At 42.8% G+C, this 288,358-nt stretch overlaps 2 protein-coding genes and 3 non-coding genes across 10 annotated transcripts; 2 read left to right on the plus strand and 3 right to left on the minus strand.

The window, feature by feature from the left end:
* Positions 1–40,968: 40,968 nt before the first annotated feature.
* TRAK1 (trafficking kinesin protein 1) lies at positions 40,969–160,089 on the plus strand. 6 transcript variants are annotated; one of them, XM_049782394.1, is made up of 16 exons: positions 40,969–41,187; positions 73,320–73,514; positions 117,375–117,451; positions 123,749–123,865; positions 126,117–126,217; positions 127,149–127,257; positions 129,661–129,739; positions 131,534–131,664; positions 132,453–132,527; positions 133,024–133,161; positions 137,103–137,179; positions 140,025–140,261; positions 142,655–142,968; positions 149,605–149,949; positions 155,321–155,423; positions 158,258–160,089. In XM_049782394.1, exons 3-16 carry the CDS (start codon positions 117,401–117,403, stop codon positions 159,015–159,017), a joined length of 2,637 nt encoding a protein of 878 aa, XP_049638351.1. In that variant the 5' UTR covers positions 40,969–41,187; positions 73,320–73,514; positions 117,375–117,400; the 3' UTR covers positions 159,018–160,089. The 6 variants fall into 6 exon arrangements, with proteins under 6 accessions (XP_049638351.1, XP_049638352.1, XP_049638353.1 ...); XM_049782395.1 differs by having other exon boundaries at positions 149,605–149,823; XM_049782396.1 differs by having other exon boundaries at positions 149,605–149,760.
* Positions 111,842–111,974, minus strand: LOC126021115 (small nucleolar RNA SNORA51). The gene has a single exon (XR_007499726.1). It is a non-coding gene; the product is annotated as a small nucleolar RNA SNORA51 (small nucleolar RNA).
* A 21,812-nt stretch (positions 160,090–181,901) lies between the features above and the next one.
* CCK (cholecystokinin) lies at positions 181,902–189,477 on the minus strand. The gene is made up of 3 exons (XM_049782397.1): positions 189,281–189,477; positions 187,549–187,734; positions 181,902–182,306 (listed from the first exon to the last, which is right to left on the minus strand). The coding sequence occupies exons 2-3, from the start codon at positions 187,730–187,732 to the stop codon at positions 182,179–182,181; spliced, it is 312 nt and encodes a 103-aa protein (XP_049638354.1). The 5' UTR covers positions 187,733–187,734; positions 189,281–189,477; the 3' UTR covers positions 181,902–182,178.
* A 48,522-nt stretch (positions 189,478–237,999) lies between these two features.
* On the minus strand, positions 238,000–238,106 carry LOC126021411 (U6 spliceosomal RNA). The gene has a single exon (XR_007499928.1). It is a non-coding gene; the product is annotated as a U6 spliceosomal RNA (small nuclear RNA).
* A 39,687-nt stretch (positions 238,107–277,793) lies between these two features.
* On the plus strand, positions 277,794–277,927 carry LOC126021109 (small nucleolar RNA SNORA51). The gene has a single exon (XR_007499720.1). It is a non-coding gene; the product is annotated as a small nucleolar RNA SNORA51 (small nucleolar RNA).
* Positions 277,928–288,358: the final 10,431 nt, after the last annotated feature.

Here is a 288,358-nt window from a genome sequence, read left to right on the forward strand (position 1 = left end):
TAAAACTTAGTGATTACAGTACTCCCCAAAGCATCATACAGATTTAATGCAATTTCTCTTGACATTCTGCAAAGAAGTGGATCAAACACACCTGAAATTTATTAGGAACAATAAATGGCCACAAATAGCTAAAGCAACCCTTAGGAAAAAGAAGATGGGAGGCTTCACTTTCCCCAACTTTAAATTGTACTACAAAGCAATAGTCATAAAAAAAAAAGGCATGGCATTGGAATAAAGACAGACCCACAGATGGTCTATCAATGCAATATACGAGTATTTCGAAAATGACACCCAAAGATAAAATTACGTACTCTTTGATAAAGGGGCAAGAAACGCAAAATGTAGCAAGTAAAGTTCAAAAGTGGTGTTGGAACAACTGGTCAGCCACATGCAAAAAAGTGATCTCATGGGCCAGAGACATAGCATGGAGGCAAGTGCCATCACTCTGGGTACTTATAGTACTTATACTACCTGGATATAACCCAAGCATCCTCCAGTTCTTTAAGCCTTCTTCCTGACCTCAATTTTGAAATCAGACAGTGCAATACTTCAGTAGTATTTCTTTTCAAGATTATTTTGTCCATTCCAGATCTGTATTTGAATAAGGTCAGTCTTTAGATAAAGAGGACAACTTGAAGTTTGACATGATCTGTATGTAAAGTATGTAGATCAATCGGGGAACGTGTTATAATGACAGTTCTAAGTCTTGTAATCTGTTAATTTGTGTCCTTCTCAATTAACATTTGTGGTTTTCATCACAAGAAACTTGCTTTTATGTTGTTTAATTCAAACCTAAGTATTTATTCTTTTTTTACACTAAAGGTGATGGCTTTGATTTTGTAGTATTTGGAAATGCAGCTGATTTTTTGAATGCTCATGCATATTTCATGATCTTATTATATGTTGCTTCTAATATTTTTGTTTGTTTTGGTCCATACTCTGCAATATGCAGAGGTTACTCCTGATTCTGTACTCAGGAATTAATTCTGAATGTGGGGGATCATAAGAGAATGCAGGAAATTAAACTCGGGTTCCACTGTACTGTCCATCCCCACTTCTAATACTTTTAGAGTGCATTCCTTATGATATTCCAGATATAAAGTAATGTCATCGTAATGCCTTTACTTCTTCATTTTCTATGTGAGGCCCTTTATTTCTTTATTGCCTGTTAGAATGTCTCTTCATGGCAAGTGTGGAAATCCTTGTCCTGTTCTGAGCATAAGGGTACAATATTCAGCTTATCCTCCTTTTGAAATTAGCTGGGAGCTTTTCATAGATGAAAGTGAGGTGATTCCCGCTTAATCCTAGTTTGCTGAATGTTTTGCCATGAGGAAGTGTTGGATTTTATCATTTGCCTTTTCGCATTTGTTAAGATGGTCATATGACTTTATTAATGTCATCCTTTATTAAAATGGCAGATTGTAGTAAATGATTTCATTTTAAATCGTTAACTTTAATTATTGTTTTTTCAGGACTTCTCCTAAGTGAAACTATATATTTTTTCCACAGAGCAGAAATTTTTGAGTTGAAATTAATTTTGCTTGCACAATTTTTTTTTTAAAAATTGAGCTAAAGGTGAAAGTAATTGCTTTATAATATGCTTCTTTTACTTTGTTGAGGAGCTGATTATGCTCAGGAGCTACTCCAGAATAGTTTTAGAGCTTGGGGGTTGCCTCAGGGGTACTTGGGGGACCATGAGGTGCTTGGAAATGAACCCAGACCTTCTGCATGCAAATCATGACCTCCAGTCCCTTGAGCCATCATTTTCCAGGCTTGACTGGGAATAAATGGGCTGTTAGACTCTCTGGGCCCAATGTTCTCTTATGGCCACTACTTTGATCCCTGTCCCCAATGCCATCCACACAGGCCGTTCTGGTCTGGCAGTATTGCTAATTATATGGATCTCCTTGTCACAGCTTTGAAAAAGACTGATGATCCTGGGTTCTTATTACCAGAAGATGCTGGTTTCCTTTGAATTGAAGGCATTAAGAGGGGTGCTTATGTGGAAGATGATCCCAGGAACTCTGCCTTAGAGATCTGGCTGATCTCCCCCACCCCCCTTGGGGTAAGGATTAGCGTCTTTGCAGCCCTGAGTTAATGGACAGCGACCTAGCAACCATTCTGTAACCCAGCTGCCTCTGTTTGTCAGCTTGTCCATCGCTCCTTCCCACCTCCCCCTTTCTTCTTCCCCCACCCCCATGCCACTGCCTGTCCTCCACCTCACCCCTTTCCTTCTGTTTTCCCCATTCAGCTTTTTCCTTCTCCCTCCCCAATCACCTCCCTGGATCCCCAGCCCCTTTCTCACCCCTTCCTCTCCCCTTCTCTTTTGGCCCCTTCTTTTCTCTTCTTTCCCCCTCCTTCTTTCCCCTTTCCTCCTTAGTGTTTGGAACCCTTTGTCTTTGCTCTGACCCCAGCCCCTTTCCCCTCGGAGACCACTCTACCTTTTCTGCTGGGTGCTGCTGCCTTGAAATGTTTGCTCCTGGGCCCCCTCTGTTTTCCGGAATCCTGATCTTAGTCTGCAGGGCCTGTTCTTGCAGGCCAATATTTGATCTGCTCCTTGGTCTTACCTTTCTCACTGTGGTAGTGGCCTGGACACTCCTTCCTCTGGCAGGACCTGGATTTGGAAAAAGATTTGCTTGCCTGCATAAACTAGATGACCACAGCTTCATTCCCATCCTCCAAAAGTCCCTTAGTTGTCAAAACTGTGGCTGATGCCTTGAGGATCCTGAAATTGCAAATGTAAATGATTGCCATCTGGTTGGAATTCTTTGTCTTGATTTGCAGGAAGAAGTGGGTTGGTGTGGGATATAAGGGAAGCTGAGCAACATGTTATCTTGTTGCACCGATCCCAGATCTCCCCAGTTTACCGGGATCTCCCAAGTCTATAGCAGGGATTCACTTTTGAGGTAGACCCAGCCACAGACTAGATTTAGAATTGGCACCTCAGAAAACCATCAGTCTTTCAAATGTAGTTCTTTTTCTGTTCTTTTTTTGGGTGGAGGGGGTCACACCTGGCAAACACTCAGGGGTTACCCCTGGCTCTATGCTCAGAAATCGCTCCTGGGGGCCATGAGATGCCGGGATTCGAACCACCGTCCTTCTGCATGCAAGGCTAATGCCTTACCTCCATGCTATCTCTTTGGTCCCTCTTTTTCTGTTCTACTGTGTGATACATCTGAACCACCCTGTTTGATTTTCAGACGTTGAAAATAAAGTCATGTAACAGTAACATGTAACATGTAACAGTGGTTCTTAAAAGTCAGGTCAATAGGGCCCGGAGAGATAGCACAGCGGTGTTTGCCTTGCAAGCGGCCGATCCAGGACCAAAGGTGGTTGGTTCGAATCCCGGTGTCCCATATGGTCCCCCGTGCCTGCCAGGAGCTATTTCTGAGCAGACAGCCAGGAGTAACCCCTGAGCACCGCCGGGTGTGGCCCAAAAAACAAAAAACTAAACAAACAAACAAACAAAAAGTCAGGTCAATAAATTGGCTTTGACTGTGCCAAGAGGCTGGACCTGGAACCAGAGCAGGCTGACTATGGGAATCTCCTCAGTACTTGGACCTTAAGAGGTCTCCTTTTCAGTAAGTGGGAGATGCTGCTTTCTTTGTGGGGTGCTGGAAGGAGAATTGTGGGGGTTGTGCTCACTCCTCACTGTTAAAGTACATGGTAGATGCATCCACTCTGGAGTTTCACATCCTGCCCAGTGAGGTACTTCTCTTCCTTGACTTAAGGATTCTTTATGTCTCAGTTTCTCTTGTCAGTATCTCTATATCTCTTTCATTTCTTCAAAATAAAATTATTTACTATATAAAAGAATAAAAGTAAAAATATTTGGGGATATTTGAGTGATAGTATAGCAGGTAGGGCACTTGCCTTGTGTATGACTGTCACAGGTTTGATCCCTACCATCCCATATGGTTCCTGAGCCTACTAGGAGTGATTCCTTAACACAGAGCCAGGAGTAAGCCCTGATTAACACTGGGTGTGACCAAAAAATAAAAATGAAAGTAAAAAATTTAGTCACCAAGTTCAACCATTGAAATATCCAGCAATGAGCTGTTGTATTAATTAAATTAATAATAGTCCTTTATGGTGCATGGAGTGGATGGAGGGGAGTCTTTCTCAATCTGCCTGGTGCCTGAAGCTTCTTTGGCTTGGCCCAAAGAAGGTTCAGGATAACGGTGAGGAAATGATCCACAGGCAGTCGTGAAGTTTCTGGAGAAATGCAGCTTTATTATAAGGCCCTACCCACCATGTGCATATTTTACATGGCTTCTAAACTAACCAGCCTCTGCCTCCATCCTGTCTCTGATCTTTATCCACCCTGGTTCTACCTGAGGCTTCTTGCTGAATCTCTTGCTGAATCTCTCTTCCACCCTTCAGGCAACCCCTTTGTTACCTTCCAGAGACCCTTCCCAGATGTGGGCTAGTCTATCAGGTAAGATTAGCATTTTGCCCTGGGAGAGGGTACCGATGAGCCTGAGACTTTTCATTCCATCTGTCCTCATTTCTGGCTTTTCATTTGAATTACATAATGTCTCTGGATATTTTTCCCCCTCCTTGTCACTGGATATCTAAGTTAGCCCAATGTAAGATACCAGAGCTATAAATCAGTTTACCTAAAGTAGAATCTTTACCTTCTGATGCTATGTATCTCTTCAAAAATATATATTTTTTTTTTTTTTTGGTTTTTGGGCCACACCCGGCGTTGCTCAGGGGTTACTCTTGGCTGTCTGCTAAGAAATAGCTCCTGGCAGGCATGGGGGACCGTATGGGACTCGAACCAACGGGATTCGAACCAACCACCTTTGGTCCTGGTCAGGCTGCTTGCAAGGCAAAAACCGCTGTGCTATCTCTCTGGGCCCTCTTCAAAAATATTTTAAAGAGAGGGGCCAGAACAGTGGCTCAAATGGTAGGGCATTTGCCTTGCATGCGCTAACCTAGGACGAACTGCGGTTTGATTCCTGGTGTCCCATATGGTCCCCCCAAGCCAGGAGTGATTTCTGAGCGCATAGCTCAGGAAACCCCTGAGCATCACCTGGTGTGACCCAAAAAGCAATATATATATATTTTTTTTTTTTTAAATTTTTTTTTAAAGGGAATCTCTCTCACCGTGCCTCCTCCCAGCCAGATAGGTTGGTGTGCAGCCTGCCCTAACACACCACTAGGAGTCTAGTTTGATTATACATTTCTACACTTGTTAGAGGTTGCATTTTCTGGCCGTTTTTAGTTGTGCTCCTTGCACACACATACATTTTTAGTTGTGTTCTTTGCTGGTGGTTGGCCCCCTTTAAGGTGCTTACGCTCCTTGGCTGTAGTGTTGTGGGTATTGCCTGCCATACCAAGGATTGCACACAGCGAACTGCCTGGATTGTGTTGTTGCATGTTGACTTGTTTTGTATATGTTTGAGGGCCACAACCTGGAAGTACTCAGAGCTTACTTACTCTTGGTTCCATGCTCAGGAAATAGTCCTGGCGGAGCTCTGGGAACCACATATAGAGCTGGGGATCAAATGTTGGTGAGCTGTGTGCAAGGCACCCATTGTACCAACTTTCTCCAGCCCAATGCTGAGGATTTGAATTTGTGACCATATGACTGCAAGGCCCATGATCTCAGCTCCTGCATTTCTCCTCCAGGCCCTAAGTTTATGTAAGTTTTTTTTTTTTTTTTTTTTGGTTTTTGGACTGTACCTGCTGATGTTCAAGGGCTCTGCACTCAAGATTTACTCCTAGCAGTAGAAGCAGGGATGTTTTCCAGGTGTTACTTAGGAGACTTGGGAGCACCTTCTAGTGATTTTCAATTCCTGGGCCAGTAGTTTTGTTTGTTTGTTTGTTTTTGGTTTCTGGGCCACACCCGGCTCTGCTCAGGGGTTACTCCTGGCTGTCTGCTCAGAAATAGCTCCTGGCAGGCACGGGGGACCATATGGGACACTGGGATTCGAACCAACCACCTTTGGTCCTGGATCGGCTGCTCGCAAGGCAAACACTGCTGTGCTATCTCTCCGGGCCCATGAGCCAGTAGTTTAAGGGGAGAGCCTGAGGGTGGTGTGGTGCTGCTCCAGCCCTGTGACGCAGGTTTCTTGACCCTCCCTGGCAGTGCTTGGGGCTCTTGAAGGCTACACTCAGGGGTCTTTTGGAGGCCTCCAGGCTCTTACATATGGTACTCTGTGGTGTTGGGGATCATGTGCAAAGCAAGTATCATAACCTTGGTACTGTTTATCTAGCCCCCCATAGTGTACTCTAATTCACAGAAACTTCTAAATTGGATCCCTATTCCAGGACACTTGTCATAATTACCATCTTACATGTGAAGATAATTTTTAAAGTGTTTGAAGCTTGGACGAGAGTGATAATACACTGGGTAGGGTACCTGCCTTACACATGGTTGACTGGGTTCAACCCCCAGCATCCCATATGGTCCCCCAAGCCTGCCAGGTGTGATTTCTGAGCACAGAGTCAGAGTAAATCCTAAGCACTTCCGGTGACTGTGTGAACCTTAGATAAATGATGTATTTGCTCATCATAAAAGTGGAGTCCTTATGCCCAAACAGTTCTGAGTTTGTAAAGAATGACTCTTTTCTCTGTTAACCCCCTCCCCCCTTGTATGCCTGGTCCTGTAAACAGAAAGTGGAGACTCATTCAGAGAGCAAATTTGAAATAGAAAGTTTTGCCTTGATAATCAGGAAGGAAAGAGAAAAGAAGGGAAGGGAGGAAGGAAAGGAAGAAAAAAGGGGAAGCAAGTATAGAAGAAGGGAGGAAGGCAGGAAAGATGGGAGAGAGGAAGGAAGGAAAGTAATAAAGGGAAGGAAGAAGGAAAAGGAGGGGGAAAAGGGAATGAAAGGGAGGAAGAAAGAAAGGAAAGAAGGGGAAAGGAAGGGGATGAAAAGGAAGAAGCAAGAATGGAAGGAAGGGTGAAGGAAGGGGAAGGAAAGGAAAGGAAAAAGAAAGAAGGAAGGACACCTAGAATTTATTCCTTGCTCGGGATTTAATCCTGCCTCTGCTGAGGGATCACTCTTGGTATTTGGAGGATCGTCTGGGTGCCAGGGATCCAACTGGGGTCAGCTGCATGCAAGGCAGCTATATTCCTTAGCTCCTAAACTCACTGAACCCTATATATGAGTTTTGTACCTTTTAGCAACTCCTGGTAAAGTACTGAAAGCTTTGTGAAGGCAGGTGAAGGTAGCTGGGGAGGGCAGCTGTATGTGTGTATGTGTGTGTGTGTGTGTGTGTGTGTGTGTGTGTGTGTGTGTGTGTGAGCGCGTGCATGCATGCGCGCATGCGAGACTGTGAGAGGCCCCTCTATGAATGCTTGCTCCCTCAACCAATAATTGTTGGTTGGTTTATTGAAGCTGAGACAGGAGACGAAAAATGCTGGAGAGTGCCTAATGTTGCTGTGGTTCTAGAATTCTGGGAGGATGAACTCAGAACACTGCTAAAGGCTAGGAGCCTTCTGGGAGACACATCATGAATCAGTGTGTTTACAGTGGTTACGGGTGCAGCTCCACTAGAAGGCACCATGTCTGCTCGAATTGTACTTGTCTCTGGAGGAAGAAATGTAAATGTTTACCCCCGCAGACCAATTTTTATCATTAATCCATACTGCATTGGTAGAGCCCATTTCTGACACAAAGAGTAGCTTTTGCCTCTTTTTCCAGCAGTGTATGCTTTTATATGATTGGTTCTGAATGTAATGAGTTTTATTTAGCATTTAGCTTTCCAGAGGATGGAAATGGCTGTGTGTGTGTTCCTTCTTTTATTTAGTTAAATGGCTGCTTGCTTGATTTCTTTAGATGATGGAATCTTGAGAAAGCCTGTATATTTAATTCAGAATGACATTTCAGTGCATAATACTTATATCCATTCTTTAAGTTAAGATGGTCGAGATAAGGGAATGGGAATGGTTCAGTGGGCTGAACACATGTTTTTGGCCTACAAAATGCACCACCTGACCTAAGCACTACCAGGAGTGATCCCTGAACCTCCAGTAGTAATCCATGGTGTGCCCCCCTCCAACGATGATCAGGGCGTTAGATTCCCTTGTGTCTTTTCCCCATGGCAGTGCTCAGACCAGCAGTGCTGTGCTCATGTTGCAATGCCAGGGATTGAACTCAGCCCAGTACCTGCTAGTACAGACTTTTTTTACTACCTCCTTAGATTGCTTTGAAAAAGAAAAAAATGTAAAACAGGAACCTGGAAGGTAGTTTAGTAGCCAAAAGCACCTGCCTTGCAAGTGTGAGGCCATGAGTTCAAAATCTGATATTGGGACCAGAAGATAGATTAAGGCTTATGCCTGAAAAACACATGACTGGGGTTTGATTCCTGACTCCACATAGTCCCCCAGACATCATTTGGTGCGGACCTGGAGCCACTAAGCACTGTTTGGTATGGCCCTGGAGGCCCCCAGCACCCCAGGATTAGGTTTGATATCCCATTGAGCAACATCACATCCTCTGACCCTTGCACTGTCTGTCTTCTCTTCCTGCATTTGATCGGGAGTTGGATGAGGCAGCAGATTCTCCGTTGAGTTCCTCTGTTGAGTTCCAAGGGCCAGGTTGCCTGATCTCTTAGCTGCAGTGTGACTGGATAATTTCTTTAACCTTTCCTCCTGGCTTCTGTTCTTCTCTATCACCCTCCTCCTTCCTTTTTTGGTTGTGGTTAGATGTTTCTTTAGTTTAAGGATGTTGTATGATGGCTCTAACTGGCCATGCTCATGCTTTGAATCTTCTGGGTTAATCTCTGAGGATGAGGACAGGGTGGATCTTCTTGTGTCTGTAGCATTGATAATTCTGTGGGATCTCTGACTTCTGGGCACTGAGCAGAATTCATGCCATCTCATTTTCCTCCGAAGAGGTGGGGAGCAGTATTAATCCTTTCTAAAGGTCATTTGATCTCATAGTTGGAATATCTCCTTGACCTGCAACCTTCTCTTTAGCTGCTCTCCACCTTGGCTGCATTTTTCATTGTGTTAACTTTGCTCTGTGCTTGTGAGTTAGCTGAACTGAGGACTTGATGACTTGAGACTTAAGAATCTCTTAGAAGTTGCCCTGCCTGACCACTGAAGTTGGGGATGACCTGAGTGAGTAAGGAGAAGGAAACAGATATAGGTAAAAAGATAGTGATAATGAAAACTGTGCCCCCCCATGCTTAAATCATGAAGGACAATGGTATTTTAGCTGCATCATCTCCAGTTCCCAGAGCAGAGTCTTGGGAGGAAATCAGTGGCCAGCTCTTTTTCTTATGCCATTGTCTCTCTCTCTTCTTGACTCCATGTTTTTTCCTACCCAGCAACATCCCTGGGACTCCTTTGAAATCCTTTCCTGATATGAAGCAGCTTTGTTATAATATAATAGCTTTTGAGTTATTGAATCTGTTTATTAAATCTGCAGACTCCATCTAGAGCAAGGAGTAAAGTCCAAATTCACGAACAGTTTCAAGATGGGTAAAAATAAAGCCCACCTCTTACCAGACAAAGGGCTGAAAGAACTGCAGCCTCAGTCTTGTGCTATTCTATAGATTTTAGTTGAATTGACTTGAAATTACCATGTTTTGGGCCCAGAGAGATAGCACAGTGGCATTTGCCTTGCAAGCAGCCGATCCAGGACCAAAGATGGTTGGTTCGAATCCCGGTGTCCCATATGGTCCCCCGTGCCTGCCAGGAGCTATTTCTGAGCAGACAGCCAGGAGTAACCTCTGAGCAATGCTGGGTGTGGCCCAAAAACAAAAACAAAAACAAAAAAGAAATTACCATGTTTTTTTGCTTTATCAGATGCACCTAACCATAAACTCACATCGTTTTCTTCCTGGGTTTCCTGGACTCCAATAATTCTTACGCTGTTTCTGTTGAGTTTATCAAAGTCTTCTATTTTCATCTGTTCACATTCTCTGAGGATTTTTTTCCCCATTGTCTGATCATTTGTGTTAAGGCTGTTTTTCGATCTCTTCTGTTGTATGGAATTATGCGTCTCATCTTCCAGCTCACTGATTTAGTCCTCGGCTGCTGTTACTCTGTTGGAGAGGCTTTCCAGTGAGGTTTTCATTTTGTCTACCAAGTTTTTTCAGTCCTGTTATTTCAGGTTGGAGTTTTCTGAATTTTATTTTTTTATAGCCTCTTGATTCTTATTTGCGATTCTTTCAGCCCTATCCATGAGTTCTTTGAGTTCTATGAACATTCTTCATATTCTCTAAATTCCTTATCTGAAAGGCTAAATAAGTGGTTGGGAATTTTCTGATCATCGTAGTTACCATCTTCATTCTCTATGCATGGCATTGGCTTCGTTGTTTCCCATTGTCACACTTGTAGTGTGGTGTTTTCTTTATGTTGTGCTAAGTAGGGTTCATTGGCTAGGAGATGTGTGCAGCCACAAAGCAGAGTAGCCTAGCTTTTCTGGCTCTGCCCTTTATGGGCAAGGACAGCTTGCTTTTGAAGGGAACTTCTGGGCAGGATGGTTCAAGGTCCAGCTGACAAAGTAGAGAAAGTCACAATGGCTGCTCGCTGCCATGTCTGATGCACATAGTTTTTAGATGAAGAAAACAAGAAAAAATATTCTGAAACAAATGGTGTACTAAAATATTTAATAAATAAACTATAACAGAAAAATATTTCAACCATGTTAAGTGAACAGCAGTCTATGTGACATTAAGAATCACTATGAAGGTCTTTAAGTTTATGAAGAAACTTTAAGTTTTGAGTATTCTTCTAGTTTTCTGGGAATCCTCATTTATCAAGCTTCAGGTGACATTCACCCCATAAGACGTACAGACATTTTCCCCCATCTTGGGGGGGGGGAGTGCGTCTTACTGTATAAAAAAATATGGTACTTGTGGGCTTCGAACAGTGCCCTCCCCCAGTGCCCCATCCCACCCCAGCTTCACCTGGGAGCTGAAGGCAGATTCTTAGTCTCCTCAGGCAGGACCCAGCCCCGTGTGTGTGACATGCTTCCAGGAACCCTTACTGGGTTAGATGTTCTTGTACACCAGTATTTCTCAACCTTTTTCCTGACTATGGCCTCCTTCTGTCTTTTTTAACTTCCTATGGTCTCCCAACCCATTCCTCCTGTTATGCCTCCTCATTTGTGCCACAGGCTCCTCACTCTCACCACTTAACCCACCCATACCATTTATGCTAATTTATGTTAATTTAATTTGTGACATCCCCTCACATGGAATATCCTGGGAACGCTTGGGAGGACCCTATGATTCCCCAGTTAAGAAATATGGGTGGTCAGAATTTGAGGGTTAGTCTCAAAAAAGCCCCCAAAGGTGTCTCTTTCCCCAGGGTGGGAATTTCCTAGAGGGAACTGTCTCTCCATCGCCCCTCAGAGGCTGCCTTGGCATCTGTAAATTAGTTTCAGCCTCTGCTTTGGAAGGGCTCCAGCTTCCTGGAGGGAAGTGTAACTCTGCACCGCTGAATGAAGGGCTCAGTGTGTGCAGGGAGGCTGGGGAGAAGCACAGCTGCCTCGAGGCCTTTCCTTCCGGCCAACAGGTCTGTCTGCTGGCAAGGGGCAGCCATTCCACCCACACAGGGTCACACCTGTGCATTGCTCCCTAATGTGCCCTCTCTTCTCTGCACCTTCCTGCATAAGGCACACACATAGTCAGTGGAGAGACAGGTTTGCCTTCCACCTGTCCGAGGTCACTGCACCCCAGGAACACAGGCCTTCCAGACATCACTTTCCTGTGGCATTAGGAGTGGCTGGTGCCTCTTGAGTCTTCTGTGCAAGGGGGGCAAAGGCAGGGGGAGCGGAGTGACCAGGCCCCATTGCCATTTAGATTCCCTGACTCTGCAAGCCTGCTGAATGTTGCTTTTCCTCTGGAGGAAAGCTGTCCTATTCTTTCCTTGAGAACAATGTCCATTTGTGTGAGCTCTTGCTTCTCTTGGGCAGCATCCCACACAGTGCAGTCTTTTCTTTCCCATTTGTTTAGGCTGGTGGACCTTATGGACCCTGTCTGCTTGGCTTTTTTTTATCTAGTCTTTACAGTTGGTGTCCTGTGACTGCTCTGTCCAGTCTTGGCCTAAAGAGAAAAAAAAATCAGTGAAGATACCACTCCATGGCCCCCCTAAAGGGGAGGTACCTTAGAAAGAATACTAGAGTATTCTAGTCTTACTAGAGTTCCTAGTTCAAATGTAGGGATCAAGCTGTAGTAAAGGAAGAGGCTGAAAGAGCACCTCCTGGGAAAGGTCGCCTTTCTGGCTGGGACACCAGTTCTCTGGATAAGGAAGCTGGTTCCTCGGTGTAGGGTCCTAGTACTGTGGGCTTCTTTTCTTTTAGATTGGCATAGACTGGAGAGAAATCCTCATTAGAACTGCTACTGCTCTCCTTATCCCCTCCTGCCCTGGGATCCTGGCCCAGAGCTGTGGCAAAGGCCAGATAGGGCCTGTGCCAAGGGCTGCCTGGCCAGTTGTACACTGGCCCTGTGTGCCCAGGCTGGACAGGTGGTGCAGACCTGAGTTGACCCAAGCAAAGAGGTGTTCCAGATCCTAGGACACTGTCCTCCTGCCCTCGGAGGGCATTATGCTCCTTCCCAAAGCTCCTCCCCGGACTAGCAGTGAATTCTCAGCTCATCCCACAATTTGGGAGAGCCAAACTGTATTCTGCAGATGACCAACCGACCAACCGGAGTCTAGACACATCACTCTCTGCATTGGCGTTTCCTAGAAATCTTCATCCCCTCAGCTCTTCCCGAATTTTCCTTCTGTTCCCTAAGATCAGTTTCATGGAGTCAGTTTGTTCCACCAAACGCCTGACTTCATAAGGACAAATCCTTTCTAGAGCTGGAGAGAGAGAGAGAGGAGAGAGAGAGAGAGAGAGAGTGAGAGAGAGAGAGAGAGAGAGAGAGAGAGAGAGTCTGTATGTATGTATGCATTTATGTGTGTGAGAGATAGAAGAGAAGAGAAGAGAAGAGAAGAGAAGAGAAGAGAAGAGAAGAGAAGAGAAGAGAAGAGAAGAGAAGAGAAGAGAAGAGGAAGGGGAAGGAGAAGGAAGGGGAGAGGGGAGGGGAGAGACTGTAACAGTACTATTAACTGGGAGCTCTTTTTATTTATTTGTTGTGTTTTTGGTTGGTGTTTGGGCCACACCTGGTGACACTCAGGGGTTACTCCTGGCTATGCGCTCAGAAATTGCTCCTGGCTTGGGAGACCATATAGGACACCAGGATATCAAACCACATTTCGCCCTCAGCTAGCACGGGCAAGGCAGACGCCTTACTGCTTGTGTCACCACTCTGGCCCCCTTAACTGGGAGTTCTTGATGTAACAAGTATTGTGCTCAGTATTTAACATGCTCTGAAAATCTTGTGACCTGAATGTTTTTGAATCTTCTCTTTGACCTGCCATCCTCCCAGAGCTGGAGAGGCTGATTCAAGCTTCACAGGGAGAGCCTGGCAGGCCACATGCAGGAGAGGGGGTTTCACTGTTAGGTGGAGGCAAAGTTATGGGTAGCTTTATGCAGGGGGATCAGAAATATTAGTTCGATTACTCACCAGTGCCAGGCATTGTATGTAAGACCTCACTGATTCCTATAAAAATGACCTCCTGTGTTTAACTCCCATTATTCTTGTCCCCAGCTGGCTTTTGAAACATGTATTTACTTTTTGTTTATTTGTTTTTGGGCCACACCCAGTGGTGGTCAGGGGATACTCCTGGCTATGTGCTCAGAAATCGCTCCTGACTTGGGGGACCATATGGGACACTTGGGGTCCAACCGAGGTCCATCCTGATTCAACTGCGTGCAAGGCAAACACCCTACTACTGTGGTACTGCTCTGGGTATTTATTTTTTTTGTTTGTTTGCTTGTTTTTGAGCCACACCCCGCAGCGCTCAGGGTTACTCCTGGCTCTGTGCTCAGAAATTGCTCCTGGCAGGCTTGTGGACCTGAGATTCGAATGCTGAGATTCGAACCACCATCTGTCCTGGATCAGTTGCATATAAGGCAAACGCCCTACCGCTATGCATTTGCTCTGGCTCCAGTTGAAACATTTAGAAGATATGATGCAATTCGTTGTGGTGGCAGTGGAGGTGACTTAGTCATTTTATCACTGAATAATTTTCCGATTTTTTAGACAAATCATTGACACCATTGTCTCTGAACACTCATTAAAGAATCTTTTAACTGCCAATACCGTCAAACCATCGATTTGAGATTTTTTTGTTTGTTTTATTTCATGGGTGACACACCCTGCTGGCTTGTAACTGTCACCAGAGCCAGATCTGGTGGCTCTGGAAGTGGGTATATCAACAAAGTGCTAGGCTTGTGCTCTTTTCTATCCCCATCCATGTGAAAAGATTTACAGCAAAGTTTTTACTTACAGTGTTCCATTTAATGAATTTTTAACACACATGTGTAGAATCATGTAACCTCAACCAGGATGCAGAACAGGTCCAGTGCTACAAAGAAATGACCTTGTGGGGGCAGAGATATAATACAAAGGGTATTGTATTATATATAACTTGTATATAGTCAACCCTGTTTCCATTCCTGTTTCTGCTTAAAGCTCCCCAATCAGACTCCCCAATCACACCTTTAGGGTGATCCCTGAGCACAGATCAGGAGTAAGCCCTCAATATTGCTGGGTGTAACCCCACAGCAAAGAAAAGAAGGAGGAAATGAAATTAAAAGAGGCAAAGAAACGAAATGAAATTTCAATTTTTCTTTTTATAATCACTTCCTCCCAATAAATCTATATATTATAAATAAAGCCACATACTATATAACCCATCGCTTTAAAGTATGAAATTAAAAAGAATAAAATGCAATGGATTTTGTATATTTAGATTGTGCAGATATTATAACCAATTTTATAGCACTTTCATTACCCCAAGGAAAAAAACCCTGTACCCATTAACTTTATTTCCCTACTTCTGATGATGCTTAGGTATCACTCCTGGTGTGGCTCAGGGGATCAAACCTCGGTCAGCTTCATGCAAAGCAAGTTCCCTCTTCACTTTAATATCTATCTAGCCCCACCAATTAACTAATGGTACAAATTTTCCCTCATCCTCAATCTTCCAGGAGTAGGCAGTTACTTACCTACTTTCTGTTCTTTTTTTTTTTTTTTTTTTTTCCTGTTCTTTTCTTTTGGGCCACATCCGGTGTGCTCAGGGATTATTCCTGGCACTATGCTCAGAGTCCTGGCAGACTCTGGGGACCATATGACAATTGAAGCTGGGTGTGACCCCGGTCAACCACTTGCCCTACCACTGTGCTATTGATCAGGCCCTACTTTTTGTTCTTATGATTGCCTATTTCAGATGTTTCATCAGATAAAGAAATTATATAATACTTAGCTCTATATGTCTGCTTTCTTTCTGGATTCATCCAGAACATTGTAGCATGCAACAGTATTTTATTAGTTGTTTTGTTGCCAAATAATATTCCTTTATATGGGGATAACTAGTTAGTTTATTTATTTATTATTAATATTTTTTTTGGATTTTGGGCTACACCTGGTGATGATCAGGGGTTACTCCTGGTTATGTGCTCAGAAATTGCTCCTGGTTTGGGGTACCATTTGGGACGCCAGGGGATCGAACTGAGGTCAGTCCTAAATTAGCCACGTGCAAGGCAAACTCCCTACCGCTGCACCACCACTCTGGCCCCAGCTTATTTATTTATCAGTGGATAAGCTTTAGGTTGTTTATCCCTTATTGGGGTGGAAGTTTGAGTTCATTCCTAGTAGTATTCAGTGCTCGGTGTTTAGGGTTGGAGGTGCTCTGGAAACCCTACATTCTATTTTCATAACTATAAAATACAAAAACAGATTCCAAACTATCCCCAGCATCACTTCTCAGTCTTTTGGCAAAGATCTAGTGTAAAAAAAAGAAAACAATAACAAAATAAAACCAACATAAAAACTTATGGCTAAATTTTTCATTTATTAAGTTTTAAGTGTATACATATTAATATGGAGTACTTTTTGATGTTCACTGTTCTTTTATTTATTTATTTATTTTTTTTAGTCTTTTACTATAAGAGACTGGCTCTGGAATCTTTTTAGTACCTCTAGCATTGACATTTCTGTTTGAATATAAAAGTTTTGTGTGAGAGACAAAGCTTAGTGCCAAAATTGCTTCAGACAGTGGAGCCAGTTTGATACCGATTTGAACCAACCTGTAACCCGAGTCATAGACAGCAGCTATTAATAACATGAAGGGCACCTTTGGCTGATTTACCCACTCCTAGCCAGCTGGGAGCATGAAGATGTAAGTAGGGCACTGTTGCATTTTAGGATGGAGTCAATAGAATCAACTTTAGAACCTGCTACATGTTCATTGGCCTTTAATTCACCTGGGTTAGCAAGTTCTATTTTGACAGGAAATGGAATAGTCATATAAATATGTTGGAACCATAGTTCTAGGATTTAGAATCCATTTCCAGGCAAGTGTTTTCTCTTTGACTAGATTACATGGTACCAGGCTTACTTAGCACTTTTTTCAAATGTTCTTTTGTTTTGGGGGCCACACTCACAGCTTACTTCTAGTTCTGCTCTCAGAACTGGGGAGGCCTAGGAAACCAGATGGGGTGCCAAGGGATTGAATCTGGATTAGCAGCCCTGCCCTCTGTACTGTCTCTCTGGTGCTTCTTTGTATATTTTAGGTAATCAGATATATCTTGTGCAAGTGCTTACTTCTAGTTTTGTCTTCATATTTTCGTGGCATTGCCTTTCTGTATGTCTGTTTTTGGGGAGAGGGATTGATAGTCAGTGTGCATAGGGGTTTCTCTTGGTTCTGCCTATGGTTCATTCCTCATGGACTCAAAGGTCCATATGAAATGTTGGAAATTAAATCCCAGTTGGCTGCATACAAAGCTGACACCCTACATACCCTCTATATTATGGCTTTGGCTTTTAACATTGCCATTATCAGAGTAGTATTTTTAATTCTTTTTTTTAAAATTCTAATGAAATCCAGTTTATCAATTCACAGTTCATGCCTTTAGTGATCTCTTTTAAAAAACTCACCCTCATAATTAAGGTCATATGAGTTTTCTCTTTTCTTTTAGGAATTCTGTTTTATTTTGTGATGTATATGTAAGCCTGTGGTCTGCTTTGAGAAAATTTTTTTTTTTTTGTGAATGATGTAAGAACTTGACTAGATTACATTTTTTTTTTTTTTGCATACAGAGTCCAATTGTTCTGGTATCAGCGGCTGAAGGAACTATCTTTGCTCCTCCACTCTACTGCCATCGCTTCTTTGTGTGAGATCAGTTGACTGTATTACATGAGTCTATTTCTGGGCTCTCAATTCTGTGCAATAGATTTTTTGTGTGTGTGTTTTTGTCTGTGTCACACTGTTGATTTTTATAAGTTGAAGGCAGTTTTGATGTGGGGTACCATCAGTCCTTCAATTCTGCTTTTTCCTTTACTATAGTATTGGCAACTTTGAGTTTTTTACCTCTCCATATAAGCTTTAGAATCAGTTTGTGGGAATATACCAAATAATTGGCCAGAATTTTGACTGGTATTGCAGTGAACCTAAAGATTAAGTTAGGAGGAACTGACATCTGAGTCTTTCTATCTAAGAACATGGATCAACTCTCTTGGAGGACTTTCAGAAATCTCTTAACAACAATAGAATATACACAACTCAATTTTCATGGAACTTAATTTACACTTGGGTGCATGGGCACTGGATAAATGAGTGAGATATAGACGAGAAACAGTAACCTCTTGAGAAGAGAAATAAAAAAGAAAAGAGGATACAGGTTTGGGGCAAGGCAATGTAGTTTTAAAGAAGGATAGTCAGGAGAGGGCTACCTGAGGAATGGAACAGTTACCTGCGATCTGAAAGAAGGCAAGACAAATCCAGGAGGAACTTTTGGAAGATACTCTAGAGAACATCAAGTACAAAGACCTGGAGTTGTGAGGAACAGAGGCCAGTGTCAAATGATTTCTTTGGAACATTTGTTGAAACATCGACAAGCCATTCCATGAAGATGGATTATATGCCACTTAAAATGGTCAAGGGCAGCTAGAGATCCATACCTCAATACTTGCCCTCCCATTGCATTTAGGAACTAGAGACCTGGTAGCACTAACTAACATGTGGAATGGTGTGGAAACAGGTTGAGTGGGTGAGTACTTACTCTACATGTGGTTTCCCTTAGCACTCTTGCTGGTTTATCATGTGTGTGGCGGGAGGCAGTTAATGTTGAGCCTTCATCAAATGTCAGGTCTGATTGGCAATTCTTTTGTATGGAGGAATCTTCTTATCATTAGCTTCCTCTTGAGCCCACTAAATGGACCTTCTGAGGGATGACTTATGGAAAAAGGGCCTGTAAAAACTGGAACGACAGACTTGGGTGTCCAAGTTGACATAAAGTTTACTTTATTCTTAAAAAAATACTTTTTATTTTGGTATAATTTTAGATGGACAGAAAAGTCAAAGAGTGTGCAGAGTTCCCATACACTCTTGACCCAACATCCCCTAATGTAATTAATCTTACATAACATTGACCTTAAGGGATGGGTTTATGTGTTCATGTGTGCATGTGAACACGGACTCATACAAACACACAGAGCATGAGAGAGGCAGCTCTATTGTAATTTTTCTTTGATGGTTTGTCACACTCACACTTTCTGGGTATAGAATGGACTCTGGTCACAGCAAAAGCAAGTAAGAAACTCAAGTTCCCAAAATGGAGATAGGGAAGAACAATCAGCTGTCTGCAGTACTCCAAGTATCATGTGAATTCAATGCCACTTGAACTTTATTTAGTAGAAGATTGGCCTGTGATCCTTAATATAGACTTCCCAGGATCATGTGCAAATTCCAGTCTCCAGTACAATGACAAGGGAATTTGGGAATATTCACTTCAGTTTGTCTTGTGCTAAATCATCTTCATCTTTGCTAATTTATAAACCAGAAGACCAAGAATACATTGATTAATTTATATTTTGGGAGCATGCAGCCTATGCCTCCTGTCTACTTGCCTGAATTTTAACTTTTCAGCTGTACTTGGCTCTGGAAGTGGTCCAGGTTGCTTTGGAAGGGGACATTCAATCCAGATGATGACAGCCACTGGCACTCTTCCTGGGGTTTAGATGGGATCCACACCCTTCTTGGACAATACTAATACCATCCCTCCAGCATGCAGCTGTCTCTCACAGACATTGTGGGAGTGGCTCTTGAGTGGAACTGCCCAGCTGTGGGATAAGAGGACATGGAATTGCAAGAAGAGTCATGGATGAGGTCCTGCTCATGTGACTGCAACAGGAAAATCCCACAGTGATGACGTTTGGACACAGGGCAAGTCACTCAATTTCTAACATTATCTGTTTTCTTGTGGATGAGATGAAGTATTCCAAAAATGGAAGTATAATGTTGCCAGTGATTCATGTGGAAATGCTCTTTGTCTCTTAAAGATCCATTGACATTATCAGGGGCTTCCCAAAAGAGTGGAGAGTTTTTCATGTTTTTAATATCTTTGACTTAAAATTAGATTTTGTTTTAAAATATGATTTTTTAAATTTCTGCTTTTCTTTTTTGTTTGTTCTTTGGGCCATACCAGGACTTAACTCTTGGTTTTGTGCTTAGGGATCAGTGCTTAGGAGATCATATAGTGTGCTGGGGATTGGACCTGGGTTGGCAAGGCAAGTGCCCTACCCACTTTACTATCTCTCTGGCCCCACAATGTTTTTATTTACCAAGACCAATTCAGAAAAATAAAGTTGTGTCCCTTCCACAAACTTTCTGAAATGTGTTTAGAAATTCTAGTTAGGTTTTTAACCAAAAAATAATATACTCTAGGCCAGGTGATAGTTAATCAGAAGGGCGCATACTACATAGTACAAAGTCCCAAGTTGAGTCCCTGTTACCATATTACAACTGCTCTCCACCCATTAACAGCTCCTCCAAACCACAGCATCTCTGGGAATGTCCCAAACCCCTGACTGAACATGGCTGGGCGTGGCCCTGCTAAAAATATCACTTATCTTAGGGACTATTTTTTGTTTATTCTTTCAGAAGATACAAATCTAATGCAGGAATTATGGTTGTCCTCTGCCTCTACACAACTTTCTATTTGAGTAAGAGCATTTCAGAGACTTGCTTCTCTCTTTCTCTTTTCAGTGACTGTGTGTGTGAGACTTGTTTGTGAAACATTGCTTATGCCAGTGCTGTTGGTATGCCTTAGAACAAGGTATTTTGCTCTTGAGAAATTGATCAACAGTGCTAGGTCTCTAACAAAGACTGTTCAGTCTACCACAGAATATAATTTTTATCAGTGGAGATTCCATTTCATTTGAAAACAGGAACTCCTCTTCTGCTTATCTGGGTTTCTGCCAACCCCATCCTGCACTGTGTTCTTCAGGCCCATGGACTGGAACACAGGTATGTGTATGTGTGTGTGTGTGTGTGTGTGTGTGTGTGTGTGTGTGTGTTACCAGGGATGTTCTGTATGCCTTTTGTGCTTATCACTCCCTCATGCTACTGGGGAAATGCAGACATTATCTCCATATGTCAGATGTGAGGTTAACGTCCAAGGGTTTCAAAAGTCTGCCAAATGCCATGGGTTGTGAATTGGGCAGGTAGTTCTTGGTCTGGTTTTCCAGTTTGAAATTCTATGCTAATTCTCTTAGACCAGGGATCCATACACATGTCTGGTAGGCCAGCCATCTGCCTACCATCAAAAATAATTTTAATTATTTAATTATTTATTTAATTTATTATTAAATATAAATGATTAATAATTTAATTATTAATTAGAAGCCATTTGTTTACATACTGTTTATGGCTGCTTTTACAAGGCAGAGTTGAAGAGCTGCAATCAAAATGAAGTAGAACTCTGAGCCAAGCCCAAGATGTTTGCTGCTTTGAGGAAGAAGTAGGGGAGATGCTGAGCTGCATCTATCCCCGTGCCCTATCCCTTACCTATTCCAGTTTCTCTGTTGGACTGTAACTGAAGAAGCCTTTCTGTCATCAGATTTTTCTTTTAGGAAAGATTCTGGGACTGAGTTGCAGGTCTTTTGAAAAGCAGAGAACCACCTGCAAAACACTGAACCAGCAGGCAGGGACCAAGCAGACTAGTCTCTGTGTCTGGGGGTGCTCTGTTAGAAGGTTCTCAGGAGGAAGGTCACTCTTTCATGGAAAAGAAGGATCTCCTTTTCCTTGAATCTGAGCTAACCTGCCTTATTTCAACAGTGGAGGGTGGCATAAGTCACCTGTGATTTTTCCAGATTGAGTCTAAAGACAGCTGCAATTTTTATTGCATGCTTTGAACGCTCTGCCTAACACCTTAAGAGAAACCGAAGTTGCCACATGGAAACAGGTTTCCATTTCTGGCCAATTCATTCATCCTTGCTAGGGGTCTCCTTGTTCCTTCGAGGGGGTCACATTTTTTTTCTTTTTAGGCATTGACCTTGTTACCTTCTGGTGCAACTTCATTAGGGATCTGGAAGGAAGACAGGAGAAGGATTCCCAACATTGCAGAGATACCGTTTTTAGCCACTTCATTTTTGAGTAGTTTGTTATTAATGGAAACATCTCAAGGTTAAGATGTGGAAGAGATGCCACTGATGTCTTCTGGGCTAAGTGACATTAACACATCACCAAAAATGTGGCTTATCTGAGTAATAAACCCTAGTTCAATATTTGAGGTGTGAAAATCAGGCATGAATCTCCAAATCTTACTCCAAAGAACTCTAAATTCTTAACTGGATGCTTGTCAGTTGCCATGTGATTCTTGATGAGTAAGAATAGTATAAATGGCACTTTTCTTTTTTTAAATGAACTTCTCATGGAGAAACAAATGAATAATAAACATTTGAGCATATTATAGACTATTTTCGAGGATACCAAAGATGGCATGAGACTTCCTGGAAATGAAAATTTGTTCTGAAAATGACCTAAGAATTAATTTTCTTCTTGGTCTATGAAGGCATATTTTCAGTGGACTAAGTAGATGTGCCGATGATGATGATGATGATTTGAGTGGTTCTGTTAGATAAAAGCTGTTTAATTTGAGACTGCTTGATTCTGCTTGGAAGTCACAGAGCTGTGGAAGCACTGTAGTAAACTTGAGAATACATGGCTTTCTGCAGATCTTAATCTGTGGAATTTATTTGTACTCAACATTCCAGGCCATCCAGCCACGAAGCTTTCTCATGTCAAAGGTTGTGGATTTGTTTCACTTATTGAACATCTCAGGATGAGTTTTGCAGACCAGATACCATAAAGGGTTATTTGTCTGATAGGAAAAGGCTAGGATCTTTCTAGAATAGATATTAGAGGCAAGGGTCCTCATAGCGTACAGTTACATAGATGACTGGAATGTGCTCGTAGACCTGTAGAAAGATTTTTCTTTTCAGCGCTGGGGATTGAACCCAGGTATTAAGCATATAAGGCTTGAGCAGTGAGCCATATCCCTGGCCCTGGAGCTGTGGGTAGAAGGAAGAACTTGCTTTCATCTTATCCCTTGAATCTCCAGCTCCATCCATGTGGAAATTTATTTTTTGGTGGTGGTGATGGGGTGGGGGTTGCGTCTGTACCTCTCACTGCTTGAGGGACCGTGCTTGAGAGACCATGTGGTGCTGAGCTTTGAAGCTGGCACCTACAGGCAAAACAGTGGCTTTGGTCTAGAGTTCTCTCCCTGGCCTCCATGAACAAATGTTTTAAGGTTTTGGTGATTTTTCCTTCCCAACATACCTTCCAGTTAGGCAGACAACTCCAAAAATTTCTTATAAACAACACCAGCATATTTATATTGCAGCCAAATGCATTTTAACATTGTCTGCTGAGAGACCTCAATATGGACTGGAGCACATTCTTTTCAAGCAGGAGAACGGGGTTGATTTCTGGCAACATCTGATACCCCAAACACTGAGTCAGGGGTAGTCCCCCCTAAGCACCACTGGATATGGCCTCCAAACCAAACCAATAAACATAAATATAAGATAAATAAAACAAAAATGAAATTGACTATGCTCCTACCATACTGTCAGCAGAAAACCTATATAAAATTCAAGATAGACTTTTTGCTGTTCTTTTTCTTGTTCCTAGTACATGGTTGAATGTGGGAGGATCTGTGCCAGAAGGAAATTCCTGCAGTATTTTCTGAGAGAGTGTGAATATTGCTGACTTTCACTGATGATGTTCACTTATTAGAGTCTCCATCTCCACTGACCTAATTCTTTTAAGGATATACAATAAATAAATTTGATTTTTTTTTTTTGGGTCACACCCGGCAATGCTCAGGGGTTACTCCTGGCTCTATGCTCAGAAATCGCTCCTGGCAGGCTCGGGGGACCATATGGGATGCCAAGATTTGAACCACCAACCTTCTGCATGCAAAGCATATGCATTACCTCCACGCTATCTCTCTGGCCCCCAAGGATATACAATAATGACAGGATTCAAAGTATAGAAAAAAGTGCCTCCAGACTTGGCTTTATGAGCTTCTTATTTTTTTACCTTTTTCTGCCTGGCAGGCTGGGGTGGTGGGCATATGGGATGCTGGGGATTGAAACTGGCTTGGCCGTCCACATCAAGCTAAACACCTTAACTGCTTTACTATGGTTTCGGGCCCCTGGAGTGTGTTTTCATTTGGAGCATGTAGTTAAATTTGATGGAATTTTCAGTGGAGATAATCATGGCTTTTCTCTTTAGATCTAGCTATAGTTGGTATTGGGGTTTTGAAGTGTTGAAACATTTAACATTGGATAGGACACATGATGTTTTTTGTTGTTGTTTTGAGAGAGGAATTGGATCTTATTTGTACATGTTAACCTGTTTTTCTTGGTATTCTTTTGTTACTGTTGTGTTTTGTTTGAGCCACACCCATGGTTCTCGGAGTTGTTCTCTGGCTATGATTGTTGATAATTTTGAGTGGAGCTAGACAGTAGTTTGTATTTTGTGTGCAATATTTATCAAGTTTGGATTTCTGTATATTTGCTTCAGAAAAAGTTTCTTTTTCCCCATTTCTCTGGAACAAATTAAGTGCAATTGGAACTACCTGAGAGTTGAATTCTGATTTAGATTAAACAGAATTTCTTATACTTTTATGTTGGTTTATATGTTCATATTTGTAATTATAAACAACAAGCTGACTAGGAATATATTAAAGACCAATGCTCTTTCCAGATTTGGCAAGCTGGAATTCGCTAGATCACATTGATATATAAAAAGGGGGACCCACTAATGTTAAAAGAAGTTCCATATTAGTGGAAGCAAAATTACTACCAGATATTTGTTTCTCTTTTATGTAGTAAGAAGTTCACACAAAGAAATGAAATCAGTAGGTTATTGGCAAGCAGGAATGGTGGGATCTGTGGCAAAAAAATAGAGAACTATTGCCTCCTAACTCCTGAGCCAGGGTTACTTCTGAGTAGCATTTCAGAAATGTGAGCCTGCTGGGTATTCGAAAGGCAGGGAAATCCAGCCCATTTATCGATTTTAATGGAAAAAAAGTGTCTAGACTTTTTAGGACTTGGCAGTTCAGAAATTTAAAGAGTGTAGGTCGAGCAATACAATTTGTGGAGATATTTCCAGAGGTCATCACAAGGGTTGTCCTTTGGAAATTGTGAGCAAGTGGACTTCCTTAGGATTACTGTTAAATTTGAAGTGAAGAGAAAAATGCTGCAGTGGGTGAGGCCCACAGAGCCATGGAGACATGCAAGATAAGATACACAGTTCCAGAACCGGAGAGATAGCATGGAGATAAGGCGTTTGCCATGCATGCAGAAGGATGGTGGTCCGAATCCTGGCATCCCATATGGTCCCCTGAGCCTGCCAGGGGCGATTTCTGTGCGTAGAGCCAGGAGTAACCCCGAAACACCACTGGGTGTGACCCCCCAAAAAACAAAACAAAACAAAACAAAAAAGATACACAGTCCTGGAAAGCTGATGGCGGGAGAGCTTGAGCGCCTAGCTTAGGGATGCTTTGTGTGGGCGCGAACTCTCTGAGCAAGGGGACCAACTGTGCAGAAACAGTGCTTCTGTGGAACCTTCTTTTGGCGTGCTTGAGGTGACTCAGCGCTCATTGACTCCCACCCACTTCCTAGCTGGTGTGTTTCCTCTTTTCATTTCCTTGTCTTGTTTGCCTTTTCGCCTTCAGCTTATCAGGGCCCGTTAGTTCTGAGGACGTCTTGCCCTCCAAGGAGTTCCCTCCATGTGACCGAGGGCCCAGCTGTCAATATTCACTCAGTGTGTATGTGACTGTTTTGTCCAGCTCCTTAGTAACAGCCCTATTCATTTCAGTCAGAAAGACTAATTGGGTGTCTTTTTCTGGAAAAAGAAATGTGCTTCCTATGGTCCCTCTGTGGTGCTGGTCTCTGACCTCACTGTTTACTGAAGGACTCTTAGACAGAAACTTGTGGCTTCTACCCACAATACCTAATTATTTGTGCTTTTTTTCCTTGAGTGATCTTGAATTTTGCTTTGAATTGCTTAGTAAATGTGATAATAAAAATTGAACTAGGGTTTCCCATTTCTTTCTATTCCCCACTTTGTAGTACTTTGTAAAGAATTTCTTCTTTTTCCAGGAAGCTAGATAAAGTCTGGAATCTGATTTTTTTTTTTAATTCAAACCAAGAGAAACTCATTTACCTCTTGGAAATTTTTGAGTTATAATCAGTAGTAGGATGCCTTTTTATGCAAATGCCTAAATTATAAATTGTCAAAGGAAGTTTTGTGTTAGACAATTTGTGTTAAGAATGGGGACTATACCATGGTGCTTAAATAAAGTAATTATTAAAAAAAATGGGGCCAGGGGTTGGAGAGGTGGCGCAGTGGTAGGGCGTTTGCCTTGCACACGGCTGACCTAGGAGGGACTGCGGTTCAATCCCTCAGTGTCCCATATGGTCCCCCACCCCCGGAGCAATTTCTGAGTGAATAGCCAGGAGTAACCCCTGAGCGTCACTGGGTGTGGCCCAAAAACAAAAAACTAAAAAAAAAAAAAAAAAAAAAAAAAAAAGGGACATAAGAAGTTTGTTCTTCAAACTCATGTTCTCCCTTGAACATATATTTTGTTTGCTTGCTTCTATATTTCTGTGCTTATTTCCGCTCTGGAGATGGCCATCTTCTCTCTTGACCACTTATTTCCCATTTCTCTATCCTCTCAAATATTTCTAAGCAAGTTTTTTGCTTCACACAACTCAAAAAGGAACTTAATAGCTGTACTTATTGATTATGGTTAGATATACTTTATTGGAAAGATTAATATATCAAGCAAGTATCTGTGTTCTAGCTGAGATTTTTCTTTTTACTTGATTCTACAGTGAAATCAGAATAGTGAGAGTGTCTGTTTCCATAGCTGCAGAATTTGTTTTTAAAAACACAAGTCTATGATTTCACTGTAATCCAGCACGTGGAGAAGCACATATGGAAATAAAAATGAAGCTTTAGTTAAAATACAACTAAAAACAACTTCCATCTATTAATTTTTTTCAGTGAGTTGGGACCCATTCCCCCAAGCTGTCAAGTTTTATAGGTTAATATAAGAGAGTTGACCTGGATTTTATCCTGGGAAGCCTCTTATACATGTCCCTTTCATTTCCCAACATAATGGAAATTTATGATAGTTCATAGTCTCCATACTTGTATCTGGCCTATTGTATAGTTGCAAATGAGACAGAAGAGTTGGGTGGGTGGTTTCTAGGTAGTAGTAGACTTGGACATTAAAGGGGAGTCATTCATTTATTTTGCTCTCACACTGAGCATCAACTCTGTTCTAGGCATAATAGTGAATAAAAATACAAATATAAACGAGTCTTTAGTCAGTTTTTGCCCTAACAGTACAAGGCATGGAAATACAAAGCACATGTATTTGAACTTTATATATAAAGTGCAAATTAAAAAAATTATGTTGAAATAGGGCTCATTTCTCCATTAGTTTAACCCCTGCTGATGGGGACTAATCTTGGAGCTTAGAAGCAAGCTGCAGTTTATTACACAGTGAGTGCACTGAGTGCATTTGACTTTAGTGTATGTCATTTAATTCACACAGTCCTGTGCTGTTAGGGACTGCTATCCCTTCTCATTTTATAGATGGGAACATTGATGCTCACGGATGATAATTCATCCAATATCACATAGTATAGTGGTGATTCTCCAGAGGAACGTTGCACTCAGTGCAAGTGCTTTAGAAATGCATATGTGTTTATATCCAGACTGCTGCGGGCAGTATGCTGGGCACAGTTGTGCCCAGACAATTGTGGGCAGGTAGAGTGGTGCAGTGGCATCAAGAGATGAGGGCTTGATGAGGTGTTGTGTTGGAAGACAGCCAAGGATCTAACAGGGAGGGCTAACTGCATCCAGCAGTAACAGTTGGATTCGTTTTCATGGGTGGGGATGGTGGGTAGGGATAGAGTATGGGCATAGGATGCCTGTGAAGATGAAATTCTACTGGAAACTGACTCTGAATATATTTTATAACTGTCTTTTTTTAAAATTAAAAATGGAGGAGAACAGGGCAATAGTTCAGAGGTAGAGCCAATGCCTTACATAGGCCATGGGTTTGATTCCTGACATCATACCCACAAATAATTAAAAAAATTATAAGCACAATGAGGCTGGAGAGATAGCATGGAGGTAGGGCATTTGCCTTGTGTGGAGAAGGACAGTGATTCGAATCCCGGCATCCCATATGGTCCCCCGAGCCTGCCTGGAGCGATTTCTGAGCATAGAGCCAGGAGGAACCCCTGAGCACTGCTGGGTTTGGCCCTAAAACAAACAAAAAAAAATTATAAGCACAAAATAATAGACACATTGTATTCTGTCTGTTAACTGTCTTCCACTGACTTGATCCCAGATATCTTTGCTTGGTCTCCACTTCGCAGTTTTTCGTTTATATGATATAATGGTGAAAAGTATGTAGATCTGCTATATGATTCAACTGTGCTTTATCTCAGAGAAATACACACGATTAAACATTTTTATTTGGGGAGAGACTGAGTCACACCTGGCTGTGCTCAGGGCTTACTTCTGGCTTTGTGTTCAGGGGTCACTCCTGGTGTTACTTGGGGGATCATGTGTGCTACTGGAGTTTGAATCTGGGTCAGCTGAATGCAAGGCAAGCATATCACCTGCTGTACTACGACTAGCTCTCATTTCCATTTGTACGCAGCTATGACTTTTCCTTAGGAAACAATTATAGAAGCAGAATTAAATTATTTTTAATTATTTGGATTTGGAAATGCACTTGAACCTCCTGTGGAGAGCTTGAGCCCCTCCTTTCCCACCTCTTCAGCTGTCTTCTCTCTCTCTCTGACTTCTCACCTGAATTTTAGTTATTTTTTTCAATGTGACATTGTTTTCTTGATTTCTTTGAATGTGTTTGTCTTGCAGTTGCCATTATCTCCTAAATCTTTGCTTTGTGGAGAATGGGCTTTGGGCCACACTGGTTGTGCTCAGTGGTCACTCTTTGCTCGATACTCAAGGATCACTCCTGTAGCCCTCAGGGGATCATATGCGGTGCTGAGGATCAAGACAAGTTTCTTACCTGTACTATCTCTCTGTTCTCCTACCTCACAAGTCTTAAAATATTTTTTCATTTAGGATTGCTATATTTTGTTCTGTTTTGCTTTGTTTTTGTGTTTTTTTGGGGGGGGGGCAGACCTGGTGGTGCTCAGAGGTTTCTCTTGGCACTGGGCTCAGAAATCATTCCTGGAAAGCTCAGGGGACTGGATGGGATGTAGGGAAGTGAACCCAGGTCCATCAAGGGCCAGTCTCATGCAAGGGAAATGCCCTACCGCTTCGGTATTGCTTCAGCACCAAGATTGCTTTTAATTTTTTTTTAATGAACCCTGAAATGGATAACGTTTCTCTTTTTAAAAAAGAGTCTCCCTAACCCTGTTTTGTTGCGGCCCTGACTGGAGGTCGGACACTTGACTGTGATTCACTCGAGGGCTCCACACTGACTTGCTGTGCTTGCACACATGCTCATTGGGGATTTTTCTGTGGGATTCTCTGTGGTGCTCACACCCACCTGGTGACAGTATACTAGACCAGTGTTTTTCTTTTTTTCTTTCTTTTTTTCCCCTTTTCTTTCAGACCAGTGTTTTCTCAACTGCCGTGATGTATTGTCTGGTGTGCTGTGGGAAAAATTCCAATTTCATTTGGAACATGCAGCTTTGGCTTACAAATAGACCAATCATTATAAAATACTTTATTTCATAATAAAATAATTTCTTTGTGTTTATTTGATTCCTATTCAAGAGAATTACTTTATATATAGTCAGTATAGGCACAGGGTTAAATTTTTTTTTAACATTTTCTAATGGTGGTGTGCCTCGTGATTTTTTTCATGAAAAAGTGTGCCTTTGCATAAAATAGGTTGAAAAACACTGTACTAGACATCTGCAGTGACGTTCCCCACAGGCAGAGCAGTGCCAGAAATTAAACTCATGGCCTCTTGATTTCAAGGCAGATGCTTTGCCTATTGAGCCATTCCTGAGCCCTAGGAAAATTTTTTTCTTTAGGTCCCAAACTGTTATGAAAATTTTCCAGACCTACCTAAGAGATATCTTAGGAAACCACACTATCTAAATGATATTTTACGCGCACACACGCAAACACACACACACACACATACACACTTTCAAAGTTAGGTGGTCTCCACACCAACCCAAGGTCCTACATTCAAAGGTGTTTCTAACCACTGAGTAACAAGGCATAGACTGAGTGAGGTCGAATCAGATTAGTCCCATTAATGACACAGTGGCAGGCTTGCCACGTGCTGCCATAATCAACAGGTTTATTGCCACCCCAGCCCTGCCCTTTGATTCTTACAGTTTTACCTGCTGCAGCTTCCCCATCAGCAGCTGGAGAGGGTGTTGAGCAGGCACTGCAGCTGCTGGGAGCTTCACAGCAACTCAGAGCAGAGTTCCCTGGCCTAGCTGGCTGGCCTGGTCAGGTACACGCCCACTGTGCTGGAACAGGGAGTGCCTCTGCTTCTCCTCCTAGCTGGAGCTTTTCTGCTCTTTGAGAAGCTGGGCTAGTCCCCAGGAAGTAGTGGTGTGAAACCGGGGCTCTCTGGAAAGCTTCCGTTCAATAGCCAGTCTCTCGACCTCTCTCAATCTCCCCTTCCTGGCTGTTTGCTCATTCTACTGCTTCTCTTCTCTTTACTGGGGTGGGACAGTTTAGTCCCCACTAACCTTAATTGGGTGTGTTCCTTCTAGAGCAGAGCCAGGCCTTTGCACCAGGAAGCTTGTATGGCCTAGGATGCTTGCCTAACTTCCTCGTGGGTCTCAGTTCTACAGTTCTCCAGCTCTCCATTCTTGCCCTTAGTGTGAGGGCGGGTATAGAGTGTGGTACAGGCTTCCTGATGTAGGAGCAGATGGATTCTTTGCAGTGGTGGTGGTGGGGGTTTGGGACTCTCCTCTTCAACTAAGATTTCAGTTTCAGTCTGCCCTACTTCTCCACCTCCTAGCCCTTAATAGGGATCTTGGATGAGGTCCTCACTTTTGCCAGCCTCCAGAATTCTTCCCAGAAGTCCTGGGAGTGTGAAGAAAGCTTAGCCGCAGGCTCAGATTTTCAAACTGGGATTCAAAGTGGGCAGGGAACAAACAGCTTGGTGCTGCCCTGCTAGTTCCATCTCTGGCCCTTCTCAGCCATGGGGGTGGGCCTGGGTTGTATTTGTCCTCACTTGATCTGGGAGCTTAAGAGCCTGAGAGTAGCATCTTTCTCCTCTCTTGACAGACAAGTCTGGAATGTCTGGCCCAGTTTTGAGGGTCTCTCTGGTGACACTTATCTGCCTCGGGCCTGGGCCAGCTGGTCTCATGAAACTCTCCCTGTGCTGGAAAGTTCCATTGCAGGCAAAAGGGGAGAGGAGGGCTGGATGTAAGGCCCTGCAGCTCTTCTTGCAGGCCTCCTTTTGCAGGAGAGGGAGCTATTTCCAGCCTCTGGTGAATCTGCTGTTGCCAGCTCGAGAGGGGTCTGTTACGTAAGGCCATCAGAACATGCTCCCCTTTTTATCCTCTTTTCTTTCTCCTTGGAGAGACAGGGATGGGTTGCATGAGGCAGTGGACCTGGTATTTGTGTTCTCTTACTGCAGCAGAATTATTTTGTGAAGCTGGGGAATTTGGTCACATGGCAGCACTTTTCATTCATGAAGCCTGCTTGTTAAATGAATCTGACCTTCTTTCCCAGACACTTCCTGGTAGTCAAGACATGCTTTGGGTGGTGGGAAAGGGGACATGGGGTGGAGAGGTGTGCTTCTGTGCTCAGTAGGGCTTAGAAGGCTGAGCTATGGGACCGAACTAATGTAATACACAATGATAGAGAAGAAATGGACCTTAAAAAAATCCCATTTACTATAGTGCCACAGAAACTCAAATACCTTAAAGTCAACTAAAGAGGTGAAGGACCTCTACAAAGAAAACTACAATAAAACCCTGCTTCAAGAAATAAAAGAAGACAGAGGGAAATGGAGACACATACCCTGTTCATAGATTGGGAGGATTAACATCATTAAAGTGGCAATTCTCAAGGAGATTGGGGGCATTGGTGGTGGGAAGGTCACACTGGTGAAGGGGGCGTATTCTTTTTTTTTTTTTAATAACTGAAATCCAACTACAAACATGTTTGTAATCAAGGTGCTTAAGTGAAGATATTATTTTAAAAAAATGGTAATACTCTTCAAAGCAGTGTATAGATTTAACACAATTCCTCTAGGGATGGATGGAATCTAATTTCTCAGAGCCAGAGAAAAGGAATTAACCTCATGAATGGCATTTGTGGGGCTAGAGTGATAACACAATGGGTAGGGTGTTTGCCTAAAATGTGACCAACCCAGGTGTGATCCCCTGCATCCTATATGGTCCTCCAAGCCTACCAGGAATGATCTCTGAGTGCAGAGCCAGGCATAACCCTAGAGCCACGCCAAGTGTTGCCCCAAAACAAAATTCCTGGCATTTGTGGACCAGGAATGTAGCTCAGAGACTGAGAACTTGCCCCAAATGCATGAAGCTCTGCCTTCAATATTTGGTACCCTTAAAAAATAAAAGGAGGGGGGCCTGAGAGATAGCATGGAGGTAAGGCATTTGCCTTTCATGCAGAAGGATGGTGGTTCGAATCCCGGCATCCCATATGGTCCCCTGTGCCTGCCAGGGGCGATTTCTGAGCCTATAGCCAGGACTGATGCCTGAGCACTGCCAGGTGTGACCCAAACACCAAAAATAAATAAATAAATAAATAAATAAATAAATAAATAAATAAATAAATAAAATAAAATAAAATAAAAGGAGGGACCGGCGGGAGTAGGACGTTTGCCTTGCATACAGCTGACCAGAAGTAATTCCTGAATGCTGCTGGTGTGCCCACCCCCAAAGAAAAACAACAAAAAGAAGAAAAAATACTTTACATGTTTTTTTGCATCATTTTACATGTGTAAAATATGGATGTGTTTGAATAACAGGAGGAAATAGTACACCAGGTAGGAAAAATAGAGGGAAAACAGGATCCCTCTTGAATACTCCCCCCATTCCAGTGCTGGAAGGAACTTCATGGAAGATCTGCAAGAACTGTTCCTTTTGTTTCTGTTCTCATGTGATTGATTATTCCTGAAATTGAACCAAATTGTTGGAATCCCTTGGTCCCTGTTCCTATACTGAGTACCTCTCTCTATTCCCTAAGGCAAGTCCATCTGTGGATTCAGTCTCAGGTCTGTTGTTCAAGGCAGGCAGACCTTGCTGGTCTTAATTCTGTGGGATCCTCTCTTTCCAACAACTTGACAACCAGATGGGGCCCCAATTCCCATAGACATCTGGGAACCTGAGCCAGAGCTGCAGTTGGTTATAGATGATGACTTAGAAAGGACAGTTAGAGCGCTCTGGTTCTGAAGCCATTTTCGGGAGGGTTGGTAGGAGTGAAGTTTCTTGGTCACATGACAGTAGGAGAGGGAGGTTATCCATGATGATCTCAGTGTAAGCTTCTGGACTCTTAAAAATAGAAAAGGACAGAAGAAGAGGCTAGAAAGATGCCCCAGGGGAAGATGGAGACTTCCCAGTGGGAGGAGGATGGACGTGCCTTTGCCTGTGTTTGGCTGTGGGGCCCACATGCAAGGAGCAGAGCGAGGCTTCCTGGAGTTCATGGAAAGGGGGTGAGTGAGGACACAGGCTAACCCCACAGAAACCCATAAGGAGGGGGTGGATTTTCTGTTCTGCTATCAGCAGCAGCTAATGCTGCCAACAATCCAAAAAGCTTAGGCATGACTGTTTAACCTCCAGTTCCCTCCTCATCCTGAGCTCCATGATTAGACATGCCCTAGATCAAGTCTCATGGAAGCTTGAGAATCTGTCAGATGGTGGGGCCAGACTGTGCATTGGTGAATAAGTCTGAATCTGCTTATAGCCTTTCAGCCAGTGCCCTGGTGAATGGACTGCTCTTTTTTTTTTTTTTTTGCAAACTTTGTACCGAGACCTGTTTGTTCAGAAATGCTAGCTGTGGCAATGGATCCCAAATCCCCAAATATGTCAGATGTTTCTTTCCAGAAGAAGGAAAAATTGGAAGCTTAGACTTGAGGCTGTCCATAGGTGGGTAGGGGCTTGGAGGAATGGGTCCCCTGTGCTGAACCTCCAATCTGAGACTCTGTTCTGGCCTTTTCACAACAACCTGAGTTAGCTTTTGGGGAAGAGTATTCACAAGATGTCTCTGCCTCTGTAGTCTCAGAAGTTCAATCTTGAGGCCTCCTGGCAGACACTCCCATGGAAGTGGGAAGAGGCTGGAGGTCAGAGCCCCTGAGGGTGGGGAAAGGAGTGCCCAGCAAGGCTTGTTTGTCCTCGCCCTTCCTGGGCTGACTGCGCATAGATAGGGCTTCTCCAGAGGAGGCTGTGGAGACCCAGAGCAGGGACACAGCTCCTTAGTGTAGCACAGTGGTTTAAGCTTTCCTTCAGGTTCCAAATTCCACAGGCCACCTCTGAGCAGGGGGAGAATCTTGGGGAGCATGTGTAGAGGTACTCTGTCAGCAGAGATGTTGCCTCACTCCACTATCACAGAGTCACTTGCTCCAACCTCTGGAGGAAGGAAGGTGGTGATGGAGTTGAGAGGCAGAAGACTGAGGAGTGGGGGAAGATGGAGAATTGGGTTGAGGAACTCCCCCACACTCCCCCGCCCCTACCCAGGCCAGGGAATTCTCTCAGCTGCAGTGCAAAGACGCCTCCTACTTTCTCCTATTTTCTTTTTCTTGGCACCCATTTTTGCTGAAATTATGACCAGTTGCAGAATTTCTCACTCCTCTGCTAAGAAGAATCCGTCTTGCCTGCAGGCTTCCCAAGCAGAATTTGGCAAAGAAAACAGTGCTTGGCTCCCTCAAAACTGTCCACTCTTACTTTGCTTTTATTTATTTAATCATTTTTATCTTTATTGATTGAGATTCGTGACTTACAATATGCTGTTAATGACAGTTTTCTGTGTACATTATTCCAAAACCACACCCTTCATCATTGTACCTCCCGCCCTCCCTCCCTCCCTCCGCAAGGTGTCCAAGGCCCTTTCTTTTCAATCCTCCCCACTCCTGATTCAGTTCTGTGAATCAGGTCTCCTGTTGTTTTCCTTGCTACCTTGCTCTGTATCTTCAAGTCCCACCTGTGAGAGAGATTATCTAATCCTTTCCCTCCTGACTGACTTTAATCAGCACAATATCCTCTAGTTCTATCTATGCCATGGAAAATTATATTGTTTTTGTTTTTGGACCACACCCTGTAGCCCTCAAGAGGTTACTCCTGGCTCTTCGCTCAGAAATCACTCCTGGCAGGCTCCCGGGACTGTATGGGATACCGGGGATTAAACTCAGGCCCTTCCTGAGTTGGCTCATGCAAGGCAAATACCCTACCATTGTGCTATCACTCCAGCCCTGACAGTTACATTATTTTGTCCTTTCTTAGTGCTGCATAGTATTCCATTATGTATAACAACTTTTAAAAATTATTTTTCAGTTTTAGATACTGTGGTTTATAATATTGTTGAAGGTAGGGTTTCATGCATAACACAGTCCAGCACCACCTGCTCCCCCAGTGTTCACTTCCCTTTACCATTGCTCCAGTGCGCTTCCCCATCCTTCCCCTCCCTGTATACCACAATTTTTATTTTTTATTTTTGGATCACACCCATGGTGCTCATGGGTTACTCCTGCTTATGTGCTCAGAAGTCACTCCTGGCAGGCCTGGGAGACCATTTGGGATGTTGGGGATTGAACCTGGGTTGGCTGCATGCTAGGCAAACAAATACCCTACCCAGTGTACTATTGCTCTGGCCCCATGCTGCAACTTCTTTATCCACTTATTTGTCATTGGAGATTTGGATTGTTTCCATATTTTGGCTAGAGTGTTAAATATTGCAATGATAATACACATATATATCTTTATGAATTATTATTTTTATATTTTGGTAGTCTTACATTCTTGAAAAGTTCTATAATTCAGAAGCTGCCTCGCCCAATTAGTTTATAAAATTGGTCTCAGTCTTGATAATAGATTATTAATTGTCAAATTATAGAGTTGTAGATGGGACCCTAGAGATTATACAGGGGAAAGGTGCTTGCCTTGTATACTGAAAACCATTTTTTTTTTTTTGAGTTACACTTGGCAACACTTGGATTACTCCTGGCTCTATGCTTAGAAATCATTCCTGGCAGTCTCAGGGGACCATATGGGATACCGGGGTTTGAACCACTGACCTTCTGCATGCAAGTCAAACACCTTACCTCCATGCTATCTCTCCAATCCCTGAAAACCATATTTTGATCCCAGGTATCACATACAGTGCAATGAACATAGGTGTGCATGCTATCTTTTCAAGTTAATGATTTTGTGTTTTGAGGGTAGATGCCAGCAAGTGGTATAGCTGAGTTATATGAGAGTTCTATTCTTTTTATTCTTATTTTTTTGAGAGGTCCCCATACTGCTTTCCGTATTCCGCCAACAACAGATGAGTATTCCTTTCTTACCAAAATCCTGCCAATACTGGATGTGTTCAGAATATTTTATATTATATCATTTTCACTGGTCTTAGATGATATCTCAGTGTTGTTTTGATTTGCATTTCCTTAATCACGAGTGATGATGAGCACTTTGTCATATGCCTATTGACCATTTGTATGTTTTCTTTGGAAAAGTGTTTATCCCTCCTCCAAATTTTTGGATGGGATGGTTGTATATTTTTATTTTTGAGTTGTTTGAGTACTTCTGTATTTCTCCCTAAAGTATATTTCAAGGTGGTTGGCATGCTTGCTGTTCAGCCTCCCCCTCCTTTTTATTTAATAATATCTTTAAGCACCATGGTTACAAACACGTTTATAGTTGGGTTTCAGTTATAAAAAGTACACCCTCCCCCCTGCCCACCAGCCCCTCTTGAGTCTGATGGGATTCCTGCTTCTTTTTCCCCTTGATTCTGCCAAGGATCAGGATTCATATGCCAAGCAAGCGATCCTGCACTTTCACTGCTTCTCTGGCCTCATCCTACTAGAATTTTTTCAGGAGGTGGGCAAAAGACATTATACCAAGTGGAATAAACCAGTCACAGAAGACCAATACTTAGATTTTACTTAGGTGAAGTACTCTGACTAATGAGTTCACAGAGCCAGAAAACAGAGATGGGTGGGTATCAGGTGTGGACAGAACAGGGGAAATGGAGGGGGTATACCTAGAGATGTGGGTGCTGAGTTCTGGTTGTGTAGGAAAAGAGTTTGAGAGGTTGGTTGTATAGTATCAGTATCTGACTTAAAACCATTAGAAGTGGCTGAGATACTAAGTATTGTTTTAGTTATGGTTTATTGTTGTTGTTATGCTTTTTTGGGGGGTGTTGCTTTTTCTGTTTTGTGATGCTAAATTTTATATCGGGTGTTTCAATCCCATTTTTAAAAAAAAAGTTGAACTGGGAAGACAGTATCGGGTTTATGTGCTATCTTACATACAGCTGACTCTAAATTTTGCTATTTCTCTCTCATTCCCTCCTCCTTCATATGGTCTCTCAAATACTGCCAAGGGTGACTCTTGAGCACTGTCAGGTGTCCCACCCCCAAACAAACTCAAAAGAAAAAAAGAACCTTGACTAACAAAAACTCTTCTAGGGAGGATTCAAATTCAGACATGGGGGTGCGGAGAGATAGGATGGAGGTAGGGTGTTTGCCTTTCATGCAGAAGGTCAGTGGTTCGAATCCTGGCATCCCATAAGGTCCCCTGAGCCTGCCAGGAGCAATTTCTGAGCATAGAGCCAGGAGTAACCCCTGAGCACTGCCAGGAGAGACTCAAAAACAAAATAAAAACAAAAAAAAATCCCCAATCAAATTCAGACATGAAATACATATGAGTGAACACACCTATGTAGTCAGTCATTCTAAGTGGGTCTTGAGATTAACATGAGTAGTGTGTTCTACTAAAAAGAAGGGCCGATCTTGCTCTTGAAGGTTTTATTAGTTGCTGCAAATAAAAGGTACTTTGGACCCAAGACAGTTGTTTGTGTTCCTTTTTTTTTTTTTTGTATACATTTGTAGCTATCTTCAAAATTTGTTGTTTTGTTTTTGGAGAGTGGAGAGATAGTACATGTGTTATGTCACTTAGCTTGTATGTGGTGGACCCTGGTTTCATCCTCAGCACTGCATATGCTCCCTGAACACATAGTCAGGCATAATTCTGACTACGAGATGTGACTCAAAAATCAGAAAGTAAAACAAAACACTGTTGTTTTATTCAGAAAACACACAAAGAGTAACAAGAAAGTGATTATATAACCCATGATTATAAAGTCTCCTTAAAAATATTTTTGTTTTAAAAAAAAAGACACTTTGATTTTTCTGTCTTGTTTTGTTTGGGGTTGTACCTGGCAGTGCTCAGGGGTTTTTATTAACTTCGGACTCAGGGTACCATATGAAACACTAGTGATTGAACCCAGGTCAACCTCATGCAAAGCAAGCACCTTACCATCTATACAATATTTCTTGCTCCACCTTTGATTTTTTTTTTGTTTGTTTAAAGGACAGTTATTTGGAAAGAAAAATTTTGTTTTATTTTGAGCAGAATGGTTGTAATTTGCAAATTGAGAAAACATTCCAGGTTCTTAAAGAGGATCATATGGAACTCATCTAAGCACAGATGAAAGAGGATTTGTGTGAACTTTAAATTGTGAAGTCCCTATTTGTTGTCGTGGGTTCTCTGTCTAGAAACTGTACACATAGATAAATTTGGGTCTGCTCTGAAAATTCTTTTTCATAACTGCATCCTGGACTCTATTTGCTGTCCCACAAGGTGGTAGGCCTTTAGACCTCAGGCTGTTCTCAGCATCTTTCTGTGATAAATGTCCTTGGTACCTGTTGAGACCAGAGAGCATACCCATTGTGCTAGGCTTTCTTTCCACATTTATTTCTGAATGAACATATTTTCTTCCTTTTCCCTCAAGAATAAAACTACCCCATATAAACCTTGCCAAATCCAGCAGTATCTTTAAACCATTGATGATCTAGTAAGTGATTTCAGTGGTCACTATTAAGGTTCTTTAGTGTGTGGGGTATGTTTATGATTCTCTTGGGAGGAGAGGATCTTTATGTCCTTTGCTCATTGTACTTTGAGCTCTTTGCTTTAAGTATGAGTCCTATACTAATCAACATTAGTTTCACTGTTTTTTTCCTTTTGTGTTCATTCCTTACCTTTAAGGACTTTTGATTGTTGCTGGTTTTCTTGCCCCATAACAGGTAATAGTCAGGGGCCATCAGTGCCCAGGATGGTCCTGGGACCCTGCATATGGGAGGTATTTGCTTCATCCTCAGACCTACCCTTTCATTTCTTCTGCTTGGATCAGTTTAATCCAGAGAGAGTACTGGAACTCCTCAAAAGCATGGGGTGTTTGTACTTTAAATATCTGGTTATGTTTCTCTGTTTCTTCACCTGTAATAGCTTATTTCCTTATACCCCCTTCCAGCCAATCCCCTCCGGCCCCTGATGCTAGTAATAGTTTTGGGATTCTGCTTGGGTTTAGACTTTTTCTGATGTTAGGAGCCCACTTTATCTCTGGTACCTTTCACTTTCACCAAGGATATATGGGTTCCCCTCTCCTTCATTTTATATTGTTTTTCTAAACAAGTATAATAGTGCCCTTGGTGTATGTAGGTGTGTACACTACCATCATGGGATATCATCAACCCAGGCCTGTAGTTTTCTTGTAAAACTAATTGTTCCAGGTTGACTAAAATGACTGCTTACATTCCCTTTCTTTCTATTACTTTCTAACAGAAGAGGATGTGTATTATTCTAGCATAGCTCTCAAACTTTCTTGACTCGAGAACTTCTTTAAAATGATTAAGGAGTAGTCAGGGAGATTGTTCAAAAGGTTGGAACACATTCCTTGCATGCATGCTCTATGCCCTGAGTTCAATATCTAGCATTATGAAACCCCAAGCACTGTTGAATGTGGACCCAGCATCTCTGGTCTGAGTAGATAATCCCATGCCATCAGTCCTGGGACTGCCAGAAGTGGTCCTCAGAGCACCATTGGGGCTCTCCTCTCTAATTATATTATTAGGGAACCTAGAAAAAATTTAAGCATATGGGTTTTATTCATCTATATTGCATTAGAAATCAAGACCAAAACTTAAATGTTAAGAATGCAGAAGTACTGGTGTGACCCCCCCCCCAAAAAAAAAAAAGAATACAGAAATACATCTCCAGAAATTGGCCTTCGAGTGAGGAAGGTGACTCTCACCCTGTAGCTTCTTGGAGACCCCAGTACTTCATGGAGAATGAGTGTGAAACTGTCTTAAAAACAGTATGGATTGGCTTCTTTTTAAGCTCGTTTTTCTCTCAAACATATAATCTTTGTTGTTGCTCTGTATCTTTGCTTGCTTTCTGACACTTGGAAAAAGTCTGTGTTCTTAACGACATACTTATCTTTCTGTCCTCTAATGTCTATGTCTATTTAAGCAAGTTTTGTTTGATAAAAATGATCTTGCTCCACAAAACAAACAAACAAACAAACAAAAAACAAAAACAAAGAAAAACCTCAAGCAAACAGTGTTGATCATGTAGGGTCTTTAAGCTGGTCTCTGGGAACCTTTGGAAGTTTTCAGACCACATTTAAAGAACTGCCATGTTAAAGAATGTTTCTCAGTAGGTGGCAAGGAGATGGTTTAAAGGGCTGGGGTACATTTATTGTATGCAGGAACATTGGGTTTCATCCCTATCGCTGATGGTTTTACCCAGAGCACTGCTGGTGCTCCTCTAGTCCCTGAGAAAATGTCTCCTGCCCTGTTCATTAAGATCATGTTCTGTATGTCTTCTGTGTGTGTGTGTGTGTGTGTGTGTGCCTGCGAGTATGTGTTATATGTGGATATGAGCTGGAAGGAGAGAGCCTGGCTAAATTAAATACTAACCCTGAGGCAGCAACTCTGCTGAAATGTGCAGATATTTTCAGTTTTCTCTGACTCAGCAGAGTGAGACCTGAGCAGGCCCTGTCATGCCTGGTCCCTATCCTGGGTATAATCTGTAAGAACTTGCCACCTTTTAGCTGGGGTGTGATTGATTACCTGGTTGAGGTGCTGCCACAGTGGTTCCTAGAGTCCAGCCCACCAGTCCAGGGCCTGCTCCTGTTGCCCATGCTCGATGTCCTTACCAGAACCTCAGATTTTCTTGGAACTGCATATGATTTTTGGCTTGAGGTCTGTGCTCTCATCCTATCTGAAAGGAGTACCCTAATTTCTGCCAGGAATGCCTGGAAGTTGGTTATTTGCCTGGATTTGCTTCTAGGCAGGCTGCTGTCAGCAGAGGGAGTCACTCCCTGTTGCTTGCTATTGATCTCCGGTAGGTTTGATTGGCAGATCTCTAAAGTGAGGAACCGAAAACTACTTCGACTTGCAGGGAGCACATTGCAGAATATGCCCTGGCGTGGCAGGATCTTTACCTTTTGAAGTAAGGGTCTGCCTTGTTGAGGAACTTTCGGTAACTGTGCTGTTTTCTGCATTGTTTCTAGATCCACGGTGACAAGCCCTTACTGCTGTGTTCAAACTCCCTGTAACTCTGTGCCCGACTGCCCCTGACTCCACTCCGGCAGTGGGGCCTCCCATGGCAGTGGCCATCTCTCCGTGAAACTTGCCAAGCTGGACGCCACAGCTCTGCACCACGACGACACTTTGGCCAGCTCCGTGCCCCCTTGGGAGGCGTGTGACCATGCAGTCCTAGCCAGCAGCCCGGGCATCCCCGAGGAGCACTACATCAGCGAGGCTGTGGGAGATGCTCCCAGCAGCAGAGGATGCCGGGATGCCTGCACCATCACCGGTATGTGTACCCAGGGAGGAGGAGGGCAGGGGGCTTGGTCTGTGAGCGCTGGGAAGCCTTGGGTATCCTGAGAATTGCCACTGTACCCGGCAATGAGTGATCTGACACTGACGTGTGTGAGATGAATTGGAGGGTAGGACCTCCGAGTACAGGGGTGAAGGCACATGCCTGGCATGCTCCCAGCATTGCTTGACTTCCAGAGCATCGCTAGGAATGTCTTGGAGGTCTCTGAGCATTTCCCAGTGTATTTGTAGAAGCACCTTTAGCACTACAAGGTCTGTTCCCATATAAGAACATATAGGATACAGCAGGAAACCATACAGTGCTGGGGATTGAATCAGGGCCAGTCTCATGCCAGACAAGTGCCTTAACCTCCCCTAGAGACCACTGAGAACAGTCAGTGAAAAGTTTTCATGTGGAAATGGTGTAGGATGCAGCGTGAGATTCTTATCAACAATTGCCTTTGTGCTGAAAATTTTCCTGTTAATCTCTCTCACGCATGCTCACTCACTCTTTTTCTGTCTCTCTGTTTCTGTCTCTGTGTCTCTCTGTCTCCGTCTCTTTCTCTCTCTCTCAGCCATATCATGTCATGCCCAAGGACTACCTCCAATTTATTGCTCAGGGGACCATGTGGTACTGAGGACGAAACCTGAACCTCCTTCATGCAAATCATGTGTCTCAGCTTTCTGAGCCATCTCTTCACCATTTCTCCATCCATTTTGTCTGTGTATTATTTGATTTTTTGCCTTTAGTTTGGAGTAAAACACATTTACACGAAAACATGCACATTTACTTTCCATTATTTAAAGCATAAAATTTGGGGCACAAGCTATAGCCCAAGGGGTTGAACTTGTGTTTTGCATGCAGGACGCCTGAGTTTAATCCCCACCCAAACAAAACTTCCAACTCAACAAAACATGAGTTGGGACCAGTGAAGCATGGAGGATTTCTTGCATGGTAGGAGTTTCCTGGGTATGGAGGGACATAGAAGTGACTTGGGGTCCTAGCCTGGGCTTTGTCCCAAAGTCCTGGTCACTCTCTACTTGTGCACCAGTGTCTTGGTGCTGTGTCCCCTTAGCCCAGGACACATCCTATGTCTCTCTCTCCTGTGTCATGTCTCATCTGGCTCCAAGATCTGTGCATGGAGTGGATACCTGCTCTTATCTCTCATATCTCTCTCTCTCTCTCTCTCTCTCTCTCTCTCTCTCTCTCTCTCTCTCTCTCTCTCTCTCTCTCCCCACCCTCTCTGACCCCCTCTCCCCCTGTGACAGACATGTAGCACCTTCTCTCTCCTTGATTCAGGGAGGACATTTCCTGTGACCCTTTGGACCCTGCAACTGTTCAGCCCAGGAGTTTGACCTCAGCCTGCATCTTACTGGCCTTGTCAGCTGAAGGAGACATGGCCATTGAGCCCCTTCCTTTGGAGCTGCAGCCCTTCCTTGGCTGTGGGCCCCCAGCCCTGACTCTTCCCTTGCTGGCTTTTTTCCCCTGGCAGGAATAGGGCCTGAAGCTTGGTTCTGTGTACAGATGTGCCTGGAGCTCACACTGGACCCCACACTGGACCCATGATCAGCACTTCCGAGGGCAGACATGACATCTGAATGTTCTTCTCAGTCTAGATTCCTGGGGTGTGTGTCACCCCTCCCTTTGCTCTGTCCAGAATTGGACTGTCCCTCCCTGGGTGCACAGCAGTGTCCCTGCCCCTGCTCTTCATCACTTGCTGGGGTGACTGCAGCGGCCTCCTCCTGGCACTTCTAAGTCAGCCAAGCTCTGGCAGGCACATGTGACTTTCAGATACTAAACCAAATGGTTCATCTTCTGGCCCAAATCCTTGGACTTTAATCTTGGAGAGTCTAAGTCTGAGGTGTCCCAAGTAATTCGGTCTATAGCCCTCTTTTTAGAAGCAAAACAAAAACACCTCACTCAGCATCTCCCTGGAAATCCATCTTGTTAACAAATAGAAAATACTTCCCAACTTACCCCATTGCACCTGAGACTATTCTTACCCCCGTTGTTCTAGTACACCTATGCCCCCGGAGTTACCGGCCATTTAAGAAGTGCAGGTCTAAGTGACAGCTGCCCCTGCCCCTCTGAGCTGTCCTTTCTCCATCCACTTCATGCCAGGGACACTCTTCTGCTGGCCAACCCTTGCCCTGGAGGGAGCCTCCTGCCTCTTTGTTCTTGCTGCTGCTCCCCATTGTATCCACTCCACATAGATGTCCTCAAGATTCCCTTTCACCATCTGTTTCCTAATGGCATCAACCAAAGTCCTTTTGTAATATCATTCTGTTTAAAAGTGGATTAATCTTTTCTCCCTCCCTCCTTCCCTCCCTCCTTCCCTCCCTCCTTCCTTCCTTTCCTTCCTTCCTTCCTTCCTTCCTTCCTTCCTTCCTTCCTTCCTTCCTTCCTTCCTTCCTTCCTTCCTTCCTTCCTTCCTTCCTTCCTTCCTTCCTTCCTTCCTTCCTTCCTTCCTTCCTTCCTTCCTTCCTTCCTTCCTTCCTTTTCTTTCTTTCTTTCTGGCAGGGGTGAAGAGGTTGGAATTTGGGGCCACACTCATTAGTGCTCAGCACTTCTGGCTTTGTATTCAGGGATAACTCCTGGAGGTGCTCTGGGTACTCTATGTGGTGCCAGGGATCGATCATGGCTCAGCTGTGTGCACGTTAGGAGCCTTCACCTTATACCCTCCTTTTTAGCCCCAGCCATGGGTCTTCTCTGTGCTGTGTTTTGTCTGTTAAACTTGTGGTTGAGTCTATTCTGTCTCAGGACCTGGATTCTGTGAACCCCAGCCTCTTGGGAACTGAAACAGGGCTGAATAATCACTTGCTGGATGAATAAATTGTTGGCTAGTCATTGCTTTATCCCAGGGATTGTGGGAGCAGGGTAGAAGGAAATAGCAATTTATCGGAAAAGAAGCTTCTTTTTCCTTAGAAAAAGTTTAGCCTCTTGCCTCTGAGCGCTGAGCTCTGAGCCTGATTTCTGGGCCCCAATCTACTACCCAGGAACACCCTTCTGATGATGAATGAGTGGAAATTGGATGACCTTTCCAGCACAGTGAGAAGTGAGAAATGTGAGCACAGGGGAGACCAAAGCATGTAGGGGGTGCCCAGCTGCACAATGGGGAAAGGTCAGGAGGTCCTGGAGGCCTCATAGAATAGACACTGCCCCAAAGGACTTTTTCATCTGCCCAAACATGTAACTCTCAAAGGCATCTTCTCTGAGATCCCGGAAGCATCCTGTCAAAGTGGTTTCACTTTGTCCCCTTGTTAACTGTGCAGCCAAGGGCAGGGAGGACATGGCATAAGGCAGTGCCTCAGCTTTAAAAAACAAACAGTGACAAGTTCTATGCTGGGACATGTGCAGGACGCACCATTGACAGTCAGAAAGCAGCTCAATGTCAGTCCTACTGACATGCTTGGCTCCTTGAGGAGAACACAGGCCAGGTCATGCATATGAGAGTCTGTGTAAGCCAGGTGGGCAGATGGACACAGGTGAGAGTGTTCCTGGTGGGCTACGGAGGACAACATATGGGTTAAACCCGGTGTCTCCCCAGTGACAAGCCTGTGGACCTGACGGCTTTGCCAGAATCAGTCTGGGAGACTGCCTGGCATCCAGCCCTGCAGACCTGCACTCCCTCCACCGCCCCCATCTCTGGCCTGCCCAGTGAAGGGAGGAACAGCAGAGCTTTGTTCTCTGAGTTTTCTGCAAAGCTAAGTGTCCCTCCCAGAGCCCCCATCAAGGCCTGCTCTCTCCCTCCCGCTACCCCCCAATAGAGGGTATCACATTTTTGGGTGCGTCATCTTCTCTTTCGGGCGGTTTAACAAGATGATCCGATAGGGTGCCCAGCCTGCCTGCGGTGACGTAACCCATTGTGCTTCCCAGGGCAGATCACAGTCTTAGGATTTGCCCCAGCAAGCAAACTCAGAGACGTGCAAGAGGGCGCGAGGCAGCTGTGCGGGTGGAGCGGTTGCAGACTTGGACTCTTCTGGCCTGTCTGTCTCTTTTCCCGAGTGGTTTTTGGGGGTGCTTGCTGCACATGGCATGCGTGTTTCAGTTCAGACAGCCCGTGGGGGGCCAGCCTCTGCCAGAACTCTGTCAAGGCAACTCCTGCGGTAAGTGTTTTCCTTGCTGGGTTTGCTCTTTGTTTTTTACTGCGTTGGGTCAGAAAGGAGAGATGGACACTAGAGAAGTTGTTTCTCTTCTGCTCTGGGCTGCAGGGCTGGTTGGCCCAGATCTGTGGCAAAGGATATTGCACTTGGAATCCTGGACAGGCAGAGCAGAGGGACTGAGGGACCTTAGTGACGGCTCACCCCTAGTCTTGTTTTCCAGGCTCAGGAGGTAGGTTATGCTCTTGTGAGCCACAGGTGTGGGTTGGGCTTTGCACCACCTCTCTGCATCGGTTGATCCAAGGCCCTATCTTGACTTTTCTGGCCCTGTTGCTTCCTACTTCCATGTCTTTAGCCCGCTTCTCTGTAGTCTTCTAGCCTCTCCCTGAGCCTGGAAGGGCATTTTAATTTTTGTTACCAGCAGCTGAGGGGAGGGGAAGGGAGAAAGAAGTTAGTGTTTTTTGGGAGGGGGGGTTGGGGCCACACCTGATGGTGCTCAGGGGTTACTCCTGCCTCTGCTCTCAGAAATTGCTCTTGGCTCAGGGGACTATATGAGATGCCAGATATCAAATCAGCGTCTGTCCTGGGTCAGCAGCACGCAAGGCAAATGCCCTACTGCTGCGCTATCACTCCGGACCAGTGTGTTTCATTTTTGTAGTGTCAAGGATCAAATCCTGGGCCTCCCACATGCAAGGCATGTACTCTACCACTGGGTCACATCCTTGGCCGCTCAGCAAGGATGTTTTCTAAAGGTACAGCTTGGACTATGCTACCCTCCCTCTTTTCTGCCCCACTTCCTTTTTCTTTGCTAGAAGTACCTGGCCCTGCATTTCCCATCCACACCCCGGTGATGGAGTGCTTGCTAAGCACTGTGTCTTGGTTTGTCTCCCATGCTTCCTGAAGCTAACATGAGGTGGACTGGGTATCCCCTTCTGTGCCTTTCCTATCTCTGGGCTGTTTCCAAAGAGCTCTCTGGGCCACTGGGCAAGAGATTCTAGAGAGGTAGAGGCACTTTCTGTCCCACTCCAGTCTTGAGTGGTCTTGTGTAGGCTCTTAGAAGTGAGCAATATAGCAGAGGCTGTGTGTGTGTGTGTGTGTGTGTGTGTGTGTGTGTGTTGTGTGTGTGTGTGTGTTGGGGAGGTATTTAAAGTGTTTGGGGGGACCTGTGGAGATAGCTCCAAGAGTGCGCTGGAGCATATATACCTTGCATGCACCAGCCTCCAAGTTCAGTCCTGTCTCTGCATGGCCCCATAAGCATCACCACGAATAGCTCTGGTAGTCCCCAGCATCACTGACCCTCATAGTCGGACTGAAAGTCTCTTCCTATGGGTCTTATTCAGTCATTCTGCCCAACTTAAACCTATTTCAGATAGCTTTAATGAGTCTAGTGGGAGGACTGGTTTGTCCTTCGTACTGGGAGGCAGGCTGAGGTATGAGTGTCTAGGTGTGACCCCTGTGAGAACTACTCTGAACATGTTCATAGAAGCAGCGAAGCAGCTTTCTTTATGGGGACTGAGTCATGGAACCCCTCTTTAGATTTGTTCATTTCTGATGGTTGGCATCAGCCAAGAAAGCTTAATCATCCTCTGAAATCCCCAGATAAAATATTATGGACATTATGTTAATTTCTGTTAAGGCTATGCTGATCAATTCCAATCTAGTGTAATATGTTAATATCCATGTTCCATTTCTATTTAGAGATAATAATAATAATACTCTCAATAAGACTTGGCTAAACCACACAACAAAGGATGAACCATGAATTATATCCCCTTAGACATAGCGAGAAAATGTCAATGACAATCTAGGGCATTATGATGATTTAGAATTGTTTTTCACTGCTCTCTGTGGAATCCTCTGTTTAGTAGTTCATCTGGTTTTGTGATTGGGATGCAGAAGGGATGCTGTTATATACTGATTTTTATAGCTACATTTAATAATTAGCCAAGTTATTTCCTTTTTATTTAAAAGTTATCAATGGGGGCTGGAGAGATAGCACAGTGGTAAGGCTGCATGCGGCTGACTCGGAAGGAACCGGTTGATTCTGTGCATCCCATATGGTCCCCCCAAGCTTGCCAGGAGTGATTTCTGAGCACAGAGCCAAGAGTAAACCCTGAGCACTGCTTGGTGTGACCCCTAAACCAATAAATAAGTAAATAAATATTATAAATAAAAGTTAGCAATGATGGGGTGGGGATATCAGCTGCTCTTACTTGCCCTCATTATTTGGTGAATGGGTAGAATATTGATCACAAGGGGTGCATATTATAAAAGTGTATGAAATACATTATAAGTAAGATGTTTGTCATGTGATTGGGGCGACAGTTCCAGGTGTGTGATATATTTTTATCTTCCGCCTAATAGGATTTCATGTTGAATTTGAAACATGTTTTCATTGAAACTAATGTGCTCATCTCTGCCACTTCAAAGCATATTTTAGGAAGCTACAAGTGTAAATTCTAGTTAAAAATTGAAAAGCACTCATACTAAATAAAGCTCATTCTGGAGCTATTGCACATTGGCTGTGTTTGCCTTGCTCGCAGCCATCCCTGGTTGGATAACCAGTATCCCATATAGTTCGCCAAGCCTGCCAAGAGTAGGAGTAACCCCTGAGCGCTGCTGGGTGTGTCTCCCTCCAAAAAAAAGAATGAATCGAGGGCTTTTGCCTTTGCTGGTGGTTCGAAGCATTTGTCCCTACTATGGAAAGATTTCATGATGATATTTCTTAAGGTCCCAGGTGGGGAATGTCTAACTAATGGGCTATATATTAAGTTGTGTTAGGCTCACAGAATTTTGTGGCTGCCTAAAATAATTTCTTTCTTGTTTTGGGGCCACTTGTGTCTCTTGAGGTCCACTACTGGCTCAGTGCTCTAGAGATCATGGTACACTACATCTTGGACCCAGGCATCTCAGGTGCAAAGCATGCACATAGCCCAATTGAGCATGCCCTCCATCCTCTGTTTTAGTTGAAGATAGATGGTCGTTGTGCCTCACCAAATTGCTTTCCTGCCTCCTTGCAGCTTGCAAAGTTCTGCACTGCAGTGTTTTTTCTCTGTAGAGAGTAAAGACTAGAAACTCCATGTTAGATTCCCCATAGACAGTTTTGTTCCCCAGAGATAACGCTGAAAGGGAACCAACATCAAACGAAAGGAGAGTTTCCAGTCTGAATCTGAGATTTCCCACTCAGATCAGGTTCCAGCCCTGGACTGTTCTTTTCTCAAGGGCATACTGTTTCTTGTGTCATTTTCTGAAAATATTCTAGGCATGGTGTGTGTGTGTTTGTGTGTGTGTGTGTGTGTGTGTGTGTGTGTGTGTGTGTACCTGCCCACCCTTGACTCTAAATAAATGAGGACATATGTGACACATATGGTTCTCTACTTGTTTTTTAATCTCTTATTAGATGAACTACTTTTTTGTTTACTTTACTTAAAGAAAATACATCACATAGTTGACATAGTTAACCATAATACATTTGTTTTCAGATAAGTGAGAGATAAGTTATTTAAAAAAAGAATAGAGGGCCAGAGTGATAGCACAGAGGTAGGGCATTTGTCTTGAACGTGGCCAACCCAGAACAAACCCCAGTTTGATTCCCGGCATACCATATGTTCCCCTGAGCCTGCCAGGAGCGATTTCTGAGCACAGAGCTAGGAGTAACCCTGAGTGCCTCTGAGTGTGACCCAAAACTCCAAATAAATAAGTAAATAAATAAATAACAGTATTTAAAAAAAATAGAAAGAGGCTTCCACAGTATGGCCAGCAACATTAGCTAGCACTCACTCTCCTCTCTTTAATGGGGAAACAACAGACTATAAGAGACTGAACTCTATCTGCTTCTTTCCAACAGACTCATTCAACTTTTGCTCACAAATACACTCACAAAAAAGCCGGAGACATTTAATTAGTACTTTAAAAGAAAGTTAATATAGGGGCCAGAGAGATAACCTGGAGGTAGGGCGTTTGCCTTACATCCAGAAGGACTGTGGTTCGAATCCCGGCATCCCATATGGTCTCCTGTGCCTGCCAGGGGCTATTTCTGAGCCCAGAGCCAGGAGTAACCCCTGAGCGCTGCCGGGTGTGACCCAAAAACAAAACAAAACAAAACAAAAAGTTAATATAAAATTATATTAAAAAAAGGAACCTGAACTGTAGTAACACATCTAGAACAATCTACAGATGTGGTGGTGGGAGAAAGATGTTTAATTTAGTTGATTTTCTTTGGTTGTTTGTTCATCTCACGGTGATGAAAACTGCACAATTCTTTTTTGAAGGAACTGAGAAGCTGCTGGAGGTTTGGTTCTCTAGGCAGCAAGTCGATGCGTTCTGTCATAGATGCCACACTATTCAATCCTTGTGTGTATTTTCTGAATGGCATGAAATAGATGGAACTTATTGTACTATTCACATTACTCTAGAACCAGAATTATCTTATGTTTGTTTTAAAAGAGACCTAAGTCAGACCTCTTATGATGATAAATATGATGGAAAGTGATGGAAGTTCAAGCCGGGAAAATCTGTGATTACCCTGTTTTGTAAATCAGAGTTTAAATGCTACACAATGGTTTATTCACCCCAGAGATTAAAGGTTTTAAAAGTCTTGATTGACAGAGTGCTATGTTTAATGATTACAGTTTTGTTTTTACCAATTTTGCTAAAAAGCAGCAACAACAGAGTTAAGAGAAGTGAAGAAAAAAAAAAACGCAAAAAGAGAAGGCCTATAAAAGGTGGCGGCTAATTTTTAGATGATGATACCAGTGGCCACACTTTCAATAATCACCTTGTAGGTGCAGAAAGCCCTAAATGTAGATGTAAAATAGTGTAATCATTTTGAATTGTATGGATTATTATATCAAGGAGTTAGATATCTCACATGAATGCTCTCTCCTCTGTTTAGGTATCCTATGCCACTCTTGCTGAGAAATTGAAGTGCATGTAGAAAAAAACCCTTTTACTATATAAAATATTATGACACTTGTAAAATCAATTCACTTTGGTTTATGTATAGTATAATGTTTCTCCAGAAATCATCCAAAATCCTCCATAAACAAGTCTTTCATCCTCACTAGGTGTTGGTCCCAACTTAACTGCCTGGGACTGTTTTAGTATGCTCCCAGGATTTTTACATCCAGTTACCTCCACTTTCTAAAACATATTCTCTACTAATATTCTCTACTAATAATTGCAACCAGTTTCTACTTCAAACAGATATTTTGCAACAACAAATGAAAAGTTTTCTTCCATAAGTCAAGTCTTCTTAAGAAAATGATTGCCATCTATTGTGTATTACTGTTGTAACATTGCTTCCTGTATTTGAATTCCTTTAGTTGACTTCTTTATCCCTACCACTTTGCTTTTTCCCCTCTTTCACCTCAATAAAACAATAAACTTTAAAAAAGAATAGAAAGTAAAAAGAAAAAAAAGAAAGAGAAGAAAGTTAAAAAAAGAAAGGAAAGAGAAAAAGTACAGTAGCAAGCACATTTGTGAAAATTATTGTATCTGTAATGAAGTCATTAGTACAATGGTTTACAATTTAGTAAGCTCTTGTTGTTAGCTGTCTATTCTGTTAAACTGGTGTGCTTCTATAGAGATGATAGCATTAAACAAGTCATCCAGAAATTCAAAGCATTATTACTGATATAGCTTCTTTTAGGCTCTCAGCTACCAAGCCTCCTGGAAGGAGAATGTGTGAGAGGGTGCCCACACTTGTTCCAGAAAGTCCTGGTGATATTGGCCCAAACACCTGTATACCTAAAGTTTGGTCAGATTGGTGTTCTCAAAAAGAATTGTAGAGGGGTGATGAGGCAGGGCCATCGGCAAAGTGGTGATTCTGAGTGATGGATGAAGCAGGCATGGTTTTGGTAGGGCGAGGATCTTGGCCCACCCTCTCCTTTTGAAAGACCAACTTTCTGCTGTGAGGCTGGTGTACCCATGGTATTTCCTGGCTTGGTTTACATCTTGTTCAAGAAAAGAGTGAGTCTATGGAGCTGGCCCAGTTCAAACATGATGACTGTGTTTGTGGGCATGGTTACATCTCTCTATTTGCTGTTTCTGTTCAGTATATAATGGAGGTCTTTATGCGGTCTATATTGGTGTATTTGTTATCCATGGTATGCAAGAGCCATAAATGTTGATCCTCTTTGGACAGAATATGTATGTAGGTTTCCAGTGGTATGCAAGTACAAATGGAGATTCTGGGGATACCTATACATTAGAGAAGCCAGGTGCTTTGTAAGCTTATGAGAATTCCTAGAGTGACTTTTCAGTTTCCACAGCTGTTGCCAGAGAGATTATATCTTTTGTTTCTTCCTATTGTGTGAGACTGTCTGGGACTACACCCCCGACAACCCAGGCATAAGAAGATATTTTATTCTCTGTCAGTTAAGCTGTAGAAAAGAGCAAGGCATAATGTTCCAGGGTTGTATTTTTGTTTTGCAGAGGTTGAACATTTTTTGCAATTTTCTAGAGGAATTTCCAGGATTTTTTTTTTTTTTTTTGGTTTTTGGGCCACACCCGGAGGTGCTCAGGGGTTACTCCTGGCTGTCTGCTCAGAAATAGCTCCTGGCAGGCACGGGGGACCATATGGGACACCGGGATTCAAACCAACCACCTTTGGTCCTGGATGGGCTGCTTGCAAGGCAAATGCCACTGTGCTATCTCTCCGGGCCTGGATTTTTTTTTTAATATGACCTTTGGTGCATCCTGTTTTTAGTGAGTGGACTTAGCCCCACAATTCCAAATAAAGTAATATTTATGCTTGATGTACTTACTAGCTGTGAGTTGTACCCACCTCCCTGGGTCACTGTGAGGGTTAAATGAGTGTATAAACAGCAGAAATCAGCTGCCACTGGCTTGTAGGAAGAGCCTCCTCAGTTCTCTGTTAATCTCACCTGCCTGTCTGTCATCTGTGATCCCTCCCCCTTACAGCCATCTGTACCTGGCCTGGGGAAAATCCTAAATTCTTGTCACAGTCTTGGTTGTTGAAGGAGGTGGGAGGTGGCAGGAGGCCAGGACCTCAGGCTGCTTGTTGCACCTGGTCCTTCAGTTAGCCTATTTCTGAGCACATTCCTTTCTCATTTGTCTTATCCCTAAGACTGGTCCCACTGATCTTCTTCATAGGTTGCCTGAATGAACTCCAGTCTTACTCTCTTCTTCCTTCTCTTAACACTCTACCTCTCAGAAATGTCTTACTGTTTATCCACCCAGGATCTTTCCTTCTCTATCTGCCCTTCCCTTGCCCTCTTGGTTGTATTTGCTTCCTAAACACCCCCCCCCCCCCCCCCCCCCCCCGCCCATTGGCTACCAGTTGGCTACTCCGTTAGAGTTCTAGTCAGGGGAGGATTTCAGAGGATTCTGGGACAACAAGATGGAGGCAAGGGGTGTGACCACGGGTTTCATTTCTGAGGGCCTGCAGGTGATGGATACTTCCCATCATTCACAATCAGTCTCAGAAAATGGCTTGAATTGCTGAATGTTGCACTCACTTCATGCTTGTCCCATATGTGTACTTCTTTGTATTTGGCATGTTTGTGTGTATGGGGGGAGGGATTGCTCATTTTGTTTTGGCTTCATGGAAGCTCAGTTGCCTAAGATATGCACTGAGTAGCTCATGGGCAGATCCTACCTTCCTCCCTTTAATAAAATGTACAGCCTGCTCTTCTTTCATACTTGTTCTTTGGTTCTGTTGAATCCATGTTGGCCATGCACGGAATTTAAGAAGTGGTTAATGAGTGCCCGTGCTCTTTCAACGGTCACCCAGTTCTTCAGCCCCAGTGCACTCTGCCAGTGTCCCTGGAAAAAGGATAAGGCTTCTCAGGGTTTTCGGCCTAAAGTGTAGTGGTTCTGTTTCTTAATTATGAGGCCACACCAATACTTGGGGCCTTGGAGCTGTCCTGGAGGAGCAAGAAGTGAAGAGTGGGGAGGCAGGTGCACCAGAGTTTGAATCCATTATAAGGTCTCACACTATCAAGGCCTGAGCATCATCACTTGAGCCACATCCCTGACCTCCAGCATATTGTCTTTGGAGCAGAGGTGTGACTCTTAGTTGGCTGCAAACCTTACGTCTGGTTGAGCCATTGGTCTCTAAATTGTACTCTCCATTGCTGAACTGGGCCTGCCAGTGAGAGCTTTAGGGTTCTGTTTGGAACTCTGTGTGCTCATTCCCAGAATGGTGTTGTGAAGTGGATGCTGTGAGTATTGAATCTTTCTTACCTATTACTCAGCTTATTACAGAAAGCTGCCTTGAACACACAGCTTACCCTGAACCCTTCCAGTGCAACCCTTCCCCATTGCCCTTGTTGCTTGCTGTGTTTGCAATGCATTTCATAATGAGAAGCCAATATATCTTTTTGGTTTGTTTGTTTTGGGGCCACACCTGGCAGCTTTAGGAGTTACTCCTGGCTCTGTGCCTGTAAATTAGTTCTGGCATACTTAGGGAACTATATGGGATGCTTGGAATCAAACCCAGGTTAGCTGTGTTCAAGGCAAACACACCCTACCTGCTGTGCTCACTATATCTTTGTGAAACTTTGATATCTCTCTCTGCTTGACAGACCCATGCTTTCTAGAAATAAGGCCACTATTCTATATAAACATGTACATTATACATACATATTTATATAACATATAGCCATATATATGTATATATACGCATACATATATACGCATATATATGAATACATATATACGCATACATATATACATAGACACACACACAAACACACACACACACGCACACACACACACACACACACACACACACACACACACACACACACACACACACACACACACACACACACACACACACACACACACACACACATATATGCCAGCCTGACCCTCTCTTCTGCCCTTTGTCTCTTATCCAGAGGTCAAGCTGTAGCGCCACCTAGTGGTTGGGGGAGCTATAGCAGCAAGAGTGACCTCTCTTGTTTTTGATTTGGGGCCACATCCGGCAGTGCTCAGGGGTTCCTCCTGGCTCTACGCTTAAAAATCGCTCCTGGCAGGCTCAGGGGAACATATGGGATGCCGGGATTCAAACCACCGTCCTTCTGCATGCAAGACAAATGCCCTACCTCTGTGCTATCTCTCTGGCCCCTACAGTCATATTTTTAAATGAAAAAAAATTTTTTTGGGGGAGGGTCACATCCGGCAGTGCTTAGGGGTTACTCCTGGCTCTACAGGTTCAGAAATCGCTCCTGGCAGGCACAGGGGACCATATGGGATGCCGGGATTCAAATCACCGTCCTTTTGCATGCAAGTCAAATGCCCTACCTCCACACTATCTCTCCAGCCCAAGTTTCTTGCTTCTTAAATAGCATGTAGGGTTCACACATTTGTTTTTAAAATAAGTTTGATGTGTTGTCAGTAAATGCTTAGTTTGTATGCCTATTTTATAAACCCATGTGAAAATTGCTCAGGTGAGAGCGGGAAAGTTTGAGAAGACCCAATCTAGTTGTGTAGAATAAAAGAAGATTTGCCCCAACTTAACCCTATCCCTCCGCCATTCACACCACCCACTCTCTCTCCTTGTCATTTAACCCTAGGCTGGAGTTTATTCCAGAGGTTGTTTCCACAAGGAAGGGGCTGTGAGATCTGGTGTGGCTGTACAGGATGCTGGGGTAGTTTCAGTCCCAGCTGGTCAGCTTCAATTGTCTCACTGGCTGGCTTATACTGGCCATGTCTTTAAGTCAGGGGTGTATCATGTTTTGCTATAGAAATGCTAGGACCCCTCAACATCCACGTCCAATAGCTTTTTTCATTGTGATTCCTTACTAATGGTTGTAGGTCCTCCAAGGTTCTCCCAAGGGTGCTCTGCAGAAGTCTCATTGAGGAACTGAACTGAAGGGACCTGTTTAAGTACCAAGTTATTCTCTGGGCTGAGAACAGGAATGTGAGAAGACAAACCTGATCACACAGGCACTTTCTGACCCTGTTGTGAGACATTCACAAAGAGACATCTCCTTTCTTTCATCCGGCCTAAGTAAGTGCACTGTGCAGTGTGAAATGCTGCTGGATCCCAGTGGATCCAGGTTAACTGTGGCAGGGAAAGGGAGCTTATGTGAGAAAAGCCTGGAGGGGAGATTTGTAGGTGCCTGGATGGCCTTGTGAGGCTCTCAGGAAGGCCTCCTAGGGCCATGGCTTCTTAGCCCTGGACTCTTCTGGAGTCTGCCTGGGCTGGGTAGGAGAGGGATAGGACTCATGACTTCCTATGCTTCTCTCATGACTCATTTAGGATCGCAGATTGGTGCCAGTCTCTCTAGCAATGTGTCTGATGGCTGATGGGAGAGGGGCCTAGACAAGACCCACCAGGACCCACTAAGACCTGTGCCAGGGAAAAATGCTTCTTTGTGAAGATAGGTAGGGGACTTAGATTGCCCTGTGGGCTATGGATGGCTTACCTGTAAGACTGATTTCTATTTAGAGGTCAGCTCAACAGTAAGAAGGACCATTTTTACAGTTGGAAAGTCAAATAAATAAAGATTCAGAGGGCTGGAGCTGAGTCCAGTAATACTCCACCCACTCAGCATTGTTAAGCTGTAAATAGTTTTATCTTTCAATTATCAACACAGCCAAAGCTTATTGTTTAGTGTGTTTTGGGGGGAGCAAGGTTCGGCCACACCCTACAGTATTCAAAAGCTATTCCTGGCTCTGTACTCTGGAGTAGACTCCTAACCATACTTGGGGGACCCTATGTGGGTGATTGGGATTTGAACAGATTTGGCTGTGTACAAAGCAAGCACATGATCACTTTGACTATCTTTCCAGCCACCAGAATAGTTTCTAAACCTGAGAATCATTTTGCTTTTTGCCTTACTTTCAGTAGAAAAGTCTGTAGAAGTATCAGGAACCCATTGGGTCTCTAGATTATGACTTAATGTTCCAGGGGGTTCAGGAGCCTCTTTACCAAACAATATTTCTGTTTTTCAGAGTTTCTACTCCGTAACTGGTGTGCCCTGCACCCCTCATTCATTGCGTTCTGGGCACTTCCAAGTTGAAAAGTCACACACGAATAATATGCCCTAAAAGAGGGCATTGTTATATAATGAAGTAATGCGATATGGCATATTCACAGGCATGTGCTATCGTTACCACAATAAATGCACATTTTTCATCACCACAGAAAGGAACCACAGACATTTTAGTCGTCACCCTCTCTACTCAAGGCATTCCCATCTTTATTGATGTGATTCTAGGTTCAATAAACTTTTTAAAAAGTTCCCCCTTGGATTCTGCTGCCCTTGATTTTCTTGGATAGAACAGATTCATTCTTGGTCTTCGAGAACAGAAAAGCTCTTCTCCAGTTGGCATCCATGCTCTTCCATGTGTACTTCATAGGTAGATACTGTATTTGTCCCCTCAAATGTACCCATGGCAACTGGATGGCTGGAGGTATTTGAATTTTTCCTTTTATATTAGCTTTGTGTCTCTTCATTTATGTTCTGGTTTGTAGGAAGTTGTCCCTTATACATTCCTGCATTTGCATTCGTGTTGGTTTGAGCTGATTTAAGTACCATGGAGTCATCTTAGTTCTCAGATTTATTTATTTATTTATTTATTTATTTATTTATTTATTTATTTATTTATTTATTTATTTATTTATTTATTTTACCTATTTTGTGTTAACTCTTCGTTGTCAGGCAGTCGTAATATTTCTGTGATGAGTCTGAAATCTTTTAATACCCAGATGAACTCATTGGATGTTTTGAAAAAGAACCATTGTTCATTTATAATCAGAATTTCCTGTTCAGGAAATAATTTAGATAAACAATGCAACAGTAGGCTACCCTGAATGCTGGAGATTCAGCTGTCTCATTTATGGTCTTACAAAATTTTGTTCTGTCGATAAAGTTAAGTTTACCCAATTTAGCATTTCACTCTCTAGCTCTCAAGTGTACCTTGAGGCACTGGCTGATTTCCATTGTTATCGTATAAGTCCCATTCTGAAGAGGGTAAGTGCAAGCTTGTGAACTGTGAACTCTGACAATTTCTCTGGCTGTCTTGAAAATGAGAAGGCCAAATTATAAACCTTGGGTATAGATTTTTGTAAAAGATAGGGAGCAGGGCCGGGTAGGTGGCGCTGGAGGTAAGGTGTCTGCCTTGCAAGCGCTAGCCAAGGAAGGACCGCGGTTCGATCCCCCGGCGTCCCATATGGTCCCCCCAAGCCAGGGGCGATTTCTGAGCACATAGCCAGGAGTAACCTCTGAGCGTCAAACGGGTGTGGCCCAAAAACCAAAAAAAAAAAAAAAAAAAAAAAGATAGGGAGCAAAAGTGTAAGGTATGAGATGAATAATTAGAAAATAAGGAACAGAATCTGAGCCCTCTGATTACAGGTGGGAGAGATATTGATGAAAAGAAATGCATGTAAGCATACTTCTTTTTGTGATGAATAGCAACAGAAGTGGAGCTTGCTGTTGTAGTTATTTAAGGCAGTTACCCATATCAGAAAGGTTTGTCTTGCAGGCGGCTGACCCGGGATAGACCCAGGTTTGATTCCCCGCATCCCATATGGTCCCCCAAGCCTGCCAGGAGTGATTTCTAAGCACAGGGCCAGGAGTAACCCCTGAGTGCAGGTTTGACCCAAAAAAAAAGATAAAAAGAAAAAAAAGGTGCATTGAGCACCTTCATCTGATAGGAAAGGTGCTGATGCAGCCCTGCTCTTCTCAGTGGTCCAGGCTTTTCCTCTTCTTTCATGATGTCATATTGTTGTGCTTTCTCCTCATGGTCTAAGAAGGCTGCTGAAGCTCTAGCTAGCATGTCCAGTTTCCTGGCCATAGAAAGGCAGTAGTACATACACTCCTTATATCTCATTGGTCAGAAATTAGCTCCTGGACATACCTCGCTACAGGGCTGAGTATGAAATGTCAGACTTTGATACTCCTGAAAAATGGAAGAGAATGGTTAGTGGTAAGTTGCTAGCATTCTCCTTGCTCACAATAACCCACAACAAAAAATTATGGTGTTTACATGGTGGGATATCTCAAGGCCACCCTGCACCCTGCCTGGACTATCCATTCTAAGCATTGTTGGAAGAAGCTCTGTCCTGAGTGACTGGAAATGGAAGCTGGTGGCATAAAGCATTTTGTATAAAGCAAAATACCATCCAGTAAATTTAGGAAAGTGGAGCAATGTGGAGGGCCAACAGAAGACCAGTTTTGTTAGGACCAAATGCCCCTATTTGAAACCAATCTCACAAAGGCTCCAGGAGAGAGTTTCTATCCTGAGCTGTGTTGGAGGAGGTCCCCAAATGCTCATAGAAGGAAAGTTAGGAAGAGGAGAAATTTTTAGACAAAAGAAAATAAAGAGTAGTTATTAATGAGTTGGGGATCTTTCAGACTGGAGGCAGTTTGGGAGGTGGATGTGGATTTGGATCTCTTAGATCACGTGCCCTGATATACCTGCTATAAAAGGAGTCCTGCTCACTCTGCCTTACTTCTTTCACTGAAGTAGGATTAGGGCACTTGGGAGGAGTAAACAAGTTGGAGCATGAAAATGCTGACTCCATAAGTGTTTGCGTTATTGCTGCAATTTATTGTTATAAAAAGTACAGCCAAATCCCTTACCTAAATCCATGAAACCTAATAAAATCCAGCTAGTTCATAGATATAGAATGTGAAAGGTGAAGCCAAGAAGGTGCTGGAAGTAAAGATTGCTGGGTATTTTCACAATCTGGTGGTGGGGTGGGGGCTGACCTACACCAGGTGGGAACGAGGACTATACAGGACAAAAAAAGCAAACTTTTTTCAGGCCTTCTTGTGGTCACATGCCCCATTATTTGTTTTTGAAAAGCATACAGGTGTTCTGTAAAATTGGAGGTTTTGCAAAGGACAGGCTCTCTGCACCTGCCCTGGGGGATTTGGTGAGGAGTTCCAGCTCCATGCACAGGCTTGAGAGATGCAGAGGTCAGAGGACTCTGCAGCTCTGAGCTTCAGTGAATGTGGGGCTCAGCGGAAGATGTGAGCCAGTCCTGGCTGAATCCCTCTTCTCTTTCGTAAAGGCCCTTGGTACTGTGCTTTTCCTAAGTTGCTTTTAACAAGGACAAATACAAGAAAGAGCCTTTTGCTTTTCAGCTAAATTTTTACAAACTGGTATTCTTACAATACCAGTCCCTGGCCTAGAGGAAATTGAAGGCAGACAAATCAGTCATGTGATGTGGCCTCTCTGTTCTCAAAGAGGGGAAGCTCATAGTGCTACAACAGACATGGCTGATGGCATGTGGAGCAAAACCAGAAACCCAAAAAAGGTTATAAGACAAATGACAAGTGGGGTTTGGGGAGGGAGTGGATCATGGCCATAGAATTGACAGACAAAGCTCATTCTAAAGGTTCTCTCTTTAGCCTCTGTCCCCTCTCTATCCCCACAGATAAACAAAGTACAGATATGAGCTTCCTGTAAAAGATCTACAAATAGCTAAAAAGTCTAAAAAGATGGGAAATTGTTACTGAAGGTAGCATTAAGGCAGGTAGATAGCTCAAAGGACTGGAGTGCATACTTTGCATGTGGAACCAACACCCTTGACCCAGTGTGGCCAAACAATGAAAACAAACATAAATATAAATATCTAAATTTCATGAATGATCAGAATATAACTATACAAATAATAGATGTGAAATACCAATAACTCTATTAAGTTGATAAGTTTAGTAAAGTCTACATAGTGAGAATGTGGGAATACAAGAATGAGCAAGTGGCCTGGATGGAGAACAAGAAGTTACTTTTTTGTTTTGTTTTGTTTTGTGTTTTTGGGTCACACCTGGCAGTGCTCAGGGGTTATTCCTGGCTCTATGCTCAGAAATCGCTCCTGGCAGGCTCAGGGGACCATATGGTATGCAGGGGTTTGAATCACCTTCCTTCTGCATGCAAGGCAAATGCCCCACCTCCATGCTATCTCTCCGGCCCCTCTTTTTTGTTTCATAAGGTCACACCTGGTGGTGCTCAGGGATTACTCCTGACTTTGCATCTAGTGATCACTCCTGACAAGGCTTGAGAGGCCATATCAGGTGCTGGGATAGGAACTGGTCAGCCTCTTTGGCTTTCTAGAAGTCATTATCAACACAAAAATTCCCCCCACAATATCATTCTAAAAAATTATCATAATGAATCACTGAACAAGTATGAAGAGATCCATTGAAATGATATATTGTTCTTTCATTCAGGCAGGTGTGGTTTACAATAATTTTCATATTTTTGTTTTATACTTGCAATGCTACTTCCCCTCACCCCCCAGAGTTTCAGTAACCCACCACCAACTATCCCAGGATCCCTCTCCAGGCCCCTCTTGTTGTCATCATCCTACATCTCTGTGCTGTTGGCACCATCTCACAGCCTCTTTCCACTCAGCATTGTTTTGTCCCTTGCTTTGTTTCTTTATATTCCATATCTGAGCAAGGTCATTCAGTGATTGTCTTTTTCCTTCTGATTCATTTCATTTTGCACAATACCCATCCACTCCATCTAGATTGTAGCAAACTGCATGATTTCACCTTTTTCTCATAGCTAAATTGTATTCCATTGTGTATCTATATATTACAGTTTTATTCATTCTATTGTCGGGCATTTGGGTTGTTTCTAGGTCTTGTCTATTGTGAACCATGTTGTGTGAACATAGGTGGGCATATCTCCCTGTGGAGTAAATATTTCAATGTCTTGGGGTAGAGGCTCAAGAAGTCACTTAGTCATATGGAAGGTCTATTCTTATTTTTCTGAAGTCACTTTTCATGAAGGTCACTTTTTCATGAGGTCCATGCCACTTTCCATGAAGGCAATTCTGCTTGTGGTGAAGAAGGGTTTTATTTTCACACCCCATACACCATTTTATTTTATTTGTTTGTTTGGAGGCCACACCCAGTAGTGTTCAGGGGTGGCTCCTGATTCTTCATTCAGAAATCACTCCTGGTAGACTCGGGTGATATTATAGGATGCTGGGGATAGAACCTTGGTTGGCCTCATGCAAGGCAAGTGCCTTACTCACTATACTACCTTTTCAGCTCCTGTTTTCAGTCTTTTTTTTTTTTTTTTTTTTTTTTTTTAGTTTTTGGACCACACCCGGCAGTGCTCAGGGGTTATTCCTGACTCTATGCTCAGAAATCACTACTGGCAGGCTCGGGGGACCATATGGGATCCGGGATTCGATCCACCAACCTTCTGCATGCAAGGCAAATGCCTTATCTCCATGCTATCTCTCCGGCCTCTGCTTTCAGTTTTTTTAATGAGGCCCATGCTCACTGGTGGGAAATGATATCTCATTGTATTTGTTTTGCAATCCTCCAATAACCAGTGACAATACCACTTTTCAAGGAAGTGTCTTTAGCTCCTCTACCCATTTTTGATGTAGTTACATTTTCATTGTTTAGTTTTAGTCGATCAATCTTGGAAATTAAATATTTGATATATGATTTGCAAATATTTTTCCCTCTCAGTTGCAGCCTCAATATTTCTAATTTTTAAATTGTGAAGGGATTTTATCTTCAGTGATAAGTTGCTACTCATACGACTCAATTGAACCATGTCACCTTTTTTCCACTTATATCATTTCTACTTCTCTCCCCATTTTCATCATTTGAGATCACATTGTTTCTAGCACAATCTGCAATTTTTAAACAATTCTGTGAATGTGTCCTAAAGCAAGGACACCCTATTTGTAACAATAGTGTATTTATTTGTCAAAACTAGGAAATTAATAGTCACAATAATTGTCATTTTAACTAAATCTTTTCTCATTCCATCCAATGTATCACCAAATACTATAGTTTCTACCTTTCAGGTTTGCCTTAAGCCTAGCTCTTCTCTCTCCCGTGTCTTACAATGACCTGACGCTCAATCAGTTCTTGGTTGGCACAGGGCAGTAGCCTCTCTCCCAGTCCCAGACCTTGGCACTCACCTTTCTATATTAAGTCTCTAAGGATTTGACTTCTCTTGGATCAGCATTCATTTGGAGCATGAGCATTTTAATCTGGCTAATTTCTCCTAGCATTTATATTCAGGTTCATCCATGTTATAGCTTGTGCCAACTTCTTTCCTTTTCATGCTTGAAAAATATTTCATTATATATAGTATATGGGCAGTTGGGATGCTTTTTGGGATTTATAAATTCTCAGTGAGAAAATCTATTTCAGGAAATTGCTTTTACTTCCTTTGGATATGACTCAGAAGTATAGATTAGATTTGACCATTTGAGGAATCTGATTATGCATGTTTTATGTTTGTTTATTTATATTTATTTTTGGTGGATTTTGGGTCATACTCAGTGGCGCTTAGGGGTTATTCCTGGCTCTGCACTCAGAAATGCTTTCTGGCAGACTTGGGGACCATACAGGAGACTGGGGATCGAACCCAGGCTCCAAATCAATTGTGTGCAAGGCAAACGCCCTACTGCTGTCCTATTGCTCCAACCCTATGCATGTGTTTTTTAACTTCATTAAGTGCCATCTTATATGTGAGAAGAATGATTTGAGGGTCAGGAGAAATTTTGGTCTCTGCAAAAATGCTTTCAAACTGTTTTCTGCTCGTGTTGTTCCAATTTACACCACCGCCATCTGTCTAAACACATTAGCTGTGAGCACTTCAATGCCAGTCACACTAACACTGGTAATTTTCATGAAAAACAAGTATATCTAAAAATACATAAATATATGACTATAAGTTGCCACAAATGATCATTTTATTTATCTACTAGTAAATAGTAAATGGAAAGAAGCAGTAATATTTGTTTTTGAGCCCTTTCCTGGAGTAAATCTTAACTCTGGAGTGGACTTTATACGTTGTTTTTTCTTTTAGAACAAGTGTTAGTTCAGCACTAGCTTGTGTTTTCCTCTGAAAATCAGATTGACCTGCAGCATAGTATCACTTGTATTTGTGCATGTCTCTGCAACCTTTCTGGAGTCACTGTTTCTAAAAAGACATATAAACAAGCCTGGATTTTATTTGGACATTTCAGGGCTTCCGTACCAGGAGCCCTTCTTTGCTTTTCCTGCCTCCTGCTCCTTCTCATGGCTCAACAAGTTGGTGTATTCAGGAAGGCTGCACATTCCCTGTGCCAGATTGTTCTGTGGGCTAGTTAGAGATTCTGCTCAGATGGAAGTGGTGGCGTTCCACAGGATCAGCTGCCAACGTACAGGTGTGCAGGTGTGAGATCAGTGCCAGACCCCTCGTTTGTGTGGACTGGTGTAGTTGTCCTTTTTCTTAGAAAGAATTGCTTCTGGGGGACAGATGAGGTCAATGCCATTGAGAGAACTCCCCACTGTGCAGTCAGGAGACCTACAAGGCCTCAGTTTCCCCTTGTGCTCACTCTCTTGGTTATGATGAGGAACCTTGTGTGAAAGCAGAGAGAAGATGGCCATGTGGGAAGCAGGCACAGGCGAGCAGACTCCTAGAAAGCTTCCACATGTCTGATTTAGGGAGTGGGTTGTTGGTGTGTTTTCAGGTTGTCAATTTAGCTCATTCGTATCACAGGGGGTGTGCTATCAACACTTATGTGTGAGAATTTTCTGGGCTACTTGATGTTAAAGAAAGTTTCTGTATCCCAACACTAGAAGAGGGAGTCAAGGTGGAACCTCAGAAGGGATTCAGAAACCCCTGAGGGAGAAGCCTGGCTCTGGGATGAATAGGACTTCTGCTACAACACTTGCACCTAGTGTTCTTCTTAGGGTGCCTCCACATCCTGCTGAAGTGCCTACAAACTAGAGACAGGAAAAAGACTTTCTTGGGGGACTCAGATTAGAAGAGTGAGTCAGATCTGAATTAGCGAGGAGAGTACCCAGGGTTTTGGGGTCCCTTCCCTGATTGGCTTTTTCGAGCCAAGTGGCATGACCTCTTCATGCCTGGCAATGGAATCTCCTTGCCCGGAAAGTACATCCCTCACCCTGGTCCCAACCTGCGTGCTGGTCCAAGAGACGAGGTGGAATCTGGTTAGAGATTTCCCTAGTGCCCTACGTACCAGCCTACAATGTTCACTGACCCTGCAGGGCAGGATCTGGGGATGACACCAGAGAAGGGGCAGCATGGCCACCTCAGCACCCACTCTGTGGAGTAAGGGATTACAAGTGGAGTATGGGGCCAGGCACCCTCTCAGGTCTCTGTGCCATCTTTTGCCTTGAGTCCTGTGTCCCCTCCTGTCAGATGAAGTGAAGAGCCTTATCACTTTAGAGATTGACTATCACTGGGTTTCGCTGACAATGCTTAGGTAAGTCTGTATAGTCTGTGTCCATTCTGTGAGCAGAGAGATTACCTGTCCATACTGTGTTCACTGTGTGAGTGGAGCGGGACTTCCACTCTGAGCGAAGAGGGGAGTTTCTAGAAGGACGCCTGTTAGATTCAGTGTCTCATGGGTCCTCGGCACCATTGTGTCCTTTGTGAGTTGTGAGGCGCATTCATTTTTCTGACTGTGAGAGAAAGGAATGGTTTGCAGGCCACAGGTGTGGCCCAGTAGCAACCTTGTGTGCTTATGGTTCCCAACACCACAAAAATAAGCAAGTGGAAATTGCAGCGTGGTTTGCAAAAGGTTCAAGGTTCAAGGCTTCTAGTCTTGTGAGGCCTTAAAGCATCCTGTGGGTTTGAGTCATCGCCCACATGATTACAGGTTCATTGCCTTCAGCCAAGATCAGGATCCCTCTCCGCACCCATTGCCTCAGGATCAAGTGGAAAAACTTGGTGGGTAAAGAAATGCAGTGGGGTTCAGACAGTGAGGAACTCATAGAAGAAAGATAGGCTTTAAAAATAGTTAATATTTAATACGATTACAAGCATGTTTGTAGTTCAGTTTCAGTTATAAAAAAGAACAACCTTCTTCATCAGTGCAACCTTCACAGCACCAATACCCCCATCTCTCTCCTCCCCCAATCCCTGCCTGCCTTTGAGACAGGCATTCTATTTCTCGCACTCATTAGCATTGTCATGAAAGTTGTTAGTGTAGTTATTTCTCTAACTGCACTCACCAATCTTTGTGGTAAGCTTCATATCATGGGTTGGTTCTTCCAGCGCTCATCTCTATTGTCTCTGGGTATTATTACATTAATGTCTTTTATTTTTCTTAAATCCCACATATGAGTGAGACTATTCTGTGCTTATTTCTCTCCCTCTGACTTATTTCACTCAACATTATAGACTCCACATCCATCCATGTATAAGCAAATTTCATGACTTTGTTTTTTCTAACAGCTGCATAGTATTCTATTATATAGATGTACCACAGTTTCTTTAGCCTCTCATCTATTGTTGGGCATCTGAGTTGTTTCTAGATTCTGGCTATTGTAAATAGCACTGCAGAAGATAGACTCTTGTAATGGGACTATTTTGACAAACATATACCTTTTCTGGGAACTTGAATGTCATCTGTCACTGGACCCAAGGATGGGAATACAAGAAGCCAAGTGGACAGATGGTATGTTTGTGTGTGTATCTCTATGATTCTGCATCAGTGTCTAGTAGTTCAACATCTGGGCCTTATGTAGAAATGCATCAGGAACCACTGAGTGGCAGCTCCCCTTCCCCTCCACAGAACTCTTGGTCTCATCACTCAGCATCATTTCAGGAGGGAAGCAAGAGATCTGCAACCCGATGCCTTGCCAGTGTTCTACAGTTGGAGAAACTGAGTCAGGATCCAGGAAGCTGGGACTTCATGGCATTTGTGGGGATGAGTTGTGAAGGAGCTGGGTCTAGGCTTGAGTTTTCTGGTCCAGGTCTCTCAAACCTTCCAGCAGGTGGCAGTGATGGCACTGACTTGTCACACTCGCTTTTCTCTGGGCCCAGGAAGTTTGCTTCTCAATGGCTGTTTCTCTCCTCTTCCTTTTCTTTCATCTCCCACTCTCCCGCACCCACTCTCACTGTTTGCTCAGGTCTTCAGGATGGGTGTTTGAGACACTTTCTTCTATGACAGCTTTTCTGTACTCAGCTGTCCTGCACCTATGCAGTTCTCTGTGCCCTTGGCCTGAGCTCCCAGCTCTGGTGTGCAAAAGCAGTCCCTCCCCTCCCCTCCTCTCCCCACCATGAGCTGTTACCAACATGAGTTCAGATGTTTGCCTCTTGAAAACCTTTACTTGAGAGACAAGGATGATCTTGGATAAACTGGGTTTATTCAACTAGTTGATAGACTTGACCCCCCTCAAACTGTTTTACTCCCTGGTTGGGTTTAGGGGTCTTTATAATGGTGATTGAAAAAGCATATTCGAAGAAAAATGTGTAGAGGTTTCAGGGAGAGAGACAGAGTCTGGCTGCTGCCTATGGTTTAATGAATCCCAGGGATGATTGTTTGTTCTTTGCAAAACCACATCCACCTTCAGGAATCTTCTTCCTCCATCTGAAACCAGACCGAGTTCAACATTAAAGAGATATTGTGTGACATCATCTCTTCTTTGGCTTAGGAGACAGGGTAGGAGGGCAGAGGGCCCTGTAAAATGAGAGTCTCTTAGGAATCTGTGGAGAAAGATGGTGTCACTGAGGGTCAGTCCCTCTGAGTAATGCTTGATGCAGAGAGGGCAGCTGGGTAGTCTTCCTGTGCTGAATTCAGACATAAGGTGGGGGTATGTCTATTTTTGAGGAGAGACTCTGATTTTTTTTCTTTTTTTGGTCTTTGGGCCACACCCTGTGATGCTCAGGGTTACTCCTGGCTATGCACTCAGAAATTGCTCCTGGCTTGGGGGACCATATATGACACCGGGGGATCGAACCACGCTCTGTCCTAGGCTAGTGTGGGCAAAGCAGATGCCTTAATGCTTGTGCCACCGATCTGGATCCGAGACTCTTATTTTTTAACAATAAGAACTCATTCCGAGTCATTTCTCTGCTGTAGAACAAAGCCTTGCAGGGTGCCTGGCAGGTTCCACGAAGCTGCACATCATCTGCATACTGCAGGAAGGAGTCTTCTTCTAGCCCCTCTCAGGGGACAAGGGTTTAGCCCAAGTGAGGCTTAAAGTGGACGTAGCACACTGACCAAGAGTTTTAGAGCCTTCTTTGTGCACACACTCAGCCCAGCTGCCTGTTCATCTTCTGGGCTCCTTAGGAAGTCCCCATGCTCAGCAAGACCCCAGGCCTTGGAGCTGATCTTGGTAGGATTTAGAGATTTAAAAAGGTAAAAGACTCTCTATGTTGTCCAGCCAACATGGTGGTGGCTAGACAGTGATGGGCATGGAGCCAGTGAGCTACAGAATTGTGGGTGCCCCGACCTCAGGGGGACACCAGTCAAAATGTGGGTTACTCTTCTCGGAGGGAGTGTATGTGCACACAGAACAAATAGTAGACACAGAGACAGACAGACAAAGACAGACACACACAGAGCAAATAACAGATACAGAGACAGAAAAGACTGGGAGAAGGATTCCAATTCCAATTCCAATTCTCTTTATTGAAGCACAAGGCCCAGCTTAAATACTTTTTGCTGGGCATGATTCTGCACATATGCATGCAGATATAGCATAGATACATTGAACAGGCAGGAATACCTAGATAACAGGGCTCATCGCGGGTGGGTGAGAATGTGCAGATAACGGGAACTTCAGATAAGTTAGACTTAGTTTCCCAGGGTTAAAATTCTATGGTCATATTGTCTCTATGCAAGCCTTAAATGGTTACTTCTCAGGGCTCCCTGATTTTAGCAAAGTTCTCTGCTTGTTACAAGGGCCCCCGGCCCAGAGTGGCCCTCCCTTCCCAGCCCAAGTGTGCCTTTCTTCACTGTGTGCCCCTTGTGCTCCTGGACACTAGGTGGCACCACATCCCTGTGCTGAAATCTGTACCTCTGTTAATTCTGGTTTTGCCTGGACCACACCACAGACACTGCTGCCCAGCAAGGTGCTGAGGGCTGGATCAGATACAAAAGTGGCTGTTCAGTTAACAGAGAAGAGGCTGCAGAAAAGGCTTCTGACATTGTAGTGAAAGAATCACTGGACCAGATGTACACAGCCAGAGGAGAGAGAGGTCAAGGGAAGTTGTAAATAGACTAGGACATTTGATATTTTCGGATGGAGTTTGCTGGGCAAGGAAGGGCATTCTAGGTAGCTACACAGTTGGCATAAAGATATGTGCAAAAAGAAAAGTTTAGAAGGTAGTAAGAGGTTGGTGTGATTTCTTCATTGAAAGGGTATTGGGGAAAAAATAATAGGAGCTGAACTTGTTGAGAAAAGCTGTTTGCATATTGATTGGACTGATTTAGCTGACTGAGATATAGTGGCTCCAGTAAGGTACTCCCTCCCTGGATTGAGTACACTTTCTACTAGAATAGCCCAGGCACCCAAGATTGCTCTGGCCATACCCTAGGTGTTGTGATTGATTGGAGAGATGAAGATAGCTTCAAAACTTGCCATTTGGCAAGTAGAAAGAATTCAAGGATGGGAGCTGCAAGTTCTGTTCACATCCTGTTCACTGTATACATGATCCTATCACCCACAAGGGCACCAGGTATGTGTAGTTACTGGCCGAATGACCAACCACCTGCCCAATCACACATTGGGGCTTATGTTATCAACTTGAATGCATGGGATCCTGGTTTGATCTCTGGCACATATGCCACTCCTGGGCACTATGGGTCTTGGTCACTCCCAAGCTCCTTTGAGTATAGACCTAGAGTCCCCTAGGGAGCACTGGATATAGCCATGATGGTCCCAGGACTGGAGTATCCAAAGTAGCTCTTGAATCCTAGTATTTAATTGTCTCACCCAGTTAATTAAGCATTATCAGACCCAGGTACTGCTTGGGAGTACCCTGCCCAAGAAAATGCAGCAGAAACTGGATATGGGGCAGCAGAAACCCATATGGATATGGATTAAATCATGAATACTTTTGAAGAGGTTAGAAAGTTTAGAAATTAGGGGGGCGGAGAGATAGCACAATGGCGTTTGCCTTGTAAGCAGCTGACGCAGGACCTAAGGTGGTTGGTTCAAATCCTGGCATCGCATATGGTCCCCCTTGCCTGCCAGGAGCTATTTCTGAGCAGATAGGCAAGAGTAACTCCTGAGCACCACCGGTATGGCCCCCAAAAAAACCAAAAATTAAAAATTAAAAAAAAAAAGAAATTAGGATAAGGCTGTGATTTTAAAATGTGCCTGTGCACATTCATAAAATGTATCTGTGGCAACACAGCCTCAATTGTGGGCTATTGTAGAAACTAGGAAGGGGGTACTGAGAGGAAGGGTGAGTTGCCTGTGGCCTTTTGAGAGTGACAGAAGCCACAGGCCTCAGTTCAATCAGGAGGTCGATACCCACTTAAAGAATAGACTGTTATAGATAATAGTGTATTGGAGCTGTGGAGTAAAGGTGACTTTGACAATAAAAGGGTCCCTTCCCCAAGTTGGACCAGCCAGGCTCTGTCTCACCATGCACTTGAATTAAGTTCCAAGAGGAGGGGCCAGGGCAGTTCTCAGACTGATCACCCTTGTTGGTTTTGTACCAGTACCCATAGTTTCTGCCTCTGCTTTTTGGGTTCTAGAATACCTCCCTGCTTAGTCAGTATGTTCAGTCGAAACCTTGGCAGTCTGAGGCTATCCTCTGCCTGGTCAGAACAAAAACTTCTGGTGGAAACATTCTGGGAAGTCCCCACACTTATAGTTCACTCACTGGGGACATGGGTACAGCTCTTGGTCAGACACTGGAGACATCTCACACCAGACCTGCCACTTCTCTAGCCGAGGGACCTGACCAACAAGATATTCCACAGCCTCTAGCAATCTCTGCTTCCTCAGCTATAAAACAGTAAATATTATGTAAGTCACCAGGAAGGTCAGACAATACTTGGCAGGTCCCTGGCCTGGGATGAGGTATGGGGAAAGCATTCTTGGGGACTTCTCCAAGACTGCATATACCCAACTTTCAACCATGACTCTCTTCTCGGTGAAGTGAAGTTTCTTTGTGTAGAAAGTCTTTACAGGACTGTACAGCCAAGATCAAGGAGAGCTCTCCATGCAGACTATAATATGACACACCTAAATTTTCCAGGCCTTTCAGGCACCTGACAATTTGCTGATATTTCTATGATTGGGAAAAATCAAACAGAGAGCATTTTAAGGCTTTTTATAACAGCCAGGCCTTTTGATGCTTTATCTTCTTGGCCATGTTAGTCTCTAAGGAAAACGATATCTCTTGGCAGTCAGGACCCACACTGTAAATAGGCTGACCTTCACTCCCAGAAACGTGGAAGGACAGGTCAGGTCTCAGCATCTGAGCAGCTGCCAGATGGAAAGGATTTTTCTTTTAAGCCCTTTGTCTTATTCTTTACCATCAAGTCATGGCAATACCAAAAGATTCCAGCATGTCCTATGGGTGCATCATGTAGGAATGTGTTGGTACCCTGCCTGTTCCAGGGGATAGGCTGACACTACCTTAGCCAAGAGAAACCACTTTAGTCAGAAGGTTTTGTGGCCATGAGGCCTCTCTCTCAGAGAAGCCGTAGAGGAACTTGCTGCCAGTTTGAGTGTGAGAAGACATCTTGGCTTTGTAACGAAGCTGTCTTGACCCTCTCACTGACATATTTTTGTTAGTGGGAGTTGAAAAGAAATGTGAGGCACCTTCTGTTGGGAGGCGGTGCTGTTGGCTTTTTCTTGGCATGGGGAAAACATACATAACTTGTGTTCTTTGTAGCTCTTCACGCAGTGGCTGAGCAGCTCTGGACTCTGGATCTATTGATCCGCTGCAATGTCATGTGCTCCAGCTGGTATGTTTTCTCCCCTCAGAGAATACTGAATGTTCCTCCAAACCCCAAAAGACCAAGTGGAATTCACTGTCTGCTTCTAACTCTTTCCTTAGTGCTCTGTTCCAGAATGGAAATGCTCTTTATGTAAGTTTTGCATTGTGAATTTAGTGAGATGGGGTAGTGTTTAAGGGTTGGGAAAAGTGATAGGTACTTTCATTGGGCTCTGAGGCCAAGGGTGGCAATTGGTGACTTCTGCTTCCTTTTCCCCCTGGTGTGAGACTTGCTTTTTAAATACAAAGAAGATAGGATTTGGTTCCCCAAAGTCTCTCTTGTCACTGGTTTTTCTGGACTAATATGCAAGTAGCCTTTCTTAGCAAGTTCAGCCTCCATATTTTTGACCATTTCAATGAAGAAGTTACACCAACCTCACACACTTTTTAAGCAATTTTTCTTCTTTTTCAGAAATCTTTAGACCAGCTATATAAAGCTGGGTGTACACCAGGGTGTGAGAGGTCTTGGGATCACTAGACTGCTGCCTGTTGGCCTGTGTTTGGAAATAGTGGAATAAAGTTGCTGCTCTCCCTGCTCTGCCTACTTGGGTTCTTTCTCCAGGGACTCCCTGGCCCAGGTCCTGCCAATGCTCTCTACTCCTCCTAGCATGGAGCTAGCTCCTAGGACTTGCTTCCATGTCTGGCACCAGCCATTTCTCTTTGTCAAGTTTGGGCCTCTCATTTTTCATCTGACACCGCCTTCCATGATTTAGTACAGCCTCCTGATCTACACTTCCCTGTGCAGTTGTTTATTTATTTATTTTTATGTTGGGAGTGTTTTTCTCCTTTTCTACCTTGGAAAGGCATTTGGGGTTGAGTCACATTCTCTGCTCTTCACCTTGGTTCAGTTGCTTGCCCTACTTCCTGTTTTCAGGTAGACCATGCTGTAACTGCCTTCTGAATATGGTCCCATTGTGTTGGATCCATAGTTATTGGATTTTTTTTCCTCTGTTGAAGGTTTCTTTTTTTTTTTTTTTTTTTTTTTTTTGGTTTTTTTTTTTTGTTTGTTTGTTTTTGGGCCACACCCGGCAGTGCTCAGGGGTTACTCCTGGCTGTCTGCTCAGAAATAGCTCCTGGCAGGCACGGGGGGACCATATGGGACACCGGGATTCGAACCAACCACCTTTGGTCCTGGATCGGCTGCTTGCAAGGCAAACGCCGCTGTGCTATCTCTCCGGGCCCTGAAGGTTTCTTTATAGAATGCAAGATCAAGGCTCCTGCCTCTTCATCTGTATTCTATGGGTCCTCTGGTTTATTTAGGATTGACAAAGGCCACTGTTTCACACTGACTATTTGCTATCATAGGTACTAACTGCTTGCTGTAAAGTGGGCTGATACAGAGAACCATGTGAGAATTAGTTGGTAGGTCAGTATTTAACCATTAGTATTGACTTAATTTATTCTTCCTGGGGTAGAGAAGTTGTATTTAGAATCTTATTAAAAGGTCTGCTTGAGGGGCCGGAGAGATAGCATGGAGGTAAAGCGTTTGCCTTTCATGCAGGAGGTCATCGGTTCGAATCCCGGCGTCCCATATGGTCCCCCATGCCTGCCAGGAGCAATTTCTGAGCCTGGAGCCAGGAATAACCCCTGAGCACTGCTGGGTGTGACCCAAAAAAAAAAAAAAAAAAAAAAGGTCTGCTTGAATAGCCTTTGTATGGACTGATTTATAGGCATTAGATGAGGAATAAGCTGTTATCTAAAATGACCAGAAAACAGAACTCTATATGCTGTAGGTGAAGTTTGCACAAAATTCCCTCTGACTGTAGAAATAGGAAAGTAGATGAATTCTAGTGGTTAAAAATGCTGGTATATCTAGGAAAGTTGGTATACACATGCTTTAATGGAGGGTCATCTGTTTGGATTAATGGTTAGAAGCCCCTTAAGAGTCAAAGGTTGATGAGGCAGGAGCATAGCAATTGTGCTATCTTTCTGTCTCAGGCATGTGTAGCTGCTCAAATAGATGACAGGAAGTGTGGCCAGAGAATCTAACAAATAGAAAGCCCTGTGTAGGGGAAGACCAGAAAAGCAGCAAAAGTTAAGCATACTGGTAGAACTAGACTTAGGTTGGCTTAAATATCTTTGGAGAGAAAAGCTGGAGAAAGGGTTGCAAAGAGAGTGAAAGCACAAGAATTTTGTCTTCACACAAAATGGACGGATAACACAGAATTATTTGGACAGGACTTGGCAGTATAGAGCAGGATTCTGAGAGTAGAATTTACAGTAGAGAAGACCTGGGATATATTTGTTCTCTCTGTGAGGTGTGTAAGTAACCAAAAGGTGCCTGCTGCATGCTTTGAGGTGAATTAACAGACAGTCACAGGTCATACCTAGTGCTGGGAACTCACAACTCTGTCTTGCTCCCTCTAGACGTGTGCAACAGCACTGATCTTCCGGAAGTTGAGATCATTAGCCTGCTGGAGGAACAGCTGCCCCATTATAAGCTAAGAGCCGACACCATCTACGGTTATGACCACGACGACTGGCTCCATACACCCCTCATTTCTCCAGATGCCAACATAGACCTCACCACCGAGCAAATTGAAGAGACACTGAAATACTTTCGTAAGTAGTTTCCCCTTTGATGAAACAAGGTTCCTCATCATGTTGACTGGTGCTCCAGGCTCTGTAAAATGCTGTTTCTGGCTACCAAGTTGTCTGGCCAGGGTGATGAAGTCAAGTAGTGAATACTGCCAAAGCTTCCACATTTAAGTATCTTGAATACTAATCTCAGTGTTGTGGGCGATAATTGTATTTTTATCTGAACTCATTTTCTCAGAACTGTTCAGAAGAATTGAAAATATTTTCTCTTTACCAAATGGACCACATAAATCTTTAGCAACCCTCATAGAGAAGAATAGGTCTGCACTGAAACCTTAGGAACCTGTAGGCTGCATGGTATTTGTAGGATATAGTGGGATATGCACAAGACTTCTGAAGAGTCTGGTACCATACAGACAAGATGTTTTGTATACTTGTGGCATCTAACCAACCAACCCAAGGAGCTGTGGCATTGTACACAGAGAATACAATAAAGAATTTGTTCATTTCATGTCTGGTTCCTTTATACTGTTTCACAGCATACTTTAGGGCAGGAATATGTGTATAGAAATCCCTGTTTACCACTTCCTCTTCCTTGAGAGAGCCTTTACCCTCTAAAATTCTTTCTAATAATAACTTTGAATAGGCAGTGTGGCTAATTTTTTTTTACTTTGCTCTTAATTATATATGTAAGGGAGTGGGTAATAATGTACTGGGTGGGCAGTGGATAATTCACATTTAAATGAAATTGGAGACCCTGGGACTAAAGCAGTAATGCAGCAGGGATGGCATTTGCCTTGCACATGGGCTGAGCCAAGATCAGTTCCCTGTACCCCATATGAGGCAGCCAGGAGTGATTCTCAAATGTAGAACTAGAGTAATCCCTGAGCACCACTTGGTATGGTAAGCAAAACTAAACTAAAGACCATGAGTAAACACAGGTCAGAGATTCTGAAATCTCTCAGAACATGGTTGTATCCAAGTCTTACATTAATTCTGGGTTTTCTTGGTGATGTCTATTCTTAGGGAAAAGTAAGTGTACTGGGGGCAAGGGTGTAACTCAGCGGTAGAACTTACGCTCTGGATGTGTGAGGGCCTTGATGTGTGAGGGCCTTGATTTAAACTTGGGTACTTTAAAAATAAAAAATAAAAATAGGGGCTAGAGCTATAGCACAATGGTAGGGCATTTGCCTTGCATGCAATCGACCTGGTTCAGACCCGAGTTTGATTTCTAGCATTCCATATGGGCCAGGAGTGATTTTTGAGTGCAGAGCCAGAAGTAACCACTGAGTGCTGCTGGGTGTGGCCCTAAAACCAAAAAGAAAAGAAAAAATATAAATAAGAAAAGTAGGTGTTGGGCCAGAATGATAATGCAGCAAGTTGGGTGTTTGCCTTGTTCATGGCCAACCAGGATTTGATCCCCAGCATCTCACATAGCTCTACAATGCCAGAATGATCCCTGAGCATAAAACCAGGAGTAAACCCTGAGCATTGCTGGGTATTGGAAAGAGAGACAGAGAGAGAGAGAGAGAGAGAGAGAGAGAGAGAGAGAGAGAGAGAGAGAGAGAGACAGACAGACAGACAGACAGACAGACAGACACAGAGAGAGACAGAGAGAGACAGAGAAGGAGGGAAGGAAGGAGGGAGAAAAAAGAAGGGAGGAAGGGAGGAAAAGAGGAAGGAGGTTTTTTAGGTGTTAACTCTGAACTTAATTGTAGCACCTTAGTATACTTGATCAGATGTAATTTTGGCCTGTCTTTGGGATAGGGTAGGGACCCATAGGGAACTCTATGCCCCTGGTTGGAAATGCTGCTCCAGAACAAGGTTTTCAAACAGGAGTCTTGGGACCTCAAAAGGATCTACAGAGGGGCCAGAGAGATAGCACAGTGGTGTTTGCCTTGCAAGCAGCTGACCCAGGACCTAAGGTGGTTGGTTTGTATCCCAGCATCCCATATGGTCCCCCGTGCCTGCCAGGAGCTATTTCTGAGCAGATAGCCAGGAGTAACCCCTGATGCCACCGGGTGTGGCCCAAAAACCAAAAAAAAAAAAAAAAAAAAAAAAAGAAAAGGATATACAGAGAGAGAAATGTGGAGTGGGGAAAGAGTATCTTTCTTTTCATTGATTTTAACTGAGACGTAGTATTTTGTTGTATAAGTTTATAGGAAATAAAACACAGGATATTACTGGGCCAGTGACTGTCAATAGAACTCATGTTATGGAATAGGGGAGCAGTTACTTGAAAGACCCCCTGGATTGAATGGATTGAAAACCACATTGGTAGTCAGAAAAGCCTCTGGCTGCTCTGATGAGGGAGACTGCCAGCTAGGCTGGCATAAGTAGGGAGGTGGGGCAGTGGGGCATTCCAGGCCTTAGCCCTGTTCTGTGCACTCTGGCCTCAGTCAGGTTCTGTTTGGTTTGTTGATAGTGTTCACCTGGGAGAAGCTTGACTCACTGGTGTGGCTGTGTGAAAAAACACTGTAACCCAGGTCTCATTGTCAGTCCATTTATTTTCTCTTCTGCTGAGAGCAATGGTTCTCAGGAGGGTGTGGTCAAGGTCAACATTTTATGAACCCTGAGGTTTTATGATCTGCTGCCCACAAAGGAGAGAGAGGATCTTCACCTGCACTGGGCAGATGCCCTCCCCCATGCCTCCTGAGGCTGGGGAAACAGTTTTGCCCCTTAATCTGGCTTCTTACTCTGACTTTTTGAGAAAAGAAGAAAACCTCAGGTGGGTTGGGAATGTGGTATAGAGCACTTGCTTTACATGTGGAAATCCCTGGGGATGATTCCTGGCACCCCCCCCCCCAATAAAAAGCTTTAGGTGTCTACCTTTACTAGGTGGTAGGAATGACCTTTTCAGAGATTTTGATGTTTCCCAGTCAGATGGACCATCTGAGTTTGAGGAGCAGAGAAAATACAAAGGACCTATAAAGCAAAACAAATTTAGCCAGAATTATCACCTAACAGGAAGAAAGAATAGTCAACCTTTGGCACTTACTACATAGTCAGGTGTTTTTGTCGTTGTTGTTGTTGTTGTTGTTGTTTGGGGGTTTGGGTTGAGGTCACACCTGGCAGTACTAAGAGCTAATTCTGGCTCTATGGGTAAGGGTCTCTTCTAGGGCACCAAGTCTGGTTTGGGGACTGAACTCACTGAACGCAGGCCAGCTACTTGAACACCTTACCCATTGTGTTACCTCTTGGGCCCCAGATACAACATTTTTGTTTTGTTTTGGGGCCACACCTGGTGATGCTCAGGGGTTACTTCTGGCTCAGAAATTGCTCCTGGCTTGGGGGACCATTTGGGATGCGGGGAGATCGAACTGGGGTCCATCCTAGGCTAGCGCAGGCAATTAGATGCCTTACCACTTGTGCCACCGCTCTGGCCCCCAGATACAACTTTTAATACTCTCAGGAAGCTTATTTCATGCTCAGAAATCATGAATTCAGAAATCTTGCTGTCTGTCCTAATTCTGCATAGAAGGATGTTGAGACTCAGAGAAGTTCAGGGACTTGGCCAAAGTCATACCTCCTCAGGTTGGGCTGGGATGAATTTTGTTTTGTTTTGTTTTTTGGGCCACACCCAGTGGTGCTCAGAGGATACTCCTGGCTCTGTGCTCAGAAATTACCCCTGGAAGGCTCAAGGGACCATATGGGATGCCAGGGATCGAACCCAGGCCCATCCCAGGTCAGCCACGTGCAGGGCAAATGCCCTACCACTGTGCTATTGCTCCAGCCCCGGAATGAATTTTTAACCTGTTATCTGACCTGGCAGTCATAAACTCTCTGAGGAGTCAAATGGTATTTTTGCTTTAAGAATAAAACTCACTTGCTAATCAGAGGAAAAGGAAGACCTTCAGCTTCAAAATGTTAGTAGTTCATTCATAAACTACATGTTCAACATGTTTAACATTCACTAATTTTTCCACTTGAGGTCACTGTCATGTAAAATTTAACATGGAAGGCAACACATTCTCCAGACAAAGTTTATTTCTTCTCCACCATGTTTTGGCTCACCACCCTGACACAGGTAGAGATGACTAAACGTAGGATGCATTTTCTCGCCCTTTGCTTCCATGGAAGACTTTAAACACCAAGATTGATATGGAAGTGGCTACTACTCCTTCTGGTTCCTCCTGTCAGGAGTGCTTTGTGCCACTTTGGGGTTCACGAATTTTGGTGGAGAAGAAAAATCTGTCTCAAGTGCATATGAGTTGCAGATCCCTTCCACCTTTGAGTTTCTTGGAACTGTCTTTCTTTTAAGGAGAAGAGAAGGCCAGGAAGGAAATATGAGTTTGAAAACATCCTTCCACTATTTGTTCTTACCATTGATGAAACGTATGTATTCACTAAATATATGCCAGTGCTTGTTTGTTGAACACTGTTACTCACCTATAATCTTATGTCATCTTGTTTTGAGTTCTAGCTAAAGTATTCTGACTAAAGAAGTAAAAACATTTCATGGCTGCTTTGTTGATTTTCTTTCGTGACATAACCAGGGACTTTGCACTGGGTTGGGCGAGGGCGCTGTGCTCTCTGCCTGCAGAGTTGGCTGGAACTCTGGTCTGGAAACCTGCATATTAAACCAGTACCCTGTGCCATTTTAGTTTTTTTTTTTTTTTTAAGAATTTAATTTGAGGGGCCAGAGAGATAGCACAGCGGTGTTTGCCTTGCAAGCAGCCGATTCAGGACCTAAGGTGGTTGGTTCAAATCCCAGTGTCCCATATGGTTCCCCGTGCCTGCCAGGAGCTATTTCTGAGCAGATAGCTAGGAGTAACCCCTGAGCACCACTGGGGTGTGGCCCTCCCCCCCAAAAAAAGAATTTAATTTGAGGGGCCGAAGAGATAGCATGGAGGTAAGACATTTGACATTTCCCACATGGTTCCCCAAGACTGCCAGTAGCGATTTCTGAGTGTAGAATCGGGAGTAACCCCTGAGCGTTGCTGGGTGTGACCCAAAAACCACATTTTCATCTTTGTCATCTTGTACATCTCTGTAGCTTGGCTGATGTTTTGTGTGGAGATTCAGTTGACTAACACTGCTGCCTTGCTTCTCAATGCTCTTAGGCTAAAATATAGGGCTTCAAAGACTCCTTGACCTGCTCTTGACTCCCTCTGCTACCCACATCATTCTAGCCACCTCCAGCCTTCTTTCAGCCACACTGAACACGTCAAACATGTCTCTTAGGGACTCCTTTAGAATGATTCTAATTCCTGTTTATTTTTTGTAAAACTTTTTTTTACAGATACTTGTTATTATTACTTTTATTCTTTGAATGTCCCAATTAGTGCTCAGTAGACCCAAGAGGTCTCTCCTGGTGATTTTTTGCCAACATGAGCAACAGTTCAATGTGAGAACCTGAGGGTGTGTTACTGCTCTGTGGTGCCAGGAGCCACCAGGGACATCCCAAGAGCACTTAGAAGTCTTCAGAGTCATGCCTAATGGTGCTCAGGGGTCTCCAGAACTGCACCAGCCAATGTCAGGTAGCCATATATGGTGCTGAAGATTGAACCCCACTCAGGTATATAACAGGCCTTAACCTCTGTAGAATTTCCCCCTCCTTAAGTATTCTTTTGATCCTTCACTACATCTTAGTTATTATCACTTGACTTTCTTTGAATCAGTTCTTGTTCTGTTGGCAGTGTTTATACACTGACAGATATAATCAGGTCATTACTTAAAATAGGCAAAACAAACACTTGCAGAATTTGGGATAAACATAAATGACTATTGGGAGGCAAAGGACTCAGTTCTTTGGAACCCAGCTGTCCAATCACCCAAGTATATGGTCTGCTGACTGGAGAAACAGTGGCCTCTTGTCAGAGTTCAAGGTCATGTAGTAGGACCAGGGAGCAGAGAGGACAGTAGCATATGCCTTATTGCATATAAAGAACCTCCTTAGTGTATGCATGGCTTTCTTTTTTTTTATTTTTTAAATACATGTTTTTATTTAAACATCATAGTAACTGCATGGTTTTCTAATCCAAAGTACAAAGGAAGTGATGCTCAAACACCAAAAGCCTTAATTAGCTCTTCTGCTGGGACTTTTAGTTCTTGGTAAGGCTTTTCCTCTCTTTCTCCTGATTTACTGTGGACACTGGTCACTTGTCTACCTCGATGAGGGTGTGTATGTGTGTGTCTCTTCTTTGTCACCTCCCTTTGTTGATGGTATCTCCAGCACACTCCACACGCTTCACCTCACCTACCTACTTCCTTAAGGCCTTCCTGTCCATCGTTTCCATTCTTGTGTGTGTGTGTGTGTGTGGCGGGGGGGTTTGGAGGGACACACCCAGCAGCAGCGCTCAGGGGTTATTCCTGGCTCGGCACTCAGAAATAGCTCCTGGCAGACTCGGTGGACCATATGGGATGTTGGGAATGGTCCATGTGCAAGGCAAATGCCCTTCAACTGTGCTATTTCTCCGGCCCCCATCATATCCATTCTTGAATCTGCCTTTATCCTCTTCTGCCTTGAACTGGAATGGGGTTTGGGAACCTATTAATTACTGTATGATCACAGGGTAGTAGGGGGGACTCTGTACTTCAGTTTTCTTTATTGGAGCCTCAGGAAAAGTGCTGTGTTGATGTGGCATTGGAAGACTGTTCGCTTTTTCTATTTTTTGAGTTGAAAGTTGTGCTTTACATCTCTTAGTACTTGTTCTTTCAATGAACATAGTCTTTAAATAGGGTTAGGTTTTTAAAAATAGTATTTTGGGGGTGATGCAAATATGCTGATTTTAATTAAGTTAGAAAAGGAAAGCAAGAAGATGACTAACTTATCAACCACTACTCACATTTAGTGAGATGTCACTATAATTTTTTCCTCTGACAAATGCATTACACATATGGAAACGTAATTGTTTTTAACTTAATGCCATATTTTGACCATTTCTTCATGGATTAAAGTGGTTGAAAAATGGAGCTTTCACTGTTATTTAATTTTAATTTCTCATTATTTATATCTAGTTACCTGTTCATTATTAGAAATCTAGGCTCAGTCACACTTTTTCCTTTTCTTTCTTTTACTTTTTTTTGGTTTTTGGGCCACAACAACAGTCAGTTGTCTCTAGTGAGTAGAGGATAATACAATGCTGGGGATTGAACGTGGGGCTTCCACATGCAAAGCATGTGCTCGAGTCCTTTGCTCCAGCCCATGGATTGTTGGAACTTTTTCATTCCCTACCATGTGATTGCATCTTATCCTATATAACTATTTCTCTAGCCAGTTTATGAATTCCTCCTGAATATGCAGTTGTAGAAATTGATACACTAGGCTTGGAAACGTGCCACTTTTTAAAAGTTTCTTCAAATTGAATTTTTCTTAGCTTAGTTTCTTTAAATTAGTGCAACAGAAATGACTTTCTCTTCATTAACTTACGTTGAGTCATGAAATTAATAGGAAATTGATAGGAAACTTGATGACTAAATATTGAGTGAATGATAGGGTGTTACACCCTAATGTGGTTAATAAACACCCTGATGTATTCCTCCCTGAGAATGTGTGGTACATAGTTGCATGTGATTGGATGCCTCATTGTTTGGATTCAGAATTACTTGGGAGCTTCATTTCTAACTTCTGCTAGATGGTTTGCTGGTGATTGTGGTTAGTGATGAATGAAAGAGGTGGCCACTAAATATTAAGTTTTAGGTACTTTTAGTCTTCCTAGAGGCTCTCGGAGGCAGACACTGTCCATATTTTCATCTTAAATGGCCAAGATCTAGATGCAGTGCCCATCCCTGGTGAGGCATGGATTGTGAGAAGCAATGCCTGATGTCGGCTCTACCATGCCAGCTTCTTCTCTTCCTAGCAGGATCTTTGCTTTCTTATCAAGGTCTGGAAAGACTTGGGAATCTGTAAGGAGTTAAAAATAGTTCCATTCTGTGAGCTCTGACCATCGCCTTCACTTCTTTACCCAAGCTCTCTTATTTCCAAGACATCCAGTCATGTTATCAGTTCCTAGAAAAACCAAATTTGCTCTCTGAGAGGTCTGAACCTCTCTTAAATGTGTCTTACTTTTTCTTACTTTGTACTTGTCTTTGTTGTTCATTAATGAATGTCTAAAGTTTATGTGAGCATGTTAATTTTTTTTCTAGAATGCTAATATTTTTTCATTTAATTTTTAAATCTTTCATAAAAACACTGGGGGCCAGAGAGATTGCACAGTGGTAGAGCATTTGCCTTGCATACGGTGGACCTGGGAGGGATCTGGTTGATTCCCTGCATCCCACAAAGTTTTCTTTAATGAATTAGACCTGTGATCTTGAGCAAATCATAGACTCTCTTTGAAACACCATTTTATTTTTCTTAAATTGGCATAAAAATTCTTTTTTTTTGGGGGGGGGTCATACCTGGTGGCACTCAGGGGTTACTCCTGGCTCTGTGCTCAGAAAATGCTTGGGCCGGAGAGATAGCATGGAGGTAGGGCATTTGCCTTGCATACAGAAGGATGGCTATTTGAATCCCGGCATCCTATAAGATCCTCTGAGCCTGCCAGGAGTGATTTCTGAACATAGAGCCAGGAGTAACACCTGAGCGCTGTCGGGTCTGACCAAAAACAAAAAACAAAAAAAGAAATTGCTCCTGGCAGGCATGGGGGACCATATAGGATGCTGGGATTTAAATCACTGCTCTTCCTGGATGGGCTGCATGCAAGACAAATGCCTTACTGCTGTTGTGTATGTAAACCTTTTTATGGGATTATTATGTTACTGACCCTACCCTGATCGGTGATTGTGCCCTACCCTAAGGTGTGACCTGGCATTCTGCTCCCACCCTAGGGTGGTACCTGATTTTGGGGCATAAAAGCAAGGGTCTGTGGAAGGTGAGGGGCTTTTTTCCTGGGGCCTATTCTTAGGCCTTTTGGCTTCGGCCTCTTCATGGAATAAAGAGCTGTTTTCTTTGGAAGCCCAACTGCCTGTTCGCTTTCTTCTCGCCGCATTCACCTCAGAACTGTCGGCTGAATAGGGTAACAGACATGTGGTCCGAGCTGGAGGAGAAAGGCCTCATCCTCCATCAGTCAACCTCATCAGGGGCTGATTTGCAATATACCTTGTGCTATCTCTCCAGCCCCAAATTGGCAAACTCTATGATTCTCTGTCATATGTTGAGAACTTTTTACACTATATATTTAAAGTGCCTTGATGAAGTTTTTTTCATCATTTTTGTTTGTTTAATATCACTTTCATTTGAGGGGGCTTTTTATTCAATGTGAAGAATTAAACTCATGCATGACAAGTGATGGACTACTGAACCCTTCATTTAGCTTTAAGCATTGTACTTTGCCCTTTCAAATGAAAGCTCTATTAAATTGTTTTCAAGGTGATCATTGTAGGAAATTTTCTTTTTAACTCTTCATCTAACTCTCTATGTTTTGAATCTCCTAGAACTTCCTCCTTAAAAATTGATGTTGTGAGAACCAGAACTTCTAATGGATTAAAATTGCTAAAATTTAAATGATTGCATATTAATTGAATATATTTTATAAGTTCAGAGCCAAAGCTGCCTCATATTCAGATGGACCAAAGTTTTTAGTCTGGTGCCTGACATTAAATAGGTCCTTAAGAAGTGCTTCTTTAAGCTTCTTCACTTCAAAGGAAACAGTGACTAGGATACAAAGACTACCTACAAAATGGGAGAACTACTTACCCAATATTTATCAGATAAGGGGTCAATATCTAAGATATACAAGGTACTGATAGCACTTAGCAAGAAAAAAAACATCTAACCCCCAACAAAAATCGGGAGAAAAACATTTCCAGTTCACAAATGGACATTTTGTTAAAGAAGAAATACTGATAAAAAAATCAGGGAGGTGCAAATCAAAAAGTGAGATATCATCTCACAGCACAGAGACTGGCACACATCATCACAAAGAACAAGAACAACCTGTGCTGGGAGAAAGGGACTCTCATTCACTGCTGATGGGAATGTAGACTGGTCCAGCCTCTTTGGAAAACAATATGGATACTCCTCAAAAAAAATTTGAATTTCCAAATGATCCAGCAATACCACTCCTTGGGATATTCCCTTGGAACCTAAAAACACCATTTAGTAAAGTCCTCTACATTCTTAAGTTTTTCAAGCACCATTTACAATAGCCAGAATATGGAAACACCCAAGTGACCGAGAATAGATGAGTGGCTAAAGAAACTGTGGTGTATCTATACAATGGGATACCATGCAGCTGTTAGGAAAAATGAAGTCATGAAATGTGCTTATACATGGATGGATATGTAGATTTTTATGCTGAATGAAATGAGTCAGAGGGAGAGGGACATAGAATAACTTAACTCATTTGTGGGATATAAGAAAATTAAAAGATAATATGGTAATAGTATCTGCAGACAACAGAGATGAGGGTCAGGAGGACCAGTTCATGATAGGAAGCTTATCACAAATAGCAGTGAATGCAGTTAGAGTAGAGAAGAGTCCACTCTGGCGATGATAATTGGAACTGATCACTATGGACATGAAGCTGGGTGCTGACAGGGGATAAAGTGATATGCATGGTATCCTTTCATTAACAATAGTGCAAACTACAGTGTCAAAAATGAGAGGGATGGGGGAGAGAGAGGGAGAGAAATAAAATATCTGTCTGCTCTAGAGGCAGATGGGTGGGGTGGGTGAGAGGGAAACTGGGGACATTAGTGGCAGGAAATGTGCACTGGTGAAGGGTTAAAATCTCTAATTCAATTCCCAGCATCCCATCTGGTCCCCAAGCACCACCAGCAGTTATCCCTAAACACAGAGTCTGGAGTCAGCTATGAGAACTGCTGGAGGTAGTTCAAAATTCCACCCAACAAAAACAAAACTCAAAAAAGTGCTTCTTTTACATGAGAAAATGCAATAGGACATTTAGAAAAAATTAAAAGTCAAGTTTTTCTCTTTTCTGGTTAAAAAAAAAAAACAAGCATTAAAATGCTCTATCAATTATAAAGGCTGCTTTAGTATTTTCCACCTTCCAAAGATTGCCTTCATCTGATTAGAATTCTATAGAAAACAAATAGAGACATCATGTACCTGTGCCATAAATAGTTAAATAAACACAGCACAGCCTTTTTTGGAGAGGGAAGTCAAGTGTGCTGTTTTGTGGGGGTTTATTTGGCGATGGGTAGGTGGTGTTTTTTTGTTTAGTTGGTTGGTTTTGTGTCATGCCTAGCAGTGCTCAGTGCTTACTACTGGCTCTGCACTCAAACAGTGCCCACAGGACCAAATGGAGTGCCAGGGATCAAATTGGCCATGTACAAGACAGATGCTCTACCACCTGTACTAGATCTCTGGCCCAGTCAATAATTTTGTGAGATGGTCACCTAAGAGAAAACATTGTTGTATCCATGTGTGTGCACATAGGCACATATAAATCACTGAGGCATGGTATGTGCTTCTTGGAATTGAATGAAGGAAAGATCAGTTAGGGAGTGTGGTGAAGGCTCTGACTAGGAGTTGGCCAAAAGTCTGGATACCAGTCTACCCAGATGCATCTGGAGCTCCAGGCACAGTGTCTGGTGTTCAGGGCAACTACCAGTTGGTAAGATCCTGCCATGGGAGGGGGGTAGATCTAACCCCTAAGATCTGTGGCTTTACATTATCACCTCCCACCTTTCATTCTTGCTATCAAACCGATTTTTGTTGAATGTTTTTCCTTTGAAGAACAGAAATTGTTTGGCAGGTGATTCTGTACAGATTGACAGTTTTGCTCTTCCTATTAATCCAGCATGTTGAACAAAGCTGGAATAGACTCAGGTGGGAAACTGACATGCCAGCTCGGCTTGTGTCCCATCTACTCCTCCTGGGTGATGGGCTGTGACCACAGTGGCTCAGGGTTATGACAAGAGCAGAATGGGAGACTTTGGAACTTCTGGTTAGTGTTTGGAAGCATGTGCCATCTTTGCATTTTGAGGGATTGAAATGCTGATAGGATGTCTGCACACTGTATCCTTCTGTGAATATGTGGTTTTGATGAGGACTGCTGTTTGCTGGTCGTGATCTGGGATATGTCCCCTAAAACCAGCCTTTGTTCTGTCCCCACCTTTCCATTGGAGGTGGGATGAGTGTCTGATTTTCCTGTGCCTAAAATGAGGTGGAGATCGCTAGGAGGGAGTAGCTGACAGCAAGCTGTTCCTTAGCAGCCTGCCTTCTGCCACAGGAGCTCAGTGACTGGCAGGGGCAAAGCTTTTTTTTTTTTTTTTTTTTTTTTTAAAGGCAGCTCCAAGAGAGAGTGTAGAAACCTTCTGCTAGTTAATTCTCTGCAGCAAGTTGCAGGAAGACCTGCTTTTAGGGTCCCTCAGGAATAGAAAGTCAGGATGTCCACCTTGGGGGAATCCTCCTCTTCTTTTTTGGAGGGAGGGTGCTGGCTGCACTGGAGTGTCAGGTTCAGGCTGGCCAGACTTTCTGGAGGGTGGTGCTCTGGGAACTGGGAGCTTATTTCAGTAGGGCTGGGTCTGTCAAGGGGGAGAAGAAGGTCAAGGAGACTTATTTTTACTGCTATGCACCTGGTTGTTCATCTGAAAAGCTAGACACTGGGACCCAGCCTGTGCCCATCACCTGCAGGGACCCCAGAGAAGGTGACACAGGTCTTCATAGGCAGGATCTATAATGCCTGAAACTCTTGGTAGGGGCAAGCTCATAACTGCATCATCAGTTCATTAAATAAATCTAAACTGGCTAGAATTTCAATTGTTATATGTCTTATACAGTTGCATATATGTCAGTTCATATGCTCACTTGACAACCAAGTGGAGACGTGGAAGTTTTATTACATTCTTTAAAGCATTTATATTTTATTCATTATATATTTAATTTGGTTTGGGGATTACTTCTGGCATTGCTCAAGGGTTGTTCCTGGCAGTGCTTGACTATGGTTCCTGAATAGAAACTGGTCCTCAGGCATGCAAAGCCTGTTGAGCTCTCTTTGGTCCTATTGTGTTCTCTTAAATGCCTGCAAAGGAGAGCAGGACTTGCTTTTTCTAACTCCTGGGTATAGTTCATGGCCACCATCCTATTCTTTACCTGCCCCATCATTGCCTACTAGTTTTCTATATGAACTATTCATACAGATTTATAAAAGGCATTAGTGGCAGAAACAGAACAGTCATGCACACCCACCCTCCTCTGTGTCTTAAAATAGATAAACCATTTTTCCCTATTATATTCTCCATTCTTTATAGATCGGTTGCCTTGTTCACATGGTTGCCCCTTTTCCTTTTATGAGTCATTGGTATTCATGGCCTTTATAGACTCTCCTTGTACCTTCTAACTATCATAAAGTGTATTTTATGTCCTTGTTCAGAGGGTCATAACTTGATTTGTCTCTTGGCCTGTTCCTTTACCTTAGCACTTTGACCCCAGAACTTTATAGCATTTTTGGTGTTCCTGCATCCAGGTTGCTGGCCCATCTTAATTTTTCATTCTTTAAGGTATGAAGTGAATGATACTCCAAGGAGCCCTTGGTCTGCTGGTGATGGGTCCAGGTAAAGCCCTATGGGCCACTTCCTTGACTAAAATTTCTTGCTAATTCCATGAAGTCACATTGTTGTGTCCACTTTAGCTTTTATTTTCTTGATCAATTTTATATTGTTCTTAAGATTTTATATTCTTCTGGGCATTGTCAATGTGAGGCTTCCCCCCCCCCCCCCACTTTGTTTTGTTTTGAGTCTCCATACTGCACTCATAAATCTGGGAATCACTCCCAGGGATACTCACCCCAGAGCCATACTCACCCTACGGGCCAATAGAGCCATCTGGGCATCTGGGATGGCGGCAGCCTGAAGTGTCTGTATGAAAAGATGTGCTCCAGCACCTCAAGATAGTTATTGAGCTCCCAATGTGATTTTTTTTGTATTTTTTTGGGCCACACCCATTTGATGCTCAGGGGTTACTCCTGGCTAAGCACTCAGAAATTGCCCCTGGCTTGGGGGAACCATATTGGACGCCAGGGGATCAAACCTCAGTCCTTCCTTGACTAGTGCTTGCAAGGCAGACACCTTACCTCTAGCGCCACCTCGCCGGCCCCTCCCAATGTGATTTTTTAAAAAGTCTTCCTATAGCCCTAATTTTTTCCCTGCCAAATTTCATTTGTAAGTCATTCTTTGATGTTTTATTGGTGTGATGGACAAGGTTTTAGTGGTTGTCATATCCAAGTGTTTTGTCATCTGGCCTTTCTGGGCTGCTTTTTATCATGGGTACAATGAATGGGCAGAATCAGGTAACAAGGATTAGGGGTAAACTAGCAGTTTGGTTCCCAATGCTGAAGTGCAGTCAGCATTTCTTAAACAGTACAGGGTGAAGAGATGGCAGCAAGGCTTCTCTGGGAATGCTCTGGAACATCTTCCTGTCCCTGACTCTCAAGGTTTGAGGACCTTATTTGTTCAGCTGCAGAGAGCGTAGGCCCAGGCAGAGTTGTGACTCTCCAGAGAGGCTAGAGTATTAGAGGACAGTGCAGAGTTAAAGACAGAATCTCAGAACTTTCTCTTCAGAACTGTGGATGGAGTCCAATGAATATAGCAACAAGCCTCTACAATGCAAGTTTTATTGTCAATATTTGGTTTTCAATTCACCCATGATTACTATTGTCCTTTGTGTTGTGTTGTTTTATACCCTCACTTTTTTTTCTTTCCATTTTTTAAAAAAGTCGTTGGTTATATGCCATGTTTGGACTTGATGTAAGTGGTGTTCAGGAGGGCATTCCTACTTAGAAATGTTCCCTCACTCCTAGGCTACCACCCCTGTTTGGTCCTGTGATTTCAGTGGCTTGCAGTTCGTTATGCTGGAAAAAGCTAATGAATAGCATTTCTACCTTATTTCCCTAATTATAACCTAGAACACTCTCTTCCTAATTGTTCATACTGGCTCATTTTGGCTCTTTTTTTTTTTTTTTTTTTTGCTTTTCTGGACCAAACCCTGTGACACTCAGGGTTTACCCCTGGCTATGCGCTCCTGGCTTGGGGGACCATATGGGATACCAAGGGATAAAACCACAGTCCGTCCTGGGTCAGTAGCATGCAAGGCAAATGCCCTACCACTGCGCCACTGCTCTGGCCCCATGCTTTTTTTTTTTTTTTAACAGAACTAGAGTGATGAAATGGTCACAACTAACATTTATTGCAAGCTCCCTTTGTCCTCGGGAACTGTGCTAAATACTTGGCCATGCTTCGATCAATAAAGCCTCTCCCTGTCTATGTGGCAGGTATCTTAATCAGCCATTTAGTAGATAAGACAGGTCTAAGAAGGTCACTGAGGTTGCTAATAAGGAGTCTTGACCAGATGTTAGGCCATCTGATTCCAGTAGCCTGTGCTCTTAATAACTAAATGAATATGTCCCATCATTCATTCATTCTTTTAGACCTTCACTTTCTGCCTATCTGTCCATCCATCCATCCACCTGTTAATCCATCTATCCATCCATCTGTCCATCCATCCATCCATCACCTATCTGTCCATCCATCCGTCTATTCATCCATCCATCCGTCCATCCATCTTTCATTATTTTCCATTGTTCTGGCGATATAATATGCATAAAATATTCATATCCAGAGCACTTCAAGATAAATGTACTAATAATTATGCTTCTTAGGGATTTCTTTTCTTTCTCATCTGACTTTCTGTGATATTTGCAAAGTTTGCACTTCCTGTTCCTTTCTTTTAACCAATAGATAATAGATGCATTCCCCTGTGACCAACAATGAACTGAACCTGCTGAACATGCTAATTTTTGAGGCATCTGTTAACTGTTCATTTTGTTTTGTTTATTGGTGGAGTTTTTTGTTGAGGCCTATAATCATAGTTACCTATATCATTACCTGGGAGAGATGATGATAGATCAAGGGGAAAGATGAGAAGTATTCAGATAATGTTCAGAATCTATTGTAACAGAAAATAAAATGATTGCTCACTTTTAAGTAGATGTCATAGGGCAGAGCTTAAATGAGGGACAGAAGATAATTCACTGGTCAGGGGTGCATTGCTGTGGACCTGAGTTCAAACCTCAGTGCCACATGGTTCCTTGGGCACTGCCTGGTATGGTCTTGAAGGTTCCTGAACACCTTGGAGAGTGGCCCTAGTGGTCTGCGGCAATGTAGGATGAGGGAGAGTGGTAGACACTGGTGGGGGGGGGGAGTGTTGTATGGATTCCAGTGAGGATAACTGAACACATATCCAGTGATTTGACCTATATGACAAGTCTTGGGTAAGTCTATCTCAGTCCTTCTAAAACATTAGAAACCAAAGATTCACTCATGTATTATTGTAAAGTTCCCCCAAGCTGGCTTTCTCTCTCTCTCTCTCTCTCTCTCTCTCTCTCTCTCTCTCTCTCTCTCTCTCTCTCTCTCTCTCTCTCTCTCTCTCTCTCTCTCTCTCTCTCTCTCTCTCTCTCTCTTTCTCTCTCCAAGTTGGGCCCTAGAAACTGGAATCCATAAAACACTCCCCCCACCAGTGTCTACCACTCTTCCTCACTTCCTCCTTTACCTGTCCAGCATATAGAAGAGCATTGATCTTGAAAATGTAGTCTGAGGACCAATAGTAGCATTGGCATTATGCAGAACCTTTTATTTATTTTTCAAAATTATTTGTGTGTGAAACCTTTTAGAAGTACAGCATTTTGAGTCCAACCCCAGCCTTGTCATGTTTCTGCAGTTGATCGGTGTGCTCACTGAACCTGCTAAAGCTTGGCCTAGTGGAGCCTCTTTGCCTTGAAGTTGATTAACTGAGGCATCAGAAGCCTTCTGAAGAATAAAGAGAATTGTCCAGGTTTCTTACCACTCTCAATAAAGAGAACTTCCAACTGCTCTTTATTTGCAAACTAGACAATTAAGAGGTAATGGGAGCCAGGCCACAAGGCTGCTGTAGAGGCCAACATGTAGCTCTTGCACTAGTCCAACAGGTCTGTGGGGCTTTGAAAGTAGTTTTGCTTTAGGGCAGTGGTATTTCAGTCCATTGAATTTTACCCATGCACAGGCCTGGAGATACTTTTGACTTGCTTTTGTGAGATTGAGAGGGGTGTTAGCAGGTGTGTTATGGGGAGGTAACTCTGTAGAGCCAAGGGAGAAGTGCTAAGACTGAGATCCCTGTTTTATCCATCAGAGGAGTTTAACTTACAGGAAGTCTCTGGCCTATCGCACACTCTGGTTCCTCATTGTAACAATATATTTCAAGCCTACCCAGGTTTAGCATAAATTTATTATTTAGCATACTAGATGGCAAGTTCATTCTTTCTTTTACTTTTTGCTTTTTGGGCCACACCTGGTGACACTCAGGGTTGACTCCTGGCTATGTGCTCAAAAATTGCTCCTGGCTTGTGGACCATATTGGATGCTGGGGGATCGAACCCAGGTCCATCCTGAGTCAGCCGCATGCAAGGCATGCAAAGGCCCTACCACTGTGCTATTAGTAGAAAGGTCATATTTTATTCTTTTAAAAAATTACTTAATTTAAACACCATGGTTACAAGGTTGTTCATAATACAGTGGGGTTTTTTTTTTTGTTTTTAGTTACAAAGTTGTCCATGATTGAGTTTCAGTCATACAATTTACAATCCTCTTTACCAGTGCAATTTCCCACCACCAATGCCCCCAGTTTCACTCCTTCTTTACCCCCTGCCCTCTCCCCTGCCTTCATGGTAGACATTTTTGTTCTTTCTTTTCTCTCTTGTTCTACCCTTCTCTTTCTTGTTCTCTCTCTCTCACTCTCTCTCTTTCTCTCTCTCTTCCTTATAGACATTATGACTTGCAATATTGTTAGTGAAGGGAGGAACAAGTCTTTTTTTCTCTTTTTTGGTTTTTGGGCCACACCCAGTGAATCTTATGGGTTACTCCTGGCTCTGCACTCAGAAATCACTCCTGTCAGGCTTGTGGGACCATATGAGATGCTGAAGATTGAATTTGAGTTGGCTGCATGCAAAGCAAATGCCCTACCTGCTGTGCTATTACTATGGCCCCGCAAGTTTATTTTTAAAGAAAGTATACTTTATAGGTTCATTATAAGAACAGCTTCAAAGCCTAGCCTTCACACTTCCTTTTGAAGTGCTACTTCCTGCTTGGATGACATGTATCATTATACATGAGGAGTGTATGGTATTGCTCAGAACCCTTTCTAGGCCGTAGTATATCTCCTTTTTTATGTTATAGTTCTCCCTGTTTCCCCCAAATTCAAGCAAACACATGAGAACAGCTCTGTATTTAAATGGAAAGCATCCCTATTTTTCTAAGAAGGTCTGTTTCCTGTAGGTGGGGATCTTATGTGTTACAAAATTTTGTTTTAACTCAGGTCATGGGAAGAAAAGTGGTGGTAATGGTTGCAGGTATTCAGTGGTGGTATTTGTAAAATGAAGAGTCTCCCGTGGCCCAGTATAGAACATATAAACTCCACCTTATATCTGAGGAGGGAATTTGGGGGTGACTCAATTTCCCACTTGCCCGCACCCACTTTTCTGCCTGCATGGCACATTTTAGCCCCTCTGCTTGCATCCTTGGAAGACATTTCCTCCATCTCTGCATCAGTTCTCAGAGCCAGCCAGTTTCTATGGCAACTGTTAGATTGAAAGCTGAGCTGGGAGCAGAAGGCTAGGCTCCAGCGAGACCTCCGGCTGGTGGTGTGTGTCCCTGACGTCACCTTCAGCGTGCCGGGATAGGACGACTTTGGCTACTCCCATTCAGAGCTGCTGCTGTCCTTGCTGCTTTATCAGCCAGGGCTGCTGGGGTCTCAGCGAGCTCTCCCCAACTGCTTCCCCCAACGCCTTAAGAATTTTTCTCTTCAGGGCCCCTGTTCTGTTTGGACTCTAGCCCAGCCTCAAGAATGCACAGCCTCACTGGGGCATGTTTTGGGGTGCCCCAGTGCCCAGCGTCGTGGAAGGACAGGGAGGCAGGGCAGCGTTTCACTTGATGTCGATGGCGCCGTGAAGTCCATTCTTCTCTCCGCAAGGCAACTGACTATGCAGAAATTTATTGAAGCGGATTACTATGAACTAGACTGGTATTATGAAGAGTGCTCGGATGGTAATTATGCCCCTGCATCAGAGAGCAGGGATTCGTCGGGCCATTATCTCCCACTGCGGGAGGGGGTGGGGTCCCAAGGAGAGGGGCTGAAGGAGGGCGGCGGTGGAAGCAGCCCAGTCAGCAGCCAGGCATAGCACCAAAGCTCAAAGACAGGTGGCCAGGGCTGTAACCCGGCACAGTCCTCTGCGGTGTGTCTGGTAAGGGTGACCATGATGCGGGGCCCACCCAGATTGCAAACTTGCCACTTGCAAATTGACTGTTCTCTGGGGTAAAGAGCGATACATGCACACTATGTGTGTGTGTGTGTGTGTGTGTGTGTGTGTGCTCTCACATGTCTGCTTATGCATGTATGAGGACACATGAATAGTGCTTTAGGAGATGCCTCTCTGCCCAGGGGTCAGTAGCAGGGCCTGAAAGTGTCCGTTCTTTTCCTCTGCTTGGACCTGGGGGCTGTAAGGGAAGCTGTGGAAAAAGCCCAAGCCTCTGTGCCCCCTAGCAGCTACTCAGAAATGAGGATGGGGAGACATTGAGGAGGACGGAGAAGCCTGCCTGCCTGTCTGCCTGTCTGTCTGTAGGTCACTAACTGGCATGGACTGGGAAGGTGTGGCACATTCCAGAGGAGAAGGGAGGAGTTTGTGCAGGCATTTTCTCAGGAGAGCCCAGGAGCGTAACACCAGAATCAAGCTGCTTTCTGGAGAGGCCACTGGGGACGGCCCTCCAGCCCCTCTGCTTTGGGCATCTAAATTGAGTCTGACATGCTCCATTTTTTTTTTTTTTACTGCTTCTTTAAAATGGCCTTGGACTAGCGCACGTGCATACACGTATGCTCTCTCTCTCTCTCTCTCTCTCTCTCTCTCTCTCTCTCTCTCTCTCTCTCTCTCCTCTCTCTCTCTCTCTCTCACACACACACACACACACACACACACACACACACACACACGAGTACCTGCACCTTGAGTCTGTGCCTCAGCGATGGCATGTTCCTGGCCCCCAAGAATCATTAACTGATCTTTTTTAAATTGACCTGATAGTTTGCCTCTCTCAAACCATGACTTCTTTAGATCACCTTGAATGATGGAGCAGGATGGAGCCAGCCTCCTTAGTAAACTGAACCAGTCCCTTCTCTCTTCACACTTGATTTCTGCTTTGGCCCAGGGCTGCAAGAGAGGGGTCAAGAGAGGGTTGACAATAGTTTCTTCCTTCTGGAGGTGAGGGTGGACTAAATGCACAGAGAAATCCTCTTACTGTTACCCTACTGTTAGTGAGAGTTGTCCTTGTCAGAAGCGTGTGTGTGTGTGTGTGTGTGTGTGTGTGTGTGTGTGTGTGTGTGTGAATTTCTTGAATAATCATGCCTAATGATGAAAGTAACTCTCAGGATCTTGAGGGGATCATGTGGTCCCCGATGCACCTTCCAGCCCCTTACCTGTTTATGAGAGGCGCTCACAAGGCTACTTCTAATATTCTGGGTGAGCTGGGACTCATGGAACACACTATAACTTTTTTTTTAATTGTGCTTCAGTTGATATGTAATATAATATTAGTTCTCATTTTACAGAGTAAGGATTCAATATTTGTATCTCCCTTAATCTTTAAGCCATTAAATACATTCTCAGGAACCCCTGGTTGGGGATTCTTGGTTATTATCCAGCCTATGGATGTATTGAGTGTAGTTTGGTACATAGAGAAATGGGACAGGGAGGCTTTTCAACTGGCCTGACTCAATTGCCACATCACCTAGCTCTCTGGACAGCCCAGCCCTGTGTTGCAATTAGAGATTGTCACTGGCCAAAGCTGAGGACACCTACCCCAATCTGGGCGCCTATCACAGGATTCTCTTACACTGTAGATTCTCAGTTAAGTCCTTTTGCCCAGGGGCACCCTCATTTTTTCTCTTGTAGAAAAAAAACAGGAAAAAGTCTCTCATTTGTCCCAGGATAAATAGATATTGATTGCAATTCTTATTGGAATGCATGATGAGCAAATCTTTCACCTTTACCTTCTATCTCTACTTAGATACAGGGGAGGTGGCTATTGGGACAGAATTTACTGGGGTAATGAGCATTTTTATCATCTCATTAAAAATGTATGGCATAAAGAAAGGAACTGAAACTCAGAAATAATCCAGTGTAGGAAACCCCAAAAGAGGGTTAAAAGGGATTTCCAAAATGTGTGGATTATATCATCACTCACATATTTTTTCACTACTTGTTCTTGGCCTTATGTGAGTTCATCTGGAAATGCTGTTTTCTTTGTGTTCACTGTTAGCGTTCAAATCAATGTTTGAGCATGGCTCTGCCTTTCTGAGGGGGGTGCCTGGGTAGAAGTAGACAGACACACAGTAAAGCTTTGTCTCTGTCTGGCATTTGCATCCTTAATGAGGAAAATTTCCAAGAAACTTTCCATACTACTAAAAAAGATGAGGCAATTATTTTACAAAATATGCAAAATCATGTGTGTCAGACTTCGTGATTTGCATTTAAATCTATACTGGGAAGATAATATATATATGTGGATGGAAATATAAGAAGCAGAACACTTGAAAGTTCTTTCACAGTTGGAATTAAATGAAGTTGGGACACATTCTCAGTGAGTTGGCCAACCCATAGCTTCACGAACTGAAATACAAGACCCACCCTTGTTGGTGTTGTGAAAAGTGGAAGGTGCTTAGTAAATGGTGACATACCACACCAGTGCTTAATTTTATTTTCTACTCATACTAGTTAGCAAGGACTCTTTTCATAAAGGGTGCTGAGAAGCAGCCATTGGAGATTGGCCACTTGTACCTGCTGCTGTTTGTTTCCTACCTTTCCATCTTTCGAACTATTTTGCTTGAGTGTTGGGGTGATCTAGGCTTCATTGGAACTAAAAGGGATAACCCAGGGAGATAGTTGCAGCAGAACCATATCCTCAGACTTCTCTTTTCTTTGTGAAAATCCATTACAGAATCCAAGGATAGTTGTATATGCTGTTATGTGCTTGGTGTGACTTCTAAAAATGTACCTCCCTTCCCCAAGGTGGGGCTCACTGTTTTTTTGCATGGAGTTTGGCTATATTTTAAGCATTCACTGAAAAGCTATGACTAGTGTCATAGCTTCTGGAAATGACTTTCCTGTATTTCATTTCCCAAGCCATCTGAGAAAGCAGAATTATTTTTTAACAAGAAAGAGATGAAATATATGTATCATGTACCCACTGGGCACCCTTGAATAGTGCAGGTTTGAATTGCTGGGCGTCACTTGTACAGGGATTGTTCCCAGTACACAGTGGGTTCTTCATCTCCATGACTTCCACATTAACTCAATTTCTCCAGCAATGAAGGTGGATTGGCTGGATCTGTGGATGTGGAACCTGAGGATTCTTGAGCATCTGCAGGGGCTTCCCTGTAGACTACCTCCAGTTTGAGTGCCACCCCTGCTCTGCCCAGGGCTCAACTCCTCTTCTCTTTACCCTATGTCCTCTGCTAGGCTGCTCTCTTTGCTTTTATGTCTCTGCCTCCCCAAAATAGGGCTGGCCTATTACTAAAGGTCAGTTTCCTCAAGGGTCTTGCATGCTTATGCTCTTTGGTGAAAGAAACAGCAAGTTCCCAGACCTGCCACCTGTAGTTGCTTTGTGGTTGCTCAGCCCATGAGTCCTCTGCTTCAATATCTGAAGATCTAAGTCTTCAGTTAGTCAAAGATGGTGATCAAAATATACAGCTAAATTCAGGATATCATCTTGCATGTGTCAGGACCTAGGTGTAATTCCTGGCAACACCCAGGACACACACACACACACACACACACACACACACACACACACACACACACACCCCAAAGTGACCCTTGAACAATGTGTGGAATGGAGGCACTGATCTTCCCCACCACAAAGTTGAAAATTCGCATGTAACTGGCTCCAACTTCCACAATGGTCCATGGGTTTCAGGAACCTCCTCTCCCCCTGCTCCAGAGGCCTAGAGGATTAGTTTCTCCTCTTAACAGAAAGTAGCACTGGGTTGTGTGGGACTGGCCTCTGGAACTCCTATGATGGTCGAGTGTTCTATACTTTAGAGTATGGCAGGAGAACCCCTGGCATGTAGCTAGAAAGACTGAATTAAAGACCGTTTTTTCATGTTAAAACAAGTTGGATTTAATCAGGTTTAGCCACAGTGGCTTGTGGCCATTCTTGGGACTATTCAGGGAGTACCTTCAGAGAGAGATGATGTCTGTGGTGGTGAGTTGAGAGAGAAGAACCAGAGTCCATCTGAGAGAGTATGTTTTGCTTTGTCTTTTGGGAAAGGAGCCTCTTCAAAAGAGATGCTCTCTGACCTATCTCTATCTTGAATGTTGAAGGGAATGCAGATGTGGATAGGTTTTGAGAATTCACTCACATTCCCACAGATGGAGGGAGGTAATTGGGCTCTTGCTAGTGGGAGTGGGGAACTAAAGCCTGAGAAACAGGAGGGCATCCAGTCTACAGCAGTCTTATGGTCAGAGGCTACATTTTCTTTATTTTTTTAAATTTAAACTTATTTTATTGAAACCAGTATTATTTACAAAGTCCTTCATAATTGAGTTTCAGACATACAATAAATCAGGGCCAATCCTACCACCAGTGTCAACTTCCCTCCACTGATGTTCTTTGAGTGTATCCCATACTCATCACCCTTTGCCCCTAGCCTGCCAGCAAAACAGGCCCATTTTAAGTTTAGATCATTAAAATTAGGGTTTCTTCCATTGTTGTTGCCTTTGGCTTGGATGTTTAGTTCTGTCCTTTTTTTTTTTAACACCACCAATGCACCTGAGACCACTTGGCCCCTCGCTCCTGGCCCCCATGCTTTCATATTTGTGTTTCTCCTGTTCCACTCAATTTATTTCCTTCTCTTTACTATATACTCTGGGGTCAAAGGTGTTAAAGGTGTTCGAGACAACTCTCATTTAAACCATTGTACTTCTTCATACAGTTATTCTAAATAACACATATAAGTGATATCGCTCTGTATTTATCAGAAGGTCACATTTTTAATGGTTATTATATAACTACTATAGGCTTTGGCATAATTTACTAAGGTTATCCTAAATTTTGTTTTTGGACACCCAGCGATGGGGGAGGCATGTGGTACATAGTGTCACATGTTGAACACAGGTCTCTTCTTTGGGCAAAGCATATGCTCCAGTCTTTGCACTATCTCTTGGATTAACCTAGACTTGAAATAAAAGATAACTAGAAGCACTAGGGATATAGCTCAAAGGGTTGGAACTGACATCTATAAGACCTTGACACCACATTTTCTGCCCCCCACCACCTGCATCCCCAGCTTCAAGGACTAGAGTGACAGGGCAACACAGGCCCTGGTATTGTTAGAGTTTCTTGCTCCCTACAGTCCTGGATGTGCCCCCCTTATTTATTTATTTTTAGAGGGGCTAGACTTAGCAGTGCTCTGGGGTTATTCCTCTTAGCTGTACACTCAGGAGTTATTCATGGTAGTTCTCAGAAAACTTTATGTGATGCTGGGAATCAAACTGGAGTTAGCCATGTTCAAGGCTGTTGTATTAATTACTAATTATAATGTTCTAGTGGTGCATGGATGGATGGTGAGGCCTTTCTCGGCCTGGCCCGGCGCCTGCAGCCCCTTAGGCCCACGAATCTGAGGGTTAAGGATAATAGCGAGAAAATGATCCACAGGCTGTCAGTTGATGTTTCAGGAGACATTCAGCTTTATTACAAGGCCCTAACTGCCATGTGCATATTTTTCACATGGCCTCTAAACCAAGCAGCCTCTCTGCATCCATTCTCTCTCTCCTTCACCCCTTCCCCAGTCCACTCTTAATTACCAACCATAGACCCCTTCCAGCTGTGGGAGGGTCTCACTATTCAGGTAAGATAGGCAGGAAGTTGGGGGTGGTAACACAAGGCAAGCACCCTTCCTGCTATACTATCTCTCCTATTCCCTAAGTTTATTTTTTAGCCAAGCCAAACTTGGTTCTGAGTAAAATCACTTCCTGTGTTTCAGATCCATGAAATCAGCTTTTATTTTCATTTCCAAGCTCCGTAGCCCTGTGGTATATGCACACACTGAGTCAGTCTGATATGTGGTGAATGAATAATGTTCTGGGCTAGGTGGGTAGAGTGTCTTCGACCATATCTGCATCCAGTCCCAAGAGTTAGTTTACACTAGCTGCCATTTAAACAAATTAACAAGCTCTTTCATGTAACATCTACTGAGATGAAAGGAAGATGCTTTTTTTTTTCTGAGTATGTGTTTTCATAAATATTGTATTTAATGTGTAGGCAGGTTTCCAAAAGGCATCCTGAACTCTTCCTTGCTACAGAATTGCTATGAAACATCTCTTTGACAAAGGAAAGATCTTCAACACCACAAAGTGTAATCGTTTTGGGGTTACAATTGTGGATAGTGCATACAACTCTGGACTGTACTTTGTGAGTAATTTATTACAGTCCACATAGACACATTTACATATGGTCTTAAATAAGAGTTTGTGAAAGGGTTGAAGATATTGAGCGGGGGTTAAGACATACATATGCCTTGCTTGTGAACAGCCTGGTTTAATGCTTGACACTCTAGAGCCTCCTGAACACCAACAGATATGGTCCTCAAGGCCACCATATTGGGGTGGTCCAGGTCATCCCTGGCTCCACAGGGCCCAAACAGCATCACATTCTTACATAGAACAACAGGTCTAGTTGGCTAGAGGGTCTGCAGGAGGGGCTTCTGCTGGTCTCCTTAGCACCACTTGATATATTCAAGAGAAAAAAAAATAATTGTGAAGAGAGTAATGCAATTCAGTAGGCATTTTTGTCTGCCTCACTAGAAGCGTTAGCCTGGCGGATTTGAATGTGGAATACAATATAGTCCCTGAACTCTTGCAGGGAATTTTTGATCAAGGCAATGACATGCAGGTTTGGTTTACTCATGAAGTTTTTCAGAGCAGGCTGGAAGGAGACTGAGAACAGACTCTGGTGAATGCACTGAGATAGTCCCAGAGCGGGTGTGATGAGAAGATCCTTCTTTTTTCATGGTCACAGGAAGGATCAGCTCATGCAGAGGAATTATTCTCTGGAGAATACAACAGAGCTAAAACCTTTTGCCTGGCAACACTGTGAGCTAGCAGGCTTCAGCTCTGCCTCCTTTTATCCTCCAGGTGGAGGAGATCTCCATTTGGTGGTGAGCACACCAAGTGTGATTTGTGGAGTGCAGCTGGAAAACACCAAATGTGGCCATTGATTAACAAAGAAAGAGTAGGGTGTGCTCAACTGAGCTCAGGAAGGAGTGGCTGAAGGGCTATAGTCCCCTTTGCTAGAAATCAGAACGATAACTCCTTGTCCAAGGAGCTCTGTGTCAGACTGCCTCCCTCCCTGATTTGTGTCTGCTTTGAAGCACACCCATGGGAAAGCTTTCTGCCCAGTGGGTGAGCAATCTTTGGCCAGGGCCACTCACTGCCAGCTCCCCCCACTTCAGACAGGTGCCCAGCTTCCAGGCTCTATGGGTATGGCTTGTGCAGTTGCTATGAAACTTCGGGGGAAGCTACCATTCCTCCTGGTTTCGAAGGGGGAGGGAAGTAGGGAGAAGGAGGTGAAGGCGGAGAACTTGCCTGAGTTTCAGGCGTCAGCCTGCTCACCTCCCCCACTCTGAATCTCCAGCACTGGGCAGGCTCGCCCTGGGGCCTGGCAGGGCACTTCCATTCCAGCAGGTGTCCCTCCTGGCCACACCCAGCTCGGGAGGGGAGCCACTGCTTCCTGCTCCTCCTAGGTGATGCGAGGCCAATGGTTTGCACAGGCTCCAGTCCAGCGAGCCGGGGCATGTACTTGGCCTCAGCCAGGGCCCAGGCAGTGCCCCGGGGGGCTGGGGCCCCCAGGGCTCCTCCAGGGAGACATTGGGGAGCGCTGCCCAGGACTGGCCCTTAGGGCGATGTTTGGGTGTCGGGGTGACTTCAGCAATGTCCCTGAGAGTTGTGGAAGGTGAAGAAGAATGTTTTGAGTATGACTGCCAGAATGAAGAGAGGAAGTCCGCTGGTGAGCAGAATGAAGCCCAGGACCTCTTGGAAGAGGGTAAATGCTGGGCTGGGGCCCCCCTCCTTGGACCTTTGCCTATGTCAGAGCAGACCCTGAGAGAACCACTTTCTTAACTCCTCTTCCCCCGTAAGCTCCAATTTCAAGTACCAGGTGCTTACATGGGAATTGGCCTAATGACACTGGGTTTTGTAACCTTCGGTACCTGCCAACTTGCCAAGTCCCCTTCCCTTGTGAACTAATTAACTTAATTCCACCAGTAGCTTTGATCCTGATTTTGTCACAGGACCTTGATTATTTGCGTGTGTGTACTTACATTGCTCCGCTCAGGTCTCTGAAATCCTTACGTGTTGCAAATATTAGGTGGTGCCTTTTGTTTCTTTATGGCATTCCAGAACTGATTTTCATGAGACTTCTTGAGACTGAATGAAGTTTGGTAAGTTAGTAGATAGGTGGCAGAGCTGTTGTTAAGTAAACTTGTTTCTGTGCTGACATTGTTGATTTAAAAGTTTGTTTCAGCGCTTCGTGAAGTAGGAAATGTGTTTGCTGTAGAAATTTTTCAGATAGAAAACTCGGAGGGCTAGCCTCAAGCCTCCTGATTAACCCAGGATTGGTTTGTATCCGTGGTGCTGCTCTTGGGAAGTTGGAAGGTGCTCTATAAAAGGAGATTGTTTTGAAATGCTTGGTGTGAGAGAGACTTTTACCTAGTCCAGAGAAAGGATTTTTGTTTTATTTTGCTTTAGGGCTCATACCTGTCACTGCTCAGGACAACTCACAGCTGAACACCTGGGAGTTACTATTGGTCATGCTGGGGGTGGGATCTGGTGCTGGGGATTGAATACTAGAGACCTGTATGCAGAACCTGTGTTCCAGCTCATTTAGTAATATCTGTGGCCCAAGAAAAGGACTTGATGATGAAGCAGAGTGGGTCAGCAGTGTCCCACTGTTGTTCAGAATGTCTGGAACAGAGCCTTGTATCTTAGTTACAAGAAGAAAAACACATGTATTACATATGGTTCATCCATCACCCACCAGCTGGGTTGTTTATTTGTTGTTGTTTGTTTGTTTGTTCTTTGATTTTGGGTAGAACTGAGAATCAGCCCAAGATCTTGAATATGTTAGGCATGTACTGTACTACTGAGTCACATTCCCAGTCTTTTATCTACATATTTTGCCCCTCCTCCTTTTTGGGAGGGGTCATGCTGGAATCAACCCCAGGTTGGTCACCTGCCTTTCTTGCTATATGGGCCATTTAAAAAAACCCATCAGATAATGATGATGATGGTAACCAATGTTCATCATGGACTTCCTGTGTTTTAGGCATCACTCAGTATATAGATTCAAACATTAATTCTTAAAACAACTAGATGAGGTTAAGTACTATCATAATATCTATTTTAATGCTTTATAATGAGGGTAGGAGCCCCCTTTTTTCTGCCAAGAGTCATTTGGATATTTCTAACACTCTGGTCCACACAATACAGGTAGACGAGCCATGGGTATTTAATGAGATGCTTATATGTCTTTCCTGTCTGGAGTACATGATTTCACAGGCCTTGTGCAGCCCATAGGCCACCTCTCCTGGTTTATAGAAACATTTAAATTTAACAACTTGTCTATAGTCTTACACCTAGTAAATAGTTTTAACCAATGTAAATCAGTTCTTACTCTATAATATACATTGATGTTTGACACATATAGTAATAGAGGCTACATCCAGTTATACTTGGACTAGCAGTGCATGGAAGCCACCATGATCACATAGAGCAGTGTTGGGGGATTGAACCCATGAGGGTCTCACACATGAAAGACATGTACTGCCAGGTCAGCCCAGGCCCTCTTCTTAACCACTGGATCAATAGATTTTTGAAGTGGGATCTAAACTCAGAAGCACCTACATGTGCAGGTATAGGGCTCCACACACTGTAATCCCACCTCAGGGAAATCAGGTCTGGAGCAGAGTCACTGTGAAGAATTAATAATCCAGGCAGGCTTAAGGGTGAAAAACATAGGACCAAAAGGCTTCCAACCTTGTGGTCTGGAGCCCACCAAACTAAACATTTTTGTTTGTTTTTGTTTTTGGGGGCCACACCTGTTTGATGCTTAGGGGTTACTCCTGGCTATGCACTCAGAAATCGCCCCTGGCTTGGGGGGACCATATGGGACACCAGGGGATCAAACCTCGGTTCATCCTAAGCTAGCACTTGCAAGGCAGATGCCTTACCTCTAGCGCCACCTCTCTGACCCCCAAACTAACGACTTTTATTGCCAAACAATTCCCCTCCAAGCCAGGGAAGGGTCCTGTAACAGACAAAGTACCTATAAGGAGCTAATGCAATCTAGGTATAAACTAGTTTACACTAGTTTAATGTAAACTAGTAATGTAAATTTAGTTTACAATTCAAAAGCCTTGGGTGAAGGGCAGAGGGAGCAAGGGCAGGTCAGAAGACTTTGTATTGGGATAAAGTAAGGTGTGACTTAACATCCTAATTACTTGTGAGTCTTGAACATTCTTGGGCACTACCCCATCCATACCTGCTGAATTAGGCTTGCGGGAGGGACCCAGGATGGGCCAATCCGGAAGCAGTACTTTACCATCTTTTAAACCAACAGGGACTGAACTGGAGAGAGAAAACTGTTAAGAATTTGTTGGCTTAGCAGAGATTTCCATTCACTTCCTTCTCTGTTGTTTCTTTTCACCCATTTCCCTTTCTTTCTCCAATAAAGCATGGTCAGCTGTTCTTAAGTGAAGCACCAATAATATTTTCAAGATTGCAATCTCGAAGGAAAGATAGTTTATTGCTAGTGTGCTTAGTTTACTTTGTAAAATACAATCCACAGTGTGAGTTTCTAGTAGTAGGAAGACTGATGCAGCTTAAGAAGCCAGGCGGAGGGAAGATTTGGTTCCTTTGACTGGTCTGTATCCTAGAACTGTAATTCTCAACCTTTGTACAGGTGAAAACTGGAGAAATCCTTTGCAGGGCATTTAGGCAGGACAAAATCATTTAAAGTAATAATATTTATACATCAATATTTGTGCCTCTGCAGCAGCTAGGCATGCTGTGTAAAATGATGATAACTTTTTTTTGCAAGAACTTTCTGCAAGCTGATATTACTGAGATTGAGCTAGCCAGGTGGGTTTTTCTCCCATGCTGCCTCCTCCTTGTTTTGAGTGAAAAACAGGCACTGGGTACAGAAAAGTAAAGCAACAAGCATATGTGTGGGTCAAGTTATAGTTTAAGTCAGCCTGATGAAAAGAGAACAGCGTTAGTGATTTGGTTGCTTTAGTTGGTAGCTAGAATTCAGGGCATATTTATTGTTCTCTTTTCCAGGAACCTTGTAAGGAGTGAAAGGTTCTTTCTAATGTCACCCCTTTATCTCCAAGATAACCTCAGAATGAATGCTTTTTCCAACTTGCCCTTTGCTTCCAGAGCAACTGAGCCCCAGGCACAAAGACTCAGAGATACAGAGGCTCAGATGTACAGAGACACAGAGGCACAGAGACATAGAAGTTGTTCATGCACAAAGCAAGGCTGCTCCCCACAATCCCCATCTGGGGCTCTGCCTTTTCCACCCTGCCTCTAAACTAGGAGAGTCCTAGGCCCTTCCTTCCTGCTCCCTTAATCCTCCTCTCCACCATGAGCCAGTTTCTTGCCAATGGAGAGACCAGTTCCCCCACCTCAAAACACAGCTGCTTTAGGAGCAGCAGCTTGTTTTGCTACTGCAGCTGGAAGAGGCACTTTGCTGTATTCAGGAGGAGAAAACACCTGGGTTCCATGGCTTCTGGCCCCTGGCCAGTGCTGAAAACAACCAATCAGGTAGTTTGATGTTGAATATATTCTTGGAGGAGAGGCGCCAGCCCCCATTCCCCAGGGTGAGATCACAGGAGGCCAAATCTGGAAGCTGCTGAGAGCACAGTCGTAGGCTGTAGCTGTGGATGGAGAACACTGGCTAGGAGAGACTTTGTGCCCATTGCCCTGCGGCTTGTTGTGTGACACATTTCTGCTGCTTTCTCAAGATGCCCAGAGAAGTCTGGCTTATTAGGTCCCTCTCTCCTAGACCTGTCTCAGGCTCTTGCCCCATTGCTAGATTAGTCACTTGCTTCCTGGCAGGTGGTACTTGGACTGCTCAGGTGGCTGCTCTTGAAGAAAGCAGATGGGTGGAGTGGCTTGGGTTGTCCCAGTGGCAGGTGGATAACTTCTTGGTTTTGTCTGAGTTTAGGGGTCACACTCAGTGCTCAGGGATCACTGTGTTAATGCTCAGGAAAGCAGGTGGGTGCCAGATCCAACCTGTGCCTCCTATATGCAAAGATTGAGCACTAGCCCCTGAGCTCTCTCTCCAGGTCCTAAGTTTGGAGGGGTGGGTGTGTCTAGACAGATTTATGAGTTTAGGCATTTCCCCTGCCTGTGGCTTAACTGGTTTAGTCCCCTGTGCGGTCCCAGAAATGCCACTCAGAGTAACCCCAAGTACAAAGTAGCCCCTGAGTTCCACAAGGTGTTTTATCCTGTGGAATAGAGAACACAGTGCTGGGGTAGAACCCAGGGCCTTGCACATGCTAGGATTGTGCTATATCCCTTGATTCACACACCCCAGGCTCTCATGTCTGTGCACACTGACTGCCCAAGAGCCCAAAGTCCCATCCTGAGAGACGGCCACTGCCCTGACAGTGGGGACCCAGCTCCAGTGGATTCTCAGTCCCTCAGCTGCATCTTGCCGGGCCCTCCTAGCTCTCTAGTGGGTTCTATGGTGAAGCAGATGAAGCTGCCCAGAGAGTATGTTGCTCTACTCAAAGAAGCAATACCACCATCACTACCACCCCCCAACCCCGACTTTGCACCCTGCAGAAGGAGCCGTTGTCCTGTGCCCCAGTGCCTGTAGGGTCATGGACAAGGGAGTAGCTGATCAGCTTATCAGTAGCAAGCTCACTACTGTGACAAAGGTCCCTCTCTCTGGTGCTGACTTTCTTGGTCTCCAGCCTGGGGCCTGGCTCTCAGTATCCATGGTGACCCCACACAGCTGGCCTTGGGGGAAATCAGTTCCTCGACTCAGGGCAGTTCTCTGGGCAGAGAACCAATGTCTTCTCCCCAGGTTCACTGCAAGCCTGTGTTCTGGGCTTCCATTACCTCTCAGTCCCTTTCCCCCATGGCACCACTTACTGACCTCCAGTGTAACTCAGGTTCTGGCATCACAGCTCTCTAATCCCTCTCCCCTGGCATTTCCTCTTCTCCTCTGTGGCAAGAAAGTCCCTGTGTGCCTCCTTCTATCCCTGCTCTAGGCCAAGAATTCTGTTGGTGGTGAAGGTTCCCAGGAGACATTATGTGAAGGGGAGGAAAGAGACAGCAGCCTTGAAAGAAAGATCTCCCTCTCTCTCTCCAGCTATGAGCAGCTGCAGAGATATAGGACTGATAAAGGAAAGTCAGTCCTTACCCAAGTCTTTTGAGTCCGTCACTTCTCTCAGGAAAAACTTTCTGGAGATGAGTAGTGAAGTAAAGAACAAGTTTATTGGGAAGTAAAGTAAGATATTTGCTCAAGAGCGAACACGGGCTTTTCCAGAGTGGAGAGTCACCAAGTATTCATCTTTGATTGTTTTTTTTTGGGGGGGGGGCACACACGGCAGCACTCAGGGGTTACTCTAGCTCTGTGCTCAGAAATCGCTTCTGGCTTAGGGGACCATATGGGATCCTGGGGATCGAACCTATGTCTATCCTGGGTCAGCTATATGAAAGGCAAATGCCCTACTGCTGTGCTACCACTATGGCCCCCCAGGTACTCATCTTAAGAGGGGAGGTGCAGGGGCTAGAGCGATGGTGCTGCAGTAGGGCATTTGCCTTGCATGTGGCTGACCCAGGACAGACTGTGGTTAGACCCCCCAGCGTCCCATATGGTCCCACAAGCCAGGGAATTTCCCAGCTCATAGCCAGGAGTAACCCCTGAATGTCATGGGGTGTACACCCTGAGAAAAGAGGGGAGATGCAGGCAACATGTGCTCAAGGAATACATATCTCAGCAGCAACTCATGGGCACAGCCAGTAAACGCACATGGGCAGTACAGCACACATGCACTCTTTCTTTGTACAAGTTGGATTTTTTAAAAACAATTTTTATTGAGACCAATGTGAATTACAAGACTTTCACAGTTGTATTTCAGGCACATAATGACAGTGAATTAGGGCCATTCCCATCATCAGTGTTGACTCCCTTCACCAGAGTTTCCAGCATGCATCCCATACTTCTAACTATAATCCCCTGGACTTCTAGTGAAACAGAGCTCTTTTGTGTATAGCTTGTTATAGTTTGGGTCTCTTGATTTTGTCATTGACTTTGGTTTGGGTATTAGGTTCGATCACTTTTTGTTACCACTCAATGCTCCTGAGACAGCTTAGCCCCTGGTTCTAATTTCCCCAATATTTACTCCACATAGGCAAAACAACAACAACAACAAGAAGCTTGCCACATCTGCCTCCCCCATTATTTATTTATTTATTTTTGGGTTTTTTTTTTTGGGGGGGGGGTCACACTCGGCAGCAGTCAGGGTTTACTCCTGGTTCTATGCTCAGGAATCGCTCCTGGCAGGCTCTGGGGACCATATGGGATCCCGGGATTTGAACCACCAACCTATTTCATGAAAGGCAAATGCCTTACCTCCATGCTATCTCTCCGGCTCCTCCCCCCCCAATTTTTAATTAATTATTTTTAATTTTTCTCTTCCTCCCTCCCCTCCTCCCTTCGTCCCTTCCTCCCTCCTTCCCTCCCTCCCTTTTTCCCTTCCTTCTTTCCTTCCTTCTTTCTTCCATTCCTTTCCTTTCCTTTCCTTTCCTTTCCTTTCCTTTCCTTTCCTTTTCCTTTCCCTTTCCTTTCCTTTCCTTTCCTTTCCTTTCCTTTCCTTTCCTTTCCTTTCCTTTCCTTTCCTTTTCCTTTTCCTTCCCTTCCCTTTTTCCTTCCCTTCCCCTTCCTTCCCCTTCCCTTCCCCTCCCTTCCCTTCCCCTCCCCGTCCTTCCCCTTCCCTTCCCCTCCCTTCCCTTGCCTCCCCTTCCCCTTCCCTTCCCCTCCCTTCCCTTCCCCTCCCCTTCCTTCCCCTTCCCCTCCCCTCCCTTCCCCTCCCTTCCCTTCCCCTTCCCCTCCCTTCCCTTCCCCTCCCTTCCCCTCCCTCCCCTCCCCTTCCTCTCCCCTTCCCCTCCCTCCCCCTCCCATTCCCTCCCCTCCCCTCCCCTCCCCCTTCCCTTCCTCTCCCTTCCCCTCCCTCCCCTGCCTCCCCCTCCCCTTCCCTCCCCTCCCCTCCCCTCCCCCTTCCCCTCCCCTTCCTCTCCCCTCCCCTTCCTCCCCCTTCCCCTCCCCTTCCTCTCCCCTCCCCTTCCTCTCCCTTCCCCTCCCTCCCCTCCCCTTCCTCTCCCCTCCCCTTCCTCTCCCCTCCCCTTCCTCCCCCTTCCCCTTCCCTTCCTCTCCCCTCCCCTTCCTCTCCCTTCCCCTCCCTCCCCTCCCCTTCCCTCCCCTCCCCTCCCCTCCCCTCCCCTCCCCTCCCCTCCCCTCTCCTCTCCTCTCCTCTCTTCCCCTCTCCTCTCCTCTCCTTTCCTTTCCTAAATTGACTTTTTATACACTTCCCCCAAACTGCCCCTACCCAAGTCTATTGATAGGTGGTCACCAAGGGAGTTCAGACAGTTGATGGTCTTCCTTGAATATTCTCCACCTGGCCTTTGTTGCAGTACTGGAGCCTCTTGTCCAGCCCACTTCTCTCAGGAAGGCTCAGTGGCACTAAGCCTGAAATTCTGCATCTCTTATGACTTTCCTGAATTCTGCAATTTCCTATATTCCTGGGTCCTTTGAGTCCAAAGGTCTCCCATGCCTTCACGCTGATCAGATTTTAGATTCTGTTTTTCCCAAAACACACATTATCAGGCTGCTCCCTATCTTCCTGCCTGCAACAATTTCTTGAAGCATACAGCGGTTAAGAACATTTAAGTTGGAGCTGGAGTGATTTAATACAATAGACAGGACATTTGTCTTCCACACAGCTGACATGGTTCTACCCCCAGTACCCCATATGGGTCCCTGAGTCCAACTAGGAGTGAGCCTTGAATGCAGAGCCTGGACTAAGCCCAAGCTAAAACAAACAAAAAGAATGTTCATGTGGGGATTAAATAACGGAAACCTTCCCTCATAGCTCTGTGACCTGGGAATGTTTCTAGGTGTCTGGCCTATGGAGAGCGATTAGATTGGCTCGGGTGTTGTTTTAATATAAAAATAAAGTCTATAGTCCTAGTGTTGGGGTGAGGCCTTTCTCTGCATGGCACCTGTAACCCCTTGGCCGGCAGATTTGAAGGTTGCAGGGAAATAATCACAAGCAGTCAATTAAAGTTTCATTGGCGATAGCTCCGTTTATTCTAAAGTTCTCTTTGCCATGTACATTTTCTCAAATGGCTTCTATCTCAGTTTATTCCAAGCAGCTTCTTCTAAGCTGCTTCTCCTCTGGCTCTCTGCCTCTCTCTCCCTTTCAGCAGCCCTCCAAGCTTTCTTGCTGCCTCCTCCCCGCAGGCAACACTTTTTATCCTCTACTCCAAACCTCGGACCTCTCCAGGTGTGGGTGGTTCTGACCATCCAAGTGATACTAACATTTCAGTAGAAAGTTTAGGAAATTGGGGGAAGGAGTACCTCACACCTGGGAAGATGAATGGAAGCTGCTCCAGAGCGGCAGGCACAGAAGAATGCAGGCAGTAAGTGAACAGGACAGAGTGAGCTGGACCCTCAGTCAAGTCTCCTGGTGGTGAATGGCTCTTAGAGCCAGTATCAGATATTCCTGGTTGGGATAGGTAGTCATGACACTCAACCAACCAGGTTCAAGTCTAGGGCTTTGACCCACCAACCCTGGGAAAAGCCTCTTGGCCTTTTTTTTAAATGACATTGGCCTTTTTGTCTGGTATATTGAACTGGGAGTCACTTTTTTTGGGGGGGGGGGCGTTTTGGGCTTTTGGGTCACACCTGGCAGCGTTCAGGGGTTACTCCTGGCTCTATGCTCAGAAATCGCCCCTGGCAGGCTTGGGGGACCATATGGGATGCTGCGATTCTAACCACTGTCCTTCTGCATGCAAGGCAAATGCATTACCTCCATGCTATCTATCTGGCCCCTGGGGTCACTGTGTGTGTGTGTGTGTGTGTGTGTGTGTGTGTGTGTGTGTGTGTGTGTGTGTGTACCAGGATAGTTCTGGATTTTCAGGGATTTTTCAGTGTCCAGGTCAGTGGTCGGCAGGTGATCGATAATTGGTTTCTATTTCTTCATCCTACTGTCTTCCATCACTTGTTTTGATAACCTGCTCTCAGCCTTCCCGGCAAGGGAAAGTGAGTCATACTTAGATTTGGGTAATGGTGATGCAGATGAGCAGGAGAAAGAGCCAGAGCTGAGCTGTCATGTCTACTCTTGCTCTGTCCTGCTTCCTTGTGCATGGAATGAGCACCAGGTAGATGAGAATAAAAGCAGATTCCGCCATCCTCTTGTGGACCCAGGTACACTGATCCAAACCACAGTTTGGATAGAAGCATTGTCTAACCAGTGCCTTTGTTCTTCATGACTCTGCCCATTTGTTTCCGTGCAAGGACCACAGCTGTGACATCAATATTTTTCTGTTAAGCCAGCTTCCTTCTTATCAACTGTCTCTCCCATCCTATCTTAGTATCAATCTGAACTTGAGCTTGATTGACCTTTTCCAGAAGATTTGAAGCCTTTGGGTGGTAAATAGTCATGGGAATTGAATGCTTGCCACCCCTAACCCCTCACTGGGTCTTGATTAGAAACCTTCCTTTGCGAAGCCTGGACTGAGAATCAAACAATATCTGCCCCATCTCCATTTTTTATTTGGATCACCTAGAATGTTGAGTCTCGGGGCTGGAGAGATAGCATGGAGGTAAGGCATTTGCCTTGCATGCAGAAGGACAGTGGTTCGAATCCCGGCATCCCATATGGTCCCTTGAGCCTGCCAAGAGCGATTTCTGAGCATAGAGCCAGAAGTAACCCCTGAGCCTGCTGGGTGTGGCCCAAACCCCCCTCCCCCACAAAAGAAATAGAATATTGAGTCTCAAGCAAACCCATAAATTAGACTCAGCTGCTTCTAATGACTTAACCCAATGGGGAAAGTGACATTAGCATCAGCAATTATAAATATTTCTGACACGAGACCATTCAGACAAGAGTAAGAATAATTAGTGTTGTCCTATTATATTGACCATAGATTTTTTTATTCCCAAATATTAAGCCTCATTCTTCTCCCACATTCACTTTAAGGGTTACATTTTTGTGAGTCTCTTCTGTGTTGTGGCATGGAGCAATAGTTCATTCTCTTTTGTGACCCAGCAGCATTTGTCCTACAGTCCTCCTGGAGTGTATTCAGCCACTTGGGTGGAGTCTGCTTGTTTCCATCTCTTGGCTTAGATAAGCAATGAGGATGTGAACATTTGTGGGTGAGCTTTTGGGCAAGTTGGGGACTTATCTCTCAGGTAAATACTAAGGCAGTATTTAAGTTCCTCTTTTAGGCCCACACCTGGCAATGCTTAGGACTGAAACCTGACTCTGAGCTCTGGGGTGAATACTGGCTCCTGGGACCCTATGCAGTGCTGGGGATTGAGAGTGGGTCAGCTGTATGTAAGACAAACACCTTTTTCTAAAAAAAGTTTTTTAATTTAAGAACCATAGTTACAAAAATTGTTCCTATTTAAGTTTATTTATAGAATTTACACCCCCTTCACCAGTGCACTTTTCCTACCACCAATATCCCGTTTTCTTCCCATCTACCACACTGTCCCTGAGGAAGGAATTTTGCTCCTCTTTCTTTCTCTCTCTCATTCCCTCCCTTTCTCTCTTTTTTGACACTGTGATTTGCACTATCATTAATTAAAAGGTACTGTGAATATCACTTTAGCCCATTCAGCATCCAGTTCTTGTCCAGAATGATCAGTTCTATAACTATCATTGTCACTGAACTCACCACTCTGTGGCAAGCTTCCTACCATGAACTTATCCTCCTGTTCCTCATTACTAATGTCACTGGATATACCACCTGCCTTTTATTTTTCTTATATCACATAAATTATTGAGATTATTCTATGTCTATCCCTCTCCTTCCGACTCATTTCACTCAGCAGAATAATCTCCATGTTCATCCATATATAAGCAAACCTCATGACTTCATGTTTCCTTATGACTACACAGTATTCCATTGTGTAGATGTATTACAGGCTTTTTTAGCCACTCATCTGTAGTCAGGCTCTTGGGTTGTTTCCAAATCCTGGCTATTGTAAATAGTGCTGTGATAAACATAGGAGTGCAGAGGCCATTTTTTTTTCAAGTTTAAAAAATTTTTATTATAACATTGTGATTTTTTTGTCCCCCAATTCACAATACAGACCAGGCAAAGGGCCTGTGTTGAGGTGTATATGGGGTGCATTTACTGTACCTCCTCATTCTATACAGTCAGTGTGAAGAACACAGCCTATGGTAAAAATTAGGAGGCCTTATATTATCTTTTATTTTTTGATTTTTTTTCTACTACTACGTTTTTTTGTTTGTTTGTTTGTTTTTTAAACTTGATTACATACATGATTGTGTTTGGGTTTCAGTCATATAAAGAACACCACCCATCACCAGTGCAACATTCCCATCACCAATGTCCCAAGTCTCCCTCCTCCCCACCCGACCCCCGCCTGTACTCTAAACAGGCTCTCAATTTCCCTCATACAATCTCATTATTAGGACAGTTCAAAATGTAGTTATTTTTATTTTGTGTTTTTGTGTTGCTATGGTATATCCCTAAGAGTGGTATTGCTGGATCATACAAAAGGTCAATTTCCAGTTTTTTGAGGCATATCCATATTGTTTTCCAGAAAGGTTGGACTAGACAGCATTCCCACCAGTAGTGAATGAGAATCCCTTTCTCCCCGCATCCATGCCGACACTGGTTGTTCTTGTTCTTTCTGATGTGTGTCAGTCTGTGGTATGAGATGACATCTCAGTGTTGTTTTGATTTGCATCTCCCTGATGATTAGTGGTGTGAAATATTTTTCATGTGCAAAGCAGATACTTTAACCATCTGTGCACTGTCTCCAGCATCTATTTAAACTCTGTGTGACCTTGGACAATTCATGTCACTTCTCAGACCCTCCATTCCCTACCATAAAATGGGAGGGAGATGTGTAGTTATCATTGAGCACTGTCAGGTGGGTCCATGAATATTGCTTGCCACTGAACATGGGGCTTGCCACATAGAGCATCTTCCACTTTGTTGTGGTTTGGTGGTGTGACCCTGTCTGGAGGTCTACTAGATATCTTTAAGGGAAGAAAACAGTACAAAGCACAGAACCGACAGCCATGGATAGTCTCTGGGATCTGGGAAAAGTGTTATGGGGTGGCCAAAGCAGGAACTCCCCATAGGGAACTGTGGAAGACAGTACATAAGCAGAGTTGTAGGACAGCCTCCCTGGAGTAGGGCTGTCTTGAATTGTGTGCACCATGCCAGGGTTGTGCTGGGTTGCATATGCCATAGCACCAGAGAATGAAATTATGGCAGATGAGAACAGGATGCTCTGTCGTCCTCCCTATGCCCAGAGAGGAGGCTATTGCTTGGGAACAGTGACAGAGCTTCCGAGGATTTTTAAGTGGAATTAGGGACATGTTCAAGCACTATTCATTTTTTTGTTTGTTTCTTTGTTTTCTGGTGGGTTTTGTTTCTTTTGGCCAAACCCAGAGTTGCTCAGGGGTTCCTCCTGGCTCTGTGCTCAGAAATTGCTCCTGGCTCGGGGGGACCATATGGGATGCTGGGGATAGAAACCATGTCTGTCCTGGGTCAGTCACATGCAAGGCACACACCCTACTGCTGTGCTACCACTCCGGCCCCCAAACATTATTTCTATTTTGTAGTGCCTAGAAACTTGGCATCTGTATGATTCATATAGAATTCCAAGGGCAAAATTTTTGCATTTTTATTCATAAAAATATTTTATTTCACATTGGGGTATGACAATACATTTTGCATTTTAGGGTCACCTTGTCATCACACTTTATCTATCATCAAAGGAATCCTTTTCTCCCATTCTCAATATGTCCCATTTCCCCCTTGGTAACCTCAGTTCTGTGCTCAGAATCTATGGGCTACTTTTCCTTAGACTTGTTCTGTTCTTGGTGGAACTCAGTCTCTGTGGCTCTTGTGTTGAACCCACCTCTCTATCCTCTGTGAGCAGGACAGGTTGGGGTCTTAATGAGGCTTCCTTCCAGGAAGGCCAGAGTCAAGTGAGTGTGTGTGTGTGTGTGTGTGTGTGTGTGTGTAGGGGTGACAACTGCTGCTGTGAGTAGAAGTGAGAGGGATACTCCACAGATCTCTCTGATCTTCTCTCTTGACACCATAGTGCCGGCTTCTGTTTCAACTAGACCTAACAGCATTTCGAAGGTCTGCTGAGGTGAGACGAGTATTAGGATTTCAGTGGATAGGAAAATCAAGAAGATTCACAAGTTAGTGTGGGTAGACCCTCATTTGATTCTGTTCCTCAGGCCAACCAGTCAGCCTGTGCCTGAGTTGAATCTGTCAATGCTTATCCCAAGGAAGAGAGCCAACCTTATTAATTAAAAAGAAAAAAATTGCTCATGTCCATACGACGAGTCACATAGTTCAGGGTTCTCTTATCAGAGTCAGCTATATTTGTGAGTATGTGTATGCCCTGGCCATGCCCCCCACAAAAGCATAGGTACCTTTTATCACAGTCTGCTGTACTTGTGAGTATACATGCCCTACTCACTACATACACACACACACTTTCTCCTCTCTCCTCCCTCTCCCTCTCCCTCTCCCTCTCTCCCTCTCTCTCTCTCTCTCTCTCTCTCTCTCTCTCTCTCTCTCTCTCTCTCTCTCTCTCTCTCTCTCTCTCTCTCTCTCTCTCTCTCTCTCCCAAGCCAGGGAAATGTAAATGTGAATAAAATTCCTGGATTGTGTCAAGGTTAGAGCCTACTATCAAGGGAAATTGGGTCAGGGGTACATCGGATCTCTGTGTATAATTTCTTAAATCTGCATCTGATTATCTACAGATGATTACTTACTGCCAGCTCAATAAACTAAGAGGGTGAGTTCTTATTAATACAGTCCCAGAGAAACAGCCAGCTCTGAATCATGTCCTTTCAGGTCGGAGAGTGACATGGAGGCAGATTAGTGGAAACGTAGCCTGGATTTCTCATTTTCTAGGACAGCAGAGGATTTGGTCCTTTGAGGAGAACAAAGGGAGCTTTTGCTGCTCCCATTCCTCACAGAGCAAGTTTCTACACAGAGCTGTACATCGTGGGGTCCATCCCCCTCCATGATATGCAGGCCATGCATTCCTAGAGAGCAGCTTTGTAAGGCTCATGCTGTCTGTCTCCTCCCTGGCTAGGTGATCAGTGCAGTCCCACATTCTCATTCCTACCCATCCACCATTTGTGGATTTCTTGTGACCTGGTGCTTCCAGGATTTGACCTGGATTCCATCTACATCAAGCTTTATTTTGTTTTAGACCAACCCTCACCCCATTCTTACTCAGCCCTGGCAGCTCTGTGGGAGGTGAAGGGGAAGAAAATGTCTGAGGCCATAGTTAACTTCCTTCCAGGAAGTTGAGGGTTCCTGTAAGGGCAGGAGGTGCTTATGACTTCCAAGCTGTAAAGGAGCCCTTTCTGGCTCTGAGCGCTTCATTGCTAGGGTTTCAGATTTGAAACCAGATTTCTGCTCTCCTCCTCAAGCTAGAAAATCATTCCAACAGATCCGATTTCTCTGAGTTCATTCCCTGGGATGATCTCTACTTGCATTTAATAAAATATTTAGAGAACCTATTGCATCTCAATTGCAGTTTGCTATTAGTAATGCTACTCAGTGTGGTTTAGTAATGCACCTCAATCCCCAAATATCTTGCTTGGGCTTTTCTGAATGTGGGTCATTGCTGAAGCTGACCTAAGTCTTTGGCTCCTAAAAGAATCATTCTAGGATCTTAGTGAAGAATTGCCACCAAGTTATTATTTAGCCTAATTGTGACAGGTTCACAAATATGTTAGACCTAAGCCCATTTTTGTGTTAACTTCTCCTTAAACAGAATGAAACCCATGCCATCTTCTTGATGTTGGCTGATTCCTTAACATCAATGTAGAATGAAACCACCCTAAAAATGTTTAAGTAGGCCAAAGCCTTCTCTCATTTCTCAACCTTGTTTCCAGTGGAAGGAAAGTAAAGCCATATAGTGCTAAAGTAAGATAACACTTACCACTGTGTAGTAAAATAGCACTTCACCAGGGAGTGCTTGTATTATTATTAGTGGGGCATAAGAGAAATTGAATGGAAGGAGAGGAAAGATGCAGTTCTCATAGTATGGATGCTAGTGAATTTAGGTCATGTCTGGAGGAGGGGGCTATGTCATTATGAAATAGCCAGCTTAAAACAAAGCTTCTCTGTCTCCCTGTCTCTCTGTCTCTCAAACACACACACACACATACACACACACACACACACACACACACACACACCCCACCCTGACCATAGGGTTTGTCTCTGCAGTTCACAGGGAATTCCATCCTGTAAATCTTATTATTATTTTATTTTAATGTGGCAGGTTGTAGGGAAGGGGTTCTTCCAAGAGGTGCATGGTGTGTACTGTGGGTATCTGGTTATATTTGATTTGCCATAACAGATAGCTCAAAGCTCAGCCCACTGTTTTGGGGTTCTCAAGGGTACTCTAGTAATGCTCAGGGGCCTCAAGGCTTCACCCAGTGGTAGGAAGCCATGTGATTGATACCAGAGATTGAACCACAGTCCTTGTGTGCCCCAGTCTGCAACCCTCTTGGTCCTCCTCCCCAGACACTTGGTGCTGTTCATTAAACAGGATCAATGTTGACTGAACTGCTGAGCCATTCATGGGTTTAATACTTCGATGCCAGCGCATGCCTCCAGTGACTCACACTTGAATGTAGTTTAATGAACACAGTTGCGGTACTGGCATCATCATGTTTGATGAGGCCAGCCCCACTTTGCTCCAGCACCGACCTTCTGAGACTTTGCAGACCTGACCTCACTTCTTTCATCCCCTTAAAACTTAGGGCTCCTCGCTGCTACTGGGCTGGTGGGTTGAACTTGGCAAAGCTAATAGTCTCTTGTGTCTAATATGCAAGCACAACTTCAGGTCCTATTTTTTTCAAATGTGACATAATTGATATCAACATGATGAAGTTTTAGGGGATACAACCAAATTATTTGGTATTTGTCTAGACCAGTGATCCTCAAACTTTTTAAGCAGGAGCCAGTTCACTGTCCTCCAGACTGTTGGAGTGCCAGACTACAGTAAAAACAAAAACTATGAACAAATTCCTATGCACACTGCATCATATATCTTATTTTGAAGTGAAGAAACAAAACAGGAACAAATAAAATATGTGGTTTGCTGGTCATAGTTTGCGGACCACTGGTCTGGACTGTGAAGAACTACTTCAATAGATATCTAGTGAACATTTGTCACTACACACAAATTCCTCCCTCACCTCCAGATGAGAACTTTTTTTTGGCTTCTTAGGCTACACCCAGCCATACATAAGGGTTGATCTTGGCCTTTGTGCTCAGAAATTATTCCTGGAAGGCTTGGAGGACCACATAGGATAGCAGGGATTGAATGTGGTCAGCTGCATGCAAGGCAAATGCACTACCCATTGTGCTATTGCTCCAGCTCCACCAGATGAGAACTTTTAAGCTCTACTTTCTGAACAACTTGCAAATAATACAAGTTGGTATCACTCACTGTAGTCGCCCTGCTGGATATTGTGTCTCCAGGTCTCAAAGTACCATATTTAGGATGGATCATTTGTCTGCTAGTTTGGTGAGATGTGTATTTTCATAGACATTTTCTTTTTATTTCTTACAGTTTTATGTGCTGAAAGAGTTGGCCAGATGACTAAGACATATAATGACATAGATGCTGTTACTCGGCTGCTTGAGGAGGTAAGAGTTTTGAGAAAGTCAAAATCCTTCTGGTGATATATGTATTGATTAAGCATATTGTTATCTATTTCTGTGAAGAATATCAAAAATTACTTCATTCCGGGATAATTTATTATACTTTTTTCCTTTTGAACTGGTTGCCTGATAGGCACTTTGTTGCTATAACTTTGTACAAGGGATTTTAGAGATTTTATCTAGCTTATTTATTTTGGGTTTGGGGCCATACCCAGTGGTGCTCTGGGGCTATTCCTAGCTCTGTGCTTGAAGGTTTCTTCCAGCAGTGCCAAGGATTGAACACTGACCCCTCACATGAAAATAGCAAATTCTCAGCCCCTTGAGCTGTTCCTCTGGGCTCAGCTCTTAGAGATTTTCTAAGGGGTGCATGAATTACACAAAATAGGAAAGCATTTTATTTATTGTTAGAATACCCTGTGTAAGAATTAAAGTCCCTTATCACTTGGTCTTAGCCAAAAGGCCAAGAAGCGAGAAAATCTCTTATCAACTAAAAAATCAACTTAGGTATATCCTGAAAATGGCAGAAAAATATATCACTCCTACCTATGTAATGTAGTTTTATTTACATCAAGATGTTTTTATTTATGTCAGGATAAGGGAATATTATGCATTTTTTCTCATGGAAAACCAATAAAAATCAGACACACAAAAAAGGAGGAACTTGGGGCCAGAGAGTTAGCACTGTGGTAGGGTGTTTGCCTTGTATGCATCTGACATGGGATGGACCCTGTTCGATTCCTGGCATCCCATATGGTCCCCTGAGACTGTCAGGAGTGATTTCTGAATGTAGAGCCAGGAGTAATACCTCAGTGCCACCAGTGTGGCCCAAGAACCAAAAAAAAAAAAAAAAAAAAAAAAAAAAAAAGACTGTTTAACAGTTTAAAGTTTTAAACAGGGTCAGAGTGATAGCACAGCAGTAGGGCATTTTCCTTGCATGACCAGGTGTGGCCTGAAAATGAAGAAAGAAAGGAAGGAAGATTGGGAGGGAAGGAGAATGGGAGGGAGGACGGAGAGTTAGTTTTAAACAGTTTAAAGACTGTTGTTTCAGTGTTCTGTGGACATTTGGGAATCAGACTACTATGAAGTACAGTTGAAGCTGGTGAGTGGGAAGAAGTTAAGTTCTAAGTCCTGATCGACTAAGTTCTAGTCTTAGAACATCCCATTCATGCCCCAGTCAAACCAGACCTGCAGTGCACATGTGCGAGTATTTATTCCCTGCTCTCTTCTCTGGAATCAAGGAGGACTCTGGGTCATGTGACTATATGGTGTTTTTTAGAAGGTGAGAGTATGACATGGGGATACCGCAATCATGGCCATTGTTTTCCAGTCAGATGCAGGGCTAGGTTGAGACATGGTTAAAAACCAAGCAGATGTCGTGATATTGAGTTTTTGAAGTTTTTTTTTTCCTTTCTCCCCATTTGTTTTTGCTTGTGCTTTTCCCTTTTACACATCCAATATTCTCATACTCTGATACTGTTCCCCCATCACTGTAGAACCCTCTGAGTTTTTTTTTTTTGGCAGGTGGGGCACACTGGTAGCATTCAGGGGTTACTTCTGGCTCTGCATTCCTGGCAGATATTATGCCTGGCAGGCTCAGGGGACCATATGGGATGCCGAGAATCAAACCATGGTCCACCCTGGGTCAGCAAGACAATGCCCCACGGCTGTGCTATCTCTCCGGCTCTCCCTCTGAATTTTTGAGGGCTCTTCTATACTCTTGCCTCTTCCTGAACCCAGACTCACTTGAGTTAAATGGGGTCCCCTGCACATTAGGGAAGACACAAACCCCTCAGCTCTGAGTGAGACCAGCTATTTGTCCAGATGCCAGATTGTGGGGTACAGCCAGCGCTCTGCTTACAACCTTCCTGGTGCTGGGAGGCTGGTGCCATGAACAACTTTAACCTTTGAAAATGATTGATCACTGACCCCCTCCTGTTGTCATGCCCTTCAATTGTGTCACTGCTCCCTGTATCTTACCAGGAGGGGGAGTAGCATCAGCTCTCTAACTTCTCTGTGGTTATTCTCAGATCCTCTAAAAGGGAACCTGCATCTCATATTCACCAGATGAGGTGGTGCTGGGGCTTCTGATGATGTCTGCTGCTTGGGACTCCATTGATACTCAGAGGTCAAAAGAGTGGCACCGGCAGTACTAGGGTCGAGTAGTCCATGCATTGCTGGGGATTAAACTCAAGGTCCCAAGCATGCAAAAGCAAGCACATCAGTGTTTTGAATCTTTCTCTTCAGCCCTGTATATTTACTTTTGTGGGGTTTTTTTGTTTTGTTTTGTTTTGTTTATGGGCCACACATGGTGACGCTCAGGGGTTACTCCTGGCTATGTGCCCAGAAATCGCTCCTAGCTTGGGGGACCATATGGGACACTGGGGGACTGAACCACGTCCGTCCTAGGCTAGCACGCACAAGGCACACACCTTACCCCTTGCTCCACCGCTCCGGCCCCTGTACATTTACTTTTATTTTAAGTCTCCTGGAGCCTCAGCACTGAGATTTTTATTTTCTCTCTACTCTGTATGCATCAGAGCTGCCCCTTCACAAACCTCTAGTCACCTCACTCCCCACACTTATGCTCTTCTAGGCCATACACCTGATCATAGTGCCTGAAACCCCCTTTTGCTCTTTGCCAGGAACCTGTCTCCTGTTCTCCACTCTACCCTGTCCCTGGACTTTGGTACCATCTGGCCACTGCTGGCTGCCATTTCTAGAACTCCCTTGGGATCTCAGAACCATGCCCATCCCTGTAGTCCTGGGTAGTCTCTGTCATCCTGCATTTGCTTCATTTGTTCATCCAACTGGATAATTTATCCAACTGATTAAGTTGTCCAACCTTTTCGAACAATTCCTCTCTTCTTTAACCTTAGGGATAATAAACCTGTGATAAATATCTCCCTTGGTTGTTCTACATGTTGTTGTTGTTTACTTGTTTCTTTGGGGGCCATACCCAAGCCTACTCCTGGCTCTGCACTCCACGCCAGAGATCATTCTTGGTGTGACTCAGGGGACCAGCGGGTGCCAGGGATCAAATCTGGGACAGCCTTGTACAAGGCAAATCCCTACCCGAGTACTATTGCTCCTGCCAAGTCCTGCTTATTACTTAGAATAAAACTAAACTGAGCAAGAAGTGTTTTCCAAACCCTGTGTCATTCATTCCCTAGTTGTCTTAAAGCAGATGCCATTATTCCTTCTAATTCTGTAGGGCAGAGATTCACCCATGACTGTTCAGCCTCTTCCCAACCCTTTCCTGGAATTGTTGTGCCCAAGGAGCAGAGGGCTACAGCTGGTCTACATGCCTCCCACATGTCCTTAGTGAGGGTCACTGAACTGTACAGAATATATTATTGTGTTTCTGAAATGTTGAATGGCTGCAAAGAATACTTAGGGGACTGTTTCTTCAGGCAGCTCCTAGTTGTGCTGTTGTTTTCTCTTAAGGGTCTTCGTCTATGTGTTGGTGCCGGTGCATGTATTTCCTTGTCCTGATTGCGATTATTGTCCTTGGAAACGGCCATACTTCCTTGTTCAAGCATGATTGCGCTGCCATCTGGTTACATTGAGCTGTGCTGGGCCTGGCTCAGCTTCTTGTTCCTCCCATCATTTGCTGTGACTCTGCCTTCCCTTCCCAGTGTGAGCTGGGGAACGTCTCCAAGGGATGCCAGAGCCCAGCTGGTGGCCAGCGTGGACTGTTTACCTCTGAGTTTCTCATCCTGACTGGGGACTCAGGAGAGGCTTAATCCTGACTCACAACTGTTTGGAATTTACCTTTGGAAGATGCTCGCTTCCTCCCTGTTCACGGAGGGTTCTTTCAAGGGCCGCTGAGTCATACTTCTTATCTTGAATGAGTGAATGAGATGAATCAGCTGCTGAGCCTGGAGGTGGCTGGTCCCCACCTCCAAGGGGTGTGTCCGACAGCGCAAATGTTCATAGGCAAAAGGGGCTGAAATGCAAATACAGTCTTAGCAAATATGGCTTTATAATCCAAGCATCACCCAAATAGGGAGGAACCAAATGAGCTCTACTTGGTTACATTTTTGGGGTTCAAAATAACTAATTCTTAGCTTTAAAATATTTTTATTTTGAGGTTTCCTTCCTTCCACCCAGGCCTGGAAGGTTTTTTTTGTTTGTTTTTGTTTTTGTTTTTGCAAGGCCACAACCATTCGCGCCCTGGGGTTACTCCTGACTCTGCGCTCAGAAATCGCTCCTGGCAGGCTTGGGGGACCATATGGATGTTGGGAATCTAATCCAGATCTGTCCTGGGTCAGCCACATATAGGCCAAACACCCTACTTCTGTGCTATCTCTCTGGCCCCCAGGCCTGGAATTTTTTAAGGTGCACTCCAGAGGCTTCAGTGCTGCTCGAGCCTGATGTGAGCAATCACCAAGGGCTTCTTTGAGGGTCTCCAGGGCTAACCCCAACAGTGCTTTCTTTTTGTTTGTTTGTTTTGGAGCCACATCCAGCAGCACTCAGGGATTATTTTTAGCTCTGCACTCAGAAATTGCTCTTGGTGGGCTCAGTGGACAATGTGGGACGCTGGGAATCGAACTCAGATTCATCCCAGTCAGCCTTGTGCAAGGTAAACACCTTACCTGTGTGCTATTGCTCCAGCCCTCAACCCAACAGTGCTTTCTTTTTTTTTTTTTTTTTTTTTTTTTTTTTGGTTTTTGGGCCACACCTGGTGACGCTCAGGGGTTACTCCTGGCTATGTGCTCAGAAGTCGCTCCTGGCTTGGGGGACCATATGGGACACTGGGGGATCGAACCGCGGTCCGTCCTAGGCTAGCGCAGGCAAGGCAGGCACCTTACCTCTAGCGCCACCGCCCGGCCCCCAACAGTGCTTTCTAACAAGGGTCAATTCCTGCTCTGCAGGGTCCCCTCACTTTATGCTATTTCATAGCCCCAATTCTTGTCTTCTTCTTTTTTTGGTATTGTGGAGGTCACAGTTAGCAGTGCCAGACACAGTGCAGGTGATCTTCAGACAGGAGCCATTTCCCAAAACCTCTAGCCCAACTATCTGCAAGGAAGAGCTGGGTATAACCCCATCTTGGAAGCCTCTCTACAGTGAGGGTTGGGAACTGTGTTCAACAACCTCCTTCATTTCATTTCTTCATATTCTGGATAATGAGCACAGCTTTGGTCTTTGAGGGGTGTCTTGTTTTTTTGTTTTGTTTTGTTTTGTTTTGTTTTAGCCTTTCATTAAACATATTTTGTAGTTTTCTCTCTCTCTTTTTTTAATTTGATTTGCTTTAATTTGTTGTGTCTTGTATTGTTTTTGTAGTTCTCTTTTTAAAATAAAGCCTAGAAGGCTAGAGGGTAACAGTCAGGGAGTTCATGTTTTGCATATGCTGAGGCCTGAATTTCAACCTTGCTTCCCCTTTTCCTTTCTCTGTCACCATCGGGTAAGCCCTGGAGGTCCCTGAGCACTGTTGGGGTGGCCCTGGTGGTCCCTAACCTAAGCAGTTCCTCTGGACCTAGCATTGAACCACCTGGCTAGGGTGAATATCCAGGTGGGTCCCCATATTCGGGCACCTCTTCTTGGGAAGCCCAAACATAAAAAGGAATGAAAGCAATCAGTCATGAAGTGAAGGAAGCATTCCATTTCAGAATAGCCTGCAGGATTTGTGTGTGTGTGTGTGTGTGTGTGTGTGTGTGTGTGTGTGTGTGTGTGTGTGTGTGTGTGTGTGTGTGTGTGTGTGACACCAATAAAAGGAGCTCAGTGAATTCTACTCCTGGGTCAGAGTGGCTGAGGCTGAGGGCTTAATTGTAGGAGATCTTTGGAGTTTCTGCCTGCAGTTTGTGTCCACCAAGAGATACTCAGTGTTCCTGCATGCCCAAGGGAAAGGTGGGTCCTGGTACTCATTGTCCTTACCAAATCTGGTGCAAGATGGGGTCTTCTTGGAGCATAGCACGCATGCACCAGGTGTAGCTGCTGAGAAAAACTGCTGGAGGTCGAGGAACAGATTTGGTCTTGTAGTGGAAGGGCCCTGCCTTTGCTTTAGGTTGAAACAGCTCTCCTACAAGATGTGTAAGCAGAATATACCCTCCTGTGACAGGCAGCCAAGGCTGGCTTGGTGAATGAATCATTGATTTCTTTGATTTTAGGGGGTCCCCCAGTTTTGTATTCAGAGCCTCATCCTCACAAGCATGCCCTGCTTCACCCACACTGCCCTCCAGAGCCACTGTTTATTTCTGAACACCCTCTTCTCCTCACAGACCCTAAGTTCAATTGATTTCTTACAAAGCTTGTAATTTGTTTTAAAATCATGCTCTTTTGCAGAAAGAGCGAGATTTAGAATTGGCTGCTCGCATTGGCCAGTCGTTGTTGAAGAAGAACAAGACATTAACCGAGAGGAACGAGCTATTGGAGGAACAGGTTGAGCACATCCGGGAAGAGGTAAGGCCCGGGCAGACCTCGGCAGGCTCCAGGAAATTGTGCCAGGGGTCCCTATGTCCCTCCCCCCATAGCCAAGGCCCACAACTGCCTGCTCTTGAGGCAGTCACAGTAGAGGCTCCAGACAAACTACCCCAGCAGTGAGGGGTTTCTGAGCCAGGGTTGGTGGAAGCAGGCCAGAAGAATCTTCCCCAAGCCGGTCCAGATTATGGTACAAGGCAGCCTATGTACCATCCTCATTACAATATAATTTTGTGTTCTAAAACAAAACAGAAAACAATCTATTGTTTTCATGATAAAAAAAAACCCTTTGATTTTCATGATACATAACTCGGCTGATAAATATCAACAGTGTGGGGAGGACAGGGTAGACTTTTTAGGCCTATCTTCATGAATGAGGATTTTTAGGGGTGGCACTCATTCTTCTGGAAGGTGTGTGGTGTGGGTGCAGAAGCACCATGACCCAAACCCCCTGTCAGGTCAGCCAAGTCCATTCCTCAGCATGTGCCACTGGGTTTCCCTAAATGGTCTTTTTTGTCTCTCTTGCCTCTTCCTGGGGCTTCCCGACTTCCTCACAGACCTATTTTTGCAAGTGGAATTGTTTCAGAAAAGCTTTGCATTTGAAAATTCCAAAATGCTCCCCTTTGACACTTCATCTAATTAGCAGTGTAGGTGATGGAGACAAGAATCTAAAAGCACAAAAAAGAGACTTCTCCCAGGGAGACATAATGTTGCTCATCCTGAGTCAACTGAAAAACTCAAGTAGAGCAGAATCTGTTCTCTCTCCAGCCTGCTTTCCTCTCAGGTGTGGAGGGACAACAGATCTGGTGGACACATTTTAAATTGCACAGGGGCATGTTTATTAGAAACTGTATGACTTGGTCAGGTTGGCCATAGGTTAGTGATCCCTCTTCTCTTGTAGTATCTCGGGTTCTGATCATTGACCCTTGAATTCAGATCAAGGTCTGGCCATGCTTGGCTGAGAGTCCCAAGAGGTACATTTATTTCTTTAGCACATTTTCAGGTAAGAGAGCAAGGGTTGAAGCACTCACAAGCTCCCTGTGCATTTGCCAGAGCTGGTGACCGTACCTGTCCCGATGGCCTTGGCTTTTAACATACCTCTTCTTTCAGTTTGAGTCATGCCTGGGAGATGCAAGCCTCTCTGGGCTGCCATCAGTTGTATTCTCAATATTGTCTGCCTAGGTTTGGTTTGAGACTGGGCTCTAGTTTCTACCAGAAATATACCTCTTCCTCTGTTGGCACTAGCTAGATGGAATATTCCTGTGTAATACCTTCTATTATATTTGATTTAAATTGTGCAGGAGGAGATTTCTTTATTTGAAGCATAGATATAAGGCAGGCTGAGAGGGTAGCATTTGCAATCAGATTTGGTCTGGTCTCTCTTATGGGGGGATGCTGAGAGGGGCAGAGGGGTTAATACTTTTAATTAAGTTAATAAGTATCTTGTTCCTTCTTAACTTGAATTATAGGTAGATATTCCAACAAAAAAATTATCCCCATTAATGTGAAAACAGTATCCTTAACAGAGTATGTCATATAAATCTCATTCAGAATTCATGAAATGAACAGGGATTTGATCCATAATGGGATCAGGGCCTTGACCCATAGGATCACTGTGAATCATCCAAATCAACCAAAAGATCATCCCAGGGCCAAGGCACGACCCCAACAAAAAATGTTTTTGGGACTGAGTTTATTAGAGGTGTCAGTAAGGCAGGGAAGCCAGGGGCCTTAAAGCTATCCCTTTAGGCTGGGAGAGAGAGATAAGGTTGGGACCAAGGCCACAGGGTCAGTCAGAGAGGAGAGAACTAGAGGAAAGGGGAGAGCAGGAGAGTCAGCAGAGCAACAGAAATAGAGTCCAACAAGCAGCTTTTCCAGTAGTCTGGCAGTAACCATTTAGCAGAGCAATTGGAAGAGGCAGCCAGTCCCTACACTCGAGCCCCCTCCTAACTGAATTTCTTAACCCTTAAAGGGCTATTGCTGACTAGGGGCCATAGGAGTCTTATTGCTGACCAGGGCCAAATCCCTGACATAAACTCATTTCAGAAAATGTTTTCTTTGAAAGCTCACAAATCAACAGGCTGCCTTCCCTTCTAATGAGGAATTAACATCATGCCCTCTGCAGGCAGCAAGTACCAAGTCCATGTGGGAACATGGCAGTGGTGATGTGATGGTGGGGCAGTGGGGACAACAGGTGACGTGTCCCTTAACCCCCCACCTCATGTGTCTGCAGGTATCTCAGCTCCGGCATGAGCTGTCCATGAAGGATGAGCTACTGCAGTTCTACACCAGGGTCACGGAGGAGAGTGAGCCCGAGTCTGCATGCTCCACTCCGTAAGTAATCGAGGGCCTGTCCCCAGGGCCAGGCACAGGCAGGCTATTATTCTTCACGTTGGAGTCACCTAAGCCAGTCACCTTCATTAGCAGTGAAAGTCAGCAGCACCTCTTTCAGAGCATCTCCTAGCTAGATCCTTGTCAAGTTCATTGGACATGTGAGGACAGGGTTTATCTGTTCTGGGGTGAGTCTTGAGCATTTATCAGTCAAGAATATTGTTTTTCAAAGGGGTACTACCCCCTCATGGGCACTGGAGTGACCCAGAGGGCCAGTAGTAGCCATGGCTACAATTAGCAGCCGCTTCTATTTGTTTAAAAGAGATAAATTTCCAGGAGGTGATGAGTGATTTTATTTTCCTCCTGCAATGAGTCAAATAAGTTTGGGAACTGCTCATCTAGATTGATTTTTCTTAACATTGGAAGATAAGAACCAGAGAGGCCCTCATGGGTAGAAAATTGTACAGTTTGTCTTGGAGTCAGTGAAGCATGAGAGCAGGAGCATAGACCCTGCATCCCAGCCTCAGCTCTGTGGCATATAACTGTGTTCTTGGTCTGTGAGTGAACCTCTCTGAGCTATTTCCTCCTTTGAAAATGGGGACAATAATAATACGGCTGTGAGCATTAGTTTAGTTCATGTGCCGAGAAGACTTGGCACCCTGGAAGCCTGTTATAAATACCAACATTTCCAGGTACCTTGGTAGAGTAAATTTTCCTGAATTTTGTGGCCATTTGTCCTTATCCCTAAAAAGTGTGGATAGAGGGTTGGCATGAGGATCTGGGTGGGTAGCATGTATGTATATCAGTGGCAGCCAGGTCTGGTGTATTTTATGAATTTTCACTAAAACTGCCCTTCCTCTGTCGCCTGTGGGTTTCCAGTGGCTGGAGGAAGTGTCTCTACCCCCAAGAACTTGATGCCTCTTTCTCCCCCCAGGCTGAAGAGGAACGAGTCATCCTCCTCTGTCCAAAATTACTTTCATTTGGATTCTCTTCAAAAAAAGCTGAAAGACCTTGAAGAGGAGAACGTGGTTCTTCGCTCTGAGGTGAAGTGCTGTTTTCTCCTCCCACTCTTTTCCCCTGGGGCAGGAGGGGTGGCCCCATCTGCTTTACCTGCTGGAGAAAGATGGTGCACCATGGGCCCTGATCCCCAGGAATGCCCTGCTGGCTCTGCCTTCCAGGCCCTGGGCCCTGGCCAAGAAGGCTGAGCAGGAGTTGTAAAGCAAAAGGGCGAGGGGTGAGTGGGCCAACTCACCCTCTCAGTGAGACCATATACTCCATGGTCATATACTGGAATGGACAGAGGATATGTGGGGGCTCCTATATTTTGTGTGTGTGTGTGTGTGTGGATGCAGTAGTTGGACTTCCTGTTTCTTTTCCTTTTTTTTTATATCTTTATTTAAGCACCATGATTACAAACATATTTGTAGTTGGGTTTCAGTTATAAAAAAAGAACACCCCCTTTACCAGTGCAATCTTCCAACCACCCATGGCCCTATCTCCTTCCTCCCCCACCCCCTGCCTGTCTTCTATTTCACTCACTACCTTTGTCATGATAGCTGTTAGTATAGTTATTTCTCTAACTACACTCACCACTCTTTGTGGTAAGCTTCATATTATGGCCAGTCCTTCCAGCCCTCATCTCTATTGTCTCTGGGTATTATTACATTAATGTCTTTTATTTTTCTTAAATCCCATAGATGAGTAAGACTCTTCTGTGTCTATCTCTTTCCTGCTGACTTATTTAACTCACAATATAGTTTCTATGCTGCTATTGCTGCTAGCCTAAGGAATCCTAAGGAAACAGTATAGAACTTGAAGACATGGTTCTTAGACAACATAAAAAGGTTGAGCTGATACAACTTGAGGAGTCCCACTTTTGAATATTTCTCATTCTCCAGAAACTTCATGGATATTGGTGGGCCATGCCTGGCTTAGGGATGACTCTTGGCACAGTATTATAGGGTATTTTTTTTTGGGGGGGTTATGCTTAGAAGACCATGAGGTGCTGAATATTTAATTCAGTTCTCCTACATATAGGGCCCTTAAAAGTATGTCTTCAGTCTAACCTGCAATTTCTTTTTTGTTTGTTTGTTTGACTGGTAATTTTTTTTTATAAATTTTTAGTCACAAGGAGAGCCATTTCCTGCAATGTTTTGTCTAATGTTCAGGTCTAGCAGTGTTCTGAAACCACCAAAGCCTCACCCAGTGGTGCTATGGAGACACCAGGAGGTGCCAGGCATGAATTTAGGTCCTAAGCATGTGTTTGTTCCACCATTCTGAACCATCTCTCAGGCCCTAGGTTTATTTTTGTTTTCTTTTTTAACTTTTCACTTCTTGACTGAGGGCTCATTTTTTTTGACTCTCCTTTCCAATGAGGTTGGTGTTTTGATCTTCTGTAGTGCATGTTACTAGGTAACAAAGGCAGGAATGGCAAATGTTTTGACTGCAAAACTCCCGTCTCTCCTTCACACTCTTCCTCACACATTCACACTTTTGTCTTGAACGTCAGTTTCCAATCCTGAGCCAGAGGCACTGCGTCACCCTGTGTAGTTGTATTAGTCCAGTCTGGCCACCTAAGCCTGCCCAGGGCACCTCAGAGCCAGTCTAACAGGGTAAACTGGCTAACAAGGTAAACTCTTGAACTATCTACCTTGAACTTGCCCACCTCGAAGTTCAAAGTAAACCCTTGAACTTGCCCACCCTGTGGAGCTCTGATGCTTGAGGGATGGTCCTGTTCTTGAGCTATTCAGCATTCCAAGTCTTGCTCCCTGTTTTTACTTTGCTTCTGCCCCCAGTTCAGGCCCTGAGGTTGGGCACAGTGCTGGTCAGTATGACCTTCTCCACTCTCACCTGAAGCAGGTAGAAGGACTTCAGTGACACATTTTTCTAATCTAATCTTCAGAAAGTTGCCCTGCATGAGATCACCAGGTTATGGGGATCATTATTTTTTGCCCCCTTAGGGAATCTCTATACTCTTGTCCTTAGAGACTAGTCTCATTGGTAAGAGTTTGAATTTGAATGCTTTCATATTGGCCCTTGCTCTTACTGAATATGGTTTAAACACCAGCATGAACCTTGGAGGACAGTGAACCATGTAGATGCATAAGTGTGGTTCTCTGTGGAGTACTGCAGTAGACAGAGCTTTCTACTATCTGAGGATCCTATGGGGGCCAGTTTCTGTGAGCAGAGATGTAGGCTATTGACTAAAGTGATGCCATTTTTACGGAGTATAGAATGAGCTCACTAATTGTGTGTCTGCATGAGGTTTCTGAGATATACAAATCCAAGCTTTGTTCCTAAGCAGAAAAGAAATTGGACTGACTTTCTGAATTGAATGTGTAGTGGGTGACTTTCCAGGTCACACAGTGTCCTAGTTCCATGACAGCCTGATCTATCCCACTATCCAGATGTGAATATGGGGTCCCTAATCTGAGTCTTGCCCACAGGCCTGCCAACTGAAGACAGAGACCATCACTTACGAGGAGAAGGAGCAGCAGCTGGTCAGCGATTGCGTGAAAGAGCTAAGTGAGTCCCTGGCCTTCCACCTTATTCCCCTATGACCTCATTCAGACTGTATGTCTGCTCTCTGATAAAGCACAGCTATCTCCAGCCTGAAACTTGCCTCCCTTCTCTTATTCTCACCCCACCTTCCCCTGAGTCAGTCAGCAGTTACACATCATTGTGATTCCTCAGCAAGCTGGATAGTTAATGTTCAGTTTAGGTTTTCAGCAATTAAAAAAAAAAAGAAAGGAATAGCTGAGTCCTGGGGTGAGCCCAGCTATAGAGTCCTGCATGCAAGTTGTAGATGAACTGCTTTCTAGCTCTTTGAGTTGTAACTATGAAGGCCAGACTCTTAACTGCAAATACACTTGAATCTGGAACTAAAGAGGGTTAGGGGTACTAACAACCTCACCCCCACAGTGCAGCTGAAAGTACTCTTACACTTTGACACTCCTATCATGTGTTGTATACCAGATGTCTGTGGATAAATTTAATATATGTTTTACATATTATACATATTATTCACAGCAGCATTTCTTTTTTTTTTTTTTTTTTCATTTTTGTTTTTGGGTCATATCCAGCGGCACTCAAGGCTTACTCCTGGCTCTATGCTCAGAAATCGCTCCTGGCATATGGGAACATATGGGATGCCGGGATTCCAACCATCCTTCTGCATGCAAGGCAAATGCCCTACCTCCATGCTATCTCTCCGGCCTCACAGCAGCATTCTAAAGCAAGAACCATATGGCCCCTGTGATCTTCCAAGATATTCCAAGAGGGCCACATGTAAAATTGTTTCAGTGGGGACCATGGCAACTAGTAGGATAGGGGTCCACAAAAGGAAATTAGGTTGGAGTAGGGTCATGATTAGAAGAAGGTTGAAAAACACTGGTCAACAGTATTCTTGAAGCACTGAATTGCTAGAGATAAGACAATGGCACTAAGAAAGTCATGAAGTAGAGAACACAAATTTCTGGTCTTCCTCTTTGTGGATGTTACAGCAGCAGCCTGTAGAGTTCAATCCCATCTGGTATTGCTAAGAGTTCTTCCCTCCATCTTCCATCACTTGATTATAAGGCAAGGCCAAAGGGCAGATGAAGTGTTTGCATTTCAGCAGAATACAAAGGAAATAAAACATATATCTCCAGCTAGATCTTGTCAACTGAGTTCTCACTCTGAGTAAGGGCCAAGAGCATTTTGGGAATTGCTTTGTGCATAGCTGTAGGTCTTATTAATAGGCCAGAAGGTAGCCACTGGGACCCTTGTCAGTGAAGTAACCTGTTATGCATGGAATTTGGGGCTTTCACCATTGTCTGGGGTGACCCTCTCCATATAAAACTGCTCTTAGGAGACTCCTGGTTCCCTCTGATCAGGGACTTCCAAAGAGCCTTGGGCCACAGCTGAAGTTGGGCTCCTTCTCATGACGGGCTGAGCCAAAGCAAGTGGTATGCTTCCATCTGGCAGATCCTGGGTACTATTGTCCCAACTCCCCTCTTGACTTGCCCTTTCATGTCACTAAGATGCTTTATTTTTGGGGCTGGAGAGATAGCATGGAGGTAAGGCGTTTGCCTTGCTTTTAGAAGGACTGTGGTTCCAATTCTGCCATCCCATATGATCCCCCCCCCCCCCCCCCGAGCATGCCACGAGCGATTTCTGAGTGTAGAGCCAGGAGTAACCCCTGAGCACTGCCGGGTGTGACCCAAAAACCAAAACTAAAAACAAAACAAAAAAAGATGCTTTATTTTTGTTCATAACACATCTCTGGGCATACCCCTAAGGATTTGACCAGCTTTGGTAATTGCCCTTTCTTGGTGCCAGGGGATGCCAATGTGCAGATTGCCAGTATCTCAGAAGAGTTGGCCAAGAAGACGGAAGATGCTGCACGCCAGCAGGAGGAGATCACCCACCTACTGTCACAAATAGTGGATTTGCAGAAGAAGGCCAAAGTGGTGAGGCTGATTCAGAAAAGGGTTACAGGCACTTATCCCAAATGCAGTATGTGCCCCTTTGCTTTATATGGTAGAAGTTGCTAGTGCTCAATTGGGAAAAAAAAAAAGGCTCAGCAAGTTCCGTAGCATAAAACCAATCAGGGTTGTATATTCATATGTTCCTACTTACCTCCTAAGAATAATCTACATAGCTATAGAATTTATTAAGAAAACATCCATGGAGAGTGAGTAGGGAGTTCAGCTTCAGAATCAGCTGGCCTACTGTTCACTCTTACAAAGTAGACCTATTGTGTGCTGTAGCAACACCTACTATCTGCTTTGATTTAAAATAGAATAACAAATACTATTTTAAACATCCCACATCAGTCCCTTAAATCCACCTTGTCCAGAGTGTGGGCGGGACAGGGGGAATGCTCTAGAGACTAACTGGACAAAGGAAGGACTTTGACCTCAGATCAGTTTTGGGGACTAGAGGGAGAGTATAGTGTTTATGGCACTTGTCTAGCACACAGCCAACCTAGGTTTGACCCCCAGAATCTCATATTGTTCCCTGAGAACCATCAGGAGTTATTCCTATGTACAATGCCAGGAATAATCCAGAGCATTGCTAGGTATGGCCCAATAAAAACAAAATAAAAAAAATTCAAAAGATGAATTTTTACTTAAGGATAAGAAAAATTCTCACTCTGGGAATCTGGCATCATCAGAAACAATTGCTGGATGGTGAAGGGTAGAGGCCTTAAGGTAATTGGGAAAAGGAGATGACAGCCTCTGGCTTGTTCTTTCAGTGCGCTGTGGAAAATGAAGAGTTGGCCCAGCACTTGGGTGCTGCCAAGGATGCTCAGAGGCAGCTCACAGCAGAGGTGAGTGTCATGCCTTGTCCCAGTTCAGGGGCCTCACTTCCACTACCAGAACATGGGTTGTGTCCAACCTCACCACCATGTAATAATTGTATCTACCATCATACATCCTCTCCAGTGCCATCTCCAGTTTTTATAGTCCTGGGGTGAGCGCCTAGGAGATGCAACCATTTACATCCTTAAACAAGATGGCATTGACCAGAAGCTTGGCCTGGGACCCTCACAGATACTGTAATAAAAGAGACATGACAGAGAAAGAATCCTATGCAGCGGTGTGGTTGGAAATAAAGTGGTTATAGCCTGCCCCAAGGATCTCTCTTAGAGCTGTTTGATCTCTTATTGGCTTGCAAAAAGATTTTTGAGTCTGTAAGAGAAAAAACATGTGGGTCCTGTGAACTCTGGTTTTGCAGAGCTCCAGTTCCTCTGCAGACTGGGATCTCTCTGCCATTTGTGTTTGTGGATGCTCAGGAACCCCCTCCATCTCTCCCTGACCCCACAGCTGCGGGAACTGGAAGACAAGTATGCGGAGTGCATGGAGATGCTGCATGAGGCACAGGAGGAACTCAAGAACCTCCGCAACAAGACCATGCCCAGCACTGCCTCACGGCGCTACCACTCACTTGGCCTCTTCCCCATGGTGAGTTCTCCCTGATCCCTCTCTGTCCTCTCCAGGGCAACCGGGGTGCTTGAGTCTGGGTGGTGGTGAGGCCTGGTTTTGAGTCACAGGCAGCTTCTTGCTGAATTCAGTTTTGTGAGGCTGGTTGGTGGTAGTCTTTTTTTTTTTTTTTTAAAGGAAGAAGGGAAGGAGAGAAGAAATATGTAAGGGAAGGAAGGAATGAAGGAGGAAAGGTAGGGGAAAGGGAGGAAAGAAAGTAGAAGAAGGAAAGAGGGAGGAAGTAAAAAGGAACCAGAAAGTGAGGGAAGGAGGGTGAAAGGAGGGGAAAAGAAAGAAGGAAGGAGGAAGGGAGGTAAGGAGGAAGAAAGTAAGAAGGGAAGGAGGGAAAAAGAAAAAGAGGGAATGATTGGTGGTGTAACTTTGTGAGAGCTCAGCTTCTTTATCTTCTATTCCCAACCATCTTCTGTCTTTCTGATGGAAAAGATTCAGAGAATTTGGAGGAGGGGCCATCTCAAATATTTGGAAGATGTGATTTCTACTCCCCACCCCCCTTTTTTTGTTGTCACGATGGCTGGAGCTTACATATCTTGTTTGCATGGCATGCACATTCAGTGTCAACACTCACAGTGGGTCACACATATTAGTTGGGTGCTCATCTACCGTGGCTGCAGCATCAAGGGTTCCAGGTACTATCTCTGGATAGATGGAGACTGCAGCCTTGTGCCTGTAAGGCAGGTTTAGCCACCTTCCCCTGACCCCCTTTGCTCCATGGTTTGGCCACCCATGGCCACCCCATAAGTCTTAGATCGGCTGCTCAGGCCTGCTGGTTCTGTAGCTGCTTGTTCATTTTCTCCTGGGAGTTGATCTGACACAGCAGCCAGTATCTTGAGTGGAAAAATTAGTTCTCTGTGCTGGCTTGGCATTTTTTGCTTTTTCAAAAGATTTCCAGTTTCCTTGGGTTAGCCGAGCCTGGGTCCCCTGTTAGGACTGTAGGGGAACAGGGCTAGGAAGGAGGATTAAGTAGCTGTTTCTCTGCACCCTAACTAAAGCCCCTATCCCCAAACCTTTCCCAGTAGGTTGTTTTTTCTAAGCTTTGCTCATTTCTTTCTCTACCAGCCCAAAGCCCTAGGTCTGACTTGCTCTCCCTTCTCCCAGGTCTTGAATACTTTGTCCGTAGCCCAGTGTTCTGTGTGTTTGATTCAAAGGTGCTTAGTAGATCATCAATTGGGAGGGTAGGTGGAGAGAGAAGAGCAAATGACCAGGGGTCATTCCTGGCAGTACTCAGGATTATATGGTGCCCAGCATTGAAGCAGAGACCATTACATGCAAGGCAAAAAACCTTAAGCCTGTACTAATCTTTCTGGTCCTAGGACCTGCATTTTTTAAAAAGTAATTTTTATTGAGATCAATGTGAATTACAAGTCTTTCACAGTTGTATTTAAGGTAGATAGTAACAGTGAATTAGGGCCATTTCCACCACCAGTGTTGACCTCCCTCCACCATAGTTCCTAGTGTGCATCTCATACCTCCACTCTTAGCCCCCGGACTGCTAGTATAGCTGGTTATAGTTTAGGTCTTTTGATTCTATTGTCTTTGATTGTGGGTTGGGTATTTAGGTTTGACCATTTTTTATTTCCACTCAGTGCTCCTAAGACTTCTTGGCACCTGGGTCTCGTCCATTTTTTCCCTCAGTGTGTAGGAAGACATAGAAATATGAGGCAGAACAATATGATTTATGTTCTATGGTTCTGTTTAAAAGAAAGTGGGTAGGGCCTCTATTAAACTTGCATTTTTAAAGTTACACCATTACCTAAGAAGGTTAAATAATAAGTTTCTCATGGGTTTCTCTTGGAGAGAGCTTTTGCTTCTTTGTTTGCTAAGGTTTTGTTTGCTATCTTGATTTGGAAGATGACTTATATTTTATTTATTTATTAATTTTTTTTTTGTTTTTTGGGCCACACCTGGCGGTGCTCAAGGGTTACTCCTGGCTGTCTGCTCATAAATAGCTCCTGGCAGGCACGGGGGACCATATGGGACACCAGGATTCGAACCAACCACCTTTGGACCCGGATCGGCTGCTTGCAAGGCAAACACCACTGTGCTATCTCTACAGGCCCCTATTTATTTATTAATTTTTAACCTTCATGTGGTGCTCAGGGGCCCTGGGGGGGTCCACTATCTGATGATTCTTGGTCAATTAGGATAGACAGTTCAGGAATAGGGCCCCAGAGTATGGAGCCATTTAGCCCTTTTTGTGCTGAGGACCACCAGGGCCAGCCAAGCATCACTTGGGGATCCTGTGGTGCTAGAAAAGAAGCCAGGAAGGACATGCAGCATGTAGTCTTACTCTTAGTGCCCCCACCTGTTCACAGCTGGTCTTCACTGTTGAATGAGCAGTGAATGAGCTACTTTGCCAAAGGTATTTCAGATTTCCTTGCCTTGTGGTTGTTCTTAGTCTAGAATTCACAGACTGGGTTAGGGGGCCCATGAACTTGAGGAAAGAGTCTCTTTGATATTCTCACAAGCCTGAACTGTATTTAGTATTTTCTTTCTATATGAAGGTTGACAGTATTCCCCAGGGATATTTTTATCGCCACCCGCTGTCATAACTATTTCCACAGTATGGCTCAGCTTTTGCCAATGCCTCAAAAATACTATTAATCTCCTCTTCAAAATGGCAGAAATTACCAATCCCAAATCCTAATCCAATATGTTACTATATCACAAATGTTATTTGTTCTTGTCACTAGTGTACTAAGTCTGGCTTCTTTGGGGTTCTACTTATTAATCATTGGAACCAAGGAGATGGCTTAAGAGGTTACAGCAGGTACTTTGCATGCTAGAGTCCTGGGTTTAATCCTCTGCATCTCATGATCCCTTGAGTACTGCTAGAAGTAACCCCCAAGCAGCACTAGGTGTGACTCAAACAGCAATAACATAACAAAACGACTACTTTATTTTGGGGATCCTTCCAAGCAGAGCTTAGGGGGTTCTGGGGCCTTATAGCTGACCATGCTGTGTGGGCCTAAAGCTCAGTGTTTGGTTCTGATGGTGTAAGTCAGCTGAAGCCAGGGTGCTGAGGACCATCAGGGCCACACCTGGTTGTGCTGGGGCACTGTATGGTGCTGGCAAATGATCATAGGCTACAATCTAGGAAAGCCATCTGGCCCTCTGAAGTATTCATCTGAAGGGCCAGAACGGTGGTTCTAGAGGTAAGGTATCTGCCTTGTAAGTGCTAGCCTAGGATGGGCCACGGTTTGATCCCCCACAGTCCCATATGGTCCCCCCAAGCCAGGAGCAATTTCCGAGCACATCGCCAGGAGTAATCCCTGAGTGTCAAATGGGTGAGGACAGGCCTGCCTGGTGAGGTTGGGAGCTGGGAACAATCCCTAGGCAGCCTACAGTTGGTTGGGTGAAGGGCCTACCAGGAAGATAAGAAGGGATCAGTGAGCATCCCCGGACCCACAAAATTCACAGCCTGGCTAGAGAGAGACTCAAAACAACCCAGAGAACTTTTCTGGGCTTATTCTGCTGGGAGTTGTCCACCTGTGGAAGAGACAGAGCTCAGAAGGGAGATGGGGGTGGGAGCAGAAGAGGGATGGGAATGAGTGGAGAGGGAGCAGGGGAGGGAGGAAGGAGGGGGACAAGAGAGCAGAGGCTCTTATAGTCCCACAGCTCTGGTGTCCACGTGATTCCCTGGCCTCTCCCGTGGCCACTACTGCAGTTCTACAGCTGGGACAGGGGACGCAGTGTTTTCTTTTCAGACCCTCAGCTGCTCCGGAGCCAAGGGGCTTCATCATCCTCATCTGCACTGAGAACCTGACTGGGCTCCAGCAATAGGGATTGTGGATTATGTACCATGGAGACTGTAGGCTGCTGAGGCCTGGGCTCATGTTCTAGTGACTAGTCAGGCCTCATACCTCTCTTTGTTCACTTATTTGTGTCTTTTTGATTTTCCCCAGGACTCCCTGGCAGCAGAGATCGAGGGAACGATGCGCAAGGAGCTGCAGCTGGAAGAGCCAGAGTCTCCTGACATTGCGTATGGCTCCATCCTAAGTCCTCCCCTTCCCATTCCTGAGACCTCTGCTTTGGGTGTCCCAACCTGTAGTACAGGGGCTGAGACATCTGCTGGGTCACTGTGGTTCTACCTTGGGCGTGGGCCAGAGTTTGAAAAGCAAAAGAGTCTGCAGAAATTGCCTATCTCCTCTCGCTGGATCCAAAGATAGGTCATACCTTCTGGAAAGTGAAGAATGAAGAGACAGGCCTCCTATGTGTGTTAGCACAAGCCTGTCTAGATTCTACCAATCAGGTTATTAGGGTTTTGGTTTTGGGGTCACATTCACTGGTGCTCAAGCTTCATTCCTATGTAGAGTGCCAAGGATAGAACCAGGTTGAGGTACAAGATAAGTGTCTTAATCCCTGTATACTCACTCTTTCTCTATCTCTTTATTTCTCACACTCTTTCCCATTCTCTGTCTCTTTCTCAGACTCTCTCCCCACCCCATCCCCTACTGCTAAGTTTTTTTTTTTTCATATTTTTTTTATTTTAATTATGACAACAAAGATGTAAAGAAGAGGACAGGGTAAAGTTACAGTGGAAGCCCAATCACCCATAAACAGCATTCTCGGTAGTCCCATCGATGATGTCCCAGCCTTGAACTTTCAGCCAAAGAGCATTTAGAAAAACAAAACTGAACCCATGTACAGTACAATTACTTGTCCCTCAGATCCCCAGTTGTAGTACATACTATTTCTTAGCAGCACACAATATAATCTATAGACATTATACTTATGTAGCTCCTTAAACATTGAGGGCAAAGTACATTTCTCTAGTTCCATGTACATACTACCTAGTTTAAGTTAACCTCAAAAGTTTTAGTGGCTTGTTTTTCTTAAGGGTTGGAGTCAAGGGAACATAGTAAAAAATGGTATTCAAGTGGCATTTGTTTGCATAGGCCCACCAAAACATAAGGGACATGGAAAGACAAATTATGGTCTAAATACAAGACCCTAACCCTGAAGTTTCCTGGCACAGGATTGACTCTAGGCTCCAGGCAAATTAGTTTGTTCAATTCAAGTCATCCTCTGTAGTGGCAATACACCTCCATTCCTCACATAGTCTCTGTTGTTGGTATCATGCTTCTGTGTTAAAGATCCTGGAGTCTGCATGTCCCATATTGCAGTCAGGATGGTGCATAGCATCCTCTCGTTTCACCTCCCACTTAAGGGGCACTAGAGAGAACCATGTCCTGTAGAGCAGGTCATTGTTGCTATCAAGTCTTCTCGGTGGAAACGGAAGTCTCTTTATAAGAGGTCGATGTCAGACCCTTGGTAGTGTCTTTCCTGGTAGAGGACTGCTTCCCGCTGTTGTTCTAAAAGACCTTGGATGTTTCGTAGATAGCTTGCCTGGTTCCGGCGTGTATGGAGGATGCCCATTCTTCTGAAGCCTGTGCCAGTTCATTATGTCAATGTTCAGGGTGTAAGGTACATTGTACTGAGATTTATTAGATAAGAACTTATCTGTATGTATTTTTTTTCCCATTTTAATGTGTCTATGCAAACAAGGATCAATGCCATGGGGCATTATTGGTGCATCTAAAGGCAATAGGGACAAGACCAGAAATTTCCATGACATAGTTCAATCATAGGCATCAAACTGAGGGACAGTTCCACCAACAATCCTTACTTAACAGCTTACAAAGAAAAGATAAGATGAAAAGTGAATAGAAACATCATGGTAGAAGAATATATACAGAGTTACATCAGTTAAAGAAAATACCCACAAAATATTCAAAAGATATGTGTTCAATTTGTGTCCTTCTAAATAGTTCTGGGATTTGTTAGATATGCTGTATGTCTTAGATTAGAGATAAGAACTATGTGTTACTGAAGTTAAAGAAGGGTAAATCGGGGGTACTGAAGGTTGGAAGGAGCAAATGTTCTAGCGCCCCCGCGCGGTTTGCAAAATGTAGACTGGTATGAGATTACCAGTGACATACTGATATAGCTGAGCCCCTCTCTGCCACCCACCAGATCCAGCTCCACCCCCTAAGCCCAACCCTAGGCCAGTGTCCCGGTCCGGCCTGGGGGTGGGGAAAAACCCAGAGTGCCCCGTCAGCTCCTCCCAGAAACCCACCTGGAGATCCGGAGGAATGGGGGAGAGGGAGGTCGTGTGACCCAATTGCGGACCCCCCTGACCCTGGGCTGGACTTAAAGGCCGCTGGCCCATGAGGGGTCTGCCAGCTGGCCGTCCATGCCGGCTAAAATCTTGCTCCGGGAAGGGAGAGAGACCTCCCAAGCCCGAAGTTCAGGGACTGGCTACTGCTAAGTTTTTTATCTTTAAGTAATAAACATCATTTCCAAAAAAACTCAAGTTGTTAGGAAAAGGACTAAGCTAAAGAGCACTGTGAAGAGCAGAATTCTGCTCTTAGAGCATTGTCTATACAGACTACTAGGATGTTCATTCTTTCCTGTTAGATGGTGAATGCCCAGTGTCCTTTAATTGTATGAGCACTTGCCACCGCATTACATGCCTAGAAGTGGACACTGCTCACCTCTGTTGAGTTTGCCTTCCAGGGACTCTTCTGAAGGAAAGAAACATATTAGAATCAGAAAGTGTCATGGGGGTGTTGTTACTAGTAGGTCAAGTTGAAGGGAAGTGGAAAATCCTGTCACCCTGGTAGCAATCCTTTAGTCATAGTCTTGCATAGGAATTGCCTACCTATGTCTGGCCTCAAATAAGGCCTGAGATGGAGCTGTGGGGGCCAGAGTATCTCCTATCAGAGTCCCCAATGAAGAGGATTGGGGTGTGGGCTAAGGATGACAAATTCCCAGGCCCTTTTTTGCTTGTGCTAATGCATGGGGATGCATTCTGTTCCCCCCAGGCACCAGAAGCGTGTCTTCGAGACAGTGCGGACCATCAACCAGGTGGTAAAGCAGCGATCCCTGACACCCTCGCCCATGAACATCCCTGGCTCCAACCAATCCTCGGCCATGAACTCCCTCCTGTCCAGCTGTGTCAGCACCCCCCGCTCTAGCTTCTATGGCAGTGATGTCAGCAACATCATCCTCGACAACAAGACCAGCAGCATCATTCTGGAGGCTGAGGCCGAAGACCAGGGGTGAGTTGCTGGAAGGTTCTTTCTACCTTTCTGTCAAGTGGGTAAGCAGTTGTGGAACATGGGTTTGGTAATCAGAAGAAAGGAGGCTGACCGAAGTCACCCTAGAAGTAAAGGTGATTTCCATCTCAAACTATCAGTTGATGCTAAAACCCTGACAACTGGTGCCTGGGAGAGAGTTTAATAGATTGGAGTTTATGCTTCGCATATGGAAACCTCAGGTTTGATCTCTGGTCCTCCAGGCGCTATCGAGTATGATCATAAAGCAAAAACAAGAGTACAGTCAGTAAGTAGGGTGCTTGCTTTGCACATGGCCAATACCAGTTCAATCTGTAGCTTCCCATATGGTCCCCTGACCCTCACCAGGAGTGATCCCTGAGCACTGCTGGATGTTCTCCCCAACTCCACCACCACCAACAAACAAACAAACATCAGAAAATACAAACAAATGTAGAGCAAAAGATGCAACAGGCAGTCTGCTTTCTGTAAGATGCTAGTGGGGGGAGTATGAAAGAGTGATTTTTTTTTTCCTGTTAGACCTTTACTATATTTAGGATGCAGAAATGGCGTTTGTCATGAATCCCCTTGTATCTTGAAAGGCCAAAGAGGACTCAGATTCTCTCTTGTTGTTCTGTCCAGAATCTGGAGGGGTGCAGAGCACACACCAGTTGTCCATGGGGTAGATCTTCCTTGGACATCATCTGTCCTTTTTGGTCCTGCAATCCTGAAAAAGCCCTGTCCCCAGCACTGCCTACTCTGTACCCTTCTCCTAGGACACCATTAATTCAGTTCACCAAAGAATCACTTGGTTGGATTGTGTTTGAATTCTTGGTGCCTTCAATTCAGAGCTGAAGGAAATGGCTTAGAATCAACTCCACCCACTTCAGCAGTTTGAAGATTTTCCCCCCAAAGGATCAAGAGGCAGAGTCTTACAAGGACTGGATTTTACAGGAAAATTTTCATTCCACCTTAGGGATCCTTACTCACCCTTCCTCCAAAAAAGAAAAAAAAAAAAAAGCTGGGGATCAAAACCTAATAAAGGAATTAGGTTTTCTAGGGGTGCTTTTCTTTGGGTCTCTTTTAGCTGGTACTCTTCGGACATACAGAATTTGGTTGCATGCCATCTTTAGCTCTGGGAGTTTCTCTGTAATGATGTCCTTGACTGTTGATTCTGGGGATTTTCTTCCTGGGTCTCTGGGACTCCAATGACCCATATGACTCCAATGACTCCAACTCCTTATGTTGTTTCTGTTGAATTTGTCAAGGTTTTCTATTTTCATCTGTTCACATTCTTTGAGTATTTTTTTTCCATCGTCTGATCATTTGCTTTAAGGTTCTTTTCCAGCCTCTTCTGCTGCATGGAGTTGTTCTGCATCTCATCTTCCAGCTCGATGATTCTGTCCTCAGCTGCTGTTACTCTGCTGGAGAGGCTTTCCATTGAATTTTTAATTTAGTCTACTGAGTCTTCAGTCCTGTTATTTCAGTTTGGAGTTTTTGGATTTCTATCTTAGTGTTCTCTTCAGTTTGATCTATTCTTTCTTTGACTTCTGTGAACATACTCCATATTTGTACTTGAAACGCCTTGTCTGAGAGGTTAACTATGTGATTGGTACTCTCTGAGACATCAGAGCTTCCATCTTCATTCTCTATGCATGCTGTTGTCTGGTGTTGTTTCCCCATTGACACGCTAGTAGTGTGTCTTTTACTTTTTTCTTTTTTCTTTTTACTTTTACTGTGTGTTGTGGTGGGGGGGTCATGGACTGGGAGATGTGCATGGCCTCGAAGTAAAGCTTCAGGCTCCTCCTACTTTGTCATTGAACCTTGATGGGATTAAGCTGATTAAGTTTGCTGGGGTCTCTCTCAGCAGTCTTCCACATGGATCAGGAAGTCCAAAATGGAGAGATGAAGAGACTTTATAAAGAAATTAGGTTTTCTAGACATGAAAATATCTAGCCATATTTTGGCCAGATATAAACAGCTTGCCTTCCTTGGCCTCTTTAGGAAATCCTACATGCAAGCATTTAGCAGAAAGGCCTTGGGTCTACCTGTACACTACATGGCGCCTCCTACTGGTACAGTATGTTGTGCTCTGCATAGTCCTCTGCTGGTATAGTAACTGGTCTTCTTCACAGTGCTCCCTGTTGGTGAAGCGGGAAGGTCTTGTGCATTCTTGGTGCCCCTTGTTGATGCAGTACATCAGTGCTCTGGCATGGTGTCCTCTACTGGTGTAGTTGGTACCTGTGTTCTGCATAGTGCCCTCTCCTGTTGTGCCAGGAAGGCCTTGGCTTTATCGTGTATAGCGCATGGCACCTCCTGTTGGTATTTTGAAACGTTTTGGCTCTACCTTGTACTCTGCATGGGAATTGCATGTTCATCCCATATCCTCTTCCTTGCAGAAATGAAGACCGCAAGAAGCCAGGGACTCCAGGCACCCCTGGCTCTCATGACCTGGAGATTGCGCTGAGGCGACTATCCCTGCGCCGAGAGAATTACCTCTCCGAAAGGAGGTTCTTCGAGGAGGAGCAGGAGAGGAAACTCAGGGACCTGGCGGAAAAGGGCGAGCTTCCCAGCGGCTCCCTCACGCCCACCGAGAGCATCATGTCCCTGGGCACGCACTCACGCCTCTCGGAGTTCACCGGCTTCTCCGGCATGTCCTTCAGCAGCCGCTCCTACCTGCCAGAGAAACTCCAGATTGTGAAGCCGCTGGAAGGTGATCACAAGGGGCCTCGGCCCCTCTCTGTCCTCCTCAGTGACTCCCTGTGGTCCCTGATCCACCATCGGAAAGCAGGGAACCTCTGTAACACCTACTCCTTCTTCTTCAGGGATAGTCACCCACGCTGCTGGTTTGAGTTCCTCTGAGGGCACCCCCCAACTAGGCACCCCTCTGCAACCCTTGTGCAGGGTTGGAAAGGCACTTACTTAGGCACCACTACTAACAATCAGCCAACCCAGCCAAAGAAACCGGCATGTGAATGTTGTGGTTCTAGTTATTCCTTTTGCATCTAGAGCCTTAGAAATTAAATGAGGGAGCTGGAGCAATAGTATAATGGGTACGGTGTTTGCCTTGCATGTGGCTGACCAGGGTTCAAACCCCAGCATCCCTTATGGTCCCTCAAGCACTACCAGGAGTAATGCCTGAGCATACAGCCAGGCATAAGCCCTGAGTATCGCCAAGTATGCCCCCCCAAAAAAAAATTAAATGAGGGGAAGAAGCTCTGCTCACGTACTTGAAAATTAACCGGTACAGAACTAGGTATGAATGTCTTGACTTCATATAGATACTGTGGGAAGGGGCTAGAGTGATAGTACAACGGGTAGGGCATTTGCCTTGCATGTGGCAGACCAGGGTTCGATCCCTGGCATCCTATATGGTCCTCCAAGCCTGCCAGGAGTGATTTCTGAGCAGATCCAGGAGTAACCCCTGAGCACTGCCGGGTGTGGCCCCAAAACAAACAAAAACAAAAACAAAAAAAGAAATGTTGTGGGTACATGGAGTTAGAGTGGGCTCAAAGAGTAGCTTTTATTGGTTTGTTTAGGAACACCCTGAATTTGATTTGCCTTTGTAAGACTGCTTGTTTATACTCCAGCCATGGGTGTAGGGCTTCTTCCCATGAAGTATGTGTCCAGAGCAAGGCTCTTGGCTTCTAACTCATGGGGCCCAAGAGGCAAGAAGGGTGTCTTTGGGAATGAGTGAATTGGATTCATCCATACTTTTTCAAGGGGCGAAGTGAAAGCACTTGATAGTGCCAGAGACACCCCAGAAGATGCAGCTCCTGGAATAAAAGGCACTTTTATTTTTTTTTTTTTACTTTTAGCTGTAGGCATCTAGTTTCTTCCTTTCCCATCTAGATACCACACAGTTCTATTTCTTGTTTGTTTGTTTGTTCGTTTTTTAATTTCATTAGTGAGGTCTTCATGTGAGTGAGAAAAGTACTTTAAGATTCGGTTACCTCTTGATGAAAAACCAAATTGGAATTTTGATCAGGTAGTGTTTCTAAATTTTTGGTTTTTGTTACATTTTATTAGTCCCCTTGTAGGGACCATTTATGGAATTTATTCCTAATTGCCCTCCCTGACCTCTTTCCCCCAAATTCATAGTTATGGATATATTTGTTTTGTTCTATTTGAACAGCATGTCTTGGAATAATGGCAGTATCTGTGATTATTGTGTTCATAAGGAAAAATAATCTGCTTCTGGTCAGGACCTATCTGGAGTTTTCTCTGGATATTCCGTTTCTTCCTACGACCCAAACATTGCTGTTAATTGGTGTGCCTAAATTTCCCAGATGAATGAATGTGGGCTATATGAGTTTGCCCCGCTATGCATAGAACTTCCCATCCACACATTGTTCTTATCTTGTGCCTTAGACTGCCAGGACAAGCTCAAGTTATGCTGAATGTGGTTGGAAACTGTTACTGCTGTATATCAAAGTGCCTCCCATCTCTTATTTAGAAATTTGATAGGTTTTGTGACTAGAAATATGTCCTAGGAACTTTGTTTATAGCAATTAGTCTATGATAAAATTGGCTTCATTATACATTGTTTTGATGAAATTTGGAGTTTTGAAGAAATTATGCTTGGGTATTGAGTGAAAACTTACTGTTGTGACCTGTACTCTGTGCCTTAAAAAAAAGAGTACAAATATTTCACCCCATAAGAATACATTTTTGACCTCTTGGGACAGTAGTACCCCTACTAAAAGTCCATGCTATAAGATGAAGTTGTGCTTGCTAAAAAAATACAAGATGTAGCTCATAGTTCCCAAGCAGAAAGAGGGTGGGTTAGCATTCTTTTTATTTTTTTCATAATTGTTGTTTAATTGTATAATTTAGGTTCTGATTTGACTTCAGAAAAGGGATGGCTTTTTAAAAATTGTTTAGTTGTAAGCTTGGTAATTGTTTTCTAAATCATAATTGTCTGTTTTCTTTAATAAAATCTTCCATTTCTGCAATTTTACTTTCTGCCTTTTTTCTTTTTTTCTCCTTTGTCTAAGATCATTGGAATTTATCATTTATTTCTTGTCTGCTTACTTTATTTGATTTCATTAGATCATCTAAGATTTTTTTAATTCATTTTAAAGCAAATAGCAACACAGGGTTTTAAATTTGGACTAATTAATTTTTCCTTTAAATCTTGTGACAGAAATATTTATGAGAAGTTTTTTTTATTAAGAAGGAATCCTTTTATATTTATAAGATAATTTTCATCTCTTATGTCCTCCTCACCCAGAAACTGAACCACTACCTTTAGAAAACCTGGCTTGTTATAAAACCTCATACTACAGATCCCTCTGGATCCATCTTCTAGTCTTCTAACTTCTTAGCAGATTAAGATAATATCAATATGTTTGTTGTTCTTCTTCACAATTATCTCAGGGTTACTGTGTTTAATGTCACTAATGGAACACTCCATCATGGAACACCACCGCCTGACACCAAGTTCAACACTGATTTTACAGTGACTTTGTGTAACTTACCTTTTGAGTCCCATTCCTCTTATCAATAGAGTTCACATTTGCCACTCCGAATTGTGGTGAAGTGTAAGACTTAATGTTTTATATTAGTCCTAGTACATAGGCACCATTAAAATTTAGAGTACCCAAACGTGCCAATATTCCTGCAGCTCAGGCCTCAATAGTGGCCTTTTGTGTTGAGAACTCAACCATAGACCTCAACATGGCCCAAAGACCATGTTATGACATCATGCTTTCCCACTGGCCCACTTAGAAGCTGGTAGGACTCCTTTGCTCATTAGTGGCCCAGGTAAATGTACCAGGCATGAAACCCCAGGGAAAACATTGGAAGGCATCTCAGCAGATGGCTCACCAGTGTCTTCTGTCACCATTTTCCTTACCTCTTTAATCAATCATGCTAGCTTCTTGTTGGTGTCAGCCAAAATATCTGGACTGGCTGTTTCAGAATGCTAATGATCCTGCCACTTCTCACCTTACTCATTGTTAGCAGGTGAAGAACAAAACAAAACAAAACAGAACAGAACATCCAAACTGGAAAGAGATACATCCGCATTAACAAGAAGAGTAGGCTGCTATTCTCTTCACCCCTACTGTATTATGCTCCTTATTTCAGATTAATTATTCTTGAGTTGGTACTTCCAAAGAAACAAGTTCATATAGGGAAATACATACACTTCTAAGCTGTGCATCACCCAGCAGCTTGGGTCCTAATTTTGAAGCCATAGGTTCTTCTCTGACATGAATGGGTCGGTTTTATTCTCCCCTCATGATATGGAGGCATTTTATAAAGAATACTGGGTGTGGGGAAAAATTAACAATGGGAAAGGGGCCATGACTGGACTTCGTTTTCCCCCACTGCCTATGCCCTCGTTTATTAGAACTGAATCTTGGTGCCCACAAGAAATCAAAAGTTGATTTTCTCTCCCTGCCCTGTTGCCTGACTCCAGCCTCATGCTTGTGGTGGGAGGAGTTAGTAGTCATGAGAAGGGACTAATAGTCCAGAGATTCTCCTACTGATAATAGACAAAGAAAGCCAAACTGGAGTGAGGGGCAGGGTGGGGAAGGGACATTGGCTTTTAATCCATTCGACTTTACTTGTGTACCTTCTCTTGTCAGAGGAAGAGAGTTAAGCATAAAAGTAAGATGCACCACCACCACAAAGGTAGGATGTGCACAGAAATTCCTCCAGAACTCTAAGAACCAGTCAGAAAGGGTGGGACCCAGCCCCAGTGATAGTTGTGAGGTAGTGCTTGCCTGGGCTTGCTTTTGCCCTTCAGACAATGCTGAGAAGCTGAGCAGCCATGAAGGGTCACTAGTCTCTGAGGCTCAGACCTGTGGCTCCTCACTGCTGCCATAAGGTCATCTTAGGGTTCAGAGAATGGTCACCACTGCAGCCAGTCTGGGTTTGAACCCAGAGCAGTCATTTGCTCCATGGGCAACCATTGGCAAGTGATTTCACCTTTGGTGCTTACCTGTAAAGGAGGGAGTACAAGGGGTTATCAGGGTTATTTCAGAAGATTAAGTTCATGAGAACCTCTTAGAAGAGTGCTCCACACTTATGTGTCCAGTAAAAGTCATAGTTGTGTGAGTACTCATTGAGAATTGTGACCCTTGGGACTTGTGTTGGGCTACTTCTGGCTTTAGGGAGCTCTTTGTTACCAAGCTCTTTGCTTGGTAGGTCCCTCTGTTCCCTTTCAACAGCCACTGGAGAGCCATTCTTTCTGTCCACATCCCATGGCTCAGCCTCTCTTTCTTTTCCCTTCCAGAAGTAGAGGATACTTGGTGTACATGGTATATCTGGGAATGTCTCATCCTTCCTTGTTTAAGACATGTTCCTAGGGCATTTTTGTTGCCAGAGTATAATCTGCATGTCCAGGGAACCCATCCACAAGGAAACTACTATATCTGCTGAAAGGAAGTCACCAGGGCTGCATGAGAAAACCCAGGATCACGGACAAGTATCTCCTGACAGTGCCCCTCTTCACTCCCTTCACACCTCTTGGCATCCCTGGCTTGTATGGCTGAGAATCTCTCCTTTGACTAGTTCTAAGCCAGGACTCAGAGGTCTGTGCTCCTTAGACCTGTGGGCTTTGGGTAGTGGGCACTGAGGCATTATGGGAGGCATTTGACCCCATCTGAGTCACTTTTGACTTTGGTGAACCTGGAAAGTCCCTTCAACTGTAGCCCCTGAAGAGGATTTTGAGCAGCAAATTGATAGAATTCATGAGAAATAGACTTCCAGGGATCTCCCAAGAAAAGCCCTGCTCTGGACCTGGGAGTTCAGCTCCAGAGACAAGTGTAAGTGAGGTGCCAATTTGTAGACACAATATTGCTATTTTGGGAGAATTCTCAGCTGCAGACAGGGAAACAGTCTGTCTCTGGCTTACCTCAGACTCAAAGGGCCTCAGGGTTCCACTCCACTCTTCTAGCTCAGTTGGCATCAGGAATATAAATCCTTCTTGGCTGTCCGGACACTGGAGGTTCTGCCCTCTGATTGCCACCACCATCCCTTGATCTTCACATTGAGGCAACCAGCCTTGTCTCGAGAACATGACCAGCTGTTCCCAATCTCTGGGGCCCCTGGCTGAGAACTGAAGATGCATCTCACCACTAGTGAGAGGTGGGGGTGCTGCCCTTGGCCTGCACCTCCACATCAACTTTTTTTTTCTTTTTGATCCTGAGACTAGTTTCTATGACTATTCATGTATTCAGGCTAAAAGGCTGGTCTGTACCTGTGCACCCTTCAGCCTGGGAGTAATTCCTAGGGCATCTGTGATGCCTCAGTCTTTCCTCCTTTTTTTTTTTTTTGCTGTGCTGGAGATCAAACCCAGGACCTCACACATATAAGACCTGTGCTCTACCACAGAACCATATTCCTGCCCATAAAATGTTTTCAACATGTCTTGGTAGTATGTATGATATTTTATCCTCTAAGTGGCTTCGAAGTGGCCCATTTTACAAAATCTTTAGGTGCTATGGAGGCCCTGGGTACTATGTGTGGTCCTGCGTGTGACCATGAGCAGGAGTAAGTCCCCACTCCTTATATTCCTAATATGGGGCCCACTCATTTCCTTCTCAAATCATGTCCTGTTCTTCCCTGGATTCCCTTTCTGGCGTTCCTCAGGAAGTCTAGAATGTGGAGAGTTTGCTATTCACTCACAGAGACAACTGGTATTCAGTGTGTGAGAGACTGTGGGAAGACCCAGTCTCTCAGGTGTAGACCATTTGCTTATGTGGTTCCTGCCCCTAATTTGTAGGCCAGAAATCCAGATGTCCAGGCCACACAGTCAGTGTGGCCCCGAGATTAGACTGAGCACTGAAGGGCCTAGAGATGGAGAGAAGTTCCTCACTAGGTGTGCTGAGCCTCACTTCCCAAGACACTGGTTTTGGGTGATGGACTCTGGTGCCCCTCAGTCTCTCTGTGCTGCTGCATTGCTGACCCCACCTCTGATTTGCCCTTAGGGAGGGGCTGGAGTTACCAGTTCTGCCTGGGAGCAGCTCTTCCTCTGCCTTTTTGTACTTGTTGGCATTGTGCCTGTAGAGTGGAATAGTCGGTTCCACTATAGGCTGGAAAGAAGTGGGGGTTGATTCCCATGAATGACAACAGTCACCTCACCCCCTTAACACACAGGGTGGCATTCATCTGTCCTTAAAACCTCATTGCCAACCCCTTCCCTAGTGGGGGGGTTAGATCCTATTGAGCCATAGGCAAAGCAAAGGCATCTTCTCAGTATCTACCCTGGACCCACCCTAGGGGGGCCTCAGCAATGCAGGGGTGCATGATTTGGGCTGGGCTGCAGAAGAGGGGAGATATCCATATCCTGCTAGTCTAACCATCTCTGCCTGGCCCCTTCTCTACTCTGTTTCACCAGGTTCTGCCACCCTGCATCACTGGCAGCAGCTGGCCCAGCCTCACCTCGGGGGCATCCTCGATCCCCGGCCTGGTGTGGTCACCAAGGGCTTCCGGACGCTTGACACAGACCTGGACGAAGTGTACTGCCTTAACGACTTTGAAGAAGATGAGACAGGTGACCACATTTCCCTCCCAGGCCTAGCTACCTCCACGCCAGTTCAGCACCCCAAGACCTCAGGTGAGAGGTCCCAAGCACACGTGACTGTCTCAGGCAGAAGTTACCCGAGCCAGCCTCAGGCTCGCCCCGAGGACATGCAAGAGCTGCCAGCGGCCACGGAGGAGAAGGAGGAGGAGGAGGGGTCCGGTGAGGGCACCGCCTTGAGTCCTGTGCCCCCGGTGCCTGGGTGGGGGGCAGAATTCTGGGCCATTCTCCCCTCTGTCCCGAGCACCATTCGCAGTGGTTCTTTGTCTGTAGCTTGCTCGTCTGTGTGGATGATGATGATGAGGGAATCACTCCTGCCTGGAGGGATGTCTGAGGCCTCCCTTCTGGAACAGATGGGCTGAGCTCCACATGCTCCTGGGGGTACTCTGGAAGCTGGCTTAGGAAAGGCTGCTAAGAAATGGGATTGGGCCTCCCTTCTTGATGCCAGAGGATTCTCCCTATGTATGAGGGCCAGGTTTTCTTCAGCCTTGGGGGAACTTGACACTGAATTGAGTTGGGCAGTTTTAAGGAAGGCTGTGGATACTGGATTGTTCAGAAGATGGAGAGAATTCATTCACATAGACTGGAACCTGGCAAGTACTGCGCTTCTCAGACAATACTGGCTAGATCAGCCATCTTTTTAACCTTTCTACTTTGGTGAAAGTATATGTCCTCTTTTCAGCTTATATTTGTACGCAAAGTGATTTTGGGGGAGCAAGGAAGGCACACTTGGTGTACTCAGGGGCCAGTCCTGGCTTTTGTACTCAGAAATGACCTCCTGGCAAAGCTCAGGGAACTGTATATATGTCCTGTTTTGTTTCCTGCAAAGGACCATTTGGATATTTATAATCTCACTCTCAGTCCATACAAGGCAGATGACCCTCAGACAGCTTTTGAGAAGAGTATATGTGACTGTCCCATCAGGTCTACTAGGGGCAGGCCACAGGATTTCATGGGCCTTATACAGTATGTGGGTCAGATCTTCCCTACCCCTGTGACAGTCCTTAAGAGAATGTAGTAAGAGCCTCTCAAGGGAAGACTCAATGGATGAATTTGGAAAGGCTCCCAGTTCTCACTCCCCATCTCCAACTATCATTGGGGGGGTCCAAATATGTTTCTGGAGTAGAGTAATTGCTTCACCTGCTTAAGGCCCTGGGGTTAGATTCCTGGTACTATGGGTAAAAAAAATTTTTTTAATAAAGAACAATATGGCTGCAAAGCAGAATTATCTATGTCTTAGGCACCCCTCTGATGTGAAGGTGTGTATTCAGCACCCCTGCAACCTGAAGTGTGAAGTTACTATCTGGCCTAGAATCCATGTCCTCCTGCCACCTGTGACAGGAAGCTATGACAGACTAAGGTGTGGGAGTCAGAAAAGGAGGGCATGAATGCTATGTCATCAATCTCAGCACATTCTAGAGACACCAGACTTGAGGAGAAAATAGTCATTCAACATTTCATTTATCATGTTCATGAAACACAAGGCAGCAGAGAGATGAGGTTCTTGGTGGCATCAATCCAGATACCTGTGACTGGGGAGTTTCCTGGTTAGAACATTTAGAAACCCTGTCCCAGAGCTTGCCTTTGAAGCAGATTGCATGTGTGTGCTCCAGTGTCTCTCTCTTGGCACTGAGGAATTACAGAAGTTACAGAGAGAAAAATGTCTGTGCTCTAGAGATGAGCTGAAGGATGCTCCAGAGTTGGCGAGCGAGCAGGTACACTCTGATTTCTACTCTGGGGATCAGAGACATTTAGGCAGCCACTAGCCTTAGTCTTCATGACTCTAGCCTATCCCTGATCCTATTATGATCAGAGATGTGAGCTTTCCTGCCTGTGCTCCCTAGAAACATGGTTATTCCACCAAGCAGCAGTCTCCCTAGACTGGGTAATTTCCTTGCAGATGATACCCAGCACAACCTTGAGGTATCCAAGCATGGAGCCAATGCCAGGACACCACATATCTGGCTGTTGCAACATAATTCCAAGCACCCAGTCAGCTCTAAGCCCCAGAAGTACCCCAAGGAGTACAACTAGTCAGAACCATTTACCATATACCCTGACTTCTGGTAAAAATCCCACAAGAGTTAGAGCTGAGAGCAAACAAAGACACATAAAATAAGGCCCTAGGATACTCACATCTGCTACCATCCACAGGCTTCTATGTAGATTATTTCTAGAACAGAAGACGTATTATGGACCATAGTATATAGAAGATTGTGAATGACCAGGTCTCATTAAGTCTAAGGCTTTGTCTTTGAGAAAGGAAGGATTTTTGACCAGTGTCAGAGCCTGGGATGGGGAGGGAGGAAGAGTAAAAAGTAAAAGGCTTTTGGGTGGAGTTGATGTCAGTTCATTCCTAAATAAACGACTTTTCTGAGAACTGATGTTACAAGGCTAACCCTTTCTCCTCTCCTTGCAATACTCAGAGAACTTCTTGTCAGACAAAAAAATAGCATTTAGGAGAGCCTTCCAGAGCTGTAGTCCCACAAACCCTGTCTACAGTGACCCCAAAATGAGCAGCACATAGGAGATGGGTGCAGCCCCCACGGTAGGATTGAAGGTGTGGTGGAGTTGGGATTTAAGAGATGCTCCTCAGCCAGAGACCAATTCCCCAATAGCAAGAAGAATATGTTGTGCAATTCTAGGAGAAAGCCTTCTCCCCTGCATTCAGGGCTTTGCAAGTCAACCTCTGTCACCCTGGCCAGCACCAGCTGCCCCAGGGAGCCATGTGCAGCCACTCACTGTCTTTGTTATGTTCCAAGGAAGAGAAGTACCACAGCGACCGGGAAGTCCTTGGTGACCACAGATTGCTGGCGCGTCCAGGCGTCCCAGTGGTACTTTGGATGGGGATCAACCTCTGCCTTTAGCACTTTTGAGCCCTGTTGATTTTCCCTGGTCTTCTGAAAACTCTTCATCACTTCTGGGAAGCAAGGACTTTGGAATTTTTAGCAGCCTTTTCCTATCCCCAAAGCCTGTTTGGAGAAGATGGGTTTTGCTTCTGCTGATGCCCCTGTGTCTCTAAAATGTCCATCTTACACCCCCTATTGCAAATCAAGATCTAATCCATAATTAGGCTGGGAAGGGCATGAATGTCTGATTTGTTTCCTGTTCTGACCATGTGATGGGGTTATGCTTCTAATGTTCAATTCAGGCTCACTCTGGTCTTTCTCAAGTGTTCTCTCACTTTTCAGCTGTCCTCATTATTTTATGTGCTGCCTCTTTCTTTCCTTCCTCCCAAATAACCTCTCATACCTAGTATTTAGGATGCCTCTCTTAGTCTTTTTGTTGCTTTGGTTTCTAGAGCTTATCACAGTAAGAGACTCACGATTGGCTGGTCACCCTTCCTTCATAGCTTCTTACATTTTGTTTATTTATTTATTTTTTGGGGTTTCCTCATAGCAGTCTCTCAGTTATCTGAGTTCCTAAACCATTGCCTGTAATGATTGAGGACTCAGTGCTGTGTAAAGGCCCCTTTTCCTGTGTGCTGTGTCTCACTCTGCTACTTTCCTTGGAACCTGCCCCATATTGAGAATTGACTCCTGTAGCTGTGGCACTGATTTCTACATCAGGACTACAGGAGCCTCGATGCAGAGGTGGGCCGGACCACAGTGATGGGGCAGACCCAACCCCACAAGGCTGCTGTGGTCACCACTACTGTTGTGTGCTTTGTCCTGTGATTTGTGTCTCCAATATTTTTGGTGATTGTTATTCCAAATAATTTCTGGTACCTTTTTTTTTTAATACAGAATTTGCTGTGTGTGAATCTGTTGCTTTGAGGACCTATCCTCTCCTATTTTATAGTCTTTTTCCTTTTTGTAAAATCCAAACGAAAATGTGTCATAAAAATTGAGAAGAGCTATATTCACAGTTTTGGGAGTTCTCAGAGTGCTTCTCAGATGGCCCTATCAGGCTTCTCCCAGGAGGTCTCTGGGAGCTTAGCTACTGCAAGAGTTGGGGTGGACACTGTTTTGGCATGTACTTTGCATGCTACTCACCCCAGCATCTTTTGTTTTAAAAAATCTTACCACTGGTGGGTAGGGTGTTTGACTTCCATGTGGCTAACCTGGGTTTGATCCCTAGTATCTCATATGGTCTGCTGAGTACTGCCAGGAATAATTTTGAAACACAGAGCCAGGAATAATCACTGAGCACCACCAGGTGTGGCCCCAAAACAAAACAAATAAATAAAAAGAAAAGAAAAATGCCTTTTTTTTTTTTTTTTTTTTTTTTTGGTTTTTGGGTCTCACCCAGGGCTCAGGGATCACTCCTGGATATGCCTCAGAAATCACTCCTGGGGGCCGGCACGGTGGCACTAGAGGTAAGGTGCCTGCCTTGCCTGCACTAGCCTAGGACGGATCACGGTTCAATTCCCCGGCGTCCCATATGGCCCCCCAAGCCAGGAGCAATTTCTGAGCGCGTAGCCAGGAGTAACCCCTGAGCGTCACCAAGTGTGACCCAAAAACCAAAAAAAAAAAATTGCTCCTGGCTTGGGGGACCATATAGGGTGCCGGGGATTGAACCTAGGTCCGTCTTGGGTTAGCCGTGTGCAAGGCAAACTCTACCAGTGAGCTATTGCTCTGGCCTCAAGAAAAATACATTTAAAAAAATCTATCACATCTCCTGCCTCTTCCCATTTTTTCTTTTTAAAGAAAAAACCCAAACACTTGAGTTATGAATGAGGATGACCTCTACAATCATGAAGTCTCCTGGAATGACCCTGAAGCTTACCACTTCCCCTCTTGCTCTCTTGTGCATGGTTCCTCATGCTTCTGCACTTTACTTTGCACCAAATCAGAGGACCCAACTGCCTTCACAACAACCCTGTGAGCTCAAAAAGAAATACATTCAGAACCATATGTAGTCACCTCCTTTGGCATAAACTCCAGACATCCTGGAGCTGGCCAGCAAGTAGCCAGTGCCTGGTGTGGCTTTCCTGCCCTGAGTCGGGTGAGATCTGACCACAGAGCTCTGCCAATACCCAGACAGCCCAGGATCCATTGCTGTGGAGGCAGCTGAGTCTCATGTCCAACCTTGCCCGCCCCAGATGGCCAGTAGTGGAATTAGTTTCTCCTAGCCCCCTTCTCTGTAACGCTATCTTCAATGGATTAGCACCTCTGTCCTCCCGTGGGCACCCATTTGCTCCTGAGATGGAAAAGCACCCAAGGTAGGAAGCCACTTCTGATCTCTGGGCTGGGAAACCAAAATTTGTAGGAACCATTCATTAGTCACCCCCTCCCTTCTCCTCAACAAACCAAATCCACTATTGGCCAGATCTATGCTCCTGGGAGCCCGCCTGGGTTGGGTTGGGAGCTGAAACCGAATGTTCTGCACACCAGGGCTTTTAAAGATGGCTGTTTTATGGCTCTACCTCTGATGCAGAACATTCCTGTCTCACCTTCCTCACTCAGCTTGAGCACGGGGGGCAGCCCTTTCCTTCTAGCACCTGCTGAGGGTCTGACTCACTCTTGACTTTTCTGTGGGGTTTACTTGGATGCAGGGACTATTTTTGTTTTTCTCCCCTCCCTTCATGTAGCACACCACCCCGGAAAGTGCATGTCACAGACCAACTCCACCTTCACCTTCACCACTTGCCGTATCCTGCATCCTTCAGACGAGCTCACGCGACTCACGCCCAGGTAAGGAATCTCAACTCCAGGATATGCCCAGTTGGGCAGAGCTGGGGTGTTCTTTTCTTATTTCCTAACAGAGGAGGCTGTAGTAGAGAGAGGCTTATTCTGATGCCCCTCCTCCATCTTATCAGTGTATGCATCTTGTTTGATCCTGGGCACCAACTCTCTTCCTTTGATTCAGATCCAACTCAGACCCCTTCCTCTTAGTTGTCGTTTCAATAGGTCACAGAATGGATTCATAAGCCCCCCCCCACACTTTTTTTTTTCACTATGGTTTGGTTTTTAAGCTCCACGCTGCAGTGCTCAGGGCTTACTTCAGGTGTGGATCCTGGGACAACATGTGATAGTATCAGGGAAAAACTGGGATTGGCTACATACAAAGCAAATGCCTTTTCCATCTCTCTAAGTGAGGGGTCTCAAACTTAATTTACCTGGAGGCCATAGGAGGCAAAGTCAGGGTGATCCTTGAGTGCAAAGTCAGTAGTAAGCCTTGAACATTGGGGGGTGTGACCCAAACAACTAAAACAAAACAAAACAAAAAAAGATTCTTCTAGGGCAGGTCCACAAAATGTTGTACGGAGGGCTGCAAGCGGCCTGCGGGCCATGAGTTTGAGACCCCTGCTCTAGTCCCTCTACTCTACCTTAACCAAAAGAAACTCTCAGAAGCACCCTTTATATCATCCCTTTTGAATGACCTGTGGGACTCATCCAAAAGTTTCTTAGCTGAAGAAGGGGCTCTTGCCCTAAATAGTTTCTGTGGACTCAGTCATATCACAACCAAACTCGTGATTGTTATAAACTTTGAAGGCTGACCATATACCACAGGTTCTTTTCCACTGAGACTTCTGAGAAGTGGTGAAGATTGACACCAAAAGGTACAGACCTGATCTACCAGGTTTAATGTCAGAACTTTCCTAGCTTCTATGAAAGGGAAAATACACACACACACACACACACACACACACACATATACACACACAACACACAAATTCACACACACACACACAGCCCAGAGGGTGGAGTGACCTTCTCACTCACCTCTCTGTGGAGCAGCCAAGCAAGAAACAGAAGGTAAAGCAGTACTTGAGGGTGAAGAGATGGACTTGCTGTCAGGTTGCACCTCAAACACTGACAAACTCTCCACAGGTCAAGTGAGGAGGACGAAGCCGCCCTCTGTCCTGTGGAACTGCGAGGTGGTGATGCAGGGCAGAGAGGGAGCCTCTAAGCGAGGCAGGGGTGAGCACACTGCCAGCAGGGGCCCCCAGGGCACTCTGTGAAGGTGTTGTGTGTGTGCGCGTGGCCGCCACTAACCCGAGACTTCAGTGTGGCTGTGTCTCTGTGGCTGTGCCTGGCTAACATGGCCTTGATGGCAGATGCCACTAACCTGTCCTAATACCCCAATTGGGGCTCCAAGTATCCAGCACTAATAATAAACCCAGGCCTAAAGGAAGTGCCTGTCAGGGGGGCTCTTCATTTCAACTTGACTCTGACCTCCCTTTCTGCCCTGAGAGAACTCAGACTTCTATCCTGAGATTTTGAAAACTGGGAAGCCCTGGCTTCACCTCAGAGTCTAGGGGGTCTTGTCCACAGGGCCCACCACAGCCCAAGAAATTATTTGTAAGAGAATGCATTTTTCCTGAACTTGAAAGAATGGCCACAAAATGGCCTGAGATGTGTGGTCCTCCATGATTTCACATTCCGAATGTTCTTGCCCCTGATGGCCCGGCTCTGGTAGAATCCAATTGTGCCTTTGCAAGAAGCCTCCCTAACCCAAGGATTTCACTGTGGTCTCTAACCCCATGTCTCCTGAGTGCTGCTGATTCCTGAGCTTGTGTGATGGTCTTAGTCTGGGTTCTTTACCTTGTGCCAGCAACCAGCCATCAAGTTACCTGATGGAATGGGAGCCTAGGGATGCCCCAACCCGAACTTTCTTTGAAATGTTCCCCTTCCTTCTAGGCACCCAGTGGATTCTTTCCTTAAAGTATCTTGCCCTTCTTTCCCTGTCATTGTGGGGAGAGAAGATATATAATTCTCAATTCCTGGGCACCTCCCTGTCCCCAGGGACCCCAGCAACTCCAGACACTGGCAGGTATACAACGTACACACGTGGCCTCACCCAACCCCTATAGTAATCAATCAGGATGTCTTTCTACCCACTGCCCTCTGCCCAGGCTTTGCTGCCAGGTCCCACTTTTCCTCTAAATCCTAGCATAGCTTCCTCATTCCTACCTAACAACTAATTAAATGGGACAACCACGTGACATAGGGAAACAGGAGCATTGCCATGCAAAGTCATCCTTTTGCCACTGACCTGCTCCTCATAGTGGGTCTCAGCTCCTCTCGCCAAAGGCACCACCACTCTGGGTTTGCCCCCTCCTGCTCCAGCCATCGGGAAGAGCAGTGTCCCTAGCTGTCTCAGAGCAGAGTGCAGGGACTGGACAGCAGAGAAAGCCTCCCCTTAAGGGTTTTCTCTTCCAACCAACCTGTCTTGCATTTGGATTTTGTCTTCTGGTAAGAGCTCGGCATGAGATTTACCTTCTGTTTTTCAACCTCTGAGCCCCAGTCTCTCTTGGACTTGAACTAGGCCCCACTCACCATGTTTTGGCAGGCACTGTGACTCCCGCTTGAATGTAGTAAATTAACGCAAATTATACTTAGTACTGATATCAATGTGCTAAGGAGTTCTCCACCTCCAGGGGGTGGTAGGCAAGAACTGAAAATGCCTATGGGTAGCCCAGGTTGAGGTGCGTCCTTCCCCTGTGGCCCAGGGCTGCTCGGTGCGCCTTCCCAACACGCTCGTTGGCATCACCCGCTAACTCACTTGCTCTCATGTCTCTCAGCCTTAACTCAGCCCCGACGCCAGCGTGTAGTAGCGCCGGCCACTTGAAGCCCACCCCGGCAGCCACTCCCTGCACTCCACGGAGACTGAGCCTGGCCGAATCCTTCACCAATTCCCGGGAGTCCACCACCACCATGAGCACGTCGCTGGGGCTGGTGTGGCTGCTGAAGGAGAGGGGCATCTCGGCGGCTGTCTATGACCCGCAGAGCTGGGACCGGGCTGCCCGGGGCTCCCTCCTGCACACCTACTCGCCCAGAATGGCCGTGATCCCCTCCACACCACCCAACTCGCCCATGCAGACCCCCACCTCGTCTCCGCCCTCCTTCGAGTTCAAGTGCACAAGCCCCCCCTATGACACCTTCTTGGCCTCCAAGCCGGCCAGCTCTATCCTGAGGGAGGTGCGGGAGAAGAAAAACATGCGGAGCAGCGAGAGCCAGACCGACGTGTCCGTCTCCAACCTCAACCTCGTGGACAAAGTCCGGCGCTTTGGCGTGGCCAGGGCGGTGCATGCAGGACGAGCCCACGTCCCTCCCACCTTGACTGAGGACCAGGGACCGCTGGTTTGTGGGCCCCCCGGCCCCGTGCAGGGCCTGGTCCCCGAGGGTCTGCCTCTTGGATGCCCCACGGTCACCCAGGCCATCCGCCGGAACCGCAGTTTCCCCACCATGGTGGGGTCCAGCATGCAGATGAAAGCCCCCGTGACCCTCACCTCGGGCATCTTGATGGGTGCTAAGCTCCCCAAGCAGACCAGCTTACGGTGAGGGTGGAGGGGGCCTTCCCCCACCTGCAGAGACAATGTCCCACCTGCCCTGCCTCCCCCTCCCCGCCCTGGCCCTGCGCTCCTCTCCTTCCTCCTCTGCCCACCACCCCCTGCTGAGCTAGACAAATCGACCTTGTGCCTACTGGGGAGAGCGGAGACTGTAAAATGTGTACATAAGACTCAGAGGCCTGGCACTCGCCTGGACCTTGCCCTGCCATCCCAGAGAGGCGCCTTGGCGTTGGCATTGCTGCCACCAGGACTCCCCCGTGCTGGCCTGAAGACAGGGACAGGCTGTCGGTCCATGTTCCCTTCTTTCCATTGAGAAGCACTGAATCTCCCAATGGCTTCCTATCCTATGGATAGGAAACTAGTGAATCCCAGGCTTGCTGGGCCCAGAGCGAGCTGTCCCACTGCGGGGTGCCCCATCATTGCCCCCCAACCCTGGTCCCAGGGATCATGGGCTCCTCGCCCCACCTAAGGATGCATGAGGCGTCTGTGTCCCGGGCCCCCAGCAGCTGGTGTGGCAGCGCTGTTCTCATATGGGTGGCTCATTGACCATTCTTCAGCTCAGCTTCATTGGACTGACTCTCACTGCTCTCTTGAACTGTGACCTCTTTCTATTGCCTTCCACCTGCCACTGTCCAGCTGCAGTGCTTGGTCATCAGCTTTCAGTTCAGATATGACCCTGAAGAGAATGTTTTTGTTCTTATTTTTGTTTTTGGGCCACACTTGGTGACACTCAGGGGTTACTCCTGGTTCTGTATTCAGAAATTGCTCCTGGCAAGCTTGGGGTGCTCGGGGATGCTGGGGATCGAACCCGGGTCTGTCCCGGGTCATCCCGTGCAAGGCAAACACCCTACCGCTGTACCATTGCTCCAGTCCCTGAACCTGAAGAGAATGTATTCCCACTCCCTGTGTTTGATACTTGTTTGGTCCCCTGCCATCCCTTCCCTTTTGCAGCTCCTGTTCAGGGACATAGTGGTACCCAATGGCTGTTTCAACAGTCCAGGCTGTCTCTCAGGGTGCTCTTCCCAACACACCAGTCCCACACATGAGACAGCTGTTCCTGGCAACCCATGTCACAAACCAATAGAAGAGAAGACCCAAAACCACCCACCCTTGGGATAGATTATAAGGGAAATGTGGGAATGAGTTTTATGAACAGTCAAAGGGAAATACCACAACCAAACAGGATACCCAGTGGGGTTCACAAGGAAACAGGCTTGAGTCCAGTTCAGCCTCTTGAACCATTCCCACTCCACCCTATCCCTACTGTTACTTCTGTTGTCTTTTGCTTTATCTGCTATTGCAGGTAGAGGTCACAACCCACCCATCCCTTAAGCCCTTTGTCTCCTTTGTGCCACGTTTGATCCTAAGAGACAGAAGAGAAGTACAAGGAAGGGGCAGGAGCCTGTTGTCACCTCTGACTTTTATTTATTGTTTGTTTATGTGCCCTTTTGTCGAAATCTTCTTTCTTCCTCCCCTCCCAACTCTGTGTGTCCATGTGTCCTTGTGTCTGTGGTGAGTCCCTTCAAGCAAGTAACTTATTTATTCTCGTCTGAGCACTGCACTAGACTCACAAGATCCCCAGGCCCTATGTTCCAGATCCGGGTAGAAGGACAGTGGCTTCACAGGCAAACAAAATGGTCACTTTGCACTCCCCGCCCTCCATCCTGACCCTCCTTGGCCAAAGCTATGTCTTTGAGCTGAGTGAGTGTAACCTATGTCCACTGAAGAGGCTTGGAAAAAGCTGCAGTCCCACAATTTCAGACTATTTATTCTGTGAACAGGAAGAGCGTGGCTAACTCTTTTGCCAACCCTCCTCACTGTTGTATACCTACACTTACTGCAAGAATCTTATCTCTTTCCTTTGAATGTATTTTAAAGCAGTAGGTAAAATAATGAAGGAATGTGAAACCATGGACCGACTCACGCACCACTTCATGTATTCAGAGAATGGGGCCACCCCATCATCGCAAGGGAAAAAACAGAATAAAAATCAGCAACTGGGGGCTGCAGTATTTAGTGCAGTAAATAAACAAATGATTGTGCAACCACTACCAAAAAGTGTGTTGTCCGCCATCAAAAGAAAAAAAATCAACCACAAAATTTTTATTCGCTAATGAATATCAATAAAATACATTTCCGTGATGGAAACCACACTGGTATTGTAGTTCATCTTAATTTGTTTTGTTTTTCATTTTTATTAAGGCAGTGTGATGCGCTCACTATTCATAGCCGCGTTTCAGACAGACAATATTCCAGCACCAACCATGCTCCTCTCCACCTGAATCCCCAGGTTCCTTCCCCCCACCCAGCCTGTCTCCTTGACAGCTCATTTTAAAGTGTGGTGGTTGTGGTTTGGATCTCTTGTTTCCAGTGTTGCTGGTTATGTGATTTGAATACAGAGCTAGACCACATACAAACCTCTAGATCAGCCATGTGATCTCGAGCACCAACACTCTGTCTGTCTTTTATTACTCCACCTCCCCCCCTTGACTGACTCATCTTATTTTTATATTTTTATTGAGAGATGATCTCTATGGAATATGAAGGTATTAAGCACTGTGAAATTGAAATAAAAGATGTGTTACAACCATTAAAATAATAGCCTTTGAATATAAAATAAAAACTAAAGAACTTTCCAATCAGGGCTTCCCTTTTCAGGGCTGTGCACTATTCCATCACATGTACAACCCCATTGAGAATGTACAACCCCTAGGGACTTTTTTTTTTTACAACTTTCAAAGTTCCAATTATTTGCTATATTATAATTCAAAGCTGAGCATAACTATGGAAAATTTATCCATGGATGCTCCCAAATTGCCCTCCACAGGGTTGTGTTAAGAAAAATTTTATTTTTATTTGCTAGAGATGCCACACTCAGTGGTGCTCAGGGCTTACTCCTGACTCTGTACTCAGGGAACACTTCTGGAAGTCTTCAGGAGAATCTATGTTCTACTAGGGTTCGAACCCTAGTTTACCATGTACCAGGGAATTACTATTTCTTTGGTCCCAGGAGATTTTTAAAAGCCAAAGATAGTGGGAGCCAGAGAGATAGCATGGAGGTAAGGCATTTGCCTTGCATGCAGGAGAATGGTGGTTTGAATCCCGACATCCCATATGGTCCCCCGAGCCTGACAGGAGTGATTTCTGAGCATAGAGCCAGTAGTAACAGCTGAGCACTGCCAGGTGTGATCCAAAAACAAAAACAAAACAAAACAAAAAACCAAAGGCAGTGACTGCAGGGCCCCAAGATGGAAAGTTCAAGAAAAAGGGGTAAAATAAAATGTATTCTGCCATTTTAATACTTGGCAGGAAGAAATTATGCAAGCTAGCTTCCAGTTTCATGGGCATGAGTGAGGCAAACCATTAGCCCCTCAGAATCCTTCATTTTAAACCTCCAAGATGGTTAGAAACCCTATCATACTGTGATCTCTCTGATGGTTAATTAGCTGAGTGAATATATCATGAGCTTCTGCCATGTGCCTTAATATGGGCATGGTTCTAGGCAGTGGGCAGAGGGTGAAAAACAGAAGTCCAGCTTCTCCCATGGAGTGTCTATACAATGTCATACTAGCAACAGTAAGATGCCAACGATGACACTGACTTCTATGCAGAGAATCAGAATGAGGGCTGTTTTGGGTGGCCTGAAAAGGCTTTTCCAGGGTGGTGGCATTTGAATCAACCATGCGAGATCTGACACAAGATCATTCCAGGAAAAAGAAGCTGATGCAAAGAACCAGAGGCAGGAAAACTGGCATATTTGGGTGACAAAAGGAGGAGGGGCTAGATCTGGGTAAAGGGGTCTTTCTCTATCTGACACTATGGTGCTTTCCAGATGTCCTCTCTGCTCCAAGTTCCTAGCCATTTAGCAGCTACAAGACACAGTGAGCTGAAGGAGGCCCATGCATGATTCTCCACAGTCTGCTGGCCCTATCATGCCTTGAAATGGTAGTTTTTTTGTTTTTGTTTTTGGGCCACACCCGGCAGTGCTCAGGGGTTACTCCTGGCTTTCTGCTCAGAAATAGCTCCTGGCAGGCACGGGGGACCATATGGGACACTGGGATTTGAACCAACTACCTTTTGGTCCTGGATCGGCTGCTTGCAAGGCAAACACCGCTGTGCTATCTCTCTGGGCCCATTTTAATGGTGTTATATTTGGGTTACTCCTGGGTTTCTTTTCTGAGCAACTGCATAAACCCAAAGTTCACAAAGGAGCTGAAGGAGACACAGATATTTATGAATTCAGTGAGCTTTGGGGTGTAGTGCATCAGATCCCCAGGGTACACAATGGAATACTATGCAGCCGTCAGGAATAATGAAGTAATGAAATGTTCCTATACATGGATGTTCAGGTCTGGAAACTGTTGTGCTGAATTAAATGAGTCAGAGAAAGAAAGAGACACAAAATAGTATCACTCATCTATTGAATTTGAGAAATACAAAAAATAGTATGGTAATAATACCCAGAGATAATAATGATGAGGTTTGGAAGGACCAGCCCATGATATGAAGCTTACAACAAAGAGTGGTGAGTCCAGTTAGAGAAATAACTATATTAACAACTATCATGGTAATGGTGAGAGAAATAGAATGCCTGTCCCGAATACAGGCAGGAGGTGGTGGAGGAGAAAGATGGGGGGCATTGGTGGTGGGAAGGTTGCACTAATGAAAGGGGGGTATACTTTTTTTTTATTACTGAAACCCAAGTGCAAACATGTTTGTAATCATGGTGCTAAAGTAAAGATATTAAAAAATAAAAGAATCCCAGAGTTGAGTAGAGACTTCATCCAGTATCAGCATTTCCAATGATCCTGGGACTCACTACAGTGAAAGAATTTCAGACAATTTTGGAATACATGTCCTTCCAAACACCCTCCTCACTTAGTGGCCTCTGAAAATTAGACAGTGGTAACACACGCTGTTTGAAGAAGAGGAGAGGGAATTGGGTGGGGTCTGCCCAGCTGGGGTGGGGAAGGTTTAGAAGTAGGTGACCCTGTATCTAGATTCTGTTTGCTAGTTTTGGGGTCACCAGTGCCAGTGCTAGGGACTTTCCTCCGGCTGTGTGCTCAGACCTCATTGCCTGAAGTGCTCAAGTGACCATATGTGGTGCTGGAGCTCAATCCGTGCTCAGCAGCATGCCTTACTCCTGGACTGTCTCTCCAGTATTTGAGGATGGCCAGTGTTTGCCACATAGCAAAGACCAGGTCTGAAGCAGAGAAAGAAAGAGGTTCTGGCATGCATCCTTCACTCTCCCTTGTAGGAGCCTGGTAAGTGACATTCATGGACAGGGTAGTAGAGTTAGAGACTCCACCAGCTTTCAACCATGAAAGGAAACTCATTCAAACCACTGATGTCAAAACCTCTGGTCAGGGATCTGTTAGGAGGGAGAGGCTGACACACCCACGGAATCTTATTAGGTTTTACAGGGAACAAGGCACTTTGCGGTTGTGGAGAATTCTGCCATGCACCAACCAAAATCACTCACACAGTGAGTGTGATGCTGTACCTGGCGCTTCCTGATGCATCAGGAAGGATCAGTCATTGCCTACCACTCCTTCTCCAAATACACAACTTAAAGCAATGCGCCTGTCCCTTATGGAAGCATCACCATTATGAGCAAAAGAGCTGAGTGATTGTTCAGGAATTAAATGAGATAAAAAAGGAAAGACCACGAAAGCAATCCATGAGTCTGAATTGGGGTTGGAGTAGAGTTGGGAATGTGCCTTTCAAAAAAGTTCATAAAACAGTATTAGGTCAGAGAAAGGGAATGTTGACAATATATTTATTTAGCCATTAGTTTTGGGACCATACCTAGCAGTGCTCAGGAACTCACTTGGGTCTGTGCCCAGAAGTGACTCCTGGTGGTATGGGAGGGATGGCTATATACAGTGCCAGGAACAAAGCCAGGCTCTGCTGTATGTAAGACCTTAGTTCCTTACTATCTTTCTGGGCATTTTTCTTTTGTTATATTTTATTTTGGCTTTAGAGTCACACCTGGAATAGCTCAAGGCTTGCTTATGGTTCTGTATTCAAATGACTCTGAGCACAGAGACACTCCTGAGTTCAGGTAAATGGATGTAGGATTGAACTGGAATCTGCCACATATAAGTCCTTACTTATATTATCTCTCTGGGTCCATATTTTAAAATATTGAGTCAACGTGAAATTTCCCAAATTCAGATATTACTCTGTGGCTATGTAAAAGCATGTCTTGTTTCCTAGGAAACTCTAGCTCAAAGATATAAGGGCTTGATATTAATCTGCAAGTCACCTTCAGATGTTTTGACTAAAGCAAAAGAAAAAAAATTAAGATGAAAGAAATGGAATCCTTTCAAGGTAAGAAGTACCCTAATCTTAGGTGTTTTGTAAATTACAAAGGTGGCAAGAAGGTGTTTGTAGTGGTTTGCATTTTCTTCTCACTGGCACCCCTGAGACCTCCCCAAGTCCAAAAAAGACCACCAGGGGGCAGATATATTCCTGGAAAGTTACCAGAAAAATGGCAATAGGACCAGGAAACAAGAATTAATTTTAAATTCTGAGCTTTTTATTAGGAGAAAAAGAAAACACTAATGATATTTTGGTATGTAAGTTCAAAAGAATCAGAAGGAATCCCTTTGGGAGTATGTCTCACTGCTGGCTTCCTTCTGCTTCTCCACCTTCCAAGCAACTTCTACCCGATAACCTGTAGAAGAAAGGAGTGCTCCATAGAGTTCCCTGTTATAGTCCATGTGAAAGCCCTTCACAATCCCAGGCCCTCCATCAAACCCATGGTCTCATGAGAAGCCTGATGAATCTGTATCAATAATGCCCTCTGCACTCCTATGTTCATAGCATCACTATTTCCAATAGCCAGAATCTGGAAACAACTGGAAGTCCAACAACAAATCATGGCTAAAGAAACTGTGGTACATCTAGACAATGGAATACTATGCAGCTGTTAGAAAAAACAAAGTCATGAAATTTGCTTATACACAGATGGATTTGGAGACTATTATATTGAGTAAAATAAGTCAGAATGAGAGAAATAAGCATAAGATAGTCTCACTCATATGTGGGATTTAAGAATAAAAGAAAGCGACAGTATAATAATAACACTCAGAGGCAATAGAGATGAGGGCTGGAAGGACCAGCCCATAATAACAAGCCTATCACAAAGAGTGATAAGTGCATATAGAGAAATAACTATACTAACAGCTACCATGACAACGATAGAGAGAGAAATACAATGCCTGTCTTCAAGACAGACAGGGGGTGGTGAGGAGGTAGGACTTGGGGAGACATTGGTGCTGGGAAAGTTGCACTGGTAAAGCGGTATGTGCATTTTATGGATGAAACCCAATTATGGACATGTTTGTAACCATTGTGCTTAAATAAAGAAGTGTGTGTGTGTGTGTGTGGGGTGTGTGTGTGTGTGTGTGTGTGTGTGTGTGTGTGTGTGTGTGAAGTATTAAGGATCTCGGTACCCTGTGCTTATTTAAAAAATTAAATAAAGACAGAAGATAGTTCAAGCCTAAAAAAAATCTGGATCAAGAACTAAGGTCACAGGGGGCCTGCGAGGTAGAGGTGCTCCAGCCCACCCCAGAGTCTCACCCCATCCATCACAGGGAAGGACAGGCAGGCAGATGAGGTGCTAAGGGGGTCTCAGTGTACAGATCCCTCAGGAACATAGAGAAGCTGACGCCAGGCAGATGTTAGACCCACTTTGTGAACTGCCTGTGACAAGAGACAGCTAGGCCATGGGATCCTTTCCAACAAAATGAGTACCATCTACCCCTGCTTATCCCAGACTCCCAAGAGAAATGATACTTGGAAGAAGGTGTTGAAGGTGAAAAAATATTCCCAATTACCTGAATTGGTTAGGAGCCGTAATACGCATGAAGTTCAGGTGTAGAAAGGTGTCACGAGTGACTTATAGGATTCAGAGAGAGAAGAGTTTAGAGACTTAGAATGCATGAAAGAAAGTTAGGCATATTTGGGTTGAGGATGCACGCATGGTGTCTTGGAAGGACTTACTGTCTACGGCCGGTAGAGGGCGCGAGAAGACAACCAAAGACCTGAAGTCTGAGCATTGGAACCTGAAGCTGGAAACGCAATTCCGAGCAGGATGAGGGTCCCCAGCCAGAGGTGGAGTCGTGAGGCAGGTCTGAGTATTGCAGGTAACCCTGAAGGGGCATTAACACAAAAGGAAAGAATGCCAGCGTGAGGAATAAGGGAAATGATCCGGCACAGAAAGGGGAGAGAGCAGGCTGCCCCACGCACCCTCTGGTCACCCAGGATCACAGTAGGCAGCGGAGGAAAGCAAGTTGTCTGGCTGTTTACCCTCCACATTCCTTGTTCAATCAGGTCCATCCTTTGAAATGATCCATCCTGTCTAGGATGAGCTCATGAAAGTCACGTATCTTCCTGATGATGGCGTCTAGGCTTGGAAGAAGATTTTGTTTAGTAGCGTTGGGACAGTCACCCAACCAAGTCTCCAAGGTCCAGGCTGACCTTGCTCTGAGGAACCGAAGAACTGAAAACTAGAGACCTAAATGGGGCCTTGGCCCTGCAGCCTGAGCACCACCACCACCATGGTGCCTGAAAGCAGAAGTGAGCAGACCTGGGAAAGGACTGGGGCATGCTGAGTTCAGCATTGCTGGACAGGCAGGGCTTGGTTCTGCAGGATTTCCCGAGCCAGGTAGCTTTTCCTGAGCACCACTGGCAGATTCACAGGTGGCAGCCAGTCTGGACCATCATTTCAGAAGCAAAAAGCCAGACAGTTGCTGTTTTTCTAATTCACTTGTGATATCAAAGCCCAGAGTTGTCATAGAGCATGTGATCTTGGGCTCTCCTGGTGTTAGTCTTCCTGCCTGTGAGGCCTCTATCACTCTTAATAAGTTATAAAGCACAAGAGTAGGAGAACAGAGCAAGAGAGCAAGTTGGATCAGGTTGCATGAGCAAGAAAAGAACAGGGTCATAGAAACAAGTAGTAAATTTTATATGGAACTTAGACACTAATTGTATTAATCACTGTTATTTTTTTCCATTTATGCATACATTAGCAAGAATTGTGTGTATAAATGAAAAATGTTTTTCCCTAGAAATGATATAGCCTGTATCTAAACTATAAAGACTCCTTTGGTAAATGGAGTTCATGGCTCTACCCATTTGGGCATTAATCAGGTCAAGTCTCTTTGTGTGATTAAAGTTGACTCTCCCGATAATCTCTGAAATGTTGGCATGTGTTTCTTGGTCAGATCTCGTCATCAGATTGTCAGAGCTTCTACCTGTCAGCTGACTCTAGTCTCTGGCTCCCTGCTAAGGCGGCCCTGTCAAACCAAGTCTTGACCTATTCTGGCTTTAATTATACCAATACAAAGAGGGGTGCTATGCCTAAGGACAGCAACCTTCTAGTCCCTGAGACTTTATGGACATGAAGAAGGTAGTGCAAATCTATTGGTTATGATTTCTCTCTCTTTTCTCCCTTTAGATTTTTGGGGTCACACCCAGAAGTGTTCAGGGGTTACTTCTAGCTCTGCATGCAGTAATTATACTTGGCTATGCTTGGGGGACCATATAGGACACTGGGGATCGAACTTAGGTGCAAGGCACACATTCTACATGCTGCACTATCCCTTTAGCACATGGCTGTGTTATTTCTTTCTTTAAAAATTATTACACTGTGATTTACCAAGTCATATAATACAGTTGTTTATGGTATCCCATATTCCAACAACAATCCCACAATCAGTGTGACCTTCTCTTCACCAATGTCCTTAGTTTCCCACCCATGACTCGAGCCTGCTCTGTTATAGGCACAAAATTATTTTAGATTGTTTGTTACTACTCAAAAGATAAAAGAAATGGCCAAAACTTAGATGAATAAAAGTCAATTTGTGATAGCTGTTATATCTCACAATGGTGTCACTGAAGTTATTATCTGAGGATTTATTGTTGTTTGAGGATTTATTGGATTGGGTAGTACTAGTTGTGTGTGTGTTTGTGTGTGTATGTGGTGTGTGTGTATGTGGTGTGTGTGTGTGTGTGTGTGTGTGTGTGTTGCAAGGAACTGAATACCAGGGCTCAACACAGGGGTGGCAAACAAGTTCGACACAAAGAGCCAAAATTTTAAACTGTGAGAGTCAGAGAGCCACACTACACAGTGACCTGCCAAAACAGACCAATACTCACACAAAAGCATATAATTTTAACAATAATGTATTAAACACATATTGCATTTTGCCATTTTGAGTGAGGGTCAAAATCCCGCAGTGATGGTGAGGGTGTGCTGCATCCTCCACACTAAGAACTAACGGCAAGATGTGACACAACATATGACACACAGGTCGTCCTCCACCCCCTCCATGCTGGTCCGTGCAGTTGTTTCCGAGGGATGGGAGACGGGAAGATGCAGCCTGGGGGTGGGACTACGTGCTAGGAGATCTCTCCTCAGAGGTCCCTCCTCAGAAGCAGCAGAACAAAATCCAAACTTGGCAAAGAGCCGCAGTATACAAAATGATGATAAGAGGCAGAGCCGCATTCATTTTGGCCGGGAGCTGCATGCGGCTCGAGAGCCGGGTGTTCGCCACCCCTGGCTCAACATGATTTTCCCCAACTGAGTCCCAGCCCCCAGCTGAAGGACCATTTTTTTTTTTTATTTCTAATTTTTTTTTTTTTTTGTTCTGGGGCACACCTGGTGGTGCTCTGAGGTTACTCCTGGCTCTATGTTCCAGGATTACTTCTGGAAGTGCTCAGAGAACCATAAGGGATACCAAAGATTGAACCCAAGTCAGCCACATGCAGGGCAAACTACCTACCCACTGTACTATCTCTCTAGCCCCGACTCATTTTTTATGACTAGATTCGGCAACTAGACTTTTAATGACTCAGGCAGTCAGTTTGATTTTAAAACCTAGCATAGAAAAAATAAAGAAAATAATGATGTAACCATGGTGTTTAAAAAATAAATAAAATCAAAGTATCTTGGTGGGAAATGGAGAGATGCTTGCCTTGCATGAAGCCAACCCAGGTTCTATTCCCAGCACACCGCATATGGTCTGAGCTACCAGGAGTGATCCCTAAGCACTCCTGGCTTTGGCCCAGAAATAAAAATAAAGTAAAATTACCTGGTAGTAAAGGAAACGTAAATGTAAATGTCTACCTTTGTCACTCAGATGTGCATACATTTGTAGCTGATGAGCCCGTTTAGATGATCATGTGCATGACACAGCCCATGCGGTCCTTGTCCTGGACACACCACACTGTCTAACCCACTGGGCACACTCCAGGCAGGGAGGTAGCCATGGCAATGGCTCACAAAGCACTTAACCAACACCTCTTTCATTGTGAAGAGTATGAACAGCCCAAGGAGCATGAACAGCTCAAGGCCGGCAGGAGCCAGTGTTGTGTGCAGGAAGAAAAGTCCTGAAGTCATGAGCACTTTTTATTAAACAAAACATTTGTTAACCTGTTCTTAACCTAGTCAATAAACAAACCCTTGTTAAATCCAGCTCCTGGAGTGGCAAAGTTGTATAGAAGCCCTAACTGGAATGCCATTTTGCTTTTAGAGAATCACCCTTATGCCCTGGGACTTATGCATGGGGAAGACAAACAGCCAGTGCCTGCCAGTGGGTCCCAGGGTCTCCCTTCTTCCTTAGAATTAGCCCCATTCTACTATTTTGGGTGGGAATACCACTGCTTTGATGACCAGGTTCATCCCATTTCTGACTTCCACATTCTATAGCTTCCACTTCAGGCCCTACCAAATCAGAAGGTCCTCTGAAGTTTCCTCCCTTTCAGCCTCAAAGGGGACTCATTCCCTCACTCCTTTGCCCCTCAAGCCTCTCTTCTCTGCTCACTGTTGCTATCTGGGGACCATTCACCTTCCCCCAGCTCTTTAAAGACCACTGCTACATTGCAGTTTGTGTGCTTCAAGACATCTGCCTCCCTCCTAAAGACCATCCTTGATCATCCTCCTGAAATTTCTACTTTATTCTCTGAAGTTGTTTTATACACACACACACACACACACACACACACATACAAACATGCACACACAAAACATAACTCAAGTATAATAGATAATACCTTTCCCATAGGTCTTGTTCCTCATCCTCATCCCTCAGCACCACTTCTGCAAGGTTATAAATATCATGAACCCCAACTTCTCTTTGCTCCTCCCCAAGTGAGAATTTGGCTCTCTGTTACTATGATGCCTGCATCACCTCATTGCTCTCTTTTGCTTTAGGTCTTACAATGCCCACTTAATCAATATATCCTAAGTTGCAAATGTCAGTGTGGTTTAGTCCTTGTTTCTGGTGTTTACCCACCCACTCCATTTCCTGTCACTTTTGCCTTCAGCTGGTAAGAATTCATTCCTATCATAGGAAGAAGGCACATGGTCACCTTGGAAAGATTCATCCCTCAGTGCCCAGGTCTCCTGAGGTGGTATGAATATGGAATGTTGAGTGAAGAAAGGAAATCACAATTGCATGACTGGCCTCATGACACTCTCAGAAACAAGGACTCTGGTGTCTGCCTGCATGGATGACTGCACTCAGTCTCTAGGTTAGAAGCAAGAAGACCAATCTTGGGATATTCCAATTACCCACCAACAGATAATGATATGGCTGAGACCAAGACAGTGCTAGTGGAAATGGTCAAAAGTGCATGAATCCTAGACACATCTTGAAGTTAAGCCATCAAGAAAAGTCAAAAACTATAGTAAGGATTTTGACCCAAGCAACTGGAAGGGTGAGTAGCTGGCCACAGAGACAAGGAAGGCATTATGTGGAGAATGTTGGGGTGGGGTGGGGTTGGGAGGGGTGAGGTGAGATGTGGAATGAGGCTAACTATATGCTATTCTTCCTCCAAGTGAAAAGAAGCCAGAAACTTTTGTCTTGGGAGCCCATCTATCATCTTGCCTCTGAAACATAAAAGATTTGTTTTTCATTTCAACTTCTCTGATCCCCTAGTCTGTGGTTAGACCACGAACATCACAGTAAGTCACTCTCAAATGAATGCATGGACAATTAAAGGGACCATCTCAGTGTTGATTTCTAGTTAGGTCAAAGTTTGTCTCACCTACATTCCAACCTGACAGACCTTTCCTAAACACAGGTAAAGAATCTGAGGTGTTCTTCTTGCTTTATTCATCAGAAATCCATCCTATTGATGATGACTGTGACTTGCATTCACTGAGACTAAACTAACTAACATTTCCCCTAGGAAATGAAAAAACCTGCAGGGAGAAAGAGTCTTCTCTTTTCCTGGAGACCTTGCCCTAGCCCAGATTCAAGGAGAAACTCACAAGGAGTGGGTGGCTTGGATCAGATCTCAGCTCTGAAAAGGTGAGGGGTGAGAAAGTCAGACAGGCACAAATTTTCTCCTCTCTGGTGCTATGGCTTCTTCTCAAAGGACACGGAGGTAGGCTCTGGAACAGCTTGTGGTCTCTCACTCTTTTCAAGTTCAAGTCATCAGAGAGTCCAGCCAGGTCTAGCCCTTTCCTGGTGTTCAGCAAAGAGCAGGACGGGTGATCTGTGTGTTCACTCTCTTTTTTCTTCCTAACTTGAGGATTCTCCCTATCTCTGTGTTGGCAAGAAGCTGCCTGCCACCCTGCAGCTCAGCTTACAAGGTCACCCCCTTTGAGATTATTTCCGAATTCTTTGTCTTGAATTATAAGTTTATGTCACACAAAGAGGAACACAGGAAGTTAAGATAGTTAGGAATGAAATAAATGTGCTCAACGTGCTCAACATGCAAGCTGCCATGCACTTAATGGACCTTATGATTTTTTACTGCTTAGAATCATCTTTTAAGATTTCTTCTGCTCAAATCTGGAAAGCATAAGGTGCTCACTAATTAGGGGTAACCATAGTTACCCAGTTGTCTTCAAAATAGTTCTACTTATTTTCCACTTCAATTTTAATTCTGCAGATGGCATTTCACTCATCACTCAATCTTGTTCTCTCTTCAGTTTTCTCGGGTGGGTTTTCAAACCCAGGAGCTTCCTGGCAACCTAAGTAAATGTTCAAAATTAAAATAAGATTAGCCACCCATTATTAGAAATCAGTTCCATGACATATGCCATTTGGATTTGAAGTTTCAGTTGGGTAAGAAAACCAGAAGGTTGCGGGGCGGGTGGGGGGGTGTTGAAAGGGGCCTGAATTCTGCAAATTTAAGGCCAGTAAGGCTGTTTTTCACAGGACAGATCTCTTGGGGGTTTTGCTTAAAAATTTTTTTCCACTAGAGGGCAGGGGAGTCTTTTGTAGGCCCGAGAAGGCATTTCATGTAAGTCTTTAAGCAAAGTCTCTGTTTCTCTCTCTCACTATCATTGTCATGATAGTTGTTAGTGTAGTTATTTCTCTAACTGCACTTGATAATTAAAAGGGAAATAGAATTCTTGTCTTGAAGACAGGCAGTGGGTGAAGGAGGAAGAAAATGAAATGGGAGACATTGGTGGTGGGAAAGTTGCACTGGAGAGGGGGGTGGGTGTACATTTTATGACTAAAACTCAACTATGAACATGCTTGTAATCATAGTGTTTATATAAAGAAAAAATTTTTTAAAAATCTCTGATATTGGTTCCCATGTGCTTGCTCATTGGAAGTTCCAATAAACACGCCCCTTCATCCAGCCAAATCTTCAGCCTTTCTCCCTCCAAACTCTGCTTATGACCTGCCAACATTCTAACTTTCTAGTCCTGTAATTTTCTGAATCTACCCCCTTGAATTTTTGGTTTCTGTACTTGCATTACACACAATGCCTGGAACACAAGAGCATCACTAGGCAAGTTTCTGAGACTGGGAAGAGACTGTATCATCCCACTCATGTTGATATGTGTGAGTCCCCAAATTCCTTTCCAAAATGAAAGCTAAAGGAAGATCAAATCACAACAAAGTCATTCTGACTGCAGATGGCTATTATTCGCCTGCTTCTTTTTACCCAGATCAGTATGGATATCACGGAAAAAAAAGAAAGAAAGGAAGAAAGGAAGGAAGAAAGGAAGGAAGAAAGAAAGAAAGAAAGAAAGAAAGAAAGAAAGAAAGAAAGAAAGAAAGAAAGAAAGAAAGAAAGAAAGAAAGAAAGAAAGAAGAAATAAAGAAGAAGAAAGGAAGGAAGGGAGGAAGGGAGGAAGGAAGAAAGGAAGAAGAAAGGAAGAAAGAAAAATAAAGAAAGAAGAAAGAAGAAAGGAAAAAGAAGGAAGGAAGGAAAAAAGGCATTTAGACTTCAATTTTGATTTATTTTCCACTTGTCAGCAATTCTGCTCCCACTTGAGACTAATCCCAACCAGAAGGCTCTTAGGAGTCCCATGAGAGGGTACACAATGAGCATAATACAGAATTCACCAAGAGAGCAGTTTTAATGAGCAGAATTGAGGATAAACACAGCAGAAACAGATGCAGGGCACATGGTTTAGAGTGAGAGCTTCTGTAAGTGAGATTCAAATGGGACAGATGACCAAAGAACTGGAGAGGGGTGAGTGGCAGTGGGTTGGAGGGATAGGAGAGATGAGCAGCCAGGGGCAGGATAAGGAAGAGGGCCTGGTTTTTGGAATATGTATGAGCTCTCGGCCTTTTATTTCTTTAAATTTTGAATCACCGTGAGATAGTTAAAAAGTTTTTCATGGGCCCGGAGAGATAGCACAGCGGCATTTGCCTTGCAAGCAGCCGATCCCGGACCAAAGGTGGTTGGTTCGAATCCCGGTGTCTCATATGGTCCCCCGAGCCTGCCAGGAGCTATTTCTGAGCAGACAGCCAGGAGTAACCCCTGAGCACCGCCAGGTGTGGCCCAAAAACCAAAAAAAAAAAAAAAAGTTTTTCATGATTGAATTTTAGTTATACAATGTCTTCCAATACCCACACCCTCACAAGTGCATATTTTCTGCCACTAACAACCCCAGTTTGCTTCCTGTTCTTTCCCTGGCCTATACTTCTCCCCCATTACCTCTATGAAAGACATTCTCTCTTTCTCTCTCTAGTTCTTCCCTTTCCCTTTTTAAACACTGGTTACTGAAGGGATTTAATACATATCACTTTACATCCTATCAAGTTGATCAATTTTTGTCCAGAGTGATAATTCCCAGCTATTATTGTCACAGTGGTTCCTTTTACTACACTGTCTGATTTCCCTCACTCTTTGTGGTAAACTTCCCATCATGGACCAATTTTTCTAGTCCTCACCTTTATTATCTTTGGGTATTATTACCATACTATTTTTACGTCAATATTTATAGTTTATTTTATATTTCTTTTTATTAATATACTTATTTAAGCACCATGATTACAAACATGTTTGTAGTTGGGTTTCAGCCACAAAAAGTGCACTTCCCTTCACCAGTGCAACCTTCCCACCACCAATGTTTCCAGCCTTCCTCCTAGGCCACCCCCTGCCTGTCTTCAAGACAGACATTCTATTTCTCTCACTTACTACCATTATCATAACAGCAGTTGATATAGTTATTTCTCTAACTGCGCTCACCAGTCATGGGCTGGTCATTTTAAATTTCATCTTTATTGTCACTGGTTATTATTACCATATGGTCTTTTATATTTCTTAAATCACATAGATGAGTGAGACAATTATGTGTCTATTTCTCTCTCTCTCTCTCTCTCTCTCTCTGACTCATTTCACTCAGCATAATAGTTTCCATGGCCATCATGTATAGAAAAATTTCATGACTTCATTTTTCCTGACAACAACACTGCATAGTATTCCATTGTGTATATGTACCACAATTTCTTTAGCCAATCATCTGTTGTTGGGCATCTGGGTTGTTTCCAGATTTTGGCTATTGTAAATAGTGTTGCAATGAATATAGGTATGCAGAGGCATTTTTGTATTGTGTTTTTTGTTCCTAGGGCATATCCCTATAGTGGTATAGCTGGATCATATGGGATCTCAATTTCTAGTTTTTTTGAGGAATCTCCATATTGTTTTCCAGAAAGGGTGTACCAGTCTACATTCTCACCAGCAGTGAATGAGAGTTCCTTTGTTTCTCTCCCACATCCCTGCCAGCACTGATTGTTCTTAATTTTGTTTGTTTATTTGTTTGTTTTTGTGATCTGTGGCATGAGATGGTACCTCGTTGTTTATATTTGAATTTCCCTGATGACCAGTGATGTGGAGCATTTTTTCATGTGCCTTTTGGCCATTCGAATTTCTTCTTTGAGGAAATGTCTGTTCATTTCTCTTCCCCATTTTTTGATGTAGTTAGATGTGTTTTTCTTATCAAGTTCTGTCAGTACCTTATATATTTTATATGTAAGCCCCTTATCTGATGGGTTTTGTGTGAATAGATTCTCCCATTCTGTGGGTGGCCTTTGTATCCTATACACTGTTTCCTTAGAGATGAAGATGCTTCTCCATTTAATGTAGTCTCATTTGTTAATCTCTACTTCCATTTGTTTGGACAATTTTCTTTACTTCTTGAAGATGCCTTTAGTCCAATACTTCTCAATTATTTTCTGTCATGCCCTCCTAGGAAGAAGAAAATATTTTTGCGCCCCCCCACGTGACTGTAAATAGTATTTTTATTAAAAAATCTTTAACCTGCAAAAACATATATAAAATAATTTGAGCTGATTTTTTAATCAGAGGAGATATCTGGACTAATGGCTACAATGAGCACGTTTTGCAATGCATAGCTATTCAAAGTGGGGTTTGAAGCAGGACACAGCAACTCTCAACTTCAGATATATACAGAGACATAAACACGGGGCTTGGCTTGTTATGACAGTGTTTGCTGAGGTCAAACGCGCCCCCCCCCTTTATGGAGCCTCATGCCCCCCCTTGGGGGTGCGACCCACTATTTGAGAAGCACTGCTTTAGTCTAAATGTCACGCAGTGTTTTACCTATGTGTTGTTCTATATACCTTATGGTTCAGGGTCTAATAATAAGGTGTTTAATCCATTTGAAATTGATGTTTGTTCATGGTGTTAGACGGAGGTCCAAGTTCACTTTTTTTGCAAGTGGCTGACCAATTGTCCCAAAAATATTTGTTAAAGAGGCTTTCCTTGCTCCATTTTGTGTTTCTTGCCCCTTTACCAAAGATTAATTGTATGTCTGAGGAAGATTCTCTGAAATGTCAAGTCTATACATTGACTTGGAGGTCTGTCTTTATTCTAATACCATGCTGTTTTAATGACTATTGCTTTGTAGTACAATTTAAAGTGGGGAAGGTGATGCCTCCTATATTCTTTTTCCTAAGGGTTGCTCTAGCTATTTATGGGCATTTATTGTTTTAAATAAATTTCAGGATTGTTTGATCTACTTCTTTGAAGAATGTCATGGTTTTCCTGAGAAAGATTGCACTAAATCTATACAATACTTTGGGGGTATTGTCATTTTAATGATGTTAATCCTCCCAATCCATGAACTGGGTATATCTCTCCATTTCCTTGTGTCTGCTTTTATTTCTTGAAGCAAGATTTTGTAGTTTTCTTCGTATAGGTCTTTCACCTCTTCAGTTAAGTTGTCTCCAAGGTAATTGAGTTTGTGTGGCACTAATGTGAATGGGATTGCTTTTTTAATTTCCATTTCTTCTCTATCATAATTTGTGTGCAATAGGCCATTGGTTTTTGTGTGTTAATTTTGTAGCCTGCCAATTCACTATATGGATCTATAGTTTCTAGAAGTTTTTTGGTAGTTTTTAGGGTTTTCTAAATATAGTAGCATGTCATCTACAAACAGTGTGAGCTTGACTTCTTATTTTCTTATCTGGATGCCTTTGATATATTTTTCTAGCCTAATTGCTATGGCAAGTACTTCTAGTACTATGTTGAATAGGACTGGTGAGATGGGGCAGCCTTCTCTTGCACCAGATTTTAGAGGAAAGACTTTTAGTTTATCTCCATTGAGAATAATATTTGCCATTGGCTTGTGGTAGATGATCTTGACTATATTAAGAAAAGTTTCTTCCATTCCCATATTGTTGAGAGTTTTTTTTTTATCATGAAAAGGTGTTGGATCTTGTCAAATGCTTTCTCTGCATCTATTGATATGATCATATGATTTTTATTTTTCCTTTTGTTGATATGGTGTAATATGTTGATTGAATTACATATGTTAAACAATTCTTGCATTCCTTGAAAGAAGCCTACTTGGTCGTGGTGTATGATCTTCTTGATGAGAAATTGGATCCTACTTGCTAGGATTTTGTTAGGAATCTTTGCATCTGTGTTCATCAAAGATATTGGTCTGTAGTTTTCTTTTTTGCAGCATCTCTGTCTGGCTTTGGTATCAGGGTGAAGTTAGCTTCATAAAAACTATTTGGAAGGGTTTATGTTTTTTCAATTTCCTGAAAGAGCCTGCAAAGGATTGGTAGTAGTCAGTCTTGAAAGGTTTGCAAGAATGCATTAGTAAATCCATCTGGATCTGGGATTTTGTTTTAGAGGAAACTTTTGATTACCATTTTAATTTCTTCAATAGTGATGGGTTTGTTTAGATATGCTCCACTTCACATTATTTTGCTCATTTATAAAAAATTAACTTATCATATACCTGCAGATCTGTTTCAGAATATTTCGTTCTAATCCACTGATCTGAGAGTCTGTATTTATTCCAATACCATGCTTTACTTTAGTATTTGTTTGTTTGTTTCCCCAAGGATTGTTTTAGTTATTTATGAAGGCTTATTTATTCCATATGCATTTCAGATATGTTTAATCTATTTCTTTGAAAAACATCATGGGTATCATCGGCACTGTATTGAATCTGTACATTGCTTTGGGAAGTTTTGCCATTTTAATGATACTTCTCTCAATCCATGAGCAGGGGATGTGTTTCCATTTCCTTATGTCCTCTCTTTTTTTCTGGAAGTAGTCTTTTGTCATTTTCTTTGTATTGTCTTTCATCTCTTTAGTTAATTCTAAAGTTACTTGATTTTCTGAGACATAATTGCGAATGAGGTTGTCTTTCTAATGTCTTTTACCCCTTTCATTATTTGTATATAGAAAAGCCATGGACTTTTGTGTATTAATTTTGTAAGCTGTCACTTTATTATTTTTAGAAGCTTTTTTGTGGAGTCTTTAGGTTTTCTAGTATAATATATTACACAAAAATAATGAGAGCTTGAGCTCTTCCCTTTCGATTTGAATGCTTTTGATATATATTTTTATTACCTAATTTCTCTGGCAAGTACCTTCAGTACTATAGTGAATAGACTTGATAAAAGTGAGCAACCTTGTCTTGTACAAGATATTAGAAGAGTGACTTTTACCTTTTCCCCATTGAGTAGAATGTATAGTATGGGCTTGTAGTAATTGGCTTTGACTATAATAAGGAAAGTTCCTTCCATTCCCATCGTGTTGAGAGTTTTTTTTTTTTAATGATGAATGAGTGTTGGATCTTGTAGACGCTTTCTATGCATCTATTTATATTATTATTTGGTTCTTAGTTTTTATTTTATTGATATGAAGTATAATGTTGATTGACTAACATATATTAAACCATCCTTGCATCACCAGGATGAATCCTACTTGGTCATGGTGTACGAACTTTTTTTGATAAATTGTTGGATTCTATTTGCTAGTATTCTGCATCTGTGTTCATCAAGGATATAGACCTGTAGTGTTTCTATCTGCCTTTTTTTTTTTTTGATGTTTGGGTCACACCTGGCAGTGCTCAGGGACTAGTCCTGGCTCTATGCTCAGAAATCACCCCCAGCAGGCTCGGGGGACCATGTGAGATGCTGGGATTCAAACCGCCATCCTTGTGCAAGCAAGGCAAACACCCTACTGCTGTGCTAACTCTCCAGCCCCTTCTATCTGCTTTTAGTATCAGGGTAATGTTAGCTTCATAGGAGCTGTTTGTGAATGTTTCTGTTTCTTCAATTTCCTGAAAGAGCTTGAGAAGGATTGACAATAGATCCTCTTTGAAGGTTTGAAATAATTCACAGTGAATCCATCTGGGCCTGGGCCATTTAGAGTTCTGTGATATAGAAAAAGAAGAATGGACAAATCCAAAGAAATGTTTGGTTCCCTAAAGGTACCCCTGATTCTGACCTTGAATAATTTGATTTCAAATACTACATCCTCTTGATCTGGAGAGAGTTGTGAATCTGTTAGCAGATTTAAACTAGCTCTCTTGATGGCCTGGATGTATCTTTCAGTTTCTCTGTTGAAATAACAGTGACATCTCCCTGGCCCCTTTATTGACAAATGGGTTTAATGGCCTTGTTGGCAAGCATTCACTTTATCTGTACCAGGGCTTTATTTTGACACTCTCTATGATTTATAAATCACTCATATAGATCAAACCTTCCTCACTGAGAATTTTTACTCCAGTTCCAGGTCTCTTATCAATTCTCATTCCCACTACACACACACACACACACACACACACACACACACACACACACACACACACACACGGTGAAGGAATGACAGTGGTCTGTCTACAGGGTGGCAGAGGAAACAAAAAGGGAAGATGGCATTTTTTTGAGCCACAGCCCAGGCACTCTCTCATCTATGTATGCATCCAGCATCCATGACACATTCAGAAAAATAATGGGTGGAGGTTGGAGCAAAAGTACAGAATGTAAGCTGCTTGCCTTGCATGCAGCTGACATGGGTTTGATCCCCAGCTTTCAATATGGTCCCATGAGCAATGCCAGGAATAATTTCTAATGAAAGAGCTAGGAGTAGCCCTGAAACATAGCCAGGTGTGGCACAAAAATTGAAGAAGAAAAATAGTGGGTTATATATAAGATAAATATATAATACATATCTTATATATTTATAATATACACACTAGAAAATAAGCACTGGGTATTTTGGGCTGAATTGGATGAATACCTAAGATGTGAAGCAATTTTGGAGACCAAATTGAGAGACCAAATGAGGTAATAATCTCAGGAGGAAAGGAAGAATGAGTTGTGGCTAGAAGTTGAGTTGCAGCATGACTGGTTAACTACAGCTCTGGTTCCAGCTCAGCCTTGACCCATCTTCTGGGGTCCTTTACTAACCCCATTCTTTTCTTGAGCCTAAAGAAGAATGAACCAAGCTTAGGTGTAGCCCCAGGAACATTTTTTCCATCTGTTCCCTTCGGGGTTGCATGTCCTGCTGTCTCAAGCAGGGTTTCTGGGCACCTCAGCAGGGAGGCAGGAAAAGTCAAACTTGGGCTGGTGGCAGATCATCTCTGGACGTGTTCTTTACTGCTTTTTGCTGGAACCCAACAGAGGGACTAGCTCATCCCATCGTGCCACTCTGAAATATGGGAACCCAGGCATCATCATCACAGCCTTTTTTCCTTGGAAGTCTGAGTGCAGCCTGAGACCAGATGCACAGCTATGACCCGAGAGCTTGTTGGATTGCTGCCCAGACTTGTTGGATGAGGTGCAGCTGACAGGATCCCCAAGTGATTCATAGGCACTCTAAGGATTAAATTGGAGTGAGGGACAATACTCCCTAGGAGCCCTCAGGTCTGGGAGTGTCATTTGCTGGAAACTTGGAGCCACCCACCTGCACCTTGAAGAGCCTGTTTCCAGCCCTGCAAAAGAGGTCAGGAACCTTTTCGTGCCACAAGGCATGAAGAGATAAAGAGCATGAAGATCGAGAGTTCGGGATCATGGGTTCAAAGATCTGAGATATCCAGTGTGGAAGGTGGGGTTTCTCAGAGGTCTACTTCACACAGGGAAGTTTCTTTCCTCAGTGGAGCCCAGTGGGAGCCTGGGGATATGGGCTTATGATCAGTGACTGCTTGAGAAGACTGCCTCATCTGCAACCACAAAGAATCAGCCTGACAGTGGTTTTATCATTATTTCTCAAGCCCTTCCAATCACTGTCTGTGGCAGGATTTCTAAAGGCACCCACTCAACATTGAGTATTGGGTCTTCATGACCAATGCTAAACAGAAGGCTCAGCCCTGAGGGATCAATGGAGTAGACACAGGGAACAAGGGTGCAGAAGGAAATCACTTTATTAGCATTGGCAACACCATGGGACTGGGAGTCAAGTCACAGATGAGGGAAGCTCTTCCCTTCATATAATTCTGTGGAAGAGTATGGAAGTGCTGAACACTCTCAGAGCTTTTTCACATTGAGAACTTAACAAATACATACTTCAAACAGCAAACTTCCCAGAAAATGAGTTATGAGGGTGATTGTTTTCTGACCCTTTCTTGGTGTCAGGAGATTGTTTCCTGGGATGCTGATAGAGGCAGGGGTCCCCTAAGAGGGCTACTCGTACTCCTCAGCACTGCGGCGGCCAAAGTCCATCCAGCCCATGTAGTCTCGGTCACTTATTCTGTGGGTGGGGTGCAGGTTCTGCAGGTTCTTAATGGCAGGGGGTATTCGGCCGGAAGGTGCTGCAGGGGGTGAGAGGAAGAAAATGAGAACATTATACTCAAGAACAGTCTTTCTTCAACTTGGGAAGGATTTACCTGGGGAATGTCAGTGAAAAGAATCATGCACTAAGAGAGTGATCCAGAGAATGGAATTCCCAAGACCTGATGAAAAAAGTCTGCTAGCTGTCACTGTTGAGAGGGTGACATTTACTCTTCTGGATTTGTGATCAGAGGTGATCTTATCGTCCACTCCCTCCGTTTCCATGATATCCAGGGTGTCACATCTACTTGATTGCAGTCCTGGCTGGGACTTGTCCATGGGAGCTGTATGTTGGCACCACAACTAAGCTCACATGTGCTTGATGTGGTGCCCACCCTCACTTGTCTGAGGTACGAGCACAGAAAACACACTTTTGTGGAATCAATGGTCACACTGGAGCATGTGTGTTAGTGCTAGGATCAGACTTGGGGTCTCACACCCGCAAAGCCAACATTTTACTACTTCACTCTCCTCAGGGCCCAATCAATCAAAGATTTAGAGCTTTCCCCTTTCTTCTCCTGCCCAGGTTTTCCCACCTAAGAGGTATTCCCATTTTGGAAGCTGAACCTCAGCACAATTCCATCGGGAATCTCTCCAGTACCTACTCATTCTAAATCTCATGCTTAGAATTTCTGAGCATATCTGACTCCTCGTAAAGCAATAAAACAATAATATCTCAGTGCTGTCAAGCCTAAACATAATGAAAGTTGGCTACATATCTTCCAAACTATCATTTTAAAATTATTACTTTGAAAAAATAATTATTTTGAGAAAATTTATATTGAAGGAAGTCACAGCATCAAGTTAAAATCTTAATAAGATAAATGGGTAAAGTCAATAAAAAGGGATTTAAATTAAGTCATTTATTTTTATTCTTTTGTTGTGTTCAGGAGTTACTCCTGGTGCTTCATTGGGGTGAATGAAGGGTTCTGTGTTGTTGGGGTTTAAACTTTGACCCTTCTGCACAAAAAAGCATATATTTCAGCCCTTTGAGCCATAGTCCAAATGCAGTTATTTCAGCCAAAAAGCAATAACTGAAGCTGAAATGGGCTCTCCAGGATGGAAGTCAGGAAAAAAAGCAGGCTCTTATGTGTCTCTCACCTTGAGTGACATGGTTTCTGAGGGGGAATGTGACACCAAATTAGTCCGAAGCATGGGGCTTCCCCGAAGTGAAATCACTATAACCTCTTCACTTGTGCAAACAAAGGGACAGGAAAAGTCCCTTCAGGATCTCGATCCACAAGAGAAGTGGAGGAACCTCTCAAAGCTGTCACTGTATTGGCGACCACTGCCCACCACTCTCCTGGTGATGACATTTAACCTTTCTGCATGAGGTTGCTCTGGGTCTAGCTGATGCTCCTGCCTGCAAGAGATGCCCATCAAATAACCGCTTATTTACTGGTAAGACGCACTCTAGAGACACTTGCTCTACCTTCCAGTGAGATCCGATGAAGCTAGTGAAATTACATAAGAGAAATGAGAGTCACAGTCTCTCTTCCTCTCCCACTTCCCTTGCTAGCCTTGGAAATGCTAGCATATTCCTGCCTTTTCTACAGTAATCGACAACCTGTGCAAAGTGCAACCCACTACTCAACTGTTCAGCACCAGGCAGAGGAAACACTAGTCCTAGCCTTCAGCAAAACACACAAACTCAGTTCTCTACACAACAAACACTGGGAACTGATCCTCCTGCCTGCTATTACTGAATATTGATTTCACAGGCTAGACAAAACTCCAAGTTGCAGCTGATGCAAGCAAAGGGTAACCTTGCTATAAGCCAGCAGCCTGGGTTGCAGTGGAGTTCTCTGATAAGCCAAAGAAGCTCTCCATGCTGTACAGCTCAGCTTCACATCCAATTCTGCCCAACGGGGTACATTGAACATGGGCTTGGCTCACTTGTCTAGTGCTGCCCACTCATAGATGGAATTGAATGGGAGAATCTGTTACATAGTCACAGACATAGTTATATGAAACTAGGGCTGGATGATTGAATAGCCCTCGGACTCTCTGAAGAGGGCAGAACATAGCAGACTCTTGGTGATGGCGGTGCTACTGGAACCACATTTTGGTGACTCACTCACTCTTCTAGAGCCCTGACTTACACACTGACAATGAGGATTCCAGAACTTACCGAGAGGCAATGCAGAGGTGGCTCTGGGGATTTGCTGGGTCCAGGGTAAGTGCGCACTAGATGCCCTCACACCCCGAAAAGCTTCTCCCAGATCACTGAAAGCTCTTCAAACAATTTTTTTTTGTTTTGTTTTTGGGCCATACCCAGTGACGCTCAGGGGTTACTTCTGACTATATGCTCAGAAATCACTCCTGGTTTGGGGGGACCATATGGGATGCCAGGGATGGAACCCAGATCTGTCCTGAGTCAGCTGCGCGCAAGGCAAATGCCCTACTGCTGTACTATCGCTCCGGCTCCTCTTCAGACAATTAATTGTTAATGACCCACTCTTAGCCCTGCCCAAGGAATGCATTATCTTGTTTTGAATCTTTTAGTATTACATATACCAGAGTTAAGTATATAAAATATTCAAATGCATTAAAAATATAAATAATATTAATATAGTAAATATATTTCACATGCATGATATATGCTATATATTAAATATACTTATATGCAAAATATACATTAAATATTCAAATGCATAAAATGCTCAGAGCAGCTGTGGAGCATGTCTCTGTGTATCTGCTCCTAGCGGGTGTTTGTCGCATAGAAGGAAGATAAATTTTTTGCTGGTACTGGCCCCTGAGGTTAGTAGCAAATGATTGCTCTACGCACATAGGTTCCTTTGTCAACTGAAGCTGAAAGCAAAGGAGAAAGGGGCTGAGATGAGACCCTAGGAAGAAATTGCTGGCTATGATCTTTGGTATGGTGTTAAAAAAAAAAAAAGAAAAATATTATGGAAAAATCACTTGGTGATTTGCATTGTTTTCAGAACTCTTTCTGAGTTGTCTTTCCTGAAGATCTGGGTTCTGGCTTATGGTAAGCAGTGATTATTTCAGAGGGATCTGGGTGGAACTTAATCCCCAACTCAGGACACACACATAGGATTTCAATTATATTTCAACAGGGCATCAACAGGAACCCAAACATGTTTCCAGATTTTCTATGTCACTTGACCAGTATTTCCTCCTCTTCCTATTTAATTATCAGGGAAGTAAAACAGAAGCTGTTAGTTGTGACAGTTTCTCCGAGAAAGAAACAGAACAAACCCATCATTTGGCTTTTACCTGTGGGGTAAAATTTCTTAAATTTCTATATGAGAGACAAATAGTCAATGCTAAGGAGCTTGTACAGCCTATGAGTAGGGGAGAGCCTTAAAGGGAGGACCCATCTCTCAGCCCTTTATCATTCGCTGTATTCAGCACAGTTCAGCACCCTGCCCTACAGTCAATGTGCTGCCTCAGTGTCATTGTGAATAAATCTGGAGAAGGTCAAATCACGATATCTGGGGACCCGAGAAGTGGGTCAGCTTCTCTGTGAAACAGGGAGGGGGCTCAAGACTCTCCTTTTTAAAAAATAAAGCCCATTCCTGGCAGTGCTCATCATTTCTTTGTTGTTTGTTTGTTTGTTTTGGGGTCACACCCGGAAGCTCTCAGGGGTTACTCCTGGCTCTAGGCTCAGAAATCGCTCCTGGCAGGCGCACGGGACCATATGGGATGCTGGGATTCGAACCACCATCCTTCTGCATGAAAGGCAAGCGCCCTACCTCCATGCTATCTCTCTGGCCCATCATTTTTTAAAAACAATTTTAAACCAGTATTTGAATTGAATTGAACTGAATCACTATGAGATATACAGTTACAAAGTTGTTCCTGATTGAGTTTCACTCACACAATGTTCTAACACCCATTCCTTCACTGGTGCTTTATTCATAAGTATTGATGAACCACAGTCAATGTTATGACGTATTATCACAATGTTATCACACAGCATAGCCAATAGACTCTCTCTCTCTCTCTCTCTCTCTCTCTTTTTTATTTGCCAATAGACTCTTAATTCAATAAAGAAAGAAAAAGAAGTTGGAGAATTAGTACAGTAGGTAGGGAGTCTGCCTTGCACAATGTCCACTGTTCCCTTTCTGGCCCCAGCCTCAGCCTGCATCTTTGGCAGACATTTTGCTCCCCCTTCCCTGTCTTCCCAGCTTATTAAGAGCTTATCTTAATGTGTGCTGGCAGTGCTTAGACCAGTGAAACTTGGGGACTAAAAAAACCTTACATAGGATCCATCCTGGGGTTGCTGGGGGCCATAGTCAGTTATGCTCAGGGACCAAAAGAACCATACCTGGGGGGCTTGGCGTGCTGAAGATTGAGTTTGGGGTGTTGTGCATGCATGGCCCATGCTCTACCACTTGAGCTAATTTCCCAACCCTCATCTCTCACTTGAAAGATGAGGTAGCAAAGGGACTGAAGTTCTTTGATTGACAGTGTCTGGGCGCTGACTCTTTCTCAGTTTGAGAAACTGGCTTGTTCAGCTCCTGCCACTGCTAGAGCCCTCTCAAAGGGGCCACTGTTTAAAACCAATGCAGAAAAGTCCTCAAAACTGCCACTGGTTTCTTTCTCCTCTTCCATTCTTTGGTGAAAAACAAACAAACAAACAAAACCAACATATGGTCATTTCTTTGTAAACTCTCTCAACACTGATCACTGCCTGCAAAGTGGGTTTCTATGTGTCAGTCCTGAGTGGCTCCCAGCTCTCTTGTGTATACGTACATGCCCCTACTGAGGGGTTCAATAAATAAAAGTATGTGTATGCCTGTATGTGTGGTTGTGTGTGTTTTAAATAATAGATATTTACTGTGGTGCTCAGAACTTACTTATGCTCAGGGATCACTCCTGCTGTTGCAAGGCATGCTCTTTCGCTCTTTCAGCCCTTGTACTGCTCCCTCCGGTCCCAGACTTCATTTTATGGTTTTGAAATTCAGCTGGGCACGGGTGCCAAGAATTAGCGTTTAAAAAGGCTTTAACTAAAGAAGTTCCCCCTGAGAACTGAGATCCTCCACACTGGCTTCCAGAGAAAGGCAGAAAACTGCACCAAGAACATTAGAGAAGGATGGAGCAAAACCCAAACCCCTTTTTGATGTTTCTCTAGTGCATCATTGGGAGAGGATTTTACTAGGCCCTTCCAGGAGCCAGAAGACAAAGCCGCGGGTGAGGACCTGCGCAGGGACAGGGTTGGAGGTGAACAGCTGAAGAGGCGGGATAGGTAGGTACCTTTCCGGACATGCTGCACGTATCTGGCCAACAGCGCACCAAGGTTAGCCCGGGGGTCGCCGTCCAATCTCTGCACCGCCCTCTGGTCCCTCCTGGGCGCCATCTCCTGGGGCTGAGGATTCTGCGCCAGGACGCCCGCTGCCAGGACAGCCACCAACAAGCACAGGGACACGCAGCTGTTCATGACTGGAAGAGCACAAGAGAGAGCGCGCCTGACAGTGAGGCCCCGCAGATGCCAGGGGAGAGCCAGGCGGCTAATTCCAAGTAGGTTCAGTACTTTCGCGCCAGCGCTCCAGACAGACCCACCAGGGTCCTGGAGCTGAGCGGTGACACTGCCTTCTGCCTGTATAGTAGAAGGAATATTTTCTGTTTTCTCTTAGTTTGAGAAAATGTTTGCACAGCATCTCTTTTCTCAATGGAAAAGCACGAGAGTGGAGGTAATGTGAAAAATATTCTAAAACAAAGGCTCCATAGGAGAAACCTTTGAGAAAAAGGCAATACCCCCCCCCCACACACACACAGAGGCTTTCAATAGGGAAAAAAAATGGTGAAGAAAACAGAGTAAAAGGTAGAGCAGTATATAAAAACCGTGTTTAGTAAGTTTCTCCAAGATAGGAACTGGCAACATAACACTAAGCAAAACACAATAATGATCTAAAAAAAGAAAAATACAATCAAATAGTTGTGTAGACCTCAGTGGTTGGCAAAGCTTTCCCCGGCCCCATTTGAGGAGGAGCAGGAAAAAGAAGAGGAGGAAGAGAGAATGATATGGAGGAGGAGGAGAATGAGGAGAAGATGATGATGGAGAAGACAGGAAGAGAAGGTGAGATGAAGGAGGAGGAGGTCATGATGGAGGAGAGAAAGGAGGAGGAGGAAGAAGAAGAAGAAGAAGAAGAAGAAGAAGAAGAAGAAGAAGAAGAAGAAGAAGAAGAAGAAGAAGAAGGAGGAGGAGGAGGAGGAGGAGGAGGAGGAGGAGGAGGAGGAGGAGGAGGAGAAGGAGAAGAGGAGGAAGAAGAGAAGAAGAAGAAGAAGAAGAAGAAGAAGAAGAAGAAGAAGAAGAAGAAGAAGAAGAAGAAGAAGAAGAAGAAGAAGAAGGAGAAGGAGAAGGAGAAGGAGAAGGAGAAGGAGAAGGAGGAGAAAAAAGCAAATGGTGGTGATGAAAATGAAAAAGAAGGAAGAGGAGGAGGGAGAGCAGGAGAAAGAACTTGTTTAAATTAAAATGTGATGTTGGTACATTTATACCTTGCAATATACAGAGGGATGTAACCATACTTGTCACATCATATAGTCACGATACAAGTCGTTGCAAGTGCTTATAGTCATTCTACTGTCCATTCTACCTGGATGGGTTAGAACCGAGAGTAGATAAAATCCCGGAACATGCCTAACCCCCCAATCTTGCATTTTCCGGCAGTAGTATTTAGAAAACAAAATCTCTCGGTGGCAGACCCGAAAACACCCCCCGGGCTGTGCGACCGCCAGCCAGCCATCACCTGTCCGCTGGCACGCGGGCGCAGCCGGGGTCTCCCCGATCGATGCGCATCGCGCGCAAAGGAGAGAACGGAGCCGGGTGGAGCGAGCGCCCAGCGCCAGGCTCTCTAGACTAGGTCTTGAGAGGCACCCCGAAGCCCGGGAGATTACCGGGCCGGGGGACAGAGCTGGGGCTCTAGGGGCTTTAGGACCGAAGACTAACCCCAGTCCCAAAAGAGAGCGCCCGGCGCGGGAAGCCTACCTTAGGCGTCGGGCGGGCGCAGCGTCGCGTCGGGCTTCCTTCCAGGCGGAGTCGCTCCGGGCTGGGCGCGGCCGAGCGAGTTCCGAGCTGGCGGGCGGGCGGGGGGCGGCCGCCTCTTAAATAGCCCCGGCCCAGCGCTGACGCAGGAGGGCGAGGACGGAGGGTGGGAGGGTCGGGGGAGACGAGGCAAAGTCCCCCAGTGCAAACACCCCCACTGTCGGAAAAGCGCGTCCCCTCCAGCTCCCTCCCTCGCCATGCCCCCATCCCAGGCTGCTGGGGAGACTTTGTAGCCCCAACGCTCTTCCTGCTGGGTCCAGTTCCCTTTGAGGCGCAGGGAGCTGGGGTGGAGTGGACCAAAAGGCCCCCCAGAGTTTCACTGATGGTAACTGGGGCTAGGGGGCTGAGCACCCAGGCAGCTCTTGGCCTCTTTTACCATGAGTAGGCTCCCTCTGGGGAGGTAACAGGGGGCCTCCGCTTTCTTCTCCATCACAGGATGAAACCTATTTTGACTTGTCCCAACATCCCCACACACCACCCTCCACACAGCACCACATTTTAAGAGTGGCTGATCAGTGATCATCCTTAACATTAGAGGATGGGAATCTGTGCTTGTTGTGAGACTCATCTGGAAGCTCCTAGAGTACTTGGCAGCAGTAACCAGGATAATTTCTTTTTCTTTCTCTCTTCTACTCCCTTTCTTTCCTTTTCTTTCCTTCTTTCTTTCTCTTTCTCTTTTTTTAAATAATTATTTTATTTAAGCACCATGATAACAAAGTTGTTCATGAATGAGTTTCTGTCATAGAATGTACATCACCCTTCACTAGTGCAATTTTGCTGCCATCAATGTCCCCAGTTTCCCTTCCGTCCTCCCACCCCTGCCTATCTCTGGGGCAGGCATTTTGTTTCCTTCTCTCCCTCCCTCCATCCCTCCCTCCCTCCCTCCTTCCTCATCCCTCCTCCCCCCTCCCACTTTTTCTCTCCTTTGTGGCACTGTGGTTTTTAGTATTGTTAATAAATGGGTACCATGCATGCCACTTTATCCCCTTTGAGCACCCAGTTCTTGTCCAGAGTGATCAGTTCCAACTACCATTGTCATAGTGGACTCTTCTCTACTCTAGCTTCACTCAAGCTCTTTGTGTCAAGCTTTCTACCATCAACTTGTCCTCTTGGCCCTCATCTCTATTGTCTCTGGATATTATTACCATAGTCTTTTATTTTTCTTATATTTCACATGAGTTAGATTGTTCTATGTCTGTCTGTCTATCTCCCTCTGGTTCATTTAATAATAATCAGCATAATAATCCCCATATCCATTCATTAAAAGCCAATTTCATAACCTCATTTTCCCTAATATTTGCATAGTATTCCATTGTGTACATGTATAGCCACTCATCTATTCTCAGGCACTTGGGTTGTTTCCAGACTCTGTCTATTATAAGCAGATTCTGTCTAAGTAGTGCTGTGATGAACATAGGAATGTATATACATGACTTCTTTTTAGTTCTCTTTTCTTTTTTCCCTGGCTTAACTTTCTCATATCCCCACTTCCGTTCTCTGGGATCATCTCCCAAAATGACTCCTTTGTCCAAGACTTTCTCTAATTTCAAGAAAAATTCTCCAAAAGATTTTAGCTGACCATCAAGCATTGTCAGAATAGGATCAGTAGCAAAAAGACAAAATCCTTCCATTCTAGTGTGGGAAATAAATGACAGACAAGAAAAGTACCTAGCATGTGTAGTACATAGATATGGCATCAGCACTGACCAGCCTGGGGCACAAGGGTAATGGTAAGAAAAGTGGAACTTCGGGAGATGGGTGGGAGATTTAAGAAGACTAGAAAGACTTTCATGAAAGTTTGAAAATCCCTCTTGGTGTTGATATATAATCGTGTGTGTGTTTGTATATGTGCATTTAGGGGAAAGTATGCTTTTATTATTACAGTTATGATATTTGCATAGCAAGGACTAAGCAGAGAGATATGATCAGAGAAGCAATGATCAGGTTAAGAATCAGGCATTTTTAGATTCTTTAACTTCATGTCTTCAATTTTCCTCTTTTTAAAAATCTGCAATTTGAAAGTATTTTAGATCAGTGGTTTTTAACTGCTGGTGCATGAACTACTGCCAATTTTGGGGTGAAAGTTATTGCTGCTAAGCACATGAGATGCCTAGATTGCAACCTCACTCATACATTAGGGATATGGTTTTGACTTTGACGTTAAAGAAAAGGGAAGTTCATATTTTTATATATTTAGCGTATGTGAAGATTGTTTTTTTGCATTTCACCAAACACTAAATGATAATTAAATTTCACTCTAGACCCATTTCCTTGATTCAGGAAAAGAATATAAAGGGAAGTGCCATTTTTCTCTGTTTTCTGGCCTCTCTGTCCCTACCACTACCTGCACCAGCAAGTGAGGCCCAGCTATAGCCCAATTCACTCCAGGATGTGGAAGGTACTGAATTGCATGTAGGACCAAGCCTTAGAAATCTGCTCTCCATTCCTTCCATTTGAGAAGGAATCTTGGTGAGAAAAAATTTATGACTGTTTAATAGCTTAAGAATATAAAAAAATTCTATCCAATTGTGATAAAAACAATTTAATGAGGAGCTATTCAGAGTTGGAGCTGAATCCCCAAAGAGCATTCACTGAAAAAAGATAATGGTATATTTATTGTAGGACTTTTTAATCATGACAAGTAACTGGAAGACATGTATCCTCTTTTTATTTGTAGGGCACTCACTTCAATTTGCAGTATTTCGAGAAACACAATGATTTCCTAATTTATTATTCATAGAATTTAAACATGTTACAAGTATCCCCATTTAAAGGGGGTCAAGAGACTATTTGCTGCTTTTGGAAATATGTTGGGATTTAATGCTTCCTTTTTAGTGTTAGTGTTTTTCTCTTAAATGTGTATTAAAAATTGTCATTATTTGTCCTGGACATTTTCGGAGGCCCATAGATCTAGCATTTTCTGCCATATCAGGAAAGCATTTTATTGAAAAGAAGGAAACAGTGTGGTTGCTGAAAAACCATTTTTCCCTAAATATGAGTTCCCTTAACATATTTGGTCTTAGTTGGGTTCTCAGAAAAGCAGGGTGAGACAGTGGCAGGGGGTAAGTTGTTGACTTGGAGTGATCTCCCAGGGAGCAGAAGAGCAAGGCGTTGAAGAGAAAACAGTCACAAGTGTGGATGTCTGTGAATGAGTGGGTTAGTCCTGCCAATTCCATTCCACTGGACCTTGGAAACCTCTTGGAATAGATTTCAATTCTGGGAGGAGAGCCTAGGATATGTCTCTCCACTACCCACAACCAGTCCCATGCCCTAGGTGTGGTAGTTCTCTTTCTGCTTCTTAATAGACCTCTCTGATCCAGTGGTGCAACAGAAAGCCCCAGAGAAGAGAAGAGAGAAGCAGAAGACTGAGTTGGGTAAGATGGAAATCATTACAGGGATTCCTGGAGAACTAGTTTAGGCCACCAGCATAAAGTACTGAATGATTTGAAAAACAAACTAACAAAAAACCTAAATACTTCATGTAGTCTAGACTATGAAAAACAATGAATATTCTTCTTTTGTCTTCACATGGTGAAAAGGGAGAGAGCAACCTCTGAGCTTTCTCTTTATAAACAGCCCTCCATCTTCATGAGCTTTACTAACTTCTACTACCTTCCAAAGCCTTCTTTTAGTAATGGGAGCTTAGAACTTCAATATGATTTCAGCATTCAGTCTACAACAGACTATAATGTACTCACCTTTGGAAAATATTTTATCTTTTTACTGGCATTTCCATTAGGTGCATGGAATTGAGGGATTTTTCAATGAGGGGAGAATCTTGAAGACTCTCATTCAAACCCAAACTCCAGCAGGTAGAATGAGATAGGCAGGCTGTGTGTGAGAAGAGCAACAGCAAAATCACAGTACTATATTCCAAATGGTCAATGTGGGCAGTAGTTAGTACTTCCAGGGACCTCTGGGCCCCTGTGTTGAGCTGTGCTTCAGTGTTCTCCCACAGAAGAGATGAGAGGGCTCTTTGCGTGTCAACTTTGGTCAGTCTCTGGTTGAAGCAATTCTGAATGACAATGGCAGTACTTTTTGAGTACTTCTGATATATCTCCTAAGAGTCATGTCACACAGATTATTTTATCACATATTCCCACATTATTTTTTTTATGAAACTAAGAGGAAATGAATTAGAAAAGGCTGGGAGTCAGGGGCCAAGTGGTCACAGATGCATTGGTAGGGAAATAAATAAGGACAGAACTAAATATCCAAGCCGAAGTCAACTATAATAGAATCAAGTGACCTAAACTTTAACAATCTAAACTTAAAGGGGCCTGTTATAATGGCAGTCCAGGGAGCAAAGGGTGGTGGCATAGGATGCACTCTGGGCCCATTGGTGGAAGGAGATTGACACTGGTGGTGGGAATGGCCTTGACTCACTGTATATCTGGAATTCACCTATGAAGGACTCTGTAGATCACTATTGTTTCAATTTAAAAAAAAAAGAGGTTTTTAGACTTCATAGGAAGCTCTCCAGGGCAAAGCTTTTGCTTCTGGGACTTAGAAGAAGACCTGCAGGGACTATTAGGATGTGGGAGGGGCAACACAAAGTGGCTAGATTCCTCTAACCAGGTGTATATACTCAGAGTTCGAGCTTCGGATGACTTGCTGTAATTTCCTGCCACAGGGCTCATACATAACTGTTGCCCAATAATAGTTATTGACTGAACTCTTCATCTATATGATCACCCCCATCTGCCAATAGGCCAGAGCACAGGAACCTTGACTCAGTCACTCAATGTTTTGTGCCGAACACATGCTCAGTGATCAATAAACATTTTCCGAGTAAACGATTCTGATGATTTGGCTGACTAAATTTATGAAGCAGAGAGTGGTAAATAAAAGGTCATTTGCCCACCTGTGGCTGGGTCATTGGTTCTAAAAAAAAAAAAAAAAAAAAAAAAAAACTGACACAGGAATTATTTTTAGCATCATTTCTTTTATTGTGGGATGTAAGAGCCACCAGAAGTGGGAGATGACCTCATGAACGGACAGTTAGAAGAGAAGAGGTTGGCTTTTAATGTATTGATCTTTATGTACCGCAAAGCCTGTGCTTTCTTTGTAGGTTAATACGAAAAAGCCCAGTGGAAGAGCAGTTGCCAGGGAAACTGGCCTCTGTTGTCCTCAGGCCTGTCCTTTGGCTCACTTTCCTGGGTAGAACATTTAGAAGAAGCCTCAATGGCCATACTTGGGAAAGGTTAGTGAACAGAAAGAATTTTCCTTGCAGGGCCATGTGGATTCTTTGTGATCCTGCTGGTCCAGCTCTCCTTTGAAGGAAGGGCCCCATGGAGCACAAAATAGCTGTGTCCCTGCAATGTCCCAGCTCCAGGAGAGATGTGCCCCATTTTACCAACCAGCCAGTGCCTAGTGGCAATCCTCCACACTCCTTTGAGTTCAAACTCTGCAATACCACACAGTTGTTCGAGGACAATATTATTATTCAGGAAAAATGCTAAGTTTCAATATTTTTTGTTAATGGTTTGAATAGGTATTACGGAAAGAGAATTTAAAATTTAAAAGAAAGGAAAAGGGGGGGCTACTGGGGCTCGGGTGTTTACCTGGCATGCAGCTGATCAGGGTTTGGTCCTGGATCTGTTGGGATTGACCCTTAAGCACAAAGCCAGGAATAAGCACTGAGACCCAAGGGGGTAGTCCAAAAAATTCTTACCTCCATAAGAATGCCTTCATTTCTATTAAAAATTTCCAAAGAATTTAATAGAAGTTAAGAGTGTCCAAAAATTTAATAGTGCCCATGCCCACACACCTAAGCGCTAAGCGCGCGCGCGCGCGCGCGCACACACACACACACACACACACACACACACACACACACACACAACATTCTCCGAAAAGGAATATATAATGATTTTTAGGATCCAGTATCTGAAAGACCACACAAAACTAGTGCTCTGTATCAAAGAATTTTAATCAGCACAAGTCAAGCAAGCAGAGTCCAGAAGAAGCCAGAAACTCACTAGTAAGGGATGTCTCCACAGACAGAGCAACCCTGACTCCCCAGTTCAAGGCCTTTTATACACTAAAACTACAAAGCACAAAACTTTCTAGGGGCATCAGATGCCTATTGGTTGCCCTTATATTGAAGAAGCCTGTTTCTGGAATTGGGGGGCGCTGCCAACTCCCTTCTCTTCTTCTTTCTCTTTGTATTGACAGGTGGTTGGTTGTTTTTTTTTTATTGAAGTGCAAGATAAGCGCCTCTTTCAGGAAGATGGATGATTGTGGTTATGGGTGGCGTAGGTCCTGCAAATTGGTCTAGGGGCTTTGGTTACAATCACTTTGCTGCTTCTAGCTTTATATGTGTGGATTTGCGGTTATAGGTGTTGCCAGCCAGCCTAGGATTCTAAGTTGCAGTAATTTTCTTTCCAGCTCTATCTATCTCATAAAATAGCTGATTTATTACTTTGATTGTTGTACTGAAGCTAAGTTTAGTTATATTTTCAAGTTAATATTTTTTTGGGGGGGGGCCACACCCAGCGGTGCTCAAGGGTTACTCCTGGCTGTCTGCTCAGAAATAGCTCCTGGCAGGCATGGGGGACCATATGGGACACCGGGGTTTGAACCAACCACCTTTGGTTCTGGATCGGCTGCTTGCAAGGCAAACACCACTGTGCTATCTCTCCAGGCCCTTCAAGTTAATCTTAAGCTTGCCCTCTTCAGTAATGTTTTCAGCTTTGCCATTTTTCACTTAAAATTATTTTGAGGACACTTTATATTGCTAACATAATTCTACGTCAAAATAGATAGAATACACCATTATCTGGATGCTCCTTTGTTCATTTGTCCAGTTCCATCTTGATAAACATTTATAAACTTTCCAATATTTTCCAGTTATAACCAAGGCTCCTTGAATGCATGTCATTTCAGGACTGCACAAGCTTTCCTATGGGATGAATTCTTGGAAGTTCAAAGGCTGAATTAAGGAGTAATTTGATTTAAAATTTTGATCCATGTTACCAAGTTATCCTCTACGACAGTTCTCCCAACTATCAAGGATCTGCTGCCTAGGAATGCTTTCCTTGCTTATAAATGCTTCAGCTCCGGATGCTTGAACTACTCCTCAGGAAAGTTGCTTGTTTAAGCACATAATTCCTGAGGTCACAGAGAACTGACTCCCAAAACATTAGGAGTTGAATTTTGCATTTGTTTTTTTCCCAGTCACAGTCACTTAGTCATGATTGGGTTTCAAACATACAATGTTTCAACACAGATCTCTTTGCTAGTGTTCACTTCCTCCATCAATCACCTCTCCAATCCCCATTGCCTCCCACCCACCCGGGCTGCTTCTATGAGACGTGCTTTTTCTTTTTCCTTCCCTCCCTTCCTCCCTCCGTTCCTCTCTCCCTCCTTCTCTCCCTCCCTTCCTTCTATCTTCCTTTCTTTCTTTTTTCTTTTTTTTTTCAGATAAAGTTTTGCACTGTAGTTTACAGTAATGCTGTTGATTGGGAAACATACGTACATAAGACTATACTACCTTTTAACACCATGTTCTCTCAATTAAACCCTTTCCTCCACCATGGATGTTGCCCCCTACCTGTTCTGTTCCCCAGCCCCCTTCTAGTGTCATGTTTCCTACTGAATACCAGCTCTCATGTTCTTTGTTTTCATTGTCTTTGGGTATGCACTATCCACCATTATGTTTCATTATATCCCTCATAGGAGAAAGATTATTCTGTATTGGCCTCTTTCCCTTTAATTAACTAATTTCACTCAGCATGATACTCTTCAGGTCTCTTCATGTAGCAGTAAATTTTATGACTTTTATCTTATTTTATCTTATTACATTGTATATATGTACTATAGTTTCTTTATTCAGTCATCTATTCTTGGACTCAGGTTGTTTCCAGATTTTTGGCTATGGTGGATAGTGCTATAAAAACATTTGAGGTGCAAATGTCTTTTCTATAAATATATATACCCTTGAAGTATATTAGAAATGTAGAGTTGCTGAGTCAAATGGAAATTCATTACCTAGATTTTTGGGGGGAAAGTCCATATTGTTTTCCAAAAAGGCTTGACCAGTTGATGTTCCCACCAGCAGTAAATGAAATCTCTTTCTCCTTGCATCCATGCTAGTACATGCTGTTCTTGCTGACTCCTCAATGCCTCAGTTTCTTGGGATTGGGACTAGGTGGACACAAATGGGTGGTTAACAGCTTTCTCTTTCCATATACTTTGTGGAATGGAAAGACAAACCTGAGTAACAAAGAGGTACCCAATATCATGATACCTCAGTTTCTTAGAACCATAGGAATTTAATCTTGGAGTTACTGTTCTGTTTGAATTCCTCTGACTTCTATCTGTTGAGAGTAAAAGAGTGAGTGATATCTTTCAGTACAGTTAGACCCTCCTTCTGGGTGATGTCTTGATATTTATAGGGAACTTTTTGGTATACGTCATTGGAATACATATTGACTTTTGGTGGGATGGGGCCAGCATGCTGGGTATCTGGCTATTTGATGGGGAGGCAAGCATGTGATTCTGAATGACCCACTGAACATTTAAATAAGTGAAAAGCCTGTCTGCAGTTAACCAAGTTAATGCTATACAACATTTAAAAATTTTCTCTGTACCGAACTTTCCATGAATGTGATCATTATGAAAACAAGTTAAGAATGTTCTTTGTTTTGTTTGGAATTTTAATATGAGATGACCATCCTTTATGAAAAATTATGCCACACATCCTAATATTACTTATTGTGTTTGAGTTCATGAAAGGTCAATGAATCTAGTCTTCCTGGATAGAAAAGTCTCTTGTTTACATTAGTTAATCTTTATATTAAGTTAACATCTGCAATGGGGAAAGGTTCTAAAATTTACCTGCAATTTATGTTACTTGTTATAGGATAAAATTCCTCATTTTATGTAGGTGCAAATATTTGACAATTTTCTTTGTATTCTTGTGCTTAATTACTCACATGTTAGCAAACATTTTATTATATTCTAGATTGCTTCCTTTCTATAATGTAGAACATGCTTTATATTAGTTATATTGGGAAATTTGAATTTATTTTTAAAAGGTAAATAATAAGAATTATAAAGAATATTTCAGGATAGTAAAGAGGAGAACATGAAATATCTATTGTCCAAATGCAATGTTGAGTCAGATGGGGTTGAGAATCCAGTTCTTAAGAGTTTAGGGGAGAAATAAAGGTCATGTGGTAAAGTTCCTAGTAGGTATTATATCTTGGAGTTTGATTGTTGGAACTGAATGGACCACTGAGCATCCGTGGGTAAGACCTTGGTGGCATCTGAGCACCTCTGGGTATGGTCCCAGGCCAACTACCTCCACTGAGTGTAGCCCCTACATTAAAATACATGTATATTTATAGGCATTTGAGTCCAACTCAGGGTCTATCTGCTCTTTACTATTCTCACTGACTCCAGGAGAAATAGGAGAGAAAGAGTGAAGAGGAAGAGTGGAAAGCAGAGACTCCAGGAAGATTCTGTGGAGTATATGACTTTGCAAAGGGTAGGGGAGTAGGATATGGTCATGAGAAGAGGAAGAGCTCCATCTCAGCATGCTGCTGCCAGTACCATATGTTCTGCATCTTCTCCTGGATAAGCCCAAGGTCAGGTTGGAAAAGAAGGTCCCAGACTATAGCACATAGGTGGGCAGCACCAAACCTAATAGCTCTTTAGAGGTCTGAGGGCTTAGGAAAAGGAACTTTGGGGCTACTTTTCATAAGGATGATGCTGAACAGTGTCCAAAGGGCATTTCAGTGTCCAAAAGAAAGAGAGAAAGCTTTTTAGGTTGAAAAACAATAATATTTGGACAGAGGATTTTCTTGCACAAAGGTAAAAGTTCCATTTAGATTTTTTACTATGTCTATCCCTTAAAAAAATACCAGAAATTGGTGGTAGATGCCATGCAATGCTAAAGCTTTGCAACACAAAGACAAGGGATTTGTGCTCAGTTTTCCTAGAACCCTGGAAGATTAACAAAGAAAGAATATTGTTTATCAGTTCCTGAGACATTGCAGGAGATACCTGGCAACAGATATGCCTCCAGAAAAGTGGGAAGGTTTGGAGGACTGTGTCCAAGGTCTGCACATACTTGTGGAGATGTGAGGACATGATTTGATCCTCCAGACTATGTTTTTATGTAGTTTCTGGGGCTTGGAGTGTAGAGAAAATGTTGACTTAGATTTTGGTGTGGCTACCTCAGTTTGGTAGACACAAATAGACCTTGAGACAAAGGCCAGGAGACTGGTGGTAATATCTGGGAGTGTAGGGAGCATACAAGGAGTTGAACTAACAAAGTAGGATATGAGTGAGAAAAGAGAGAAAAGTGGCTAAATTGTGACTTGTAAACAGATATCACAGGGATGACTGGACTCAGTGATGGAGAGTCCTCTGAGAGGCTGTTACAGAAAATACCTCAGTACCAAAAAAAAAAAAAAAAAAAAAAAAGAGTGCCAGAGATATAGAACAGTAAGTAGGAAACTCGCTTTGCATGCAGCCAATGCAGGTTCAATAGAACCCTATTAGGTTTCCAAAGTCCTGTCAGGAGTGATCCTTAAGTATAGTGCTAGGAGTAAGCTTTGAGCATAGCCAAGTATAGCCCAATAAACAAACAGAAAAACCAAAGGGGAGAAAATAGTAAAAAAAAAAAAAAAAAAAAAGGAAGGAAGGAAGGAAGGATGGAAGGAAGGAAGGATGGATGGAAGGAAGGAAGGAAGGAAGGAAAAAAGGAAGGAAGGAAAGATGGAAGGAAGGAAGGAAGGAAGGAAGGAAGGAAGGAAGGAAGGAAGGAAGGAAGGAAGGAAGGAAGGAAGGAAGGAAAGAAAAATCACCTCAGAGTTATTTTATTGGAACATTTATCCTTCTCTAATAGACACTAAGCTGCTATTTGAGGGTTACTTATGGCAAGTTCGGAGCCTAAAACAGGAGTAGAGTTGTGGGAGTAGATGTGGGTGTATTAGAGGGGTGCCTGGATGGGGATGTTCTCCTTCAAATGCAGGTGGATTCCAGTGAGCTGAGTGGAAATACCCCAAGTGCAAACCTTAGAAAAGACCTTTTTACATCTGAGAACTGCAAGAACACTTGAACACTTGTTCTTGAACATCTTGTTCTTTAAGGAGCTTGTACATCAATGGGTGCAGATATTGTGCTCAGGAGAAATGTTCAAGGAAGTGTGTCCTCCTTATCAGGCTGGACACTGTGTTTTTTCCCTCTCAGTCTGAGGGGCCTTATAGGGAAAATGATATGAAATATAGTCCTAGTTCTACTTGCTGTCTGTGGAACTTGAAAGTTTGCCCCACTATCGAACCAAGAGGGCCAGGGCAATGTCCTAGAACACTGTAAACACCCATTGAGATAAGCATCAGCCATGTGAGGCCTTGGGGACCAGAAAACTTGCCTATAAACACTCCCTCCCAAATCAGTCCTTCCTGGAACAAAAGCATCAGTCTGAGAACCCCAGGGGAGGTTGCTGTAGCAGTGACAGGCATCTTGAGAATGTCTCGTCCCAGATCGATGCCCAGAATTTCTGAGTGTGATCACTCTTTTCTGAGAAATATGACTGCACTGAAGTCAAAGCCATCTTCATAACTCAGACCCACCAGTGCTGGGGAGTTTTAGGCTTATTCTGGGCTTCCCATGGATGATCTCTTGTATAATAGGATACTAATTTTACATAGAAAATTTATGGATACAGAGAGGAGGAGAGAAAGAGCGGCCTTTTCTTGGCAATCCTAATTGCTACAAGGGTTTGCCAGACTGCTAAAGGCATTCGTCAATGCTGTACACACAGCTGGCAAAATCAGGAGTGAGGAGCCGAGTTTGTTACCAGCCAAAACCCTGGAACACAGAAAGCAATCTGTTTACTTGGGAAGCTGCAGATGGGACTAAATCTTAGGGAAATGCTGCTGGCTTCATGGATGTGGCTGTTTCTTTTCCTTCCACACATAACTGTTGGCTTTCTTGTCTTTGGAAAGGGTGGTGTGATAGGCATCATGATATGAGACCTTACCTTTACAAAGCACCTCCTGTGCATATTAATACCATGTAATATGTTATCAGCGGCTATTCTGGCCCCCACCCCAGCACCAGCATTCATGTGCCAGGTAGTCCCACTTATACGTCCCAATTCTTATTGGATTCTTTGTAGGAGTGAGTGTTCTCTCTGGTGCTCTGCTCATCATGCAAACAAAGGTTGCCATGCTGGGGTTTAATGCCTTAAGGAGCAGCCCAGAGCCAACTCAAATGGCAAGTCGTGGACAAGTACCCTAGCCTTTTCACTCTTGGGTATGGGCTTCAATAATTTTCCCATAAAAATGTCCCCAACCTTGGGAGTTTCAATGCCTTACAATACACCTTTCCCCAATTAACTTCTTTATTCCAAACTCACATTTCCTATGATCATCTCACAAATAAGTCCCCACTTTCCCTCAAAATCTTTGCCCAGGTCTTTTTCTAATAAAGTCCAAACTACAGCAGGTGCATTTGCAGCTTTTGTGGATGGAATAATAGTGCCAAGTTAGAAATATTTCTCATGCTAATTACATAATTCATGGCTTCACAGCACCTATGGTCAAGGACTTGCATTGTCCTAGGATGCTAGAGAAAGTAGGCAGAGAAATGGGCTTTGAAATTAGGGAGAAAAGTAAGGAGCAGTCCCTATTGCTCCCAGGGACCAAGAACTAATAGGCTTATCTTTTTTTTTAATTTTTTATTTTTAATTATGAGAACAACGATGCAAAAAGGAGAAGGTAAAGTTACAGTGGAAGGACAATCGCCCATAAACAGAGTTCTCAAAAGAAATCCCCTTGCTGGTGCCTAAATATTGAGCTTACAGTCAAAGAACATGAAGAAAAGTAAGGCAGAAACCATGTTCTTGAAGGACCTCTTATCTTTGTAGTTGCAGAAGCTTCCTTTTGAATGAGTTGGTGGAGCACTTGGTCTTTATTATTCCCAACAGGAATGATATACCCTCGCCCTCTTTCTTTTTGAGACCCCCTAAATCCCATGCTAAACTCAGATGTTTGAATCACTTAGTTTAGACCAATTATTCTTAATGTGAAGTTCTCTGATAGATTCCCCCACTGAGAATCATTGGGAACTTATTAAAATGGAAGATTGGAGGTGACATCTTTTGTCTATGGTATCAGAACTTCTGGATGAGGTAGAACCAGAGATAGGCTGTAACAAGGTCAAAATATCTTGGATGATATCCCCTAAAGTTGACCTTATCTGATGCATCAGATAATGTTCCAGGGTTGCTTGTTAGAAGAATGGAGGAATCCTGGCAGGGATAGCAGAATCCAAGGCAACATGTGATTCCACAGTCCTACAGAGAGTGGTCTTTACTTGATCCTTTAGGGAAGTGCTAACATTTCAGTCGTAGCTCAAAGAGATGGCCTTGCATTAGACAAGAGGGCTGAGTATTTGATGTCCTGTCCCTGTCAGTAACTGAGGACTATGTTGGTCAGGGAAGATCACTGGCTATTTGAAAGGTTACTGATCTTTAAGAGCCCCAAGTAGGAGCCATTAATGGTCAGGGAAAAGGAATAAACACAGAAGTGGTAAAAGGCATTCCAAGACTTCTGGGAAGAATACAATGTTTTCTATAGTAGGAGACTCTTAGGCAGAATTAGCCTACTAGGCTGGAATGGAGTGGAGACTATGGTGTGGGTGTGTCAAGGACATAAACCAGAGTCAGTCAGATAATCCCAGATGAGTTTGGTTCTCCACACCAGCTCCCTTTGTGCTCTCACCAGCACTGGGATGCATTTATATGCCTTATTACTCCTCTCTTGTAATGTGGGTACATACATAGAGTACATTACAAAGTACTCCAAGGCTATCATGCATAGTCCATTTGAGTCACTAGCCCCACATTCATCTTATCTCACAGTGTTTCTGATTGCCCCGTCTCTAGATTTAAGATCGGAGCCAAAGTAGAGTAAGAACATCTAAGAAAGAATAGAACTGACTATTCTAGGATAGTCTACTCCTTGCTCCCCATTTAAATTGTGAACTACTTTGTCTTCCTCCTATTAGCTAGCTGAATATTTTTATTTTGCCTTTCATACTGGATTCAAAATGGGGTTCCAAGAACACCTGGGTGTGGCAGAGTAGTGTGTGTAGTAGGTCCATTTTTTAAAGTAAACTAGTTTGAGAGGTTGACTGAGTACTAGTGACTTTGTGAGAAAAAGTTGGTAAATTAGGTATAAACCAAGTCTTCTTGAAAAATGAGGTACTGGCTGTGTTTTTTTCCTTCCACTGGGAGAGGGTACTACTTGGCAAATATAGGTTTTTCACTTCATCCTGCAGGTAGAACGTAGTGCTTCTCCCTCATTTTATCACACAGTCTCCTAAGTGCAAGTCTTCCTTTCTCTAGGATGGGGGTGGTTCTGAGAAGAAGTCTGGATGTAGAAGCTATATAAATAAGAGAGAACATTCTTTTCGCTACATGAACATGGCCATTGGCATTAGACAATTTAGAATTAAAACCGATTGTCTGTGTGAACTTGATTTTGTAAATCTGTCTCTCATTCTTAGTTTTCAACTGCAAAATGAGTTCACTAAACTCACCTATGTACCGCACACAAAGACCTAACGTGTTACAGGATAGCACCTATGCCAGTGATGGGCATTGTTACTGGGCATTATAAAATGGTTTTCCTCTTATAAATATTTCTTGAATCTTAAAAAACTTTTCTGGACAGTCACAGGCAGCTCTAAGATATAAATTCTCACTTGCCTGCAGAGTTCCCAACTTGGTCAAAGTGAAATGAATTTAATGGTGATATTTAGGAACTGGTTCACTCATTTTGGTTCCCAGAGTGAATTGGGAGAGAAGGCATGGCTGCATGCTCAGTGGCCAGGTTCCTGCTTCAGGATCCAGCCTGGAAGTCCAGGCCCTGGTCTTGCTTCCAAGAGAACCTACAAAACCAAGGACAGAGATATTATAGCAGTCACTGATCCTGAGAAAAATCTTCAGCTTACAGAAGTCCCTGCAATGAAGGCATGAGAAGAGAAAGGCAAGTCCTTCTGAGTGCCCTCTCAGGAATTACTTTCATTTTATGACAAGTGTTCTTATCCTGTAGTACAGCTTATAAAAGTAGAACAGTTCACAGATCCTTAAAAATGCAACTTTGAAGTGTGCTTGAAATCAGAATGGGAACAGCAATTAGAAGACTTTGTGAGCAGATTACTTCCTTTTAGATATGCCCTATGTTTTACAGGTATGTGTCTGTGTGTGTACATATACATATATAATTCACACTTATAAGATTTTATAGATTTTAAGGTGTAGACTTCTGACACTTAAAATCAGGAATGTGTGACAATCTATGATTCTTCAGAATTGTTAAGAAACAGAAGCCAAGGTCCATGATTGTGAATGCATACTGTGATTCCAACTTGTTCTTGATTGTTTATTCTGATAAGCAGTACAACAACAATGCATAATTGTATTGTTGGCTATTCATGTTGGCTTTCAATACTATTTGAAATGTCCTTAGAAAGTTTACCATATAATTTGACATTGGAATTAAAGGCCACTACATATACCAAAGGACTCAGAAACAGCAGTAAAACCTCGAGATATCAGGAAGACAAATACTAATGACTGAATAAATCATTGTAATTGCTTATTTTCTCAAAAAAGAGAAGTAAGCTATTTTATTGAGAAATAAGAATCAGATAAACATGTTTGATATTTGTATTGAGACACTTATAAAATGATTGTCCGAGTCTTCAAAGCTATGCAAGAGAAGGCAAGAGAGATTGCCAAATTCCTTAGAATAGTCAAAACAGCATGAAACATGATCAATAGATGCATCATGCAGAATAATTACCAAGAACATTCCTTTAATTGGCATCATTTCATTTCAGTATTCTTTCAATGTCCCTCCCCATCCACTACTAGACACTGCAACAACAACAACAACAACAACAAAACACTAAACTAAAATGGTGTCATTAACACCATGAAATGTGATCTATTAAAATTGTGCATAGTAGCAGATATTGGCGTTACCTAAAAAATAGAGTTAACATATTACAATGCTTAGAATATATGGGGCCGGGAAGGTGGTGCTAGAGTTAAGGTGTCTGCCTTGCAAGCGCTAGTATAGGATGGACCAAGGTTCGATCCCCCGGCGTCCCATATGGTCCCCCCAAGCCAGGAGCGATTTCTGAGTGCATAGCCAGGAGTAACCCCTGAGCGTCAAACGGGTGTGGCCCAAAAACCAAAAAAAAAAAAAAAAAAAAAGAATATAATAGGCATACACACAAAAAAACCCACATCCTTTGTTCTTTGGTCCTTCTTATAAATATCTATAAAACTATACAAAATATATGGAGAAATTATTTTCAGCACACAACAGATCATACAAGATACTGTTTATTGAAAATTATTATTATTATTCTTTGCTGTAGAAGAAATGTTGAGTCCAAATGGAAGACAACATAAGTTTGTGGAAGGGACAGAGAACAAAGTTTGGTATATCTAAGTGACTAGAATTAAAACAGAAAGTCAAAACGGTGAGTAACCTGGGTTGCATCTATGATGGTTAAGATTTCTCAGAATGCAAAACTAAATAAAAACAGCAGTAATTATAATGCTGGGAAATATTGCATTTCCTAGGTAGTCTAGGAATATGGGTGAGCACTCTAAGCATTAAGCTGAGTCTTGGGGCAAGGCTTTAAGAATAAAACCACAATGTCTAAAAGGAAATAAGTGGAGGGATGGAATAAGAGAGAGTAAACGATCTACCATAGTGGCAGGCTGGAGGAGGAAGATGGAGGGTATCTGGGGACATTGATGGTGATACATGTACAGTAGAGAAGGGATGGGTTTTGGAACATAGTTTGACTAAAATTAAATTTAAAAAAATTAACCAAAAAAAAAAAAAAGGAGTAATATCACACCCTAAGTGGAGGGTCTGAGTGTCAGGAAATGAACAAAACTGAATAGTCTAAACAGGTCTGTATCAAATCCTGGCCAAGGAACTGACAGTAAACTAATTCCTTTTCAGGTCAAATTCTTACATTTTCCAAAGGAAAACAGCCTTCTTCAGTCTCCCTACCATGTATCATCCTCGAAATGCAGCATATAAGAGCAAAGTACCAGACATGGGAAACAGAAAAATACAACCCACAAATTTTATGAAGTATTAACCAGAAATGCACCTTGATATAATCAGACGTTGGAAATAGCAGAAGTGAATGTTGAAAAACAAATAGATGTATGATTTAAAACATGGGTCAGATGTGTGACTATAGGGGTAAGTAGACAAGGACTTTAAAAGTTATTAAAACATATGTGAGAGTTTAAGGAAAATATTGACAGAGTAAGTGGGTGAACTGACAAATTACATGTGGAAATAATAAATGTATTTTAAGAAAAAAATAGCTCTCTGCATCCAGAATGTGTGAACTCAAATCTTGGTTCTTCTCTGTGAGATGAGGCAATTTACTTACTCCTGCAGAGCCTTCTTGTTCCCTCAGTGATGAGTATGATAATGTGAGTGCTTAAAGTGTTTGCTCAATAAGTGCCTAGTGTATATGAAGATCTTTAAAAGTTATTTCAAAGATGTATGGGGTTTTATAACTGAATCTCAACTATGAACATGTTTATAACCACAATGTTTACATCAAAAATTATTTTTTTAAATATATGGGGTTTACCTCTAAAGTCAAATTGTTCTCCTTCCTAGAACTTAAGAAAGGACTTGTCCATAATTTGGGGTCAGCTTGTGGGGCCACTCATCTCACTAGGGACTTTGCTTAGATATTAAAGCTGACCTGCCGTGGTACCTTTTTTGTTATATGGATTGAATCAGGAAAAGTAAAAGCAATAGCCCAACAGTCAGCAAAAATTCATCTAGAGCTTTAAAATCTTTTCTATCACATTTTATTTTTCTTGTTTTTGTTTTTGGTGATAGTTAGGGGTTACTCCTGGCTATGCACAGAAATTGCTCCTACTGTGAGGGACCATATGGGACGCTGGGAATAGAACCTCAGTTCGTCCTAGGTCAGCCACATGCAACGCAAATGCTCTACCACTGAGCCATCGCACCAGCCCCTCTATAATATTTTTTATGAGAAGTGCTGTGGAATATGTGATGGGAAGTTTGGCAGTAAGGACAATAACAGAGAGAGAAGGAAAGAACCCACAAACAGGGCTGGGAAATTATTCAAAGGGCTGGATGCCCCACACTGTATGGTCCCTGGAGCACTCACGCAAGGACACCCCTGATTCTTATACCCAGCCAGAAGATGTGGCTCAGTGGTGCATCTTGCATGCGTGAGGTCCCGAAACATGCTCAGTGTTGGTGGGTGTGGCGATCCTGTAGCCACAAGTGTGACCTCCATGTCTGTAGCAAGAATGATGCCTCCAATCCCCACTAATCACTCAACAAGAACCAAATAACTCACTAAGTGCGATTCTACAGTTTAGTTTTAAATGAAAAACACTTAAATTAACTTCCATTCGAGGTAACCTTATTATTTAAATGTGAATACAAATTCTCCTCTTTCTCTGCAGCTGTTAGAGCAGTGGGGATTTTCCCTCCCAAGGTGAATGCTTCAATTTCCCCGATTTCCTTATTTTTATGGCCTTGGGTGACAGAGCAGTTCTTTGAAATTAAAGTTGGTCACATTGTTTGTGCTATTTGTAATTTGAACATGCTATCTGAGATTGTGTTATGGCTTTAGGGGTTAATAAAATAATATTAGATCACCTTGTCATACTTTAATAAAATTACTGACTTTTGAGTCAGGCAGAATTATTAGTTTGCTAGAGAAACAGTGTGTTATGGTGTTTCTCAATTGAGGCAGCGATTCTCCAAGGGGAATAAATTAAATAAACTATACAGGTAGGTGAGAAGGTGCCATTTTTTAAGGCCTCTGTTTATCTTCCATCAAGTCAGTGTAGCTTTCTTACCATTCTAAATTGTCAAACACTTAGTTCAGCTTTTCTTTAGTTATATTTTACTATCTCATGTGTTGCTTTGCTATCAAAGAAGTGAGAAGATTTCTTATCTAAACAAAAGAATAAGAGGGTCTTTAAAGGTCTTTGCTATATTGGTGGCCAACCCTTATTCAATTACCAGAATTGAATATATATATATATATATATATATATATATATATATATATATATATATATATATATATATATATATATATATATATATATATGGTCCCTCAAGTGTTGTCAGGAGTGATCTCTAAGCACAAAGCCATAAAATAACCCCTGAGCAGTGCTAGACATGACCTTAGAACCTTCCCTTATAGAAAGAGGTGAGAAAAAGGTTACCAGTCCGTTAATTCTTGGCCCTACTCAAATTATCTTCCCATGAGAAGGGAAGTAAGAAGACAGAGCATCAGGGCCAAGCACAAGCCTGTGACTAACTAAATGGACATGTGGAATCAAATATTGTCATAGATCTGGGTCTTCTGGGGTGGGGATCAAATAAAAGAATAGTAAATTAGTTCATAGGAAATGAAAAGCCTAAGAAACGCAGAGGGCGGAGAGAATAAAGAACACCCAATTCAAGATAAACTGAAAAATAAATTAGAAAACACAAGGAACAACTACTTCTTTAAAAGGAAGTCAATAAATTTAATAAAATTAAAATTAAGGATGAATTTATACTAGATAAAATTAAATAATAGAGAAATATGAAAGCTATGCTAAGTATTCTCAGGAAAAGTAGTCATAAATATGAGAAATTACTAAACCAGAACAAATAGAAATGAAACAAGATGAGAATGATATACTGAGAAACCAACAGGAATAAAAATATTTAAAAAATTAAAAATAAAAAATATTAAAGATAATAGCTCACCTGGTATGACCCCTGCAAGCACCACAGTTGAAAAAAGTACCAACACAAGTACATGTGACCCCCCCCCCCAGCAAGGTCATCATCACCAAGAATAATGGAGAGAAATGGGTAGGGGGAGTCAAAAGTAAAATTAGAATAAAATTAAGAGTAGGGTGATCAAAGAGAAGTTAGGGTATGTGCCTAATATGTTCCATACTCAGGTTCAACCCCAGGTACACACCCCCCCCCCCCCGTCCCTAAATCATCCCCAAATGCAGCCCGGAAGGCCCTTGAACACTACCAGGTATGTCCCTTGAAGACCCCTGAAACTGGGTCTTTGGGCTAAGCCAATGATTTGTTGGCCAAGAATTGCTAGTGGGGATCTATGCTTTCTGAGCGCTGCTTGGCAGCCCCCCACAACAAAGCAAAAATTAAAATCTTAGAATCAAACTCTGAATCAAGCTCTACTATTAATTCATTGGAATTGAGTCATAAAGGATACATATACAGAAGAGGGAGAATAAAGCAAAGCAAATCAGGTTAAATTGAGATAAACATCTAAACGGAACTCAAGAAGTGAATTTTAAAATGAACAGCAAGCAAAAGTAATATTTTAGTAAAATGAGAATAATCTTATAAAAATAAAGGAAGTCACTAGTGTTTTCTTTCAGATTCATAGTGTGTAATGCCTCCCCCCAAAGCACAAAACAAAACCAAACTAGTCAATATATAGATACATATATACATATATATAGACACATTTGAGAAAAATCATAGAACATTGAAAGTTACAGGAGAATAAAAATTTAGTCACTCAAAATAATTAGCATAAATTTAAATTTTCAGTACCTAAAAATATTAATAAATTTCAGGAAATGATACATAATAGTTTTGAGGCATCAAGGAAAATTAAATGTCAATGTAGAATTTTATCTGTAGGTGAGCACATAAAATGAATAAAAATTTCCAGGGAAATAAGCCACCACCTTATCACCAATCTACACTGAGCTAATTGCCCCAAAGATTTAGCAGGTAATCTGGGACCTATTCATCTAAAAGTTAAAGAAGGATGGGAAAACATCTGCCTCCTCCTGAGCCCAGGGCTGTGGAACTATCTCCTTCCCTTGACTAATAACCAAAGGGAGTAAATGACCTTGGTGCCAGGACTATAACATACTAGAAGGGAAGAGACTCTTCTTGAATCTAGTGGTTATCCTCTACTCAGATGCCAAAAGGTTGGAATTCACTTGTAAAATCAACAGCAATGACTCCACTTTAAGTTATTCTTTTTAAGCACCATGATTATAAAATGATTTATTGTTGGGCTTAATTCATAGAATGAATATACACCATCCTTCAGCAGTGCACCCCTCCCTCCACCCCTTTCCCCTTTCTCCCATTTCCCTCCCACCCCCATCTGTCTCTAAGGTTTACACCACCCCCCTCTATCTCCCCTTTGTATCACTGTAGTTTGCACTATTTTTTAATATAAATTTTTATTTAAGCACCATGATTACAAGCATGTTTTTAGTTGGGGTTTAGTTATAAACAGAATGCCCCCATCACCAATGCAACATTCCCACCACCAGCTGTCTGTATTCTCAAAAGGCATTCTACTTCTCTCATTCTTTAACATTGTCATGTTAGTTGTTAGTGTAGTTATTTCCCTAACAGAATTCACCACCATTTTTGGACTCTTATAACCTCCCAGGGTTAAATAAGGATGAGGTAGCATATCTGAACAGCCCCATCACTATTGAGGAAATTAAAATGATGATCAAAAATCTTCCCAAAAATAAAAATCCAGGCCCAGATGTACTCACTAATGAATTATTTTAAACCTTTCAAGAGGAACTTCTACCAATCCTTTTCAGGCTCTTTCATAAAATTGAAGAAACAGGAACACTTCCAAATAGTTTCTATGAAGCTAACATCACCTTGATACCAAAACCAGACAGAGATACTGCCAAAAAAGACAATTACGGACCAATATGCCTGATGAACACAGATGTAAAGATCCTCAACAAAATTCTGGCAAATAGAATTTAATGCACCATCAAGTAGGTCATTCACCACGACCAAGTAAGTTTCATCACAGGTATGCAAGGATGGTTTAACATTTGCACTATTGTTAATGGAGTGGTGTCTACCTGCACTCACCACTCTTTGTGGCAAGTTTTCTATCCTGGGCTGAATCTCCTGACCCATCCCTTTCCCTCTGACTCATTTCACTCAGCATAATATCTTCATATCTATCCACATATAAGCAAATTCTATAATTGCATTTTTCCTAAAGGCTGCATAGTATTCCATTATGTAGATGTACAACAGTATTAAATTATGTAGATGTACAACTCATCTGTTGTCCAGAACCTGGGTTGTTTCCAGATTCAATAATTGTTGCCAACTATTGTAAATAGTGTTGCGATATAAGAGTGCAGAGAACACTTTTATATTGTGTTTTTGCATTCCTGTGTCAATTTCACAGAGTTTACAGTTTAGGCTTAAGTTATTCTTACATAATTTTTTCAGATTTGATTCCTCTTATTCTTTATCTGGAGGACTAATAGTAGAACAAGAAAACAGTTCATTTTTCTCAGCAAAATCTTTTGCATCATCAATTTCTACTGGGACCTGCCGATCTTCCCTTAAGCTGAGAAAAGTTTCATATATTCCTTTAGTGGAGAAACAACTGGAATTAGAAGCCTGGCTACAACCAGTTCTTTGTTTCTATTTCTGTTTCTTATATCTCATTTAAGACCCATTTCTGCTGCCTGACAGGAGACACAGGACCATAAATAGCACACAAATAGAACATTTTAACACTGCCCCTGTGCTGCTTAAATTCATCTTTGAGGTAAATGACAGTTCCCTGAGTGATCTCTTTCGATGCCAAAGCTTGAGTGACTAGGATTTTCTATCAAGAACATTCATTTAGATACAACACATACCAAAAGTACAGGGGGTTACTTCCACCATCCTCTAATTCTCAGTCATTAGGAGTTGGTAAGATCATATCTGGGTGTCAGAGACCAATATGGAATTCACCAGGACAAACCAGTCTTGTGTGGCCAGAATACATAACCTAAGGCATTGGCTAGCCCCAGAGCCCAAAGAAATATCACAGTTTCCTATCAGGCATACATTCCAGGAAGGTGTAACATCCTTGAAACTTCACTAACCTTGAGGTGTTCCTGTACTCCTTATGTAAAGATGGATGTAAAGATTACCTCTGTAATGCAGGCTGTTCCATCCTGCTCTCTCTCCACCCCCTATAAAATCGTGCTTAAATAGAGCCCGTACCTATCAATAAACCGGAGCCTTGACAAGCCTCGTTTTGCTTGGCCCCCTACTTTCTCCCCATTCTCTTTTCAGGCTGGGACCCCTCTATACCCGCGAAATAACCTGTCCTGCAGGCCAGGACGTCTGGGGTTCTCATGAAGAGGAGGGTTCAGAGGTACATTGTATATTAATCTTCAATGAGTATCCAGCGGGATGAAATCTACTGGTTTGTTGATGTCATATGCACTTGTCTCCTTTATCTCTCATACTTTTATTCTTTTTTATGGTCTCAAGACCATCTCACAAATAAAATTTCCTCATTCAATTCTTTTTGATTAACTTGCTGAAATCAAAACCCAAGAGGGAAACTTTCTTTTTACCAATGTAGTCTGTGTTTAAGCTGTTTTCCTAGAGAAAGGAATAAATGAGTGAATTTAGCACTGAAATAACAGTAGAGAATTCCTAGAGATGGAGTGGTGGAGATTGATGGTGGTGGTTTAGAATTCATGCTCTAGAGATTGATGGGAGGGGGGTTACGTTGAGTTAAAATTCATGCTCTAGAGGGGAACCCTTCTTTATATTCCTATAACCCTGTTCTCATGGGGTCATATTTAGGACACATCAGTAGGGAGTTGAGAAGATAGGGATATGTGAGGAGGGATATTAGCATTGCCTGTGGCTTATGTATCTGGGCCAATGGGAGTAAATTATGATGTATTAAGGACTCAAAATACTTTCTGGGAAGGGAATGTATAGACCAAATAAACATGTTCGTCTCATGAGATTCCTGCAGTACATACTGTTGAAGAGAGAGTTATATTTTCATCTTCTCATAATTCTATCGATGAGGAGTCAAATCATCATTTCCCTTCTTGGGAAAATACCTGAAAATCTGTATACTCACCCTGACCATCTCTGTTTCATGGTGTCCCCTTTATTCTAAGTTTCCATCCTTCTGTTAGTCACAGAGGCATCGTCTTGGGCCCCTTCTCTCAGGAACTTCCTTCAATGTCTAAAGATATTTCACATAGTTCAAGCCAGAATGGCCAATGATGGATCAATGCGTGAGGCAATAGGGTGTGAAAATGTTAATCCAGACTAAAATTCCAATATTCCTCTAGAAAATTAATATGAAACAATTCTGGTGGTCTACTAGCCCAGGCCTGAAAGCAGGCTCTAACACAGATAGGAATAGGGATGATGATGGAAAAGCATCCCAATCAGTAAGACAAACAGATAAGCTATTCATAATGATCAACCTGAGTAATTCTACTTCTTATAAAAATGACTTACAACTGCAAGATCAACATGAATGAGGGTGTTGGGACCCAACCAGAGATCAAACTGATATTCTCAAACTGCCTGTTTCACATTTCCTTTGGTTGTCCCATAGAGAAAGCTATGCTTTCCCTGGAGAAAAGCTGGTTTTTCCATCTCCCATGGTAAAAAAAAATGGTTTAAAAACAGTTGGTGCCCTATTATTTATTACATATTAACTACATTAACTAGTGTTCCAAGTAAATTCAAGTTTATTCTTGAACCTATCTTGTTTCTGGAAACATGAACCTCTGGTAACTTTGAGTGACTACTGGTTGCTCCTATTAAAGACTCAGAGTAATTCTTTGGCAGAAATAGACAGGGCAAAAATTCACTTCACCTGCCTTCCCAGATTTTTGTGTGGGCACAATATTGTGTGGACACACACAATTATTTCACCTTCTTTCTCCAGTTATTGTGTTGAGGAAAAAAGGATGAAAGCATCCAATTATTCTTGGATTAAAAAAAAAACAACCAATAAAATGCAATTCTTAGCACTGAACAGAGAATTTATAATATAATGTAACAATTATATTTTAGGAGATTTATATATTAATCTTCATTGGTCTATACTTAGCAGAGGTTCTCAAATTTTTCTTCTTATTTGAATCATTTGTAGAGATTTTAGATTTCCTATTGTCTTTCTACTATTCCTGATAACAAGGTTAAGGGCCAGACCACACCTTTGACAGTTTTATCAGAATATCCTCTGAGATGGTGAGACCTAGGCTTCAGCATTTTGAAATATTTTTAGCTGATTCCAATGTAGAACCAACTGAGAATTCATGTATATAATATTTCTTTCAGAATATTAGAGAAGTCTATTTTTTAAAAATGAGGTTCCATGAACATACAGAAAAATCCAGAGATCATACAGAGAGGTCATACTTGCCTTGCAAGTCTCTATTACTATTTGATCCCCAGCACTACCAGAACCACCACAGAGCCAAGAGTAAGCCATGAACAACACAAGCTGTAGCCTACCCCTCTTACCCCAAATAAGATTCCAAAACATTATCCTGTTTTAGAAGGTAACTTGGGGAACATTTTCTGGCTTGTCTTTATATAAATGTATATTGTTTTCCCCTTGCCTAGAACCAAAAAAGAATAGATAGATGCTTGCCTCACACAAGGCAGGAATCAATCCCAGTTGCTTATATATGATCATATATGATCCACAAGTACCTCCTTACAGGTGTGACTCCTGAGTACAGAGCCAGGACTAAGTCCTGAGCACAATGGAGAGTGGCCCAAATCTTGCCCTTCCAAATATTACTTGCCCAAAAAATAGCAGAAAGGGAACAAGGATATCAGGAGGTTGTGATCAATTAAGGGCTTTCCTGGAAGCTGGGTTTTAAGGGGCATTGATGGTGGGAATGTTGCACTGGTGAAAGCGGGTATTCTGTTTATGACTGAAATCCAACTACAATCATGCTTGTATTCATGGTGCTTAAATAAAGATTTTATATAACAAAAAAATAAAATAAAATAAACAAATGGAAAAAAATTTTCTTTCAGGTAGGTAGAGTAGCACTACATAAAGGGGAAAAAGCCTCATTTTGATGACTTTTTGAGAATATAAACTTCAGGTACATGATGGAGAAGGATTATACACACCCATTCCTTCCTTTGGGATTGTATAATCAAGCCTCAGAGGTCATGGCCAAGAATAGTGATATTTTATGCATCAAAATTTCCTATTCAAAGCTATTTTCTTCTTTATGAAGGTCGAGTTACTCTCTCCTCTGAATAAATTACAAGCTGGCATCTATTTCCTGTGATTGGAGAGGGCAATCCAGTGGCCTTTCATCTTACTGCAGAAGTAAGATAGCAGATAGTGACTGGCCAAGATAGTACAGGCGAACCAGGGCATTCCACCTTTCACCCTTCCCAGGGAAAGAATCTGCTTGTTCCCTAGATGAGAGACAACCACCAAACCTCACAAGCGAGGGTGAGAAGCCATTTTCTTCTTATAACAGCCTTTCTACTGGGGTACCAACTCTTTCTTCTAAACTTGTAACCGTTTTCCAGAATATTTCTCATCTCTCCATATGCTAACAAAAGTGTATGTTACTGAGGGAAAAAAACAATCCAAGCAGTTTAGATGAGACTGTAGCTTCCCACCTCCCGTCCTAAGCAGTAGGCCATATAGTAGACCTGTGAGTTCAGTTGTCTCATGCCAGCATTCACGCCTGCAGAATAACAGCCCTGAATGGGGCTGGATGGTGATGGAAGGTGATGGATGGAAGGGCCTTTCTCCTCTAGCCCAGGCCACGTGTCTGTAACTCCCTCCAGCAGGTGGGCCTGAGGGTGACAGCGAGGAAGACCCACATCAGCCAGATTTCAGGAGACATCAGCTTTATTCAAGGCCCTAGCCAACAGGTGTGCCTTCTATCATATTTAAGCATGCTCTCTTCAGCTTGCCCTGCAATGCCAACCCACTCAGAGTCAAAGTTCCTCTCTAAGACTCGGCGTGTTTATCTTTGAGGTGCAGGTCTCTATTTGATATTAAAATAGCATCAGTGAGGGCCTCTGTAATTGAGAATTGTAGTTGGTCACATTTCCATAAAAGAGCAGCTTTTGTTTTGGAAGGCTCTAGAATTTTTCTAATATTCTCAGTGCTTTCCTCATTTTTCTTGACTGCTTCCTCATAAAGTGTGTAGAGTAAAGGGCTGTGCCAGACTAATTTGGAAGAGTCTTTTACTTACTAAGAAATACATTTTTATCTTCATAAGTAGAAGTTGGTCATGGTCCCATCTAAATTCTCACCAGATGTAACTCCACCATAAAGAAAGCTTGTAAGTATTTTGTAGAAAAATACATTGAAAAACCAGTAAATACATATAAACTGCCATAGATGAGTTTATTTAGAGAACTAACTAAGTTTCAAACTATCCTAATAATGAGAATGTACAATGGAAATAGAAAGCCTGTCTAGAGTACAGGCGGGGGTTGGGATGGGAGGAGGGAGATTTGGGACATTGGTGATGGGAATGTTGCACTGGTGATGGGTGGTGTTCTTTACATGACTGAAACCCAAACACAAACATGTATGTAATAAAGTTGGTTAAATAAAAAATATTATCAACTTAAAAAAAAGCACCATTAAAAACTAGCATGATTACTTCCACAAATAAATTATAATCAATTTCCCCCTTCTAATCCTCTCTTGGCCATTAGAACTTAATGGCTACAATTCTTTTGTTGAACAAATACTATCTGCAATATCTTGGGTCATTTCAGAATTTCAGGGCTACAGGCGATCAATATATGCTACCTAAGAAGTCATTCTATTTGTCTTGTATAATGCCTATTTCAATTACATTAGAAATTAATGTCAAATAAATTGTAAATCAATTACTAAGTTCCTACCACATCTGGAGATGTGGAGGGGTCCAAAGTAATTTATATTGAAATCATTAAAGATGAGAAATCATCACCACTGTGGGTTTTATTTCTACAATAATAGGCCACACCTGATGGTGCTCAAAGACAACCAAGACCATATCTGATTGAGAGGAGGTCCATAAAGATGGTTGGGAGAACCTATGAAGTAAGTAGTAAGGATAAAGATCAGGGCCTCACATATGGGCTCTACCATTTGATTGATATTTCCTACACACTTGTTTTTCCATACCACTGATGCATGCTTGTCCCCTATGAAGATTTTGAACCAGGGTACATACTGTATTTCTCTATGCTGCTGATCTCTAGGCCAGTATCTAGCACAAGGAACAGTGAACAGAGTATTTGCTGAATAAAGAAATTATGGAACCAGAGTTATTAGTGTTGAGATTTCAGGTTTTCATTTTCATTTTGTCTTCAAAAAATTTAAGAAAGGCTTCAAATGATCTGAGCAGAATTTTTTTGCCCCTGATCCAGAAAGTTTGGAGGAAGGATAGAAACTGTCAACGCCAGATGGGAAGCTCTATATCCCTCTAAAGCTGGTTTTCTTTTGTCAAAAAGAGAAAAGGAGGATGGATATTGAAAGTCACAGCATTTTCTTCTGCATCAATGTGGCTGGTGTTCTTAGAAGGAGAGAAAGGACATTGCGGAGAACAAACAGACACAGGAAGGTGGGAAGACACACGAAGAAGACTCCACAGGACTATGGAGGCAGAGATTTGAGTGACAAATATATAAACCAATGAATGCCAAGGATTGTCAACAACTCAGGAAGCAAAGAAAAAGACAGAAACACCACCCCCCCCCCAAAAAAAAAAGATTGTCAGGGCACATGAGGCTTGGGCAACATCTTCATTTCAGATTTTCAGTCCCCATAGCTATGAGGGTACATTTATTTTAGGACATCTAATTTTAGTACCTTGGTATGACAGCCCTAAGAAACTTTAAAATGATTCTGTAAAAATGGAACTGTGGTTCAAAAAAAATCATCAACATAAAACTGTAGAGTTGAATTCTAACAATGGTGGGAGAAACAGGCAGTCAATCCTCTCCTCCCAAACCAATGATAAAACTGGACAAAATGGTTATTGTCAAGCAATAATTATTTCCAGTCTTTGGAAAAAATTAAAGGCCAACAATCATCTGAAGACTTTTTTTTTTGTTGATATTGGGCCACACCAGGTGACGCTCAGGGATTACTCCTGGCTATGATCTCAGAAATCGCTCCTGGTTTGGGGGACCATATGGGATGCTGGGGGATAGAACCACAGTCCATCCTAGGTCAGACGCATGCAAGGCGAATGCCTTATCTCTGTGTGAAGACTATTTTTGTATAAAAACTACTGAAAGTTGGGTAATAACAGTAAAAACTCTGTTTTACTTTAAAAAATATTTTTTACTGAAGACTCGAGAGAAAAATGGAGGAGCTGTCCCCTGTAGCCAATATTATGCTAGAAGTTCTCATCTCAGCTATAAAAATAGAAAAATGCACAAATGATATATGACTATCTACTTCTTACAAACTCGCAAAATGAATAAAATGAAACCCCCATTGTTTCTTATATCCTTCTATCATTTTTCTCTTCTTTGACATTACAGTAGACATACTGTATTATGTCTACTCTATATTATTTAGACACAATTTGATCTCATGCTTATTTTGATATTTATTTTTTAAATATTTTGTTTTTATTTAAAACATAATTTTTTTTTATTCTCTCCCTTTCTCTTCACAGTTCTGTTGCAGTTGCTTCTGTAGTGACGGGCTTATCCACATGCCTGGTTATGTTGATTGCACACTTGGCCCTGGTGCTCACCATGGTTTGTGCTCCTATAGCTGGGATGCTCACTCACATGAAACCAGGGGTTGCACTCTTGTTCGAGGCCTTAAGTTATGGTTGTGATGCTCTCCAGGGGTCACAGTGATGCTTACACAGATGCCTGTCAGAGGTCTCACATTCTAGTTGTAGTGTTTGTACTTCATCTTAGTTGTGGTGCTGAGATCACAGCCATGTCTGTGGTGCTTACAAATATCTGGTTACAGGGTGACCACATATCATGCTACAAATCACATATCTCAGACAGCCATGCTATCAGGCTCAAAAAGCATAGCTGCCAGGATCATTCTCATTGCCTGTGGGATTCCAAGAGTTTAAACTCATGACCACATGTTTACAAGGCAGGAGCTCTACACTACAATACTCTTCCTTCAGACCCTTATTTTGAGATCTAAAATAATCAGTTGATACTATACTCTATTACTGTTTTTCAAATAGCTTTATTTAGATTGCAATTGGTAGCAGGAAAGTTGCACTGATGAAGGAGAGTGTATTTTTTTATGACTGAAACCCAACTACAAACATGTTTGTAATCATGGTGCTTAAATAAAAATATTATTTAAAAAAAGAAAACAAAACTCTCTATCTTAGAGAACCCATTATTACTCTCATTTTATTTCACAGATAAATAGAATTGATCATATGATGCACTGTTTAACCACTGGTGCATCTTTATTCCTCTTATGCCTATATAGAACTAATTCCCAAATTGTTTCTTCTTCTGTCACTCAGAAATGGATTCTCTACCAGAAATTCAATTTTCAAATTCCAACATACTATTTTATTATTTAGGGGAGGGATCGTCCAGGAGCTGCTCCCATTGATCCTTAGCCAACCAACCACATGGTTTAATACTCAGACTTAGCAATACAGAGCTAGGGGCCAACCAGGGCCACATGCAGCAGTGTAGGGGGGAAGGGGCAATGAGAGTTCTAGTGTGTCTCTTGTAAGCAGCAGCAAGTTGAATTTCATTTTCTAATCCACACAATCACTTTGTGTCTTTTGGTGGGTGACTTCAGGCCACTGATTTAAGCAAAATTAATGAAATAAAGAGATTTATTACCATTTTTCCTCATGAATTCTGGATGTTTGAGAAGTTTGTTTTAGGTTTATGGTTCCTTTTGCTTGTCCATTCAGGCCTCAAGACTCCCTTTTTCTATAGGCTTGTTCTCCATTTCCTTTTTGTGGGTCTCCTCCCTCAAGAGTGTGGCTGTTCCAGTTAGAAAACCCCTGTTGCCCTCTGGTAGATGTCTATAATATTCTGACCCCTGTTTCTTCTATTGTTGAAGAGTTGATCATGGTGACATACCTGTGGGACCCCCCAGGTACAGAACTTGCCTATTCTCTCTCTCCTGGCAGGACACAGAGGCCTTCCAATCTGCTGGGAAATACAAGACCTCCTTTCCAAAACAATCCAGACATCACTCCTATTATCCCTTTTAACTTCAGTAACAATTTTCTGGAGCTACAGGACAAAGTTTGGATTCCCCCAAGCTCAAACAGTCTATCACTAGTTACAGATGGGAGAACTTACCCACAACCCCTCTGGATGAGGGTTTTGGGTGGTGATGACTATGAAGGGTCTCTATCACCTTTCATCTCTGATAAAAGGTATTACAGAACATCAACCTGCATATGTAACAAATTTTTAAAAAGTATCCCTTCTGGGAAATGTTCCCCAGTTGGTCAGTTGAATTTCCAAAAGGTTGCAGACAGCATAGAGGCATTTCTGTGCTTGGTCCAAACTATAGAATCCTAGTGGCCACTCTAGTAGTAGACTCAGCTAAAATTCAGACCCAAAGTTTCTCCATATACCCTCATGAGAAAGTTCTGAAGGGAATTAACCACTCTGGTTGCAAATAAGAGGTTTTATACTGCTTAAGGCAATGACATTGTTACCTTTTGACCAGTCATGCTAAGCTTACATAAAACACACCTTACTTACCAGTAGGCTGGAGATTATTTACACCCCTTCCTGCCTTCTAGCCTTTATCTTGAAGTCTATCTTTAAGTTTCGGAACAGACTCTGCCTCCTGACTAACACCTCCCTAGTGGCCACCAAAAAAAGATCTTATCCAACTAGCTCCTCTCATTTCTATCCTCCTACTGTCTGCTTCTTCATGGCTGTCCTAATATTGCTGTGAAAGAAGATTCCTTTTTGAGTCCAGGGGGTTACTTCATGGTTTAATGTGTTTGCTTTACAAGCATAAAGGCTTGAATTCCATTCACACTACTCCCACATGTACCAACTGGTGTCCCTGCAGCTATACTGTCTAGAGCCCCCAGAACCTCAATATGTGATCTCAAATGTATATGTAGGTGTGTGAAAGCAATACAACTAAAGTATCCATACCCCTAGCAAGCATCAGAGTTAAAGATGCATGAGCACTGAAGTAAAGAGTGTGACCCCAGTGGGCACATGTATGAGAGCAGCAGTGATTCAAAGAGCTCTATAACTATAATGTACAAAGTACCATAAATAAAACACCAGAAATCTGGGGGAGTACATAAGCAAATACTGCAACAAAAGGATGCAATCCCTAGTAAAGTCATTACAATAACCACAAAGGAATGGGAAGAGGTAAATTAATAAACAAAACAAAAGGGTCCTATGGACAGTGCTGAAGAATTATTGGCACTTTGGTGGTAGATGTGGTATATTAGTCATCATATCCCTAAAATAAACATTCATACTTTTGTAAACCATTATAACCACAATAAAAAGTAGAAGAAACCAAAAAAGAAAAGAAATAACATAAGAAACCTCTTTCTTTCCCTTGGAATCTCTTGACAATCCAATCATTAACACTCATTCAAGTTTTCTTAATGGTGCCTTTTTATTTGGTAGTTCTAATATTGTACCTCTACATTTTAAAATATGGAGCTCAGAAGAGCCAATAACATCAATAATATTATAATGGCAATAATAATAATAACTGCCAATTAGAAAGTGACTGCTCTCTGCAAGGTATTAAACTAGATTCTTTGCATTATCTTACTATTTCCTTTCCTCATGAAAATATTCTAAAGAAGGGATTCCTTACCCCCATTTGATGGAGGAGGAAATGAATAGATAGAACTCAGAGCTAGTATACAGTAGGTATTCTAGCTGAAGTCATGTCTCTCTGCTTCCTACTGCCACAGTCTAGTTCTCATAGTGTCCAAGAACAAGGCCAGATTGGAATCCAGTGAGAATTTTTTGGTTGATACTGAAGACATATATATGCCTGGAAATGTCTCTTAGAGGAGGGAGTTTCAGGAGTGCAAAAAAAAGAAGTCATGTATTCTTACCACCTTCTTACATCTAGATTTGGGAGGAGGTAGGTTACAATTTGCCTCTCTAAAATAAAATGTCATAGCCATGAGGGCATAAATTCTATTCCATTTACTGCTGTCTCCAGCACCTAGAAAGTTCTCAGAGTGAAGTCAAACCATGAGATAATTTCAAAGAAAAAACATGTTTTGACATTTTTTTTCCTAAGAATTACTGTGGTGGTGAGAGCAAAAAGAGGGAGGACTCCTAGGAAGCTGTCTCTCTAAATCCAAGCAGAGTAGGACAATGGTATTGGCTAAAAGAGTTCCATAAGGCTAATGAATGAAAATCAGATTTACATAGTAAAAGGGAACAGGAGAACTAATGTGATTCACACTCTGGTGTGAGGAAAGGTCAAGGTGTTTATTGGATTTTGTGTGGAATAAATGAAGGTTGACATTGTCATTGCCTACAGAGAGGTGGGAAATAAGAGAATTTGGGTACAGGTGCCCTTTAGGTATCAATTGGTAAACATCTGGCAGGAAACTGGAGATGATCTGGGTGATCTGGGACTCACAGGAGAGAACTAGGGTGTCAATATAAATAGGGATTATGAGCAATTAGGTGGGATCTAAGCCCATATAGAACCAACCCAGGGGTTTTGCCAAGAGAGTCAGAGTAGCAGCCCAGGACTAAATCTACCAAAAATAATTAAGTAAACAAATAACCAAGATCAAATCCCACTCATCAGAAAGCAGAATCTGAACACTCAAAAGAGTTAGCATGGAAGGTTTCACTGAGCACATCAAATATACATCACTGTGTGTGTTTACAGTGATATTCAACCTGACAGGAAGTCTCACTGCTCTCCTCTCCACATCTGACCATGCACACATTCCTCATATCTTTCATCCAAGACAACAACTTCTTGTTGTTAGTGCTACTATGAATATTTATTAATTTATTTTGGTCCTTTCAAATTGTTCTAACTGATGGTAGAAGTGAGACATGTACAAACTACTTTGTTGGGCTAGAATTCAGAACATTATTAAGTCAATAAAGGGATCAAATTAAGTTACTTATAAAAAGGTTTTTTAATTTAAAATCAGAGCAGGGTTCTCTACAATTACATCATAAATACTCTATTCTTGACTCTCACTTGTTTCATTTATTAGGCAGCCACTAAGCCAAGAAGAGATAAGAGGGTAGAGGGACATGAATATGGTTCTGGAATTTCATGGAAGCACTTTCTACATGGAAAGATGGAGTCAGAATTGCACCTGAATTTTAATCAGGGTGGGAGGAAAAGGGAAGAAGAAGGAGTTACAAAGAGATAACTCAGTGGGCTGAGCACATGCAAAGTGCACTTGCATGAATATGGGAGGCCTGGTTTTATCCCTGGCACCACAAGATAGAGCCAAGAAAATAAACAAGCAAAATAATTGTCCTCAGGGACTCAGAAAGGGCTGCTAGTAGGAGATGATATAGAAGTTGAATTTTAAAGCACACTTGGAGGTAGCTAGATAAAGGAAAAAAACAGAAAACATTGTGATTAAGTTAGGTAGTTTGCAGATGCCTTGTAAAGAAAAAAATTTTGTATTCATTTCACAAAGTTAGCATAATTCTAAGAACAAAAGGCAAGGCACACATCACACAAGAAGAAACCTGAAAACTAGTAAAATAAATAAAAACATAAAAAAATCCCAAATAAAATAGTATTTCTCAAATCTTAACAGAATAAGACATCCTAATTAATGTATGTTACCAACATTAGGAGAGCAATAAGATAAAATTTACTGGGCCAAAGCACTAGCATAACTGAAGGGTCTTTGCCTTGCAAGTGGCAGACCCAGGACAGACCAGGTTTCGACCAGGGTTCAATTCCCAGCATCCCATATAGTCTTCTGAGCCAAGAGCAATTTCTGAGTGCAGAGCCAGGAGTAGTCTGAGCGCCACTGGGTGTGACCCCAAAACCAAAAAACAAACAAACAAAGATAAAATTTACCACATTTAGGGGCCAGAGCAGTAGCACAGCAGTAGGGTGCTTGCCTTGCACATGGCCTATCCAGGACAGACCTTTGTTTGATTCTCAACGTCCCATACGGTCCCCCAAGCCAGGAGTGATTTATGAGAGTATAGCCAGGAGTAACCACTGAGTGGCACCGAGTGTTACCCCCCAAAATATTTACCACATTTAACATAATATTTTCTAGTTCCATCCATGTTGCTGCAAATTGCATGATTGTATCATTTCTTACTGCTATGTAGTATTCCATTGTGTATATGTATCACATATGCATAATCCACTCATCTGTTGTTGGACATATAGGTTAGATGATTCTAAGTTTTGGCTATTGTACTGAGTGCTGCAATGAATAGTGTACATACATACTTTTGGATGAATGTCTTTCTATCCTGGGGATAGATACCAAGGAGAGGGATAGCAAGGTCATATGGCAGCTCAATTTTGAGTTTACTGAGAACTCTCCATACTTCTTTCCATAGGGATTGGACCAGGCAGCATTCCCACCAGCAGTGGATAAGAGTTCCTTACTTTCCACATCCTCACCAACAGAGATTGGTCTCATTATTATAGATATGTGCCATTCTCACTGGTGTAAGATGGTACCTCATTGTTGGATTTCTCTAATTATGAATGATGATGAACATGTTCTCATGTGTCAATTGGCCGTTCATTGGTCTTCCTCAAAGTAGTGTCTATTCATTTCTTTACCCCATTTTTCAATTTTTTATAAGTTTTATGGAGTTAACCTTTCTGAGTGCTTTGTATATCTTAGATATCAAACCTTTATCTGATGTATTGAGTGCAAATATTTTTTCCTATTCCATTAGCTGTCTTCTAGTTTTAATTGTGTTTCGTTTGCCTTTCAGAAACTTTTTAGTTTAATGTAGTCCATTTTTTAAGTTTGTTGCTATGGCTCTTGCCATTGGCATTCTAACATCAAAGACTTCCTAAGGCATACATTTTGAAATGTTCTGCCTATGCTTTCCGCAATGAACTTTATAGTTTTGGATCTGATTTCAAGGTCTTGAATTCATTTTGAGTTGACTTTTGTATAATGTGTGAGGTATAGATCCATTTTTAATTTATTAAGGTGGTTGTTCAGTTGTTCCAACACCATTTGTTGAAAAGACTGTCTTTGTTTTATTTAAAATTCTTGGCTCCTTTATCAAATATTAGCTAAACATATATTTGGGGGTATGTCACTGGATATTCTATTCTTTTTGTGTGTGTGTGTGTGTGTTTTGGGCCACACCCGGTGACGCTCAGGGGTTACTCCTGGCTATGCGCTCAGAAGTCGCTCCTGGCTTGGGGGACCATATGGGACACCGGGGGATCGAACCGCGGTCCGTCCTAGGCTAGCGCAGGCAAGGCAGGCACCTTACCTCTAGCGCCACCGCCCGGCCCCTGGATATTCTATTCTGACCCATTGATTTGAGACTCTGTTTGTTCCAGTATCATACTGTTTTTGTTTGTTCGTTTGTTTTTGGTTTTTGGGTCACACCTGGCAGTGCTCAGGGGTTACTCCTAGCTCTATGCTCAGAAATCACCCCTGGCAGGCACAGGGAACCATATGAGATGCCGGGATTTGAACCACCGTCCTTCTGCATGAAAGGCAAACGCCTTACCTCCATGCTATTTTTCTGGTCCCTGTTTTATAGTAAAAAGTGATCAGACCTAAATATCCAACCCAAATTCAATGACAATAGAATCAAGAGACTAAAATTACAACAAGCTATACACAAAAAGGACCTGTTACACTAACAGTCAGGGGGCTAAGGGTGGAAGTAGGGGAGGTATGCTGGGAACTATGGCAGAGGCAGGTCAGCACTGGTGGTGGGAATGGCCCTAATTCACTGTCACTATGTACCTTAAATATAACTGTGAAAGATTTGTAATTCACATTGTTTTCAATAAAAATCATTAAAAATATAGAAGCAGTATCCCAGGGTACTGTGTAAAGTTGGGATTAGCAAACTACAGCCTGCTGCCAGTTTTGGTATACCATAAACCAAAACTGAATTTTATAATTTTAAGTTCTTGATGAAAATAAAAAGAATTATGTCATTACTTGAAATTCAAATTTCAGAGTCTATAAATAAAGTTCTATTGGAATGCAAAACAAATCACCACAGTAATGAATCATAAATGTAAAGGCCCAAGATTACTCTGAAAGAAAATAAAAGAGATTGATAAAATTGAGGGTCTTCTCTCAGCCTGTAAAAAATATTTTAAGTATAAAAATAATCAAGTAGTAACTTTCAAAATTAACGTTAAATAAATCTATATTTGATAGTTTAGACAAAAAGAATCATAATAATAAAAAATAATATTATAAAGCTAACTTGAAGCATGCAATACCATCACTTTTTTTAATTTCCAAAGGTAACTGTAGTGTCAATGAAGACAAAGATGCAAATGAAAGATGACAGGAGGTCAGGTTGGGAAGTCTAAATATGTATATTTGGGGATAATCCAAAGAATTCTTAAAGAAACAAGGGGTCAATAAGGTTTGGTTTAAAGAGTGACATGATTAATGTTAGAAATTCAAAAATAATTTCAAGGTTTTATCAATGTTCACGGATGTTGAACCATATAGAGCTCCTAATATTATACTGTTTGTTGTTTTAAATTTTACTGTTTTGACTTACAAAATGGTTCAACCTAATGGTTTACGAACAGTATCACATATTCTCCTAGCACTTGGGCACAACCTACAATGATTTTATCTCCAAAGTCTTCAAGTTCCTGACTTGAAGTTCCTTTCATGAGCACAAAAACACCTTTAGATGTAAAGATGGTAGATGAGTGAGGAAGAAGGAAGTGAAGGAAACCACTTGGGAAACAATGATGACAATAATTTTAAAGAAACATAGTCCTATCTGAGGCAATAACCAAGGTGAAGGACCAGAAATGTTAATCTGCATTATAGTTCTCATAAGACAGAGGACAGAGTGAGTCCCATCAGAACTTACTTTGTAGTTTTGTAGAACCTACAAAACTCAATGGTCACTGAATGAACAAAACAGAAGAGTCTAATGAGTAAAACAGAAAAGTTTAACAATGGACTAGGCAATTTGCAGTAAGTTGCTATGATAAATCTAGAAACTAAAACTGGTGAATTAAGCTTTAATATTTGTTCCTGGGTATATTGGTTATTTGTGTTACCTAACAAAAGACATATTATCTCATATTTTCTGTGGAAGAGAGAAGTTTGGGAAATTCACTACCCAACTATTTCTGTCTAGACTTCAGTAAAATGTAGGCTAGGAATGCAGTGCTTTGAAGGCTGGACCAGAACTGAATGACCCATTTGCCACTCTCACGTGGGATCTCTCACAAGGAGAGAAGAATTCAGTTCCTTACATACTTATTATGAGAGTTGTGTGTGTGTGTGTGTGTGTGTGTGAGAGAGAGAGAGAGAGAGAGAGAGAGAGAGAGAGAGAGAGAGAGAGAAAGGCCACTATGCTTTTCATGACTAACCTCAGATGGTGCACACTGTCACTTTTTCCTTCTCTTCAATAGAAAGGGGTCACTTAATTCAATTCTCAATCAAGAAAGAGAGTCAAAGAATTTATAGATGTATTCTATCAAGCAATCACACTGACATGGATCTCATGGAAGATCTGGGAGAGATACCCAGAGGAATTCTGAAAGTCTGGACCAGGAGATCAGAAAATTAGTTTGTGTTGCAGTTGTGACATTGTGACCGAGGTGAGGCTGTGGGAAGTGAAGAAGACCTGGAAGCTACAGTCAGGAACTTGAAAACTTTGGAGATAAAATCATTGTAAGTTTGTACCTAAGTGCTAAGAGAGGATGTGATATTGTTCTTAAACCTTTAGGTTAAACCATATAAAATAAGTCATTTTGTAGGTCAAAACAATTTAAATTTAAGCAACAAACAGTATGATATCAGAAGCTCCATATGGTTCAACATCTGTTAACATTGATGAAATCCCTGAAATCATTTTTGAATGTTGTTTTGGCCAAAGGACCTTGCTTATGGAATCTGTGCAGACAAAAGGGATAAGCTAGTCTTTTCTTTTCACCCTTATGTGTTCCCCTCACTGGCCTGCTCATGAGCTTTTAGAAACCATATTTCCTGTTGGAAAAGGTAAATCTGTTGAGTTGGAAAGTTTTCTGTGAGTTTTTCCCATCTCAGATGGGTCAAAATCTATGATATCTAAGCCAGTCAGTCTATATTACTGAAATCACTCCTCAGCTGAGCATCGAAAACAAAAATTTTAAATTCATTTCCTTAAGAAGTATATTAAAAGTAATTACTCTTAAATGGCAACAAAATGTATTCCTGTTGTCTGAGCCAAGTGAGTGTGCACAATTTTGAGAGCCCCTGCTAGGCTGACTATTGCATTTGCTGGAACAAAGACCAGCAACTAAATGAAAATCATCCAAAAGAATTACCATAATATCCTTTATATCTCATAAGCTTATGGATTGACGCAAGCAGCTTCTGTCTGTCAAAGCTTTTATAAATGGCATGGAAAATAAGTACCCAGGCCCTGTCATCTATTAACAAGATGAACACCCTGGCCATAGTATTTCATAACTCCCACTGGCTCCCAGAGGTATAATTAGGGTTGAATTTTTCATGAGCACAAACATCATTGTCTTTGTCCACTGTGCTGTGCTCTATGTGCTTGGCTGTTTCCAGCACTCTACCCAAGAAAAACAGAAATGGACAGGGATGGAAATGGAAGCAGTTCTGGGGTTTGTTTTAAGGGTGCCACTCCCTACCATGTTTCATGGTGATCTATCAGGGAGAGAACCTCAGGACCAGGACTTCCCACTGTGGCTCAGATTGTTACTGGGTTGAGTCAGTCACACCTGCAGATCACTTCCTACCATGACTCTTTGGTCTTGAGTTTGGGAAGAAAGAGTTTAAGAAAGAAAGAGGGGCTGGAGAGATAGCACAACAGGAGGGCATTTGCCTTGCATGCAGCCAATCCAGGATGAATGTTGGTTTGAATCCTGGCATCCCATGCCTGCCAAAAGCAATTTCTTTTTTTTGTCCTTTTTTGCTTTATTTTTATTTATTATTATTATTTTTTGATTTCTGGACCATACCTGGTGATGCTCAGGGGTTACTCCTGGCTATGCACTAGGAAATCACTCCTGACTTGGACCATATAGGATGCCGGGTGGACTGAACCTTGGTCAGTCCTAGGTCAGCTGCATGCAAAGCAATTGCCCTACCACTGTGCCATCACTCCGGCCCCCCAGGAGTGCAGAGCCAGGAGTAACCCCTGAGTGTTGCTCGGTGTGACCTAAAAACCAAAAAAGAGAGAGAAAGAAAGAAAGAAAGAAAGAAAGAAAGAAAGAAAGAAAGAAAGAAAGAAAGAAAGAAAGAAAGAAAGAAAGAAAGAAAGAAAGAAAGAAAGAAAGAATGAAAGGAAGGAAGGAAGGAAGGAAGGAAGGAAGGAAGGAAGAAAGAAAGGAAGGAAGGAAGGAAGGAAGGAAGGAAGGAAGAGAAAGAAAGAAAGAAAGAAAGAAAGAAAGAAAGAAAGAAAGAAAGAAAGAAAGAAAGAAAGAAAGAAAGAAAGAAAGAAAGAAAGAAAGAAAGAAAGAAAGAAAGAAAGAAAGAAAGAAAGAAAGAAAGAAAAAGAAAGAAAGAAAGAAAGAAGAAAGAAAGAAAGAAGAAAGAAAGAAAGAAGAAAGAAAGAAAAAGAAAGAAAGAAGAAAGAAAGAAAGACCTTTTTAACTTCTAAACACATCTACTCATTGTGTGGCTTTTAAGTCATATTAAAAATTGACACTTCGGCTGGTCTGATGTCAGTGGTTTATCAGAACTTATTAACGTTAGTATCACAAAAGTTGGTATATAACACCCCCCCCAATGCTCAATTTGACTGGCTTAAAAAAATTGACACTTAAAAGTTGGCCTGACTCCAATTTTTTCTCTTTTTATATCCTGGTTTATTATGGTAGAGTTTAATTTGCAGTCCAATTTGAAATGCTTTGCCAATGGAATCATCAGCTACTGCCCTCCAGGAAATATGATGAAAATATATGCTTAATTATGCCATCCCACTGTTGATAACCTTTTAGTGGTTTCCTGGCTTAAAGGGAAAAGTCCACATCCTCATGCATATCCTGTGAAAGCTTCGTGATCTGTCCCTCAGTGGTCTCCCTCTGTGTTTTCTGTTTCTCCTCTGCTAGGCAGCCTACACTCCTGCCATTTAAAATTCTCTAAACTCACCTACAATTCTTCAACTGTGTCTTTCATTTATGCAATCCTGGAACATGATTTCACTTGAGTTTCCATTTGACTAAAAGAACATTTCAAAAGTTCTGATAATATGGACATCTCAACTCAACTGCCATTTCATTAATAGGGAAATACCCAAGACATTTCTATCAGACAGGAACAAAACAAGGAGATAAACACTTGCCACAACCACTAGAAACATAATATTTTCAGGAATAAATTAAATAAGAAATGTGTTCAATTTTCATATGCAAAATTCTAAATTGACTTGTAAAGAAAAAAAGAGATTGACCTAAATCATTGAAAAATACAATACTCGGGAAATAAGGGAGGTACCAAGACCAAACAGATATAAGACCACTAAGTAGTCAGCTAGGCACTTATTCTAGCAGCCCCGGGGGTGAGGGAGGAGGATATGAGAGGTAGGACAGGAACGGAGGTGGAGGGAGGACAATTTGATGATGGGAATTCCCCTAATTTTATGTTAATATGTACCTAAAATATTATTGTCAACAATATGTAAGCCACTATGATCAAAATAAAAATTATATTAAAAAAAGAAAGATACAATACTCCTGAATAGGAAGATAAAACTACAAGTATTTCAACTCTGATCAGATCATTTAAAGAATTTAATATAAAAATTAATAAGAAAAAAATTTAATGTTGGGCTAAAGATACAGATAAGCATCTGCCTTGAATATAGTTGACCTGGGTTCAATCCCTAGCACCACATAGGGTCCTGAGGCCCCTCAAGAGTGATTCCTTAGACAGAGGGAGGAGTAAGCCTTGAGCATAGCTATGTGTGGCTTCAAAACAATGTAAAATAAAACAACAGTTTAATGTGATCTCTACAAAATCCCGAAATATCCCTCCTCCTATAGTTTTTTTTATACATGGAATTTTTTTCAGATTTATTTTATTTTATTGAGTCAGATTTATTTTATTTTATTGAGTCACCATAAGATACAGGTACAAAGTTGTTCAAGATTGAGTTTTGGTTATACAATGGCCAACACCCATCATTCATCCAGTGCACATTTCCCACCATCATGTTCCTAGTTTGCTTCTGTGTTCCCTCCTCCTTCCCACTATAGCAGACATTTGTCTTCTTTCTCTTTCTCTCTCTCTTCCCTTTATTCCTTTTAAACACTAGTTTTCCATATGGTTACAGAATGGATATCACGCATATCACTTTACCTCCTTTGATCACTCAGTTCTTGTCCAGAATGAGCATTCCCAACTAGTATTTTTCATAATGGTCCCTGCTCTGCCCTAACTGCACTTCCCTTCTCTTTGTGGAAAATTTTCTACCATGGCTCAGTCTTCCTGGTCCTCAAATGAGTTTAATCATTCTATGTCTCTCTTTCTCCTTCTGATTCATTACATTCAGCATAATACTCTCCATATCCATTCACATATAAGCCACTTTCATGACATCATTTTTCCTAACAACTGCATAGTATTCCATTGTGTAGGTATACCACAGTTTCTATAGCCACCCATTTGTTCTAAGGTACTTGGATTGTTTCCAGATTCTGGCTATTGTGAACAATGATGCAATGAACATAGGAATATTCACTTCTATGCTTTTCTGCATTGTGGTTTTGGATTCCTAGAGTATATTTTCAGGACCAGTATTACTGGGTCATTTGGAAGCTCAATTTATAGTTTTTTGAGGAATGTCCATATTTTCCCCAAAGGTTTGGACCATTCTACATTCCCACCAGTAGTGAATGAGAATTCCTTTAAATGATCAATATGAAATAATTATGGAAGAAACAAGAAGAAAAAATATGCCAAGGAAACACTAAAAGGTAGAAAAATATTGAGAATAAGATATAGCCACACATATGATAAAACACACTGAAAGTCCTCAATATTTACACTGATGTTATTGGTGCCTGAACAGACTGAGTAATTTAATAAAATAAAAACACTCGGAGCTGAAGAGATAGCATGGAAGTAAGGCGTTTGCCTTTCATGCAGAAAGACGGTGGTTAGAATCTCGGCATCCCATATGGTCCCCTGTGCTTGCCAGGGGTGATTTCTGAGCATAGAGCCAGGAGTAACCCCTGAGCTGAGCGCTGCCGGGTGTGACCCTAAAACCAAAAAAAAAATGCACTCAGTATATCTAACTATATATGTCATTTCAGTGAATGATAAAGGATGTATATCACTGATATATCAAAAAGAGTAAGAACAAGTGCTGGTCATGATGCAGGGAGAAAGAAACTCTTATTTACTGCTTCACTGCTGGTGGGAATGTAGACTTGTTCAGCCTTTTAGGAAAAAAATATGAACATTCCTCGAAAAAAAGAAAACACTTGAAATTAAACTCCCATATGGTCCACTAATATATGTCCTGGGAATATACCTTAAGAACTAAAAAACAGAGCACAAAAAATGCAGCTGCACTCCTGTATTCATTGCAGCACTGTTCACAATAGCCAGAACCTAAAAATAATCCAAAGGAACAAATAAGTGGGATAAAGATAAATAAGTGGGAACAAATAAGTGGATAAAGAAACATGATACATCTACACAATGAAATACTATGCAGTTGTTAGGAAAAGTAATGCCATGAAATTTGCTTATACATGGATAGATATGGAGAGTAGTATTCTGAATGTAGTGAGTCAGAGGAAGAGGGACAGTCATAGAATGATGAAACCCATTTGTGGAAAATAAAAATAAGATAGTATGGTAATAATACTCAAAGGTGATAGAGATGAAGATCAGATAAGCCACGGTAAGAAGCTTTCCACAAAGAGAAGGGGAGTGCAGTTAGGGCAGAGCAGGGACCATTATAAAAAATACTAGTTGGGAGTGCTCATTCTGAACAAGAACTGAGTGCTGAAAGGAGATAAAGTGATACATGATACCATTTCAATAACAATATTGCAAGCTACAATGTCTAAAAGGAGAAAATGGAAAGAGTGTGTATGTGTGTGTGAGAGAGAGAGGAGAGAGAGAGGGAGAGAGAGAGAGAACAGGAGAGAGAGAGAACAGGAGAGAGAGAGGGAGAGAGAGAGAGAACAGGAGAGAGAGAAAACAGGAGAGAGAGAGAGAGAGGGAGAGAGAGAGAGAACAGGAGAGAGAGAGAGAACAGGAGAGAGAGGGGGTGGGAGAGAGAAAGAGAAGCAGCTCCAGAAGCAGGTAGAGGGGAGGGCTAAAGGAAAACTAGGACATTGGTGGCAGAAAATGAACACTTGTAAAGGGTGTTATAAATTTAAGACTTAAACTAAAAAAAAACTTTATTTATTTATTGATTGATTGATTGGTTTTTGGGCCATACCAAGTGATGCTCATGGGTAACTTCTGTCTCTGCACTCAGAAATCACTTTCAGCAGGCTGGAGGACCACATAGATGCCAGGAATTGAACTGAGTTCCCCCCTCAGGTCAGCTGCATGCAAGGCAAATGCCCCACCACTGTGCCATCCCTCTGGCCTCAAATATGAACTTTGTAACTGTGGAAAAAATCAACTGTATTATAAACAATCTTGTAAAAACCTTGTAAATAAATATAATATATAAATATTTATATACTATGGCAAACTTTAAATGTATCAAATATCAAAATAACATAATAAGTATTATAAAATTATAGGTGAATTTTTTAAAGTCCTAAAGTGTCTCTAATCATAACTTAAAATTAGGATGTATTTTTTAAAATCTTACTTTATTGAAACCATTGTGATCTACAAAGTCCTTCATAGTTGAATTTCAGATATACAGTGAGTCAGGGACATTCCCACCACCAGTATCAACCTCGCTCTACCATGAAACCAAAGTGCATGCTATACTACCACCCTTTGCCCTCTGTACTTGCCAGTATAACAGGCCCATTTAAGTTTAGATTGTTAAAGTTTAATTCTCTTTATTCTATTGTTATTATCTTTGGCTTGGATATTTATTTCTGTCCTTATTTTCTCTCCACCAATGCATCTGAGACCACTTGGCCCCTAGCCCCCAGCCTTTATTATTTTTTCCTTTCTTCTTAGTTTTATTTAAAAAATGTAGAAATATGTTGTAAAACAAAGCAATCCATGTCCCAAGGTTCTATAAAAAAGGCAGAATCTCCTATTTAAAAAAATAAAAATTAAAAATGGGATGTGTGTGGCAGTTTATTTTGTTTGTTTGCTTGCTTGTTTGTTTGTTTGTTTTGTATAGCTGCAGCAAAAGTTGGGGAAAAGAGAAAGGAAAAACCTTTGGCCTAAAAACAGGGAAACTCTACCCATGAAACATTCTGCCATAAAACCACCTAGAGGCTCTGGGTATATTAAATTGTCTAACCATAAAGTCTTTCTTTGTGGTCTCAGTAAAAGTTTTCAATTACAGTTGTTGCAGTCAGGTTTCTGTAGCTGATTTTTGCACAGATACTGTTTTGAAGTCAGGGGTCACAGAGCGTCTTCTGGTTTCATCTCACTGTTAGGAGGCAATGCAGGAAACCTTGACCTGAAAGCATGTTGTTGCTGTTTCCAAATCATCAAGATAACCTATGAATTCAGTCTGGAGCAAGTCGGTGCCAGAGCAGCATCAGGGTCTTCCCCGGTAGAAATTCGATTCCTGGTGCTGGTGCAGAAAACAGTGCCGGTTTCATAGATGGGGTCCAAGGTTCAGGGGTGAATGACCATTGTCCAATTGTCTGAAGCCCAAGCCAAGTCACTATTACAAATGCTCAGGGTGAAAGGTCCCCTGCAATATAAATTTATGAGTTCCTATCTCTATTAGATAAGAACTTGTTTCCATATGTAATATTTCCCCCATTTTAATGAGCCTATGCAAAAAGGAACAATGCCACATGATACTATTGGTACATATGAGGGTAAAAATAACAACTTGAGGGACCGGAGTGATAGCGCAGTGGTAGGATGTTTGCCTTGCACACAACTGACCCAGGACAGACCTCAGTTTGATCTCCAGCATTCCATATGGTCCCCCAAGCCTGGAGCGATTTCTGAGCGCATAACCAGGAGTAACTCCTGAGCATCACCGGCTGTGGCCCCAAAACCAAAAAAGAAAACTAATAATAATAACAAGCTGAACAAATCCTATACCCTGGTTCTAACATGAACTCAGAACCCAAGAGAAACTTATCTTTTAGAAGAAAACTTCAGGGGTAAGGTCTCCTTGTATTTAGGCCAAAGCTTTTCCTTTCCATGCCCCCATATTTTGCTGTGCCTAGGCAAACAACAATTGCCACTCTAACACTGTTTTTGCTGTACTTCTTTATAACTCTTATCTTTAAAAAAAAAAAAAAGAAGAAAAGCTTATTAAACCTTCTGCTAGGCCTTTAATGAGTTAATCAGTGATTCAACGATTTTCAAAAATATACTTTCAAAACTATACTTGCTACTGAACCTTTTCTTTCTCTTCCATTTCGTTAGTTTTTTTTATTTTTTAAAATAACTTTGCCCTTCTTCTTCCTGAAACAAATTATTATGATCAATTGTGTCAACTCTGTAATATATTTCCTTTAAATAAATTAAAAAAAAGAATTTTCTACTAAACATATCCAGAAAAAAAGGAACAAAGAAAACTCAGGTGGATTTCTTTTTAGAAATTGATTAATTTAACTTATTTTTTTAATTTTATGATTTTTGATTAAAAATGTTTTTTAGAAGTAATAACAAGCTAGCAAAAGTATTTACAATATGTGTCACATACATAGTTAGGGTCAATCTGTCTAGTTCATCAACATTCTTAATGTGAGAAAGAAAAAGTCCAGAAGAAATTGGCTAATAAAATGAGCAAAGTAACGTAAAGTGCAAGTTCACAGAAAAGGAAGTTCTAATAGATTTGATATATAAAATATATTCAGTCTTATTTGTGAAGAACAATTTAAAACCCGGCCAGAGCTCTGTGGTAGGGAAGATAGGGGGCTTGCTTTACATGCTGAGCCAGATTCAGTTCACCTCTGGTTCCCCAAGCTCTACCAGGAGTGAGCCATCAGAGCAGAGTCAGAAGTAAGTCCTGAGCATTGCTAGGTAAGGACCCAAGTTTAAAAAATTATATTTACTTAAGTTTAATGGTAATATTATGGTGGATACAAATGACTAGACTCAAGAGATGTAATTTAATCCTTATTCACTTTAGGATATGAGACTGTCAGCTGATTCCACCTCTATGGAATATAGTACTTTCTTCTCAAAGAATAGAAAGTAGACCTCCCATATGACCTAAAGATTTTACTTTTTGGCATCTATTCCAAGAACACAAAGCATTAACTCAAAGATACTTGCACACCTATGTTCACTGCAGCCCTGTGTAAAATAGTTAAAATATGGAAACAATCCAAGTGTCCAAAGACAAATGAGCCAATAAGAAGTTGGTATATACTCCTCTTTGCCATGCCCCCCATTTTGTCAGAAGCCCTAATAGCCACACCCAACAGCCTCTGCCATGTAAATGACTCAACTTTACAGCTCCATAACTAATCTTGGGGGAAAAAAGCCAAACCAAAAGAAATCACAGGTACATCAATTTTCTGGCTAAAAACTTCAGGGCTTCTCAGGAGAGGTGGGTGGGCCAAGAAGCCACCCTACCAAAGTTCAACTGTACCCATACCCCACACCTTTAACTATATAAATGACCCAGTTTTAAGCTTCATTACTAATCTTAGAGGAGATGCCGAGGCAATGAAACTCATAGGTACAAAGATCTTTAGGCTGAAAGTGCTAAGGCCTCTTTGGGAGAAGGGTGGCCTGAGGATTGTCCCAATTCTATGGATCCTGGAGCTCCTGGAGTACACGGTCCCATGTGTGTCCACGCAAATTCTGAATTCCACACTACTGATGGCACAATAGAAGCACAGGAGAATTAGAACAAAAAGTAGCATAGAAGCCCACTACGCTCAATAAGCAGAAACAATAATTCAAAAGGTTCAAATGAGAAACAAACAGTTCAATAAATGCTTAGACAATGGATTTAATAACACCATTGTGAGATATAACAATTCCCTCAATTTCTGTAACTAAACTTTTTTTTTTTTTGGTGTTTGGGTCACACCCGGCAATGCTCAGGGATTACTCCTAGGTCTAGGCTCAAAAATTGCCCCTGGCAGGCACAGGAAACTTTTTTTTTATAATTCCACTAACCATTTTCTTGTAACAAACGATATAAAATACATTATTTTGTTCCTGCCAGAGGGGAAGATTTGGTGGGTAGGTGTAAAACTGGGAGCAATGGTAGAGGGAAGGTCACACTGATGGCAAGATGGATGCTAGAACACTAAATGCCTGAAACCACTATATTATGAACAACTTAGTAAACTGCAGTGTTAAAAGGAATAAAAAAGCTGGCATATACACATAATGGAATACTACCCTCCTATAAGAAAAGATGCCTTTTATTGCAAAATGGAAGGAACTAGGGATTGTCATGTTATGCAAAAGAAATCAGAGGGAAAGGGATTTTTATGTGGCTTATTAATAAACTCATATGTAGTTTATAAAGAAAGAAAACAATTGAATGGATCATATTTTCTTTTTTTTTTTTTTTTTTTTTTTTTAAAATATGGAACGCTTCACGAATTTGCGTGTCATCCTTGCGCAGGGGCCATGCTAATCTTCTCTGTATCGTTCCAATTTTAGTATATGTGCTGCCGAAGCGAGCACGAATGGATCATATTTTCAATAGCAACAAATCCTAGGACTTTAACAGCTGAACTGAGACTTCCCTCAGAAGCCATATTTATCCCATAGATGCCACCATGTAAATGGCCCAGCTTCACCACTAATCTTGGAAGAAACAAAGGCAAGAGGTTGAAATTCACAGATACATTGGTCTCCAGGATAAAAACTCTGGGGCATTCTTGGGAGGGGAGTGGACCAAGTCCCTACCCTGCCAAAGCCCAGCAGCTGCATCTACATTCCTCGGTCACTACCATACAAAAAAAAAAATTCAATTTTCCTGCTTTGTGACTAATAACTGAAGAGATGCCAAATCAACAAAATTTCTAGGTACATAGAGATGAAGCTCCTAGAGTGTGTGAACACCTCCAAATTTCCCAATACTGATAGCATAGTAGGAACCCAGCAAATTAGACAGAAAAGTAGCATAGAATACAACTGAGCTAATAACACAGAAGACTCAACTAACAACAAACAGATAAATAAATACTTAGACAATAATAGCACCACTGTGAGATATAATAATTTTCACAAAATTTTTCTAAATTATTTTTTTTATCATTCCAATTATTTTGTGCCTGTCAGGGGGCAAGCCTGATGGTGGAAGGAAGGTTACACTAGTGGTAGGATTGGTGTTGGAAGACAAAGCCCGAAGCAACCGTATTATGAGCAACTTTGTAAAGCACAGTATAGTTGGAGGACATTGGTGGTGGGAACATTGCACTGGTGAAGGGGGGTTTGTTGTTGTTTTTATACTAAAACTCAACTATAAACATACTTGTAATAATGGTGCTTAAATAAAGGTACTTTTTAAAAAATAAAGTTTAAATAAAAATAAAAAAACAAAGACTACTATTTTTTAGGGATAGAACATAGTGAGAGGGGAAAGAATAGGACGAAAAGTGGCCTAAACACAGTTGTGGAGGGTCTTTGGCATTCTGATGATAGTGAATATGCAGTAATTTCATACACCAAAAGCATAAATATTAAGACTATTGCAATGATGTTACCTCAACTACAGTAATAATAATAATAATAAAGTATAACTATGCAATTGGACAACATTACCAGTCATCCCTGAGTTCCTTTAACAGAGCTATAAACACTGCCAAATTAAAATCTGTACTATTTCCTGCTAACCATCTTAAGACCTAAAAGAATTCTGGAAAATCACAGAGTTCTTAAATTCCTTACAGTCAGGAAGTCATCTATTATCCATTGTACAATGATGAGAGTCACCATTTCATGTTACCATTGCTGGAAAACATTCAGACCCTGGTGCTTAGTAGCTAAATTAATTCCATCAACTCTAAGATAGTAATGGTCCAGAGGCAAAAACCCAAACACCTGATAATTACCACTTGATAAAAAGAGACATCTTTATACAAGTTTCAATAATAATGTTTAATGTGGGCTGGAATGATAATAAGTGGGTAGAGGGCTTGCCTTGTGCATGTGGCTGATCCACATTAGATCCCCAGCACCCCATATAGTCCCCCTGCTTCCATTAATTAATCCCTGAACACAGAACCAAGAGTAAGCCTTGAGCACTTCCAGGTGTCAAAATTAAAAAAAAAAACCTGAATACTTAATGTTTGCAGATAAGAATCTAAATTACAAAAGAAAAGCAGTCCGCATTGTGGGAAAGGGTAGAAATTTTATTTCATCTTATTCTACCTGAGAAAATTTCTCCTCAATTCAGCAGTTCAATACAAAGACTCAAGGGCTTGGACTCTGATACTAGAGATTACTTGGGCCACCAAATGGTGCTGAGGACTCCAGGGCCACACCTGACAATGCTCACACTCTTTAGGGCTACACTCAGAGGTGCTGAGGGACCATGTGCTATTGAGTTCCATGTAGAAATTGAACCTGAATTGATTGCATGGGTTTGGCCTGAGTAGGCTAACCCTCTAAATGCTATACTACCTGAATCTCCAGTTTTGCCAAAAAACTTCAAGGAAAATAAATCACAATTTTTGTAAATAAAATAACATAATTAGAATATAAGATAATCTCAATATTTATTCTGAAGATAAAATATAAAAGATCAAAGAAATGTTAAAATTGTGGATAGTCACTGTAGGACTTTGTGATTAAGAATAAAAAACTCACAGATAAGTGCACAGTTGTTCAAACATCAGGAAAAAACTTTCAAGGAAGAAGAGGAAACTGGAAGAACACTGGTGAATCAAATAAAGAGATGAAGTACAAAAAAAAAAGAATAAAATTAGAGAAGTGGGTTGAATGTCCATTTACCTTCTTTCTTGGTACTTCACAGGAAGTTTGGAATCATATAGAAACAGGTATTATGACAGGCTCTATTTTTCTTTTCTTTTGAATTTCAGATATACAGTGAGTCAGGCCATACCCACCATGAGTGTCAACCTTTCTCCACCAATGAACCCAGAGTGCATCCTATGCCACCATCCTTTGCCCTCTGGAGAGTGACAGGATCTTTATATTATTCCCCCCACAAACCCTTCAGCAAGTCAGTTCATGAAGAAATTCCAAGACACCACAATGATGATTAGTAGTCTGCAAGTTGGAATTGTTTGTGATTAATTTCTCATTCATTTCCTATTTTTATTATGGAAAATTTCTAACACATACAAAAATAGAGAAAACAGTACAACACATTCTCATTTACCCAGGCCACATATTCATCACTATTTTAAGCACATCCCAGAGAGCAAATCATTCAGGAAGTCTCCAAAATATGAGAATTCCCTTATTAGTAGCATTACCACAATACCATTATCATACCTAAAAGCTTTCATTAGTTATTTAATATAAGTTGTTTATTTTACTAAGTTGGCATTTTCCTGCAGAAATGAGCATTGTCATTCCATCTGCTTTCCTGGCCCAGAAGCAGTCCCTTGTGGCTAAGGTAAGCCTAGGTGCCCAGGAGGAGGAGAGTTCCTTATTTACATTCCTTCTTATTCAATATTCAAGCCTTGATTCCTTTACCAGAGGTTGCCTGTTCCATTTAAGGGAAATTCTCGTGGTTTTCATAGCTTGCAAACTGGGTACAAAACAATGACAACAAATTTAAAATTTCAGCCCTGACTTCAACATCTCTCCGGGGTATTCATTATTTTATTTTCATTGTGGACTTTAAACATGGAATCCTGAAAAGGTACCCTGGAGTTTTGTTTTACAAGCAGTCCTGAGAATGTCTCCAAATACAGAAGTATAAAAGCCAACATTATTTAGAACCATTTAGTTACAGCCTCCTGCAACCAGGCTAGGAGGCCATTAAAAGGAAAACTGCACAGTGGTCACATTCACTCAATGAAAATATTCCCTGAACATCAGCATGTTTGTCTGGCATTATATAAGAGCTTTGAGGAAAGTTTTCCTCAAAATTTTATGGTGGAGAAATAAGTTTGCAGAAATCAAATGATAATCACTCATGCTGGGGGCTAAGAGGCAACTTAGCAGGAATGGGACTTGAAGACTGGACAAGCTCTACTTGTTTAGTATTGAACAATAAATAGGATTGATGAGTGGTTATTGCATGGCCATTTGGCAGAAGCAGAGGTAACACATGGACAATAGATGACAAGGCTGGGAGGATTGATGGGTTTGGGTTGGGGAACTCCACACTGTGGGGTAATTTATGACGGAGGACAGATCTGTGTCAGATTATGCTAAAGGTCAGATGGCAGTTTCCAAATGCAGATACCAGGTCTTAGGCCAGACCAGGACAGTTCAACTCTGAGGCACAGGGAGCCAGGCCAAGGAAGGAGGAGAAAAACCCAAGATCCAGAGTAAAGGGTAGGAAGAACTACTCATCACTCCCACCCTGCAACAGGGACCCTCCCCTCAAGGGCAGAGTATTTGAAGCTTTTCTTCTGCTTGAGCAGCACCTGCCCCAAGGCTTCTCTCTGCTCCTGATCACACAGACTCAGGCCTTCAATACAGTCCCAGACTTATGACTCCCTGTTCCCTGTTTTAATCCCTGTATGCAAGAACCAATGACATCCCTTCCTCTCTTGCCTCCAGACTTAGGGCAGCTCTCTCTCTCTCTCTCTCTCTCTCTCTCTCTCTCTCTCTCTCTCTCTCTCTCTCTCTCTCTCTCTCTCTCTCTCTCTCTCTCTCTCTCTCTCTCTCTCTCTCTCTCTCTCTCTCTCTCTCTCTCTCTCTCTCTCTCTCTCTCTCTCTCTCACCTGTCCCTCTGGTCTAAAACCCTACACCCATCTCAGAGTTGACAAGTTCGGAAGATGTGATTGAATTAAAAACTCAGATTTCGGAGCTGGATATGATATATGCCTTGTACATGGTCAATATAGGTCACTCTCTGGCAACCCATAATCCCTTGAGAGTGATTCCTGAAGTGGCCAAAACCCTCTCCCCCCACTCCAGATAGCAAAAAAGGGCAGCTTTAGAGGCCAAAGAGATAGTACTAGGTTAAAGATTGGCCTTAAGGTCTCACTTTGCTTCAGCAAAAGCAAAAAGCAAGCAACTTTAAGATTGGGTTGGGGCCGGGCGGTGGCGCTCGAGGTAAGGTGCCTGCCTTACCTGCGCTAGCCTAGGAGACGGACCGCGGTTCGATCCCCCGGCGTCCCATATGGTCCCCCAAGCCAGGAACGACTTCTGAGCGCATAGCCAGGAGTAACCCCTGAGCGTCACCGGGTGTGGCCCAAAAATCAAAAAAAAAAAAAAAAAAAAAAAAAGATTGGGAGACACCCCAGGTATTAAGGTGTAAATTGTGTCCGGGGCCATTCTCATTCTAATTCCTAACACCACGTGGTTCCCTGAGCATTGGAACATTGCTGGATACAGTCCAGGAGTAGCATCACAATCTCAGTTCTTGCATGAGAAACGAGGATCAAATTGCCAGAGAATTGCCTGAGGATCTCTGGTGCATCCTGGGAGACCCCTTTCTCCCAAAAGCACAAAATAAATGAAATAAGATAAGTAAACAATAGCCTCACATCTTCTCTAAAGTGAATTTAATGCAGTGATGGAATTTGAGGTGGATGGAGAAGAGACTGCTAAGATCATCCATAGACTATGTGGGCCTGACATTCTGTACCACTCTAGGCCTGTATAAAGGAGAAATGAGGACATTATTATTATTACTTTTCTAGAAGAGGAAGTGAACAATTTTTCTTTTACTTTTTCATTAACTTGGTTCATAAAGCAGATCCTCTGAGTCAGATAATACCTTAGATTTCTTCCAGCTTAAGCAGTGACATTTATGTTCTTGCTATTGTTAAAATGAGTAACTTGAATATATTTCACCTAATTTTTTTTCAGAAGCAAATTGGGTTCTGTCTAATTTTTTCTCCCCAAATCAAATGGTTTTTGGTGTAAGTGAGTTCAGTTACTTTCCACTTGGTATTTGGATGTCTGAGACATTTTCAAGAATCAGTGGAGTACAGCAGATAGGGTGTTTGCCTTGCACGTCGCCAGTCCAAGTTTGATCCCCAGCACACCATATAGTCCCCTAAGCATTGCCAAAATTATCCCTGAGAACAGAGCCAAGAGAGTAAGTCCTGAGCACCATCAGGTGTGGTCCCCAAATAAGAACTATTCAAAACCAAAATAGTAGTAGAGAGTGGAATGTTCACCCCCCACTGAAAGGCCAACCAGTCAACCATGAGCCTTAGAGTAGAGGATCCTTATTCCTGTTCATCTCTCAGGTGACAAGGAAACTCTTGAGGCAGGAGCTGGACATATCTTATCTACACTGGTTTTAATGTAGCTTATTTGTCCAGAAAATTCCAGAAGTCATGTTCAAAAGCAGAGCCAAATTAAAAACTCAATGGAGGCAGCCTTTGGGAAACTCTCTTGGGGTTCACAATGATATAGTTATGATTTATTGTGTTACTTGGATACTTTTGAGAGTGAAATAGAGTATTGGTCTCAGATATCAACATACACCTGGCTGTTGTGGACAAGCTGAGCCATGGAATGGACTGATTCTTTCCTCCTTGGGGCTTTTGAAGGCATTCTCAAGAGCAATTACCTGGTTCCTGCCTATTGACTAATAGAGGGAACTATAAGGAATAATAGAAGAACTAATAGAGGGAACTCCCCCACTATTCCCCAGACTTAGAGACTGATGATAACCAGAAACTAAAAGCTAGATCAAATCCGAGAAAGGTTAACTTTATATATATATATATATATATATATATATATATATATCAAGGTTTTTAAATAAAATATATATATTATTTAAAAACCTTGATTACATACATGATTGTGTTAGGTTTCAGTCATGTAAAGAACACCATCACCAGTGCAACATTCCCATCACCAATGTCTCAAATCTCCCTTTTTGATGGAAGAGTTGTGCTCTGTGCTTAGAGATCCTGGAAATGCTGGCTTACACAAAAGTTGAATAGATTTTGGTTTTTAGGTGCAGGATTTCTCTTTTATCTCTAATGGTGAGTTATGAAACTCCCAGAAGAAAATACAGTGTACCCTGTGACCCCAAATGTTGTGTCCTGTGGCTGAGGTCTCCTCACAATAGCCATGACTGCCTTCCAGAAACCCCCTGTGGTGCTGTAGGGAACAGTGTGAGGCAAAGTTGAGGTTCAGAGTGTCTGGTACTCTTTGATTTAGAAATCCTAGTTTTCCTTCATAAGGACAGCTCCAGAGATCAGAAGTTTATCCCTAAAGGTTCTTGTGAGCCATCTTTCATCTGATATGGTGGGAAGGACGGTGTTGAGGCAATGTGGGAGCTGTCTCAGGTGTGGTGAGTACTGGACAAATTCCAAGGTTACACAGGACTCTTGACCTCCTGGGTTATGTTTCTCTTTGGTTAAGAAACCCAGGAGAGTGTAGAATAAGAGACAAAACCTAGGGTGGGTTTTATTCTATCAGCCTCATTTATGGACCTGATATCCTGAAGCCTCCTCTTCCAAACCCTGGACAGCCACATTTGGTAGGTGGTTGAGCTAAGACTTGAGTTTCCTTTGGAAGATTCAAAGATCTTTTGACTCTGTTAAAGAGCAATTTGCTCACTGACACTCTTTATCCATGATGAACAAGGTTGAAGACCCAGACAAAGAACATGTTTATCCCATAACCTGTGGGAGTTGATGAACTAGATAGGGAAAAAAACCATAGTCTTCTGTAAGTGTTAACATTGACTATTACTCAGTATCTGCCATTTCCCTGGGCATTCTGTAATGTTCCCATTACAACTCTGTACTTTGCAGCTCCTCGTGATTGGAAATGAATTAAACCCCCTCATCCTGTCATCCAAGAAGAGTGCACACCTAAGGACTGAGCTACTGGGTAGAGAAACATTGTCCTATAAGGATGAATGTGGAATGGGCTCAGAAAGTGACACCATTTTGTCTCCAGCAGCAGTGGTGGAACCCTTCCTCAGATAACTCCACCTGCCCAACAAATGAAAGCAAGCCTGTTCAGAAGTTGGTGCTATTGTGATGGGGTTGTCATAACTTCTGACATGTAGAGGCCCTGAAGTATCTCTGAGTATACAAAAAAGAGCAAAAACCTGCAGTGAAGTTCTGAAGATTGAGCAGGAAACACGAACTTAGAGGGGCTGGATGGGATCAAATGATTAAACGTGTAATAGTATAAGGACAAGAGTTGCTCACAGTGAGGTTTTCACTATGTATATCACTTTAGCTCCCTCAAAAGCATACCTTGAAAGAAGAATCTAAATACAAGTAATTTATAGCCAAGAACATGGGAAGGGAAGGTGAAAGGCAGTTAGACAAATTAGACATTATCACCAATTAAAGATAGTTTTGTCAGTGAGTGTGGAGATAGCTCAAGTGCCTGTTTTGCCTTTATCTCATCTCCACTTTCTTCCTCAAGAACATGGCCCTCAGCTGGACAAAAGGTGGCAAGAAAACCCTTATCCCACAGCCGGCCTCTCACCAATAGTTCCAGAGTTTTCTGTGTTCATGTACTCCATTCTGCTCTGTGTGTCCTCAGATGAGGACTTGGTCTTGGAAATGGTAGTCATTCTGTGCTGCCTCATGTTCCTACAGCATCATTTTCTTTTTTATCATCTATGGTTTTCCCCCCATTGTGTGAGGAGAGAAAATCCTTTCTTGAGTCTCTCTTGGATTTCTGAAATATCCATCTTTGCAGATCCAAAAGCATCCAAGTTTGTGCACCTGGGAGAAGCTACATTCCTAATTCTAGAAGCTCCTGCCAAAACTGGGCAGGCTTAAGTCCCCAGCATCTGAGTGGGAATTTAGCACCCCCTGGAAATCTGCCCCATTTCTGTATCAAGGGCCTGTAATTGCACCACAGCTAGTGACACAAGAAGAGATAATTGAGAAATGAGGAAAAAAAAAAGATTCTTTTGTTTCTGTGTTCATTCTGCCTCTTCTTAACAACTATACCCCCAAAAAATGTGTGATTCAGACAATTAGCTTAATCAGTAAGTTAAATACTTTAATGGTTTTCTGTTTTGTTTTGTTTTTGGTGTTTGGGCCACACCCAGCAGTGCTCAGGGGTTACTCCTGCCTCTGCACTCAGAAATCACTCCTGGCAGGCTTGGGAGACCATAAGGGATGCCAGGAATTGAATCTAGGTTCATCCTGGCCATCTGCATGCAAGGCAAACGCTTTACCGCTGTGCTGTCTCCCTGGCCCCTGTTTTCTAGTTTCATTCTCAGTCCCCAATCATGTGTCAAGGTCAGAAAACTGGAGAGCATGTTTGTTTTATTTGCATGTTTTAATCCTAACACCACATGGTCCCCCAGAACAAATAGTTCTGGAAGTGACCCCTGAGCAATGTACAGGTACTATCAGTTGAGGATCCCAAACCAAAAATAGTAAAATATAACAAAATGTTGGAAAGTGCAATTATAAAAATCAATCAACCCCACATTAGTAGGAACCTAACTTTAATAGAGAGCTCCAGCCACTGCAGGAGAGCTACTTCACCAAAAGATGCCTGCTAAAGGATTCAAAAGGAATGAAAAGTAGAAAAGATTAATTTCACCAATATTGCTACAATATTTGATCAGATTACATTTGCAGGTGAGTGGTTGATCGCATTACAAAGGAGTAGTTTTCCACCAGCTGAGAAACGCATCCTTCACAGGGCACCAGAGAAACATCCTGGAAGAAATTTCTTGTGGGGGATTTAGACCATTATCACCTGTCATCCCAGTCAAACACAAGCTAGCTCAGGAAGGTGTAGGAAAATAGCTCTAACCTGGGTCAGCATGACATTGAATGTATTCACACAAGCAAAAGCTTGAGCTGCAGCAAATCTGATCTTGGCAGAATGCCCTGTGATCCTCTCATAATACAGAGGACTGTTCATTAGGAGAATCCATGGAGTCATTGCCAATCTCCTGCCCTGAGGCTGTGGTGGAAACATTTCTCATGACTTCTCTGGGGTGTGGAGCCTTTTACATCATTTCTGTGCTTTCTAGAATAGGAGACTGCTTAGCTGCAATTTACCTTTGACTCCTCAGCTTACATTGCTGCTATCTAGTACGTTTTGTGTCAGGGCCTTCCTTTTTATTATTTTATTTTATTTTATTTTATTTTTTGAGCTGCATCTAGTGGTGCCCAGGGGTTACTCCTGGCTCTGTGCTCAGAAATTACTCCCGGCAGGCTGGGAGGACCATATGAGCTGCCAGGGATCAAACCTAGGTTGGCTGTGTGCAAGACAGTGCTATCACTCTGGCCTCTGAGCCATCCTTTTAAGATTGTGAGATAAGGGTAGGGTTGCTGACCCCTTTATAAATTCTCTTCCACAGTATTACTGTCTCTATCTAAAGTATCTGATCAAATCTGTCACATATCATCTTTGGCCTATCGTGGACTTTATGCTCCCTACTGGTGCGCAGTGAAGCAGACAGCAGCACCTAAGTCTAGCCCCCACAATGTGTAACTTCACAAAGCCTGATGCATTCAAAATGAGATTACCTAGACTAAAAGAGATTTAAGGGTATAACCGGAAACAATGTCAGCTTCCCTATTGGAAATTAGTTTGAAGAAACCATTGATGAAACTAACTTGTGATCAACTTGAGAAATTTGACACTATTTGATAAAACAAAATATATCTAAAAACGAAAAGGGTTGCAAAAAAGTAACTAACAAAACAATAATGTATGAAGCCGTGTTTGGTTTCTTAAAAATGTTGACAGGAAAAGATCTTGATAACTTTGCCTCTCATGAGCTAAACAACTTGATACCCAACTTCAATAAGCAGGAAGTAATCAGTATTCATTTCTTGCTCTCTAATCTGCATGTCATTTGGAATTTTCCAGGTTGACCATTGATGAGCTCAAAATTGAGCCACTCATGTTTTTCTCATCTCACTTAACTTAGCATGTAACTGGCCTGTCCTTTTATGTATCAAAGGCAAAAGTGCAAATTAGCAAATCCAGCATGTAAGCACACAAGTCAAGTCACTAACTGTGTCACAATTATTCATATCATATTTTTTCCAAGTAAAATCACTTACCAGGTCTGTAACCAAAGGTTAGAAAGTTTTGTTCAGCCTCCATGAAGGGTTGACATAATCCAACTACAGAGATTGGAGACCTGGGACCAATAACTTATTCAAACCACAAAATCCAACTTTACAACAGTAACTTTTAAGTGAGAGAAATGCAGTGACTATAAAGGTTACCCCCAACTCCCAAAATATAGAAAATATATGAGAATATCTATATCATCTGCTGTGGCAAATTGTGCATATCCAGTGAAGCATGACTATTCTAAAGCTTGATAAAGCAAGACAACAGAGAGCTGGTTCAGCATTGAAACCCTACAAAAACTGCCTACAGCAACTGTTTATAACATTAGATTTAAAATATATATTATTTATTTTTGTTTTGGGGCCACACCCTGCACCACTCAGGGGGCACTCCTGGCTTTGTGCTCAGATTAAGGGGACCATATGGGATGCCAGGAATTGAACCTAGGCCCATCCCAGGTCAGCCATGTACAAAGCAAATGCCCTGCCACTGTGCTACCACTCCATCCCCTATAATATTCATTTTAGTCATTGGTAACACCTCTACAGATGTGACCTTACAGAGGTCTCTGTATCAATCTCCTTTCCTTCTTTTGTTTTTGTTTTTGTTTGTTTGGGGGCTACACCAGGTGACTTTCAGGGGTCATTTCTGGCTAGGCACTCAGAAATCGCTCCTGGCTTGGGGGACCTTATGGGAGGTGGGGTATCAAACTGCAGTTCGTCCTGGGTCAGCCACATGTAAGGCAAATGCCCTACCACTGTGCCATCACTCTGGTCCCTCTTCTTTCCTTCTTTTTCTCCTTCCACCCTTTCTCCCTTTCTTCTTTTTTCTTTTCTTTCTTTCTTTCTTCTTTCTTTCTTTCTCTTCTTTCTTTCTCTTCTTTCTTTCTTTCTTTTCTTTCTTTTTTTCCTTCTTCTTTCTTCTCTTTCTTTCTTTCTTTCTTTCTTTCTTTCTTTTCTTTCTTTCTTTCTTTCTCTTCTTTTTCTCTTTCTTTCTTCCTTTCTTCTTTCTTCCTTTCTTCTTCCTTCCTTCCTTTATTTCTTTTTCTTTCTTCTCTTTCTTTCTTTTCTTCTTCTTTCTTTCTTTCTTTCTTTCTTTCTTTCTTTCTTTCTTTATTTCTTTATTTCTTTATTTCTTTCTTTATTTCTTTATTTATTTCTTTCTTTCTTTCTTTCTTTCTTCTCCTTTGTCTCTTGCTTTCTGTTTTCTTTCTTTCTTCCTTTGCTTCTTTCTTTATTTCTTTTCTTCCTTTCTTCACACAGACTAGGCAAGTGCTCTACCACTGAGCCACATCCCTCGTCCTACATCCACTTTGTTATTCCTTTTCTTCACTGGAAAATAATTGACTAGCTCTGCTTTAGTGCAATTGACTTTTCAAACTTCAAATATGCTTGTTAGCATGCAGGGCTTTCCAAGGAAGTAGTTTTTCTCAGAGAAAGAGGCAGTGTTGAGCTTTTGTGCTTTAGAATAAGAAGCACAGGTCTGAGCATACTTCCCTGAGTCTAAGAGATTCAGTGACCAGAACAAAGCCTTCTGGGGGTTTCTCCCGTGGCAGGATTTAAAGAGCAAGAAAAAAGTCAAAACAGTTTCTAGGATGATGTCTATGGGCAAAGCAGATTGATTTTCATAGAACTAGGGATGTTACTGGGCCCTGCATCAGTGAAGTGGGACCTGGCACAGAAGCCAGCAAATTGCTTCCCCTTTCCCATGAGGTACTTCCAACACCTGCTCTCTAGGGATCACTTTTTATGATTTCACATCGATTTCCTTCCAGAAAGTGCCTACTTATTATCCCAGCAGTAACTGCTGGCTCTTTTCCATGTGTTGTCACCTCCATGTTGGCTTTTATGTCCTAGCTTCATTCAAAGCCAGAATCACAGTCCTCATTAAGCAGTTGACAGAGCCATAAGGGACATGGCAAGTCATCCCTTCCTCATTGTTTTAAAGAAAAGTCTCTCCTAATACCTTGATTCACTTAGGTAACACTTTGGTCTCCTCAATCACCCAGGCACTCTTACTCCTAAAGGACAATCAGCTGTCACCACCATCCCTATTTCAGACTAAATCTAGGCCAGTCAAAAATGGCCTTGTTCCTAAGGACTGTAATGTCTACAAATTGAGACCCCCCAGGTGGTACACAGGCCCCCTCCTTGTCAAGTAGAAGCTCTGCATAGTCAACATTGATGAAGTGCACAGCAGATGACATCACTGCAGTCTGTTCCAAGGAGGCAGGCAGTGTGCACTGGGAGGAAGAAAGTGGACTCAGGCTTGGGAAAGTTGGACAGCAGATCAGAGGTCACTGGAGATGAGCATCTCCTGTCCCAGATGGGGAAGGGTATTGGGAACTGGTCCTGAGCACCAGGCGAGCCAAGGAAGGGTCAGGAGGCTCCCCAGCAGTGGCACTAGACCTTCTGGAGTTTCTGATGAATAAAGTACTCACAGGAGGCTCCTTGCCCAGGGCAGGTCCTGACACAGAAGGACAAGTACTGAGTTGTGCAGGATGGGATTCAAATGCCATGAGGGCCGCTCATCTTCTGTCTAAGCAGCACTGGGTGGTGGTTGGGGCAGGGAGGTTGTTCGTAGGCTCCTCACTTGGTTTTGAAAGCAAAACAGTACTTATTTCTACAAAAGCAGATCATGTCTATTGCCCATTTTGTTTGAAAAATGCCCAAAAGCATAAAGAAAACGTCACTGATACGTAGGGCAGTTTAGTTTTCTCTCTGCTCTGACTAAGAGCCAGGCACCAGCATTTTACAGGCTCCAAAGGCCTGTAAAATCCTACTATTCTTTGTCTTATGGATGAGAAAACTGAGGCTAGAGGAGAAGGACTAATAGGTAAAAAGAGCACCTACTCACCCATACTCTCTGCTCTCCAGAACCTACCCAGGAGAAGAATGTTGGGGCTGACAACTGCAGCTTTGTTACCTGCTTATCATCATAAGAGCAGTATCAATGATCAGAAAGAAACCCAGAGAGAGAGAGAGAGAGAGAGAGAGAGAGAGAGAGAGAGAGAGAGAGAGAGAGAGAGAGAGAGAGAGAGAGAAAGTTCAATGATCAGGAGAACATGCTGGAATTTCAGGGTCAAATACTAGCACCACATGATCCCCCTGAGCACTACCAGGAACAACCCCCAAACAATGAAGTAGTAGACGTGTGTACCCAAGAGTAGCCATAAACACCACTGTGTGTGACTTCAAAACAACAATAATAATGATAATTAAAATTAATGAAGGGAAAAATAAAAAAGTAATGAATGGAAGGACATAATAATAATAATAATAATAATAATAACTCTTTATCAGCACCAGGAGCAATCCCCAAGCACAGAGCCAGGAATAGTTCCTGAACACCAATTGGTACACACCTCCAAAAACAAAGACATCAGTTCTAGGCACATCATTCCTAATACAAAAGTATTTGTGTCCTTTGTTGGTTTCTGCCCTTCTTCTTTAATTCATGAGATAACTAGAATATTTCCAATAAATGGCCCCTCTCTGAGGAAATGTATATGGCATATTTCAAATATAGTCCCAATTTTTTTATAGTACTTCTCTTTAAAAAAGTGATTTGCCCTTCTGCAGAGTTTTTTTTCATTGCATGACTTTTAACATAAGTGAGCTTACACCAGGCCTTTTCCCAGGTGTTACGAAACTGGCAACTTACACTTTTCTTTCCCCTGGGGTAACTTTTTGGGGGTCTTTGGTTCCTGATTGAGGAGAAACCCAAAGTATCTGTGGGGCAATGAAAATGGTGAAGAATCAGTCACCACATCATCATACAGCTGTGTGAGTAAGACGGAAATAGATACTCTCTCCACCCCTCTGTCCCCATTAATATCACATGGACCCAACAAACTGTCCTGCTGAATCTTGACAAAACTGCACGTCTGGGTTCAAAACAAATGATAGCTGTTGATGTTCAGTCACTTCATTTGGAGTGGCTAGTCAGGTAACACAAAAAATGTAGAATAGCTAAGTAGAAGTTTGGTATTATGTTTTTTTTTCCTATACATATCTGTAATATATCTTACACTCAGAAGAACTATAGTGCAGAGATGAAGCACTTAGATTTGGACATGCTGTCTGAGTCCAAATCATTCTTTTCTATGTGTAAATGTGACTTTGGGCCAGTGTGACTTCTGCATTTCCATTCTGCATTTTCATTTTCAAAGAAAAGGAGACAAGTTGCAGTGAGAATATGAGTATGCTCATGTTTAATTTAGTCTCCACTAAATATGAAAGTGTTAGCTATTCTCATTCTTGATACTACAATAATGGGCTTTAGGATTAGGTTGCCCAGGTTTTATATGCAGAACCAGCTGAGTTGAATTTGGATGGGGAGAAGGAAGTTTCCCTTTCTTTAGCATGTGATACTGGCAGATGTTCCAGGAAAGGTTAAGCAGATCATTAAGCTACATCTCAACCAGAAGCCAAACCATATGGCCAGTGACAGATCAGCAAAAATATCAAGGCATTTCAGGTATTATAGAGCATATAGTATTTCCCAAAGTGTCTCCAGAAAGAAACACACTCCAGGAAACCTGGACTGACCACTTTGAAAGGACAATAGCACAAGGAACACAGAACTTTGACAAAGGAAACTTTTGCTGTCTACTGTTACTTTCAAGCCCACTGGGAGTCAAAAAATCTTGCCTGGATGAATTTCAGGGACCACCATCTAGCTATCCAAGTGAAGGCCATGATGAGCACTGTGGTATCCAGAAGTAGAGGTGCCCAAGGAGATAGGTTACTCACCCCCACCTGATTCAGCACTGCCTGTTGAGATTCTGGGACATTTGGTCTAGCTTGCAGATCACATGTGGATGTTCAGTGGTCCACACTACTTTTTCCTGTTTCCTTGGCCATCCCTGAGAGATGGAAAACTCAGTCTTGGCTGCATTTAATAGTTTCCATCCTTAAACTAAAAGACTAGACCTTGGGCTTCTGAGTCACAGTGATGTCTGCAATGTCTGCCCCCAAGAAGTAGACCTGCTGTTGACCCTTCACCACCTTCTCCACTTTTTACTTCTTACTCGATAGGATCCACCAGTACACCTGGATCTTTCTATAAGGTAACCAGACTAGGACTCTCTTCTTCACTGTCCTCAGAGGGTAATATAATGGAGACGAAGAAACAAAACCAAAAAGCAGTTTGTGGAATCTTCTATAGACACCCAGGGAGAGTCAAAGCAATGATACAGCCTGTATCTGCACAAAGGAAGTCCTGCACTCACCACATTTACTTCTGCATGACCCCATGCAAGTTCACTGCCCTAGGAAATGGTTCTGTGATGCCAGGAACCTGCTGTCTCTGCCCAGCATATCTACATACTAATGTAATTTCTGAACATGAAGAATTGGAAACATAGCTAAAAAATCTTGGGAGATTAATTATGCTCCTTGGATTCATATATCAGAGACAATTTCTTATATGAACTCTTCCTTTTGCTAAACATTTCAATGTGCTATTGCCTAGGCAACAGAATTTTCCTCAATTGTATTTTAAGGCTAAATTAGGGGGAACTTTCTTCTTCACCAATGCTAGGAAAGGTTATAAGTCTTGATCAAGAGTGAAACTAGTTGCTGCCTCTTGAAGAACTTCCATGCGGTTCTCTTTTGCAGCCCTACTGAGTTCCGGGACTGAGAGCTTGAGAAGACGACTTTGGGATCCAACAGAAAGAACTGCAGGCTTAATAAGTACTAGGTCTTGATCATACAGAGTCCCCAGGGCACACATGCCACAGCGAATTAGAAGAATTATCAGTTCTGTCCCTTTGCCATTTAAGCTCAGAAATTTAGTGCTTTAAGGCCCAGAAGTTTCTGGATGCTTGAACAGATTACAACCAGGGAAGGATCTGAGAACAAACCAGAAGAAAAGAAAAAAATTTTTTTTACCAGTTTCAAGAAGCACAAAGATGCTCCTGGAGGCAATGCTCTTCATTTGAGTTATCTGAGTGACCCTTGACTAGCAGAGGGTGTAAAATCCCAATTAGGTGAAATCTTCACCTGCTTCTTTGAGGAGTTCTAGTTATCCTAGTGAAGAGATTCATTATCCTAGTGAAGAGAGATGCCATTACAGACCCAGCCTCTGTGTGCACTGCAGAGGTGATCTCTGGCAGCTGACTGGGTCCCTACCTTCCCATTGAGGGCCTTTTTTAGTCACCACATGCAGATAGGTTCTTGAGGGTGACCAAATTGAAGAGTGCACAAAAGGGGGCTCTTAGTGCTGACTTAGAGAGTCCATTTGTGGGACAGGCTAGTTGCCCATTAAACACAGAATTTCCTAGTCACAGGGCAATGCCATATTGTGACTGTCAGAGTTAGAAATTCATTTAATTCTCCCAACAATCAACTTTTGGGAGAAAGTACTAATGTAGTTACTAAATGTATGAATGGCAAATGGGATAAACTGGCTTTAGTTATTTAGTTTTCATTGACCAGCTTTATTTTTAACTTTATAGTCACATTTAAGGGAAACAACATCCAGTGACTCCTGGTTCCCTTTCTATACTGTGCCCCTGGAGTCTGGATGTGGAGAGGGGGAGATGGAGAAAAGGAGAGAAAGTGTAATATATTCTTTAACAAGGAGGATCCTATGAACAATATTCTTCATTCATACTTTACTATTTATATGGATAGTATTCGTATAAGAATCTTCATAGTAAAGAACATAGTCTTGCAAATGTATTCTTTATGCCTCCTCCATCACTCTCCCACCTATTTCCACTCTGCCTGGCAGTAGTGCCCTCTGGCTCTGTCACCCTCCACTCCTCAACCTTCAACCTTTCCTTCTCCACCCTTTTGTTTTTATCTGCTGCAGGAGCTGAGAGTAGGTAGTCAATTTAAAGTTTGATTATAGAGACAAATGAAAGCTGCTCAATAAAAACTGCATACTTAGAAGCATCAAATGGTTTGGTGATTGCTCATTTGGTTAAATGGGTCTTCTGATTTGGAGTATCTTACTCACTTGGCTAAGTGAAAAGACCTAAAGTCACTGTCATCTGGCTGAAAGCTGAGGTCCCAGAAGTGAGAGAAGTTGCCTGAGGCTTAACAATAGTAAGTGTTATCCCACAGTTGAATAGGGTTGTCTGAAGTTAAATGAGGTCTTGTACTCCTCAGCTGTACGAGGACACAGGAGAGATGTGAGGACAGGATTCAAGGTGGTTTCCTGGTGTAGCTAAAGAAATTAACTAGAAGCTTTTGATTTTCAAGCACCAAAATAAACTGGGGCTTGAGCCATAGCAAGCACAGCAGTAGGCATTTGCTTTGCACATAGCTGACCCAGGACAGACCTGGGTTCTATCCCCAGTGTCCCATATGGTCCCCTGAGCCAGGAGCAATTTCTGAGTGCATAGCCAAGAGTAACCCCTGAGCATCACTGGGTGTGGCCCCAAAACCTAAATAAATAAATATAAATACATAAATTACTCCATTTACATTACCAGAGACCAGTATGATGAGAAAACTATCATTGGGGAGAGAGAATTAAAAATACTCCAAGAAATGACTGAGTGGTTCAAGTACAGCAGGTAGGACATTTGCATTTATGCAGCTGTCCTGAGTTTGATCTCCAGCAACCCTTATCATTCCTTGAACTCAGAGCCAGGAGTAAGTCTTAAGCATAACCAGGTGTAACCTCACCCCCACCACACACACACACACACACACACACACACACACACACACACACACACACACACACAAATAAACTCACAACAAAGTGAATGGCAAGAATTCAATATTGATGGGTCAACCCTCTGATTTTTTAAAATAAGTAATGATCTTGAATTTGATGCCACATCTCCCAAAGGAGAAGTGTAACTTAAATGATAAATTCTGTGCAAAACCAAACTAAATAATCTGCATGCTGGAGTAGGTCTATAACAGTGCAGCCTAGACCACTGGTATGGGACCATCACAGTCTGGAAGTTGGATAAAAATAAGGGGTTCACTGGGGAACTCACAAATTGAATAGGGTGACGAGAGTTGAACAACAATATTTACAAAAATTGTATTTACCACCTCAAAGGACATCCATTTTAAATACATCAGTGTGTTATAGAGTGGGAACTGAAGAGCAGGATTTGGAATCTAAGCAACCTTGTACTGACTCTCCTGCTCTGCCAATAACCTACTGGGAAATCTTGAGCAGATTAAGTTCTATATACCTTTCTTGCGAGGGGGTGAGGGAGTGGTTTGTGGATAGAGGCACTGAGCTATACTAGGCAGTGCTCAGGGATTCTTCTTGGCATACTCAAACCATGCTGGTGTCAGCCACATATAAAGCAAGCATTTTAATCTCCTGTACTATCTCTGACCCCTCAGCACCTTTCTTTCTTCTCAGAATTCTTGTGAGATTTTAATGCCATAAAATGAAAACCAAGAAAGCCAGCAGAAGGGGGGCTCTTGAGAAATGTGCATGTGAATCTGAGATAATGATCATGACTACTGCTACTAAAGCTAATTACTAGCCATATGTACATTGATGGAATCTGAGGAAGGCTCAAAAAGAATTCAGCTTCAGAAAGCTCTTTTCCTGGGGAATGTTTCCAGTTGGATGGGGAGATGCCTTGAATTTAGTTTCTCATTTCATTAGATTGACATTGGAAAGTAAGAAAGCCTAGCATTTGCGAAGTTGTTGTATCCATAAAGCAGTCGGGATTTAAGTAATCCTTCCAAATCCAGCAAACTTGCTGACCTGACTCACCCTGGCAGGATTCACAGACTTCGACCTCCCCAGTCACGCGGCTCCTTAGTTCTCTCTAGCCTTTACAGGCCAACCTTCTCTTGTTGTGCCCTTGAAAACAGCCATTATTATCTCTGTGCTTGTCCTCTCCTCTCTCCTCCAGGACCTGCACCCACTAGTGCCTTTCCTCAACCCCCACTCCAGATAAAGGTCCTGGACAATGTTTTTGTTCATTTCTTTTGTTTTATTTTATATATTTTTTATTGAGATCAATGTGAATTACAAGTCTTTCACAGTTGGATTTAAGGTACATAGTGACAGTGAATTAGGGCCATTCCCACCACCAGAGATAACCTCCTTCCACCATAGTTCCCTTCATGCCTCCCATACCTCCACCCTTAGCGCCCCTGACTGAGGGTGTACTGGACAGTGAATTGACTAGTGTGGGACGCTGTCTCCCTTGTTACCCCAGATCATTCCAACACAGAGAAAGCCAACCTATCTCCCCTGAAGTCAGCAGGAACCCCAGACATGCTGCTTCCAGGACAATGGAGAGCAAATGTTCATAATCCCTCATGTCAATCCTGATACATCCTCCCTCTCAGGCCACCTATACCAGCTCCTGACTTGGAGGTTTTGCTCTTCCTACTTTACATCCTACCAAGCACAGATCTTTCAGGACAGATGTAGCTCCAATACATGGACTTTGGGTCCTTTTAGCCAATGTTGTGATGCAACCCTCCCCTACGCAGCCTCTGATTATCCCCATGTATATGAGCCCTTGATCTCTTGGGCCAAGCTAAAGCTAGCTGCCTAAATGAGCCCACCACAGTGATGCAAGAAACTAGCTATGAAAGAAGAATAATTCAGAGGAGGAAAGGTTGTACTTTATGACTGACATGGATATCCAAACAATGGTGGAGAGGGGTTAGGTGAATAAATATATAATAAGGTGGGTCCCCTTCTCTCCCAGAGATTGGAGACTAAATTCAAGTGGGCTAAATTTCAGGTTCCACCAAGGTAACCCACACATTAAAACATTTAGCATCCCTGCCTCCCCTATCCTCCCTGTTCCTCTCACAATGCTGCTTCCTCTAGTACCATCTCAATGTATACCTATGGCAGAGTCTGCTTCCTCTGAGAGGAGCCCCACCTCAGAGCAGCTTCCTCAGTCCACACAGTAAGAACAAACCTCTGCATAACCACCTATATAGAATAGGCAGCTGCTGTGACTGCTCCCACTTTACAAATAAAAAATGGAGAGCAAGTGGCAGAATCAGGCACAAACTCTGTATTTCCAGCCCTAGAAGCTCTGCTGTCCCATCACACGATCCTCCCTATTTCTGTCCATCTACAGATAACCCTCTTGCTCTAAAAAAAAATCTGTGCTCCCAGGACTAAAGAGTACATGAATAACCACTGCCATGAATAACCAATGCCTGGGACACCAGTCATCACTACAAGGTAAGAGCAAGGCATTGCAATTAAGAAAGAGTGCAAGAGACAGCTGGCTTCAGCACACAGTGGCAGACATCCCTTTTATTTTAAGCATCCTCTTGGGAACAGAGGAGCAGTCTTTGTGTCAGTGGAGTTTGGCACCAGGCTAGTGATGTCAACAGACTGTTAGCAAAGTCCAGTGGAAAAACCCAGGTTGGACACTCTGCTCTGCTTGTGGGAGACTTTTACTCAATCTAAGAAATAGGGAACAATCAACTTGGAGCTGTGGCTGCCAGGTCCCACAATGGCAGAACTTTGGGCTTCTCTTCACCACAGGTTACCTGCACTGAATTTGTGAACATAGGTTATCAACTCCATCAGGAAGTGAAGGTTTTATAAGGGCCACACCCAGCAGTGCTGGAGGGCGGGATTGAAGCCAGTTTTTCCCCTGGGGGCATGTAGTGCCAGAGATCAACCCCCACCTATGCTATATGTGTATTCTGCATCAACTAACCCTCAGGGCAGCCAATAAATATTTCTCATAAAGTTTGACTTGCAGCTACCTCCCACATCAACTTCCTCCTTGGACAGGAAAAATACAATGGGATCCAGGTCTTATTTCTGGATGAAAGAAAATCTATCCTTAGCTAAAAATAGTTTTGTGCTTTTTCTGGTCCAAGATTAGAAGAGATGGACATCTGTTCATGTCTGCATTCAAATAACCTCCTCCCCCCCTTTTGTTTTTGGTGTTTGGGTCACACCCGGTAGCACTCAGGAGCCACTCCTGGCTCTATGCTCAGAAATCGCCCCTGGCAGACTCGGGGGACCATATGGGATGCCGGGATTCGAACCACCGCCCTTCTGCATGCAAGGCAAACACTTTACCTCCATGCTATCTCTCTGGCCCCTAACCTCCCATTTTTTAACACACCTTTGTTCTTTGTGCACTTGACATCATGGAAAGGCAGGAAGAAAACACAAAATCTTTTATTTCATCACCAAGAAGGCAACTGGAAAGTGGTTAATAGGAATGAGATGACTCTCCCAATTCTCCTGAAGATGGACGCAGCAGTATCTCTCTGGTACAGCAGGGTCCTTCCCTCTAGAGGGAACTCTAGACTAGGGATAAGTTCTTTCAGCATCAGAGAGGAGAGCTGGAACTTTCAGGGGGAATCAGGGAGGACTTTCTAGAGGAGGGGCATTTGCATGGAAGGTGCACAGGATTTCATCAGTTGGCCATATGGTGATGTTCCTAGGAAAGCAAAATTCTGCAGCCCCCTCAAGAAAAGACACAGAAAATATTTCCAGGGCATAAATTATTTCAGATATGCAGGGGCGGGATTCTACCTGAAAAGTAAAGGATAGAGAGTGGGAGTGATTGACTGGAAGCAATCACTCAGTTCAAAGAATTCAGATGAGAGGTAGAAGCTTCTGAATTCAGACTTATTAAGAATAAGCCTTATTTCTTATAGAAAAGATTTGGTAGATGAGTTCTGCCAGCCAGGTTCGAGTTACATGCACAGAAGTCCATTCTTCTTTGTGAACTAATGCTCACAGAGAAGATACTGGAGCCCATGAGAAAATTTAAGAATAGAGACAAATAGCCCCAGAAAATACCAGACCCCAAACTGCTATAAAGAAATAGTGTCTACAATAGTGCCACACAAACTCAAATATCTTGGAATCAACTTGACTAAAAATGTGAAGGACCCATACAAAGAAAACTATAAAACTCTGCTCCAAGAAATAAGAGAGGACACGTGAAAATGGAAACGCATACCCTGCTCATGGATTGGCAGGATTAACATCATCAAAATGGCAATACTCCCCAAGGCATTATACAGATTTAATGTGATCACTCTAAAGATACCCATGACATTTTTCAAAGAAGTGGATCAGGCACTTTTGAAATTCGTTTGGAACAATAAACACCCTAGAATAGGTAAAGCAATCATTGGGAAAAAGAATATGGGAGGAATTACTTTCCCCAACTTTAAACTGTACTACAAAGCAATAGTTATCAAAACAGCATGGTATTGGAATAAGGACAGGCCCTCGGATCAGTGGAATAGGCTTGAATACTCAGAAAATGTTCCCCAGACATACAATCACCTAATGTTTGATAAAGGAGCAAGAAATCCTAAATAGAGCAAAGAAAGCCTCTTTAACAAGTGGTGTTGGCACAACTGGATAGCCACTTGCAAAAAATTGAACTTAGACCCCCAGCTAACATCATGTACGAAGGTAAAATCCAAATGGATTAAAGACCTCGATATCAGACCCAAAACCATAAGATATATAGAACAACACATAGGCAAAACACTCCAGGACATTGAGACTACAGGCATATTCAAACTGCACTCTCCAAGCAAGTGAAAGCAGAGATTAACAGATGGGAATATATTAAGCTGAGAAGCTTCTGCACCTCAAAGGAAATAGCGCCCAGGATACAAGAGCCCCCCACTGAGTGGGAGAAATTATTCACCCAATACCCATCAGATAAGGGGCTAATCTCCAAAATATACAAGGCACTGACAGAACTTTACAAGAAAAAAACATCTAATCCCATCAAAAAATGGGGAGAAGAAATAAACAGACACTTTGACAAAGAAGAAATACAAATAGCCAAAAGACACATGAAAAAATGCTCCACATCACTAATCATCAGGGAGATGCAAATCAAAACAAAATGAGGTACCACCTCACACCCCAGAGAATGGCACACATCACAAAGAATGAGAATAAACTGTGTTGGCGGAGATGTGGAGAGAAAGGAACTCTTATCCACTACTGGTGGGAATGCCATCTAGTTCAACCTTTATGGAAAGCAATATGGAGATTCCTCCAAAAACTGGAAATCGAGCTCCCATACGATCCAGCTATACCACTCCTAGGAATATACCCTAGGAACACAAAAATACAATACAATAATCCCTTCCTTACACCTATATTCATTGCAGCACTATTTACCATAGCAAGACTCTGGAAACAACCAAGATGCCCTTCAACAGACGAATGGCTAAAGAAACTGTGGTACATAAGAAACTGTGGTACATATACACAATGGAATGTTATGCAGCTGTCAGGAGAGATGAAGTCATGAAATTTTCCTATACATAGATGTACACAGAATCTATTATGCTGAGTGAAATAAGTCAGAGAGAGAGAGAGAAAAATGCAAAATGGTCTCACTCATCTATGGATTTTAAGAAAAATTAAAGACATTCTTGCAATAATCATTTTCAGACACAAAAGAGAAAAGAGCTGGAAGTTACAGTTCACCTTAGGAAGCTCACCACAAAGAGTGATGAGTTTAGTTAGAGAAATAACTACATTTTGAACTGTCCTAATAATGAGAATGTATGAGGGAAATGGAAAGCCTGTCTAGAATACAGGTGGGGGTCGGGTGGGGAGGAGGGAGATTTGGGACATTGGTGATGGGAACGTTGCACTGGTGATGGGTGGTGTTCTTTATATGACTGAAACCCAAACACAATCATGTATGTAATCAAGGTGTTTAAATAAAATGTATATATATATATATAAAAAAGAAATAGCGTCTAGGAACTATGAGCTGTGTCTTGTTACGTATTGGGGCAATAAAGCATCTTCACAATCCTGAAATCATACTGATTTCACAACAAACTTTACATTTCTCATGCTGTTGGGCCTTTTGATTATCTGGGAAGCTCATATTTGTGTTACAGATAAATTTAGGTACTCTAGACTCTATATGTCTCTTGCTTCTCTGCAAGCTGTTTTTCTCATAACAAAGGGCAGAAGAGCAAGTCAAAACACAGAAAGATATTGAAAGTCACAGTTCCTGACATTATCTAGCAACAATACATTGGACTGAGCAAGTTCCATGGAGAAAGAGAAACAAAGTAATGGAGGAAATCCTTAAGGAGAAGTGTCTGAGTGTAAGTCTTGGAGGCTTGGGTCATGTCAAAAAGAAAAACGAAAAAATAAAGGCACTCTTAAAAGGGGCAGTCTGGGGGCTGGTGATGTGGTGCTAGAGGTAAGGTGTCTGCCTTGTAAGCGCTAGCCAAGGATCAGGTCTGAGGTTTGTCCCATATGGTCCCACCCCACCCCCCCAGCCAGGGGCAATTTCTGAGTGCTTTGCCAGGAGTAACCCCTGAGTATCATATGGATGTGGCCCGAAAAACCAAAAAAGGGGGGGGGCAGTCTGCTAGTAAGCGCCCAAAACTGAGACTGCCCTATGCTGTCCCATCAGAAACTTCAGCTTTTCTCCTCTTCTGACCACTGTACTCCTTGAGGACAAAAGGAGTCGGCCATATTAGTTAATTGCCTGTGTATAGGAAACCCAAGTGATTTAGCACTTGTGTGACCAGAACTGATGCTCAGGGAGCAATCTTCATGCTGATTCTAGAATGAACCCAGAGCCCTGAGTTCTCAAAATTGACTTATCATAGTCTCTGAGATTCCAGGAGATTATGCTACCAAGTTCAGATCTCTAGGGGGAGAAGGGTCAGATATCTCCTTTCTGAGCCTAAACAAAAGCACTCCTTTGGGGTGGGGTGCAAAGACTCCAGAATGTGCCCATGAAGCCACACAGTCCCACACCAGCTCTGCACCCAGGCTCTAGAATCCTGGGGTGTCTATGAAAGGACAGTCTTCAGTTATAGCATCTCACAAGGTATGGTGCCTCTGTGTTCTCTAGTTCAAAGCTAGAATTTTTATTCCAACTAGTGATTTTCCTTTCTCGGTCGGAGAAAGGCTGATGTTGCTATAAGCAGAGCCCTAGTTGCTAGGTGACACCCTCACTCCTGGTTCTGGAGGCAGCCACGGCAGAACTGAAACAGAGAGATCTGAAGCTTCCACTTTAAAAACAAAATATAGAATTTAAAGAGGAAATGAGCCCCTAAATTAATTGGTGAGTTACATAATGACCAAACAGGGTTCTAACATCCTCCTTCCCACCCTGCCAAGTGGGATATAGTTAAACATTTTTTAAAAATATGGGGAAAAATTGGTAGGAGGTTAAACTGATAAATATAGTTGGCTCTTTTGATTGGGAGAGGAAACTTCTAATTATATAGTTTTTCTAAGCCCTATCAAGCAGATCTACACCTTCATTAGCCTCTGAGTAATTAGTGGGCCTTATTAAAACAATTAGATGTGCAAGGAACTGCAGCCATCAGCATTTCTGACAGCTGCATTGGGGATTTAGGACTTTTCATTAAAATTTGATGGAGGCTCTTTCAAATCAATAAGGGATAGATGAACATCGTAAGCGAAAGATGAGCTCAGAACGTGAATAGGCAATTTACAAAAGAACCACAAATGGCCAATAAACAAATGAAAAAAATTCCAAACTCATTAGCAACTAAGGAAATACATTAAGATAATAGGAGAATGAATTTTAAAATTATTCAGCTGCAGGCATTTTAAAAATAATCATACAGGATGGAAGAAGAGATGTTAAACCCACTATTTTGAGTCATGACTAGTTGGTTGGAAAGTAATTAGAGAGGACCTTTCTGAAAGCAATTTGGCAACATATGAAAAGCCTTCATTAAGTGGAGTTTGATCAGCAATGTGTTGTCCTGATTTATGTGCATTCAATGTTATCGATTAAAATAAAATTTTAAAAAAGTTATCCTGCCATATGGCTCAACAATCCCACTTTGGGATACCTACCCCAGGACATAAAAATATTCATGCACAAGGATATATACACACTATTATTCATTGCAGCACTTAGCATGATAGATAAGATATGGAATTTATCCAGTTGTCTAACAATGAATGGTTTATTAAGATGTGGTATATATACTACACAGTGGAATACTCATGCAATTTGCTGCATTCTTGTTGGAACTGGAAGATATCATGTTGAGTGAAGTAAGCCAAAAGAAGAGAGAATGATATTACTTATATGTGATATATAGAATTAACTTGATGAGGAAATGAAATGTAGTAAAGGGAAACACATACATCAGCTTTGAACCCAGAGCTTAGGGAGAATGGCAGTGAAGGAAAGAAATCATGGTGGGAAAGGAAAGTTAGAGGGGGAAGTAATGGGGTAATGAGTCAAGGCTTCAGTTATACTGGTGATGTGGGAGAGTGGCAAAGCTACATATCCAAAGCATAGACTCAACACCACTGGAAACATGAGATCTAAACTGCAACCACTGAACTTTGTAATGTGCCTGTCAAGGTGACTGGGGTGAGGGAACAGAGGGCTGTGTGTGTAGGTGAGAGGTAGGGGTGATGGAGTATAAAAATACAGGTGAAGTGTGTTGACACTGATGGTGAGATTGGTGTAGAAATATTATATACCTAAAACTATTATACATATTACCAATAACTTTGAAAATTAAAGTTATTTAATTAATTAAAAATAATTTAAAAATAAATAAATTTAAAAAAATAAAAAGATAACTGGAGTTTGAGCAATAAGGTGCTTGCCTTGCACATGGCCAACCACAATTTAATATCTAGGACTCCACATGGTCCCCTAGCACTGCCAGGAATGATCTCTTAGCACAGAGAACAATTGGGTGACACATTTTTAAACTCACCAAAAATAAAATTTAAAAAGCTAATTACGGAATTTCACTAAATAAAAATAAATCATTTAGTGACATGCAAACGGAACCTAAAGATCTCGAAAGCCAAAGAAGTAGATTATAAAATTATATGCATGTTGAGCCCATGGTTGTAAACTGTAAAAGAAAGTTGTTTAATTTTATAGTAATATAACTTGAGAAAAGTAAGATTAATTAATCCAAAGAAGAGAAAACATAAAACAAAATAAAACATAGCAGTGTTGGGAGCCAATAAAGCTATTCCCAAGGGTGTCGAGGGACCATGAGGTGCTGAGATGGAACTAAGGCTAGAAAATCTCGAGCTAGCTAGTAGTGTCTAATTCCTTCCCAGAGCCTCTAGACAAAATCCCACCTGACAAATGAAAACCTGACACTGGGAATTATGAGGTTGTTGGACCTAAACAACTTACTGGCAGTAGTTGCAAGAGTGTTGGACAAATGTCGCTGTTTCCCCTAAATGTTGAAACACTCCATGCACACCCCCACATCCCTGACCCCCATAGTGGTCTTCAATCTCTGATTGAGAATATCTTTAATATCAACACAGATCTGGGACTGAAGTGCTCAACCTGATCCTGGGTAGGTTCTGGAGAGCAGAGTGTCTGAGTGAGTGGTTGCTCTCCTTGTCTATTGTTTCACCTTCTTGGGCCTCAGTTTCCTCATCCATCAGACACAGAATAGCAGGACCTACCTCTAGGGGTCTTTGGAGCCTGTAAAATTCTTGTGCCTGGCTCTTAGCCAGAGCAGAGAGAAACTGAGCTACCCTACACAATCAGTGACTTTTATTTGATGCTTTTGAGCATTTCTCAAACATTGGACAATAGACACGATCTGCCTTTGTAGAAATAAGTAATGTTTTTCTTCCAAAACCAAGTGAGGAGTCTACGAACAATCTCCCTGCCCCAACCACCACCCAGCGCTGCTCAGACAGAAGATGAGCAGCCCTCATACCATTTGATTCCCATCCTGCACACCTCAGTCCTTGTCCTCCTGTGTTAGGTATGGCTCCTAGGACCTGCCCTAGGCAAGGAGCCTCCTATGAGTGCTTTATTCATCAGAAACTCCAGAAGGTCTAGTGTCACTTCTGGGAGCCTCCTGACCCTTCCTTGGCTCACCTGGTGCTCAGGCCCAGTTCCCAAATGCCACTCCCCATCATGGACAGGAGATGCCCATATCCAGTGACCTCTGATCTGCTGTCCAACTTTCCCATGCCTAAGTCCACTTTCTCCCTCCCAGTCTACACTGCCTGCCTCCTTGGGACAGACTGCAGTGATATCATCTTCTGGGAATTCACTGTGTACTTCATTGATGCTGATTGTGCAGAGCTTCTTTTTTTTGGGGGGGCCACACCCATTTGATGCTCAGGGGTTACTCCTGGCTAAGCACTCAGAAATTGCCCCTGGCTTGGGGGACCATATAGGACACCGGGGGATCAAACCGCAGTCCTTCCTTGGCTAGCGTTTGCAAGGCAGACACCTTACCTCTAGTGCCACCTCGCCAGCCCCTGTGCAGAGCTTCTACTTGACCAAGGAGTGGGGCGCATGTACTACCTGGGGGGGGGGTCTCTATTTCTGGACATTACATTCTAAGGACATTACATTACATTACAGTCCTTAAAAGCAAGGCCACTTTTGGCTGGCCTAGATTTGGTCTGGAATGAAAGTGGTGGTGACAACTGGTTGTCCTTTGGGAGTAAGAGTGCCTGAGTGATTGAGGTGATCAATGTGTTACCTAAGTGAATCAAGGTATAAGGAGAGACTTTTGTTTAAAACAATGAGGAAGGGATGGCTTGGCCATGTCCTTTGTGGCTCTGTCAACTGCTTAATGAGAACTATGATTCTGGCTTTGAATGAAATTAGGACATAAAAGCCAACATGGAGGTGACAACACATCGGGAAGGAGCCAGCATTTACTGCTGGGATAATAAGTAGGCACTTTCTGGAAGGAAATCGATGTGAAATCATAAAAAGTGATCCCCAGAGAGCAGGTGTTGGAAGTGCCTCATGGGAAAGGGGAAGCAATTTGCTGGCTTCTGTGCCAGGTCCTACTTCACTGATGCAGGGCCCTAGTTCTATGGAAATCAATCTGCTTTGCCCATAGACATCATCCTAGAAACTGTTTTGACTTTTTTCTTGCTCTTTAAATCCTGCCACGGGAGAAACCCCCAGAAGGCTTTGTTCTGGTCACTGAATCTCTTAGACTCAGGGAAGTATGCTCAGACCTGTGCTTCTTATTCTAAAGCACAAAAGCTCAACACTGCCTCTTTCTCTGAGGAAAACTACTTCCTCGGAAAGCCCTGCATGCTAACAAGCATATTTGAAGTTTGAAAAGTCAATTGCACTAAAGCAGAGCTAGTCAATTATTTTCCAGTGAAGAAAAGGAATAACAAAGTGGATGTAAGATGAGGGATGTGGCTCAGTGGTAGAGCACTTGCCTAGTCTGTGTGAAGAAAGGAAGAAAAGAAATAAAGAAAGAAGGAAATAAAAAAGTAATAAAGGGGCCCAAGAGATAGAATGGATGTAGGGTGTTTGCTTTGCATGCAGAAGGATGGTGGTTTGAATCTTGACACCCCATATGGTCCCCTGAGCCTACCAGGTGCGACTGCTGAGCACAAAGCCAGGAGTAACCCCTGAACATTGCCGGTGTGACCCCCCCAAAAAAATCCAAAAATAGAAAGAGAGAGAAAAGAAGAGAGAGAGAGAAAGAAAGAAAGAAAGAAAGAAAGAAAGAAAGAAAGAAAGAAAGAAAGAAAGAAAGAAAGAAAGAAAGAAAGAAAGAAAGAAAGAAAGAAAGAAAGAAAGAAAGAAAGAAAGAAAGAAAGAAAGAAAGAAAGAAAGAAAGAAAGAAAGAAAGAAAGAAAGAAAGAAAGAAAGGATGGGAAAGAAGTAAGGGAGGGAGAAAGAAAGGATGGGAAAGAAGTAAGGGAGGGAGAAAGAGAAGAAGGGAGGGAGGGAGGAAGGAAAGAAGGGAGGGAGGGAGAAATGAAAAAAGATTATCTGTCAGACTGATATTCAGTAATCAAGAACTATATTATTGTTTCTACTGAGATGCCAACTAGAATTTTTCTATTTTTTTTATTTTTATATTACTTCAGAGGTTTTCCCACGCAGTGCTCAAAGTGCCATGGCATCATGCCCAGTAACAGTGAACCAACTGAATCAGATGCTTCAATACACTTGGCCATAGGAAGTTGCTCAGGTTCTGTAGGAATAGGGGCTCCTAAAGCCACACCAGTAGTTTCTTGGGAGACTATGTAGTGCTGATGATTTAACTCAGGGCAGCACAAATGCAATCATGTACTCCAGCCTTTGAGTCATCTCAGTGTATACTTTGCACAGTGCACACCTTACTTAAGCATTGCATGATCCAAAAGATCAATGTATTAACTTCTCTATAGACATCCCAATTTCTTTCAAACAGGAACTTGAGACTCAGATGTCCTAATGCCACTCTGACACCAACTTGCTCCAGGGTAGGTTCATATGACACCCTGACAATGAGGAAACTGCAACAACTTGATCTAAGAACAGGTTGCCCAACCTAGACACCTAACAGTGAGATGAAATCAGAAGATGCTCCATGACCCCAGCTTCATCCTAGGATCTGTGCAAAAACCAAGATCTTTAATTATAGAAGACTGACAACTGAGACTGAGCAGAACTTTACTTGGAACCATAAAGAAAGACTAACTAGGTGCTTCTTCTGAGGAACTGAGCACCGGAAGGGAGCCCTGTCCTACCCTTCTCTGTCTTTCCTGAACTCTGGAAGCTCTCCTCAGAGCCCTGGGAAGTGAACCCCAAAGAAACTACATTCGGGAGCTACCCAGCGAGCCAGTGAGTGAGTGAGAAAAGGCTGCAGGTGGGGATTTCCAGGCAGAGTGCTGACTGCTCTACCTGCAGAATCTCCACCGGGCTGTGCTTCTTCTGAGGAACTGAGCACCGGAAGGGAGCCCTGTCCTACCCTTCTCTGTCTTTCCTGAACTCTGGAAGCTCTCCTCAGAGCCCTGGGAAGCGAACCCCAAAGAAACTACATTCGGGAGCTACCCAGCGAGCCAGTGAGTGAGTGAGAAATGGCTGCAGGTGGGGGTTTCCAGGCAGAGTGCTGACTGCTCTACCTGCAGAATCTCCACCGGGCTGTGCTTCTTCTGTGGAACTGAGCACCGGAAGGGAGCCCTGTCCTACCCTTCTCTGTCTTTCCTGAACTCTGGAAGCTCTCCTCAGAGCCCTGGGAAGCGAACCCCAAAGAAACTACATTCAGAAGCTACCCAGCGAGCCAGTGAGTGAGTAAGAAAAGGCTGCAGGTGGGGGTTTCCAGGCAGAGTGCTGACTGCTCTACCTGCAGAATCTCCACCGGGCTGTGCTTCTTCTGAGGAACTGAGCACCGGAAGGGAGCCCTGTCCTACCCTTCTCTGTCTTTCCTGAACTCTGGAAGCTCTCCTCAGAGCCCTGGGAAGCTAACTCCAAAGAAACTACATTCGGGAAGAGTTAACAATGCTATCTGGGCAAAAGCCGGCTCCCTGTGTGTGACACCAGGCGGGGAAAATCCGCGAAAGTACACCGGCCCAGTGGAACTCAACTGTGAAAGACTGTGAGTGTGACCTGTCTATGTCTGTCTACTGTCCTCTTGCGTGAAACTCTTGCGAGTGGGGCAAAAAGAGGCTCAGAGGAGCACGGCCGCTCCGCTTCGCTACGCGGCCGTGCACTCTTTCTAAGGAAAGAACTCCATTGCAACAAGAAGGAAAAATCACACTAAGAACGGCGCTATATCACAGAAGCAAACATTTCTCTCTGGACTGTCTTCTCTGTTGCATGCTCGGGCCTAAGATTTGACCCAGTGTGAGGCTTCATCCACGGAGGACTCCCCTCCCTTAGAGGCAAGTCAGCCCATCCAGAAAGGGAGGAGCCAGAGGAGTGTGCTGCCTACATCATATAGACAATGAATACCACCACAACACGTAGAAAAACCCACAATACAAGTGTGACAATGGGGAAACAACACAGGCCAGCATCAGACATAGAGAATGAAGATGACAATTCTGAGGACCAGATAATGACTGAACAACTAATCAACCTCTCAGATAAGGACTTTAGACTAGCAATATGGAAGGTGCTCAACAGACTCCAAGAAACCATGGATCGAGTTGAACAGAACACTAATAAGAACCAAGAAAATATGAAGGCAGAAATGACAAAACTCCAAACTGAAATAACATGTCAACTAACAGGACTAAAAAAGTCAGTAAACGAAGTGAATGACAAAATGGATAAGCTCTGGGACAGGGTATCAGAAGCTGAGAATAGACTTGGTGCTGTGGAAGATGAGATACATAACAATTCCATACAGCAGGAGAGATTGGACAAAAAACTTAAAGCAAATGAGCAGACAATGGAAAAATTAGTCAAAGAATGGGAACAGACGAAAATAGAAGTCTATGATAAGATCAACAGAAACAACTTAAGAATCATTGGAGTCCCAGAGACCCAGGAAGAAAATTTCCAGGAAGAATCAATGGTCAAGAACATCATTAAAGAGAAACTTCCAGAGCTAAAGAATATATGTGATCAAATCCTGCATGCCCGAAGAGTACCAACCAAAAGAGACCCCAGAAAAACCACCCCAAGACACATCCTAGTCACAATGACAAATCCCACAGATAGAGACAGAATTCTGAAAACAGCAAGATCAAAAGGGGAAATCATGTTCAAGCAAGCTTCCCTGAGATTTACAGCAGACCTGTCACCAGAAACACTCAATGCCAGAAAGCAGTGGTGGGATATTGTGACAAGACTGAATGAAATGAATGCTTCACCCAGAATACTATACCCAGCAAAACTCACTTTCCGGTTTGATGGAAGAATACATGGTTTCACAGACAAAAAACAGCTCAGAAACTTCACAGACACAAAACCAGTCTTAAGAGAAAAACTGAAAGACCTAATCTAAGACAAGACTACCCAAAAGACACACCAAATTTTGAAATAAAGATGGCGTTAAATCCCAGGACAATTCTTTCTCTCAACGTCAATGGACTAAATGCACCAGTTAAGAGACACAGAGTGGCTAAATGGATCAAAAAACTCAATCCAACCTTCTGCTGCCTACAAGAAACGCACCTGAATAGTCAGAACAAACATAGACTCAAAATAAAAGGCTGGAGAAAAATTATCCAAGCAAACAACACCCATAAAAAAGCTGGAGTGGCCATACTAATATCAGATAATGCAAACTTTATACTCAGGAAGGTTGTAAGGGACAAAGACGGACATTTTATATTAATCAAGGGGTACGTAGAGCAGGAAGAATTCACTCTCCTAAACATATATGCACCGAATGAGGGGCCAGCAAAATATTTAATACAACTGTTGACAAATCTGAAAAATAATATCAACAACAACACAATAATTGTGGGGGACCTTAACACGGCTTTGTCAACACTGGACAGGTCAACCAGACTGAAACCCAACAAGAATATACTAGACCTGAGGAGAGAAATGGAAGAAAGAGGCCTAGTGGATATATATAGGACACTCCATCCCCAGAAACCTGGATACACATTCTTCTCCAATGTACATGGGACATTCTCCAGGATAGACTACATGCTGGCACATAAAACATACCTCCATAAGATCAAGAGGATAGAAATTTTGCAGACTACCTTCGCTGACCACAAGGCTCTGAAATTATTTGTGAACTCCAAAGGGACTCAGAAGAAACACTTTAACACCTGGAAGTTAAACAGCCTCATGCTCAATAACCAGTGGGTCCGAGATGAAATCAAGGAGGAAATAAAAAGGTTCCTGGAAACAAATGACAATAAAGACACAAACTATCAGAACTTATGGGACACAGCAAAAGCAGTACTGAGAGGAAAATTTATAGCTTTGCAAGCACACATCAGGAAGGAAGAAGGAGCTTACCTGAGTAGCTTAATGACACAGCTAATAGAACTAGAAAATGCTCAACAAAAGGACCCAAGAATAGGAAGACAGAAGGAAATAACAAAGCTGAGAGCAGAAATCAACGAAGTGGAAACTCAAAAAACAATCCGAAAGATCAACGAAAGCAGAAGTTGGTTCTTTGAAAAAATAAACAAGATTGATAGACCACTGGCAAACCTAACAAAGAAAGAGAGAGAGAGAAACTTGATAACTCGTATCAGGAATGAAAAAGGAGAGATCACTACTGATATGACAGAGATTCAAAGGGTAATCAGAAACTACTTTGAAAAACTCTACGCCACTAAAAATGAGAACCTGGAAGAAATGGATAAATTCTTGGACTCTTATAATCTTCCACGGTTGAAGGAAGAGGATGTAGCATATCTAAACACCCCCATCACCATTGATGAAATTAAAACAGTAATCAAATGTCTGCCGAAAAACAAAAGCCCAGGTCCAGATGGATTCACTAATGAATTCTATCAAACTTTCCAAGAGGAACTACTGCCAATCTTGGCAAGACTCTTTCATGAAATTGAACAAACAGAAACACTTCCAAATAGCTTTTATGAAGCCAACATCACCTTGATACCTAAACCAGACAGAGACGCTACCAAAAAAGAAAATTACAGACCAATATCACTGATGAATGCAGATGCAAAGATCCTCAACAAAATCCTGGCAAATAGGATTCAATGCCTCGTTAAGAAGATCATCCACTACGATCAAGTAGGTTTCATCCCAGGAATGCAAGGCTGGTTTAACATCCGTAAATCTATCAACATAATACACAACATCAATAACAAGAAAAATAAAAACCACATGATCATATCAATAGATGCAGAGAAAGCATTTGATAAGGTCCAACACCCATTCTTGATCAAAACTCTCAGCAAGATGGGAATGGAGGGAACCTTTCTCAATATAGTGAAGGCCATCTACCACAAGCCAGTGGCAAATATTATCCTCAATGGAGAAAAACTGAAAGCCTTCCCTCTAAATTCTGGCACAAGACAAGGCTGTCCTCTCTCACCACTCCTATTCAACATAGCACTGGAAGTACTTGCTATAGCGATTAGGCAAGAAAAGGATATCAAGGGAATCCAGATAGGAAAGGAAGAAGTCAAGCTCTCACTGTTTGCAGATGACATGATACTCTACTTAGAAAACCCTAAAGACTCTATCAAAAAGCTTCTAGAAACAATAGACTCATATAGCAAGGTGGCAGGCTACAAAATTAACACACAAAAATCAATGGCCTTTCTATATACCAATAGTAATAAGGATGAAATGGACATTAAGAAAACAACCCCATTCACAATAGTGCCACACAAACTCAAATATCTTGGAATCAACTTGACTAAATATGTGAAGGACCTATACAAAGAAAACTATAAAACTCTGCTCCAAGAAATAAGAGAGGACACACGGAAATGGAAACGCATACCCTGCTCATGGATTGGCAGGATTAACATCATCAAAATGTCAATACTCCCCAAGGCATTATACAGATTTAATGCCATCCCTCTAAAGATACCCATGACATTCTTCAAAGAAGTGGATCAGACACTTTTGAAATTTATTTGGAACAATAAACACCCTCGAATAGCTAAAGCAATCATTGGGAAAAAGAATATGGGAGGAATTACTTTTCCCAACTTTAAACTGTACTACAAAGCAACAGTTATCAAAACAGCATGGTATTGGAATAAGGATAGGTCCTCAGATCAGTGGAATAGGCTTGAATACTCAGAAAATGTTCCCCAGAGATACAACCATCTAATTTTTGATAAAGGAGCAGGAAATCCTAAATGGAGCAGGGAAAGCCTCTTCAACAAGTGGTGTTGGCACAATTGGATAGCCACTTGCAAAAAATTAAACTTAGACCCCCAGCTAACATCATGTACAAAGGTAAAATCCAAATGGATTAAAGACCTCGATATCAGCCCCAAAACCATAAGATATATAGAACAGCACATAGGCAAAACACTCCAGGACATTACAGGCATCTTCAAGGAGGAAACTGCACTCTCCAAGCAAGTGAAAGCAGAGATTAACAGATGGGAATATATTAAGCTGAGAAGCTTCTGCACCTCAAAGGAAATAGTGCCCAGGATACAAGAGCCACCCACTGAATGGGAGAAACTATTCACCCAATACCCATCAGATAAGGGGCTAATCTCCAAAATATACAAGGCACTGACAGAACTCTACAAGAAAAAAACATCTAACCCCATCAAAAAATGGGGAGAAGAAATGAACAGACACTTTGACAAAGAAGAAATACACATGGCCAAAAGACACATGAAAAAATGTTCCACATCACTAATCATCAGGGAGATGCAAATCAAAACAACGATTAGATACCACCTCACACACCAGAGAATGGCACACATCACAAAGAATGAGAATAAACAGTGTTGGCGGGGATGTGGAGAGAAAGGAACTCTTATCCACTGCTGGTGGGAATGCTGTCTAGTTCAACCTTTATGGAAAGCGATATGGAGATTCCTCCAAAAACTGGAAATCGAGCTCCCATACGATCCAGCTATACCACTCCTAGGAATATACCCTAGGAACACAAAAATACAATACAAAAACCCCTTCCTTACACCTATATTCATTGCAGCTCTATTTACCATAGCAAGACTCTGGAAACAACCAAGATGCCCTTCAACAGACGAATGGCTAAAGAAACTGTGGTACATATACACAATGGAATATTATGCAGCTGTCAGGAGAGATGAAGTCATGAAATTTTCCTATACATGGATGTACATGGAATCTATTATGCTGAGTGAAATAAGTCAGAGAGAGAGAGAAAAACGCAGAATGGTCTCACTCATCTATGGGTTTTAAGAAAAATGAAAGACACCCTTGTAATAATAATTTTCAGACACAAAAGAGAAAAGAGTTGGAAGTTCCAGCTCACCTCAGGAAGCTCACCACAAAGAGTGATGAGTTTAGTTAGAGAAATAACTACATTTTGAACTGTCCTAATATTGAGAATGTACGAGGGAAATGTAGAGCCTGTTTAGGGTACAGGCAGGGGTTGGGTGGGGAGGTGGGAGATTTGGGACTTGGGTGATGGGAATGTTGCACTGGTGATGGGTGGTGTTCCTTTTATGACTGAAACCCAAACACAATCATGTATGTAATCAAGGTGTTTAAATAAAAAAAAAATATGCAAAAAAAAAAAAAAAAAAGAAAGACTAACTAACATGCCCGGAGCCTGTAGTCAGTCTTATAACGGTATGCTTTATGGGTAGAGAGACCCTGTATCTCTTAGGCCAAGGCAATTTTCTTTCTAATTTCCACTATGTTTACTGTGCCTATGCAAAAACAAAACAAAATGAAAAACTTACATCTGCTCCCTTCTTAAAATTTTTTTATGTTTTCTAGATAGGAGCTCTCTCCTTTTTCATAGACTCTTATAACGTGAATAATTTTGTTCTGCCTCATATTTCTATGTCTTCTAATCCAGGGCCAAGTGGTCTCAGGTACTTTGTGTGGAAAATAAAAATGGTCAAATCTAAATACCCAAACCAAAGTCAATGACAATAGAATTAAGAGACCCAAACTATAACAAGCTAAACACAAAATAAACTGGCTACACTAGCAGACCAGGGGTCTAAGGGTGGTGGTATAGGATGTATGCTGGGAACTCTGGTGGAGGGAGGTCAACACTGGTGGTGGGAATGGCCCTAATTAACTGTCACTATATACCTAAAATACTACTGTGAAAGATTTGTAATTCATAATGGTCTCAATAAAAAATGAAAAAAAATAAAGTGCCTTTTATCAAAGCAGATTGATGAAAGGCAAATGGAAGTGGTGGTAGGTGCATTGGTGGAGGGAAATAGACACGGTAAAGGGATTAGTGTTCAAACATTAAATGCCTGAAACCCAATCATGAATATCTGTGGTAGAACTTTATTTCAAGTAATTTCTCAGTAAAGATATAAAAATATTAAATTTTATAGCATTTCTTTTGGGTTTGGGGGAGGTTTGGGCCACACTTGTTGATGCTCAGGGGTTACTCCTGGCTATTTGCTCAGAAGAAATAGCTCCTGGCTTGGGGGACCATATTAGAGGCCGAGGATGGATCCAAGGTCTATTCTAGGTCAGCCGTGTGCAATGCAAATGCCCTACCACTGTTCTATTGCTCCGGCCCCAAAATTTAAAGAATGTTTTTTTTTTTTTTTTAAATCAGACCCACAACTGTTTTTCCCTCTGCACACAATCTGGTGCCTGCCCTCAGCTACTTGAATAGAAAACTTTCATGTTGATTGTGGGTTGGAGGAGTGGAATTCTAAACTGAGGCCATTTCCACAGTTGGTTGAGATTTATCCTGAGAACTTCAAAGTTAAGTAGACTGAAACTCTGTTCACTCCTTAACTACCTTCCGAAACTGACTGCAAGAATGTAGCAGCCTACCTCTTTGGTTATCACAGGTAGGAAACCTCAAGAGCATTCTCCCAGGATTTTGTTCAGTCTAATATCAAGGATGCCAGTGGGGAAACTGCCAGTACACTACTGGCATGTGAAATCCCTTTAGTCCACCCAGAACTTTCAATATGCTTCTTGTTGTCACACTCTGAAAAGCAACCCAACAAATTGGGATAAACAGACAAGAACTAACTAAGTGAATAACTGCAATGAAAAAATGGAAATTAAATTAATGTAAAGGGAAATTCTGTTGCAAGAAGAAACTACATATGAAGACACACACTGCAAGTTCAAAAGAGAAAATAAAACAGGTACTGAAGAATATTCTTTTCCTTTAGTAGAGAATGGGAAGATGGAAGGGAAATGAGAGAGTGGGGGAGAAAGGAGAAGGGAAAAGAAACATTCTGAGAACAAATTAAGTACTGAGATAAAAGTTATGAAAATAGACATGAAAATTTGTAGAAGCTCTGGAAGAAAAAGGAAGGATATTTCCCAGGAGAGAGAGTGGGAAAATTAAAAATAAAGAAATAAAAAAGAGAAAAAGCATTAAATGAATAAGAGACCAATACATTATGGATAGCATCCAAATAATATGAATGCTAAGTGAGAAATTAGAAAATAAATATGCAAAATAATTAAACATTATTGCTAGTATCTGAAGACTAAAGAACAAATTTTTTTCAGACTGACAGGCCTGTTGCTGGAGGAAACAGCCTCCACTACCCCCATTAAGATATGTCATCATGGTCAGAAAAGATGAAGTCATGAAATTTTCCTATACATGGATGTATATGGAATCTATTATGCTGAGTGAAATAAGTCAGAGGGAGAGAGATAAACACAGAATGGTCTTACTCATCTATGGGTTTTGAGAAAAAAAAAACCATTTGTGTAATGATTCTCAGAGACAAAATAGAGAAGGACTGGAGGGTCCAGCTCCTGACATGAGCTCACCACAGGGATTGTTTAGTGTAGTCACAGAAATAATTACACTGAGTACTGTCATAATAAATTGTGACTGAATAAGGGAAGTAGAAAGCCTGTCTAGAGTACAGGTCAGTGTGAGGTGGGGAGAAAGGACACTTGGGATATTGGTGATGGGAATGTTGCACTGGTGAAGGGTTTATATATATAAACAAAAAAGAAAAGGTCTCCCAATGCTTACCACAGGCTGTGTTCTTTACACTGACTGTATAGAAAGAGGAGGTACAATAAATGCTCCCCATATACACCTCAAACCAGGCCCTTTGCCTGGTCTGTATTGTGAATAGGGGGGACAAAAAAAAAAGGTATGTCATCATGGAGACCAAGCAATAGCACAGCAGGTAGGGCATTTGCCTTGCACACGGCCAACCTGGCTTCAATCTCTGGAATCCATATGGTCCACCAAGCCTGCCAGGTGTGATTTCTGTGCACGGAGACAAGAATAACCCCTGAAAGCCAATGACTGTGGCCCAAAAACAAAAGTACAAACAAACAAAAGGACATGTCATCCTAAAATTTCAAAATGCTGGGGATGGTTTGTAAACAATGCTGGGACAATCCTACAACTATTCAGAAGCATCAGCAAACCACTCCCAAAGAAGCAGGATAAGTGGCTTCAAATGAGTTCAGGAAAATAGAGCCAACACTCTAAAATTCAGAAAAAAATTTTATCCAAATTTTTATACTCAATTAAAGTATCAACCAGTGCTTTAGAGGAATAAATATTTTATTTTAGACAAAGTGTTAAAAATTATAAGTTTTTATAAATTTATAATTTCTCTGGCTCAGCAATCAGAGACATAGTAATGGTAGGGCAATTGCCTTGCACATGACTTATTCAGGTTCAATCTCCAGTACCCCATATGGTCCCCCCCAATCTCTACCAGGAATGATCCTTGAGCACAAAGCCAGGATTAAGCCCTGAACACTAGTGGGTGTGGCCCAAACATTTTTAATAATTATGAATGTCAGAGTTAAGACAATAGTACAATAGGGAGTCGGGCACTTGCTTTGTACATGGCCAACTCAGGTTTTATTCCCTACCATCATATATGATTCCCCAAGCACTACCAGGGAATGATTTCTGAGTGCAGAGGAAGAGGTCATGCTCAGCATCACTGGGTGTGGGCCCAAAACAATAAAAACATTATAAATTATTCCTGGTTTCTGCACTCAGGGATCACTCCTGGCTTGGCTCTGTGGACCATAAAGGGTGCCAAGGATCAAAGCAGGGTCAGTCACATGCAAGGTAAGGCCCTACCCACTTTACTATAACTCTCATTTCAACTTACTCTAACTTTTAAAATAATTCAAGAATAAAATAATAATAAATTCAATAAAAAATAATAAATAAATAATAAAAAATTCAAAAATAAAAATAATTCAAGAATGAGGCAAGTTTGGGTATTGGAAAGCTAAACCTAGAGTGAATCAAAACCAATGTTGTCAACAAATCAGGCAACAGGTAAAGATAGAGACATACAGAAAACATCAGAGGAGAGGTTATTCTTTCCTCATTTGGTTTTTGGACCACATCTGACAGTTTTCAGGGCTTACTCCTGTTGCTGTGCTCAGGGATCACTCCTGGAAAGTCTCAGGGATTCATTGCGAGTCAGCTTTGTTAAGGCAAGTGCCTTAAGCCTTAAAAAACATTAAATTTCAGAGAGAAATTTTCTTAAAAAAGTGAACTGAAAAACAACCTAATGATTCTGAACATTTAAAGGAGAAAGGATCATTGAAGAGAAAATAAGGACTGACTGATTAGTACCTGGTAAAATAAGCAAATAAAGAAGTAAAAATTTATTTGATAAAGAGGAAAACATATTGCTTACTGTGACTGGGTGGGAGAGCAATCTTACAATCCTGGAGGAGACCAGATATGGCTAGACTCAAGTTAGATCAGAATAACAGTCGTCAGAGTGGACATGAGGGCTCTATAAGTGGGATAAAAGCCAAGCAGAGATGAACTCCATCTTCTTCATAGACTGCAGCTCCCAATTTTATAAAAATCAAGAAATAAAATAAGCTGTATTCTTTGCAGAATTGGACATAAAAGCCAAAAGCTTCAGCTGAGAGTTGAACTCTTTTTTCTCAGAGAGGAAAGAAAAGAGAGAGAAGAATGAGAAGGCCTGGAGTTCACTCAAATCCCCTTGGGCTCATTTTTATAATTTTGATTGTGATGTTAACTTTCATAATTAAAATAAACATAACAACCAAACTTAGAAAGGTGCCTATTCAAAACCACACAACTTGAACTAGCTAGTCCTGCCTCCAGTTAGAGGGGGAAATAAGGGAGGCATCAAGACCAAACAGGTGCAAGACTACTAAGTTGTAGGTTAGATACAGAGGAGACCACATATTCTAGCCGCCCTGGGGTGAGGGAAGAGGAAATGGGAGGTAGGACAAAAACGAAGGTGTAGGGAGGACAATTAGGTGATGGGAATCCCCCCTGATTTTATGTAATATGTACCTAAAATATTATTGTCAACAATATGTAAGCCACTATGATCAAAATAAAAATTATATTTAAAAAAAAAGGTGCCTATTAAGATGGCAGGATGGGAGGGAGACATATGGGATGAAATGGACTTTGGGAACATTGGTGAAAAAAGGTTGACACTGGTGGTAGGATTGGTGCTGAGACATTGCGTGTCTAAAATTCAACTATGACTAAGGTTGTAAATTACAATATTTTAAATAAAAAATTTAATAAAATGTATAGAAACAAGTACTTGACTTAATATTTTCACTGAAATATTATTAATAATATAACAACAATAATATAACAACAAAATAATAACAACAACAACAAAAGCTCAAATTGGACCTTACTAAAGACTGGTTTATTTTAAGGTGAGTAGTTCATCTGATAAGGAGGTGGAATCACAGCAATTCACCAGCTGCTGTAGAATCTGAGAACTTGTGAAGAGCACTTGTCAATAGGATTCTGGGTGCAGTGTGACTTCACCACTGAACTAAAAAATCAAAAAGAAGAGACACTGTCCTTCATGCAACAGGAACTGCTGCCAGTACATTTGCTCACAAGCCCAGACACCTCACTCAACTCTGCAGAGTCATTGGCAAATTGGAAGCAATATTCTGCATGTTTCAGACATCCATCAGTGACCACAGTGGCTTTCTGGCTCCTTGTACCACTTGTCATGGGGAAGGAGGCCTAGCCTAGAGGCAGCTAGCCTGGATCCTTGAGCTCTTCCATCACTTTTGTCAGACACTAATTCCAGATGCCTCTGGAAAACCCCAATAATGTTTCAGCAGATGTTCTCTAGTTTTCAAATACAAGTTCTTCACAATTCCAAAAATGATGGAGTTTCTTTGAGAAGCAGCTCCAACCTTACTATTCAGGTTTGTGCTCAGAAGCCCAGGTACTATATGGTCTGAACGACTCTTGGTACTCTGGATGTTTTCTAATTATCAAGCCACATAGGTGGTCTTATGTATATGAGGGCTATATATTCACTAGGTTTAAGAGACTGATAGAGTTGGCTTGATGAGGTCCTGAGAGCACAAGTAAGTAGCAGAAGTAGGTGACTCTGATTCCTATAGTGCCTCCCATCCACATCTTAGGTGTGGCATCTTAACTGCCCTTTTTCACAGTGGCAGGAGCAGTTATTTGTATACTCACTGGAATATTCTCCTGCCATGTCTGCAATACTTCTGCAAAGCCTTCATCCATAAGCTTACAGAAATCCATACTTGCTTTCATAGTATCCACAAAAACTATGTCCATCTAAATAATGGCTGACTTCATGTTAGCCCTCGAACAATACTCTGGAATGAACAGAACCTGCCTTGCAGATATGAGGCCATAAGTTTTATACCTTGATCCACATCACAAGTCAAGGGTGAGCCAGGTGGCATGGCCATTTGGGATTCTCAGAGTTACAACAAAGTGTGTGGTTTCTGGCACACCACACCTGTGTGTGTGAGCACCACAACTAAAACATGCAACTTCCATAACTACCATATCTAAATATGCATCTCCTGATCATCTACAAAAATAAGGGGGACTTTTAAAAAAAATAATATCTTTGTTTAAGCACCATGATTACAAACATGATTGTAGTTGGGTTTCAGTCATAAAGGGGGAATTTTTTTAAACAAATATTCTCTACCCTTTGAATAAGAGGAACCAGCCTATCAGCATTATCCAGTGAAATCACTGGACCTGGTTTTGATGGGAAAAGAGGTGTATTTGAATGATGAAGGGTTTCAAGGGTGCAGACATGATCAGCTCACTGTAAGTGACTCCCACTAAGCACATTTCTGGCACAGAGGGGCTTCATAAATGTGGTGACAGTCAACATATAAAATATGGTTCCTTTCCATTTCTGTCTATGTCCTGCCACTGGGTTCTGTGAACAAACATTTATAAGTTCAGCAGAGATATGCAACAGATACTTTTATATGTGAACTCAGAGTTTCAGAGCAATGCATTTTGGAAACTGTAAACATAACCATATTATTGCTGGGGAGTACCTGAAAGAAGATAACTAAATACTGAGCCTGGCTTCTTCAACATGGGCCAAGAATGAGAGAGACTCATGTACAAAGGAGGTAAAAAAAAAAAAAGAAGGTCAAAAAGACAATTGAAAGAAGGAACAGGTATGAATGGAGTCTCAAAGGACAAACAATTAAATATTTGAGGAGGGAGAGAGGGACCAACATGTCAGATGTTGCTCAGACTCTGAGAGCTCATCATAGAGTTTGGCAATATGGAGATTGCTGGAAACTTCCATAGACATGTTTTCCACAACTTGAATTCCAAAGAAAATATAAGACAAGGCAGACAAGATTCTTTTGAAGACTTTTGAAATAATGATAGAAAATGAGCAGACAATAAAGGGATCCTTTTAAAATTGATACATATACATATATATATATTGATAAAAGCAATCAAATGAAGAAGAAAAATGTGTCAATTCTCATCCACTACTTGCAATCTAAGTAAATATGAGGGAACAGAACCCAGCACTCAGGAGACTGACCAGTTCATCCAGAACCACAGAAGGGAAGGAAGAGGGTGTGGGTGGGGCAGGTGTGGGGAAGGGAGCTGCAGATGGTCTTATCTGATGGCTTCTATTTCCTCAGTGGAATAGGAAGTAACATTATAGACTGAGAGGGTGGATGAGGGAGGAGGTGTTGGAGATTTAAAGAGAGCAGAGAAAGTGTGAAATAAAATTGGAACTGCAAAGGCTCACTTGCTAATGCTTGTCAAGAACTGACAGTGACACCCATCAACACGGTTTTGTGATTTCTCCCTCTCCTCCAATTCTTCGGGACCCTTGGGTGCAAATGCAGAGAAGGGAGAGTGTTTTGTCTGTGGTTTACAGAGGCAGATAAGTAGGCCATAGGGAGGAAAAAGGGAGGAGGCGAGAGGGTGCCAGATTGATTTTATGATGGCATCCTGGATGAAACCCACGTCAGCAGGAGAGAATTGAGGACAGGATGTGGGGGAGAATACTTAATGCAGGTGTGATGGAGTCAAGCATCAGCAATTTCAGTGGAGTCAAAGAGTTGTGGACTTAGGCAACTGTTAGAAGGAATGCAGTGGAAAGATAGGAGGTGGTGGTCAAGGATAAGAGTGCTTAGAATTGAAATTTGGGGATTGATATCATTAATTAAGGGAAAGTCCTGTGGTGAGATGGAGGAGAAGGACTTTGAGAAAGGTTTAGCCAAGGTACAGGTGGTGTGTCTACTTGGACACTGAGACCACTGAAAGTGACAACTCCAGGAGTGACAGAGTTATAAACCCAAATCTTCAGTGAGTGAAGGAAGAAGTAGATGAAGAAGCAGTGCTTGCTCCTAAGAAGTACTAGCTATTAAGGAAAAGAGCACATCAGTGAGGATCAGCGGCCTGTCTGGCTTCCTTCTAACCCAGAGGCATGTAAGATTTGAGACTTGAAGCAAAATGGAGCAATAATCCAAGGGACATTCAAGAAAGTAGTGACTGGCAGGAGGCAGTGGGAGAAAGATAGTCTTCTTACTCTTCTTTCTACTTACACACACACACACACACACACACACACACACACACACACACACACACACACACTAATGTAATACTTCCAAGTTAAGGAACTTGGCTGTAAGTGGTAGTCAGGCTCAATCCCTGTGATGCCTGACTGCCTAACACATACCCCTTCCATTAATCGGCCAGTTGCTCCCATGTTTACCGAAGATCAGATTTATCTAAAGACACTTTGTTTTTTTTGGTTTTTGGGTCACACCCAGCAGCGCTCAGGGGTTACTCCTGGCTCTATGCTCAGAAATTGCCCCTGGCAAACACAGGGGTCCATAAAGGATGCCAGGATTCGAACCACCATCCTTCTGCATGAAAGGCAAACGCCCTACCTCCATGCTATCTTTCCAGCCCCTGAAGACACTTTTTTAAAAACACAATTTATTGTATGTCAAAATGGTTTCAATAAAATTAAAATAAAACCACAATTCATGGCACCTGCCTAGAGAGAAGATTGTGTTCAATATGGTATTTCAAAATCACTGCAGATGAATTTTTTATCATCTTTAGGCCTTAATTTCAGGTTTTGAAGTGAAAAGACAATGACACATTGTCTCATCCTAGGTATCACAATTCTCTCAATGTAAAGTTTAAATTAAAGAGTCAGAGACCTGATTTTTCAGTTAGTTGACAAAACAGAAAACACCAATGTGTTACACAGATTAGAGAGAAATTATGTGGGGAAATCCTAGAGTATGGAAAGTATTACACTTTCCATATCCAATACTTACCAAGTAAAAATAAACCATTATTGAATTTCTCCCAGCTTTAGTTTCCTAGTATGGAATATGACTTTACTCATGCCTAATCTTGGAAAGCTTTGCAAGGCTTGAAAGTACTGTGTGCAGAGGATTATGGGTAATATTCTGAAAGTGCAGTCAATATGGCACCTGTACATGAAAGAAATAATAGGTGCTACTGTTATTGGGATTTCTTTGGGGGCATAGGCAAAGGAACCCCACTAGAGATTCTCATTGAAGCTGGCAGTTCAATACATAAACTTGAGGATACTACACTGCTTGCTCCTTGCATTTACTGGGCTATTCAGACCATCTCAGCAAAGCCGACGGCCTCTCAGTGATGCTCAAGGAGACCTCATGTGGTGCTCATGTGGTGCCAAGAATCAGCCCAAATCAGGCACATGAAGGCATGAAAACTAAAAACTGTATACTATTTTCAAAGCCTTGTTTTTTAGGGTTGATGCATGCCTCATCTTGTGCTCAGGGCATACTCCTGGCTATGTACTTAGGGATTACTCATGAAAGTGCTAGGAGACCCTGTGTAGTGTCAGGAATCCAACCTGGATCAGCTGTGTGCAAGGAAAGCACTTTACCTGCTATATTCAGTCTCTGAGTGACCCCCATGATCTCACAATCTAGGTTTGATTATTCTATACACCAGACAGGGAGTGAAGGCTTTAGCACGAGTGCTTGAGGCTGTGTCCTTTATCAGCAGGTTTGTGAGTACCAAGTGAGGAGCTGAAGTCGGGAAACCTAGAGAGTCAGTTCAGTCAATACATTGACATTTGCTTTTCCCTCAAACTTCACACCCTTGTTGACACAAGTGGCCATTAGAGGACATGGAGGAGCCTTAGCAGAAGTAATGGGCTGGAAGAAGGCGGCAGCTCACTGGATTGCACACTGGAGGAGATAGCATGCTCATCAATTCCAGGTGCTTGCTAGTGTCTGAGTGGACACATTATCCTTTGGGGAACAGTCCTGGAAACAGGGTTTCCAGGTCAATAAGGAAGTCATGGGCAAGTTTGTGCATTTCTTGTGGACCTCAACAGCGAGAATGCTCCAGCAGGACTCTTGCAAGAAGATTCCAATGGCAGGGTTGAGAATGGGGGGTGGGGGGGTGGGGATGCTCTTTGCTCTGAAGGCCACACTGAAGCCAAGGATGAAGCTGGAGTAGAAATTCTGCCTCTGAAAATCAACTCCCAGTTCTTTCTTCTTTTCTGAAACTGGCCAATGTGTAAGTCAACACATTGCTAACATGCTTTAGGTCCTGGTAGCCATGTGGTGGTATCACTCTAAATTCATGTGTGTTTCATCTTGTGTCCAACTCAGGGAAGGCTCTTAAAAGTTTTTTCCAGGTACTGGGGAGTTCTTACATGGACCTGTCTGGATATTCCATGAAAATAGAAAATGCAAAAGCATAGCTAGATTAATTTTCATGTGTGCCTGGTAGGGAAGTTGAATGGGCACGGACCGAAGGAGGAGAGGATACATGAAGCCTGGACACACCATCTAATTGGTTTCTCTTTGTGTGGCTACAGAACAGCAATGAAAGCATGTTTCTCCAGGGGACGTTATAGGTATTTTTTAAATTTTCTTTTCCATGACAGCATTCACTCAAAATTTTCTTCACTAACTACATGTTTGTGTAATTTTAAAAAATGTAGATTGGGGCTGGCAAGGGAGATTAAGGCACTTGTCTTGCATTCTCCTGAGCCCTGTTCCATACCTACATATGATCCACTGATCACCACCAGGAGTGACCCTTGAGTGTTATTGGTGGTGACCCAAGTCACCCCCAAAGTGTAGGTGTTAAAAGGGAGACAATCATAAATAAGTACAATGGAATTTTGTGACATGATTTTTTCTCTATCAGAAAAGCCCCCATCTGCCTTGGGGCTTGGTTTGCATGTGTGGGACTTGTTTCCCTCTTTCCCAGGGTGGGTTATAGCTGCACTCCTTGCCCCCCTGGGATAATTCCCCTGCCTTCCGCAGCTTCCCTGAGGATGTCCAACAGCCCCTTTCTCTTTCCCTTTCTCTGTCCCTCCCAGCACAAATCAAGCTCTTTCTTCTTCCTGTTTCAGTGTTATCTGCAGTATTACCTGGGAGGAGGGGAGGTTACTGGTCTTTTCTCAGAAGAGGCCCAGGCTCAGCTTAGCCTGAGCCTGGCTTTAGACCACCTCAGAGAAAGGATGTTCTTCTCTGGGCCCCCAATCTCAGGCTTGGCTCCTTGGTCCTTCTGGAAACTCAGTCACCCTTCTGCCCCAACTCTAAACCCTGGGATCTGACAGTTCCACACTGTGGCTGTCTTGTCAAGGACAGACAATCCCTCCATGGAAAAAATCTCCGCATATGTGTGTCTGTGTGTCTATCTGAGTGAGGGGTGGTGGGAAAGTGGGGAAGAAGAGCTGGCCAGAAGTAGCTACACCCAGGACAGCTCCTGAGGTTCCTCTCAGGAGATCAGAGAAGCCTTTCCTACCCAGTGAATCTCTCTTAGGGCCTTGGTTCAATAAATCACTGAGCAAGCTGGGAAAAAAAATGAAAATCATAACTTACAAAATTATTCAGAGTAGAATTTTAGACACAGTGATTCAGCACTGATCCCACCATCAGTTTCAACTTCCCTCCACCAGTGTTCCGAGATTCCCTCCCATAAATCTTATCCCTCAACCTGTCATCTTGACATGCACTTGTCATGTTCTGTAGTTAAAGTTTGAGTCTCATGATTTCAGTCTTTTTGACTCTGTGGTTTGAATACTCAACTCTGTCGTTCCTTAATACCACCAATGTACCTGATTCCCTTTGACCCTTGCCCCATTATTTCTCTTTTGTCTTTTTCTTTCTCCCTTCCCCCCCTTTTCTTTCCTTCTCCCTCTATACTCTGGCATCAAAGGTGACCTAGTCATTTCCCCCTTGAAATAAACTTCATTACATCTTGAGTCAGGGAAATATCATCATCAAAGATGATAGATATATTTGTACAGTGCAATGTTCACCTAGTCTGAAATATCATTTTGAAGACCCTGTAACCCTGTGGTGCAGCAGATGCTGCCACTTATCCCACCCACTGCTGCTCCTGTTTTTATCCTCCCATGTGGGGGTCCACACCCAGCCTCTCCTGGGCTCCCAAAGATGAACTGGCTTCTGCAGCTGCACCTGCTCCCATGTCTCAGGCAGGTGTGTCTTGATGCATAGCCCGAACCCCACTGCTCCAGTCTGTGTCAAATTCTAAAAGCCATTCTAAGTTTCAGCAAGAAAGCCTATTTTTCTTAAAATCAAAATACAGGCAGGGGAAGGCTTAGTCTAATGAATTTTTCTAAGAGTCTAGGTGCAAAACTATCTACACCATTATCACAGCATTGTTCTTAAAAAAGAAAGTAAGTAAAGGGAGAGGTGGGAAAAGAATACAAGGGGGAAAAGGCAAAGTGTAAGAGTGAGGTTCAGCAAAGTCTGACAACTATTGTCTCTGGGACCCAGATTATGAAAGATCATCTTTGTACCAGTTCTATGACTCTATGATTTTTTGTAAAATTCTGTAATGTAAGTAGGTGTTCTTGATCATTTAAACAGCTTTTTCTTTTGTTTTCTTTTGTTTTTGGGGTGGCATACCCAGTGACGTTCAGGGATTACTCCTGGCAACACACTCAGAAATCTCTCCTGGCTTGGGGACCATATGGGATGCCATGGGACGCCGAGGTTCATCCTGGGTCAGCCACGTACAAGGCAAACACCCTACCACTGCACTACCACTCACGCTCCATTTAAACAGCATTTTAAGTCTAAATGATAGTTCCTTTGGTTGGAGTAATTGTTTTGCATGTGGGAAGCCCAAGTTCAATCCCAAAGGCACATGCTTCCTCAGCACCTCTGTGGAGTCAGCCCCAAGCAGAGACACAAATGGCTTCTGAATTTTACTGGAGATGACACAAAAACAAAAATAAAATAAATTTGC

Source organism: Suncus etruscus, chromosome 10 (assembly GCF_024139225.1).
Source record: "Suncus etruscus isolate mSunEtr1 chromosome 10, mSunEtr1.pri.cur, whole genome shotgun sequence".
NCBI classification, from domain to species: domain Eukaryota; kingdom Metazoa; phylum Chordata; class Mammalia; order Eulipotyphla; family Soricidae; genus Suncus; species Suncus etruscus.

What these genes read in the sequence shown, in the direction of transcription:
- TRAK1 (XM_049782390.1), top strand. Translation starts at nt 92,408, where the DNA reads ATGCAGAAATTTATTGAAGCGGATTACTATGAACTAGACTGGTATTAT. An exon ending in ACGTGGTTCTTCGCTCTGAG is followed by an intron (nt 127,258 to 129,660) that starts GTGAAGTGCTGT and finishes TCTTGCCCACAG; the next exon opens with GCCTGCCAACTGAAGACAGA. An exon ending in GGAGGAGGAGGAGGGGTCCG is followed by an intron (nt 149,950 to 155,320) that starts GTGAGGGCACCG and finishes CCCTTCATGTAG; the next exon opens with CACACCACCCCGGAAAGTGC.
- CCK (XM_049782397.1), bottom strand. Translation starts at nt 187,732, where the DNA reads ATGAACAGCTGCGTGTCCCTGTGCTTGTTGGTGGCTGTCCTGGCAGCG. An exon ending in CGTGCAGCATGTCCGGAAAG is followed by an intron (nt 182,307 to 187,548) that starts GTACCTACCTAT and finishes CACCCCCTGCAG; the next exon opens with CACCTTCCGGCCGAATACCC.